The sequence below is a fragment of the Panthera leo genome, chromosome B1 (genome assembly GCF_018350215.1).
Source record: "Panthera leo isolate Ple1 chromosome B1, P.leo_Ple1_pat1.1, whole genome shotgun sequence".
In the NCBI taxonomy this organism is placed as follows: domain Eukaryota; kingdom Metazoa; phylum Chordata; class Mammalia; order Carnivora; family Felidae; genus Panthera; species Panthera leo.
In genome coordinates, this window is record NC_056682.1 from 173661354 (window position 1) to 173949711 (window position 288358).

General features: G+C 41.0%; 1 protein-coding gene and 1 non-coding gene across 2 annotated transcripts; one reads left to right on the plus strand and one right to left on the minus strand.

The window, feature by feature from the left end:
- Positions 1 to 32900: 32900 nt before the first annotated feature.
- Positions 32901 to 214099, minus strand: NWD2 (NACHT and WD repeat domain containing 2). Its single transcript, XM_042934043.1, has 7 exons — positions 213716 to 214099; positions 138451 to 138539; positions 122008 to 122124; positions 55621 to 55824; positions 47272 to 47416; positions 41517 to 42106; positions 32901 to 36833 (listed from the first exon to the last, which is right to left on the minus strand). Exons 1-7 carry the CDS (start codon positions 213864 to 213866, stop codon positions 32901 to 32903), a joined length of 5229 nt encoding a protein of 1742 aa, XP_042789977.1. The 5' UTR covers positions 213867 to 214099.
- LOC122218738 lies at positions 194054 to 194160 on the plus strand. The gene has a single exon (XR_006202071.1). It is a non-coding gene; the product is annotated as a U6 spliceosomal RNA (small nuclear RNA).
- Positions 214100 to 288358: the final 74259 nt, after the last annotated feature.

Sequence of the window (288358 nt, forward strand, 5' to 3'; positions counted from 1 at the left end):
TCAAACTGGTGTCCTTATTAGAAGAGACTGGGACACAGACAAGCCGACTGAGGGATGAGCCTGTGCAGAGGCAGCAACAGGCTGCCGCAGAGGCATCAGGAGGAGCAAAGCTGCCCACAACCTGATCTCTGACTTCCAGCCTCCAGAACCCCGAGAAAAGAAATCTGTCACTTAAGTCACTCAGTCTGTGATGTTTTATTCTGGCAGCCCTAGAAGTCTAATACAGGGGTTTCAAAAAAAAAAATGTGAAGAATATTTGGAATTGTTCAAAGTAAAAGCCCACGTAGGCTAACTCAATTGTCTGAACTACATTCCTAGGAAGTTTAGTAACTGAACAGGGGGATTCTGAGCTCAGATGAATGTGGGACATGCTGGCTTAGTTGCAGAACTCTGCAGAACTGTTGCAGAACTTCTCAGAGCCTTTCATGTGCTGATTTACACATTGGTAGGATTCATTCGATCTGTGTGTCATCCTCGACACCTGTCTTTCCCCCACATTTGATTTCCAATCCATCGCCAATTCCCGATGACTGTATCTTGAACAGAAATATTTCTTGAACTAGTTCACTTCTCTCTACTGAACTGCCACTGAAGCCTGGACCAAACTTCCCAGGTCTCTTGCTCAGTCCACTGTAAAGCCTTCCTGACTGGTCTGCCCACACTGGAGGGTACTCTCTCACGTGTTCTCCACAAATCCCACCAGAGTAGTCCATGCCAAGCACAGGATGGATCATGCCAGCTCCCTGATTTTAAAGATGTTTGGGTAGCTTCCCATTGTTCTTAAGATGAGAGAGGACTAAATTCCTACTCATATCTTCAAGCTTCTCTTGAACCATCTTCCTTTCTGGGTTCCATATTCACAGCTCTTCTTTTAGACCCACATTATTTTGCTCCTGCTGTACCTTCTTCCTGGCCAACTCCCCTTATCTTCCTCCAGAAGCTTTCACTTCCCTCCTTTATTGGATCAAATCCCTCTACTACTGAGTTACACTGCACTTGTCACTATTGAAAGTTTACATTTGTGTGATTACTTGGTTAATACCTGAATCTCCCTCTTCTAAACTACAAACTCTGAATTTGTGGAACATCCTTTGTGAAATATCCAGTTAGTTTATTGATCAAGGTTTGGGAAGTACATATCTGAAATTCTGTGGCAGGAACTTTTATGCAGAAAGTGAGCAGGGTTACAGACAGAAGTCTTGGGTCCTTAGAAACATGTAGTTATTTGCTGAAATTTAGCATCCTTTGAAATAAACCACTGGAGAAGCTGAATATAGAGACGATATGACATTGGGGCTAAGTTCTGGAGATACACATAAGTGTGTAACTTTTTAAAATTTTGTAACAAAAGATTTGTATTTAGAACACACACATATCAGGGCACCTGGGTGGCTCAGTCGGTTAAGTGTCCCACTTCAGCTCAGGTCGCGATCTCACGGTTCATGAGTTCGAGCCCCGTGTCGGGTTCTGTGCTGACAGCTCAGAGCCTGGAGCCTGCTTTGGATTCTGTGTCTCCCTCTCTCTCTGCCCCTCCCCCACTTGTGCTCTGTCTCTCTCTCTCTGCCCCTCCCCCACTTGTGCTCTGTCTCTCTCTGCCTCTCAAAAATAAATAAACGTTAAAAAAAAGTTTTTTTTTTAAAAAACAACATACGCATATCATCTAACGAACCAAACATTTGTACCTAGAGCTCTTGCATTCAATAAGATGACGAACTCAGTAAAAAATGGGCAAATATGAACTGACTCATCCCAATACATGTAGAACAGCCATGAACAGAAACCATCCCAGGGGCACGTGATGCCAACGAAGGACCGAACTCATGCCTCGGCCTAAATGGCCTTTGAAGCGACACAAACAGCCCAACAGGAGGAGCGTGTCATAACTACTCCTTGTGGAGAAAACAGGCCAGAAGATCTGTCGGCTTACTACCCCTTAACGACTGGATCTCTCACAACTGTGTGCAGGTGTAGCCCACAGGGAAGTTTCACGATATCGGAAAATTCACGTACATCCACTAGGTGCAGAGCTTTTTGTTCTTAAACTTTTGATTTTGAAATGTTTCAAATCTGTAGAAGGCCTGGAAGACTGCTACAAATGAACAGCCACCTCACCACCTTTCAGCAGCCTGCCTCGTGTTTTGGTTTCGCTCTAAACAAGCTGCTTTTTCTTGCTTTCCTGTGGACAGGGTGATCCTGACCGTGCCTCCAGGAAGATAGGAAGGACTGCATGATTGGATCACAAATGCCCACAGTGCAGGAACATCCCCCCCAGGCCCACTGGCAGATAATTCATCAAGAAATATTTAGGGCTTGACCTTAAATAAAGTGCTATGAGAGATAAAAAGACATTTATGGGATATAACTTTAAGAAAAAAATTTATAACCATTTGAGAAAATAAAGCACTTTCCTGTAAAAGAATAACCAGCAATAAAAATATTAGATAAGCCTTGAGTGAGGGGGACATAGAAAGTGCTGACAGAGTTAGGATAAGATTGTTTCTAGTTATGTTTCTTCGTGGAAATGGATTCCCTATGGAAAGCAGCACATCTTACGATCAGTTAATTTCCTCATACTAAAAGACCAACTCAGGATAGTAATTTCGTAAGGTAAATTACAAATAAGTATTACAAATACTTATTTGTTCTGTTCTACTGTGAACAAACAGAAGTGTAAGAGGGCTGATGCCTTATCTGAACAATATTTACAATTATTTTAGGTCTTTACTGGAAGGACGATTCAAAGCTAGGGGAAGTTATTTGTTCCACGAAGGGCTAACCTTAGTTTGGTGGACTTAAGGCAAATAATTAACCCATTCTTCCCTCCTGACAAAGAATGGGCTACTATATTCCCCTGATGTATTAGGTCAGCCCCATGCCAAGAGCCTGCTGTGGGGACGGCATAATTCCCAGTGTCTCCTAGGCCTGGAGATCTCAGCAGTATTTCCCTAAGAGCCCATTATTTCCAGAGGTCTGCATCTAGGGCTTAGAGAAATCAGAAGCAAGTAAATACGGAGTAAGATCACAACCTGGTACAAATGTTAATAATATACAAAGAAAAACACTGTATGAATGGTGGGGTGGGGGAGCTCTCTAATGGCTGTGCAAAGTTAGCGGGGTGTGTTTTTAAATTAATACAGACGGTCACTGCATTTGGGCACCGTGTAACGTAGACTGGAAATTCGCCTTCAGAAGGATAGGGTTTTCAGGTTCAAGTGATCATTTTCGAGAAGGTTCTGTCAAAACGTCGTTCATGTAAGTACATGGTGTGAGAACTGGGACCTCTAAAACCTAAGTTCTAGATTACATTTTCCAACCTGGAAAGGACTCAGGAAGGAATATTGCTCTCAGAGTCACAAAGTTACCTGTTTTCTTTAATTTATGCTTTCACCTCCTTCTTTTCTGAGTTTTTCCTCAGTGTGTATATATCCGTTTTACAATCTGGAGATAAACAAAACTATTTCTTAAACAAAGACCAAAGTTGAAGCTTCTCACTTTTAAACTGCTGCTGTGGGCTAGAAAGATTATCAAAAGCTACTGGCAAGTCAAAGCCCATGGATTGCTGGACACATCTCTGATGGGGGTACTTAACACATGTCCACTACCTGTACTCTAAAAACTTTCAAACGTCCAAGCTTACTGAAATGACTTAGAAGTCTGTTACTTTATTACCCTTTAACCGTTGTGTTGAGATATAATTCACATACCTTACCATTCTCCTACTTGTTGTGTACAATTCAATCATTTTTAGTATATTCACAGACCTGTACAGCCATTGCGGCAATTGATTTCAGGACATTCTGTACCCTTTGGTCATGAACTCCCAATCCACTATTTTCCTCAACCCGAGGCAATCACTAATCCACTTTTGTTTATTCTGGACCTTTCACATAAATGGAATTGTATAATATGTGGCCTTTTCTGTCTGGCTTCCTTCACTTCCCTTGATATTTTCAAGGTTCATCCATCTGTAGCATGTATCAGTTCTTCATTCCTTTAGTCTGCTAAATGGATGTCTCCCATTTTATTTGCCCATTCATCAGTCAATGGACATTTGGGTTGTTTCTACTTCTCAGCTATTACGAATAATGCTGCTATGAGCATTCATGTTCAAGTTTTTGCGTGGACTTAGGTTTTCATTTTTCTTGGGTGTATGCCTAGGAATGGAATTTCTGGGTAATACAGTTAATTCTATGTTCCTTAAAAGAGGAAGTGCCAGACTGTTTTCCAAACTGGATGCGTCATTTCACATTCCCACCAGCGGTATATGAAGGTTCTCATTTGTCTGTATCCTTGCAAACACCTGTTATTGCCCATCTTCTTGATTATGTAGCCATTCTCACCAGTGGCGATTATAAAGCGGTACACTTCATTATTTTTGACATGTGCTTTTAAGAATTGTTTTCTGATTACAGAAGTCATACAAGCTAACAGTCACAATTTCTTCATGTGCATGTGATGATTTGATTCCCAGCTTCTAGGCCAAAAATAATACCAGTTACGTGTTGGCACAATTATGATCCTCATTTTACAAAGAGATGGGAGGCTCAGGGATGTTAAGAAGTTCTAAAGCTGGGATTGTACCCAGGTGCTTTTCACCACAGCGTTAGCCTGTTTTCATGGCTGCTATGTGCATACATAAACACATGGAGATCAAATGGGATAATGAAGTGAACTTTACGAATTTACAGCATCTAGTACTGGAGAGTAAGATGTTGACGGGACATGGCTTTTGGATTACAGAAACAGGCAACATGTTTGTTATCTGTTGAGAGATTAAGGAACAGAGCAGGGATTTCTGTGACCACAGAGAAATTTAAAGAAGACCTGAGATTAAGGAGTATCGCATTAGTTAGGATAAACTATGGTCTCTTATCATCCCATCTGGAGAATGAGGACATTAATCATCCTACGGTTATGGTGATAAATAGCACCAAAACATGTGCTAAATGTGTTCACCTTTGGTCTGTGCACTTGAGAGAATGAGGCCGGTTTCTCTTGAATCCCTGTATTATCTGAATGCAGCAGGATAACCTTATTTTGGTTTTGTGATTATTTTCCACCTTACACAAAACAGCTCCTTTCTTTTACTCTTTGGAGTTGAGGAAAAATTATTTTGCTACAATTAAAGTTGTTTTGAGTTTTGGCCACAATCGCAAGCAATTCTAGAAATTAAAATTCCTCATGCTCTAGTTAAACATTACTAAAGTTCCCGCTCACTACAACCCCTTTTCTGGAAATTTATTCTGCAGCACTACACATATAATTATTATGTCTTTATCTAGACTCTTTCCAGTTTCCAAATTTGCGTATGTGACTCAAACAGAAGATTTAAAAAAAAAAATTTTTTTTTAACGTTTTATTTATTTTTGAGACATGGAGAGACAGAGCATGAACAGGGGAGGGTCAGAGAGAGGGAGACACAGAATCTGAAACAGGCTCCAGGCTCTGAGCTGTCAGCACAGAGCCCGACGCGGGGCTCGAACTCACAGACCGCAAGATCATGACCTAAGCCGAAGTCGGCCGCTTAACCGACTGAGCCACCCAGGCGCCCCTCAAACAGAAGATTTTAAGGGAACTGATCTTCTAAAAAACTAACGCATAAACACTGCTAAAGGTGGCATATTTTTATACATAATTTCCTGAAGAGAACTAGACAAAAGTTCCTCCAACTTCAAGAATCTTAGCACAAGAAACACACTGGTTTGGGGTGGGGCAGAGTTAATTCAGGAATAAGAACTATAGACTAGAACTTTTTTTATTTTAAAGATGTATATTTTGAGCAAAGGATACTCGTTGTCCCAATCTTTGGCTTGTACTTGGCAGTCTGTGTTTAGAGGGTTTATCCTCCCAGGGGGTGAGGGGGTGGGGCTATGGGTGGGGTGGATGCAGATAAGATAGCAATTCCAGTTTTATCACTCTTATGAATTTTGTGCTAGGGTTGAAGTGCTCAGCAGGAGGGAAAAAAAGGAGCATTGTTTCTATGGACTGTATAAAGGAGAGGGAAGGAGGAAATGTTAGAAGGATGATTTCTCAATTTTTATTTCTTAAAAGGTGCCCTTGAGGCTGCATTTCCTCTAAACCCAGCATTTGGTGTCCACTTTGAGTGAAATGCATCCTTTTTGGAAAGAAGGATTTTTCCTGAATCAGCAGAAGGTCAAGCAGGAGAGCTGGGAGAACGGATTCCACTGATGGATCTTCAATAAGTGACAGTATTGATTTTTGAAATCATTAAACTTTGGTATTTTGATCCGTCGACAAAAGTGAAGTGAATTCTCTTATAAGGAAATGAAAAACTACGAGATGATTGTCAACTAATTTCTCGGTTTCCAGGGGTCATTTGACCTTTACAGTTACATCAGTAAGGCTACTGCATAAAAATCAGGGACATCTCACCTAATGTGGAAGCAGCCGCTCTGAAGGGTGGTGGCTAACACTGAGGAAAGAGCTGGTGAACTTGATGGAGTCACCTTGAACAACTTGCTTAACCGCTCTGAGCCACCCCTTTAAGTTAGATGCTGTAAATCACTTTGAGTGCCGGGCACATAGGAGGCGCTCGATAAATGTTAGCTATTGGGCTCACCTGACAAAGAGATTTTTTTTTTCAATTTATGAAATTTATTGCCAAAGTGGTTTCCATACAACACCCAGTGCTCATCCCAAAAGGTGCCCTCCTCAATACCCATCACCCACCCTCCTCTCCCTCCCACCCCCCATCAACCCTCAGTTTGTTCTCAGTTTTTAAGAGTCTCTTATGCTTTGGCTCTCTCCCACTCTAACCTTTTTTTTTTTTTTCCTTCCCCTCCCCCATGGGTTTCTGTTAAGTTTCTCAGGATCCACATAAAAGTGAAACATATGGTATCTGTCTTTCTCTGTATGGCTTATTTCACTTAGCATCACACTCTCCAGTTCCATCCACGTTGCTACAAAGGGCCATATTTCATTCTTTCTCATTGCCACGTAGTACTCCATTGTGTATATAAACCACAGTTTCTTTATCCATTCATCAGTTGATGGACATTTAGGCTCTTTCCATAATTTGGCTATTGTTGAGAGTGCTGCTACAAACATTGGGGTACAAGGGCCCCTATGCATCAGTACTCCTGTATCCCTTGGATAAATTCCTAGCAGTGCTATTGCTGGGTCATAGGGTAGGTCTATTTTTAATTTTCTGAGGAAACTCCACACTGCTTTCCAGAGCGGCTGCACCAATTTGCATTCCCACCAACAGTGCAAGAGGGTTCCCGTTTCTCCACATCCTCTCCAGCATCTATAGTCTCCTGATGTGTTCATTTTGGCCACTCTGACTGGCGTGAGGTGATATCTGAGTGTGGTTTTGATTTGTATTTCCTTGATAAGGAGCGACACTGAGCATCTTTTCATGTGTCTGTTGGCCATCCGGATGTCTTCTTTAGAGAGGTGTCTATTCATATTTTCTGCCCATTTCTTCACTGGGTTATTTGTTTTTCGGGTGTGGAGTTTGGTGAGCTCTTTATAGATTTTGGATACTAGCCCTTCTGACAAAGAGATTTTTAACTATTATCAACACGATATGGGACTTTACCCCTCCACTCATCCTAAGACACATATCATGCCATCTATATTTTATTTGGCCTCCGCATTCACGGATTGGGGTTTGAGTGCCTACTGTTGTCAGGTAGTGGGCTTTGAGGAGCAAAAGATGCCTGACCCACAGTCCTTGCACTTGATGGGAAGGAAAACAAGGTGATGTCATCAGCTGAGAGTAACAGGAGGGAGGGAGAGAAAGAGAGCCAATTGGCGGGGGGTTGGCTGTGAGGCAGCGGTGAATGCGGTTTCTGATGGGTTAAGTTTAAAGGGCTCTGGGGATCTGCTAGTGGACCTTCCCTGCAGGCAGCTGTTACCAGGGGGTCTGTAGCTGTGTGGGGAGGGGGGGGGCTGCAGATAGGGCATTCGGTGCCATGTGCCTTCTGAGCCATGAGCGGCGCACACACTTTGATGCTGCCAGAGGTCGGTCAGGGAGCCAGAAGACGGCGATGAGGAAGGAGCCCAGGGGCACACCAATGCTTGGGGTGGAGGTGGCAACAGGGGCGCTGGGGAATTTCCTAGGGCCCCAGCTAACACGACGTGGGGCTATCTAGGTTTTTTAAATTAATATAACATAGCTAAAAAGGTAGCTTTCTCTTGAGTTATCTACAAATCTTCTATTTACTGTTCTCTAAATCCGGTCAATCCTTTTAAGAGCAGTTTTTTCAACTTGGTAATCAAAGGAAAGGACAGTTTAAATGTCTTACTTACAAATGTAACATATTTGATTTTTAAAAAGTGTCCCACTGACCAATAAACAAACCCTTTTGCGGTACTTAGGTCATTTTATAAAACGAGTAAACTCGTAAATAACATAAATCTTCAGTTGCCTTAAACATTTCAATCCAGTAGAAAACAAAGCAAATCTGAAAAGTTTCAACTTAAAGATCCCAAGTCTAAATCAATCAGCTAATGACATGACAGTTTAAAGTGGAATCACGAGATTTAACATGCTAATTAACGAAGTCATCTTACACGTTGTGAATACTGTATGTAGTCAGAACATTGAACACAAACTCTTCCACAAACTTATCTAAAAATATAAATGCTTGCGAGTTGTATTTAGTTCATCATATCTATGCTTGATTCTAAACCCTCCCAGGGTTAAAACAATATCTCATAAGAAGATAATTTGCTTTAACATGGAATCTGTACCTTACAAAGGGCTCTCAGTTTTCTCCGCTCTGTCCCCAAGATTCAAATTACAAGTTACCTAACTCTTTTTTTTTTTTTTTAATTTTTTTTTTCAACGTTTTTTATTTATTTTTGGGACAGAGAGAGACAGAGCATGAACGGGGGAGGGGCAGTGAGAGAGGGAGACAAAGAATCGGAAACAGGCTCCAGGCTCCGAGCCATCAGCCCAGAGCCCGACGCGGGGCTCGAACTCACGGACTGCGAGATCATGACCTGGCTGAAGTCGGACGCTCAACCGACTGCGCCACCCAGGCGCCCCACAAGTTACCTAACTCTTAAGCCCTCTGATTCTTCTGCCTCCCACACAATCTGCCATTGACCCAAACTGATGAATCCAGGCACCACTTGACAGTACTCTGAATTCTTTGTACACCCTTCCCTGCTGACAGGGTCAGAGTTCCTAGGTATGCATAGGACCTGTGATTGGATCCTGCATCATCAAATCCCAGGGTCACGCCTGATAGTAGATGGCAGGCAGGGACGAGTCATGGAGTAGATGAGAAGCCAGGAGTAAGAAGTATAATAGTATAAGGGAAGGCAAAGGAAGGAGAGAATTTCAAAAGGGAAGTCATCATCAATGTCAGTTTAAAATGCCACAGGGAAGTTTATAAGCTAAGGGGATGAAATACGACCGTTAGTCTTAATGGTCATAAATCTAAGATTTAAATTTTATCAGTGAAATTTTCATTACACAAAGTGGATAGAAAATAACTATAAATTAAGAGTGAACTAGGAAGTGAGAAACTGGGAACTGCATTTAAAGGCAGCAACGAGTCAAGAATTCTTTAAGACTTAAATTTCACTTAATATTTTAATAAAGGAAACTGAGGCCAGGGGGTGGGTGACCAAAAAGGAGAGGAATGAGGCTCAAAGGAAGAGAGGTCTGTTCTGTGTTTTATTTTAATTAAAAAAGAAAAAAGAAAAAAAAAAAAAGGTTTGATGGAGCACCTGGGTGGCTTAGTTGGTAAAGTGTCCGACTTAGGCTCAGGTCATGATCTCACAGCTCATGAGTTCAAGCCCTGCATTGGGCTCTCTGCTGTCAGCACAGAGCCTGCTTCACATCTCTCTCTCTTTGCCCCCCGCCCTCCCCCCACCCTCCCCGGGTCTTGCGTCTCTCAAAAATAAATAAACATTAAAAACAAAGTTTGTTCACTGAAGAGAGAGTTGATTCCTTTTTTGAGGAAGGAGGGGTACCGACAGCTTGAAGATTTGGGATAGAGGCAACATTACTACCTGGTGAGCAGTGTCTCAGAGGATCCTGGCTAAAAGTGAAGGAGTCCATGTGAAAGGCTGACCTTGAACAGGAAAAGGAACACCTTATCCTCTGAGAATGGAGGGAATGAGGAAAGAATTGATAGGGAGATAGATAGCTGTGCGGCCTGGGCGGGGCAGGAAGCTGGGCAGCTGGGCTGAACTGCCCGAATCTGGCCCCCGTGGCCCCAGCCTGGCAGGGACACAGGCAGCACACAGTTTCTGGGAACAGACTGAATCCGGGCTGGGATGGTGACAACTCCAGAAGTGGCCCAACGGGAGCCATCAGAGCTTCCGGGTAAGGGAACAGTTCATATTAATCACAGATCAGAGACAAAACCCCAGAGGTTTCTGTGTTAAAGAAAATGAGACCAGAGGTTAAGACGTGCTCAAGAGTAGTCACCAGCGTCTCTTAAACTAGAAACTGGGTTTCTTGGCTCCCAGAATCACGCTCTCCCTGTCTCAGCACGTCACTTTCTCTGAGAAACCTTCCCTGACCCCTCTCCCCTCCTGCCTAAATCAGATCCCCACAAAGCCTGCTATCCATCCTTTTCACCCTTCCTTTGCTGCACCACAGGCTGAAATTCTAGAGTTATTTATGTGATTATTTCATGTTCCTCTTTCCCAGCTGATATCACAAGCGTCATGAGGACAGGGACTCTATTGTTCACCTCTGTATCCTGGTCAGCACACAGCTTAACGGCTAGCATGTAGTTAGCGCTCAATATATATGATGAATGAATTTATATTCCAAGTGTATGGTGTGGGAGCATGGGATTCGAGAACTCCATTTGCCCATTAAAGCCATACATTTGTGAAAAATGCACACTGTGGGGGTCCCAGGAAGGCTGACTTACACTTTCTCTGTAGGTCTGGCGTCTGGGTAATGCTCAATACATATCTGATGAGTGATTAAGACTTTTTGCACTATTGGAATTTTAATTCCCTTAAGGAAACAAGCAAAACATAGCTGCCTCCAAGCCACTCAAAAATAATTTAAAGATATTACCTGAACATGAAAAAACTTGTTTAAGAATAAACAAATTCAAAATTTCCAAACAATGTCACTCAGAATAAACATTAGAGTTCATCAGTACTTTGTTACAACCTAACTTCTAATAAAAATACTGATCATATGATAAGGCAGCTTCTGGGATAATATAGAACTAGAAAACCCAGGTTTAATTTTTGAAGTTTCACACTTTTGAAGTGTCTCAGAGACATCTTCTTAGATCCCACCCTGATACTAAATGAATTTACCAAATTTTAGTGCAGAAATTCATGCATTTGCAAACATTTAAAAACAGAAAGTATCACCAATGAATTGTCTGCCACCCTTCTCACGGAAGGAAATTTGCGAACACACGCATGAAGGTTAGTACCATATGGTAGGCAAATATTTTTCCATGTCCCACCCAAAGCAAACAAATGAAAAGAGAAACTTAAAGGACAATTATAAAATATCTCCAAATTTAAAGACACAGCATCCTTTTCTAGATTAACAACAGGGGGCAAAAACTGATTTGGAAGAGATTAAAACTGTATATAAACATGGGTGAGTGTATAGAGTCTAAAAAAATCATAAAACATGGTAATTAAAAAATGGAAATGTTTAAGATATGGAAAAAGCTGAGTTAAAATAAATTAATAAAACACTGGAAACAAGCTCACCAAATTTTTCTAATGGGAGCAGAACAGCTTCCGAAAGACAGTGGCTCATTTAGGTGATGAACGCCAGATGCCAAGTGTAGTTCATTATAGACAAAAGTATTCTGATTAGCTTCAGGGGAGAAGGAGAAAAGAATCAGGCACCAAATGGGGGAAAGCCAAACACAGCCCTCAACAGACCGCTGCGTGTGGCTCCCCAGTTGCCTCTGGGTAACTCCTGGTCTAAGGACAAAGTAGTTCTCTATCCCGCTTCTGGTCAGTGAATCCAAGCACCCGATTCTATGGGTCACCACCACGCACTGTGGACAATCTGCACTCAAGTCAGGCCAGGGTCAGCTGCATTTCTGTAAGGTAAGAGACAGTCCCTGAAACCCACTCTGTGAAAAGGGTCTATGACAGCCTTAGGAAGGGAGAGTTCAGAAGCCAGCTGTGGGAAATCACTGACATTATCAACTAATTGAAGGAATCCTTGAATAGGGATTTCTCCTTTGGAAAGTTCAGGATACTGGAGTATTGTCACAGGGGAGAAATGTACTCAGTGACACCCCCCCCCCCCCAATCCAAAGTCCATTTTCCCAGCATAACCAATTAGGCAACGTAGCCGAATGTCCCTAATTTTTTCTCACTGTGTGTGTGTGTGAGAGAGAGACAGTGGGGGAGCAGAGATAGGGGGTTTGAGGGTGTCCTCCTCCCCAAATTTTAGTCTTGCTTCTTAGATCTGAACTCTAAAGTCTATCCATTGCTTCAGTGAGTGTTTTACAGAGTGTTGAGCACAGCCCTGGACACTGACTGAGTCTAAGCACATCACTCACTGGCAGACAAAGATTTATTTACTTGACAGTCCAATAAAAGCCAAGTTATTCACAGATAACAGCGAGTGCTAGAGAAGACGTCGCTTGCTGTAGTAGAAAGAATTCTAGACTAAGAGTTAGCATATCCCTGGATTCCAGTCTTGGCCCTACTGATTTAGGGTCATGTGATTTTGGCCAAGCCATTAACCTGTCCGGGCCTCAGAGGTGAAATGGAGATATTGAATCAAATGACTGATAAGGCCCTTTTTGGATCTACTGCTCTGGAATGAATATGGCCTGTGTGTTCAGAAGAGGGGTAATCATTCTGGGATAGAAGGATCAGGAGTTTTCAGAATAGAAGTAGAGTAGTTTGCTCTTTTTCTACAAAGTCTGATTTCCCTGCTGCAGAAACCCCAGAGTACAGAAATTGTCAAAATACAGATTGCAGATGTCCCTAGTAATCTTTGCCTCACAGATAAATACTGTTAACTGTTTGGAATTTTTTTCTTCCAGATGTTTTAATTACAAGTGCTGCTTACAACCATTACTATTGCTAGGTTAAGTGCTAATTATCATCATTACCATCTGTATTCATATGGAGCACCGAGTGTATGTTTCCTCACCACATTTTTATGAATTTAAAACTGTATCCTGGACATCTTTCCACCATGTCATCTTGCACATCTCATTATTTTTATCAGTGTTGGGTGTCGCATCAGGTCCATAAGCTGTACTTCATTTGACCAATGTCTATTGACAACCTATGAAATTTTTTTCTTTTTGATTATGAACAACACCGCGACAAAGTGCCCTCAAATCCAATCTTTGACATTTCCTGCCTCACTTCCCATTTCCACCCATCACCGGGTCCTAGTGTTGTCACCTAGTATCTCAGGAAGCTGTGCCCTTCTCACTGTCTAATTACTCCCATTTCATTCAAGGGTAGGTTCGGCAACATCTCATGCGACAATAGCTCCTTCACTGGTCTTCTCTCTCCCCAACTCTGCAGCCAGGGAAGCAAATCTGATTACTTCCAAGTTCAAAATCTTTATTATTTAAAAAGATTTTTTTACTTATTTATTTTGAGAGACAGAGAGAGAGAGAGTGAGAGTGAGAGGGGAAGGGGCAGAGAGAATCCCAAGCAGGCTCCATGCTGCCAATGCAGAGCTGGATGCAGGGCTCAAGCCCACAAACAGTGAGATCATGACCTGAGCTGATGTTGGACACTTAACCGACTGAGCCACCCAGGCATCCCCCCACCCCCAAGTTCAAAACCTCCAATAGCTTCTCACGATTCTTAAGGCCACTGACTTAGCGGTGCTCGTGCTGTCTATAATTTGCCTTAAGATACATTGGCATAGGCTCTGGGATACAGGAGTATGTTTTTAATCTGCACTCTAGGATGTACGCTAAATTAGCTGCCCCAGTCAGGAATATGCACCTCAGAGATCTTTAGTAAGAATGTTAGCGCAAGGCCGCAATCCAGAGGTGGTTGCCTGCAGGTAAGTTCGATTCTTTATCTTCAGTCAACAGAAAGGACTTTATTAATTAGCATATGGATGTTGGAAGCTATTTCCCATTAGGGAATCACTTTCATATGAGATGTACAGACTGGTTAGAAATAGCATAGAGCCATTCACTCTCGCACCAGCACGGTAGATGGTAGCCATCGAGTTCCCTGCACCCTCCCAGTGGATCCCAGTACTTGTTTCTGAAAAACGCCTGACCAGTGACCAGCACAAAGGAGGCTTGCTGCTAAAGTTAAACTCTTCGGTTAGCTCAACCCTGCCTCTAGAAGAGTGTCACGTTTGCTTCTACTGAACTCCCCACGAGAGATAGTTGGAGAAACTAAAGGAAGGGAAGGAGAGACTTCACTAAGCCTGCACCACGGGCTGCAGGACTGTCTTGATTCCTGCTCACTGATCAGTGTTGGAAGGTGGGGCTGAATTGAGCCTGAGATTTGCTTTGGGACCACGTGTGAGGCCGTGAAGAAGAAGACCTTTACCCTCACTCAACTCTAGATACTGGAGGTTTCAACATCCACCAAAAAAACCCCTAAATAAACAGGAAGGATCACGTCGGTGGAGGCCAGATTATGCATAGCACGTGGCCTAGGCACAATCTACCTCCTGCCTGCCTCTCCTGGTACTCCCCCGGCTCAGGACATTTCTGGGAACACTGCTCCGTCCGGACGTGTGACCACGCTGTTCCCTCTCCCATCCCTGCGGCTCCGGTGCCTCCAGAAATCTCACCTCCTGGTCTCATCCGGACATCCCTTCCTCAGGGAAGCCCTTTCTGCCTTTCAGTCCAGGTCGCAGCCCCCATGCCACCCCCGGTGGTGCAGGGGACCTTTCTCCCCGCAGTCCACACAGGAACGTAGAGTGATATGTCTGTATGCTTATCACACTGACACCTATGAGACTGTGTCCAGGTCTGTTCTGTTCACCATTGTATCCCCACCGGCTGGCATGGCCTCCACAGACAATTGCTCAACAGAAGGGCATTTAGGTTTTAGTCCACACAGCATTAGTGGTGGGGGGGAGGGGCAGGGAAGCTTTTTATGCCATTAGGTTTACCAACTAGAGTGGGCCCTCCACAGTGAAAAAGCTGACAATGAAGTTCTTGAAACAATCCGATCAAACTCACAAAGTAAAGGATGAAGAATATATAAAATACCAATGGTGAGGCAAAATGGCTTTCTCTTTTAAATACTTATATAAATGCCAAGCTGGTTATTATGAAAATCCTTCATGGAAATGAGGACTGTGAAAAAGTCATCTTCTTCATGTCTCATTTCTCCCTATTTTATAGATTTCTTTAGTCTCAGCACTTACAGAATGATCATTTCAGCATGTAACTAAATTCTGCTTTCTCAAAGAAGTCTAATTTTTTTAGTTAAAAAAAAAATTTAAGTTTATTTAGAGAGGGAGAAAGTGTATGCGAGCAGGCGAAGGGCAGAGATGGAGAGAGAGAGAATCCCAAGCAGGGTCTGCACTGTCAGTGCAGAGCCCCACATAGGCCTCGAACTCACAAACCATGAGATCCTGACCTGAGCTGAAACCAAGAGTCGGATGCTTAATTGAATGAGCCACCCAGGCGCTCTTCCACTTTTTTTTTTTTTAATCCAAGTTAGTTAACATATAGTGTAATAATGGTTTCAGGAGGAGAATTTAGTGATTCATCACTTATATACAACACCCCACCCAGGGCTCATCCCAACAACTGAGCTCCTTGACACCCATCACCCATTCAGCCCATCCCCCCCCCACCTGCCCCCCCCCACCTGCCCCCCCCCCCCCCGCAACCCTCAGTTTGTTCTCTACAGTTAAGAGTCTCTTATGGTTTGCCTCCCTATTTTTATCTTATTTTTCTTTCCTTTCCCGTGTACTAAGTTCTGCCTTCTTTTTTTTTTTTTTAAATTTTTTTTTCAACGTTTTTTATTTATTTTTGGGACAGAGAGAGACAGAGCATGAACGGGAGAGGGGCAGAGAGAGAGGGAGACGCAGAATCGGAAACAGGCTCCAGGCTCCGAGCCATCAGCCCAGAGCCTGACGCGGGGCTCGAACTCACGGACCGCGAGATCGTGACCTGGCTGAAGTCGGACGCTTAACCGACTGCGCCACCCAGGCGCCCCTAAGTTCTGCCTTCTTAAACAACTCCACTTTTGTCTCCTCAAATGAAGTCCATGTTATCCTTCCTACTTCCCACTAATACAAACATGGGATTGTAACTACATTCCCTGCCCCCCAAGGTTCTTTCTATGCTTGAGGTACAGAGAGCATTTAAAACAGACCCTGGACAGACATTTTAGTAGATGATTGTATAATAAGGAAAATTATATATCTGGTCAGAAATTCAGCGAAAACGCCACGTGTTTAAGCCTGATGCCTGCTGTTACTTCATGTGGCTCTCATGGAAGGTAAAGGTGGAGTGAGCTTTGGGGAGAAGTGGGTCGCCTGGTCACCTCCCCTAGCCCCATCCTTTCCTTCCATTCCACACCCCATGCTGCTGCTCTGGTCCAAACTTCTCATTCTGCATTTGAGAAAACTGAAGGCCACAAGCTGAGACTCAGATTTATCAAACATTCACTACGTGCAGACACATGCTGGGGGAAATGCTCAGTTTCCGGGTGTTACGGAGAAGGAAGCTAAAATCCAGGGAGATGAAGTGAAATTCCTGAGGTCCCACATCAGATGGCCGAGTGGGGATTTGAGGCTGATGACAGTCCAGCCCTCATTCTAGTCTCTCCTGGGAGAGTGGGTCAAATGACTCAGTGATGGGAGAAAATACAACCCCGCTCCCAGTTTCTTAAAGGGCTCGCATAAACTAAGTAGATGGTAAGCACTTGTAAACAGAAGTAAGTAAAGATGTTTAATGGGACCAAATCATGCACATGATGCTGTCATCTGTGTCTGAGAGGATGATTCTGAGGATTTCTGACTTACAGGCATGCGTGTACGTGTGCCTTAATGGGTCACACCTGCCATTAGGGGCCCTGCAAAGTGCTAGGGTGGCAAATTCCTGAGTTTTTGTTTGTTTGCTTGTTTGGCTTTCTGTTCGTCTAATTAACTCTTACAGGGCAACTGTCTGTCAAGGGTGCAATTTCAGTAATTTAACTTTCTCTAAAGATACTTTAGCTTTTTTTTTTTTTTTTTTTGATTACAAAGAAGGCACACTCCTCTTGCTCCATTAAATCTCTGAATTTAGGCAGGGTATTAAAAAAAACAACCCCCTAGGCTTCTCCACACCAGCGGGCTGTGACTTCTCTACATCTGCCTTTGTTTTCGGGCTCACCTCCCCAGAACCACTGCTTAGCCCAGTACTAGAGCACCAGGAAACACTTAGCTTTGAAAAGAGAAAGCGTCAATGGAGACTGAACTAACTGAAGGGCAGGAGGGATCAGGCCTCAGGCAGTGAGCTTCTGAAGCTGGACCTCTGCCTCGGTTACAGTGTGTCACTGAAGTTTTTACTATGTCCACTTCTAGAACATTTGGCTTCCTTCACCAAAACCAAGTCCCAGTGAGGATATAAAACCTGTCCTGTCAAGTTCAAAAGAGAATGCAGATAAATTGGACTTTGTAAACTAAATCTTGACTGTCTAGCCAATAAACTCTGTTTTATGATTCTTTTTAGAAACGACTGCAGCAGTAAATGCATCTTGTCACACGGTAGATGGCCAGCAAACCACAATTCAAACCCAGGTCAACTTGACTTTAAAACGGGAGCTCTCTCAATTTCCCCACAATGCCTAGCAGAGGCTGGGAAACACAACAGGCAAAGGAATTGCTTTGAAGTCTTTTAGTCAAAGAGTACAGGGCTTGGGGGTGGAGACAAGGGTTCCCACCCTCATTTTGCCAGGGACTTGCCGAGTATTTTTGAACAAGTTGCTTTCTCTCCCCAGCCTCGGTTTTCTTATCCATAAAGCCAGGTGTGTGGATCAGTGAGGCCTCTTTCCAGGTCATGATTCTGTAAACTACAGGTATTTTCAGAGCCTTAGTTTAGTTGATTAAGAAATGGGCTTAAAAATTTATTTGGAAAAAATAAAAATCTTTTATCATGAAAAGAATCCCAAGGAAAAGGTTGTAAAATTATGTCATTTGAAGTATAACGTGTGGTTTGTTGCCACTGGAACCAACATAGGGATTCAATGCGATAAGAAAACCAGGTAAGGGAGGAAATATTTTTATGAGGTGTTTTTAAGTTTCCATGAAATAATTACTTCAAAATCACCAATTTAAACTTTCAAGCATCTTTCTGAGTGTGGCACGGTGTATATGAAAAAAAAAAAAAAAGCGCATCAAAAAACCCCAAGCAAAAATCGATTGATTTAATAATTTCCTTCAAAGCCCAATTAATTACAAAACCTGCAGAGTGCTTCACTGGTAGGTCAGAAGACTGAGCTTTGGAGTTAGGAGACCTGAGTTTAAGTTTTGGCTGACATTACAACCTCTCACTGTCCTGAACTATGAAAGGGACATAATAATCCTGTCTCTACAGATGTCCTAGGGAAGATCTAATAAACTGAAGAACTACTTTATATGAAGAACTGTTTCATTAGGACTAACTCCCCTTTCAAAAAAATTCTTTCAGGAGATACAGGAAATTGACAAGGGCATTCAGATTTGGAACTCTGTTTGAACTGCTTCTTAGCAAAAGTTGAAACACTGCTACAATTCAAAGGAATGGGAGGGGCACCTCAGTAGCTCAGTCCATTGAGCGTCTGACTCTTGATTTCGGCTATGGTCATGATCCCAGGGTCGTGGGATTGAGCCTCGAGTCTGCTTAAGATTCGCTTGCTCTCTCCCTCTGCCCCTCTCCCCTGCTCTCGCTCTCTCTCTCTAAAAGAAAAAGAAAATTAAATATACAATAAAATTCTCTAAGGCAACGCAGCCTGAAAGCAAGCAAACAGAAAATCCAAACTATCGTTCATTACCACCAAAAAGTATCTTCTTTTTCAGCAGTAAAGAATGCAAAGGGAACATCCCAGCCTAAAGGTTGGGAAACAGTTCAGAACTTGGCCGTCCAGAACCATCTTCACTTCCTTTTTTTTTTCTTTCCTCAGAATCCAAGTTGGCATCAAGTCTTGAGGGATGTGCTTTGCTTCTCAGACTACTGTACTTAGGAATCATCTGGGGATCTTGTTAAAATGCAGATTCTGATTCAACAGATCTTTAAGTAGAATCTAGCCTGCCTTTCTAACCATCTCCCAGGTGACCGCTCTGCTGCTGGTCCATGGACACCACCTTGAGTAGCAAAGCTATTGGCTTACTGGGAAAAAAAAAATGGTGGATGGTTGTTTTTGGAGACATGCAGACACGGGTTCGAATGCCACCTTTATCAGGTCTTAGCTGTGTGATCTTGGGTGAATAACTTTATCTGTATAGTGGGATTAGTATCTATTCTATAAGTGATTGGAGGATCCTTTGAGATATTAATAAACAGACACAGTTCTTTTCAAATTAGTCTTTCCCTTGGCTCTCCTAAGCTCATTATCTTGTCCCCCATCACTCTTCTCTGATGATCCAGTTGGCTTATTTCTCTTTACTCTGAATCTTATTAAGTAGCTTGTGTGCACATGCACACACACCATACATTCTTTGAGGGCATGATCATATCTGATTTTATTTTAGTACAGAAATCAATAAAAAGCATTCTTAAAGTTAAATTTTGTTCATACAAAATTCTGAGTTGTACAGTAATACTATTGTTTCCTGGTGCATCATGTAGGGGCAGGGAGGCAAAGCTGTATTTTTTTTTTTGGTGGTTACAAAAACGTGCTTTGGGTCAGATCTGAGTGCCAGCTGCACTTCCTGCCTAACTCAGACTGACATGCCTGGGGTCCAGTGTCTTCACCTGTAAAATAGGATTTCTGCCTTAAACTCAAGGGTTGTTGGGAGAATTAACTTGGTTAAGTTACGCAAAATCCTTACCTAATGTGATTGATTACAAAAATGACCCCATTTCCCCACTCCTCCCAGAATCCTTCCCGTTTTCTAAGGCGACCCTGAAGCTCCTCCCATTGAAAGGCAGAGTCTACTTCTCCACCCTTTGAATCTGGGCTGGCCTCTTCACTGGCTTTTAAAGGGGACTGGAGGAGGCGGCTCCTGGGTGGCTCAGTCAGGAGCTTCTGACTTTGGCTCAGGTCAAGATTCTCAGGGTTCGGTTTGTGGGTTCAAGTCCCATGTCAGGCTCTGTGCTGACCTGTGCAGAGCCTGCTCCAGAATCTCTCTTACTGACTCTCCCTCCCTCCCCGACTGTCTCTTAAATAAATAAACTTAAAAAAAAATAAAGGGGACTGGAGGAGAAGTAACTAGGCCTCCTTTTACAATCATGCTGAGCCAACATGTGATCAAGCCCGACGACTCAGTAGAGCTGTGCAGCCCAGCTACTCCCCGGTTGCTTTAGCTAGTGGTCAGCCAATATTCAAGGGCAGGGTTGCCTTGGTGACCACACAGTAGCCATAAGGGAGCCTGGACAAGACCAGTGGATTCACCAGGTCCAAACTCCTGGTCCACAAAGTCATAAACTAAACAGTAGTCATTTTAAGCCATTACATTTTGGGGTGGCTTGTTCTGCAGCAATGGATAATTAATAGTCTACAGAAGTAATTTCTCCATATGTAATGGTTGGGGAAGAAGGTACTTAACAGAAGATGAATTTCCCATAGCACCAAAATTTGTACTTTTTGGCCAATAGTAGTAGTAGGACGGTGACCAGGCTGGGAATTGGGATGCTCAGATTCTAGTCCCAGCAGCTTTTCCACTGGACAGCCATATGACCCGAGGCACATCATTTAACCTCTTTGAGCCTCAGTTTCCTCAACTGTAAATTAAGGTGCTTAGAACCAATAATTTTTAAGGTTCTTTTCTGGTTCTAAAAAGGTCTGAGGGTGCATTTTTCCAGAATGCCATACTCATTTCCTTGCTATGAGATAGTTCTGAACTCAATTTTTCTTGTCTTGTAGACTCAGAATGTAATCACAGACAACCTTGATGGTATCAGCTTTGCTGTTTACAGCAGTTGGTTGTGACATTTCACACTTATCGTAATAGCCTTGTGCTGAATCTGTGAGGTGGGCCTCCTTGCCGTGGACCAGGAAGCCACATGGCCAAGCTCGTTAGGAGTCTAAAGAGAAATAATGCCATGTACGTTCTGGTGACAATCTAAGTATGTGGCTCTTAACAATTCTTCATGGGTGCAGGAAGACTTCTTTAATTTATTTTTCGGTTGCACTAGTCTGGAGGACTGATGCTGTTGGCTATCTGACCACCGAAGAAGGGGGATAATGCTTCAAAGCCATGAAGTACAGATCCAATCTTTATCACACATAAATGACCCAAGGTATGTACTCAATTATCAAATGGAAGGAAGATTTAACACCCAAATCAGAAGAAATGTCAAAACTCTTGGGTGTAGAGGCTGACTATGGGCCTAAGAAACATGTGAATCACAAATACACCCAAATACATGTTGTATGACAAAGCTATGCATGTGGCAGATGCTAAGGACACCTCCTCCCAAGTACGGGGTCCCACCTGTGTACTGGTCGCACATGCTCAGACACCGTACTTCTGCAAATGCAACAGAGCCTCCTCTGCAGACACAGCGGCCAAAAAAAAAAAAAAAAAAAAGGCTGTTCTACTGTCCACTTCTACAACTGCCATGCAATCAAGTTAGGGTATTTGCTTGTTTGTTTACTTATTTTTGAGAGAGTGATCGTGTGTGGGCTCTGCGCTGAGAACCGAGGGTCTGATGCAGGACTCGAACTCACAACTGTGAGATCATGACCTGAACAGAAGTCAGATGCTTAACCCACTGAGCCAACCCAGCTGCCTCTCAAGTCAGGGTATTTTTATTCCCAGAAGGAGTTAAGCTAAATCAGAGTGCATACACTACAAGGGCAATAGTCTATTCTAACTTAGCCTTCAAATCGACATATACAAGTGTACATGAAGAAGCACTGGGTTGTGGAAAGTGTGAAATCTATTTGGCTCATTCTTTATCAAAACCTTTCTCCGTGATGGAAACAAATGATGTGCAGCTGGAGAGAAGCAGTAGTCAGTAGGGAAAACACCGCAATGAAACACGGCTCACTGCTACCTGCCTGGAAAAAATGCAGTTTGAAATGACATGGAAATGAACTTTAGAGACGAGTCATCCAGTATTTTCTCTGACTTAATAGCCTAAATACCTTTGTCCTGCTACATATCTTTAGAATCAATTCACCTCGCACTCTTCTCGTGTGGATTTTTATAGCAGCTACCTTGCTGGTATCTTTCCCATTTCATTCTTCTTCTTATAGCCAGAGAGAACTTTCTAAAACACAGATCTGCTTAAAATCCTTCAGTGGCTTCTCTGAAGGCTGTAAGATCCCCTAAGGCTAGGACTGTGTCCCGGGCACTTTGCTCAGTGTAGTGCCTGATATCTCTAGGTTTACAAGCATCCTGTCTCCAAGGTCGAGGAAAGGTTTCATTTAATTTTAGAGAGCCACTTGTACACAGAATAGAATTTGCTGCTCACGGTAAAATTTGAGACATACCCCTTTTCTTTTTTATTTAAAAAGTTTTAATGTTTATTAATTGTTGAGAGAGAGAGAGAGAGAGAGAGAGAGAGAGAGAGAGACAGAGCACGAGTGGGGGAGGGGCCAAGAGCAAGGGAGACACAGAATCCAAAGCAGGCTCTAGGCTCTGAGCTGTCAGCACAGAGACTGACTTGGGGCTTGAACTCACAAGCTGCAAGATCATGACCTGAGCTGAAGTTGGACCCTCAACTGACTGAGCCGTCCAGGTGCTCCTTCCTTTTGTCTTTTAATATTCACTGTAGCTCAGGGTCATCCTTTCTAAGATGCTTGATGACACTGATTGCATATTTTGAGTTTTTTTGTTTTGTTTTGTTTTTGAGAGAGAGAGAAAGAGGGAGTACAAGCCTGGGAAGGGGAAGGAGGGGGGGGGGAGAGAGAGGGAGAGAGAGGGAGAGAGAGAGAGAGAAGGAACCAACCCCAAGCTGGCTCCACACCAAGTGGGGAGCCTAATGGGGGGCTAGATCCCAGGATTCTGGGATCACGACCTGACTAGAACTCAAATCAAGAGCCAGACACTCAACTGAATAAGCCACCAGGTGTCCCTTCAGTTCTATTAAGTATCTACTTCAGGACACACATTCATCTGATGGCTATGTTGTGTTTGAGGATAGGGTCATCTTGATGATATATAGTCCTTCTGAAGATTCCAATTTCTGTGGGATCAGAATATTCTCAGGTGAAAAAGGTGAGCAGATAACAGATTTCACTGTCACGTTATTCTCTTAAAACACCACTCAGGTGGTAAACACGCTAAGAAAGGCTACACCTCGGTGACCCATCTGACCTGCAGACAGGTGAAGGCTGAGATCTACCCTCCCCTAGGAGAGGCTACCGCGTCTTCTGACTTGTCTAGATAGAAAGTCTACCTGCAAACCAGATAATGACAAAAAAGGGGGGCGGGGCTGGCAGCAGCTAGGTACTATTTAATGAAGATCCCAAAAGAGCCCAAGATTCAGGATTTTTGGAAACATTGTTAAACTAGGGGAATTTGCAAGTCCTGGTGAAGAAACCCAGGTACTGGGATTGAATACTGAATTGGTATTCAATCACTGTCTTGCAAACGGGAGTCCATTCCAAGAAGCACAGCGAGTGGGCTTTTGCACCAAAGGCAGGGCAGTTCCAGGAGCAAGGACAGCAGTACCTGCTCCGCCCTTGGGCCGGACTCAATTCTGGCCAGAACTCAGCTAGGTTGTGTTTCCAGGCTCAGAGAGATGGTAGGTGGGAAGTCAGGGGGATCATTCCAGCTTCAGGCTATGGAATATATTTAGTTGACATGCAAGTTTTTGTTTTTGTTATTTTTAAGTGTTTATTTATTTTGAAAGGACGGGGGAGGAGAGAGAGAGGAAGAGAGGGAGAATCCCAAGCAGGCTCCACACTCAGCACAGAGCTGGATGCAGAGCTCAATCTCACAACCGTGAGAGCATGACCTAAGCTGAAATCAAGAGTCGGACGCTTAACCCACTGAGCCACCCAGGCGCCCCTGTTCTAAATCCAGATATGCAAAAGCTCTTAGAACACAGCTAAGATTGGTCATATTTATCTTTAGATGTCATTGGATATCGAAATCTTCAGAACCGTTAAGGACCAGCCGCGGGGCCAGATGCCACGAGACATGCACTCATCACATACTTGCTGAACAGAAAGAACAGTACCAGGATGGACACAGAGTGAGCAGAGAAGAGACATAAACCCAACCCCGCCTTCCCGTATTCATGTCTGCTCCATTCCTGTTCTGTGATCAAGGCAGCTTCTTGTAACTGATTCTTTACACGTTAGGAAAATACAAATAACCCCGGAATTATACTGACCCTTTAGAGCTTCAAAACACTGTTTCAATGACCTGCCTTGTGACTGCTGGGGTATTCTAGAGACACTGCTGTTTAGCCCCAGAACCTTTAACATGTCTCCTAAAAATAGTATTAACTGGAGGATTAGATGTGGGAATAAGTGGAATTTTGTGTGTGTGTGTGTGTGTGAGAGAGAGAGAGAGAGAGAATAAATAGAATTTATTGTGTTTAAAAGCAGCGATCGCTTTCCATTTCCATTTCTACTTTCCATTTCTAGTTCAACTCTCAAAGGTTTCTCATCTTTTCTACAGCAATTACCATAACAGCTTGGGTACAACCACTCAGGACTTTCCTAAGCCAGGGTGAGAAGCAACGTAATTCTCTCACAGTGACAGGCAGATAATTAAAACACCTTCTTTAATGATCTGAACCACCTCATGGAACACTGACTTCTTCCAAATCTACTGGGCAAAAGTCTATACCACAGTGGAAAATAAAATGTACTAAGTTACTGAGGAGAAAATAAAATGTACTAAGGAGAGTTTTTGTTTTGTTTTTAAGGTTAATTACAGTCCTGGAGGGACTGTAAAAAAAAAAAAAAAAAAAGTCCCACTGATTTTGAAATTTGTCTTCTATCACTGAAAAAACTTATTCAGTGGTGGTTTGTGAAAATCTCACCTCATCAGGGCTGCCAAGGTCAAGTGAGACCCAAGCCATCGCCCTGGGAGATGCCTGCCTAATTATTAAATATTCAGCAAACAGTTTGTGACCATTTAACAGTTTGCACCTGGCACGCTCTTACAGCGTGCGGCTTCCTAGAGCTGCACCCTCCCCGCTCCACCCCTTCTCACCGCCGCCCAGGGCGCCAGCACCCCAACCGGAGCAAATCCTGGGACCCAAGGACGTTTCAAAGAAACAGCGGCGGCCAACACTCCATTTCCGTTTTATTCGAAAACGCTCCGATGCTTAAAAATGGGGGAAGGGGACACTTAGAAATAAGGGGAAAATCGCTTGCAGTTTTTCCAACTCAAGTTCTCAGGCGCCGTAGAAAGTTCATTAGTTAGGGATTTAAAAACAAAAGTGTTTCATACACCAACGAGATGCCAAGCTTTCCAAACTGTCCTGGTCTTTAGTTTGGGGACTTTTTCAAGTCCCGCCGGCTCCCGCCCCCTCCCCTTCTCCCTCCTCCTCCCCGACCCCCGGGCTGGATTTCGCCTCCCTCCCCGTGCCTTTGTTGAATTCTGTGACTTTTCCGAAGTAATCAAACTGAGAATTGCCTCACCCCATTTTTTTTTTTTTCCACCCTGGCAGAAGGAAGTAAAGAAATAAAAACGACCTGCGAGAGAAGTCGGGGAAATAATGCCCCCAAGCCGAGGTCGGCAGGAGGCAAGCCCGCGGCGGGGCCCGACACGCGGGGCGGGGGACCGTCCCTACCTGGGGCCGGGCGGCGGCGGCGGCGGCGGCGGCGGCGGGGTCGGGGTCGGGGCGCCCATGGCTTCGCCGGCCTCGGGCGGCGGCGCCGGGAAACGCCAGAGGCTCAGCGCCGCCCGGAGCCCGCCGCGCTCGCAGCGGCCGCCCCGGCGCCGTCATTGGGCCGGCGCGTCACGTGGCGCGGCCGGCGGGCGAGCCTCCCCGGCACGCGTAACCCTTTACCTGCGCGCCCCGGACCGCGCGGGGCCCCGGCGGCTCGACCCCCCGACCCCCGGAGCCGGGCTGGCCCTCCCTCCCCGCGCGCGGAAGCAGCAAACCCGGGCGCTCGCGACGATCCGGGCGCGTGCCCACCGCCTGCCGGTGCCGGGAAACGTCTCGGTGCCTACTTTTCTGTCGCGCTGGACAGAGAAAGGAGCCCCCTGTGAATCCGTACGTGCACGTAAGCGCACCCCCTGGCAAACAGACCTGTACCCCTCACCCCCGTGTTTTTGTGTGTTTGTTTCCTTCTCAGTTCTGGTTCATCCGCTGAGACCCGCTGTGTGCACTATCGCCTGCCTGCACCATCAGAGATGATGGGCTGACACACAGCGCGGACGCTGTCACGACGTAACTCCTAGGGAAGCTGCACACACTCGCCTGCACCCTGGACACCAAAGTGGGAGTTCGGCGAGGCCACGCTTTCCCCCTTCCCTGTCTTTTCCCGGGCTCTTGGCACCGCGGCCGCAGCCCTGCGTGCACACCTGCTGAGCTCCACGCGGTACTTTGTTGCAGTGCGTGCACCTAAGGTGGGTGGAGAGCTGGGGGCTCTTCCTTAAAATAGTAACTACTTAGGTTTTGGAGATTCTTTTCACCTGTGCTCCCAAGTGGAGTTGGGTTTGACAGGAAAATGCGTTAAGCAACTGCGCCACCTAGCTCACCCTCTTCTCTCCTCTTCCAACCGTCCAGGGAGAGCCAGGATACAATAGGATGCTGGAGAAGCAGCGGGACGGAATACTATTTAAAGACGGACATGCTGTCCTTAGTTGTTAATGTGTCCACTGCAGTGATTCCTGCCCCATTTACACGTATGTCAGGATTTGTGGGAGAAAGCTCATTTTTAAAAATCTTGCCAGTTGTCTAGTACCTACATGCTTTAAAATGATAGATGTAGAGAGAAGTTCTATGCTCTTTTGCATTATTTTCTGATAAAACGCGTTGTCATAATAGAGGACCCTCATGCCCAACGTCTAGTGGACGCTTTACTGTCCACAGAATATTGGTACATGTCTCAGTTAATTTGTTCTGACCAAAAAGCCATTGGTATTTATCTTCGGTTTCAGAGTGTGATTGGTTCCCAGACTAGCAGAATCAGCTTCATCTGGAGGAATCTAGTAAAAATGCAAATTTTGGGGCTCTACCCCAGACATACTGATTCTGAAATAGGTGGGGATAGGGAGGGTGAAGAAGTAACCTTTTTTTTTTTTTTTTTTAAACAAATCTTCTTTTAACAAATGATGGACGTTCTAGTTTGAGAACCACTGCACTAAGGGACTCAGGTACCTTCATCTATCAGGCTGGGATTCTATACAGTCAGAAGTGGTGGTGTTATTGATTGTCTTAATTCAGTGTTACATAATTTGTCCTATTGATACACTGAGACAAAGCCCTCCCATGTGTCTATACACGAGTCGTCTGTACTCCATGCAGATCATGTAGAATGCCTCATGGAGGAGGCCTGAGGGGATCCGTGTGAAAAACACAGGCAAAAAACCTCTGGTTTCTTGATGTCTGTGGAAGTGAAATACCATGATTCAGTTAGTATTTTAGGTGTGTTCATGTTTCCACTGGCATAGAAATCCTTCCGAACCGATGAGTAGCGAAAGATAGAAAAACCAGGGGTGCCTGGCTGGCTCGGTCCGCTAAGTGTCCGACTGTGGCTCAGGTCATGATCTCATGGTTCATAGGCTGCGTCAGGCTCTGTACTGACAGCTCAGAGCTCAGCACAGAGCCTGGAGCCTGCTTCGGATTCTGTCTCTGTCTCTCTCTGCCCCTCCCCTGTTCACGCTCTGTCTCCCTCTCTCTCTCAAAAATAAAAAACATTCAAAAAATTTTAAAGAAAAAGAAGGAAAAACTGATTTGAGTGGATTTGTCAATATAGTTCTAAATTTGTCAGCATTGTTCTAAAAAAAAGCCAGAATTTAAAAAAGTTTATGGTATTGGCTTACGTTATAACCCAGAACAGCACCATATTTATGCATTTTAGACTTTTGGGAAAGAGGTCACGGTTGGATTCTTTCCCTTTAGCTCTGGTGTCTCCACTGGGTGGAGAGCACTTTTCCAGTTGCCTGCATGGATGTCTTTACTTTTGAACTCTCTAGGTCCACCTTTATTTTAGTATTTCCTTCATTTTTGTCTCCTAACCTATTCATTTTACATCTGTAATTCTACTGTCCACCCAGTTTCAGTTGGAGCTGGAATTATGTGTGTTCTCCGTTGTCTGTCACGTAGCTCTGTCAGTTAAGCCCTGAAATCATGCCTCCCCTTAGCGTCCTCACTGCTGCTGTCCTAAGATCGAGATCTTCTACTTTCTGCCAGATTATTGCAGTAGTTTCTTTACTGGTCCCCAGCTTCTGGTCTCTTCCATCTCTGATACACCTGACATCGTACTGCCTGAGTCATTCTAAAATACCATTTCATCCAGGCCTATCCCTGTCTCAGAGCCTTTTCCACAATTCCCTATGAGCTACAGAATAAAGTTCAATTTCGTGGATGTATGTTTTTATTTAAATAAGCTCTGTGCCCAACATGGGGCTTGAACTCCCAACCCCAAGATTAAGAGTTGCATGCCCTACCCAATGAGCCAGCCAGGCACCTCCAGAGTAAAGTTTAAAAAGCCAACGTAGCATCTGAAGTCACCCACAGTATATGTTGACTCTTCCTGTCTTCCTTTTTTTGCTCACACAGATTCCCTCCCCTGAAATGTCTTTTTGACATTCTGACAGCTAAGTCCTGTTTATCCTTCAAGCCTCCGCTGTCACCTCCTCTCAGCCATCCTTTTTCAAGTTCCCAGTTCAAGTTCATTGCTCCTCTGCAGTGTGTTCTCAACACCTGCCATTCAGTTTATCACAGTCTGTCTTACATCTAATTTAGTTGTGTCTCCTTTAGATTGTAGGATTCTGGAGGGCAGGGGTTGTGCAGGACTCATTTTCAAATCATCCTGGGGCATAAGCATAATGTCTTGGACAAAGCGAACACACAATATTTGTTGTGTCCTTGACCCTGGGAAAGAAGATGCTTCAGTTTGTTGAACAGCAAACTGCATGTATATGAAATGCTTTTATGAAAACGATAGCCAACTCCTGTACATTTTCTCAAAACTGAAAGAACAGGTGTAATCTTCAACTTAAAGGATTTAGATCAGAATCCAAGAAGGAATTCCCACCATGGGTAGTGGAATTGGGAGAGTTTTTGAAGGGGGCAATTTTTTTTAATGTTTACTTATTTATTTTGAGAGAGAGAGACCACAAGCAGGGGAGAGGCAGAGAGAGAGGGAGAGAGAGAATCCCAAGTGGGCTCCATGCTCCGCACAGAGGCTGACGTGGGGCTCGATCTCACAAACCACAAGACCACCACCTGAGCAGAAATCAAGAGTGGGATGCTTAACTGACTGAGCCACCCAGGTGCCCCTCGAGGCGGCTAAATTCTAAACAGAAATGTCTAAGCTACATGAAGATGAAACCCAATAGGTAATTTCTTAATTTTTTCCCTAATGCCTTGATTTTAAGTTTCTCTAAGAATGATTGTTTCATGAAACTAGACACAGAGTTTCATCTGATTATTCCCTACTTATCATCACTTAAGCTCATCATTGCTAACTTGTTTAAAAAAATTTTTGTGTGTGTCTGTGTGTGTGCGAGAGGGGATTCTCAGTTCCAAGAGGCAAGAAACGGAAAAAGGTACATTTGGGAAGGCTCCCCCTTGGTCCCGCCCTCTCACCTGGAGGCAGTTTATGAGTGGGACAACTCCTTAGTTATCCTTCTTCCCACCTCTGCTCCAGGCCCCAGGAGGAAGCACACTGTCCTTGCACTTGCCCATAGAATCTTTTTGTTTTTCTGTTAAGACTGTGAAATCTTAGAAGGCACAGGCTACTTTACTAACCTTTGCAAAATGCCATGACCGAATAACTATTTGCTGAATGAGTACATCAACAATTGTGGTATACCTGAAAGTCCTGGGAGTTTTCAGAAACTTCCAGTGACCTTCAGAGCCTAGCCTGGTCTCTAATCTGCAAGTCAGAAAATATGTTATAGGTCATAATCCGTCAGTGCCTACTGGATACTCAATGCTATACTTTGTGTGCTTTGGAAAAGTAAACACTGATGTTATATTGACATCCTATTCAGCTATTCCCCCTGGATCTCTGTTTCTAGGTTTTTACATCTGTGAATTTAGAATAGTAACTCTACCTACATCATAAGGCCATTGTGGAGATGGCTTAGTACATACCGAGCTCCAAAAATAGCATCTGGTATACAGTAACCATGAAAAATTACTACTGGGGGCACCTGGATGGCTCAGTCGGTTAAGCGTCTGACTTTGGCTCAGGTCATGATCTCGCAGGTCTTGAGTTCGAGCCCCAAGTCGGGCTCAGAGTCGAGCCCCAAGTCTGTGCTGACAGCTCAGAGCCTGGAGCCTGCTTCAGATTCTGTGTCTCCCTCTCTCTCTGCCCCTCCCCCACCTGCGCTCTCTCTCTTGCTCTCTCTCTCTCAAAAATAAATAAACATAAAAAAATGTTTAAAAAAATTATTGACAATCTCTACCCTTGCCAAAGTTGGGGAAGAAAAACTCCACACAAATCTAAGTAGTTTATCTTTTTATTCATACAAACAATACATACACAAGACTGTACATTGTTTGAAGACCGCAATAATTTTCTATTGTAACAACTCTGTAATAAAATTTAACTAAATGTAACATTTATGAAAATATAAATCTCTGATTGGGTAATTCTTCCCAACAATACAAAGTTTACATAAAAACATTCAATATGAGCTATCAGTTGCAAACAAGGTAGGAAAAATCATTCAAGTCACTTGTTAAACTCTATTGGCTGTTACATAGAATATTCACACACTACATTTAATCCATCTAGGCATTTAATTCTTAGAAATGTGTGGCATGGCGGTCCAACTGATCATGACAGGAATAGGAATGTGTTGCCTCAGAAGGCAATTGACTCATATAATCAACTTCAGGTGATTTCTACGTGGACTGGGCCTTCTCTGGGCTACCCCCTTTCTGGCTGGTAGCTAGACCAGGAGGAATATACTGAAAAAAAGTCTTTCACCACGGAGTAGGGTGTTTATATCTGAATCCCATCTCTGTATGCTTATGTGTCAAACTGCTTTCCAAAGTGAAATGCAATGAGCTTGGATTCCCTGTGGATCAGATCACTGCTTCTCCCACTAGCAAAAACAGTCAAGACGTCCCTACCTTTTTTTCTCACACTGGTCCTCACCATTCCTTATATAACGACTAGAGCAGAAGCTATCACTACCTTTGTTTTGCCATTTACAAAAACGGTATAGCAGAGAGGCTAAAGATCTGTCTAGGCATACTCGGCGAGTTCCTGGTAGAGCTGGGCTGACAGCGCATCGTTTCCTTGGCCATTATCCTGCTGACACGCGTCACTGCTGTCACTTCCGAGCCAAACCAGACCCCCGCTACTGACAGACACCCTTCGCACAGTCGTCCGAGGACATGCCACGTGGAGGATATGGAAGGAAGAAAATCACTTTCCCTCTTTGGAGACGTGATTATTTTCTTTTAAATAAGTGAAGTCGTGTTTAAAAAGTGTTTGATACCATTTCACAGCTTCTGCTTTGAATGGGTGCGATTATAAAAGAGCCCCAAAGAGCCCTTGAGCAGAAAAAGGCTGACAGAGGGAGAAGCATACATAGAGTGTGGGGAAGTAAGAAAGTGATTACAAACAGGGACAATCAGGAACTTCTGGACACCCTTAAGATTTATGGAATATTTTAGCACAAAGACAGGCATATTCAGTTGTCCCCGAGTATTTGGTCATCTATCTGCGTTTTACACAGGAAAGAGGAGGAGTAAGAATAAGGCAAATGTCATCAGTGTTTCATAAGACGGCGTGTCGAGAAAGCTTTCTTTCTGGTAGGATTTACTGCAGGGATTTAGGAACTAGTGTATGCTTCCATAGAACTAACCGAGCAGCACAGGCTTGTGTTAGTCCAAGGATGGAAATGAACAGATGTCTTGACCCAATCTGTGATGCCCTCTCTGTAATTCCTCTTTACACCTGGCACAAATAGTCATTCCAAAAAGACACGAGAAGATGGCGCGTCCGTATTCAGTGTGTTCTCCTGCAGCCCAGGAAGTCGTTTAAAAATCGTTAATGTTCCATGACAGGGAAGCCCTTGCGTGCAACTGTCCCAGCTGTGTCTTAACGAAGACCGACTCTGCGTGTTCGGTAGCCCTAGGATAGTGGTTAACTTAGCTCTCGTGCTCAGTACAATTTGTGGCCCCACGTTTCACGGCCTTTCCCTTGGGACACTGGGAGTACACTGGGGGCGTTTTGTTACGTTATTTTGCACCTCTGACCTCCCATCCGTAGACTGGGTTTACACAGTTGTCAGGCTGGTAAAATGTAAGGAGAGATTAAGGCTCTGTTTACTTACGGCCACACAATCGTTACGTTCACAGCTCCCAGTGATTTCTGTAGAACTAACCCCAGTCTGAGCAGTCTGTTTATAGTTCTAGCCTCTGTCATCTGAACCCGTGGTGTGGGTTCTGCGGCTGCTTCCCACAGAGCTGATTTAAAAAATATTCCCCTGACTTTCAGTTGATGTAGCCGATTAAACACCATTTTGAGACATTCTCGGTCAAGACTTCATTCCCGGATTAATTTTGACACCCCCCCCCCCCCCCCCCCAAAAAAAAAGAAGAGCAAACTCCAAACCAGTTCCACATTTCTGTGCCTTTGTCAAGCACGTTAACACTGGAACTTCAGTATCTGTCCTGTCTTTCAAGAAATGAGTAGTTTATCATTTGGGATACAGAAGATACTTTCCCCCCCCCCCCCTTTTGTATGTGTATCGTTCATGTCTGCTGAGCAGGAAAAGCGTTCTGTCAGTTGTCGGGGGCATAGCTGTGGCCCCTGGATTCCAGGGCGGAGCACCCGCGGTCACAGCAGGGATTGTGTTTCTTGGAGGGTGTCGCCTCCCTGGGCTCACTGGAGTCGCTCACCGTGATGGGACTGTCTCTGGCAAAGACCTCAGTAGACTCTCTCCATAAGCAATCCACAGACACTTTGAAACAGTAACTGCCACACTTCGGCCGGGAGGCCTGTGTCGCGTTGTTGAAAATCTGCCTGCTATTTGACGTGGCGATCTTGATTTTCAGTGCAGCATCCACACGGTCGACCACCGTGTATATCCCTATACTGCCATCGTCAAAACCCACTATGATGTTCAGGTGCCTCTGTGAGAGGGCAAGAAAAGTTGGCGTTTTGTAAAGGGAACAAGCACCGATAATTTTGCCGTCAGCCAGTCTCATTACAATCAAACTGGATATCACGCCGTTCTCGTCCTCTTCCTCCCCGTTTCGGAAACAAATGTATACCAGGTAGCGACCATCTCGAGACAGCCTTTGCCGCCAGATGACCCCAGAGGCGTGAACCACCCGTAACTTACCGCTGTGCAAATCCAGTACGTTGATATTATCGTCTCCCCTGGATATAATGCCTAGCTTTCCGTTGGGAGAAATTTCGAAATCCTCCAGATTTTTCAAGAAGTTGTTGGGAAGCTGCACACGGCGACAGATCACCTCATCGGTCAGACTCCAGATATTCACGGTCTCGGCCGATGTGATAAACACAATGATGTCAGGACAGTCAGGGATCAATTTAAAACTTACAATGGTCGTGCCATCTTCACAACAAAATTTCTTGGTGATGCTTCCGGTCCAGAGACTGACCGCCAGCACTTTGCTTTTGGTCATTCCCACCACGAAGGTATTTGCTGAGGTGATAAAGGCATTCTGCAAAGTGGTCAAAATGTTGCAGACCCTGTGGCCTGTGGCCAGTCTCCAAACCCTGGAGGCATTTTCCTCACACAGGGAGACCACAAACTGGTCATTGTGTGTAATTAGCAGCTGAGATATTCTCTGCCCGTTAATTCGGAAGAGGTTTTCGCCACTGCTGGTGTGCCAGACATACTGGCTGCTTTTGTCATCTGAGGTCACCATTACATCTCCAGAGGATGTCAACACGCAGTGTTCGACTATTCCTTCATGCTTAAACACTGCTTCAAGGAACCCACTGCTGAAATTCCACTTATGGACACAATCAGAGCCATCGAGGGAATAAATGATTTCCCCTCTAGCAGGTAACACCAGGCTTTGGATGGGCTTCCCAGTCTTATCTATGTTGGACATAGCCGTGATTATATCTATATCCCAGATGGAAAGAACACCACTGGTTGATAAAGATAGCAGCATGTTGTGGTGACTAGATTTCACCAACTTGACGATGGTCCCTGAGATTTCCTGTAAGCTTGCCATACATTGTCCCGTGTCCCGCCTCCAAAAAAACACAGCTGAGGTATTTTCCATGGTCGCGATGATGCAGTCTCCATTCTTGGACAGCACGGCAGATATAAAGCGTTCATTGTGCTTAGCTCTGAACTTTTCAGCCACCTTCCACATGCCAGTATCTAAGAGCTCGATGCTGAGGGCTTTACAGATCAGAATTGCGTTTTGGTCCTCTGAAAGTTCAATGCTGACCACCTCGCTGTCTTCTCTTCTGCAGTCAAAGTCGTCAGTCAGCTGGGGACTGGAAATGTCCTCAGTATTCCAAACAGAAAGGCTTCCCTCACTATCTACCATTACCATTTCTTGAGCTGTGTCCAAGATAAGAAGAAACTTCACAAACCCACCCGAAAATTCAGATGTCACTGTACATAACTTTTCTCCACTCCCTAAATGAAATATGGTAGTGGTGTTCAGGTACTGTCCACAGAAAGCATACATGCCATCCAGAGAGCACTGGACACAGGTCACTTCGTACCAGCAGTGGAACTGGTAAAGGGGCCATCCGTAGAGCAGATCGATGACAGTGACATCTTTGCTGGCTTCAAGCCACGCAAGGGCGTGGTTGACCGACAGGGTAAATCCATTGATGTAGGTGGAGCCGCTTCCGTGCTTGGTCCCTTTGATTTCCACTTCAGACAGAAGACAAGAATTCACATTGTCATAAACCAACAAGGTGTTATTTGTCGTAGCCACCACAAGATACTTCTCGTCACTGGTGAGTTTCATGCCCAGGATGACAGACTGGGCTGTGGTGATTTGCCTGAGCAGCTGACGAGTTTCCACATCCCACGTGCTGATGGAACCATTTTCTAAAGCTGCAAGGACAGTACTCGGGTTACAGGTGGGCAGAATCTCGGTGACATGCAGGTGACTAGATGACAAAGGAAGACGCTCCGGGCTATATGTCACGTCCATGGATGAATGTAACGGCACAATGGAGCAATATTTGGGCCCGTCTTTGTCACATTCTAAAAGGAGGTGTCTAAGTTTGGGCAGGGAACTCACGACAGGCAGCAGTCTTTGCTGAAGCTCTGCTGAAAGGGAGCCCGGAAATGCAGTGACCTTGTTTTTGATGCCACGGAGAGTGCTCGCCAGGAACTTCAGCTCCTTCTCTTGAGAGTAGGTGTAAGCCAGCTCGATGTCTGAAAGCACTTTGTCGAACTGGCCGATTTTGATCATGGTGTAAAGCCAGCTGAAGTTCATGATGATTCCGTAAAGCAGGTCTTCGGTTTTTCCACACCTTGTCAGGTGGTGCAAGAGCTCAGACATTTTCCGATGATTGACGAAAAAGATGTCCGGCTCCAGGGGATTACACTGGAAAACCCAGGGCTGGTCTGGAGCCTGTCTGTCAAAGGAGGCCTGTTCCATGAAGTGCTTTTCTTCCTCCAGCAGGCTTCTGCTCTCCAAGTCAAGGCAGCCATTCAAGTAGGGGTCTTCGAGGCAGAAAGCTTTCCTCCTGCCCCCTGACCAGACTCCCAGGAAGTAGTCTGCCAGGATGGTGTGCATTTCACGCAGGTCACTGTCGTCCTGCAGATACAACTTCTGGGCTATGAGCTGCAGGTGTCTGTTGGCCCAGACCAGGAGTGTGACGTTCTTCACGTGTCTTTCTATCAAGTATCCGCTGAGACCTTCCTTGAGCCTCGCGATGTACAGATAAGGTACTCTCAGGGGATTGCTGGGCCTAGCGTTCTCATTGAGCTCATTCATGACACTGTTGTCTAGGGCCAACACATCCTCCAGTTCCATTTCACTCAAACCCATTTTGGCCATGGTGATGTAACCAAGAGCCCTAGAGACCAGTTTCTGACCACACTTCTTTTCCAAGGACCAGAATAGCTGCTCAATACTTTCATGAACGGTGACACAGAGGGAGGATTCATCGACGTCTTTATGAGATCTCCAATGCCTCACCTCCCTGAAGGTCAGGTTCACAAACATGGGCAGCGTGCACTTGGAGAATGCGTTGTTCACATAAATCTGCTGGCCTGATGTGACCTTCCTTTTGACCCGCAGCAGCTGGTGTTTGAGGACCTGGCTGCACATCTTCCTGTCCCGGGGAATCAGCTCGATGTAGTTGGCTTCTTCGTGGATAAGGCACCTCAGTTTCTGTAAGATTCCATGTCTATTGGGCAGTGTGGACAGGACTATTCGAACAAAGCGGGGAAGGTGAGCTGGGAGCCACCAAAGCTTCCTGGCCTCATCACCCTCTGAGAGCTGCTCTAGGGCATCGAATATTATTACTAGAGGTCTCTGCAATGAAGACTCATTCAAAAGGTTGATAAATAAGTCACGAAGGTCATGGATTTTCTTAGGATAGCTTTGAACCAGACACCGGTAGTTAACTGCCAATTGTTCACAAACGCTTAGAAGGAGAGTCTTAAGGTCAGTACTCATGTCTGTGGTTCCTAGAAATCTCACGACGACTACTGGGTCAGATTCTGGTCCTGTGTCTTCATGTAGCCAGCCATAAGCCTAAAACGTAAAGGTAGTGTTTAGAATGGTAATATATATTCACATATATGTACACGTAAAACACGTACAACAGCATTTCCTCTCTCCAGAGGTCAGACTGCTGGTAACCCTGACCATGCAGAGAGTGGCTTAGAACCAGGAGACCTTCTGAGAAGATCAAAGAGCTGTCACAAAGCTCATGCACTAAAATCTATAGGTGAGACCCTCAGGATCACTGTACTGAAGGTAATAAAATAGTGATAAAAGTATTATTCAATCACAAGGCAGCACTTAGCTTGTATTCTAAAAGTTACAAAGTATTTCACAAACAAAATCTGCATATCCAGTATGGTCAGTTTTTCATCACTGAATCCTATTTCCTGGAATGGTTGTTGGCACACAGTAGGTGCTTAGTATTTGTTCAATGAATAGATTAAGTAGTGATTTGCACATTATATTGCATCAGATATTTTCATTAATTGAGATCACGTATGGCTGATCAAATTCCTAGTTAATTAGAATGCAGTAAAAATAATACTAAGATACTGAATATAATCTTGTATGATTCAGAGATACAGGGTCATCTTTATGATTATTTATCACTGTCATAAAAATCTATATAGGGGCGCCTGGGTGGCTCGGTCAGTTGGGCGGCCGGCTTCAGCTCAGGTCATGATCTCGCGGTGTGTGGGTTTGAGCCCCGTGTCAGGCTCTGTGTTGGCAGCTCAGAGCCTGGAGCCTGCTTCCGATTCTGTGTCTGCCTCCCTCTCTGCCCCTCCCTTGCTTGCTCTCTGTCTCTTTCTCAAATAATAAACATTAAAACAAATCTATATAATGCTGGCTAAAATTTTGTTAAATTTTGCATTTTTATAACAGACAGCTTACCATATATATAAACAGTCAGTTATCAGCCCTAGCATTCTGTCACTGTAGGATAGATGGATTATAGTATCATTTTACAGCAGAGTAAACTGAGGCCCAGACTGTAGAAATGACTTGCTCAGAGTTAAATGGTTACCAAGAGACAAAGCTGGAGTTATTTATTTTTTTTCTCTTGAAATTGTAGAGTTAAGGAGATAACATATATAAAGGGGCTGCTAAGTTTAGTATTTCTCTGTCTGGCAAGGCAAAGACAAGAAGGGATATGATCAAAGTGTAAAACAGATTCCAAAGTCTATTTTTAGGGAAATAATGTCTTTTAGTAACCCTTGGAATTTACCAAGGATACTCCTTAGGAAACATATTTTATAAATGAGTAAGTAAGTGTATGAAACTTGGTTCCTCCAGATATATAGTTCAAGGCACCTGGGTGGTTCAGTCAGTTAAGCGTCCGACTTCAGCTCCGGGTCATGATGTCATGAGTTTGAGCCCCACACCCAGCTCTGTGGGCTGTGCAGTGATAGTGCGGAGCCTGCTTGGGATTCTCTCCCTCTCCCTCTCTCTCTGCCCCTCCCCTACTTGCGCTCTCTTTCTCTGTCTCAAAATAAATAAATAAATTTAGGGGGGAAAAAAAAGATCTAGTTCAGGTTAAGGTATGAGTAAGTTTGGAAAAAAGTAAGGATGTCAGTTTCAGCATGAGCTATTCAGGAAAAGAAGCAGCTTATTGTTTAGCCCCAACCTTTGAGGTTGATATGGAAGAAGATAATCCTGCCGTCCTACTACAACTGTCCTTCAGTGGCAAATCAGAGAACGCAGTATTTTGTCCCTCCGTGGATTGCTTATGATGATTATGTGCATTGTCCTCTCTCCTGCTAGTCATGCGTTGTTGAGAGTATGATATCTGTAGAGAGTGCCTCTCTGATCATGAGCTTGTGTCCATGGAAATGTTAGGCATGTAGGAGATAATCTCGAGATAAACACAAGATGTCTGTCTGCATCCTGACAAGGGACATGAAGTCACAAAGAGAGCACAGGTTGTCATCGGCGGGACAGACATTCCCCAGGAGAGAGGCGAGTGGAGCAGAGGCAGTGGACGTAGAAACAGGTAAGGCTTCTTGTGGCACCAGGGTCCTGGACTGTGAGTAGACACACTGGTGGCTGAACAAAACGTCCAGAAGAATGAGAGCTCAGAAAACCATTTCTCGGGGCACCTGGGTGGTGCAGTTGGTTTAGTGTCCAACTTTGGCTCAGGTCATGGTCTTGTGGTTCGTGGGTTCAAGTCTTGCATCGTGCTCTGTGCTGACAGCTCAGAGCCTGGAGCCTGCTTTGGATTCTGTGTCTCCTCTCTTTCTGCCCCTGCCCTACTTGCTCTCTCTCTCTCTCTCTCAAAAATAAATAAACATTAAAAACAAAACAAGACATTTCTCAAGTTGACCAACTCAACTGTCACCACACTCTGCCCCTGGGGGGACTGTTTATCTCTACAGGCTCATCAGCACATCCTTCACAGTTCTTTACCTCCTGGGCTACAGCACGAACAGTTGCATCCCATGCACATTTAATATAGTCGAGTCCAACAACATTTGTCCCTTCAACCACCTCACCCTTCCCTCTTCCAGAGTAAAAGAGCCCTCAAGTGAACGTGAAATGGTGTGCATGGTTGTTTTCTCCTTGGATTTCAGCTCTTATGTGCTCCTCATAGCGTTGCTGTCTTGCTTACTTGGAACAACTCTAAAGTTTGAAGGTTCACATACAAATTAGTATTCAAACATACACGCACACAAAACTTACTTTGACACAGCATGGGTCTTAAATGCAAGCCTGCCACTGCTTTTGGTATTCAATTAGAAAAGAACTATGTTATTTAACGCTAGAGGAAAAACCAGCAGCTGGGCTTGGCATATTAAGAAATGGCAAATTAACTTCCTTAAGGGCTTTTAAAAAAATGTTCATTTATTTTGAGAGAGAGAGATTGAGAGGGCGCGTGCGGATGAGCTGGGAGAGGGAGAAAGAGAACCCTTAGCAGGTGCCATGCTGTGAGCGGGAGCCTGACTCAGGGCTCGATCTCATCTGAGATCATGTCCTGAGCCCAAGTCAAGAGTTGGACACTTAAACCACTGAGCCACCCAGGCGCTCCTCCTGAGGACTTTTTAAGAGTAAGCTTATGCACCTGATTTTTGCCAGCGTGCTTACTCAGGAACCTAATCTCGATATAAGTTGGAACACAACTGTCCCCGCTCTTGTCCTCAAGATGACCTGCCTGAGATTGTGTAGCATGTGACAGATGACAAGGGTGTTTTGTGAAGGTGAAGGAAGCTGTGTTCTCGGGAGAGTAACCACAGGAACGACAGTATAGGGATGCTGAAGTAATGCCAGGATAACGTAGACCATCAGGCTTGGAGAGCAAGTGCACAGGAGCTCAAAATGGAACTAGTTTCATCCAGTTTAGACTGACATGCCAAGACAATAGACACCGCATTCCAGAGTGAGGTTCCAGACCATCATGCAAGATTTGTAAGGGACTTGTGAAAACCAGTTTTGCTGCCTTTAGTGGACTACTCACCTTCAGCCTAAAGAGGCGTTTCAAGAGGCCAAGAAAAACACTGGAGGTTAGGGTGCTGGGGGGCATATCTATGACCACTCAGTCCCAAAGGGGAGGGCTGAGAGATGTCCCCACTTCTCGCCCAGGGAAAGGGGCAGTGATGGACCACTTATGGGGTGTCCCCCAGAGCTGGGGAGACAGATGTCATCAGATGCCTGAGAAATATGGAGGTTGACCGACAAGACTGGCTAGCTGCTGGGATGGAGGAGTGATGGAGAGCTGCTGTATTGCAACTGGAGTTTCACAGGGCGAAAAGTACCTGCGTGTCCCACATGGGTCAGATATGGGCCACTGGCAAGACTGAGCTGACAGAAGTTTTGGTTGGTTATGTTTGCCCCAGGTCCTGTCCAAGGGAGCTTACTGGGCCATGGACCTTGGCAGAAAGGTATTAGAAGTGTGGCTGCATGTCCAGGAGCCATGGAAGTGACCAGCTGGAAAAAAAAATGCATCATCCTGTGTTTAGGGAACTGTAGGTAAGATGCTCAGCGAGTACAGGTCAAGGGATGTGGGAGGGAAAGGACATCCAGGAAACTAGAAAAAGGCCTCAGAAGAAATAGGAGGCAGCTTTGTAAGCACCTGCCAAGACTAGAGAGGGTGGAACCCAATATTCAGAACACTACTGTTCACGTAAGAACTTTCTGGCCACCTTACCTTTCCTATATCCCCGAAGCCACAACCCTATAGGAGTCACAGCCCTACAAGGGTCTAGTGCTTGAGGTTAGGGATGGAGGGGAAGAAGTACTATGTGGTGAAAGAAGGAGAAGACAATCACATCCCCACTTCCCACAGCAGGTGCCATGCTTACAGTGAGCCCCAGCTGCGGGAGAGAAATATAAACTCAAGTTTTAATTATCACCTTAGACTGGACATATTTAATTTCTGAACTGAGAATGACTCAGTGTCCAGAGTGACTGGAGGGCTTGTCTGTGGTGATAGAGCTGAGAGGAGCTGTGAGATCTGCCCTGGTTTCCATCCAAATGGGAATGAGCCCCACAACATGAGTTTGACCAAAGAGAGAAAAAAATAAAGCTGTTGCCTAATTGCACCCGATGTGCCTTATTCTTTCACTCTGACTGTTACACCAGCATAAGAGAGACACTGAAGTATCCATTCCACAAAGACGAATAAAAATTCACAGAAAATGGAAATGACTGTGATCAACTCATCTTCTCTGCAAAGTAAAAGATTGTTACAAACAAGCAGGTGAAAGAATAGGCTTTTACCTTCTTTGCCACCTCAGCCAGCAGGAGGGTCTTCCCGGTACATGGTCCGCCGTATATGACGAGAGGGTTGATGGGCCCAGTTTTGCTCGGAAGAACATATTTATGCACTATGTTGAGAGACTCACATTTGTACTCGTAGAAGGAGGCGTATGTCTTACATAATGACGAATGCTGGAGGATTTCATCGTAGAGCGTGTCAGTTTCGGTGTCAAAATTCTGTTGAACGGTTGCCTGAATTATATCGATCATGTCCTCATAAAATTGCTTACCGAGTCCTTCTATGTAATGATTTTCTATTTCTTGGGAATATCCCAGTTTCATGTCGCAATGAGTAACCGACGTGTACACTCTCAGATTAGATGACGCAACAATAGTAGGAATAAATTCATCCCTGAGTTTTATCAGCTTCTCTTGGGCTTCTGCGTCCCGCATAATCCTTGGTTCTGCTCCAGTTATATCCATGTACTTTCCCATCTCTGGGATTTTCACAAAACGTTCAATGTTCGCAATTTTCCGAATGTAGCAGACACACTTCTTTAGGAATGCTGGAGTTTGCTTTCCTAGAGCAAAGTCAAACTCGTCCTCTATCGCTGAAAGAAAACATGGCACGGGGTTTATTGTCTAGAGCAAAGGAGCGGTGGGCCTGCACCCCCAGTACTTATCTCTTTAGTCGCTGGGGGAGACTGTTTAGCTTGCAGTGTGGAGCAGAGTTGTCTGTAGATTACCCTCTTGACTCCTTAATTTCCTATCTGCCTTTTCCTAAACAGCTGGGAACCTAGGGGCGCCTGGATGGCTCTGTGGGTTAAGCGTCCGACTTCAGCTCAGGCCATGGTCTCACAGTCTGTGAGTTCAAGCCCTGCATCGGGCTCTGCGCTGGCAGTGTGGAGCCTGCTTCAGCTCCTTTCTCTCCCTCTCTTTGCCCCTCCCCCTTGCACGCACACACATGTGCATGTGCTCGCTCTCTCTCTCTCTCTCTCTCTCAAAAATAAGTAAATAAAATGGGGTGCCTGGGTGGCTCGGTCGGTTAAGCGTCTGACTTCGGCTCAGGTCACGATCTCACGGTCCGTGAGTTCAAGCCCCGCGTCAGGGTCTGTGCTGACAGCTCAGAGCCTGGAGCCTGTTTCAGATTCTGTGTCTCCCTCTCTCTCTGCCCCTCCCCTGTTCATGCTCTGTCTCTCTCTGTCTCAAAAATAAACGTTAAAAAAAAAAAATTAAAAAAAAAATAAGTAAATAAATAAACCTGGGGGAAAAAAAAAACAAACCAGCCAGGAAACCGGGACACTGTGGGCTTTGCTTAAAATTATTTAATTGCCTTCCCAGAGAAGTTGAACATAAGCATGAAAAAGAAAGGGTACCAAGTTTATGGTTGATTCTTTTAAGTTCCTGTTCAGCTTCTCTGACCTCAGGGGTTCTAATAGCAAAGACTAGGGACCTGCTGGAGCCAGGCAGGAATGAGGAAGAGGCCAAATGACACATCCAGTTTACTTTTTGCTTGTCAGTGTCTCCTTTCCAATGTGGCTTCACCATTGTGTTTGGGGTGCATTGTACCCCAGACAGGTATGTGTAAATACTAGTATAAGAGCATGTTCAGCATATAATCATGTTCTGATTATTGATCAATATGAATTACCCATATCACTGTAAATTCCATTATATCCATTGGAGCAGGTACAGAAAAGGGACTTAGTGTGTACATTTATTTATTTGAAAATAAACCGGGTTATGGCTTACAATATGCTTACAAGTAAATACACATTATAAATCACTGAGGCCTCATAGCAACATTTGAAACTGGAGCATTAGTAACAAAAACATCACTTGTGCATGATTTTAGGGAGGAAAAATAAAAAGAAATGAAATAATTAAACCAATGGCAAGGAACTTTGAGGCAAGTAATCTTTTAAAACTGGCTCCCTCCCCACCCTCCTCTGCTTTCCTTCATCCAGTTGGTCTTAACTGAGTGTCTACTATGTGCCAGGTATGCTGCTAACTGCTCAGGATACAGTGTTGAGAGAAAATAGACAATGATGAGAGAAAAAGCCATTATGGCGTTTACAGTCTAGTAGAGGTTGGTGGACTTGAATCATTGAATCCCACAAGGAAATGTTTTATGACTTTTTTAGTCTTGTGAAGGAGAATAATATGGTACAATAAGAGCAAACCATTAGGAGGGCTACCCTACTTAGAGAATCAGGGAAGTCTTCCTTAAGGAGGTGACTACTAGGCTATGATCTGATGGAAGAATTGGGGTTTGGGGTGGGCCATGAATATGCAGGGTGCGGGTGGCCAGAAGCTGAAAATATTCTGGGACGCCTTGGTGGCTCAGTCGATTAAGCATCTGACTTTGGCTCAGGTCATGATCTCTCACAGTTCATGAGTTTGAGCCCTGCATCAGGCTCTGCACTGACAGTGTGGAGACTGCTTGGGATTCTCCCTCTGTCCCTCTCCCACTCATGCTTTCTCTCTCTTTCAAAATAAATAGATAAACCTAAAAAAAAAAAAAAAAAATGAAAACATTTCAATGTGCTTGCTGGCCACAACTCCAACATCAAACAAAACCCAGAACATACATGTATTCTATACAGTAACTATGAAGGAAGTCGGGAACTGTATTTTTAAGTGGTGCCTTTTTGTGGAACTCACATGATAATTTTTTCAGTAATGATAGCAATCAATCAGAAGCGATGACTCAAGTAAAAAAGATATGTTTATAGCCAGCAGTGTGGAGTGAGCTGTGCTATGGTCCTCAGTACATAATACAAAGGGTTTTGATCAAGCAAGTTGGTTAATGAGGCCTGTTAAAGGACCTTATACAATCTACATCTACTCTTCTTTTTATGGGAGTAAGAACTTACTGTAATGTAGATGAGGAAGGCTGTAAGAAACCTACAGAAGGAGCCTTTGGCTCCTCTTTTCCGGCCATCTGTGTAACATGCCGGGGGGCACCCTGGATCAACCAGGTGCTACCTTCTGTGCGTCATGAGGAGGAAGGAGATGTCAACCTATAGCACGTATACCTAACAGATGATAACCAGAGATACGCACTGTTACCTCTGAGGCCCAGAAAACAAATCAACTGTAACCTGACATTGTTATCATTCCTATGGAAAGAATGTTTCAATCTGGAGTGTTGATTATAAAGGGATTGTAAGAAGAGATAGAGACAAACCAAGTTGGTAGAACCCATCTAAGCTTGGCTCAGGGGGGAAAAAAGAGGCTGTACATAAGAATGCCTGGTTGATGGTATAGACTTACTAAATACACCTGAATAAGTGAGTCACGTGAGACAAAGAAAACTCCATAGATATATTTCTAGAAACCAAGTGTATTCTTGTGATTTGGGGGGACTTTTATTAATAATTATTGATATTTATTTGCCTATAAATATTATAAATTTCCCCAGAAAATTCTTCCCGGAACACCATATTTGTTTTCTGTCTTTGCATTTTTCTAAATATCCTAAAGTTTAACAGGCCACAGCACCTGATGAAGATAACATTAGGAGAGTTCCAGCCCTGGCAACTGTCATTCACGAGATATAAATCCCCAAAACTACTGTCCCTGAGACCACTCAGTTTTAATGTTCATAGTTGGACACTGTGTTGGGGTCTAGTTTATCTCTCTTCCTCTGCTGTTATTTTATGAAGGAGAAAGTGGGAGTGTGAAAAATTACATTCAGATATAAAGAGTTCACCTTCCCAGATGCTACCAAGTATTCATATTCCAACATTTCTGAAAATATTAATCTACTATATCCCCTTCAAAACACCGACACTTCCCCGGCCATTCTTATTTGTGTAGACATGGTCTTAAAATGAGCTTGAAATATAAAACAAATAAAATTGTTAGAAGCATGCATATCTTTAAGAGATGTCTTCCAAGCAGAGAACAGTCCACAAGGAGTGTTTGTACTACATAGTATGAATATGAAGTTATTCATCTTCCTATGGTTGGCCACATGGACAGAGTTCTTTAGAGAAAATTAGGGGACAGTTTTTGCTGGTGAAATACTTGAACTGTATGATCCTAAATAAGAGGAAGCCTTCCCCAAATTGGCATCTCTTACATCACGAATAGGAAGGCTTTTGCTCTGGGCATTTTCTTCCATTACAGCACATTTTTAGGACCAGGTTTTGTTCTTGATAAACATGAAGAACTGGAGCCTCAAAATTGGATCAAAAAGATCCCAGAGGAACAAGGATATTTGTCAATCTGTGCATTCTAAAGATAGTACTTATTCTGGCCAATTTAAATATTTTCAGAGAGACCTAAAATCAGACCTAATTTTTGATAGCTTCCAGAGAATGCATTTCTCAAAAATACTTATAATTTCCCTAAGCTTGAAATACACGTATACAGAGAGAATGGTTTCAAGTGCCTTTTAGGTTTTCATAGATTCTTTGTCACGTCATTCACAAAACCAACCTGCAAACGCATCTGCCGTTGCTTTTTCCTCAATAATTCTTCATTATCAGTTTTAAAAATAAATGTTCTATATCTGATTATTTTTACCCAGTTGTGTTTGTCCCCTGGAAACTACAGCTGACATATTCCTTCGATCTGTGGCTTCCTGTGCATCCTTTAAAAATAAAGTCTCCTGGGGCGCCTGGGTGGCTCAGTCGGTTAAGCGTCCAACTTCGGCTCAGGTCATGATCACACGGTTCGCATGTTCAAGCCCCGTGTCGGGCTCTGTGCTGACAGCTCGGAGCCTGGGGCCTGCTTTGGATTCTGTGCCTCCCTCTTTCTCTGCCCCTCCCCTGTTCATGCTCTGTCTCTGTCCCTTAATAATAAATAAATGTTAAAAAAAAATTTTTTTTTAAAAAATAAAGCCTCCTTTCTGTGGCTGAGAAAGGCTGACAAGTGGGTCTCTGCTCATTTTTATTTTAAGGTTTTCATTTTAGATTTTTATTTTATTTTAAAGTTAAATGAGATCCTGCCACCGCCTTCTTTATTTCTCAACCTCTAATGGCTTACCCGCTTACCCAGAAGAAAGCATAAGGTTCTTATTATGCTTCACCTCTGCCTCCCCAGGCCCGGCTACCTTTACCTTCTTCCTGCTCCCGGAACTTACTAAGCACATTCCTCTCTCAGGGATCTTGAATCTGGTAATCCCTCTGCCCGGAATTCTCTTAGAGTACAGCTGGCTCTGAATCCCATCATTCAGCTCAAAGTCCTTTCCTTACTGCCCACTCTGTCGACATCTGAACCCCCACATCGTTCAACAAAACTAAAAGGCGACTTCCTTAACCAGACCCCATTACTGTGTCTTGTTTATTCATCCTATGTATCCTTTCCAAAATGATCCTGTTCATTTATTTGATAACTTGCCTGTCATTTATTTTCCCACACTAAAAAAAATAAGTTCCAGGAGAGACGGATCTGCCTTCTTATTCATTGTTGTATCCTCAGTGCCTGGCACATAGCAGGCTCTCAATGTTTGCTGAGTGAGTGCATGAATCAATGAACAGAATGAATGAATGAACTGAGAACACTGGCAGAGTTTGCTCTATTCTCTGCAGCCTCCTCTGACTTCTTTTAAAATCACATTTTCTGGAGAAGTCATCAAATTAAGTAAAGGCCCATCTGTGGTTTAAAAGAAAAGAACACTTGCCTCTCCAGAAAAAGGAAACATTTAGAAAAGTTAGATTTCATCAGGCAGTAAATGAAATGAAATTCGTAGACCCATAAAAGGGAAGCCATGAACATATCTCTTACTGATCTCTTCTTTAGTTTACCAAAGATGTGTGACAGTTACCTGAGAACAGGTACCTCTTAGCTTGGCTATATTTCATTTTCCCCTTTTCATGTAACAGTTTTACAGCAGTCTTGAATATCTTCTTGATCTCATCTGATATCTCTTGCCAGGTCTTCTCATTGTTGGCTTTGGCAGAAGGCTGCATCTATGGAATTGTAAAAGGGAGATATTAGTCTTAAAATCATCAAAAGATAAGTCACTATTTAAGTGCAAGAAAAGCACTATTATTTGAAGGCCCACTATGTGCCGATATTATGATAGGTGCCTAACGGGCCATATCTCACTGAATCCCCCTATAACCCTGAAAGTTAGAAATGATGTCCATGTTATGTGTGAATTTACCCGAATTACACAGAATTTGTTTGTTGTGCTTTCTTATTACAACAGGTATTTCCTTTTTTCTTTTTTACATATTTATTTTAATTACATTGAGTTAACACAGTGTTATATTAGTTTTACACGTATGGTAGAGTGATTCAACACTTCCATACATCACCTGGTGCTCATCACAAGTGCACTCCTTCATCCCCATCATCTATTTAACCCATCCCCCCACCCACCTCCCTTCTGGTAATCATCAGTTCTCTATAGTTAAGAGTCTGTTTCTTGGCTTCTCTCTCTCTCTCTCTTTCACTCTTCCTCTCTCTCCCACCCTCCCTCCCTCCCTGTCTTTCCCCCTCCTTCCCACCCTCTCTTTTTCCCTTTGCTCATTTTTCTTCCTAAATTCCACATGAGTAAAATATTATGGTATTTTGTATTTCTCTGACTTCACTTAGCATTATACTCTCTACCTCTAGCCATGTTGTTGCTAGAGGCAAGATTTCATTTTTATGGCTGAGTAATATTCCATTGTGTATATTGCATTTTTATGGCTGAGTAGTATTCCACTGTCCAATTTCTTTATCCATTCATCAATCAATAGACACTTGGGCTACTTCCATAGTTTGGCTATTATAAATAATGCTTCAGTAAACATAGGGATGCATGTATCCCTCTAAATTCATGTTTTTGTATTCTTTGGGTAAATACCCAGTAATGCGATTGCTGGATAGTAGAGTGGTTCTATTTTTAACTTTATGAGGAACCTCCATACTGTATTCCACAGTGGCTGTACCAGCTTGCATTTCCACCAACAGCATAAGAAGTTTCCCTTCTCTTTTAACCGACAACACCTGCTGTTTCTTGTGTTGGTGATTTTAACCATTAACACTAACGGGTGTGAATATCTCATATTGGTTTTGATTTGCATTTCCCTGATGATCCATGATGTTGAGCATCTTTTCATGTGTCTATTGGCCATCTGGATGTCTTCTTCAGAAAAATGTCTGTGCAGGTCTTCTGCCCATTACTTAACTAGATTACTTGTTTTCTGGGGGTTGAGTTTTATAAGTTCTTTATATACTTTGGATACCAGCCCTTTATTGGATAAGTCATTTGCAAATATCTTCTCCTATTCAGTAGGTCACCTATTAGTTTTGTTGATTGTTTCCTTCCCTGTGTAGAAGCTTTTTGTTTTGATAGAGTCCCAATAGTTTGTTTTTCCTTTTGTTTACCTCACCTCAGGGGACCTATCTAGAAAATGTGGTATAGCCAGTGTCAGAGAAATTACTCTCTGTGCTATGTTCTAGGATTTTTATGGTTTCAGTTCTCAAGTTAGGTCTTTAATCCATTTTGAATTTATTTTTGTGTATGGTGCAAAAAAAAAGTGGTCCAGTTTCTTTCTTTTGCATGTTGCTGTCCAGTTTTCCCAATATAATTTGTTGAAGAGACCGTCCTTTTCCCACTGGATATTCTTTCCTGCTTTGTTGAAAATTAAATATAGTTGTAGGTTTATATCTGGGGTTTCTGTTATGTTCAATTGATCCATGGGTGTGTTTTTGTGCCATTACCATACTGTTTTGATCACTACAGCTTTGTAATATAATCTGAAGTCCAGAATTGTGATGCCTCTAGCTTTGCTTTTCTTTTTCAAGGTTGATTTGGTTATTGGGGGTCTTTTGTGGTTCCATACAAATTTTAGAATTGTTTGTTCTAGTTTTGTGAAAAATGCTGTTGGCATTTTGATAGGGATTGCATTAAATGTGTAGATTGCTTTGGGTAGTGTAGACATTTTAACAATATTTGTTCTTCTAATCCATGAGTATGGAATGTCTTTCCTTTTCTTTGTGTCATATTCAGTTTCTTTCATTGGTTATTTATAGTTTTCAGAGTACAGGTCTTTCACCTCTTTGGTTAGGTTTATTTTTAGGTATCTTACTATTTTTGATGCAGTTGTAAATGGGATTGTTTTCTTAATTTCTCTTTCTGCTGTCTCATAATTGGTATATAGAAATGCAACCGATTTTCCTACATTGATTTTGTATCCTGTAACTTTACTGAATTTGTGTATCAGTTCTAGCAGGGTTTTGGTGGAGTCGTTCAAGTTTTCCAAATATAGTATCATGTCATCTGCAAATAGTGAAAGTCTTACTTCTTCCTTACTGATTTGGATGCCTTTTATTTCTTTTTGTTCTCTGATTCGTATGGCTAGGACTTCCAGTACTATGTTGAATAAAAGTAGTGGGAGTGGATATCCTTGTCTTGTTCCTGATCTTAGGGGAAAGGATCTCAGTTTGTCCCTCACTGAGGATATTAGCTGTGGGTTTTTCATATATAGACTTTATTATGTTGAGGTATTTTCCCTCTAAGCCTACTTTGTTATCATGAATGGATGTTGCACTTTGTCAAATGCTTTTTCTGTGTTTATTGAAATGATCATATAGTTCTTATCCTTTCTCTTGTTAATGTGATGTATCACACTGATTGGTTTATGAATATTGAACCACCCTTGCAACCCAGGAATAAATCCCACTTGAATGTGGTGAATGATTTTTTAAATGTATTATTGAATTCAGTTTGCTAATATCTTATTGAGGATTTTTGCATCTTTGTTCATCAGGGATATTGGCTTACAGTTTTAAGTGGTGTCTTTATCTGCTTTTGGTATCAGGATAATGCTGGCCTGATAGGATGAATTTGGAAGTTTTCCTTCCATTTCTATTTTTTGGGATAGTTTGAGAAGAATAGGTATTAACCTCTTCTTTATATGTTTGGTAGAAATCCCTTGTGAAGACTTCTGGCCCTGGACTTTTGTTTGTTGGGAGATTTTTGATTATTGATTTAATTTATTTTCTGGTTATCAGTCTCTTCAAATTTTCTAGTTCTTGTTTCAGTTTTCGTAGTTTATATGCTTCTAGGAATTTATCCATTTCTTTTAGGTTGTTCGATTTGTTGGCATATATTTTTTCATAATATTCTCTTATAATTGTATTTCTGTAGTGTCAGTTATTTCTCTCTCATTTGTGATTTTATTTATTTGAGTCCTTTCTCTTTTTCCTTGATAAGTTTGGATACAGGTTTATCAATTTTATTGATTTTTTTCAAAGAATTAGCTTCGTGTGTATGTGTGTGTGTGTGTATTTATTTGTTTTGGTTTTTATATCATTTATTTCTGCTCTAATCTTCATTATTTCCTTCCTTATGCTGGTTTTAGGTTTCATTTGTTGTTCTTTTTCTAGCTCCTTCAGGTGTAAGGTTAGGTTGTTTATTTGAGATTTTTTTTTTGCTTCTTGAGTATGCCTGTATTGCTATAAACTTCTCTCTTAGAACTGCCTTTACTGCATACCAAAGGTTTTGGATCATTATGTTTTCATTTTCATTTGTCTCCATATATTTTTTTATTTCCTCTTTGATTTCTTGACTGAACCATTCATTATTTACTAGCATGTTATTTAACCTCCATGTGTTTGTGGTCTTTCCAAATTTTTTCTTGTGGTTGACTTCTAGTTTTATAGCATTGTGGTCAGAAAAGTTGCATGGTATGACTTTGATCTTCTTGTATTTTTTGAGGTTTGTTTTGTGGGCTAATATATGATCTATTCTGGAGAATGTTCCATGTGCACTTGAAAACGTGTATTCTGCTGTTTTAGAATGGGATGTTCTTAATATATCTGTTAAATCCATTCAAAGCCATTGTTTCCTTTTTGATTTTCTGTTTAGATGATCTATTGATGTAAATGGGTTATTAAAGTCCCCTATTATTATTGTATTATTTATTAGTTCCTTTATGTTTGTTATTAACTGTTTTGTGTATTTGGGTGCTTCTATGTTGGGTGCATAAGTATTTACAATTGTTATATCTTCTCGTTGGATTGTCCTCTTTATTATTACATGGTGACCTTTGACTCTTGTTACAGTCTTTTTTTTTTAAAGTCTGTTTTGTCCAATGTAAGTATTGCTAGTCTGGCTTTCTTTTGACATTTGTTTGCATGATAAGCATTTCTCCATTCTCTCACTTGGAATCTGCAGGTGATTTAGGTCTAAAGTGAATCTCTTGTAGGCAGCATACAGATATGTCTTGTCTTTTTATCCATTCTGTCACTCTATGTCTTTTGATTGGAGCATTTAGTCCATTTACATTCAAAGCAATTACTGATAGTATATATTTATTGCAATTTTATTACTTGTTTTATGGTTGTTTCTGAAGATTTTCTATGATCCTTTCTTGTCTTCTATTATGTTTGCCAATTTGTATTCCTTTCTGTTTATTCCTTGCGTATTTATTAGTAATTTTTGATTTGTGGTTACCATTAGGTTTGTATATAACCTCTTCTGCATATAGCAGTCTATATTAAGTTGATCATCATTTAAGTCTGAACACATTCTTTTCTCCTCTCTTCCCCATGTTTTAGGTATATGTTGTATTTTATACCCATTTTTTTGTGAATTCCTTGATTGATTTTTTTTTACAGAAATATTCACTTTTACTGCTCTGTCACTTTTAGTCTTTCCTTCCCACTTAAAGAGACCCCTTTACTATTTCTTACAGACCTGGGTTAGTGGTTATGAAGTCCTTAATTTTTATTTGTCTGGGAAACTGTCTCTTCTCTCATTCTGAATGATAACCTTTCTGGATAGAGTATTCTTGGCTGCAGGTTTTTCCCATTCAGCACTTTGAATATATCATGCCACTCCCTTCTGGCTTGCAAAGTTCCTATTGAAAAACCTCCTGCTAGACTTATGGGTTTTCCCTTGTAAGTAACTGACTTCTTTGGTCTTGCTGCTAAAAAAAAAAAAAAAAAATTATCACTAGATGTTATCAATTTAATTACAATATATCTTGGCGTGGGTCTGCTTTTGTTGATTTTGATGGGAGTTCTCTGTGCCTACTGGATCTGGATGTATTTTCTTCTCCAGAATAGGGGAGTTTTCAGCTATTATTTCTGCAAATAAAGTTTTTATCCCCTTTCTCTCTTCTTCTTCTGGGACTAGTTCCCTAAGTCTCTTCTTGTTTTGCATAATTCTTTTTTTCTTTCTTTTGTTCAGCTTGATTACTTTCCATTGCTCTGTCATCTAGGTCACTAATTCATTCCTCTGTTTCTTCCAGCCTGCTGTTCATTCCATCAAGTGTGTTTCTTATTTTGTTTATTGAGCCCTTTATCTCCGCTGTTATTCTTTATCTCTGTGTTATGGGTTTCACTTATGTCCTCCACTCTTCTCTTAAGTCCAGTGAGTATCCTTATGATCATCGCTTTAAATTCTCTATTAGTCGGATTACTTATGTCTATTTCACTTAGATCTCTGGCTGTGGCCTTGTTCTCTTCTTTCACTTGGGATAAATTTCTCTGTCTCCTCATTTTGTCTGTCTCTTTGTGTCTGTTTCTCTGTATTAAGCAAGTCACCTGTGTCTTCTATTCTTGAAAGTAGTGACCGCAAGAAGAGGTCCTGGAGTGCCCTGCAGTGCAGTGTCTCCTGTTTACCAGAACCTGGACCTTCAGAAGAGTATCCTGTGTGTGTTGCTTATGCCCTGTTGTGGTGTCTGAGTCACTTTTTCTTTTAGTGCAGTCATCTGTACTGACTCTCTGCCTGTTGTGGGCTGTTCTTTCGCTCTGTGGTGTTAGTGGAAACCAGATAGGCCATCTTTGAGGGGGTGTGCCCGCCAGGGAACTTGGGATGGGGCGTCAGTGTTAGCAAAATTTGTGCTGGGCCCCTGGGCTTATGTCAGATCCTTGAAGTGCTAAGGCAGTCGGGGACTGTGCCACACGGTGGCCGGGGATGGGAGGCTGGGTGGGCTGTGTGGTGACGGCGAGGCACGTCTGGGTCTGGTGCTAGAGGGCGGCTGAGGGCACATGGCTGGGCATGGCATAATGGCAGCTGTGGGCCAGGCAGCGGCAGGGTGTGCAGAACTTGGTTTTAACAAAATTTTCCCTGAGCTCAAGGTGAGGCTAGTGGGCCAGTCCTCAGAACTCATGGGTATGGTGCACTGCTAGCAGGTTAGGCAGCAAGTGTCTCTTGGGTTTTGATACAAATTTCATAAAAAAATGATCCCTTCAATATCCTCTAAAGAGAACCGACAGTTAAAAGAGAGGTGCTCATATGTTTCCATTCGTCTTTAGTTGTTTCTTCTTTGTTTGTTTTTATGATTCTCTAGGCAATCGAATGGGAGGACTGCCTACCAAACAAGTAACATTTATAGAGTCTTGGTGATAATCTTATTCACACCTTCATTAATTTAACAAAAATTTATGCAGAAATACCTGCATGGGTGGGGTTTAGAGAATAACTTAAGTTCCCCTGGAGGATCTTAAAATCAAATGATAAAGGAGCATCTAAAGCCAATTAAATAGTAACATATGAGCAAGTGCTCCCAAACCACTATGTAAACCTGGTTTCCTGAGGTATTATGTCTTTTGATATCTACATCAAAATGTAGTTGTAGTTGCTGTGCCAGCAACTACATTTCCTCCTGGCATATATATTTAACTGAGGAATGGCTTGGATATGTCCTAATACTCCCATCCATAGAAGCAAGAATCTTGCAGATAATTACTTTGAATAATGCATGGAAGGGGACGAAGAAAAATGAAGGATCCTGACATGATTTCATATTGCATGGAGAAAATGCTTTATGTTAAATACCAGGATGACAAATACATACGGTTCTTGAATGAAGAATTGTCGCTAAGCCAGGGCTGTTGTCCTCTCAGAGATGCCTGAGCACCAAATATATCAAGGATGTTCTCTTCGGAAGAGGGATGGATATCTATGCCTTCTTTAAATTGAAAACAATGTGTTTTTTTAATTAAGTAGGCCCCACACCTAATGCGGGGCTTGAACTCATGACCCTGAGATCAAGAGTTGCATGCTTTACTGACTGAGCCAGGTGGGCACCACCATGCCTTCTTTTCAATCTGTCTAGGAATCCTTAATAAGGAATAGGCCCATCCATTTTCTCTTCCTCCTTTATTCTGTTTCAGGGGACACATAGTAGATACATTTAGGAGCCAAACTGGAGAGGAGACAATGATAACTGTTTGCATCATGAATCAACCTCACTTGAAGATTCCACACGATATACAAGAATATAAGTTATGTATGAAATGTTTAAGGACAGTTACTGAATTAATCAATGAGAGACTGTAATAGCTAGGCAGACTTTAAAAAGACACCCCCCCAAAGAAACTTCCACAAATCGAAAATACAACTGTTAAACTTGAAAATTTTATGCATGAACAGAGTGGACACAGCTGAAGAAAAAAATTACTGAGTTGGAAAAGACCTAAAATAATCTGGAAAGCAGCATGGACAGCTAAGGGAATTGATAATGTAAAAGAGAATCAAGAGACGTGGAACCTAGACTGAAGTGGTCCAGTGTAAATCCAATTATAGAGTAAAACCGAAAGAACAGAGGAAATAGAGGAAAAACATTATTTGATAAGATGATAGCTGAGAATTTTCCAGAACAGATAGAATACATAAATTCACACATAGAGGATGTATGACATATATCATTCAGAATAACATGGGTACATTATGGCAAAATGGGAAAAATAAAAATATTTTCAGATGAACAGAGTTTATCACTAAGAGACCTCCATTAATGGAACTTCTGAAGGTATACTTGAGAAAGAACCCCCAGGAGGAAAGTCTGAGAGGCCAAAAAAGAAAGGTAAGTAAAAACTGGAAAGTTTCAGGGTGCCTGAGTGGCTCAGGCCATTAAGCATCCAACTGTTGCTTTCGGCTCGGTTATGATCTCACAGTTTGTGGGTTCGATCCCTGTGTCAGGCTCTGCACTGACAGTATGGAGCCTGCTTGGGATTCTCTCTTTCTCTCTCTCTCTCTCAAATAAAATAAACTTAAAAAAATTGGAAAGTTTCTTAGCTTTGGATTGTGTTGTTCAAAAGAAATGTAGGGTCAAGGGCAGAATAATTTTCTGTCTACTGTGCCTTTTCTGTGGAGGGAAGCATCTCTGGATGATGAACAGTGGAGAGTAATGGACACATATATACTTTGGAGAGAAAGATAACTCACTGCATTTTTATTGCTTTGCAGCATTTCTGACTTAGGTCTGAGGTAATAAGCCGCTGGCACCGAGTTCTCATCGCGACAGTACCACTCTTCCAGGAGCTTCGTCTCCAGCTTCGCCTCTATGGCAGCATCCAAGATCATTTCAAACTCCGAGGCTTCGACTTCTCCGGGGATTCGGATGTTCCCATATTTTTCTCCTAATAGTCCCTGTGTATCCACAAAAAAGTTCAGGTTAGTGTATCACCAAGAAAATTCCTTCTGTCGTATTCACATCATGTAGCTACTTGATAAATAATAAATAGACACCAGGTACATTGTTCCATCAGTTGTTTTCTTTTAATCACAGCATATACTTTTTTCCCCATGGATTATTTAATAAGTAAAATCAGATCGTTTATATTGTAATCATAATAAATTCATATACTGAGAATTGAGATTGCATATCATATTAGGCAAATTCAACATACAGAATTTTGTCGCAAATTTATTTTCCCAAAGTTTACATGATACAGCAAAAGTTGTTCTATTCTGACGTTTTTTGTTTGTTCATGACAAAGAAAAATGACATGCTGCACTCTATGAAATATCAAACATGCAAACTCCCAAACAAAAAAATTGCCTTGTGAAGAGTAAACAGTATATGATTCCAAGCCCCAGATTAACACGGCTACAAATGCAAGTAGGAAATCATTGAATGCAATGCTACTGTGGACCCCAGTATAACTAAAAACAATTCAAAATGTAAACAGGACACAATTTTCTCCTTATGAAATTCCCAAAGAAAAACATGCTCAGTGTTATGTGAAGGTGTGAGGGACGCCTGGGTGGCTCAGTTGGTTAAGTGTCCAACTTTGGCTCAGGTCATGATCTCACAGTTTGGTTCATGAGTTTGAGGCTTGCTTTGAGTTCTGTGCTGATAGCTCAGAGCTTGGAGCCTGCTTCAGGTTCTATGTCTCTCTCTCTGCCCTTCCCTGCTTTCACTCTGTCTCCCTCTCTCAAAAATAAATAATAAACATTAAAAAAAAAAGGTGTGAGAAGATACCCACATAGCCTTGACAGGGGTATAAATTGATACAATTATTTCACTGAAATATTTGATTCAGGCAGACTGTATTAAAAGCCTTAAAAATCTATATAACTTTCATCTTGGCAATTTTTCTTCTGCAAAATTATCTTTAGAAGATAATTAAGGTTGTACATATAAAGACTTACCAGAATATTTATGCTGATAGTGTTTTAACAGGAAAGAATTGGCATAACAACCTAAGTGTCCTGCCCATGGGAACATTTAAATAAACTCTGGGACCTCTATTCAAAGGATGCAGCAAGTCATATTCTAGAACTGTATTGATGTAAAAAGATTATTTTTTCTTTTTCAAGTTTTTGTTTAAATTCCAGTTAGTTAACATACAGGGTAATGTTAGTTTCATGTGTAGAATTTAGTGATTCATCACTTACATAACACCCAGTGCTTATCACAAGAGCCCTCCTTAATGCCCATCACCCATTTAATGCATCCCCCCGTCCCCTCTCCCCTCCAATAACCCCCGGTTTGTTCTCTACAGTTAAGAGTCTGTTTTCTGATTTGCCTCTCTTTTTTCTTTTTTCCCCTATGTTCATCTGTTTTGTTTCTTCAGTTCCACTTTTGAGTGAAATCATATGGTATTTGTCTTTCTCTGACTGGCTTATTTCACTTAGCATAATACTTTCTAGCTCCATTCACATCATTGCAAATGGCAAGATTTCATTCTTTTTTATGACTGAGCAATATTCCATTGTATATATGTACTACGTATTCTTTATCCATTCATCAGTCGATGGACACTTGGGCTCTTCCATAATTTGGGTATTTTTGATGGTGCTGCTATAAACGTTGGGGTGCATGTATCCCTTCGAATCAGTACTTTTGTATCCTTTGGGTAAATACCTAGTAGTGCAATTGCTGAATTGTAGAAGATGTTTATAATATATTATTAAGTGAAAAGGGAAGTTACAAAACAGTATGTATAAGATGATTCTAATGTTATATATATATATATATATATATATATTACATATATATACAAGAGAAGATTGTGTATATATGTATGTACAAACATATATACATGTAAGAAAGGTTTTATAAGAATGCACAGAAGTAGTATCAATTATTATCTTTGGGTGGCTTTAAAATTTACTTAGATTGTTTTATGAACTTCTTGGGTTTTTTTTTAAAGTTTATTTATATTTTGTAGTGATCTCTACACCCAACGTGGGGCTCGAACTCACAACCTTGAGATCAAGAGTTGCATGCTCCACCAACTGAGCCATCCAGGCACCCCTGAACTTACTGCTTTTTTATTAAGAATTTGTGTACACATTATCACTTTGTAATGAGAAAAACAACAAGGATTAAAAATTCTTGAGGCGCCTGGGTGGCTCAGTCGGTTGAACGTCCGACTCCGGCTCAGGTCATAATCTAGCAGTTCGTGAGTTCGAGTCCTGTGTCATGCTCTATGCCGACAGCTCAGAGCCTGGAGCCTGCTTCAAATTCTGTCACTCTCTCTCTCTCTCTGCCTCTCCCCTTCTCATGCTCTCTCTCTCTCTCTGTCTCTCAAAAATGAATAATAAACATTAAAAAATTTTAAAAAGTTCTTAAACCTAGTGATGCGGTCTATCCTGCTTTGTGGAACCATACTTCCAAGCTCCTCTAAATGTCTGCTTAAGCTTGCGGTTCTTGCAGTGTGGTCCTCAGACAAGTAGCCTTGGCAACACCTGGGGACTGACTAGGCCTGCAAATTCTCACGTCCCATCCCAGACCTGCTCGTCAGAAACTCTGGGGGTAGGGCCGAGCTGTCTGTGTTTTCGCAGGCCCTCCAGGTGCATGAACCACTGGCTTAAGCTAGTAAAAATGTTAGCTTCTCTAGCATCTGGTGTTCCAATTACTTTTCAGTCTTATCTAGTAGCAACAAGGAAGGGACATAATGAAACTCCACGACAAATCTATGCTATCCAAGACAAGTTTGTCTGCTTTATAGAATCCATGGAAAGATTTCTCCTTAATCCGTGGGCACCTTCATCCTTTCCTCCTGTTGACTAGTACCTTAACCCTAAACTTCAAGCCTCATTTACCCATTGGAATGTGAATTGTGGTTTGGCTTCTGACCTTGGTCCACTTCTGAACTACCTCTACTGCTTATCACTGCAGTATCCAGAGTGTCATCTCATACAGGCAGGTGAGAGAATTCAAGTCCTGGTACATCAAAGTCCCAACTAAATTCCTAACCTAAACTCTGTTACAAGATGGTAAGCCCCATAAGGACTGAGGCCCGAGGTGTTGCTTCCTAGCACATAGAAAACATATGTATTTTTAAAACCCTATTTATTGAATAAATGAATGAACCAAGGTAGAGAAAGAAATCTTTAGACTTTGCTCTCTTCTCAGCTGAAGCTTCTTCTTGTGTTCAGAGGTAATATTTCAGCTCTCAACAGGGGGACTGATAATTTGGGAAGGTACCAGTCTTGTCTGCAACCTTTGTTTCAGCCTGTGATCTTTTAATAATTCCTGTCTACCCACATTCCTGGTTGGGCCATGCCCTGTCTCCTTGGGACATAATCTGTCTCATCTAATTGGCTTACTCAAGCTGATTGTGGCTAACTGAACTCACCTTTTCAAGCTCAGGTTTTCTCAGTACTAGCCTCAAAGACCAGAGAGGAGGAAGATACAACCCGCTCGTCCTCTTTGGCTGCATAAAGGTCCTTTGGAAGGGCCTTGAATGGAGGGACACCACCACTTTATTATTTTAGCATGGTAAACAAGGGTCTTTGGAGGGTTCTGTTGACATAAGGGTGTTCTAACTTTGACTCACTGTATCAGCTTGAAGGCCACGTGGGAACACTTTCATTATAATCTGCATTTGTTTTGGGCTATTCTTGACAACAGGCTGTAGGCAACAAAAATAATGTTATTTTGAGTTGCTTCTCACTTTCTATTTTGTGAAGGAATAATTGACATACAATGTTGCAGTAGTTTCGGCTGTACAGCATAGTGACTCAATATTTGTACACATTACAAATGGTCACCACAATAAGTCTGGTTACCATCTGCCACCATACAAAGTTGTTAGAATATTATTGACTGTGTTCCCTGTGTTGTACATTATATCCCCGTATCTTATTTATTTTATACCTGGTAGCTTATACGTCTCAATCCCCTTCACCCATTTCATCTACCCCCTCATCTCCCTCCCCTCTGGCCACCATCATTTTATTCTCACTTTCAGGATTCCTCTTCTAAAATCTCTTATGTTAAACTTGGATAAATGAGCACGTATGACTTCTCATTCTGCCACAGATACAGAAGGAGATGACATTTTTAAGGCTAACCAGCCTGAGGATTATCCTATTCCTGTTGGCTAGTCTGGATAAGGGTAGTCACCATTTTTAGTCAGGGCTCTCTATCATGAGGAGTGAGGTTTTAGTGCTGGGATGAGCTACCTAGAAAACCCATATGGGCAAAATAGGGAATACGCAGACTTCTAAGTAGTAGCCACTGGAGGAATCCAAAAAGGCATTCAGTGGAGTCTGGCCATGGGTGGAGGATATGGAGGACAGCCAGAAAATTAAATATGGGGTTAATTGACCCTTCTCCAGCTAGCGGTCAATGAAGTCCAATACCATGGACCCAGCTATCAAGGTCCAGGGCAGGACTGGCTGGATCTGGGATATGGAGTCAGGAAGAGGACAAAATAATGGCTTAGCAAAGCAAGATGGTGTCCTAGCACAGGACCATCATCACTGCACTAGCAGTGAACTAACTCCTGGCTCTTTATCTTTCTGCCCTAACCAGGGCTGGTTCCAGAGCCTAGGGCCGGGTCAAATCTATGGATCGGTTTCTAAAATGTGTGCCATGGATTACCCACACCTGGATCACTCAGGGTGCTTGTTAAAATGTATGTTTCAAGATCACTTCTCAGACCTGAAGAACACTGTGGTTGGCAGCCCAGGAATATGCATTCTCAAATGAGATCGCAAATGAATCTAGAATTTGAGAACCACTTCTACGGGCAATGCATATGAGTAATGGTTAGCAAGCACTGAAGGGGCAGGATGGGGAACACAGCAGGTCAACATAAAAATCGAAGGCTATTCAAAAATAATTATTTGAGTGGAACAGCTGGCACCAAATACTACAATTATTGGATCGATATAGTAAGGCAAAATGTTTTTTAGAGGAGAGATACTAAAGAAGAAAAAATATCCTCATCCAATTCAAATAGCAAATGTATATCGAGCACCTACTATTTATAAAGTGGTAATACAGAACTTCAGAAAAGTAATGATGTGCTACAGGCTTAGAGTTTCTTATTGGATTGTTCTCCCCAAGTCTTTTCCTTCTATTGATTCTTCCTTTAGGTGGAATGCTCATAAATCATGAAGCAGTTACTTTTCAGGAGTCCAGGACAGGATTCTGTCTTAGTCTTATCTTGCTATTTCAGAAATAGCAAAAAGAGAAATAGCAAAAGAGAATTTTGCCACCACATTTTTCAGGAAGACTTTATGGGGTTCTATGTGGCTATAGTTTCAAGGTAACTCACAAAGCATGCCTATATCTGCCAGGGATGGACACAATCAATTTAGAGTCGGTTAACCTGGTTGCAAAGTCCAGTACATATGGTTGATGGCTCAGAGTGGGGGTAGAGATACAGGACCATACTTAGGAGGCTAGCAGTCAGATTTGAGGTGGCAAGATGGAGTCCATCTTGGTTTTCTAATTCGATGATTCCTTAGTTCTGTAGTCACAGGCAGTATCCATGAATGACTTCAGAAACTATGAGCAAGAGTCCACCGGCAATAGAATATTCACTAACTCGTCCATATCCTTCTGGCCCCAGTGCTCAAAAGCTCATTTTTTGCTTAGTTAAATCAAATTTGCCCATGTGTGGGAGAAATTTGGTGGCAAGTTGAGGGACTACATTTTTTGCATTGAGGTCCATTTTTTTTAACTACACTATATAGATCAATCTACCTGTGTGACCCTGTATGGAAGAAACGCATCATGTCTGAAATAATTTTTAACTTTTTATTGAATTGCTTAACACACTGTCAATATACATATGAACATAAATCTATGGAATTTCTCCTGTCTGCAGAATCACCATAATCACCTCTCCCACCCCCTAATCAAATGTGAATACATTTAAATTGCCCATTCTTCAACACTGAAGATAGGTAGGTGGAAACAATCCAGTTGAGTTGTCAAATAGAATCTGGGAGTTAAGTTCATTTGTCTGAACAGCCTAAGATAATCTTCTACTATTTTCAAGGTAGTTTCTGCATGTAAAATCCTAGCATAAGAAATGCTTCAAGACAGATGCTTTAGAACTAGAGAGAGGTGATGGCTGCACAACACTGTAAATGTACTAAATCGTTCCACTGAATCGTTCACATTAAAGTGGTTAATTTTATGTTCTGTGAATTTCACCTCAAGTGAAAAAAGGAGTGTTTTCTGAATTTTTCAGTTCTTTGCAACCAGGAACTTGAATGTAAAAGGACTCTACTTTTTGTAGCTCCCTTTCTTTATACGCTGATATAGATACATCTAATCCCATTGCTTTTAAAGGCTTAGAACATTTTCTTTCCTTTTCGTTGATGTTTCTTTTCTACTGGGCAAACACTGATCCCCACCCCCACCTCTCTCTGCTCTTCAGGTGCACTTGGTTCTCCCTGGGCTTGCAACTGAGAATCCTTGGGCTCTGAGTCTGATGGTATGCAGCTTATGTTGTAATGGAAAGAACAGAGGGATTGAAATATTGGTAAAGGTGTGGTAAAGGCACCCCACTCTGTTGTGGGGTGCCAGGAAAGGCATGTGAAGGCAGTCTTTTTGGGGTTATGGGTGAGATGCCTTGTAGGCAGGTGGACGACTGCTCTGGGCTGCTATTTATGAGCCAAAACTCATGGGGGCAACTGGAAGGGAAAGGAGAGATCTTCCCCACACTGGCGCTATCACAGGCTGAAGCAATACTCATAAATGCCCTGTGACTAACCCAGTCACTAATGTAAGGCAGGTGCGACTCTTCCTTCCTTCTGTAAGATTCCCTTTTATTTCTTAAAATAAAACCCACATTCATATACACAATTTCCCCTCAGGATTCTGTGAGGTAGGTAGAATCGCAGAAGAAAACCCCATCTCACAGACCTCCACTGGCTTGCCCACGACCACCTCTCTAAGAAGACGTTCACGTACCGGCAGTCGAACATGGGGCTTTTCAGTCTTTCTACTTCATCAGGTTACTGTGCTATGCTCCCTCCTAACAGTGCCTTCCAGTGGCTGATTTGCCCGTGATGGCTCTTCCAGCCAGTGCCCTTGGCAGGGCCACCATCCACGGGCACGCAGTCTGTGTGCAGCACACCCCCAGGGGGCACTGTTCACAAGGACGGCAGCATGTTCAGTGTTATGGCCCTGGCTGTTGGCATTCTTTTTATCGGATGTATTGTTGGGTGGAGGGACAAGCACGGTCGCGATGGACCTATGACAAGGAGCTCATAGCCAACCTTCAGAGAGCTCTGCTGTTGAGTGGGGCCCCAAAACCAAAGGGTCAGTACCTGCTTTCCATACTTAATAGTATTTTCTCAATGTTTCTTTGAAGTCAACAGGCAACTTTACAACTGACTTTTACATTTTGAATATAAACGTAATATAAAGTACTTTATTTAGAAGTGAATTGCAACTCAAATTACTCAAACATGACATTTCATATGCCATAAGAGGCAAGAGTAAATGCAGAGAAGAGAATGTGACGATTAATTTTATGTGTCAACTTGACTGGACCGTGAGGTGCCCAGGTGTTTGACCAAATGTTATTTCTGGGTGTGTCCTTAAGGGTATTTCTGGATGAGATTAGCATTTGAATCAGCAGACTGAATAAAACAAAAAGGTGGAGGAGGAGAGAATTTACTCTCCCTGCCTATCTGAGCAGGGACATTGGTCTTCCGCCCTCTGCCTGGGACTTCCATCAGTGGTAGTGCTGGGTCTCCAGCTTGCCGACGGCAGATTGTGAGACTTCTAACTTATCTGTTAGAATTAAATTATGTCCACACTAAAGACGATCTGGATAAGATCTGCAAGAAAGGTTTATCTTTTGGCGCCAAAAGACAGAAAGGTAATATCTTCAGAAAACTGGGCTTCTCTTGGTCATTAAAGGTGCACTCTTGCATACGGGGTTGCCAAAAGTGGGTGTTAGCAGATATGTTTAGCACATAAAGCACTTAATTATCCAGATACCCATGTTGGAATTAACAGTATATTCTCATTAGACATTTACTGGCATCTGTCTATGGGCAAAAGGATCTATCCACCTCCCACCATTTGTACATAGTGAGCCCGTGTTTCACATACCACAAAAATGAATTTCTGAAATACGACCGACAAAAAGATACACTCTTGCACGCAAATAACCTGCATGTCAATAAAGAATATTTTGAAATTAGGAAAGGCAGATGTTAAGAATGACCTTCTTTCTCTGAGTCTCAGCTTTCACATCTGTAAACGGAGGTAATTCTTGAGGCTTTGTGTATTTGTCTAGCAGCACATCCACTCTGGTTTATTGTGAGAATCAAACGGCTGCTACAGATGAAATGCTTTACATTTCACAGAATGCTTGGCACACTTGGCAATATATATATAAGGCACCACTACTTTACTCGTAGTTTATAGAGAAACATACGTACGCAATACACTCAAACATACATGTAACGGGAATAAATCCTGAGAAGTACTACTGGATAGGTAGATAAAGGAATAAAATACCTCTTGATTGCAAAAAGGAAAACAGAAGATAGCAAGGAGGAAAAGAGTGGGTAGCTAGTTGCTTACAGGTGTAAGATGGTAAGAAAATATATAGCCCTGGGGCACCTGGGTGGTTCAGTCGGTTAAGCATCTGACTTCGGCTCAGGTCATGATCTCACTGTTTGCAAGTTCAAACTCTGCATGGGCTCACTGCTGTCAGTGCAGAGCCCGCTTCAGATCCTGTGTTTCCCTCTCTCTCTGCCCTCCCCGATCTCAAAAATAAACATTAAGAGAATTGAAAAAAAGAAAATACGTAGTCCGGTAAGGACAAACTCCTCTGTTCTTGAACAGGGGAGGAAAAGAGGTTTCAGTAAACTATGTGGGGTTCACCATATTAGCTAGTCAGAGTACACAGATGCACGGAGTTAACCTTTGTGGAGAATTCAAGCAGTGCTTTAGGGACAGCTGACAACCCTCATGTCAAATAAGTTCTAAAAAAATGGAGCAGTTTGTGTCATCAGTGTGTTCCTAACCATGTTTGGAGGAATTGAGTTACTTAGGTTCAATCATTCTACCAAAAAAGTCCAGCATTGCTTTGGACTGAACTGTGTCCCCTGAAATTCATATGTTGAAGCCCTAACTCCCCCATGTGATTCAGGTAGGGCCTTAAGGAGGTGATTAAGGTTGAATAAGGTCATCAGGGTGGAGTTTTGTTCCAACGGAACTGGTGCCCTTATAAGACAGAAAGAGACACAGCATTCTCTTTGCCTTACAGGGACACAGCCAGAAGGAAGCTGTCTTTGAGCCAGGAAGTGGTTTCAACAGGATCTGACCATCTTGGCACCCTGAACTTGGACTTGTAAACTCCAGAACTGTGAGAAAAGACCTGTCTTTTTTTCCTTTTTTAAAAAATTTTATTTAAATGCAACTTAGTTAACATATAGTGTAATAATGGTTTTAGGAGTAGAGTTGAGTGAGTCATCACTTACATATAACACCCAGCGCTCATCACAAAAGTGCCCTCCTTAATACCCATTACCCATCTAGCCCATCCCCCCACCCAACACCCCTCCAGTTTGTTCTCTGTATTTAAGCGTCTTATGGTTTGCCTCCCTCTCTGTTTTTGTCTTATTTTTTCTGAAGCCTCCCATTCTATGGTATTTTGTTAGGCTAGCCCGAGCTGATTAATACAAACCTAATGAACAAAACGAAGCAGATTTTGTCAGTGTAAGATCTGGTATTTCTGGCAATTCATCACTAAATGTCCTGAGGGGGTAAATTCATAGATTAAATGACTTACCAATTACATAAAGTATGCAACAGAATAACTAAGTTAATTCTTCCATCTAGTTTGAGAGTCTCAGCTCATAATCAAATTATAATTTTACCTTTTTTCTTTTATGGTTTAACTATGGGTATTTACATACTGAAACCCACTGCTGAACTCATTAATAATAACATATCAATAATAATTCTCCCTTTTCCTTATTATGATGGGCTTCTGTGTGTAGGAAGTTCCATTACCTAGAAAATACTGGACATAACTCTTGCTCTTTAGAAACACCCAAGCAAGGGAAGCAAGCGTAAGTGTGAGAGGATTGGGTAATAGAACCACAGGAAACACAGCCATCCTGGAGCTGGTGGTTAATTCGCATCAGTTTCAAAGTACAGATCGTAACCCTAACTGTGGCCCGTTGCCTCACAAAACTGAGAACTAAGAAATGTGTAAGGATTACTGAAATTCTAAAATGCTAAAGGAGTAATTCATTGAAAAAGTGGATACAAAAGAGCCAGGGTGTTTGGGGGGGGGGGTGGTGTAAAAAGGAGTGGGGAGAGCGTTCTGGACACAGAAGTGAGATGCTGTTATTTCAGTGGTGCTGTCCATGAAGCAGTCACAAATAAGGATCTGTAAGTCCCAGGACTAATCTGGCTGGAAAAGTAGTCCTGGAAGTCATCATGTATTCATTCAGCAAATATTGATCATGGTCCTTGCTCCTTTGAGCTTTTAAAGAGAGCACTCTGCTATCTGTATGAATTAGGTACTTTAAGGGAGAATTACAGAGTGGAAAGAGAACAGGGCTGAGGACCACCACGTTTGAGTGTGGGCACAGGGCAGGAGGAGGAAGAGTGGAACAGTGTCACAGAAGTCCAGAGGGAAGGGAATGATGCTGCTGAAAACATTCATACAGAGTTCTCATAAAGCCATGGGAAAATGCATAAAGGACATGAACTGGTAATTCATAGAGGCAGAAAAGCAAGGGCCAGTGAGCATGAGAGAGAACAGTGCTCAACTCTAGCTTTATTAATGATCACAGAACTGTAAACGCAAACACATGTGATTAAGGCTTTTTGCTAATCAAACTAATACCTAATAGTGCAGAGGCAGAAGGAAACAGGCACTCTGACACAGAGAACCAGTACAAATGGGTATAACCCTGCTGAGAATGTAATCTGGCAGTAGGTAGAAGATTCTACTTTGAGAAATCCATTCTACTCTGCATAAAGATTTGTTTACTAAGATGTTCAGCAATTTTTAGCTTATATTTTGGTTTTATTCTAGAAGATATATTAAATATACCAGTGTTTGTGTAAACAAGAAAACAGAAACAAATTTCCCATCAAAATCAATTCACCTAAGGTGTGGGACAGAATTCTGCTTGAGTTTCTATTTTTCTAACTCTGAGAATTTAAAAACTAGAGAAACACAAAACATAAAATAAACAACTATGCCTCCACAGCCTAGCTTGGCCACTCAACATTTGGTCATATTTTCAAGTGACTTTTTAAAAATAGGCTTTTCCTACTGATGAATAGTTAGACTCTTCCATTTTTTTTAAATACAAATAATACCATACTAAATATCCTACCATTAAGTTAGTAGATACTGAGGGCATTATGTTCATGGAAATGACATCCGTTTATATTTAATCCGTTAGTATTTATATCGAAAGTCCCACACTCAGACCAGATTGCTACCTTCATACTTAAAAATGTGGATTCAAGGGGTGCCTGGGTGGCTCAGTTGGTCAAGTGTCTGATTCTTGATCTTGGCTCAGGTCATGATCTCACGGTCTGTGGGATGAAGCTCCGTGTTGGGCTTTGTGCTGACAGAGCAGAACCTGCTTGGGATCCTTGGTCTCCCTCTCTCTCTGCCCCTCCCCTGCTTGCACTTGCCTCTGCCTTCTCTAAATATAGTTACATAGATAGATGAATGAATGGAGTCCAGTCATGTTTTAGTGCCTGTGGAGCCTGGTTCTTGCAGCCATTGTCCAGCTGGCTGGGTCTGTATCCCGGCTTGGATACATCGCACAACGCCTCGTCCACAGGGGGCTCTCCCTTCTCTTCCTGCTGCCCTGCAAGGGTCAGCCCCGGTCAGTGTGTCTAAGATTCTTTTAGAACTGCCCATCCGTGTGCAGATCCTGTGAGGCTTTTCAGCACTGCTTTGAAAGCCTTCCCAAAAGAGCTGAATTGCCGATGCATGCCTCTGGTCCACAGTTCCAAGCAAAGTTTCTTCTTTTGAACTGGGGTTAGAGAAGAGAGGCCTAGAAGGAAGCCTGGCATCTGCACCATGGGCCCGAGGGCTGGACAGAAGGAAAGCTGGCTTGAGTGTTAACTGTCTAAATGGCAGCATTATTAACGGGTCCCCATTAATAAATAAGGCCTGGGCTCATGAAGGTCTATGGCGACTTACAAGTGTCCCCCTCAGTATTTGCCTAATTCATAACTGATGTTTTACATTTCGAGGTTCTCCTAATATCTTGCATAATAATCTCTCCTCTTAGATGGTAGTAAATTGAGCCAGTATTCTCTTTTTGTTGACCCAGTATTTTCAAATGCATTTAAGTGGTTTTCAGTAAAAGGAATGCACATTTGAATATTATCCTTTTTCTTTCCTGATGGAAAATATTGAGTTAAATATGGAATTATTTATGGCCATCCATATTTCCTAGGCTCTAGCAACTGGTGATAAACTAGAGTCAAAATTATTGCCACAAAATAGGATTGACCTGGCTTTCTATCTACCCTCCATGGAGCTCAGAATCCTGAGTTCCTCCACAAGAGTTCTGGGAGACTCAGGCAGGGGTATTTCAGATTTGCCCTGGGGTTTAGTGGTCATGCTACTCTGCCGTTTTGCCTTTGCAAAGCCTTCCAGTGTCTTCAGAAGCAGTGGGAAAGAGCAACAGCTGGGTTGTGGGGGCCTAATCAACACTGCTACGGCAGCCAGTACCCACCATGGACCATAATGCTAGAGCTGATGCCTGAAGACCTTCATGCCAAGGGTACTTGTGACTGATGTCAAAGCAGGTGTTAAAGAGCAGGTGTCCCTCTCTCCTCCCATCCCCCACAGATGCCAGTGTTGCTGTCTGTGGTCACTGCAGATGCCTGAGCTCCTGCCATCCTGAGTTCTTAGCTGTCCACAGCTCCATTTGCTCTGACCATCCTCTTTTCTCCTTTCCCAATCTGAGGACGTGGGCTGTACTTAGACCCACCCCTCCCTTCCATGATGGCCTTTTTCCCTGGGACCAAACTCCTACGTCTGGTTTTACCCTTCCTGGATGAGAAATATCTGGAGGCTTTTCGATGTAACCATTTTTGAAGGGACCCTCCACCATTCCTCTCATGGCTGCTAACTTGTTTGAATTCTCGAGTCAGGGCAGTTTCTTAGACTCATTCTAGGGTTCGTCTTCCAGTAATTTCAGTGATTGTGCCTATTGTACAGTAACTGATTGATCCAGCACCACTAGCTCTTCCACATGAGAGGGAGAAATACGAACCAATCACATGCCATTAACTCATCTGATCCTTGTAACACCATTGTGAATTCTTGCTTCCATGTTGAAGCCGAGAAACTGGAAAATCAGAAAGGTCAAGTAACTTCCCTAAGATCCCACAGCTGGTTAAAGATGGAGTTCAACTCTGAGCCCACGTCTTCCTAATGCAAGTCCATAATCTTTCTACCGTATCATGCTTTCTTTAGGGAGACTTCCAAATGGCTAGTTTATCCCTTAGGCATCTTAAAAACTCTTTAAAATAAATTTCAATAGGAAAAAAGTCTCAGCTGTATTTTATACTTTTATTTCACCTTGATGTAGATCTTAAACAGAAGACAATGGGTGCAATTTAACTTTTATTGATGAGGTGGTACTGAGAGTGGTTAAGAACACAGTCTCCTGCTGTGTGACCTCAGGGAAGTTACTTAGCCTCTCTGTGCTCCAGTTTCTTTATCTGTAAACTGTAGATGACAACAGTGCTAATCTCCATGGGTTGCCATGTGGATTAAGAGTATTAATTTAAGGGAATTAGAAGGGTAACTGATCATAAGCATAAATGCTCAGTCAAGGCTACATTTTAATTGATGAACCAGTCAATAACCTATCACTGTGTACTACGTTGATCAAATTCTTTTATACATTTTTATTCTGTAAATGTCAGGCTGCGAGCTCTCCTTTTTCCAGCTGTCACAATACCCATTTCCAGCAGACTTCCTTTACTAGATCTAATGGGGAATGAGAAACTGTACCAGCCAACCTTTTATAGAACTGTATATTAAAGTGAGTCTGACTGACATTTGAAGAAGACAGATTATTGGTGACTTTGGTATAGTTTCATTACAGCTACTTCTGGAGCATAAAGCTAATTTATCTTTATTTTGGAGTGTCAGATTTTTATTTTTTGAAGTGTTGAGGCCACTGAAAGACTGATCTCCAGATGAGAAAAATGTAATTCTCTATAATGTGAAGAAGTACAGTGCAGGCACCGGTCATTTACAAATAAACCTTATGAAGACTTTGAAACATCCCCCAAAGTAGAGAGACCAACATAATGAGCCCACAAACCTATTTCAAGGTTCAATAATTACCAATACTTTAATAATCTTGTTTTATCCATCTTTGGCAATCCCATCATTTTATCAAACAAAAACAAAACAAAAAACCCTCAGCATGTATTTTTAACTTGCAGAAAGTTTTAAATGTCATCATGGTGCTGTTATTATCCTCCAAAGAATGAAGTATAATTTATTAATGCCTCCTCCAGCCCATATTTAGATTTCCCCAGTTGTTTCAAAACCTTTTTGTAGTCGCAGGTTTTGAAAATCGAGATCTGAATACAGCCCATATATTGCATTGGGTTTGCATGCCTTTTAAATTTATTCTATAATAGCTGCCTTCTCTCAGGCAGGTCATTGGTTGAGTAGCAGGTTATTTGTCCCATAGACCAGTTTTCAAAGTGCGGGCCCTGGACAAGTGGCTTCAGCAACCCCTGGGAACGCAGTAGCAATGCTAATTCTGTTCCCAGGCCCCATCCATCCCGAGGCAGAAACTCCGAGAATGCAGCTTAGCCGTTTGCTTTAACAAGCCCTCCAGGATCTTGATGTGGGCTAGTCAACAACAGTGGTTGGTAGGAGATTTGGCTGATTGCCACCTCTTGTTGCCATTTATCTCTAATTAGCCTTCATATTTCCAGTCAGCTGGCAATTAGATTTAGAACCTTGATTATAGTCAGGTTCAATCTTTTTTTTTTTTCCACTGATCATGCTGTGCTTTTCTGCTGCATCAACCATGAGGCTCGCAAGACCTCTGACCCAGCGCGAGCAGAGTAGCACTGAGACTTCCAGAGCCTGTGTGGCGCCTGCCTGATGCCTGCTTTCCTGAATAATTGTATCAACCATTGAGAAGTGTCGTCTAGACTTACTATTTCCTTTGGGATGGTGAGATGATGTCTAGTGTCTGTCCTGCGTTTATGAATCACTTTCAGCCCTTTGTTGTTGTTGCTTACTTGGGACTATGGCCACCTCCATGGCGTAGATACAGTTTAAAAGCAGCAGGAATCAACGTAACTCGTTGTTCGCAGATTTAAAAAAAATCATGACTTTTTGGATGACTCTTAGGACAATCCATCGCAGACCCCTGATTTGCATTTGCTCAGAAACCACTCATTAGTGAAGAAATGATAACAACGTAACAGTTTTGAATATGGTCTCTGGTTTTGAGTCAATTACAGTCTGCCTGTGTACCTGTGCACAGCCACATGTGCTGCTCAAGCAAAATGTGGTACTTAGACCAGTGTTTGGATGCCTCAGTACTCTGTATGCCGTGATGCCAGTATCACCTGTTCCTACCTGCCTGATAAGAATTTTAAGATCTCCTGAGGTAATGCCAGAGTACTTTGGGTGAAATCATAAATATGTGACTCTTAGATCTGACTCATTTAACCTATGAGACAGAGCAACATTTCTCAAACCTTTTTTGACAGAGACCTACAGAAAGAAACAGTTTTATATTACGACCCTGTTCTCTCCCTCTCTCTCACACCCATACTTTGGAAGTGGAACCATCTGTGTCCACCCCAGGCCTATGGAATCAGAAACGGAGAACATCTCCGGTAATCTGTTTCATCAAATAATTACATTACATGCAATGCATCCCAACGCTTTCTATTTCATTCCAGTTCTATTTTATCCCACTCTATGAAAGATTGCTGGTGGTAACCCGCTATATTAGAAACTAGATTAGAATGATTTCCTGGCCCACTCTTAGATAATAACCCACATTTAAAAAGAAAATGTGTAATCCTTTAAAGAAAAACCTCTTCTCCTCCATAGTTCTAAACTCCTCTCCCCCAAGACTGCTTCATTCTTCTTTGGTTGTCTATTGAATAGAAGTGCCCCTGATCTCAGGCACACACAGTAAGGTGGTGCTGCTAATAAAAGAGAAAAGCAAAAAATGAATTCACAGGTGGGTGCCATTTATTTGAATGGCACCTTGTGTCCTTAAGTCACAAGGAAGGTCTTATGCCGAGGATAAAACTTTATTCATTTATTCATAAATGAACAGGAAGGCACAATGAGTGAAGGACAAGATTCTTTCCCTGGTTATAGGCCAGATGGGAAAGAAAACAAGACAGGAGACAGGAAGGGACAGCATGGTTGGGTCGGTCAGGACTCACAGACCTCAGAGAAGATTGAACTAATGAGAGGTTGACTGTGGATGAGGAAGGAAGCAGAACTTGAACCAGCCCCTGCTAGACAAAAAAAGGCCAAACTGGGGTGAGGGTGGGGAAATACCTTCTAGATGCTTGCGGCTATAAATGAGACAACTAGAAGCCTGGCAACAATAACAGCAAAGCTTTTATTTCTATCAATAAGAACAGCGATTACTATGAAGTTACGAGTTCGGTACTATTATTCTCAAGGTTGAGAAAGTCTGATGAACGTGGTCACAGAGCAAGTGTGGGACAGAATAAGGATCTGAGCTCAGGTCTACAGAACTCCCAAGTTCACAGTCCTGTCCTTGTGTTCTGTAGTATGACTGGGACAGAACTCCCATTAAGAGCCAGCACGTGGTGGGATGTAATGACATTTAAGGGATGGGTAGTTCAAGTGTGGATTGGCTGCGGAATGTGGGCCTAATTCTACAGGTCTCTGATTACTATGACTTGATCAGCTATGAGAGGTCAAATATCACTGAAAAGGAATTACTAAAGTTGGTGAATGAAATATTATTTGGTCTACTAACAGAAACGGTCTTACTGATTTCCAATCTGGTGTACATTCCTGAATGGGACTAAAGGGGCAGAGTACCACAAATTGCCCATGACCTGAAGCCAATCTCTTTGACACCACAGGTCATAACTATACCTGGGTCTGCTCCCAGGAGGGCTGCATAGACATAAACCCCATCTTGAAGTGTATGTATTAGAAAAACAAGTGGAGAGTTGCTGTTGTAGGGTGTCAAAGATCTATACATTTTAGCTTTGCCTTAGAGAGGATGTGAGCTTTGCATTGGGTCTGAAGGTGCCTCAACCTAAGGAAGGTCTTCTCCACTGGGCAAAATGGATCTGACTCCCAGGAGTTTCCTCGTGGACCAGACCCACTGAAACTCTTACAGTTGGGTAGATTGCCAGGTGCCCCAGATTCTGCAGGAGTAGACTGATGGGAGTCATTCTAGTCTCTGCTCAGATGTCACTCCCTCAGCTAAAGCTGCTCTATCCATTTGTGCTACATTAGCCTTTCAAGTACCCACTACACCTTGCCATATCATTTCTCATTGTGCCTTACGTTTTGAAAATGACTTTATTTTCTTGTTCATTATAGTTTCTCTGTTATAAGCTCCGAGAACGCAGCATCCTTATCTGTCTTGCTCATTACCATATTCTCATGCCTAGAATAGGGTCTGGCGTATAACAGAAGTTCAGGAAATCTCGGCGGGTGATTAGAAGGCAGCTCCTGAGAGTAGTGTGCTGTGGTTTTGCAGTCTTCCTAGTGCTTTTTTTCCAGTAGACTTTGTTGTTGGTGATTCCACGGAAAGATCAGGAAGAAGTCAACAGCCTAATCCTTTCTCCCAGGGGGCTAACTGACTTGGGTTGAGACCTTTTACCATCAAGAAATCCTCCTTGGGGCACCTGGGTGGCTCAGCTGGTTGAGCGTCCAACTTCAGCTCAGGTCATGATCTCATGGTTCGTGGGTTCGAGCCCCGTGTCGGGCTCTGTGCTGACAGCTTGGAGCCTAGATCCTGCTTCAGATTCTGTGTCTCCATCTCTCTCTGCCCCTCCCCTGCTCACACTCTGGCTCTCTCTCAAAAATAAACATTAAAAAAAAAAAATCCTCATGGCGTTTAAAGTGGATTTGCTTATGCTGTGAAAATGGTTCATCAAAGTTAATAACCAGTAGGTTTTGTATAACAGCAGCTGACAAAAGGTAATGGTAATGGCTAATAATCTTAGACTTGGTAGGAACCTTAGGGAGAGTGTAGTTCCAACTCTTCACTTTACAGATAAGGAAACTGAATCTTTCCAAAAGTTGAAATGACATGCCAGAACCTAGGCAGCCGGATTAGCAGACAGAGCTGGGAGCAGAGCTTAGAATCTCCAATCCCGGCCTTACCTTCCTTCCACTTTACACAGAACTTCCATAACGCTTTCTTCAAATGAGAATTTAACTGATTACAATAGATGCATATTCTAGATAGGGGTGGAATACATTGCATTACTTTGAAGTAATATTGCAAAGGAAGAAAATGTCTGATTCAAAATGAGCTAACATTCTTCTCTATAATACTTCCGTATTACGTCCCTGGGATTAACAGCACACAATTGAATTCAGTGCTTAAACATCTAATTATGGTAAAACCCCACGTTTCTCAATGGGGAAGTTAAAAAAAAAAAATGCAAAGGACCTTGTTCCTGGTCTCGGGCATAGACAACCCCAGTGGAAGGCTGTGTTGTAATAGAAGTATAAAATGTGTACGGAGGTGGGTGTCCTAGGTTTTCACTAGAAGCACACCAAGGAGAAGAATTTCAACAAGCACAGAGAAGACACTGCAGATGGGGAAAAGGCAAGGGGTCTGAAGGTGGGCAGCTCGGAGAACTGCAGGTTGCCTTATGAGGCTGGAAAAAGAGGTGTGGAAGACAGTTGTTCTGGAATGGAAAACCAAGCACTCGGAGGTGGATTGTGGAGGGCCTGGAGATTCCTTAAGAATTTTTTTTTTTTTTTTTTTTTTGGATACCATGGAGTTTTTGAAGAGGGGACTAACATAATCACATCCACCTTGTAACAATCAAGTAATTATGGTATAAAATGCTGAGAAAAAGAAGCCACCACTGGAGGGACTAGTCAAGGGTCCAGGTGAGAGAAGATGAAGGTCTAAAGCAGGGCGGTGTCCAAAGTACTGGAATGGGGAGAAAGGGAGTACGTGAGCCATGCTGAGGTTCCAGCAGACAGCAAGAGCAAACTGGCAGAGGGGATCTGGGGGCAGCTGAGGCAGATTCAGGTGAATCTTTGGAGAACAGCTCTTCTTGCTGACTCAGTCTGCCAACTGGGCCCAATGGAGGAGAGAGATTCTGAGGTGGAGGGAGTTGGGCCTTCAGGGGGTTCACGGTGATCTCCCGTGTTTCTCAGCGAAGAGGGAAATGAGCTAAGTTGAAGAGGTAGGTTTTGTAACTGGTAAGTGAAAGAGCTACTAGACAAAATAAACATTATGGGCTCTTCCAGGAGACATGATCCCTAATTTAGGAAGTGGTTTACTGCTATTTACTTATATATGTGCATTTTACATGAGCGTTCTTCTCACTTGTTCTGCTTGGCAATTGTCAGCGCCTCGTACAAAAGGACTACACGATATCCATTAATGACAGCACAGGTCACTGAATCCTTAATGTTCCACTTTGCTAAATAAATCCTGTTGAAGTTCCCTTTTAAGCATAACTGTTGCAACTGTAACAACAAAAAATTTATACAGCTATCATTCCTTTAAGGAAAGGCTATCTGGCTTCTCCAAACTTCATTTCAAGAAATGCAAATTGAGATTAAAATGTATACATTTTGCATTTTGTTTATAATGCATCAGTAGTAACAATAAAAGCAAAGCATTCTAGGGGCACTTGGGTGGCTCAGTCAGTTGAGCCTCTTACTCTTGATTTCTGCTCAGGTCATGATCCTATGGTTCATGCGATCGAGCCCCCTGTCAGATTCTGTGCTGACAGTGCAGAGCCTGCTTGGGCTTCTCTTTTTCCTCTCTCTCTCTGCCCCTCCCCCACTCGTGCACGTTCTCACAATAAACACTAAAACAAAACAAAGCACTCCATCGTGGCTTCAATGGAATGGCCATCTGCCAGCCACTCCTCAAGAGAAAGTGTATAAGGCAATTAGTCACAAAGTTGAAATGAAGTGTCTGAGAATCGTTCATCAGCTTTCTAAACCTTGGCAAGAATCAAGACAACTTCTATGTGAAAAATGGCACTCCATTCTAGGTGAATTGATTGACGATGGCTAGGAATTCTGCCTCATGTGAGGAGGGAATGCATGCCATCACTCCCAACTTTCTGATTAAGGATGGGAAATTGCTCCCTACTTCAGTTTGGCTAACAGCCACAGACAGATGGAAAAAAAATCCATGCCGAATAGCAAGCCCGATACCCTAAAACACAATTCAGGAAGGCAATTTCTGTTTATTTTCCCAATGGAAGATTTGATGGGGGGGAACTGAGCTGTTCCCTCTGCACATCTTCATTTCTTAAGTTATATAGGACAGACGGAACTCATTTGGAGACTATACGAGGAATATTAGATCAGTTGGAAAGGCAAACAAATAAGGGATTTTAAAAGTAGCAATTTACCCATGGGTATCTGTTTAGATTCAGTCAATTTCCAAGGTTGTTGAAGCTCTCAAGTCTCAAGATCGTTGGGGGGTGAAGAGTCTACAGTCTGCATTAGCTCTTGTTACCTGCTACTTACTGATTTAGAAAATAGGGGACAAAAAGGAAAGGCTTAAAACCTCGAGTGAGGAAAACGGGGTGCTGTGGTGTTCAACTTGAGCCTGCTTCAGAATCACTTGGAGAGGTTGTTCAAACACCGATCACTGCCCCACCCCCCACAAGTTTCTGATTCTGTAGGTCTGGGGTGGGTCCAGAGAATCTGTTTTGAAGCAACTCTCAGGTGAGAGTTGGTTGCAGCTGGTATGAGATCATACCCGAAGAAGCAGCAGTAAAGTTAGTCCTGACCGTAAGCCTGAAGACTGGACTTGACTGAAAGGCTAAAGAAATTTAACTTTATTTTGGAAAAAGAGGATGAAGAGGAAAACCAGGTCACCAACTGGAAGGACCAGATCGGAAATTGAGTTCATGTCAACAACAGACAGAATAGGAGGAAGTGGTCTAAGGGGCAAGGAGATCTATTATAAGGTTGGGTATATGGGAAATATTGGGCCACCAGAGTTACATGATGGATTCTTCAAATGAGTGACCTAAAAGGGAAACCATCATTTTAATCCAAAACTACCAACTTTAAGACTTGTAGCTCATGAAAGAAGTGCATTCAAAAAGGCAAAAAAATAAAAATTATTTTAGCCAAGACATTTGGAATTAAAAAAAAAAAATAGAATTTGGCACAAGAAGTTTGTGTTGGCTGAATCCAAGTCTTTTCCTAGTGTCTTCCTAGAGCCAGATGACAGCCAGCCAGAGAGGCTTAAATAGTGAATCCATTCGCCTGAGCCCCTTATTAGCTGAAAATGTGATTGGCCCGACCTGTGAGAGAAAGTCTGCCTGAAGTTTTCTTGAGGGGTTGAGTAGGGAAATTACAGAGACTTAAACTTTTCATTGACCTTCATATGTGGACATCTTCTGCTTTGTCTTAAAATTTCAACTGACAACACAACTATTGCTGGGTAAAAAAGCCCCACAAAAACAAAAAAGACCTAGGATAAGTTTCTTTCACAATTCAGTGTCCTCAGATGTATACCTTTTCCCATGAACTTCCATGCTTGCTTTATCACATGAGGAAAGATGCGAAATTTACTGTTCCTCTTTTGGTCACAGCAGCCAGGAACCTCTGAGCTAAGTTTTCTGTTCAAGTCTGGTAGCTCCCCCGAAATGCTTTTCTGATATTGTTGCCTTTCCCTAGCTTCTTCTTTCTTAGCAAGTAATTTCTTTTTCTTTCTTTTCTTTCCTTTTTCTTTCTTCTTTCTTTCTTTCTTTCTTTCTTTCTTTCTTTCTTTCACATTAGGAAAGAAAAACTGTTCTCTGAATGTAAATTCTTATCAAAACCTTCTTGGTGTCGATATGGTTACACATAATGAACTTAAAAATATATGATCCAATTTAGTCATAAATACTTATAAAATATATAAAAGTCTTTGTTTAAAAAGACCAGGCTGACCCTGAAGTAGGATATTCTTTTGGGGGCCACAGCGTTGTAATAAAAAACATAGGCTTTGAAGACCTATCTCTGGGATTTGAAATCTGTCCCTGCCCCATTGGCTGTGTGACCCTAGATATGTTGTTTAACCTTCAGGAGCCTCAGGTCTCTCATCTGTAAAATAGCCTCAGTTACAGTACCAACCACCATAGGTTCCTGCAAGGATGATTTAGTGCTTTGAATAAAGTGCTTTGAACAGTGCCCGGAGCATAGTTAAATATTTAGTAAACGTTAGCTATTTCAATTAGAAACAGTGGTGATGAGATTGTGTAACTCCCTCAATTGTGGAGTTAAATGGTATCATTTCAATCACGGGTTCATGTTTCTGGGCAACAGGAGCTGTGGTTTTAATTTGGACTTAATTTGAAAGATCCGCTTCCACTCAGTGAGCGCTTATTATGAGAAATGTCTATGGCCGCGGTGTGGCGAGTGCCAAACCCACAGGCAGTGGACAGAGAGCCACAGAAAGATGCAGCTCAGCAGAGAGGGGGAGACCGTTCCCAGGGAAACAGGTTGCTAGGGGTAAGCATTTGGCAAAGGGCACCGGAGAAATGCAGTTTCTTTGAACCACGTCTAATGAAAATGCTCTGTACTTACAGTGAACCTTAAGCAAGCGAACCAGAGAATGTTAGGGAATTAGAAATACGGGTTCTGAAATCACCCTCACTTTGGCACAGGCTACTTTATGGCAAGAACAATGTGGGCACACGAGAAGACAGTGAGGGTCTGGGTGGCACCAGAGAAAATCTGGAACTGAGCATGATAGATTTAATTCCCTGTTTCTGAGAGAACAATTTGGAACCAAATGTCCCAATTAGATGGTTAGTATATGTGGCTGTACCAAGTTATATGCCAGACAATTAAGTACTATTCTCACTTTATCATATGGGTTGTCCCCCTTCTAAGATATCTAGATATATCCTTGTGATATCTTCATAAAGTTCCGAGTTGAAAAACGCTTCCAGGTACTGGTAAACAGATGCTGACAGAATAGAATACACGGACTACTGGAGAGGAGAGTAAGGTTATGGTGTCCAGAGTGAGCAAAACAAGTTGTAAGTCTTTGCAGAGCTGTTATAAAATGTTGACTAGGGCTGTATTGATTAGGGTTCTCTAGAGAAACAGACAAACAGGGTATGTGAGTGTGTGTATCTCCATTTTTAGGAATTGGCTTATATGATGTGTGGGCTGGCACACAGTCTGAGATCTGTAGGGCAAGCTGGAGACTCAGACAAAAGTCAACATTACAGTCTGTAGGCAGAATTCCTCCTCCGCGGAGGACCTCAGTCTTTCTCTATTAAGGCCTTCAACCCACCCAACGATATGAAGGGCAATCTGCTTTACTCAATGTGCTGATTTCAATGTAACTAAAAATACCCTCACAGTGACCTCTAGACTGGTGTTTGGCCAAATATCTGGGTTCTAGAGTCAATTTGACACACAAAATGAACCATCACAAGGTCTCTGCCTGAAACTTAGAATTTTCACTGAAACCAAAGCAAGAGCAGTAGGCCATTGCCAACAATGTAGAAAGGAGTTGCTGGACATACCTCTGGGCTGACTGAAAAGTGGTGTTCTTGTTCCTATGACCCTTGTTTCAATCACCCACCTCCAGTCTACATAACCGAGAACAGGAGACTAGAAAGATTCTTTGGAGGAAACTGGAGTAGAGTCTTCTCTGCTTTTTTTCTATTTTCAGACTGAATGCTGCTTGCCCTATCCACATCCCCACAAAGTGAGGAAAGTTCTATCTATAGACTGGGGAGACCACATTCTCCTCTCTCAGACCTGCTGAGCTAGAGCAGCCATAAAATCCTCTCCAGTGAACATTGGGGAATGCAACACACTTAAATATTTCTTGACAGAACCCAAGATGTGGCCCCAGAAGCTTTTGAAGATTCACAAGTATCAAGATGGGCTCCTTCCATCTAAGAGAAGTGAACACAGCCTGATGGGAGCTGCCCATGACAGCAGAGCACACACAGGGCAGCCTGGGCCCCCAGAGACTGGCAGGTGACGGGTAGGGATGTGTGAGTTTCCCATAAACGAAGTGGAATCATAGCAAATAGCTGGGCTCTAGCCATTTTGATAAAACTTCATCCAAGAGGGCTATATGCCAAGGTGACGAAACCACGAGTAAGAGAAAATGAGGTGGACGGCAATGGTGGGAACTGGGCTGAAGTCCTAAGAGGGCAATCAGATAATGCCACTCATGTCAGTGTGGAGGTCCCACTGAAGGCTTCCTCACAATGAGCTCCAGGGAAGAGCCAGCTGGTAGACACTAGACATGAGGGAGTGCAAGACGGCAGGCAGGGTTGAAGAAGTTTTAGTTTTTGCTCCTTTTTCTCCCTTCCCCCTTCCTTCAACCTGAAGGACCCAGAAGCCATATTCTGAGCGCCACAAGGCTGGTGTGGAATGAAGGCTGAGGAGGATTGGTGTAAGAACCGACCCAGCCCCTTCTCTTTTCCCGACCTGAGAAGCTGACCCGAAGAGAAGAAAACACTAATCTAGTAGAGAAGTAGACACTTTTAGTTAGATTGACCTGGACTTTTTAGTACTCGAAAGTGAGTCTTGATAGTGTCCGGCTGAGAAAGCTTCCAGGGCAGGGAAGGAATCCTGCAAAGTGCGTTTGGAGGCAGTGATGCAAGAAAATTCTCTCATGTGTCCTTAATTGCATTCAGCCCTCTGAAGACACTGGTTGTACACACTTAAAAAGACTCGGCCCCACCTGGGCTTAGTAGGTGCGGCCACTGTCCTGGTTTAGCACACGCTTTGGAATGCTTTCTAACCCTCCACGTGTCTGGGCACTACATCTCTGCCAACTGAGGACTAGGAGGAGGGTGAGGTCCGGGTCAAGAATGAAAGGCTCCCACGAGAGGAACATGGGCCAATTTGTACGCTGTTTCAGCTACATGAGCCAATCAGGGACAAAGTTCCCATGTGTCTCCACTGCAAACACTAACTTATAAGCTTCCTGTTCCTGTAGGGTTGGGCTAGCTTTCAGGTCGGCGAGAGAGAAGAAGGAATTAGATGTGACTGCAGGACACATAGATTACTAGTGCCACGGCTTATCTGTAGTCCCTCTTCTCCCCCCCACCCCCCACCCTAATGTTTATTTTGAGAGAGACAGAGTATGACCAGGGGTGGGGTGGAGAGAGAGAATCTCAAGCAGGCTGCATACTATCTGCACAGAGCCTAACATGGGCTCAAAGCCACGAACTATGAGATCATGACCTGAGCTGAAGTCCAGAGTTGTTTGGTTAACTGACTGAGCCAACCAGGTGCCCCACCACTCTTTTAATTAAACGGGAGGGGTCTGCCCCTAATTGAGGAGTACTGTCAGCAAGTACTTAAATGCCTATTTATGGGGATCACTCTGTCACGGGCTGTGCTAGACCCTATTCAAAACAATAGGTTGATTTTTTTTTTTTTTTTTTTTTTTTTTTTTTTTTTTTTTTTAGCTTATGTGAATCAATAACTTATTTATGTCCAACTTCTGTTCTGAGGCATCTGGTGTTAACAGATTTTACTATCTCCCCTGCAAAACCTTGGTCTCCTGCTCCTGCCCCTTTTGAGGCTTCTTGTTTAATCATGTGACAATAATAGACAAATGAAGAAGGAAAACCCTGGCAAAGATCTCAGAATAAAAACAAAGGCTAACCAGGGAACAGTGAGGTGAGATGATCATTTACTGCAGGACTTAGGGTGGGTTATGTTAGGGGATGAAAAGTACTAGGCAGATTAGAGAAGTAAAGACTTCCATATTCACCTGAAATGTTTCTCTTCCTCTATTTTTCTTAGAAGATGTCTAAAATAACGAATACTCTTATTTGGAGGCTTTTCTTTGTAATTAGAGGATAATTCGTTTTGCAATTCTTTAATGAAGCAAGGAATTATTTTTCAAAGGTTAACCTTATATTCCCAGCCTGGGGACCAAAGGAATCAGACCAACTCAAGTAGCCCAAGGCGTGGCTTTAAGCCTTAAGGAGGAGAAAGTTGTGATAGAGGAGAGAGGGATGTTGGTTAAGAGGAAAACCACAGAGGTAGGACTTGATAAACCTCATGTTACATCAGGAGCTGGGAGGAGTGTAGACAGAAGGGAACACCAGTAACTCCAAGTTCAAACAACAGAGGGCTAGCTGCTGTGCAGGGTTCAGCTTTCCAACGTATTAAAAAAAAGAGACTAAAATAGTGGTTTCTACAAAGACACTGTGGTCCATTAATGTGTCTAGGGTAGTAATAGCATCCCTTTGCATTTTTTTTTTTAAATTTTTTTTAACGTTTATTTATTTTTGAGACAGAGACAGAGCACGAACGGGGGAGGGTCAGAGAGAGAGGGAGACACAGAATCTGAAACAGGCTCCAGGCTCTGAGCAGTCAGCACAGAGCCCGACGCGGGGCTCGAACTCACGTACCGCGAGATTGTGACCTGAGCTGAAGTCAGACGCTTAACCGACTGAGCCACCCAGGCGCCCCGCATCCCTTTGCATTTTTAAAATATGCTGGGGCTATCTTCTCTGGACATTTCCAAGTTGTACTGGGTTTTTATGAATTTTCTGTACTCTTAAAGTGTATTTTGAGAGAGAGCGAGAGAACGAGAGCATGTGTGGGGGGGTGGTGGGGGTGTGTACCTACAAGCAGCGGAAGAGGCAGAGAGAGAAGGAGAGAGAGAATCCCAAGCAGGCTCCATGCTGTCAGCATGGAACCTGATGGGGGACTTGATCCCATGAACCATGTGATCATGACCTGAGCTGGACACTTAACTGACTGGGCCACCCAGGTGCCCCAATTTTCTCTACTCTTTATGATGCTTAGGCATTTCTTATAACACAGAGCCCAGGAAATAATAGAGTCTTGATTAAAAATATAAAAATTACTAAAGTTCCTGGAGAACCTCTTCCAAAAATTTGCTTTGAAAAGGGTCAATTGCTTCTCTTGTAAATTCAGTAATGTTGATGGTTCTAACAGAAATGATAGGATTAAAAGGCCCAACAAAACGACAATTACTCGTGGCATGAAAGTTTTTCCTGAATTCCATCTTTGATTATAATCAAGGTCAGTCCCCACCCCCACATCCCCACCCTCCAGAAGGCTTCCTGCTAGCCTAAAGCCAGTCTCTGGCTTCTAAGTAAAAGGCCTAACATTCACAATTTGGCCTTACTGCCCGCTGCTTCCCACTTTCTGTGGCTCAGCAGTGTGGAGCCAGTGGTTCCGAGAGAGGGGAACCGAAAGACTGCCTGCTCCAGGTCTGCCACTCACTTGACCGTGACCAGAAATGATTTTATGACCGACCGAGATTGGGGCCAGCAGAATTCTGAAGCATCCACAACATTCATAGACATCTCAGTGAACGAGAGAATTCCGTGGTGCTTGGAAATTCTGTAAGGGGGAGACTCTAGAAGGGTCAGACGACTCCGACTGGTGGAGACCATGTTAAGGTGAATAAATTGCCAACCGCTGAGTCTCTCTTCATTCACAGAGAGGGTTATGGAGGACCCTGCAGAGTGCAGAGCTCTGTAGGAGCAGTGGCGAGAGCTCAAGCTGTCCAAAACTGAGACATCATCGTTCAGCGAGGCACCCTGCTGGCTACTCTCTGCCCACTTCTAATCAGGAATGCTGATAGAACTGTGCCCTCAGATATATCTAGATATCTCTCACATCTATATCAATAGTTCTTAATGGGGGTTGGTAGGGATTCTGCCCCCAGGAGACACTTTTGGTTGTTACAACCTGGGGGTGGTGGTGGTGGAGGGTTGTTACTGGTATCTAATCAGGAATGGTCAAGAATGCTGCTAAACATCCTACAATATACCCGATCGACCCTTGACCTAAAATGTCAATAGAGCTGAGGTTCAGAAACCCTGATCTCTATGGTCTGGTCTAAGCTGTTCATGATTGTTTTATTATCAATCCTCTAGTCTTTATTTTTTTTATGGGAGATGATTAGGCTCGAGCCTGTGTAATGCATTCTCAGGCATGTTAAAAATGACAGACCCAAAATGGAGTTGCTTATGCTAAGCCCCGCCTCACCAAACTGACATTTACAGTTTCAGCTGTCCCAGAAATGGAATCTTAAACTGGTCAGGACTTGTCTGATCAGCATTACTTAGGGAATCTGCCTGACAGACTCCTGCCATCCCCTGAAGGAAAGCAGCCAACCTGATTTTTTGCTCACTAGACTTTCTTGCTCCTGTTTCCTTTTGCTTTAAAAGCCTTTGTTGTGTATAGCTACTTGGAGCTCCAGTCTGCTAGACTGGATGTTGCCCAATTGAATTTTATTTTTGCTCAAATAAACTCTTGACGTTTTAAAAACTTTTAACGGGCATATGGATTTAAGAGCTTGTTCTTGCCTTTATGTATTCATACTTTATCAAATGAGTATTTTTGATGAAGATAGGCACAGAACATACAGATTCTTTTAAGTTTATTGATTTTGAGAGAGAGAGAAAGAGAGCTGGGGAGGGGCAGAGGGAGAGAGAGAATCCCAGGCAGGCTCCGCAGCTGTCAGTGCAGAGCCTGATGCAGGGCTTAATGTCCTCAACTGTGACATCCTGACCTGAGCCGAAATCAAGAGTCAGACCCTTAACTGACTGAGCCACTCAGCTGCCTCAGAACATACAGATTCTTAATTATTGTTCAAATTTGGTGAGGTGAGGTCATGTACTGTAGCTGAGGGAAGACACTGGAGCAGGAGGAAGAACTTGGGGTTGGGGGAGGTGGGGCCACATTGTTGAGGTCTTCATATTTCCACTTCCTCCTGTGGATGATAAGGATGAGCTTTAGCTCCACGTTCTGTTAGGGCTCTAGCATTCTACCACTAAAAACTCCTGGTGATGATGCGGCATCTGGGTGGCTCAGTCGGTTGAGCCTCCGACTCTTGATTTCTGCTCAGGTCATGATCCGAGTCTCGCTAAGATTCTCTCTCTCTCCCCCTCTGCTCATGAGTGTGTGCTTTCAAAAAAACAAAAAAACAAACACCTCCTGGTGACTGAAACCTGTATACCCATTTCCCTTCTTTGTATGTCTTCATACATATTTCTCTTTCCATCTCCCCCACCTACCAAAACACCTTCCGAAATACTCTCCTTTTCTATTAGAAAATATTTTTCTTACTCCAACTTAAGACAATTATTTGCTATTTGAAGACTTAAGTCTAAACCCCTCACTTCCTCCCCACTCAAAATTCTTCTTCTTGAAGCCTCCTCTGCCCCCCACACCACCCCCATTGCTCCGATATGTGCATATTATGTCCTATCTGCTGGCTGTGAGCACCTTTAACATATAACAAGCATGCTCGGGTTATGGTCTAACACTGTTTTCCACATCCTTTTAATTCTAAAAAATCTGTCTTCTCTTTCCACACATCACAGAACTCTGGAATACGAGCGCTACCACATTTAATCATTGTAATTTATAGGGTGTGAAGTTTTCTTGATGATTTTCCCAAGTGCTTTCCTACTTATTAGTAAGAGACAAGGCATCACCAACACCAACAGTTTCTGAGAGAAAAGCAACAGAAAGGTGAAGCTATCTTACTGAATTCAGGGCTGTAGGTGGCAAATGACCTCAAGCTGGATGTTGTGAAACCAAAGCATCAGTAATGTAGATGGTATTAACACACAACTCTAATTTGAATTAACTCTGTAAATGAAAATTTACAGATGAATCCCACAAATGTATTGAAATATACAAATCAGTTTAAAACTTGGAAAACAAATTACACCCATTCTCCATTTTATTTCCTTCTCTTTTTCTAAAAGCCCTCCCCAAAATGAAACCTTTCCTGAACTTCTGCCAGATTCCAAGGTATCAAGGTCCTTCCTAAAGTTTCTCTACCAGTTACAAGTGTGACTTTTGGCAAGTCATTGAAACTCTCCACACTGCAGTTCTCTCACGGGCAGAACACATTTTTGATGGTTCTAAAGACTACAGGTGCCAACCCTGGCTGCACAGGGAATCACCTGAATCGCTTAAAAAAAAAATCCCGACGCCCAGGTGAGACCCCCCCAGACCAAATAAATCCATCTCTGGAGGGTAGAACAAAGCAACAGTATTTCTATTTTATGTATTTTTAAAGTTTATCGTTGAGAGAGTGTGCATGTGTAAGAGGGGGAGGGGCAAAGAGAGAGGGAGACAGAGAATCTCAAGCGGGCTCTGTGCTGACAGAGGCTTGAACGTGGGGCTTGAACCCACGAACCATGAGATCATGACCTGAGCCGAAACCAAGTGTTGGACGATCAACCGACTTGAGCCACCCAGGTGCCCCGAAGCAACGGTATTTTTAAAACTCCCCAGGTAATTCCGAATGTTCTGTCCAAGTAGGGCCAATGTTCATCCCTGACTTATGACAAACCAAATCTCTTAGATTGGTGACGTTCTGGACGTTGTTTTTTTTTTTAAATTTTTTTTTTAACGTTTATTTATTATTGAAATAGAAACACAGAGTGTGATCGCTTCTCGGCCTTTTGGCTAAGATCAAGTGTAGAAACACAGAGTGTGAGCAGGGGAGGGGTAGAGGGAGGGGGAGACACAGAATCTGAAGCAGGCTCCAGGCTCTGAGCTGTCAGCACAGGCCTGATGTGGGGCTCAAACCCACAAACTGCAAGACCATGACCTGAGCCGAAGTCAGTCACCTAACCAACTGAGCCACCCAGGCACCCTGTCTGAACGTTTTAAAAATGGCCCATTGTCAGAAAAAGCATTTCATGTTGTGCCTAAGTACCCACATGAATATGTTTTAAGATTAACAAAATTTTGTGGAATGTGTCAAATTCTATAAAGCCATTTTCATGCACTCTGACGTTTCTTATTGTATAAATTAAGCAATTAAAAAAAATTTCATGACCTGCAAATTGAAAAACACTGCCCTACCCACAGGCTAGGTCCTACAATTTAGCCACTAGATGGAACCCTCACATTTAAAGAAAGGAAAGCACAAATCCACACTCTGAACTCTGCAAAGTGAAAACAAACATCCCTATGATTGAATATTTCACATCCAGACAAAAATATATTTTGTACTAAAAGGAGCATTGCTGTTGGAAAATGAGTTATGTTAACAGGTAACACTGATGAATGATGAGACCCTGTGTGGAGTGCTTTCTGGCTGTTTTTACCCACAACCACCTGACGAGGTCAAGATTCTGTCCCTTTCCCAGTCAAGGGCACTGAGAACCAGAAAGCTTAACTAACATGATCAGCACTCGAAAAATGGCAGCCCTTGTGTATGAGGAATGAGCAGAGGGGAGAGGAGGGTTTGAAATCTAGTCACAAAGTTACAGAGAGAAGCAGAATGTAAGTCCAAACGTGTTGGGCTTCTGTGATAAAAGGTAAGAGAGTTAAGGCTGATAACATCAATACATAGATTAAATTTGTACAAAATGGGAGCACACTGGATTCTTTCCTGGGCATCTAGGCTTCAAAGCACACACATTTCCAGAAAAGGGGAAAAAACAGCAAGCACCACAGGGGGCAGCAGAGTGGCCTGAGGCACAGGCTCAGGTTCAGGCAGCACTTAATGGTTTTATTCAAAGTGCATGGAAATCCCACTGCAGGGTTCTGGCAGGGGAAGAACTTGGTGGGATCATTCCTCTCTCTGGGCACACGCCTTTTCCTCGGGCTTTTCCTGATCACCAAAGCATTCCTGTCCACCCCCTCATGAGGCTTTCTTGTTCTCACTAGCCTTTGGCTTTAGCAGACATCAGGTTAAATATCTTCTTGCTGCCTCTCCTCAGGTAGAGGTGGGCTCCGTGATGGAAGATGGAAAGTGGAGAACTCAGACGTTGGGGAAATGGGGAGTCGTTGCTTCCTGCGTCTAGAGTTTCTAACTGGGGTGACGGTTGCACAGCACAGTAAATCAGTTACTGCCACAGAATCGTGCAACGGTTAAAATGGCAAATTTAATGTTGTTTATATCTTACCACAATAAAAAAAAAATCAAAATCACTAGTAACCCCAAATTGAAACCTGCAGGGTGACTTAAAAAAATCTCGCTATCACTTATGGAGTGCTTGCGTTCTGTGTATCAGGCACTTTACATGTGTTAGCTAAGTGGATCCTTGCAGCAACCCCATAAGGTAGATACTATAATTGTTCCCATTTACAGATGAGGAAACTAAGGCACAGACCGGTTTAGCAATTTGCCCAGGGTCACTCAGCGGGTCTAGAGGCAGGATTTACACTTGGATAGGTTGCTTTTAACAATTACACTGCTGCTGTATCTAATACCTAGAATAGAGTCTGGCCTGTAATCATTTAATAAATATTCACTTCAAGAGCAAATACTTCCAAACGCTTCCTTTGGTTGCTCGGTGGAGAAGAGGCGTGGAGGGGTGAAGAACTTGGCGGTGGGGGTGGTGACGGTAGGAAGTCTGTAGGTGAAAGATGTGAAGGCCCCGGAGGTACAGACAAGTGGACAGTTTACATATATTTTAAGACAGAGACAACAGGATATGCTAATGTAAACATGAAGCTGAGATCAAGATTGCACTGTCCAATATGGCAGCCATCAGCCCCATGTACCTACTGAGCATTTGAAATGTGGCTGGTAAGACATGAGGTGTCATTATGTTTACTGGAATTAAACAACTTAATTAAAAAAAAAAAGATGCAGAGGGGTGTCTGGGTGGCTCAGTCAGTTAAGCTTCCAACTCTTGACTTCAGCTCAGGTCATGATCTTATGGTTCGTGGGTTTGACCCTGCATCGGACCCTGTGCTGGAAGTGCAGAGCCTGCTTGGGATTCTCTCTCTCTGCCTCTCCCCAGCTCCTGCTCTCTTTCTCTCTCAAAGTAAATAAACTTAAAAAAGAGAGATGCAGATAACTGATCTAATTTCAGCGTCTCTGGTGAGTGTTAATGATAATTAATCCTTCTGATGTTCAATGAAGCCATCTATTAAAAATATTTATATTAAAAAAATCAAATGAAGTGTACTGATGGGCACAGAATACATTTGGGATTCCAGAGGGTTTACTTTCCTGTGAGATGTTAACGATTTTTATATTGAGGTAGCAGTGGCAATATTTTTGATATATTGACTAGATACATTATATTATTAATAAATTTAATTGTTTTAAAATGGGATTACTAGAAAATATAAAATGACTTATGTGGCTCACATTGTATTTCTCCTGAAGGTGCCGGTTTAGGATAATGCCCTAGTTTCTTGCTTGAATAATGTAATTAATGGTGATCCATTTACTCAACTGGAAAAGATGGAGAAGGGGCTTAAGAGTGGAAATACATTATGTTCAGGACATAGAAAGTTTGCAATGTTTGCGAGATATCCAGGTGGAGATGGGGTGCCTGGGGCTTGAAGCAGAGGTCAAAGCTGGCTGGCACTGCACATTTGGATGTCACCAGCCTGTAGATAACACTGAGAGCCAAGTAAGAGTAGGACAGAGCCAACACGGAGAGCCGAGTGAGAGTAGGGGACCCCTTCTGGAAAGCCTGTATGTAGGAGAGCGCCCAGTAAGGACCCAGGACCAAACCCTGAGACACTTCAACATTTAGGGGTTGGGCAGAAATACCTCACTAGATATTGCAGAAATGATACCACATTTCTATGTTCAATTTTCTAGCCTAAGAAAATACCTACAAATTTGGGGCACCTGGGTGGCTCCGTAGGTTGAGCGTCTGACTTCGACTCGGGTCATGATCTCACGGTTTGTGGGTTTGAGCCCCGTGTCGAGGTTTGTGCTGACAGCTCAGAGCCTGGAGCCTGCCTCACATTCTGTCTCTCCCTCTCTCTCTACCGCCCTGCCTCCCTTGCACTCTCTCTCTCAATAAACACTAATAAAATAAAATAAAAAAATACCTACATGAAACCATAGGTTTCAATGTAATGTCATGTACTTTTGTCTAGAATTCATGTTTTTTTTTGTGTGTGAACAGCAGTTTATTTCAATGCACACACTAGGAGTGCTTTTCATTTTTTAGACTACATTAGTACAGTGTAGCAGCAGAAATCCTTGGAAAGCTTTCTTTATACAGAAATAACAAAACTCAGTATGATGAACAAGTGCCATAGAGAAATCTCACAAAATCCCTAAATATCCAACATCAAAGGAAGAAACTCCCTGAACTCTTGAATGACAACTGCTTTCTGGTGAGCACCTTGGTAGGGTGGTTGGTGTGCTTGTTGAGAGAGGAACACGTTTTTGGAGATTTTAAAAAACCAGTTAATCTCCAAAGCAGTTCTTTAGAGAACTTCGTTTTAGATAACAACTAATGATCGTGCAGTTAAGAGCCCCAGCTTTGTGCTCGGGCCCATCTGAGTTCGTGAACACCCTCAGCTGAATTCCTGGCCTGCAGTGAACACTTTAGGTAAACGTTATCATTATCGTTCTTGTTCCTAAGACCGGAAATGCTTCTGCATTGCCCCCTGTTAATTCCTATCCTGTTAAGAAGATTGTATGTGTACATAGGTCCTATAAAATAAATAGATCACATATATCAAAGCAGTTTATGGGTTTCCCACCCTTGTTCTGAGATACAGCGTGTGCTTTCTTGGTGGGTGTGTGCCTCCACTTGGTGTTAAGGTAGGACTTTGTGCTGCTGTTGTTTCCACGCGGAGGGACCCTCATTTCTCGCCCTCCTCCATTCATGCCTCCCAGGGTGGGGGAAGGACTCTCTGGAGGCTTCAGGGGATACAGCCGGGCATCTCTTTTTGGAATCCACCTGTTGGCAGAGATCACGTTCGGCTCTGCTCCTCTGAGCAGCTAGTGGCATGAGGACAGGGGCCCCTGAGGGAGGCCTGAGGCTGTCCGGTGGTGCGTGGAAGGTAATGATTGTGAAATCTGACAAGCCCGCCTACCTGGAAATCCCAAACGGCTAGATTCACAGGAAAGGTGAGGTTTTAAAATGATACGTGATTCCTGTGTCTGTCTCAGTCGGTTCAGAACTTAAGCATGGGTAATGGGACTGTCACTTATCTCCCTAAATCCCCAGGGTCTGGTACCTTCAGCTGGGAACTTTGAGAAATCGACCAAGAGTAGAGAGGGCTTTTGTGGAGCCAAGGCACATGGCTTCAGGCCTCTAGGGTGGGCAGGGAGGGATCATGCATGTTAATGTTGGGACTTGGTATCTATATTGTGACATGCAGCTGTTTTTCAGCATTTTTTAAAAATCTTATTTATTTATTTACTTATTTTATTTAGAGAGAGGGAGCACAAGCGGGGTGGGGGGGCAGAGAGGAGAGACAGAATCCCAAGCAGGCTCTGCATCATCAGCACAGAGCCTGATGCAGGGCTCAAACTCACAAACTGAGATCATGACCTGAGTCGAGATCATGAGCCACCCAGGCACCCCTCACTGTTGGTTTTTAACTGGTACGGCTGAGCCAGAAGCCTTCAGGCTTTGGCAAATGTGGGTCTTGTGGGATTCCTGCAGTGGCTTAGGATGGCTTTATCTGCAGGTGAGTGGCTATTTTTGTAGGGGTAAGAAAATAATTTTATGTTGGCAGGAGCGTAGTTGCCCACCTTGAAAAGCAGTCACGATGGAGTCGAGATGGGGAAAGTGTGCAAACAGGTACAGGCCTTTTAGATATTCATGAGCTAAATGGCTTTTTGCTGCGATTTCTCAGCTGTGCCTCCTGGCCGGGACTTGTAAGAGTAGAGCTAGCTGAGCTCCGAGTGCACTAAGAAGACTGGTAAGTTCTAGCTTTAAATTATTAGTGTCAGGCCCAGGGAGGCGGCATTATTCTGGCGGTCTCAGAATCCATGAACTACATTCAGGACCCAAAGAGGGAATTAATATGGCTAATGTCTGGTGATTATGTGCTTGCCAAAGGCTCTCAAAGGTCACCTGTGAAAGGCAGTATATTCAGAATAAACAGAACATGCCATCTTCTTGGGTTGAAGTAGAGAACTCAATATTACTGCAGACACAGAGTCCTATCACCAGGAATCAGGGAATGCAGGAAGAACTCAAGTGCTTTGGAAAATGTGCTCCAGGTTGACAATCCCTTCAGGATCAATGGAAGATTGAAAAAATAAGACAAGCTGATTAAAGGATGAAGGACAAAAAGATTTTCTTGAAGGAAAGTCTGACATCTAAAACTAAATAGGTATGAAAATCTTTGAAGGCCTAAAAAGACAGCTCTCAAACATGAGATGGGCCTAAGTCTGTCTGCTTCTAAAACAGGAGATACCTTTAAGCTGATCAGAACGAGTGACTCAAGCCCAGTGAAGAGAACAGAAGGCGAGATCCCAGAAAACAACCTGAAATCAGGGCACCTGGCTGGCTCAGTCGGTTAAGCGTCCAACTCTTGATTTCAGCTGAAGTTATGATCTCATGGTTAGTGAGTTCAAGCCCCGTGTTGGGCTCTGGGCTGACAGTGTGGAGTCTGTTTGGGATTCTCTCTCTCCCTCAAAATAAACTGAAACAAACAACTTGAAATTACTCCCCTAGAGGGCACTGGAATCCAGAACACTTTTGCAAACACCTTAAGAGCCCTGCAAAGTCCAAAGTCAAGTCATTGAGGACCCACATTCTGGTTACGGGGTTGGTGTGGAAAGTGGGTACATATGTGGACAGATTGGATATGTAGTCTGGGGAATGCAGAAAAGAATGCCTGGGTGAATTTTCAGGTGATAGAGCCACTGTGGGAGGCATGTGGGTGTTTCATGTGCTCTAGGGACTTGCTTGAGAAGCTTGTGAGATCAGAACTCAGAGACAGAGACGAGACCCGCTATGTTTGAACAGCCAGTGCAGCAACAGAACAAGTCCACGTCAGACTCCATGCTGATCTGATGGGAGAAAATCACCTACGTGGAACTGTCCAACTCAGCGAGGGCCAGATAAGCATGATTTGAGAAGCAGAAGCCTCTGGTTATCGAGAACTCATAATTTCATATTTCTCACATGATGAATCTAAAGAAAGATCTTAGAAAATCAGTTGTTTTGGCTATAAATTAAAGGTGGGGGGAGGCTGTCAAATTCAGTAAACAAGGCTAGTCCTAAGCATGTTAGGACAGGGAGGGAAGCCAAGGATTAGGTTGAACTGTTAGAAACTTCCCTGAGCTTTTTTTTTTTTTTTTGAAGTTTTTATTTTAGAGCAAGTGAGAGAGAACGCACGCCTGCATGCACAAGTGGCGGCGGAGAAGAGAGAGAGAGAGAGAGAGAGAGAGAGAGAGAGAGAGAGAGAGAGAGATACGGAATCTGAAGCGGCTCTAGGCTCTGAGCTGTCAGCACAGAGCCTGATGCAGGGCTCAAACCCACGAGCTGTGAGATCATGACCTGAGCCGAAGTTGGAAGCTTAACTGACTGAGCCACCCAGACACCACCCTGAGCCTTTCTACAATACTAGATGATGCTACTGCAGAGAAAGATTACACAGAGAAATGCTCCTGATGCTTCAAATAGTCAAAATCTGAGGGGAGTACTTTAAGGAGAATATGATGGAAGAAATGGTTCTCAATAGGTTCCTAAGACTTCCATAACATCTCCAGCTCAGGAATCTTCTTAGGGTAGTTCTCCAGTTGAAACAGATGTGTGGATGCAGCGAAAATCCTCTTCAGGCAGCATGCTTCATAGGTGGAAGTGATGCCATGGTAAGAGATCATAATAGACATTTGTCAATAGAGTTTCACAGAGGCTTTGGTTATGTCACTGACTCCATACCCTTAGTGCATCACTGGCATGTCAGAAACATGGAGCTCAAAGGGGAGCAGGGGAGGGAGAGGTGGGGAAGAGCACCATTTTCCCCATTTATAGTGCCACTGGGGAAGAATGACACCTCTCACATAGAGCTTGACGTCCGGGGCTTGCCACCATTGGAGATGTCAATTGGCAAGGGAGGAGCCCGTCAATGTTCCGTCCCGTGAGGGGAGACGGTATGTGCAAGGAGAAATGTTTTTCTGACTATAGTAGACAGAGTGCCAAAATTAGTCTCTGGATGGGAATTTTCTCCCAAATGAATGCAGGTCATAGTCACTGGAGTGCATGCACGGACCAGCTGGCATCCTGGCAAGGTGGAAAACAGGACTTTCCTATTGTGTCTCTTTCGCTGGCAACCACTAAATCCCTGCTATGGTTTCTGGCAACGTCAGGGTTCCCAGGCTAACTTCTTCAGAGCCTGGGGTTGGCTTGTTTTCTAAATGTCATGGGCGTGGGGAAAGTACTAAAACGGCTGGTTATGTTCTATCATCTCCTTGGAAACACAGAATAATAGTTCATTTCTGAGATGCTGAAGTAATAACACCCATCCAGAGGAGGACAGCCCAAGCTTGTCCCAGGCATCAAGACTGTCTATGAATGAGACTGAGCAGAATAGGACGTTAAAGGAGATCAATTCTAAACTTTACAAAATTTTATCCTACAAAAGCAAGAGCATTTCCAATTATTTTGATATTTGACTTAACTATTTTGCACTTTAATTTTTTGGACGCTCATCTTTTACCTTTAATTTCTCCTTTTAGAATTCATAATGGCATGAGATTTATGTTAATAAATACAAGTGTCTGTTAGCATTTCATCACTGGAGTGGCTATTTGCCACCTTTTAATGCCATCACAGCCCAAGGGCTATGTTGGATGAAGGGCTATGTTCCCTTCCCAGAATTTGGGAAGGGAAATAGAATATAGACCGAATTCTGGATTTAGGTACAGAGTAGCCTTGGCATTAATTTAATAATTACACGTTTCGGACCTGTTTTGGGACTTTTGAGGAAAAAGAACACTGTCTGGCTATGGTCCAGGGAGAAAACCCAAAGCAGCAGCAGCTGATCTAGGTGAGTGGCCTCACGATGCCCGGGAGCAGTCCTGCCCAGACAGACGTTAATCTCCTCACCTGAGAGGTGTAGTCACAGGCCTGGATGACCCACAGCCTTAAAGGTTGAACCCGGAGAAGCTGAGAGAACACAAATCCGGGAATGTTAAGTGTGATTCCCATGCCCCCATTCCACGTGTTTCTATTTGGAGGAGCTCCATGAGTGTTGACGCCCCTGGCCTGTCTCCACCCTCACCCACTCCATCCAGGAGAGACGTCACTTACACTTATCTGATTGGTCACGTGGGAGAAAGGATGGAATTCGAATGACCTGGCCTTCTCTCTCTGGGATCTGCCTGCAGCAAATTCTCACCCAGCTCCACTCCTCCCCAGGGCGGGCTCCATGGGGTGGATGTGGGGCTTGAGGTGTTAGGATGGCCAGGAGGGAGGTCATTCTGTCTCATGAAAGATTTAATCACTGGCATCAAATCGAAGTCATGTTCCTTAACAGCTTTATCCCGTAAAAGGTGATCTGCCTGATTCCTGCAACCACCTCTTAACTAGTACTGGTTAAGCAGGAAAATACGGGCATTTTTCCTAACCTGCTACAGCCCTAACGCTTGGGCTCCATCTAGACTAGGAGAAGTCGATCTCAACTGGTTTGTCAGAATCAAAGATTGGCGATGAGGCCTCGGACTCCCCTCTGCCTGGGCTCACATTCTGGCTCCAGTGCTTACTGGCTATGAACATTTGAGGAAAAAAAAAATTAACATTTGCAAAATGGAAATAATGTAGCACCCACTTCATATACGTTTTGGTGAAAACAAAGTGAGATATTTAGATTATTTATAAAATCTGCTTTTTTTGGTCTCCTATCCCTGATTCCTTAGCATGCAGTTCCAACTAATAATCACAGCTAGCATTTATTTAACACACGATATGGGTAACACCCTGTGCTAAGTAAACACAGTGTTTCGTCTGATTGTCACAAAAACTGTAGTAGGCGCTAATATTATTCCAATTTTATACACGAGGTAACTTGGAACCTAGAAAGATTGAGAAATTTGTCCAAGGTCGCACATTATGTGAATAGTAGAGGAGATATTTGAACCCTGACATTCTGAGTTCAGAGTCTATACTGTTCAATAACATACTGTCTCTCTAAAATAATACCTGCCGTTTACTGGTTGCCTGAAATGTGTGTGGCATATACCGGGATCTTTATCTCATAATGTCCACAATCCTGTGTAGGTTAAGAACACAGACTTTATAGTAAAAAAATGTAGTTTTGAACTCCTATTCTGCCATTTTATGCCTTAGTAAACTGGGGGAAGATAGCTAATCTCTTTGAACCTCAAGTTTTCATCTGTAAATGGAGGATAACAATACCTACGCCTCATAGATTTGCTGGAAGGATTAAATGAAAGAGTGCTTAGTACTTGGCCTGCTAGGATCACTGAATGGAAGGCAGAAATTCTTCTTCTCACTTTACCGATGAACAGACCGAAGCGTACAAGTGCTAAGTTCAAGTCCTGACTTCTCCAACGGAATCAGCTTGTTTTTTCCTAGATGTTATTCCTGTTGCAAGTAATTTCTGGCCTCTCCAGAACGAATTTCTCCTTATACCTTTCAGTCCGTCCAGGGGAGAACAAAACCAGTCCTTACCTGTTTGAAAGATAACACAGAACAAGACCATGGGTTCCCAGCTCTCTTCTATAGAGCCCTTCTAGGGGTTTCTGGGGTTGGCATGGAAACAGGTAGAAGTAGGAGAGAAGTCTAAGCACCTGGTCATTCTGCTTCAACAGGACAGTTCTGCCTTTATTGGTCTTCTATAAAGAGATAGTTTAACTTTTCATTGAATGAAATTGTTCCTTAGGAAAACAAAAACAAAACGAGAGAAGAGTAGGAGGCTTGTGGTCAGGATGCCTGGGATTGAGACGGCTTCACATTTGCTCGTGTGTGGCCTTGGTCAGTCCTGCTTCACGATTCTAGGTCTCAGTTTATTCAAGTGAAGAAGCAGAATAAAAAAAACCTTAATATCTCCTGGAGCTATTAAGAAGAGTCAGTGAAAAAACATCATACTTGCTTTGTCAAACACAAGTACATGGCACAGGAATAAGCGGACCCTGGAGCTGGACTGTCAGGTTTTGAATTCCGGCTCCCTTTCTTACTGTGTGACCTTGGGCATCTATTCAACTTCTCTGTGCCTTGGTTTGTTCTGTGAAGTGAAGGTAACAAGAGTACCTTCCTCATCATGCTGTTGGAAGGACTAAATGATTGAAAGTACAGAAACCTACTCCACAAGTATTTTGTTATTATTTATTCTTTTTTGGGGGGGGCATTTTTTTGAGTGCAGCTGACACAGGGTGTTCTATTAGTTTCAGGTGTACAACGTAGTGATCGCTGTCCTTATCCTTCGAGGTTGACTAACTGTAGTAGCTCCATCCATCACAATTCCTGTGAACACCCTGCAAAACACATCCTAAAATGCCGCCCTTTTCCGAACCTCAAATATAACAACATTGGGTGGATTCATGAACGGTCATGGTTTTCCACCGAAGGATCAGATAACTGCAGTAAAAGAAGCTTTGGGCCCGGGCACACAGAGGAATGCATATTAGCAAGCGTTTGCTAAGCTTTGGCTTTCCTTTATACAATTAATCTGAAAGTTGAGTTATAAAATGGGAATTGAAATTGTAGCCAGTTTTATAGCCCCGGTACAAAGGAAATAAAACTATTCCACTAGCGTTAGAGTTTCTAATTGAAAACCTATAAAAGCAAATGTTCATTCCCTCAGCAGCTTTAAAACAACACAACACACAAGTCCTTGTGAATTTCAGCAAAATGCCCAATTCTTTAAACTTCTTATTTTTTAAAGAAATCTGCTGTTGAGCCCAGCATTACAGAGAAAGCAGTTTAAAAAAAATGATTTACAGAATTACATTTAGAGAGGACACATGGGGGGGGGGTGTATTGAAAGAAACACTTTTATAACAGTCACCAAATTATAAGTCCCTCTGACTCAAAGGTCACTCAAAAAAATAAAAAAATCAGGAAAATAAGGCAAAACGTAAGGGTCAGCAGGAGGAAGGCAATTGCATACCAGGCCAAGGAATTGTCCCAAGATCCTGGCACAACCAGGCTAGAGTCTGGCTAGCATCAGCCATGGTTCCAAGGGAAAATGGAGTCCCCTCCTAACTTTCCTGAAATTGTGGGCTGTCATCCAAGATGAATGACAGCTAGAGGATGAACTAAATGACACCCTGTCACACTGCTCACTTCTTAACCAAGAGCCTCATCATTATTTTTTGGCTTGTGTTTCACTTTTCTCTTTGAGAAAGCTTGGATAATAAAATTGAACTTAAACCTGTCTATAAAGATGATTGTTGTGTATGTCCTTTGTTTCAATTCAGACATCAGTATAGAAGCACATAATGATAGAACATTTGAAGTTCTCCAAACCAAAGCTGTTGTTAGTATTTTGTAAGAGGATTATTAACAGGGGGGCGCCTGAGTGGCTCAGTCAGTTGAGTGTCCAACTTTGGCTCAGGTCATGATCTCATGGTTCATGAGTTTGAGCCCCGCGTCGGGCTCTGTGCTGACAGCTCAGAGCCTGGAGCCTGCTTCGGATTCTGTGTCTCCCTCTCTCTCTGACCCTCCCCCGTTCATGCTGTGTCTCTCTCTGTCTCAAAAATAAATAAACATTAAAAAAAAAAAAAAAGATAATTATTAACAGGGATGTTAAGCAAACGGGCCCTTAAGTTGAAGAGGGAGGGTTGGGGATGCATAAGGGGCACAGAGAGCCAACATTTGTTTTCTTAATTATCATAACCAAAAGTAGGCTTATGAATTTATATTTTTTATTATGAAAAAGATGGCCGCCTAAGCTAAAATAGGCTTTAAGTTATTTTATTCTGAAAAGTTTCCCCCTGAACTTTTCTAATGACTTTGGTCAGTGAAAATAATTTTAAAAATCATGTTGACTTTTGCAGGTCTTTATGAAAACTTAGCAGTGAGATTCGTCGTGTGTGTGTGCTTTACTATGCCAAACATTGTGAGCTATTTTTGAAAACATTTCACTTTGAATGGAAAGAGGAAGAAGGGGGTGAGGTGAGCACTTCTCCGTTTGCTGCAGTCCACACTGTGACCACCACATCTCTTTTCATCAAATTACACTATGGTGGTCACTATGCCCTAGAGTATGGCCCATATGGCACTGGCCTGTCATTGAGTTTGCCCTAAGGAAAGTAGTTAGCAAGTAGTTAAAACTATAAAAGCTGCCTTTAAGAACTTAAACTTGATTGCTTCTATTTTTAAAAATTCTGCAACAGGATAACAATAAAATGTTTTAGAGGCTAGCTAGATGGAATCATGACATTTATTCACAAATTGTCCTTTGGAGACACAGTAATTTCATATTCAGCCCAATATAGTAGATACGTATTTCAATATATACCCCACTTCGTGTCAGTACTGGAGACACAGGACAAAGATAATTCCTGAAATTCCATAATCTATTGATAAGTATATATAAAACTGTAATTCAAGTCTAAATAGAGCTCCACGTAAGTGACATGAAAGCACAGAACAATGTTTTAAAATAGTTACCATTTGTAGGCTGCTCTACACTAAACACTAAACACTTTGTACACTAAGAACTTTGTATTATTTAATATTGATAATAAACGAAATGAAGTATTATCCCCACTTTAAAGAGGAGGAAATGAGGTTCAGTGAGATTAAAGTTTGTGGGATCAGGATTAAGTTAGATTTCCAGGAATACCTGTATGAATTTTTCATGCCAGCCTTTGTGTGAAAACAATTTATCTAGTCTAGTGATGTTCTGTTTCTTAGAAGTTGAAAGCATCTTGATCTAGAGGCTGACAAAAATGACCATTCTTAACCATGAGCTATGCTGCTTTTTTCAGGGGCAGAAATAAACAGGTAAATTAGAAAACAATATTCCAGTGGCCAATTAACGTATGAAAACACGCTTACTAGTTGGCAAAGATGTGGAATAAAGTAAGATTCCCCTTTTTCACTTATTGAATTTGCAAAAGTTTTAAACACGGTGGTACTATTCAGAGATGGACATTCTCAGCTTCTCTGGGTAGAAACACAAATTGCACATTCTTTTTGGAAAACAAGCAAAAACTCAGGACAGTTCATAAATATTAATACTTTTCACCTAGTAATTCTGCATCTTGGGGTTTATCCTCAAAGAAGCAATTTGGTAGCCTGAATTGATATGAAAATGTTAAATGCATTAATATTTATAATAATAGAAATGACCTATATATTTAAAAATAGGCAATTTAAAAATACGTAACAGTTCATTCATATGCTAGAATGTTATACAATTATTAAAATCCTAATTTTAAAACCTAGCATTGAAAAAGGCTTATGCTAAAATATTGGAAAAAATTTCTCTAAAGAGACAGTATAAGGCAATGAATTGAGGGAGTGAATTCTAGAGTAACATTCCCAGAGGTCATACCTTCACTGTGTTACTGCTTAATCGGCAACCTTGACAAACTATACAACTGTTGTAAGCATCAGTCTCATCATCAGGAGAATGGGGACTACAAAAATAATACCTCTGGCAGAAGACTGGTAGAATTAAATGGAAACATGCCAGCACTTAGAATAGGGCCTGGTACATATTAAAAATATTAGTTAAAATATTAATGGTGAGTATCTCTGGATGGTGAGATTATGGGTGACTTATATTTTCTTTCTTTCTAATCATCTGCAAATTCCTGTCAATAAGCATTGAGTTTATAATAGGCATTCCTGGGGGCGCCTGGGTGGCTCTGTTGGTTAAGTGTCCGACTTCAGCTCAGGTCATGATCTCATGGTTCGTGGGTTGAAGGCCCATGCTGGGCTCTGTGCTGATAGCTCAGAGCCTGGAGCCTCCTTCGGATTCTGTGTCTCCCTCTCTGCCCCTCCCCAGCTCATGCTCTTTCTCTCAAAAATAAATAAACATTGGGGGTGGGGGAGAGGGGAAAGTTGGTGATGAGCATTGAGGAGGGCACCTGTTAAGATGAGCACTGGGTGTTGTATAGAAACCAATTTGACAATAAATTATATTTTAATATAAAATAAATAAATATTAAATTTTTTTATATAATAGGTATTCCTATAGTCATCACAAAGCTGGTTATTAATAGATGATACTCTTAAAATATGAAAAAAGAATCTTCCTATCGATAGATTTATAGAATTCATTACTTGTTAGAAATGGGTCTTGAATTTTATTAAATGCTTTATTTGGCATAAATTAACATTTTTGCATTGATTTACTTATTGATGCGCTTTCTCATAATCTTAAATTTCCTGGATAACTATGGTAGATATACTTTCCTAAACTTACTTTTGAATTTAGTAATTTATAAAGAATTCTTGGATCTACATTAAAATTAATGAGGGACATTAATTTTTGTGGTCTTTCAGGTTTGGGGTCAGGGCTGGGCAAGTTAGAAAGTGAACAGGATGGCTTTGCATCCTGCCTTCACAGTGGAACAATTAGCAGGGGAACATGTTCCTCGAAAGCCTGTAAGAACATACAGGTAAAACAACTTTCTTTTCTGAGTTTTTGGAAGCAAAAGGAAGCTTATTTTTGGAACTTCTGCTTTGATCAGCTTTCAGTTTCTTTTACAACTACCAGTTTGTTCAAGTCTTGAATCTATTTTAGTAATTTACACTTTCCAGGAAAGTGTTCGTATCATTCAGCTTTGAAACTTTCTCAGCATTGAGTTTTACACAGTATTTCAATTTTAAAAGTTTTCTTGTGATATGTTTAAAACCTTGTATATATAATTCTTAGACTTATGGCACTTAGCACTTTATTAGTATTCTGTTATTTCTATACATGTGGCTAAATTACCTTTTTTATTTCTAATTTTGCTTGTACGTATTTGCTCTATTTTATTAGATTTGCCAAAGGTCTGTTTTTACTGCTACTCAAAATCATTTGTGCCTATTTTTTTCTTCAATTTTGTCTCTGATATGGCTTTCTGACCCTTGTGTTTTTCCCTGAAAATGCCTGTACTACTTATTTTGGGGGGGGGGGGGGGGAGGAGTCCATTCTCTGCTTTTTTTCTTTTTACTTCTTATTGTTTTTTTCTTCTTTCAAGAAATTATATTGATGTTTTGCATCACCGACTTGATTTTTACTGTGTTAATTCCATTCTTTGTTTTCCTCGCAAATCACCCATTCCTACCATTTAGCTGGTTGGTTGTTGTTTTTACATTACTCTGTTCATATCATACAACTTTCAGCCTCAAGAGAGTCCTTTGCATGAGATGCCAACATGTTTTTTAAAGTCTTTGGTTTCCTGGGGCAAATTATTTACAGATATATTACCCTTCTTCTTAGTCTATTTCCCTTTATCCATAAAATCATTTTCAAAAGCTTTTTCGGAAACTTGATGAATATACAGAATGTCTGGCTTGTTCTCTTGTCCTGATCTCTGTCCATCTGGGTGTTGGTCAACTCTTCCTCTCCATCTGTTGTGGGAGGACAAATTGATGCCCTTTCTCCTAATTCAGAAACCAGTGTCTAATAGGCATTTAGTAGATTGAGCTGGATCTTCTATCTACCACTGTTGCTTATTCTCTCAGTGTCTTAAGTGATGGGGTATATAGGTATTTAGAATTCTCAGAATGCAGTGCTGCTAAGGTGTTTCCAAGCAGCAACTGGTCTATTGGGAATATCTATGCCAAATTACAGTAAGCTACCAAATCTCTATCATGTTCCTTGTTGATAATGATTTGCAGCTCCTGAATTTTTGCTGATCGAACTTTGACAACCTTTCTGGAAAGTATATATACATAACCATGAATGGCTGCTCAGTGCATTTCATGTAACTGACCCGGATTTTGAGGCAAAGGGTAGATAGTGAGGTCAGAATGAATGAAGTATCTCAGACCAAGTGGCAGGAGAAATGTTTAGACTATGAACCTCAGAGTCTGTCTGTCTGGCTTCAAATCCCAACTCTGTGTGCCCATTTCCTTATCTGTAAAATGGGGATAACAGTACCTACGTCATTACTGCTGTTGTGAGGTTACACAAATTACTATATGTAACTACATAAATAATGCCAAGTAAATGCTTGCTGCTATCATTCTTTATTACCCACATTTTGTGCCTCTTAATTTAGCTCTCCATGTCTTATAACTAGTTGAATTTCCTCCTTGATTTGTCTTGGTTTTAGCATTGTAGATTTTTATCTTTGCCTTGGATCCTCAAAGTTCGCTGTAAAGCTGGGACAGTCAGGAGGTATTTATGATGTAAGTCTGCATTCTTTCACTCCCTTTCTTGCCAAGGATTAGAGGGATGATGGCTTCTGTGGGAGATAAGGAAATGTGAACTAATCACATTTAGAAATGAGCAGTTTTCTGTGCTGCACAGCACAATGGCACATGGATGGATGTGTCTTAAAACAGAATGAAAACTATGGACTGGAACTTTGAGAAGGGTGAAGTCAGGAATTCTTTTCTTTAACCTGGATCTATATGAACTGGAGTATACTGAAAAGGTGTTACTAGTAGACAACTGTGCTCCAAGGGGAGATTAAGACCCATTGATAAAGACGGACTTGGTTCCTTAGACTAAAAACACACGTTAATTCAGGGGAAACACAAGCTGAGCAAAGACTGAGGAGCAAGACTGTGGGGTGGTTAGATCAGACCAACTGAGTTTGTGCCCTGCGTTGTTCCTTCACCAGCAGGTGTGCTAGTGGATCAGGAACCCTCTACTCCCCCTGGGGTTACCTCATCTGTACAATGGTTGTAACAGGAGCAATTTCCTCATAAATTATTGGGAAGAGTAAATGAACTAACCCACAAATTTACTCATAGTACAGCCCGGAAAAAGTGTCCCACTAATGTTTTACATGTTTATGTGATTCATAAATCTGTAAATATAATCTGGACATTTCTAAAAAATGAAGAATATGAGTCAAACAAGTGTGTGCTTAGTTTTAAATAATAGTGTTGAGGTAGAGATAATTAAGTAGTAGGTAAAAGAAGATACAAATAGTTATTAAACGTACAATTATTATTCATATAAAACTTATAATTTCACTGAACAATGATTTGAAAGGACTTCCTTGCACCAGCTTTTCAGTATGCTACAGGAGTATAATACCAATTTTCTTATTAAAAACACAGTATTTGGGGATTTTTTGATTCCCTAAAATTTAGTGCATTTTTTTCTTCACACTTTATGAATGTTATTACCATGAACACAGTTCTGCTTCATTCTAGAAGGACACTGTTAAAATACAGAAAGTTTTCCATTGTAAGAATTCATTTCTGTGCATTAGAAAGACTTCTAAGAAAGGAACAATTATTCTGCACTACAGGGTGAAAGAAGATAGAATAGGAATACGTATTTCAACGTTTTCTCCAGGGGAACAACAAAGTGAAACATCTATTCAGTTGACTGGTTTGTAATGTCAAAGAAAGAGAATTAGGCGACATACCTGGTGCCCTCAAGTAAACAAGAGCCAGTGTGTGTCAGCCACAATTATTGCTTGTACACGATAAAGTGAGGAAAGGGAAGCCTCTTGCCTCACTTCCTGAGAAACGTCAACATATTTAACTAGAATAAAAGCAGAAATCATGATCACATCATTGATAAAAATTAACAAGGAAAGCCTTCCGTCCTAAACTTTATTAAAAAGCCGTTTTGGCCGTGTATTAAGAGGAAATTCAAAAACACAGTGATTATGATTAATAAGAAAGTAAAGGAACATAGGTGGTTCCATGTGGGTAGCAAGACCCCCAGCTCACACTGTAGAGGTCCTACAGACAAACTAAAAACCAAGCCCTCTCATTGGTAGGTGTGTTCACATCTGTAGGTAACTGTAGGTAACACAGTTACAAATCTAGTAAAAACTAAGGCTGGGCTGAACATTTTATAATTAAGCTCTAGTCTCATTATGATTCTGGTCTTGAAGAAATGAGGTAGAGAGATGGATGTAATGACTGCGATAGATTCTTTTTTATACTTCTCTGCTCCATTTTGGAAAAAGTTGAGTCCAGCATCTCATGAGACTGGTGTAGGCAATTAAATACAACTGCTTCCCAGTTGGTTAATCGGGGTCACCTCTATATTTATAACTGGTTCAAGTTGGAGATCAATTAATATCCATTTTCAATTCAATTCAAAGACTCATCCAAATGCTTACTCAGCTGCCTCTTACAAAGCCAGGTAAAAATCCCCAAGTCCACACCCATGTTTGGACAAGAAAATAATTTTATAGTTAAAAAAAAGTACCATGGTTCATCCACAGCATGAAAAGATACCTTTAAAATTATGTATAATAATGAGAGGTATATGAGTATTTGATTCTAGTTCAGAAACACTAATCTTAATGACAGGGTTGGAAAACTTGGAGCATTCATTTATGCCTTTTTTTTTAAATAGTAGACAATTCAGTGGAAATGCTGAACTAAGTAAAAATAAGCAGAGATTCTCTCCAAGTTAAAAAGTTAAAGCCATCACCTCTTCCATAATCAGAGACGTTATATGTAAATAAATGAAAATGTTAAAATATTTAAATTGCCTCAAACCATTCAGTTCAGTTCTGCAGGATGGCTGGGAAGATGGTTTGTCAACTTGTCCTAGCGAAGCAGGGAGGGGAGGAGAGCAACAATGATCCTATGACTAGATCTGTATTTTTTCTAGCATCTCAGGTGCTAAAGAATGAAGACAAAACAGGAAAAAGGGAAGGACGTCCTGATATTTCAGGCGCTGCTACAGACAGCTGAGAATAAAGGGGCCATAAAACAGAGAAGGCCCACAAGGCTGTCCCATGTTTGTACAGATTTCCAAGCTAGGAGAGCACCTACTTTGACCTCCAACCACAGAGTTTTCTTCGCATTTGACCCATAAGAGATGTTTAAAAAATTGCTCCTTTCTTGCTGATTTAAAGAAGTAAAAACCAGTATGAGAAGTGTTCATAGAACTCTGATGGTCCACACTGATTTTGTGATTCCATTTGCTCCTTATTCACTCTTGGTTACTGGTTTTACTGCCCCCTGCCCCCAACATGGCCCAAGATAGGGAAGAATCAGGAAGAAAACAGATTGGAATACGTATTATACATTCTTGCCGGTCTTAGGTGTTATTTTCAGCAGATAATTAGCTTTTGTAAAGCTGGATTATAGGTTATTCTATAACGTGTGTCATTTCAGTGTCTGTGACAGTGGAATGGATGGAAGAGACAATACCCTGGGTATTAGCATAAGCACCTTTGGCTCTTCATCCTTCTTCAACCCCTCCCCCCATTCTATTTCTTAAATGTCTCTAGTCTATACCCACCCCTCTATTTCACCTCTCACCACACCAGATAATCCTCCACCTGGATCACGTCAGCTGCATGACATTAGCTGGGCTCCAGTGTCTCTAGCTTTTTCCCAACACTACCTTCAGAGCTACATATCTGCAGAGAATGTCCCCCCTCACTGCTAACAAGTGTAAGCTGCAACTTATTTATAAGGTCTGGCCTCAGACGACATTTCTTGCCTCGTGTTCCCCACGGCTCTGTCATGCTGCCTGTATTCTAACTGCATTCAGGAACTATTGCTCTCTGGACAATCAAGGCACCCTCCCATTCCCTGCGCTAGATCTAGAGATGGAAAGTCCTTCTAGCTTCTTTGCAAACATCCCTTCCTCTGTAGACCTCTTCCGACCCAGAGAGTCAGAACAAGCCCCCTTCTCCCTTTGGCTCTCATAACACTTGTCTAACACCATATTGACGTGTTTGTCAAACTGGATCATATGTAACTGCAGACACATCTCTTTCTGTTTAGGCGAATGCTTAGGACAGAGATAGTATATTCCTTATTTTTCTATCTCTGAGCACAGAATATTAAGCTATTAATATGTTATTCAGAGAACAAAGCACAGAGTCTTATACATGATAGACACTCCAGGAATTGCTTTTATTGAGCAACACTGTGCATTTCTAGAACCACATGGGGACTTTAGGCTGGTTTGGTATAGCCGACCTGGACCTTGTACTGTGAGTAGATAGACACTGGGTAAGTGTAAGGGGAAAAGAAATCTAAGAAATCATTGTGTTGTTTTGACAGTGTGCATGTATGGCATTTCCAAGCACAGACTTTGGCAGCTTCCAGGTCCTCTGTCCAGGGAAATTCGGTTAACAAGTCAAAGTTTATTACAGAATTTCATGGTTAGCTTAAGCAATTTTAATAAAGCCTTGGGCAAAACAGCTACATTCCCCACTGGACATTCTATTGCACACTGGAAAGTATATTGCACACTAGATCAGCGATTACTGTACCTGACCCGCTCAACGGTGTGTGAAACAATTCCACACAATAGAAACAGAGTACTATGGTACAATTTCCGTGCTTTTATAGCGTGAGAAGAGACCGAGAGGAAGGGATGTCATTTCTAGAGCTCACTATATCCTCCAAGTAAGCCACCTAGGGGCTTGGAGGGAGAGTGTGGCCTTTGGAGTTGCAGACCTGGCTGGAATCCTGGACCCATCTCTTATGAGCTGGAAGACTTCAGGCAAATTAAAGAAACTGCCTGTGTCTCAGCATCCTCACGGACAGAACTGGAAAAATAACGGTTGCAATGGGTTAGTGTAAGAACTAGTAGATGAAACGTGCTCAGAATAGAACCTGGCATATTTTAGGCATGCAGGAAATATTGGATTCCTTCATTTCTTTGGGTCTCAATTTTTACCTGTGTGTAAAAACGTTTTTTTTTTTAACCACTTAGTTACTTGATGATCTCAAGGCTCTTTCCAGTTCTAAAGTCACATCACCCTTTTATCTTTAGAGGTGTGAACAGTACTGAGAACCTTTGAAAGTGGTTTCAAAGCTGATGAATTCTTTAAAAAAATTTTTTTTAAGCTTATTTATTTTGAGGGAGAGAGCAAATGGGGTAAGGGCAGAGAGAGAGAGGGGAGAGAGCAAATCCCAAGCAGGTTCTGCAAGGTCGGCGCAGAGCCTGATGTGGGGCTTGAACTCACAAACCGTGAAATCATGACCTGAGCCTAAATCAAGAGTTGGACACTTAACCAACTGAGCCCCCCAGGCACCCGAAAGCTGACACATTCTGATGAATGTGCTGCTGTCTTTGGATTTCCTTAGGTTTAATTTTCTCTTCTTCGAGCTTCTTTGAGATGGACAATTAAATCATTAATTGCCAAACTCTCTTCAAATAAACACATTTCTGTGCATTTCCTCCTTTGTTCCTGCAAGCACTGCTTTAGCTGAACCCCACACGTTTAGTTATGTTGTGTTTTCATTTTAATTGGTTAAGAATATTATAAAATTTCCCTTGTGATATTTCATCTTTTTTCCCTGGTTCACTTAGAACTATGTTGCTTAACTTCTGTGTATTTAGAGATTTTGCAGTTCTCTTTCAGTGATTTTATTTCTTAGTTTTTAATTCCACTGAGGTGAGTGCACACATTTAGTGGAATTTCAGTCCTTTGAAATTTGTTGATTTGTGTTATTACCCATCATATGGATGAATCACACTTTCCACTTCAGCAAACATTCTCTGTGTCACTGAAAAAAGGTACATTCTGTCATTATTGGTTATAACAGCTAGGATATAAATGTTAATTAGGTCACTGCTGGTCACGTTATTCAAATGTATATACTTACTGATTTTTGTTTTCTACTTATTAACTCCGATACTAGAAGAAGTTTATGGGCTCAGGTCATGATCTCATGGCCCGTGAGTTCGAGCCCTGTATCGGGCTCTGTGCTGATAGCTCAGAGCCTGGAGCCTGCTTTGGATTCTGTGTCTCCCTCTCTCTCTGACCCTCCCCTGTTCATGCTGTGTCTCTCTCTGTCTCAAAAATAAGTAAACATTAAATTTTTTTTTTTAAAAAGAAGTTTATAAAAATTTCCAGCTATTTCTCTTTTAGTTCTGTCAAGTCCTGCATACCTCACTTTATTGCAGATAACTGTTTTTTACAAATTGAAGATTCATGGCAGCAAACCTACTGGTGCCCTTTAGCCAATGGCATTTGCTCATTTTTTGTGTCTCTCGGTCACATTTTTGTAATTCTTGAAATATTTCAAACTTTTTCATTATTATATTTGTTACGGTGATCTGTGATGTTTGATGTTACTATTGTAATTGTTTTGGGGTGCCACAAACCCTACCCAAAGAAGACTGAACCTAATTGATATATGCTGTGTGTTCCAGACTGTTCCACTAACAGGCCTTTCCCTGTCTCTCCCTATTCCCTGAGACAGAAAAAATATTGAAATTAGGCTGATTAATAACTTTACAATGGCTTCTAGGTGTTCAAGTTAAAGAGTCACATGTCTCTCACTTTAAATCAAAAGCTAGAAATGATTCAGCTTGGTGAGGAAGGCTCTCTCAGCTTAGTGAGGAAGGTGTGTCAAAAGTCGAGACAGGCTAAAAGCTAGGGCCCTTGCACCAGTTAGCCAAATCGTGAATGCGAAGGAAAAGTTCTTGAAGGAAATTAAAGGTGCTACTTAAATGAACACACGAATGATAAGACAGCCTTACTGCTGACGGAGAACATTTGAGGGGTCTGGATAGAAGATCAAACCAGCTACAACATTCCCTTAACCCAAAGCCTAGCCCAGAGAAAGCCCCTAACTCTCTTCAATACTGTGAGGGCTGAGAGAGGAGAGGAAGCTGCAGAAGAAAAGTCTGAAGCTAACAGAGTCTGGCTCAAGAGGTTTAGGGAAGGAAGCTGTCTCTAGAACATGAGAGCTCAAGGGGAAGAAGCAAGTGCTAATGTAGAAGCTGCATCACGTTATCCGGAAGATTTAGGTAAGATAACTAACAAAGGTGGCCACACAAAACGGATCTTCGATGCAGACAAAACAGTCTTCTATTGGAAAAAGAGGCCATCTGGGACTTTCATAGCTAAAGAGGACAAGTCAATGCCTGGCTTCAAAGGGCAGGCTGGCTCTCTTGTTAGGAGCCAAGGCAGCTGGTGACTTCACGTTGAAGCCATTGCTCATTTACCATTTCAAAAATCCTTGGGCCCTTAAGAATGATGCTAAATCTACTCTGCTTTTGCTCTGTAAAGGGAACAACGAAGGCTGGATGACAGCACATCTGTTTACATGAATGTTTACTGAATGTTTTACTGAATGTTTTAGGCTAACTGTTGGGACCTACTGCTCAAAAAGATTCCTTTGAAGATATGACTGCATGTTGACCATGTACCTGGTCACCCAACAGCTCTGATGGAGATGGACAACGAGATTAATGTCCTCTTTATGCCTGATAACACAACGATTCTGCAGCCCCTGGATCAAGGGGTCTTTTCAACTTGCAGTCTTATTAAAGAAATACATTTTGTAAAGCCATAGTGCCATAGATAGTCATTCTTCTGATGAATCTGGGCAAAGTAAACTGAAAGCTTTTTGGAAAGGATTCATGGTCTGAGGTGCCATTAAGAACATTTATGATTCATGGGGAAATTAAGCATAAGTATATAAATAACACTAACAGGAGTTTGGAAGAAATTGATTCCACCCCTCATGGAAAACTTTGAGGGGTTCAAGACTTCGGTGGAGGAAGTCACTGCAGGTGTGGTGGAAATAACTAGAGAACCAGAATTAGAAGTGCAGCCTGAAGACGTGACTGGATTGCTGCAATCTCATGATCAAACTTGAACAGATGATGAGTTCCTTCTTATGGATGAGCAAATGGAGTGAAATGGAATCTACTCCTGAAGATGCTGTGAAGGTTACTGAAATGACAACAAAGGGTTTAGCATATGACATAAACTAAGTTGATGAAACACTGGCAGGGTTTGAGAGGAGGGACTCCAATTTTGAAAAAAGTTCTACTGGGGTTAGAATGCTACCAAACAGCACCTGATGCTACACAGAAGGGTCACTTGATAGGGCAAACTTCATTGTCTTCTATTAAGAAATTGCCACAGCCACCCTAACCTTCAGCAACCACCTTCCTGACGGGTCAGCAGCCATCCACATCGAGGCAGGACCCTCCAACAGCAGAAAGATTATGACTTAGTGAAAGTTCAGATGATGGTTAGAATTTTTTAGCCAAATAAAGTATTTTTAAATTAACAATTTACATTTATACAATTATATGCTGTTTTATTTTTAAGACCTAATGCTATTATGAATAGACTACAATACAGTGTAAACATAACTTTTACATGCAGTGGAAACCAGAAAATTCATTTGATTCACCTTATTTTGATATTCACTTTATTGTGGTGGCCTGGAACCGAACCTGCAATATCTCGAGGTGTGCCTGTATTTTGAAGCCGTATTATTAGGTGCTTAAAGGAATATTACATCTTCGCACTGAATTGAACTTTTTATCTTATGAAATGTCCCTATGTCCCTATGTCTTCTAAGCTTAAAGCCTTAGCTTAAAGCCTGACAAAACTTTGTTTTTGTTAGTGGACAGCACATAGTTGTATCTGTATCTTAGTTGGAGTGTTTAGTCTATTTTAAATTTAATGAAATAGTTGGGGTTAAGGCTTCCACCTTTCTATTTATTGCATCCATGCTTTATTCTTTTCTAGCCCTGTTTTAGAGGAGTTATTCTATTTAATCTCTTACATGAAATTTTTATATCATTCATTATAATGAATGAATATTATACCTATGTTTAGGAGAACCTATATAGGTATAATATTCATCCTTCACTAAATACAGATAAGCTCTAAGTTTTACTTTATCACTTCCCAAGTAATGCAAGACTACCGTTAAAAGAGGTTAACCACATTTGTCCCTTTTGCCCTTTGAGCTATAATGGGCTTATATCTGCCTTTCATGTTACCATCCCTACACAGCATTATTAGTTGCTTAATACAGTCAATACTCTTTGACATTATCCTTTTCAGTGCTCTTAATTCCTTTTTATGGATTTGAACTTCTTGTGGTCATTTTCTCTAAGGCAGAAAACCATCTTTTAGTTTTCCTTTGAATGTGGATGACAAGGTCTTTCTGTTTTTGTCTGAAAACCTCTTAATTTATTGTGTTTGCAGGATACTTTCACTAGGTATAGCCATCTAGCTTGGCTGTTTTTTTTTTTTTTTTTCCTTTAGCTCTTTAAAGATGTTATTTCATTGTCTTTTGACTTCAAGAATTTCTCTATTAAAAAGTCAACTGATAGGCTCTCTGTTGTTTTTCTGAAGGTAATAATTTTTTCCTCTCTGATGGATTTTAAGGTGTTTTTTTTTCCTCTTTATTTTTGCTTTTCAGCAGTTTACTAAAATGTGATCAGGTGCAATTTCCTTGGAGTTTACTGAGCTTCTTGAATCTGTGTGGGTTGATGTCTTCAAATAGTTTTGGAAAATTCTCACTTGTTACTTCACATCTTTTTTCTCGGTGTCTTTTTCTGAGACACCAGTTATACTTCTGTGAGACGATTTGTACCTCACATGTCTCGTCTATTTTATTCTGTTTCTTTTACTCTATTGAAGAAAATCTATGCTTCAATTTACATATATTTTAACTGACTTCTCTTTGAGTTCACTAATCCTGCCTTCTACTGTGTTGAGTCTACTATTAGGCCCATCAAGTAAGTTTCAACTTTTAGACACTGTATATATTTTAATTCTAAAATATTCATTTGATTCTTTCATATTTTTTATAGATTCCATGTCTTTGTTGAAATTATCCATCTTCTCATTCATTTTACCTTTTCATCTATTTTCATTAACATTTAAAAATAGTTATCCAACAGCTTTTGCCTGTCAACTCTATCTAGTCATCTGGGGGTCTGACTTCTATTATCTACTTTTTCTTGCTTATTAATCATATTTTCTTGATTCTTTGCATGGCTTGTAATTTACATTGTATTCTGCACATTACATTTATTATTTTCTTACTGAAGCATAATTAACATACAATATTATAGGATTTTTAGGTGTACAACATACGGATTCAACAATTCTATACTTGGTGCTCCCACAATAAGTGTAGTCACTATTTGTCACCAAATGCTCTTAAAATTTTGAGAGCTGTACTTTTCATCTCTGTGCTGTACTTTTCATCTCTGTGACTTATTTATTTTATAACTGGAATTTTATACCTCTTAATCCCCTTTATCTATTTCACCCACTCCTGCACCTACCTCCCCTCTGGAAACTACCAGTTCTCTGTATTTTAAGAGTCTGTTTTGTTTGTCTGTTTTTGTTTTTTGGGTTTTTTTGTTTTGTTTTGCTGATTTGCTTGTTCACATTTATTTAAAATTTTTTTAACATTTATTTATTTTTGAGAGAGACAGAGACAGAATGTGAGTGGGTTACAGGCAGAGAGAGGGAGACACAGAATCTGAAGCAGGCTCCAGCCTCCGAGCTGTCAGCACAGAGCCCAACACGGGGCTCGAACTCATGAGCTGTGAGATCATGACCTGAGCCGAAGTCAGATGCTCAACCAATTGAGCTACCCAGACGCCCCGTTCAAATTTATTTTAGATTCCACATGTAAGTGAAATCATATAGAGAAGATATTTTCAAAATACACCTATGACAAATAGTATCCAAAATCTATAAAGAACTTATAAAATGGAACACACAAAAACAAGTATCCAGTTAAAAAATGGGCCGAAGACATGAACAGACATTTTTCCAAGGAAGATATCCAGATGGCTAACCGACACGTGAAAAGAGGCTCAGCATCTCTCATCACCAGGGAAATACAAATCAAAACCATGATGAGATATCACCTCACACCTGTCAGAATGGCTTAAGAAAGGAGAACCCTCTCACACTGTTGGTGGAAATTCAAACTGGTGTAGCCACTTTGGAAAACAGTATGGAGTTTCCTCAAAAAGTTAAAAATAGAACTACCCTAGGATCCAGAAATTGTACTTATTAGGTATTTACCCAAGGGATACAAAAATACCTATTCAAAGGAAACATGCACCCTGATGTTTATGACAGCATTATCAACAATAGCCAAATTATGGAAAGGTCCCAAATGTCCACTGACTGATGAATGGATAAAGAAGATGTGGGATGGACACACACACACACACACACACACACACACACACACACAAAATGAAATATCAGCCATCAAAAACAATGAAATCTTGCCATTTGCAATGATGTGGATGATATTATAAATAGATAAATAGATAGAGAGTATTATGCTAAGTGAAATAAGTCCAAGAATGACAACATGATTTCACTCATAAGTGGAATTTAGGAAACGTGACAGATGAACAAGGGGGGATAAAAGAGGCAAACCATAAAACAGACTCAACTGAAAAGAACACACTGAGGGTTGCTGGGTTGGAGGGGATGTTGGTGAGGGGATGGGTTAAGTGGGTGGTGGGTATTAAGGAGGGCACATGTTGTGATGAGCACTGGGTGCTGTATGTAAGTGATGAATCATTAAATTCTACACCTGAAACTAATATTACACTGTATGTTAACTGGAATTTAAGTAAAAATCTGGAACTACAAAAAAAGGAAAATCATATAGTATTTGTTTTCCCTGACTTATTTCACTTAGCATAATGCCCTCTAGGTACATCTATGTTGTTGCAAATGGCAAGATCTCATTTTTTATGGTTCATATCCCATTGTGATATCTATATATCTCTATATATATTTCACAGAGTCTTTATCCATTCATTAATGGACACTTGTGGTGACTGTATATCTTGGCTGCTATAAATAATGCTGCAATAAAATACAGGGATACATGTAACTTTCTGAATTAGTGTTTTTGTTTTCTTTGGCTAACTACCCAGTGGGATTACTGGATTATATGGTTCTTCTACTGCTACATATCTTCTGCCCATTTTTAATGTTTATTTATTTTTGATAGGGTAAAAGCAGGACAGGGGCAGAGAGAGGGGGACACAGGATATGAAGTGGGTTCTGTGCTTACAGCAGTAAGCCTGATGTGGGGCTCAAACTCATGAACCACAAGGTCATGACCTGAGCTGAAGTCGGCTGCTCAACCAACTAGGCCACCCAGGTGCCCCTCTTCTGCCCATTTTTAAATCCTATTGCTTTTTGCTATTTTTTTAAAAATCTTCATATATTTTGGATATTAATGCTTTATCAGATATATGCATATACCTTCTCCCAGTGGGTTGCCTACTTTGTTGATGGTTTCCTTTGCTGTGCAAAACCTTATTTCGGTGTAGTCCCAATAGTTTATTTTTGCTTTTGTTTCCCTTGCCTGGGGCACATATCTAGGAAAATGTTGCTAAGCTGATATCCAAGAAATTACTGCCTATGTTTTTGTTGTTGTTGTTGTTTTGTTTTTTAATAGGAGTTTTAGGGTTCCAGGTCTCACATTTAGTTCTTTAATCCATTTTGATTTTTTGCATATGGTGTAAAGAAAGTGGTCCAGTTTTCTGGACACCGTTTTTTGAAAAGACTATCTTTTCCCCATCGTATATTCTTGGCTCCTATGTCATAGATTAATTGACCATATAAGAGTGGGTTTATTTTTGGGCTCCCTACTCTGTTCCATTTATTTATGTGTCTATTTTTGTCTGGGTATTGTATTTAGAAGAGCTGTTATTTATGGGTTCCTTTTCCTGTTAGGAGGAGAGGCTGATCACGTCAGTCGCAGTATTTGAAATGGGTACAACTAGGTTGTAGGTTTAGTTGGATTCAGTTGACTTTGAATTCAAATGTGTCAGTGGCAAGACTTGAATATTCATATTAGGTTTCAGTGGACTTTGTTTTTCTAAACAGTAAGAGATTGTGGAAGAAGACCACTCTGCTTTTCCATCCCAGCTTTCCATTATTCCATGTTGCCCACTGAGCAGCACATGTCCCATGGAGAAAACTGTGGATACTTTTGGCCCTCCTCCAAATGTAATGCCAGCTCAACAAGAAAGGACTTTTCTCTCCGGACATGGAACTTGTCTAATCATCGATGTCTTCAAGGCTCTACTATCTCTGTAAAAGCAGGATATTTATAATTTTTTAAGTGGTTGAAATCCCACTTGGAAACATAAGTCCTTTGGACTATAGTTTCCAATGAACACTTTTTCTTACCAGTTAAGTTATACAGAGGTTGACTGCTCTCCTGTTCTCTCTTCTGTCCATAATTCTTCTTAATGTGAAACTGTGCTTAAACTATATATATTAGCAAAAATGAACTAAAGGAATCTCTTGGATTCTACAAACAAGATAACTAGCTTCCTTTTCAATAATAATTTTCAGTGTTTGCTCATTCTATCATTACTTGGGTGATAACCAGGTAATTTATTGGAACCCAACTGGAACCTATTTTAGAGCTACGGTAACTAGTTGGTTTCAACTGGACAAGCTTAATTTTATAAAAATGTCTTTAAAAATTTGTTTTTTCTAGAGGGAGTATGCAATTCAGGGTGAGGAGCAGAGGAGTGGGGGAGAGAGAACAGATCTCAAGCAGGCTCCTTGCTCAGCGCAGAGCCCCACACGGGGCTCAATCCCATGACCCTGGGATCATGACCTGAGCCGAAACCAAAATCAGACGTTCAACCAACTGAGCCACCCAGGTGCCCCTATAAAATAAGACTTTGTGTTGAAAATCTAAGGCTTCAGATTAAGTTTTAATTTTTTTAGGGAAGGACATAAAAAAAAATCTAGATTGATTAAATGGTTTTCCAGCTCAGATCAATGACTATTTTTCTATTTTTCATATGTTTTGGCTAGTAAACCTATACCTATAAATGTGAGAACTAAATCATACACAACCCCTGCATATTTTTTTAAAGTACAAGCTGAGACTAAGCACTTGTATTCTTTTTTCATGTTTCTATTTAATTTAGTATACCTAAAACGGTAAATCAATCATATACTGGAATGTGGATAAAATGAAATATTTTGCAAAGCTAAAATGTTGTGCGAACACATCTTTCAAATTCAGTGATTTCAGAACTCTCACTGTATAGTTTTCCTTCACTGAAAATTATTAAAAAACCAAAACGATCCCAAATCTGAAGCATCATGGCAGCTGGAGGAGAGTGGGGGCAGGTGACAAGGAACGGATCTGTGTGCTGTAGGCTCCATTCAGTAGTGTCCCTCTGTGATGTGCAAATATGGAAAGGTTTCATTTTTACCGGTAACAACTATGGACCTTGCTGTCTCATCTTTATTCTTCTGCCTAGTGGAAAAACTTTAAATTGCTCAATAATGATCGATTTCTTGGTCCAACCCTTTCTTTCTGTTTTCGTATTTCTGTTTTGAAATTTAGCCCAGTTGAAAATGTCTATTTCCGAGCTTCCTTCTTCCCACTTTGTGCATAGTCTCAAGTGCAGCTGCCAGGAGCCGTCTGTGGTCGGCAAGAGTGCTCTCTGCAAGTACCACTGGTGCCAGTGACGGTAGTGTGTGTGTGTGTGTGTGTGTGTGTGTGTGTGTGTAGGGGTGGGTGGGGTGGGGTGGAAGATGGGTGTGGCATCCACTTACGCTCAGGTCAGAATGATGGCAGTAGTTCCGTTCTTTTGGAATGCTTCTCTATCCAATGCTGACAGATTATGTCTGTTTACGTCTGGTACCCCAGTGAGGATGCTATATGGACTATGGCTCCCTGAGACTTCTGGAAATTGACAAAGCACGCCGCATTCTCTTTGTCCCGACTCTTAAGATACGGGGAATGGCCCTCTGAATGTGAAGTCATGGAATCACCTCTTACCTCAGTCCGTGGTAACTGGAGCTGCCTGTATTGGCTGCACAGGCCTGGCTCGAATCCCCTAGGGTAGCCTGCCAATGCCTCTCCCTCAGTAAATCTCCACATCACCCACTCTGGACTGAGGGAACGTAGCAAGACGCTGTCTGCATCTCCCACGGCTCTGACACCCTTGGCGGAAGCTCTTCTAATCCTATAAGGAAGCTTCTCAAACTCCCAGTTCCTCAAGCCAACAGTTGCTTTAATCAACTTTGGCCAAGACATAGGCCTTCACCTAAGGTCCAGGGTCAATGCTGAAATGTCACAAGCAATTCTTTTGGGGTACTCCAAATTTGGAAGGATGACAATAACAAAATGCTTCCTCTCCATAAACACGCATCACGAAGAGGCCACGGATACGGGAACTCTGCTCAAGGGCATCCCCGCTCCCCCTTCATAAGAGGTTTTTCTGGACTAAGTGGGTGGGACAGGTTGTGGGGAAGATTCTGCTAAGCTTCCCACACTTGGTGGGGGCTGAGGCAACTCTCTGAAGATGAGGACTCTGGACTCCGGTGTAAGCTGTCTTCCTGTAAACAGTGCGGTCCTGGTCAACACCCCTCCTTGGGAGCAGGTCAAGGTCTAAGTAAATTCCAGCAAATTCCTATCCAGCAAATGAATATATACTCTACGTTTTACAACGTTTGTTAAGAATGAACTCAAAACCCCTATAACATTTGACTCTATTATCTGACGGTGTGAATCGAGTCTTAGTGCTTTTCTACATTTAGACTATCATCACCATTTTCAAAGGGAAAAATGTCCAGTATCGCATAAATGTCCATTACGGGTAAAAGCGTTTTATTCTCACTTGAAAATAAATCCCACTTTAATAATAACTAATGGTTGTGCATCCCTTTATCAAGAACTATCACATTTGGTTCCTACAACAAACCTTTGATATTTGTTCTATGTTTGCTGTAGCTCACGGTTATTTCCCCATTTTATGGATGTGGTAATCAAAGCAGGGTGAGGTTAGTTAATGGCTCTGTCAGAACCAGGGCTCTAACTCAGGTTGCGAAATACAAAGTGTGGCTTTTTCCCCACTGCGTGTGCTTTCCTACAAGAAAATGATGTATTCTCAGTATGACAGGTCTCCTGAGTGGATCCTCTGAGAAACTGGACACGTGTGTAGGCACCTGATGCCATCCCATCCTGTGATCAAACATGTGCACAGACAGGTGTGGAGGATTAGCCTTCTTGACTGTACGACCTCAGGCCATATCCCAAAGGACCGCTTTTGGGAAAGGATGCTGGAAAGAGCCAAGCACATAGAACGTTTAGGTCCAAGTTCCCTTTGGGTCTCAGTTCCCTGGGTACTTAAAATGAGCTTTGTTTGGTTGCGGAATTTATCTGCATCTAACATAAGGCTAGTATTTGTGAAGCCTTTGAAAAGACACAAACTTTGTCATTCAGCAATAGCGAATTTTCCTGCCAAAGACTTCAGCACTAGGGGGAATAATATGCCATGGGCTGCAAGCCACAGGGGTCATGATGACTTCTAGAAGTAACGCAAGGAAGCATTGGGCAAGGAAACTGGAGCTCAAAGGCGACACATGCACGCCTGCTGTTACCATAGTTACAACAAGAAAGGCCATAAGAGACGTACTGTATTTCTTATAAGCAGGGAGAGAAGTCTTGCCTGGTTTAGGATCACTGGGGTGAGTAATCCTGGCTGTATCCACAGGGTTTCATCCTGGTTCCCCTGAGTTTCAACATGGAACAGGAGAAGGGGTAAATCATTTGTTTACATTCAATGAAGCTGTTCTTATGTTCTCTCATTTAACCTTTATTCTCAGAACCTGCTGAAGCTGGCAGTCTTTATTCACTCCCCTACCAGCAAATTGTGAGACTTAATGGCCGTGGCTAATTTTAGTAGTTTGGGTATGATGCTCTACAGGGAGACAAAAAAGGGGGGGGGGGCGTGTGGAGAATGTCCCTCTCATTCCTGACTTTTCTGAGGCTGAATCAGGACAGCATAACAACTGTGATTCCCCAGGGCGGACCTCCCCAGTTGGGCTTTCCAAGCATCACGGAACCTGGTCTAACTTGTCTTCCACTGAGTCTCCTGTACAGCACCCCTACTTCTCCTTTGATGACAACTTTCTTAACGATGCACTCATTGCAGTCTGGGCCGGATGATTTCATCTTTAGACAGTTTTGAGAGGTAACAGCGATACAACACTTACTGCGGATTCCGGATATGAGACACTACAAAGTGCTCTGGAATGTCATTTCATCCTCAGAGGGACCCCAGGAGACAGAGAACTATTATCATCATCATCTCCATTTCACAGATAAAGAAACTGAGGCTGAGGGTAGTAAAGAAACTCCTCCACTGTCAGGCAGCTATGAAATGTCAGAGCCCAGGGATATGCGACCCCCCCCAAACCAGTGAGTGCTGTATCTTCCAACTTCTTCACCTGGAGCTGAAGCCTGTCGTCTTGTTCCTTCCAGCTGCCGGTCCTAATTTTGTCCTCTGAAGACCCATGGAAAAGGTCTTAATTCCTCTTTCCCTACTAAATCTTCAGATATCTTACATGGCTTTCAGGACTGTCTTGTTCTGTTCAGACCACAGGACACTGTTGTTAGATGTCCACTCTTCAACCCCTTAAGTCATGTATTTTCGTTTGGCTTCCTGCATTAGTGCTCTAAGGGGGCTCCCCGCTCTGCCCTCTATGCTACACCTGGCAGCCGTGGTGGGCCTTAAGAGAGGTTAGGTCCCTTCAGTCTTCTCAAAATACTCTGTGGCTTCTCAGGTCATTGGAAGCAAAATCTCTGCAGCCAACTTCAAGATGAGCAAGCCCAAGATCATCCTGTCCTCCCCCCTCTTGCTCATACTGTTCCCTGAACATTCCAAGCATGGTCCCAACTCCTTTCCCTGGAACACTCTGCTCTGGAAATATACCTGGTTCTTTCCCGTCCTTCCTCCTATCTCCCCTCACAGGCGCTACCCACACCTTAGCAGTAAGGCCTATCTCCAACCACTCTACCGAAAATAACAAATCTCTCCCCTCATGGGTCTTCCCTCTTCTCCTTCCTTTTTGTATTCTTTTCCATAGCACTTATTATTTTCCTTATTTTCTTCTTTTTGCCTACCCTCTCCCTTTGGGCCCACTTAAGAACATTAAGCTCTCGAAAGGGCAAGGAGTTTTTTGGGTTTTTTGTCTGATTTATTTATTTTGGCAATTTATTCTTTATTTGTATGTGCCCAATAATTATTAAAACTTTTGAAAGTGGTTAGTTTTATCAGTCTTCTGTGAACACCCAGTGTTCATCCCAATAAGTGTCTTCCTTAATGCCCCTTCCTATTTAGCCCATCCCTATACCCACAACCCCTCCAGCAACCCTTAGTTTGTGCTCTATAGTTAAGAGTCTCCTCTATTTTGTCCCCCTCTCTGTTTTTATATTGTTTTTGCTTAAGGGCAGGGAGTTTTACCTTCTTAGTTCAAAACTAAGGTTAAATCATAAGTGGCAGACAAAATAACCATTTCACATGGGTCAACCCACCATATCCCCAGCACTAAGGCAAGGCCTGGCACAGAAGCATTAAGTAGTTGGCAAATAAGTAAATAATTTATATACTGATACTAAAAATGCTGCAGAACCTTTATGCACTTTATTATCCTCAGGAAGAACTTCACTATCGCGTGGCTGGATATCTGATATCATCTCTGTCTTCCTAACCCTTTGTGGAACTGAATATAAATAGAAATGCAAATAAATATTAAAAACTCTTGCTGACACACTAACTCTAGGCTTTTAACTGTATGATATTTTCTTCGAAGCATTCACTAGTTTCAGATTCATCTATCAGCCTCAACATCTCTGTGTTGAGAGGGGTAACTTCCATATCAATTGCTAAAATCTGTCTGGATTCAGGATAAGCTAATTCTTAAGCTAAATTAAGGCAGTGATTTGACACAATCACCTGCCAGAGAGTGACCCACATATCATACTACCACTGTGTGCACATAGAAGAATACGTATTCTTTGGAAAATATGTCTCACTTGAAAAACCTGTGCATTTGTAGCCTTTAATGAGCATCTAGCTGAAAATCACTCTGAAGAATTTTTTCCTCCCATAGGGCATCACTTTCTATTGGTGGATTTGACGTCCTACATTGGTTTACTTTAACAAATGTTTGTCAGTGTGTTAAAAAAACAAAAAACAAAAAACAACCTGCCAACAATTCCGGTGTCAAGAAAGGGAGACACTGATGTAATACATTATACCCTGTAAGGAAAATCGGGCTACTTACTGTACACGGACACAGTAATCCTTACTGCTAATCACAAGGTGTGGGGGAAACTGCTGTCAGACCCAAGTCACCCCTTCGATTACCACTGCGAATTATTCACCGTGAATTTGCAGTGCTGCTTATGGAGAAGCTGAAGGTTTTGTTCTCACACATTTAGGGCAAGGAGACAGTTTATAGTTTTTCAATACGTAGAGAAAAGCCAGGATTTGTTCCTCATTCAAAATAACTAAGATCCCTTAAGAATCACAAACCAACAACAATTCTCACAGTCATCTACAATTTAATATAAAGCATTAGTGTTTTTATACCCACAACAAAACATGGACCTGCGGAAGTTTTCAAACACTCCTCCAGCTGCTTCATGCGTGTCTTCTGGAGCTCGGGGCTGTCCCACTCGTCCTCATCGATGCCCCAGTAGAGATCTATGACCTGGGAACCAATGGACGAGGCAACATTAGTTTACCTGCAGGAAAACTTAATTTACCTTATTCTTACTTTCAGTGTTAAGCTAACGTGACTTTTAACTTTTCTCTTTGCAGCACGTTTTCCCTTAAGAGGGAAAATTATATTTAAGATCCATTCAAACAGATATACTGTTTTACCCCATGATAGGTGTGCACACTGTAATGTCTTTTGTTCTTTATTATACTGTTGACATAGGCCCAGAGAAGAATGAAATGTTAACTGTCAGCAGAGGTTTTGTGGAACCAACTTTTCCTTATATTGAAATGGTAACAGGAGTTCAAAAACATGTCTGGAAGCAACTGGGATATGGCAACCACATTATTTGAGACAATTAAACAATAGTGTATAATGGTGCTGTGCATCTTAATATGAGAAGGGAAAACCATAATGGGCATTAATATATACTGACCTAGAGGGAAACATCTACATTTCTTAACAGGTGTTTTTAGGTTTTATGTATTTATTTTTATCATGCTTTATCCCACGGGAATACATATTTTGTTTATGTCTGTTTCATCTGAGAGCAGTTTGGCTTTCATCAATATATGTCTGAGAAACATGTATTGGAAACAATGAAAGGCGGTATGCCTTAATGAGAAGTGAGGATAATAGGATCCTCTATTTCCTTACTTCAAAGAGTATGAGGGAAGATGCTGAGAGTCTGTGAAAACTTCCGCAAGCACACTCTTTGAAAAATCTATGAAGAGCATTATGGGTTTCCTTCCCTTTACTCAACTGATGTTCTGCATACATAAGGTAAATGTTTCCAATTGTGGCTTTGAAGATTTCCTTTTTCTTGTTTCCCACAAGCAGAAAAAGAACCTCCCCTCCTTACTGGCTGTTCGTATGGCATTCACGGAGATGCAGGCACAGAGCGTGTGTCCTCCATGGTGCCCCAAGTGGACCTCAAGGGCTCGCGTACCTCCCGTCTCCTGGCCATGGCCCTGCATGGGTGTGTCTGCACCAGTTCTTTGTCTATGTGCATATGAGTTTTTAGATGGCTGACAAAGATATAACAACTTCTTAAAAAATATCCTTATGTTTTATGATAAACGATGAATATCATATATTTTGGGGGTTCTTCCCTTTAATCTACCTTACAAAGTTTAATCACAGTATTAAGGAAGGAGTCATCTGAGATGGTAACTTCGGTGTCCCGTATGAGAGCCTATAACTTTGGCTATTTAAAATTAAATATAAATTAAAATTAATTCAGTCTGAATACTCAATAGCCACATGTGGCTACTGACTCTCATGTTGGAAAGCACAGATACAGACTACTTCACCATAACAGAAACTTTAATTTGGCATAACTGTAAGTTACTGAGATTATTAGAAAAAGACATTTTTGGCCATCTACCAATAACTTGTCAAACGCACAGATCTGCAATGTGAATGCTGACACTTAGTTGTACCACGCACAGATTAACAGTCATTCAGAGAGCCTGCTTTCCATCCTTTTGGCTGACACTGTTTGGACATATGTGAGGAAAGGTCTGATTTAGAACAAATGAATAGAAAAAGAAATGGTAAATATAAAGGTTGATATAACAAATGCTATCAATATATACCTGCTCTCCTCTCCTCTTTAAATGACATAAAATTATATAAAATATAATTGGATATGTAACCTATATAAAAACAGTCCAAAAAGGGAATAGAGTTATAAAGAAGTATGCTAGCTCAATGAAATTAAGTTGGTATAAATCATACATAGTTTCTGAGAAGATGGGTCTTAAAATAACTATGAGTAACAAATATAGTGAAAAAAATTATTAAAGAAAATATTAAACCAATAGAGAAAATCAGTGAAACCAAAAGTTTGTTCTCTGAACACAGTGGAACAAAACTTTAGCTGCATTAAAAAAAATACTCAAAATTACCAAAATCACAAGTGAAAGAGAGGCATTAGTACTGACCTTATAGAAATAGAAAAAGGATTATTAGAGGATACGATGAACAACCATATGCCAATGAATTAGATTACTTAAATGGACAAATACCTAGAGAGACAAATCACACAGACTCAAGACAAAACAAAATATGAACAGAAATGTGAAAAGAGATTAAGTAGGAATTTGAAAGAAAAGCATAGGTTCAGATGGATGCACTGTTGTGAACTCTATCAATTCTTCACAGTCTTCCAAAAATTAGAAGAGAGAACACTTCCCAACTTATTCTATGAGACCAGTGTGACCCTTGTACTAAAGGCAGACAAACATATAAGAAAATGACAGAGCAGTATCTCATGAATATAAAATAAAAGGAGAAGATTCTAGAATACTCAAATATATTCAAGAACACTTGAAAACCTAATCCGGCAGCATGTAAAAAGTATTACACAACACAACTAGGTGGTATTTATCCCAGGAATGCAAAGTTGGCTGAGCACCAGTAAATTAACTAAGGTGATGCACTTTATACCAATAGAATAAAGGGAAAAAATCAAATGATCAATCTTAACAGATACAGAAAAAACATTTGACAAAACCTAACACCCCATTATGATAAAACACACAAAAAACTAGGAATAGAAATTAACTACCTTAACCCGAATAAAGGGCATATAATAATAGCATACTTAATAATTAGGAACAAGGGAAGGATATCCATTCTCACCACTTCTATTCAACACTTTCCTGGATGTTCCAGTCAGGGCAATTAGGCAAGAAAAAGAAATAAAACGCATCCAGATAGGAAAGGAAGAAGTAGATCTATCTTTATTCATAGATAACACGATCTTATATATTAAAATCCTAAGAAAACCACTAAAAGTGTTGGAACCATTGAGTTGAGCAAGGTTGTAGGATACAAGATCAACGTACAAAAACCAAATGTACTTCTGTACACCAGCAATGAGCAAACAGAACAGCAACAGAAAGAATAAAAAACTTGGGATAGATTTAACAAAAGAAATGTAAAATTTACACTCTCAAAATTATAAAACACTACTGAAAGAAATGAAAGATGATCTGAACAAACTGGAAGACACCCCAAGTAAATGAACTGGGAGACTTAAGATGGCAATACTCCCCAAATTAATATTTAGACTCACAGCAATCACTATAAAACCCAAGCTGGCTTACCTACAGAAGTTGACATGTTGATCCTAAAACCCAGAATATTCAAGAGCTATTAGCAATTTAGCTATGCAAGAGCTATTTAGCTATTCCAGAATAGCTAAAACAACTTGTAAAGGAAGAACAAAGTTAGAGGATTCTCACTTCCAGATTCAAACTTACTACAAAGGTGCAATAATTAAGACAGTGTGATACTGGCATAAGGATATTCAATGGAATAAAATAAATCCTCACACTTCTGGTCAACAGATTTCAACATGGGTGCCAAAATAATCCAATGAGGAATGTATGATATTTTCAACAAAAGGTACTGGGACAACTGGAGATCCACATACAAAAGAATGAAGTTTGACACCCTACCTCACATCATATACAACAATTAACTTGAAAAAGATCACAGACATTAGTTTTAGAATTAAAACTAGTTTTATAGAAAACACAGGAGTATATTTTTGTGAACTGGGATTTGACAATGCTTTCTTAGAGATGATAGCAAAGTACAAGTAACCAAAGAAAAAAGGTGAGAAGTTGGACTTCCTCAAAATCAAAGTTTTGTGCTTCAAAAGATGCTGTCAAGAAAGTAAAAAGAGGGGCACTTGGGTCTCTCAGTGAAGTGTCCAACTCTTGATATGGGCTCAGGTCGTGATCTTGCAGTTGTGGGATCGAGCCCTGTGTGGGGCTCCACTCAGCATGCAGCCTGCTTGGGATTCTCTCTCCCTCTCTCTCTCTCTCTGTCCTCCCCTGCTCGTGTGCACTTTCTCTCTCTCTCTCTCTCTCTCTCAAAATTAAACATTAAAAAAAGAGAAAGAGGACCCTTTATGATAATGGAATTGCAGTTAGAATACATAAGGAACTCCTACAGCTCCATCAATGACAAGCTGATCGAAAATGGACGAAAGATCTGAGTAGACGTTTCTTCACAGAATTTATAGATTGTCAATAAGCACATGAAAAGATACTCAACATCATCAGTCATCAGGGAAACACAAATCAAAACCACAATGAGATAACGCCTCACACCCACTAGGGTGGCTGCCATTAAAAAGACTGATAATAACAAGTGTTAATGAAAATGTGGAGCAGTGTCCTACGTTGCTAGTGGGAATACAAAATGGTGCCACCACTTTGGAAAAGAGCCTGGCAGTTCCTCAAACAGTTACACAGAGTTACCACACGATCGAGCAGTTCTCCCGGAGAAATGAAAACATACGTCCACACAAAAACTAATATTCGTAGCAACATTATTCATAATAGCTAAAGCGTGGAAACAGTCCAAATGTCCATCAAGCGATCAATGGGGAAATATAATGTGGTATATCTGTAAATGGAATATTATTTGGCAATAAAAAGTAGTGAAGTACTGATGCTACAACATGGATGAGACCTGAAAACATTATTCTAAGTAAAAAGTCACAAAGGAATCCGCTGTATGATTCCATGTATATGAAATGTCTAGCACATGCAAATCTACAGAGACAAACAACAGTTTAATGGTTGGCTAGAGCAGGGAGGGAGGGGAACAGGCCAATTTGAGAGTGACAGCTAAAGGGCACAGGACTTCTGTTTGAGGTGATGACAAGGTTCTAAAATCATAATGCTTACACAACTTTGACTATACTAAAAAGTACTGAATCACACACTTTAAGGGGGACGATTCTGTGGTTGTCATCTCAACGACACTCTGTGCATCCATTTAGTACTGTGATTTTCTACAGGTCTTCCGTCCCCTACTCACAGCAGAACTGAGTGCAACAACAGATGTTTAAATCAAGCGCCTACGATTTTAAGAGTCAACAATGAAATCTAAATAAACATATGTGGAACAAATGACCAGGGTATGAGTCAAAACAAGGATTTCACTTGTATTTTCAAATAGAAGCCTAAGGGACGCATGATTTATCTGCCACCAATGGAAGTCTTTTGTAATAAGTTTTGCACCTGTTACTTTCTTCAAGTTTGGCCACCATGGCCCTCATCCAGGGCTGTCTAATGCCACGTCTCCTTACTTTGGTCACTTTGTTTAAATGTTCTCCTGCTTCCAGCTTTTCTCCCTTACGTTATTCTTTCTCAAACGTCTTTATGGGCAGAAAATGATGAAAAAAGATAAAATCAAGCAACCATGAAGGCAGAGAGGAAATAAAGGAAACATCCAACTTATGCAACACAAAACACCATTTTAGGCAGGCAAATCTGCTGTCTATTCGCATGATCAATAGCTGGCAAAAAGTGGTTGGAATCCAAAGTGCCCAACAAGACAAGATTTATTATATACTTACAAAAATTAGTTTAGCTTTTAGCCTAATGCCCAAGCACTGCAGACACTGAATCTAATTTACTATTTATTGGAATACTAACTTGTTGACAGCACATTTTATGTGCCTTTACTTATTTCATCATGAAATATAAACACTCAGGAAAGTAATTTGATTTTATCTTTTTGTACTTAAAGCCATCTAACTTGCTTTAAAATATTCCTAGGAAAGCTAATTTATCATGATTATAATGTGCTGAATTGGTCTGAAAACAAAAAGCCAGCAAATAAAGGCCCTAACAAATTTGGCCACTCGAATCAGACATAACCATTTAAATACCAAGACTGCCCAGCAAACACAAAGCAGCCTGTAAGAAACCAAACATAACCTTATGATTTACCAGAAAAAAGGTCAAATTGGCATTTACCATGGCTTCACACTATCATTTCTTCAGAAACAACCTTTGAGTTGAAATATTTTCCAAAATAGGTTCCTTCTCAATTTTCCCATGCTATCATATGATGCTACCTGAATGCAAGACAAAAGTGTAACTACAGAGACAGTACGGCCGATTTTGGTTTCGAATAGACACAGTACTGAAACGAAGGCTGTTTCTCAAAGTTATTATAATGGGAGGCTACCTGTTCATGCCAACGATTCTGCCACTGCCCAGGGCATTTCCTCTGCAGGAATTATCTTACTTTGTATTGAAAAAACCTCTTGTCACTCTATTGTTAGATTTGTTTTTATTAAAAATGGTATATTCCCAGCCTTACTGGCCTTTACATTGTAAGACATGGCTTTGAAAAGGCCTTAAGCTCTTTCAAAAAAATCAGACCTATTCTTAAAGGGATTAAAATCTGCCACCACTAAAAATATTCAAAAGAACACACAGCAGGTCAGAAAGTTTTGAACAAGGGCAACGTTATGGTCATATGGACATAACTTCCAAGGTCAATACAGCACTCGTTTGATTTTGATTTAGTTGTGTCTTGTTACTAGAATGTTCACCTTGCAGGAGAATGTAAACAGGGAGGAGTCTTAAACCTCAGACTAGGTTCGCCAGAAACTGGGGAGGTACGGTTTACAGGTATGGTAATTCTCGCCCTGGTTAGAATGACTTCCCTAAGATGCATAGGATATAAGAAAAACAACCCTCTTCAGCTCCGCATCATCCACGGCCACCCTTTTACTAGAACTATAGCAAATCTTGACTTTAGGTTACCTCGCAATTATTCTCTTGGTCGTGACATATAGGACAAAGATATATGGGGACATGACTAAGATGGGACTTTTCTGGGAGAGTCAAGTGCTAAATCAAGTCCAGGGAGGACTGGCTGAGACAAGTGGTCATACACAATCACCAGAAGGCTCCAAGAGTATGACGTAGGGTGATGCCTCAGCCAAAGCCTCATGAGGATGACGAACTGCTCATACCTGAGGCCTCTATGTCTTGGAGATTTAGCCTCTGGACAGCCCTAACAATTATGATGTGATAGTGAAGAAAACTAAACCATGGAGTAAGGCAGCACCTTGGACTTTTCAGGCCTAATAAACGTGGAGGCAGAGGGAAGGGAGCAGTTGTTGTTGGAGGCAGAAAAAAGAACCACAAGCTAGAAGCCAGTGTCCATGGAGTAGAAGCTGGAGAAGCCCACTCCATGAAGGAACAGCAGCTAGGCAGCAACCAGGGACCGGCTTCCTTTGGTGGCAGGTCCACAGAGCAGGTGCCCGAGTGAAAGACCCAAAGTTGGCTCTGTTCTCGTCGCTGGGATTTCAGCAAGCACCGCATCGGAGTGAACCTGTGCCTGTCTTGCTACTCCGACTCCCTGCATTACCTTCATCCTTGCTCCTTCTAATCTATTCACGACATGGCGGGCAGAGGGAGCTTTTTAGAATGCAGATCTGATCACCAGAACTAAGATTTCCTCCTACTCTACCAGATACTACACAGAGTAACTTATTTACTCCTTAAACTTATGAGACAGACAAGAATATTGTCTCTCTTCTGTAAATGAAAAAGCTGAGGCAGAGAGAAGTAACCTGTGCAAAGCCCCGGAGGTCGCAAGTATGGAGGTGGGATTTGAACCTGGGCTGTTTACTTTATGTACTTCCCATGCTTCCTATCAGCCTGAAGATCGGATCTAGAATCCCTGACTTGCTCTATGAGATCCTCCATGATCTAGTCCCTACCCAACTCCCTACCCTCATTTCATATCATGTTCCCCCCTCACTGTTCATGTTCTAGCTACGTATATGCCCTTCACACGTGTTTGTACAAGTGTATAAATATATATTGAAATGTACACATTTACATAGATGTTTATATTTACATACCTGTACCTAGCCATACACATTTTTGTGAACATGTGAACATAAGAGGCTTTTTGGTGCAATGATTGAAGAGCATGGACACTGGGGCCAAACTGCCTTGGGTCAAATCTGACTCTGCGGTTTACTAGCTATGAGATCTCTAGCAGTTATTTACTTCTGTATTTCTAAGCGTCCCCAGGCAATAAAATGGAGAAGATGGAATTTACCGGCTAGGCTCACAGCAATGATTAAACACGTTAAAGTACACACAGCACTCAGGGTAAGTGCCTGGTAGGCAGTGAGTACAGCATAATGTTCAAGTTCTTTTCCAAACTTGCCTATGCAAATATGTTTTTTCTGCCTGAACTTTTCTTCTTTTCAACGTGGGCATCTGCATCTACCCATCCTTCAGGATTCAGCTTAGACATCAGTTCCTCAGCAGCCATCCTGAGGCCTCAAAGTTTGAGGAAGCCTCCCACTGCGCACGCCCAGAGCACCCTGTGTTCCCTTTGCAGCCAGCATCACTCTGGTCACCACCGTTCACGACTCCACGGAGGCAGGGACTAGGTTCGTTTTCAATACTGTGGTATCTGCTGCACCCACAACTCTGCCTCGTGCAGAGCAAGAGCTCAGTCAATGTCTGTGAATAAATACATGAGGCCCATGGGACCAATGACCTAAATCTGCCCTGAGGACTTGAGGGTGAGACATTAGTGAGGAAGTCTGGACTTGAAGGTTAAATGTACAGGAGGCTGTTCTTCGGAGAAGAGGGACTTCTAGATAGAAGCTCCCCAAAGACAGAAATGTGACAGCCTGTCCATAAAGAGATGATGAGGTCACAGCATAATTAACTGTGGGAGCCAAAAGAAAATACAGATCAAGTAGAAGAAACAAGAAAACTGAGCTGAAGTTACTTTTTCGATGGTTTACAACTAATTATTGACAAATCAGATCTCTTAAATAAGAGTGCTCTTTCTACGGCGCAGTCTTGTTAAAAGGTCTCCTCTCTCTACTATAAGAAATAAAAAATGAGGATAGGAAGAAATAGGTGCCTTGTGTTAAGAATCTGAGAAAGGCTTCACGGTGATTGTACCCAACTGGGACACGTAAATGTCACCTGCAAATGAGGATCTCTCATTCTGCTTACTGGAGGACTAATCTTGGGTGATTTTCAGCGTTGGGGTAATCAGCCAGCCACAATTTAGCAGAATTAAATGTTCAGCAAAGTATATAGCTCCTCCAGTAAATTCTGGAGCTCCCCACAGTGCCACTGCTCTATATTTAGGAGAAATATTAGGCAGAAGATTGTCTGTGCACACCAGGTAAAGGAGGAACAAGAATACTGTCTTGGGAGGTCAGGCAGGAGAATTCCAGAAGAGCCGCTCCGTGCTGCAGAAATGGTGAGCCAACACTTACAATCACACTAGAACAATGAAGGTCAATTATGACATACTGCTTTCCTTCTCTTTCTCATCTCTATTAATCTTCCTTCCCTCTTGTAACCAATGGGCTCATGGATGGGAGAAAGATGATGTCACACACTTATAATACTTCTACGGAATATCAAGTTGGTAAGACCTGTCCAGGCACTGATGGGCAGAACTGAAATGTGAAGTGAGCTAGACAAATTGAAGTGCTTGCCTGCGTGAAACAACCTGTGATTCCATAAGAGGATATACATTTCACTTAAGAAGCACGCATTTGATTAACAGGAAATGGAAAAGTCCATCGGTTGACAATGTGGAGAAAAAACCAAGGGCATCACAACACAGCCTGTCAATTATAAAGCCAATGATGTATTCTGGCAACTCAGGAGGCAAAGACATTTTGAGATTTGTGAGCAGGCAGACGGCTGCAAGGAAAAAAATCAGCATAGAGCAGGAGGCTGGGCTCGACAGAGCAGGAGGGCTGTGGCGGAGGAAGAGTGGGTGGGGGCAACCGCGGATCGACCTTCAGTGTGAGACCAAGCGATTGTTCAACTTGGTAATCGTTAGCAAGGTGAAGGTAGTGTAAGACACATGGAATTTCACTCAACCTACAACTCAGATACATACAGACAGCGCAGCTTCCTAATTCTAAGACCAGTTTGTGCCTCCTGTCCAAGTCTCCACCCGCTGGCTAGCACGAGACCGTGAACTTTCAGCTTTATCCAATTTAAACCTTAGTGTAAACTGATGTTTTCCAGGACTCTGTTAGGTGCTTATTCTCTCTTGGATCAAAATGCCGAGTTTCTCAAAAGACATGGCTTCCCTGTTCCCCTGCTTCTTTTCCCTAAGATGATATCCAGGTGACCTCATATCCTGAAGGGAAAACATGAGAGTGCTTGGGCGTGGCCCCCAGGTGATGCCCACTGGCTGCTGGCATCGTGTCACCCAGGGACTGGTCTTTCCCTCTCAGCTGGGTCAGAGCCTCGTGTTGCTCTCCAGCCAAGCCAGGCCAGCTTCCCCTGCTGTGGATGAGCTGCCCCAAGCCATGGGCCCATGCTCCGTCCAGTTTCTTCACCACGGCCTTTTGTGCGGCCACCTCTTCCGGTCGTGGAGACTAGCACTGGCTCTTAACTCAGAATATACGACACACGATAACTGAGAGCAGCCTGGGAAAGTTAAGCCTAGTCGTCACTTGCTGCCACGGCCATGATGTGGCCAAGCCCAGGTCTGTTTGCAGGGTTGGGGTAGGGTCGGGGAAGGGTGGTTACTATCTGGCCATCCCTTTCCAGAGTCCCAAGTAGAGAGCACAGGCAAGGTGCCCTTAGTACTACCTATTTTCCCACTCATTTTCACTTATCTAACCCATGGCCCCTTCTCTGAAGCAGAACTCAGAGGAAGGAAAGGAAAGGTATACGTGCTGACTCTGCCTTTCTCTCTCCTTCTATCACTTTCCAGGAGGCTATAGGGGGAGGGTTCTGGTTCTGCCTTATGGACAAACTCGGCCCTTTTCTCTACACTTTAGACCTCCAGGCTCAGAGTCCTACAGTACTGGTCGATGTGCTAAAGGATTAAACGAATTTAGCAAAATCTTCTCTCAAGCCAACAGCCTGACCTTTAAGGTTCTGGTCTTTCTTGTATGCGGCACAGTATTTCCTAACCATTCTTCCCGTTTGTATTCCTTCTGTACCAGACATTGAGCACCTCTCAGACAGATAGATGCCTCTGGTCAGAAGTCTCCTGCTGTACTTAGGCAAAAGAAAATGCACATAAATCATTTCATTACACCGGGTTCTTAATCAGGAGAGGAGACTTAAAAAGGCGAGAGGCAGTAACAAATGAACATTGGCGGAGTGCCTTCCACGTGCCAGGGGCTTCGTGTCATCTCGTGCCTTCGCAAAACAATCTGGGAAGATAAACACTACCCCCCATTCATTTTACAGAACGGTCAACTAATGTCAAAGAAATCAAGCAATTTGTTCAGACTCACAGAACTGGTAATTTGCAGACCCAGCATTTGAATCCTAGTCTTTCTAACAGAAAAATTCATGCTGTTTCTACTACACTCCATAAATGACATAATTCACTGTATTTTACTGAATCCAAAACATCAGGAGTTGTAGGCTGCTCCAATACTGTATGTTCCACTAAAAACAGAAATGCACTGCCAATTACATCAGGATGTGCTATTTGTAAGATGAATTCTGATTTCTGAGAAGTAAAAACGTGAAAAAAAATCTTACAATGAATTAAATCTGATAAATACTGTTTAAGGAAGATGATCTGAGCAGCTGTGGACAGTCTGGACCAGAAGACAAAATGTCCAGTGCTGGGAGAGAATTGGAAAATGCCATAGTCATTCAGCATCTAAGAAACAGAAGGCTGAATAAAGACAGAGCCTTGTGAAATGGGAAGACAAAGGTGAATTTCTAAGAAATGCTGTGGCAGGTGAATCAACAAGAATAGGGGCAGTTTGTAGATTATAAAAGGTGAAGAATGTGCTGGAAGCTAAGATCTTGAAGTTTTGAAGACTAGAAAACAATAGCAATTGAGAAACTGGACAAAAGGAGAGGGATGGCTTCCATTTCACATATATTAACATTCCAAAAATAGAGACTTATCTTCATGTAACTCTGGAGGGAAGAGAGCCAGATATGAGGACATGGGGATCACTCAGAGGCACCAGCTTAGGGGGAAGACAGCACTCTTACTGGGGGTCTAAGGATTAAAAACACCCGGGGTGTACTGGATGTTAAAGGTGAAGAAAAGGAACAGGTTTATGAACATTGGGGAATAAGATGAAGTGAGATAAATACTAGATGCCACTGAAGAAGCTGGCTATCAGTTTTTTTTCTTTTTTTAATTTTATTTTTGACAAGCATGCACACAAGTGGGGGAGGGGCAGAGAGAGAGGGGAACAGAGAATCTGAAGCAGGCTCTGTGCTGACAACAGAGACCCCGAGGCAGGGCTTGAACTCGTAAACAGTGAGATCCTGGCCTGAGCCTAAGTCGGATGCTTAACTGACCGAGCCACCCAGGAGAGAAGATATTCTTCAGGAAGGATACCGAGTTGAGTGGCTGGACTCACACGAAAATCACTTTCAAAATGGAGGTGTCCTAAGTGCCCATGAGTCAAGCACCCCCTTTAGAGGTTCCTGCCTTAACCTGGCTTACTCCTAGTTCAGAGTAACAGTGGGCGCTGGGCGGGGCAGATTTATATATTCTTAGTGCATACTCCAAGAATGAATGAATGAATATCTTAGTTTAAATGAATAGATTAAGGAAACAGAGAAAAAAGCCTGACCAACAGGCATATATATAAGAGAGAGAGAGAGAGTTTTAAGGCCTTGTGTAAAACGTAACTGTATATTCTACCAATTTAATAAATATTTAACTCAACAGCCTACTATGTGCCAGACACATGACTCATCACTGGGATAAGATGAGTAAGACAATTCCAATCCTGAGAACTTGCAGACCTTAGAGACAGGTGATGAAAACTTGACCTCACCAGATGTCTCGTTCTCTCCGTCGCTCATTCTAGTCCATGCCGTGATCATTTCTTAACTTGCACTGTTCTCCTGCTTCTACCTTTTCCTGCACCCCTATTCCAGTCTCCTCACAGAGCTTGAGTGACTCTCTTACATGTCTTTTTTTTTTTTTAACATTAATTCATTTTTAAGAAATAGAGAGAGACAGAGAATGAGAAGGGGAGGGGCAGAGAGAGAGAGAGAGGGAGGGACAGAATTTGAAGCAGGCTCCAGGCTCTGAGCTGTCAGCACAGAGCCAAACGTGGGTCTCGAACGCATGAACTGTGAGATCATGAACTGAGCCGAAGTCGGACGCTTAACCACCTGAGCCACCCAGGCGCCCCTTGAATGACTCTCTTAAATGTAAATCCTGTAACGTCCTCCTTTCCCTTCTTAACCGTACAAAGTCCTTAATCTTGGCCCACAAGGTCCCATATGATCTGAACCTGATGTCCTCTCCCACAAGGGTCCTCAGACCCTTTTCCTTGTTGCCTATGCCTGGAATTCTCCTACCAGGGCATCTGTAAGACTTGCTCCTTCATTTTCTACAGACCTCTGTCCAAAGGTCTTATTAAGGAGTCCTTCTCTGACTACCTGGCATTCCCTAACCCCCTTATCCTGTCTTACTTTTCTTAAAAGCATTTACTCAAGAAAATGCATCCATAACCACTGGGATATATTGTTTATTGTCTGCCACCCCCAACAATACTGGAAGCTCCACAAGAAGAGGGTCTGATTGGTTTGTTTTTGTGTTCCCAGCACTTGGCTGGCATGTGTTCATTGGTTAACAAACACTTCTTGAACAAACTGGATGCACTGTTGAGTTATGCCTAGGATTATAGGGGAGCCAAGAGGAGGGTACATGGCATATCCCAGGAGGGGCCAGAGGATCAGAGAAAACTTCCTTAAGCAAGTAATGCTGGACTTAGACTTCATTCATTCATATGCTCAGAAAGGCATTCACTTGTTCAACACATTCCTACAGAGTTTTACTATGTGTCAGGCACTATTCTAGAACTCGGAGGGGAGCTGTCAAGAAGGCAGAGAAGTCCTTATTCTTGTGAAACTTACAATCTAGTGGGAGAGAGATAATAAGCAAGCCAATATGTGAAAAAAGGCAAATATCCAGTGTTGAGACATGCTATGCAAATAACTAAAATAGGGTGACATAAAAGAAGTCTCCTAGGTGCTCACTTTAGACTGGGTCGCTAGGGAAGAATCTCTAGGAAGTGGCATTTTTGTGGAGACCTGGAGAATAATAAGGAAACTCCCACGTGAAGATGAGGGGGGTGAACATGCTTACAGAGAAAGCGCAGCCAGGGCAAAACCCTGAAACGGGAACAGGCCTGAAGTATTCAAGGAACCACACGGAGGACACATAGCTACTGGGCGGTGGTGAGGAGAGGGGCATGACTTAAGATCTATAGGCATAGTCTTTAGAATGAGTAGGACTTAGGGGCACCTGGGGGCTCCGTCGGTTAAGTGTCCGACTCTGTCTCCGGTCTGATCTCACCGTTTGAGACCCGCATCGGGCTCTGTGCTGACCGCTCAGAGCTTGGCGCTCACTTCAGATTTTGTGTCTCCCTCTCTCTCTCTCTCTCTGCCCCTCCCCCACTCGCACTCTGTGTCTCCCTCTCTCAAAAATAAATATACATTAAACATTTTTTAATGTATATAACTGAATAAGTAGGACTTATTCAGGGAGGGAAGCAGGCTGCAGAGCACTGCAGGTGGAAAGGACAGCATAAACAAAGGCAAGGAAGCATAAAACAGATTGGTGCATATTTAAGTAAACCTAGGAAATTCACTTCTTTTGGGTTCAATGCACAGCCAATGATGAAATCCAGAGTAATATATAGAGAAGTTGTTTTTGTTTGTTTGTTTGTTTTCTTCACGAATCTTCCAGCATCATATTTTGTTGCACTTGAGGGAAGAAAACCATCTCACTAGAAAACATATCCTTAGGGAGATCTATAAACAACTTACTAGAAGAGACTATACTAAGAAGTATATTTTTAGAAGATTCAGGTATTATATATTTGAATTCCTGCTAAGCTCAGAAGGTGGGAAGCAAATGCGAACTAGCAAACTTTCGTTCCAAACACAGCCTCAGACACAGAAGTGGTCACCACCCCCGTGTTTCAGACACCGGACTAAAGGAGTCACAGTGGAAAGCCGGGCTTCAGTTCCAGCTCTTTTCTGCCCAGTGTGGTTTCCACTGCTTCCTGGCATCTCAAAGACTCGTTCAATGCACCTGACTCGTTCAATGATCCTTGCTGTCAATTTATTCTATGGACCCTGCCTTCTACAGTTTTCCTTTGGCTTTATTTCTCTTTTCCTGGGACTACTTATAATTTAGAAAAATATATTTTTCTTCGTTTTCCTCTCAGCTAATCTTAATACCATGTTGTATGCAGGCTGGTCTGTAGCTCAACAACTCCCTCCCTCTACTAAAAAAAAAAAAAAAAATAATGCAAATCCAAACAAACTCAAATATGGGATTAACGTGCTTGGCCACATCTTTTTCTCTATAGTAACTGAGTCCCCAAGGAGTGTCTAAGTCTTTGGGAATCTTGACAGATCAGAATTTTTGTAACAGTTGAGATCCTGTTATCAGTAGAACCAGATTCCCCAGGGAAGGCAGTGCTGAATTCACAACAAGGGATTTAATTTAGGCTCACAATTTATCTAGCAATTCGTGACTTGTGAGTAACTGTTCAATATGTGTGTCATAATGGCCTGTTGCTGACTTACAGTATGCACAGAGAATGGAGTCATTTTGAGACCAACTAATTTATCCATCAGATGAGAAAGCATCATTAAGTGTACCAAGATAAAATATTCAGGAGGAAATAAATGAAGGGTGAAGTTTTCTTCCACTAACAAAGATGCATTTTGCACTCTTATACCACAAACCTCTGGTACATTTTATTCCTCACTTAACAGTGGAAACATGTAGTTAAGATAGCACTGGAGAAATAAGATGTCCATTGTAAATGAGGTTGAAAAATTATCTGTTGCAGGAGGCATTTACTTTTTAAATTTCTGGATATTCAAGATACGCCCAATGTTTTCTAATACTTTTTATTAGGTGGCAAAATCCGTGGTATCTATAAATGCCAGGGTGTTCATGAACTTTAGCAATGACATGAAGAGTTACTGTCTCTTGAAAGGTTGATGTAATTTTTTTTTTTTAAATGGCAAATCCCTGAAATAGGAAAAAGGACATTCTACAATGTGAACAACAACTAAAAGGCAAGATAGAAGGCAAGGACTGGCCAGTTGCTCAAAACAAAACAAAACCGAACAAAGAAAACAACCACCTGTGAGAAAGCTGGTCCCAATTTTTAGATGTAAAACCTTTCCAGAGACCACAGCCTAAGACAGGTGCTCAGCAACCTTCACCTTTTTGAAAATAGAGGAGATTGCCAAGAGGCAAATAAACATGGTTACAGGGAAAAGGTGAGCCAATACCAGGCAGGGTCCAACAAACAGCATAAAAGTGCAAAGCATAAAAAATAACTAAATATTTTATTTCCATTTTCCACTGTTCTTTTTACCCATGCTTAAAGAAGTAAAATTTTTGGGGGGGGGGCGCTTAAAACTTGGTTTGTAACACCGAAGCTGTGACAATAAATAAACACAAACATTATTTAGCTAACATTATTAAAAATGAAATTAATGTCAGAGTTACCTGAAATTCTAATCCATAGTTTTCTCTGCAGAATTCTCTCAATTTAGGATACACATTTTCTCTTAGTGCCTGTCTTTCTGCTCCTGTGTCTGTGGTAGAAAAACAAACACATAGAGAGGGAGTTATGTCCACACATATGTATTTCTGGAAAAACAAGGTAAACTTACAATTAATATTAACATTAATATAACTAGATTGGGTGCCAACTGTGAAATGATGGGATATCTGACAAGCTGGGGAGCCCTGTTCCTAATAGGGGACGGGGAGTAGTGGCCCCTCTTCCAGACACGCACAGGAAGCCTGAGGAATGGATGGGAGTCTCACTGGTCAGTTCCGTGTATGTGACAGGGCTGGGAATTCATATTTGAGCCTTTATGCCCACGCGGACCCTCACATGAATCTCTTAAATAGCCAGATGTGCTGTCTTTGGAAGAGACAGAAGAAAAAATCATAGGGCTATTGGCTATGACGTGTTTTAGCCCCATTAAGTGTAAAAGTTACAAAATCACACACACACACACACACACACACACACACACACACACATTAATTTAGTTACCAATTTCCAAAAACATTCAATCTCTATCATCATGCCTATAGTACTTAGAACTAATTAGACTTTTACAAAATTCAGTACGGCATCCATGCAATCAACGCAACAGTGAGGAGGGACAAATTGTGGGAGCCAACATCCAAATTTGGTAGATTCCACTGGCCAATGGTTTAGCAGAGTAACGCCTGCCACCCTGGGCACAGGGACTGCCTGTTTATCAGAGAGGGGAATTGTGTCACATGTTCCACACCACGTAAAAACTTCAAAATCATGTTACAATTTACGTCATTAAAAAAAAAAAACATACAAGAAGAAACAGAGAACTTGAAACCGGAAGAACCACAGAATATGTATGTATTTAATGTCAAGTGTTTTGCACAGAAAGGGCTTTCCAAAGCCACCTGTGCTGGGTGATTATCTGCATCGATGATGACGCTGTAAAATGCTTACAGCAAAGACAGGCTGTTCCCTGCCCAACTAACTTCAGTGAAAGAGGAGAACAGAGATTTTAAAAATTAGGTTAATGTCTTATCTCATAAAAATTACCATTTGCCAAATGTACCTCAATCCCAGCCATAACTACAAAACATTTGCATACTGCATTTATAACTAAGAGCCAGTTTAAAAGACTTGCCTTATTATTCTCAAGTTCGTCTGTCCATGCAAATTCAACCATATGATGTGCTGACCTACTCTACTTTCCTACTATTCTCAAGACTATTTTGAGATGTAAATAACCAATCTCAAGAGTCTGAAATGCAGCTGGAGGCTGACAAAGTGACAGAAACCCGTATTTACAGGGAAACCAGAAACTCAATACAAGCCTTCTAAATCACCATATGGTCCAAATGGTCAGAGTCTTTTCTAACCGTAGATCCAGCATGGACCCTCAGTTTAAAGGGAAAGCTGGAGGACCGAGTGGTACATTTGAGCAGTGCCCTCGGGCTGTTAAGGCACTAGTGGAGGCAGTATGCTAAGCTTTTACAGGGTTTATATCATCTCAGGATCAGAGCCCCATCCCCTTCACCCCATTTTAAGGGCTGAAAACACTAACTTTGCAGTAAAGCTGATTAATATTCAACCAATCTCTCTAAAAGGCTGTACATGTTTAAAACACAAGTAACAAAAGTCACCTTAAAAATAAACAAATATTGGGGTGCCTGGGTGGCTCAGTCAGTTGAGTGTCCAACTCTTGGTTTCAGCTCAGATTATGATCTCATGGTTTATGGGATCAAGTCCTGTGCTCTGCACTGACAGTGTGGAGCCTGCTTGGGATTCTCTCCTCCTCTCTTTCTGCCCTTCCCCTACTAGTGCGCACATGTGCACGTGGTCTCTCTCAAAATAAACAAACATTTAAAAATTAACATTAAAATTAACTACTACCAGATGTGGAAGCTGGAAATAACATGCATAATATGATTATATTATTACATAATTAAGTAAACAAGGGCTATTAAGGCATACTAACGTAGTATCAAAATAACATGAGAAACTATGAAATGATGGAAGGAGCAGAAATTATTTCTTTAATATGTTATTGTAACTCATTACTAGGTACAGCCAGCTGAACGTGCCATATTATGAGGATAAGACAGAAATATAGTCTCTAATCTCTAATATTTACCAAATGCTTACTGTAGTCGTGTATTAAGTATTTCTATGTGTATTTTCTTAGTCCCTCTGACAACAACTCTCTGAAATGGGTAAAATTATTATTCCATTTTTTTTACAAGAGGAAACTGAAATACAGAGAAGTTAAGAGACTTGCCTGAGTCATATGACCACTAAGTTAGAGAAGCTGGATTTGAATCTAGAGAGCCGTATGCTATATAGTTCACTCTAACCAGAGGAAATATGCAACGGTGCAAAGAAACAATCTTTGAAAATGACACATAGACTAACTTCATAGAATGGTTAAGGAATGCTGAACTCACCTCTCATCTGGACTCTGCCTCTCTGTTCTCATTCTTGCCCCCTTCAAACCATTCTCCACAGAGAAGCCAGACTCCTCTTTTACAAATGCCAATCAGATCACAGAAAGCCCTCCAGGGGCTCTGCAAGGCACTGGGAATGACATCCATGCCTCTTACCTTGAATGTTCTCCCTCCCCCAAAGGGATCTCTTACCACTACTGGATTACACGCCTACTCACGGCCTTCACGCTAGCTGTGACTTCCTCCTGTAATGGTTAGTCCTGTGATCATCTCAAGGCATCTCCTGTCATTCAAGTGTCAGTTTTACAGCCACCTCCTCAGAGAGGCCTCTTTGAGCCCTCCATCTACGAACCACTCTCTGTCACATCACCTCTCAAGTCTTTTGCACATTACTCATCACTTTACTGTTGCTATTCAGTTACTGTTTGTCTCTCCTACTGCAATGTGAGCTCAAAGAGTCAGAACCCTTCTGCTGTCTCGTTTACTGCGACATCGCCAGTGATCACAGTTGTGCTCGATTAAAAAATGAGTGAATGAAAAAAAAAAAACCCACACATGCACCAGTGACCAAAATGAGCTGACAGGCAATGCTTCCTTGTAATTACCTCCGGAAACAGAAGGGCTTCCTACATCACAATTTGTCACTGGATGGACCCAGAATCAAGACTAGGGGAAATTCTGGGAAATAAACGATGTGGCTTATAAAGTTGGTTTCATGAGGTAAGTGAATGGGCTGAAATACTGGTTTCTTTTTTGGTTTTTGTGTTTCTGGCAGAATGCTAATACATTTTACCAAGTCATGTTGACCTTTCCTAAAAATAGGAAGAAAACATATGCACATATCTCACAGACATTTTGTGTTACTTATGTTACAAAAAAGTCTCAGATTTTCCTATATTTGTATTAATAGGTGATGAATGGCTCTGGAAATGGAAAAGTAATTAAGACAGAATGGATTAGTTATAATGGGTGGCAGATAAGCTGGCTTAATTATATTAAAAAACCTAATTCATACTAACAGCAAATCCGGATGGTTGGCAATTAAAAAAACATTAGAATGTCATAAACAGGAAAAATTAAGTTACAAAATGTCACACATAAAAAGAGACCTCTTTAAAAAGTGTAGGTCAAACACAAGGTATGTCATCATTTACTCTTTCTACATAGTCATTGCATCCATTTGTATCTGCCCAGCTCCTTAGCTCTTTGAAAAGATACATTAACACTTGGGCAGCACTACTAGGTTTTTAAGAAGTTGTTTTCTACAATTCTTCAATGATCTCAGAGTTAATGATCGTTTCTAATGCCGTGTCTGAGTTACCCACAGGAAAAGCCTTAGTTGAGGGAGTATTATTAATCAATACCATGTATCCCACTTCATGAGGGATTTAGATTAATGCCAAATTTCTATCAAAAATAAAAGTGCCAAGGGCCGCGCCCTGGGTGGCTCAGTCGGTCGAGCGTCCGACTTCAGCTCAGGTCATGATCTCACAGCTCGTGAGTTCGACCCTGCACCGGGCTTTGCAGTGACAGCAAGGAGCCTGCCTCGGATTCTCTGTCTCCCTGTCTCTCTGCCCCTCCCCAACTCGTTCTCTGTCTCTCAAAAATAAACATTAAAAAGAAAGAAATAAAAATTCCAACACGACCATGTTGCACTGGGACTTCTTACTGTCCCTGCCTCACCCAAACTTAAGGCCAGGGGCATTTGATTAAGTCGCTTCCATCCAGGCAGCTCAGAAAATTCATTTAGGATCCAGCCCACACCCTCTGCTACAACTGTTGTTCCAGCCCGGCCTCCCAGATTTCTGTACATCTGCTCTTGCCTGGGTTCTCTTTCTTCCCCTGGCCTGTCAGCCAGTGATTCCTCTGGACACCCTACCTGGCTTCTGTGTTTTTGTTTGGGTTGATTTCTTGTCTGATGGCTTCCAGAGGTTGGCTCCTCTCTATACCCTCTAAGCCCTCTGTGCCCAACCAGCCACGCTTACCCTTATATGTATCACCAAATCCTGTCAATTTGATCACAAACATCTTTTGAATCTGGCCACTCTCTAGTTTTGTACTCACCATCTCTCAACCCGAAGGGTCCCCAAGTCTCCTATTTGACTGACCTGTTATCTGTCCCTCCTCATTGCAGTCTTATACTCCAGAGAACAGACGGAGAGAAATCCAAGACAAAAGAAAAGCAATAACTAGTTTGATCAATGCAGGTCTTGGCTGGAATCTGGTGGCCCAGAAGATAAAGGCTGTAAAGTTCAGTAGACATAAATGTGTTTTCTAGCTAAGTTCCATGTTCTACTGCTCTCTACCATGGACCCTCCTGGGTCCATTTTCAGCTATTACTTGAACCCAACCCTTGTCCTTAATACATACTGCTTTCCATGCTCAGAATTCTTTATCCTTCCATCCCCTTTGCCTGGCAGACTTTGACCTTTCTTAGGCCCAATCAAAGGTAGTATACTTAGTGATTTCTTACTACTCAGAGGCCGGCATGCTCTGTCTAGCTCATCCCACAGCACTGTGCTCACTCCTATGTATCATCGTATACTATGTTTTAATTTTTAATTTGTCTCCCCTAATAGACTTGTGAGTTCATGACATGCTGGGACTTTCTCATTCACCTCTGCAATGTGGAAATTAAAGCAGACCCCAGTACACAGTCAATAAGTGAATGGGCAAATAGATGCTATCTACAATGAAAACATTGATTAATCCCAACTAAAGAATGTGTCTCCACAAAGCTAACACAAATCAAAATGCAATATCGTTTTCAAGTAATTCACCAAAGACCAAAGGCATAAAGCAAACTGGGAAATGACTTTCACGAAAAACCACTCAACTCTGGGTGAGAACAGTGAGAATCTATGGGACTGTCCCATTCCTCTTTAACTGCCACACCCCTTCCCATGTCAGAGAAGGTCAAGCTGTGAGTATCAACAACTTCACTGCCAGAGAGCGCTTGCTTGATCTGGAGCGGAGCATGGGAACGCTCCATGGCCATCCGTGTTGTTGGCAGCAGCCGTGGTCTCAGAGGTAGAGAGACCTCTGTGGCTCAGCCAACCTATAGTTTCACCCAAATGTAAAAAGGAGACCAAGGAAATAAACAGTCATGGAAGGCCTTGTTAAGTTCTCTGCAAATTCCTAGCTGATGGGAAGGCTACCCACAAACACAAGAGAGACTGAAAGCTACCCCCGTGTTTGTGGCTGACTTTGAGCCTGTGTACATAGGCAGTGTAAACATAAGCCTGGGTGGAAAGTAAAAGTTGGGATAGACTTAAACACTGGCTAAGCTTTGCATGTGTTCCCCAGCCCACACAAACTGGCAGAGAACAGAAGCCCTACTGGCTTGAGGCATTTGAGAAGAAACTCTTGAAGTCATTGACAGACATTAAGCTACAGGGAAAAGTGGGTGATCCCTGGGAAGTCAGGCATATCTTCATCATCACCACCATCACCATCAAATAACTGGGCAGAGACAGCAGCAGCCTGCACTGTGGGGAACCGATGCCACGGATTTAGTCCAGGCAAGTAACTAAACAGACAAACAAAAAATGCCAACAAATTAAAAAACACCACTCAGAAGTAAAAATCAGAATCCAGATCTGTTACAGTGTATTACCTAAAACGTCTACTTTTTAACAAAAAATCTTGAGATATATAAAGAAACAGAAAAATGTGACACCTATTCAGGATAAAAAAGTAGTCAACAGAAATGAGCTGTGGGTGGTTCCTATGTGAGATTTAGAGAACAAAGACTGCAAAACAGCTATTAAAGATGTATTCAGAGAACTTCAGGTCACCATGTTTAAGGAAGAAAGAAAAATAAACAAGTTCCCAGAAACCTGTGGGCAGCATCTGCTGGAGTGGTACATAGTTGTAAAGGGAGTCCCAGAAGGACAGGAGTAAGAGAAAGGAGGAAGATAATTTTGAAGAAATAATTGTGCAAATGTCCCAAATTTAATGGAAAACAGAAAACAGTAATCTACACATCCGTGAAGTTCAAAGAACCCAAATATGTAATGACTAAGAGATCCACAGTTAGACACCTAGTCAAACAGTTGAAACCAAAGATAAAGAGCAAATCTTGAAAACAGCAAGCAAAAAATGACTCATCACACTAAGGGAAACAATACAATAAGGGCTGACTTCTCATGAGAAGGCATGGAAACCAGAAGGCAATGGAATGACATACTCAAATAATGGGGGAAAAAGGTCAACCAAGAGTTCCATATCTAATAAAACTATGTATAAAGAAAAAAAGACCCGGAGGACATGATGTTAATGAAATAAGACACAGAAAATGATTCCACTTACAGGTAGAATCTAAAATAGTCAAACTCACAGCAGCAGAGAATAGAATGATCGGTGCCAGGGGCTGAAGGGAGACATGGGAAGGGGTTGGTCAAAGGGTGTAAAGTTGCATTTAGGCAAGATGAAAAAGTGGATCTAATATATAGAGAGAAACGTGAATATAGTTAACAATACTGTATTTTAGGCTTTAAATTTGCCAAGATCCTAAGCATGATCACCAAAAAAAAAAAAAAAAAAAAAAAGGAAAAAAAGGCTATGTGAAGTGATGAATATATTAATTGGCTTGATTGTGATTAATTCACAGTGTGTGTCAAAACATCAAGTTGTACATCTTAAATATTTACAACTTATTTTTGTCAATTGTACCTCCATAAACTTGAGAAAAGAAAGTGAAATAAGAACATTAACAAATTTAAACAGATTGAGAAACGCTGCGGCTAGCAGATCTGCATTAAGAATTTACAAAAGAGGGGCAGCCAAGTGGCTCAGTCGGTTAAGTGTCCAACTTCGGCTCAGGTCACGATCATGCAGTTTGTCAGCTCAAGCCCCGTATCAGGCTCTGTGCTGACAGCTCAGAGCCTGGAGCCTGCTTCAGATTCTATGTTTCTCTCTCTGTCCCTCCCCTGCTTGCACTTTCTCTCTCTCTCAAATAAGTAAACATTAAAAATTTAAAAATATTAATTTAATATTAAAAATATTAAAAATAAAGAAAGTCCTCCAAACTGAAAAGAAATGGCATCAGACGTTAACAAATCCATACAAAGAATGAAAAGCACTGTGAAAAGGTAAATAAGCATGTAAAAAAAAGATTACATAATTATGTATTTTTTTTCTGTATTCCTTTATATACTTTTTACAAATTTTTAATCATTTTATCTTCTTTTTAAAAAAATTTTTTTAACGTTTATTTATTTTTGAGGCAGGGAGAGACAAAGCATGAATGTGGGAGGGTCAGAGAGAGAGGGAGACACAGAATCCGAAGCAAGCTCCAGGCTCTGAGCTGTCAGCACAGAGCCCGACGCGGGGCTCGAACTCACGGACCGCGAGATCATGACCTGAGCCGAAGTCGGACGCTTAACCGACTGAGCCACCCAGGCGCCCGTCGTTTTATCTTCTTTAATCACGATAAGTGTACTCTTTAATCCCTATCCCCCATTTCCCCCATCCTCCCATCCATCTCCCCCTGGTAAACATTGGTTTGTTCTTCACAGTTAAGAGTCTGTTTCTTGGTTTGTCTCTCTTTCCTTTGTTTTGTTTCTTAAATTCTACACATGAGTGAGATCATATGGTACATGTCTTTCTCTGACTGACTTATTTTGCTTAGCATTATATTCTTTAGCTCCATCCATATTGTTGCAAATGGCAAGATTTCATTCTTTTTTGTGGATGAACAATATTCCATTGTGAATATATATCACAGTTCCTTTATCCATTCATCAATCAATGAACATTTGGGCTGCTTCCATAGTTCACCCATTGTAAAAAATGCAGCAATACCAATAGGAGTGCATGTATCCCTCTGAATTAGTGTTTTTGTATATTTTGGGTAAATACTCGGTGATGTGATTACCGGATTGTAAAGTAGTTCTGTTAATTTTTAAAGGAACTTCCATACCGTTTTCCAGAACGGCTGCATCAGTTTGCATTCCCACCAATGGTGCAAGAGGATTCCTTTTTCTCCACGTCATTGCCAACACTTGTTGTTTCCTGTGTTTTTGATTTTAGCCATTCTGAAGGATGTGAGGTAGTATCTTACTGTGGTTTTGATTTGTATTTCCCTGATGATGAGTGATGTTGAACATCTTTTCATGTGTCTGTTGGCCATGTGGATGTCTTCTTTGGATAAATATCTGTTCATGTCTTATGACCATTTAAATGGAATTATTATTTTTTTTTTTTGGGTATTGAGTTGTAACAGCTCTTTATATATTTTGGAAACAAACTCTTTATCTGATATGTCATTTGCAAATATCTTCTATTTAGTTGGTTACCTCTTTTACATGCTTCTTGAAAAAAAAGACTGTAACACTGCACTGTTCGGTTTTAACAAACATACATATATATATAACACATGCCAATAGTAACACAAAACAGGGAGGAGAAAATGGAGCTATAGTGGCGCAAAGTATGTTTTACCAGAATTAAGTTAGTATTCACCTAAAGTGTAATAAGTTAAGATAGATTTTATAATCCCTAGAGCATTAAAAAAGTAAATAAAAACAATATAACAAAGGAATTAAAATGACACACTAAAAGGGGCGCCTGTAGCTCAGTTGGTTAAGCATCAAACTCTTGATTTCGGCTCAGGATATGACTCCTGGCTGGTGAGACCGAGCCCTGCGTTGGGCTCTACACTGACAGCATGGAGCCTGCTTGCGATTCTCTCTCTTCCTCTCTTTCTGTCCCTCCCCTATGTGCTCTCACTCAAAATAAGTAAATTTAAAAAAAATAAAAAGATACACTCAAATATTTTACAAAGAAGAGTGTAGAGTGGGAACAGATGAAGAAGAATGACACGAGTTATGTAGAAAACAAATAGCAAAAGGAGAAATAAACCCAAACGCATCAATGATTACTTTAAGTAAGAATAAACACTCAGATGGAAAAAGACTGTCAGTCTCCTGGATATGGATATTATCTATGGATAATGAAACCATATTCAATTATATGCTATCTACAAGTGACACACTAGGTTTAAAAACACCAATAGGTTGAGGGACACCTGGGCGGCTCTGTTGGTTAAATGCCCAACTCTTGATTTCAGCTCAGATCATGACCTCACAATTCATGGGATCAAGCCCTGTGTCAGGCTCCAGCTTAGCCTGGAGCCTGCTTAAGAATCTCTCTCTCTTTCTCCCTCTGCCCCTCTCCCCTGATCACTTCCTCTCTCTCTTTCAAAATAAATAAGAATTTTTTTAAAAGAAAAAAAACACAAGAAATTGAAAGTAGAAGGATAGAAAAAAATAACATGAAAACAGTAACCAAAACCAGACTGAATATATAAAATCAGACAAGACAGATTTTAAGAAACAATACTAGAGAAAAAAAAGAGCCATGATATAACAATTATAAACAGAGATGAAAAATATATAAAGCAAAAATTGACAGAAGTAGAAAGAGAAATAGACATTTTAACAACAGCTAATGATTTCTATGGTCCATTCTTAATAACGGATAAAACTACAAAACAGAAAATCAACAAGGATACAGAAGATTTCAACAACACTATCAAACAACTTGACCTAATTGACATTTGTAGAACTATCCCCCCCAAAAGACAGCAAAACACATTTTTTCTAGTGCTCTGATAGGTCATATGCTAAACCACAAACAAGTCTTGTAAATTTAACAGTACTAAAATTGTAACAAATATGATCTACTATAATAGAATAAAAAATCAATAACAAAGATTTTTGGGAAACTCTCAGGTTTTTTTTTTAAGTTTATTTATTTATTCTGAGAGAGAGGTGGGGTTTAGGGGTAGAGAGAGAGGAAAGAGAGAATCTCAAGCAGGCTCTGTGCTGTCAGTACTAAGCCTGATGTGGGGTTTGATGTGGGGCTTGATCTTAGAGATCATGACCTGAGCCAAAACTGAGTCAGATGCTTAATGGAGTGAGCCACACAGGCACCCCTGGAAACCTCCAGATATTTGGAAATTGAACTTCTAATTTCTTCTAACTTCTAAAATACTCATGTACCAAAGATCAATGCAACAAGAGAAACAAATGTTTTGAAGTGAATAAAAACACATGTTAAAAGCCATGAAATGTAGTGGTGAGAAAGAAATCTCTATCTTTAAATACCTATAACAAAAATGAAAGGTCTCAAATCAATAACTCAAGAGTCCACCTTCCCAGCAAAAGAAGAGCAAACTCAACCCAAATCAAAGAATAGGGGAAAAAATTAAGCATGAAAATCAATGAAATAGAAATCAGGAAAACAAAACACCCCCCCCCCCCCCACCAGAGAATCAGTAAAGTCAAAAGCTGGTTCTTTAAAAGATCAGTAATATTTATGAACTTTTGGCTAGGTTGACTAAGACAAAAAAAGACAAATGATCAAAATAGGAATGAAGGAGAAACCATATGGCATACTGACACTACGGAACTTTTAAAAATCGTCTCATGAAGAAAATCACCATTCTGGAGTGTTTAAATGGTAAATTATATCAATAAAGAAGAAATAATCCTTTACAAACACTTTCAGAAAACAGAGGAAGGAAAATAGTTTTCAATTCCTTTTTTAAGTCTGCTGTATTATCCTAAACCCAAAGCCAAAGATATCGAAAGGAAAAAAACACAAAACAAAAATTACAGACTAATATAACCCTCATGAACATAAATGCAAAAATCCTTTTCAAAATACTAGCAACCTTAGTTCAGCAACCTATATATCATGTCCAACGGGGGTTTGTTACAAGAAGGAGAGGTTAGTTTTAATATTTGAAAATCATTAATGGAACATGCCATTACATTACATGAGGACATGACCATATGATCACTCCACAGATGCAGAAAAAAAAAAAAAAATCATTTGACAAAATCGAATACCCATTCAGGACAAAAACTTGGCTACAGGAACAGAGAGGAATCTTACTCATTCTGGTAAAGGGCATCTGCACAAAACTCTACAGCTAGCACCACGCTTCATGGTGTAAAAACTGAATGGCTTCTACCTGTGATCAGGAACACTTCCTTGTCACATCTATTCAGCATTTTACTGGTTCCAGTCAGTGCAGTGAAAAACAATAAAAAATAAAAAATAATAATAAAAAAGAAAGGCAGTAACATTGGAAATAAACAAATATAACCATTTTTATTCTCAAACGACAAGATCTTCTATATGGAAAGTCAGAAATCCAGAGGAAAAATTACAGTAACTGATAAACGAGTTCAGCAAAGTTGCTGGATATTCCATACGAAATCAATCATATTTTTTTATACTCACCCCAATCCAGAAATGAAATATAAAAACTGCACTTACAGTAGCATTAAAATAATAAAACACTGAAAAATAAATATAACAAAAGAAATGCAAGACATATCGCATTTATAAACTATAAAACCTTGCTGAGAGAAAGATCTAAATAGACATTTCATCTTCAAGAGTTGGAAGACTCAAAATTGTCAGAATGACAATCCTTACCAAATACTGGCCTGAGATTCTCTAAAATCATCTACAGATCCTACACAATCCCTATAAAAATTCCAGCACATTTTGCAACTATTTTTCGAGGACCATCATTAACATGAAATAAAAGGTACACCTTAGTCGATCTTGCCCATTACCTGCTCTGGAAGGTACACCAACCGGTATCAAACAGAGAGGACAGTGGACAGACTGAGTGTGGTTCTGGAGCCAAACTTCCTAGGTCTGAATTCCAGCTCCTTCATGCACCAGCTGTATGATCTCTGCCAAATTACTAAATCTTTCTGGGTTTCCGTTTATTTTTCACTTGTCACATGCAATCAACATTACTAATATCAGCCTTATGAGGTGTTGGGAGTACTTAAACACACCTGTTGTATGATAAATGCTCAATAAATGTTTGCAATTACTTTATCACACAATTCGAGGGTCAAATATTTATTAAAGCGTTTTTTTTTTAAAACTTATGACAATTTTCAGTACTGAAAGAGTAACGGTAAAGTAGCCACAACAATCATGATATCTTGTCCCACATCATATTACTCAAAATGACTGAATTTTCAGGGTGCCTGGGTGGCTTAGTCAGTTAAGTATCTAACTCTTTTCTTTTTTTAATTTTTTTTTTTTTAAATTTTTTTTTTCAACGTTTTTTATTTATTTCTGGGACAGAGAGAGACAGAGCATGAACGGGGGAGGGGCAGAGAGAGAGGGAGACACAGAATCGGAAACAGGCTCCAGGCTCCGAGCCATCAGCCCAGAGCCTGACGCGGGGCTCGAACTCACGGACCGCGAGATCGTGACCTGGCTGAAGTCGGACGCTTAACCGACTGCGCCACCCAGGCGCCCCCTTTTTTTAATTTTTTTAATGTTTATTTATTTTTGGGAGAGACAGAGCATGAGCTGGGGAGGCGCAGACAGACACACACACACACACACACACACACACACACACAAAATCTGAAGCAGGCCGGATGCGGGAGTCGAACCCACAGACTGCAAGATCATGACCTGAGCTGAAATCGGCTGTCCAACTTACTGAGCCACCCAGTCGCCCAAGCATCTATTAATTTTGGCTCAGATCATGATTCCTGCGGGGCTCATTTGGTTGAGCATCCGTCTCTTGATTTTGGCTCAAGTCATGATCTTGCAGTCGCGAGATCCAGCCCTTTGTTGGGCTCTGCATGGAGCCTGCTTGAGATTTTCTCTCTCCCCCTTCCTCCACCTTGCTCATGTGTGCTCCCTCCCTCTCTTTCAAAAAAAAAAAAAAAAAAAAAAAAAAGATTAAATTATCTATTTTTTAAAGCCTTAGAGAAAACCATTAAAATATATATTTTCTTATTTTATTTTTTCAATATATGAAATTTATTGTCAAATTGGTTTCCATACAACACCCAGTGCTCATCCCAAAAGATGCCCTCTTCAATGCCCATCACCTACCCTTCCCTCCCTCCCACCCCCCATCAACCCTCAATCTGTTCTCAGTTTTTAAGAGTCTCTTATGCTTTGGCTCTCTCCCACTCTAACCTCTTTTTTTTTTTCTTCTTCCCCTCCCCCATGGGTTTCTGTTAAGTTTCTCAGGATCCACATAAGAGTGAAAACATATGGTATCTGTCTTTCTCTGCATGGCTTATTTCACTTAGCATCACACTCTCCAGTTCCATCCACGTTGCTACAAAGGGCCATATTTCATTCTTTCTCATTGCCACGTAGTACTCCATTGTGTATATAAACCACAATTTCTTTATCCATTCATCAGTTGATGGACATTTAGGCTCTTTCCATAATTTGGCTATTGTTGAGAGTGCTGCTATAAACATTGGGGTACAAGTGCCCCTATGCATCAGCACTCCTGTATCCCTTGGGTAAATTCCTAGCAGTGCTATTGCTGGGTCATAGGGTAGGTCTATTTTTAATTTTCTGAGGAACCTCCACACTCTTTTCCAGAGTGGCTGCACCAATTTGCATTCCCACCAACAGTGCAAGAGGGTTCCCGTTTCTCCACATCCTCTCCAGCATCTATAGTCTCCTGATTTGTTCGTTTTGGCCATTCTGACTGGTGTGAGGTGATATCTGAGTGTGGTTTTGATTTGTATTTCCCTGATAAGGAGAAAATATATATTTTTTAAATCTAAGATTTTTTTAAAATACAAATTTAGTTTTAAAAATATATAAACTTATTCTTCTAATTATCAGTTTATGAAAATACTCTTAAAAACTTCCAGTAGGAATTCAGTATTATTTCTATACCTAAATACATTTTAGGAAAAAAGAAATCATAAAAGGTAATAATGCTGGACTTGTTTCTGATAATGTTTAATAAAAGAAACCTGTACAAATATCACACTAAACACAACTAAATGCAGCATAAAATATTTAAAAATATTTTTATATGTGTCACACAGATGGAAAAAACTAAGCAATGCACAGAGGTCCAAGACATAGTGAATCTCAGAAATTAGGAGCTCCCTGAGGTCAGCTTTTAGTTATTTGCTGTTAAATCACAGTCATCTCTACTGTTGGGTATTCGGTCAAAGCACAGAGCCCCAAAGTGATGGGTATAACAGGATAACTATGCAAAAGGCTATGACCCCACAGACCTGTATCTTCAATGTGAGGATGACTCAAAAATAAATCAGCAAGAAAACCTGTGACCATCATATCTGCGTAAGGTGAAAGAAAAAGCAATCTCCCTGATGCATGTAATCACAAGCTGGGCTTCCTACAGGTAGGTAGTGCAAATTCATCTTATTTACAGTCTAATAAATCTTAAGTCTATAATTTATTTTTAAATAGTCCCACTCTGATATTGACCCCTGGTGCCTGAGAAGCATACTTTTTAACAATGTCTTAATGAAATCCAGAAAATTAAATGTTCTAAGGAATATTAAGCCTTACCCATTTCCTATCAACACATATGCAAACAAAAATCAATAAAAACACGAAGAAATAACGCACCATGAATTGAAACAAACAACCCAGGTGAATCAGATCCACACAGCACTACAAAAGTATCTGGAACACAAAATAAGTACTTAATGTATTTAAAGAAAGAAAAGTAGGTGTTGAATAAAATAAGAGTATGAAACCAAGAAAAACAGTAATACTGAAGAAAGAATCTCTAAAAATGAAAAATATTTGGGGTGCCTGGGTGGCTCAGTTGGTTAAGCATCCTATTGTTGATTTCGGCTCAGGTCATGATCTCATAGTTTGAGAGTCTGAGCCTCGCATTGGGCTCTATGCTGACAGTGCAGGGTCTGCTTGGAATTCCCTCTCTCTGCCCCTCCCCTGCTTCTCTCTCTTTCTTTCAAAAAATTAACTAAAAAAAATTAAAAATAAATAAAAATAAAAATTAAAAAATATTTAAATTTAAAATTTAATAGAATAGTTAAACAACTGAAGAAAGGTAAGTGAGCAAAAAAGTATGAATAAATCATCCAGAATGCAGTACAGAGATATAAAGAAAAGAAAAATATGGGAGATTAGCAGATAAGGGTGAAATACTGAAATCTAACAGGCATCTCTCAAGTCCCAGAAGGACAGACAAGAGAGATCAAGCAGTCCTTGCAGAGATCACGGTTAGGTATTTGCCAGATTTGTTGAAAAGATACCAGTCCTCAGGAAGGCGAACAAATCCTAGGCATGATAAGTATAAAGAATTCCATATCATAGTGAAAATGCAGAACACCAACAACAAGAGAAGATCTGAAAAACAGCCAGAGGAAGACAGATAGGTTACGTACAACATAATGACAATTATATTTGTAGCTGACATGACACCAGCAACAGTACTGAAGCCAAAAGACTGTGGAATATTTTCTTCACTCTGCAGAGAGAAAAATCAACTGTCCGCCTGGAATGAAGTAACCAACAATACTATCTTTCAAGAAAAAGGGCAAAAGGGGAATGCTTTTAGAATAACAGAAAGGGAGTTTCTGCCATCTTCCTTTAGAAGGAAATTAAAAAGAATATATTTCAGGTAGAAAAAAAAAAACAAACCAAAACTGTCCCAAATGTTCAGTTTGAGATGCAAAAAATGTTGGTGTGCAAAGAAAGTGGTACATGTATAACTAAGCCTAAAAAATTCGTTGCATAAAATAATGTTTAATTTACGGAGTTAAAAAGAATTATGATCTTAAGTTAGCATGTAAATCAGAGATGGTGAAAATTAAAACCTTCTTCATTCCCTCCCCATGTTTTCTGAGTGTCTCTATACTTTGTTTAGTCTGTTTGTTAAAATTTCTAGGAGAGCCATTAAACTGAATATTAAAGTTAAAACCATGCATGTTGTTGAAGAAGCTTAAATACCTCTTTGTGGTTTATTATAACAAAGTAAGATTTTTTTTCTTTTCAAAAATAGTTCATATTTATTACAAAATGATTCCCTAGTAACTCCATAGTAAACAGAGTTACTGCAAAATTGGTGGCTTGGAGTTGTCAGTTTCTTTGTAATTAAAAAAAAAATCCTCAAATTGGCATAATTCATCTCTAATTATTCTCTTCCTTTCATGCCAAAGTCTATTTAAAGAACATTCAGTAAGAACTATATGTGGCATCTCAGATCTACTCAAATAATACATAATTTGAATTTCATACTCCACTAGACTTCACTCAAATGTAGTTCTCGACAAGGGCTTGCCACATTGAAATTTACTGCTATGTTGTTTCTTTCAAAATAAAAGAGGGAAGGCACAGCCTTGCTCTCAGCACTCACATATTGGATGCAGACAGCCCACTAGAATGGGATTCCTAATAATGTACAGGAAGTTCTAGATTCGACATACAAGCAAAATGTTGAAGGGCAGAAGAATTTTTTTCGGATTATCAGAGACCGTTTAACAGAGCAGACAACCATTATATTAGGCCTTGAAATATGGACAAGATTTTCCCAGGCAGAAAGGAGAAATATCTTCTAGAAGAGGCGACAGCAGGAGCAAATGAGGAAGGCTTAAAAAGCACGTGTGTCTGAGGAACATCAGGCAGCACAGTTTCCTGTAGTACAAGGTACAGGCATTACATTAGTCTATTACGAATCTTTTGAGGTTCTTCTGTGTGCTGGAAATTTGGGAATGTGACAGCTATTCTTTCTCATAATCAAATGGGAAAGAAAGTAATACATGCAGAGGAACATAAAGAAAAAAAAGTAATTTATTACATATTCCAGTCAACTATGAGAAAAATGTCTTTCATACCACGTCCAAAACGCAGCTGTTCCATTTCTGAAAGGGGTCCACCTACACCTGGCAGATCTGTCTGCTGAGAGTAATTTATCAATCAGCAGTCCTCCATCTGCCCAGACTCCATCCTGTACCTAGCACTCTACCGGGTGTCAAGGAATCAACAGAAACACCATGTAGTCCCCAGTGCAAAGGAACTTGTATTTTAGACAGAGTTACAACTAAGGTACCCGTAGAAAACCAAAAAATGACTCCACGTTAAACCAAATAGAATGTATTCTAGACCCAAGACTGACACTGAAGCCCAAGTTAGTGAAGCCTTTAGGGTAGCTATGACTTGAAAATAAGTAGAATTCAGAATAAGTAGGGTAGAAAAGAGAGCTTTACTAATGGATAAAAAGACTTAGAGCTTATTATAGGAAGAGGGGAGTGAGTGAACAAAACTTCTGAATGGAATAGGAAGAAGTAGTTATGGCATTGGGACCAAGTTACTGATGGGCCCGGATTCGATGAAGGGGCAGGGCGAGGATGCGGTAAATGTGATCTCATGGAAAGGTACAAAAGGAAACAATCGTGTAGCAGATGTGACAAAGAAGAAATCAGAGTTGGGGGGACTACTGGAAACAGGTACAGTAATCCATGCATGAGGTGAAGAGAGTTTATACCTTGATTTCAGGAGGAAAAGAAGGAGTGCAAGATAGATTAGATAAATAAAAAGGAGATGGCATAATATGGCTGTTCTTTAAGAAAAATCCTGGGTTTGAGTACTGGTTTGGTTAAACATAAGGTGCATGTCTAAGGGCTAGTTCATAAGCCCTTACAAACCTAAGGGAATGTCCATACTGTCTACTGCATCAGGATTCAATCAGTGTTTAACTTCTCAGTAAAAGTTGGCTCCACCACCACCATCTTCATCATATTAGAGTGATTAAAAATTTTTCTTGTAATTGATAAGTATCTTGTGGGGGCAATACTTTGAGACTATATAACTGTCCTATTCGCTCCTCAACCTTTCACCCACCAGAGCATCCAATGAAGATCCCTGCCTGAATAAATTGTTATAGTTGGTAAATAATGATTTTCTATTTCCATCATCTTTCACATTTACCCTTATATTGTAAGGAAGAACTCTCCCCCTTCCCATCCATCCATCCTTTCATTCACCCATCTGTGAGGAATAAGTTTAAGAATTCCCTGAGCTTGCATCAGTGGGTGAACAAGGCTTAGGACGAAAGCATCCAGAATAGGTTACCAGGGCAAAAGCGCCCCCAGCATAGAACAAAAGCATAAGAGTGGGAAGCTGCTTTCACAAGATGGAAGCATCCAGAATAGGTAAACAGGTAAACAGGATGATAGACCACCGCCTGGAAATTGTCTGGAGTGGAGCTAATTAGCAAAAGAAAGGTGCCTTGTTGACCCTGAGGTAGCATGCTCTTATTCCCTAGGCAAGTTAAGATAAACAGACAGGTGCCTGGTGCCTGCCATAAAGAGACATCTGCTTGGGGCTGGGATTTTGTTTTGTATTGACCTGCATATGCTAGAAACTCCCTCTCTCTCACACACGAGTTAATGATCACTGTTTCATTGTCTTTTTCTGCATGTCCATCACGTTTGTAAGCCTCTGATCCTCTGATCCTAATAAATATGGAGCAAGAACCCTTACTCGGGGCTCTTGTCTCCTCCCGGACATTAGCCTCTCTCGTATTCAATTCTGCATTTGCTCTCTTGCTGGACAAGAGAGAACTCCAGACTCAAAGTCTGTGACACCCACTCCATCTACCCATCTATCTACCCACTTCAGAAGGGATACTTACATTAATCAAAAAGAGAAAAAAATAGTAATAAGAAAAAAAAAACTACCCCTGAAACTGTTATCAAATAGGAGCTGACCTAGTTCTCACAGCTAAATGATGGTGTTCGATTGGTGAATGTAAATAATTTCACCTAACACCAGTATTAGACACGGTTACTCTGTGACTGTGATGGAATAAAAGAGAAATAAAACCAGTCTATAAACATAGATGGACACAGGAGAAGAAAAACAATACTGTGCAAATTATAAAAAATGACCAATATCCATCCTCTGCCACTGACATGAGTGACTGTTGCTTATCAAATACAGGTTTAGCTTTGCTCTATTTCTCTTGCCTTCTAGATACAGATTATTAACCAAGAATGAAACTACCTGTTTCTTTTCTGAGTTTTTTTAATTTTTAAAAATTTTTATTTAAATTTCAGTTAGTTAACATACAGTGCAATATTGGTTTCAGGAGTAGAATTCATGATTCATCACTTACATACAACACCCAGTGCTCATCACAAGTGCCCAAGTGCCCTCCTTAATACCCGGCATCCATCTAGCCCATCCTCCTACTCACTTCCCTCCATCAACCTTCAGTTTGTTCTCTATAGGAAAGAGTCACTTGCGGTTTGTTTCCTTCTCTTCTCTTCTTCCTTCCCATATGTTCATCGGTTTTGTTTCTTAAATTCCACATAGGAGTGAAATCATGTGTATTTGTTGTTTGCTTTAACACAATACATTCTAGCTCCATTGACATTGTTGCAAATGGCAAGATTTCATTCTTTTTGATGGGTTAGTAATATTCCACTATTTATATGTGTGTATACACACACACACACACACACCCCACATCTTATTTATCTATTCATCAGTCCGTGGACATCTGGGTTCTCTCCATACTTTGGCTACAAACCACCTTTTTCCGAAAGCATCCATTCTAGAGTAAGACCTCACTTCCCTGAAACCACCCCCAAATAATCAATTGTAAGTCTAAACCTGGTAATAAGCACTCCTTGAGACCCTTTTACTGAGATGTCCCAAAGTTCCTCATGGTATGGGCTCTCCCTCTTACTGGGAGGTTGGTTTGAAGCCAACAGACCCAGGTGTGTTCAAACACAGCTGTATTCCTGGGGGTGTTTGGCTGGAGGGCATCAGCAATAATTCTGTAGTAGAGACACCTAGAAGACACCACCTTAACCAAGCAATCAATTAGCATTACCAGACATGGAACCAATCAACGTCATATTCCTCCCGATATGGCATGCTGAGGAGAACACTCACTTTTGTAACATTTCTGCCAAAAAAGCACAATATAAATTTAATCACGAAGAAACATCAAATCACACTGAAGACAGTCTACAAAACAACTGATGATATACTCACATAAAGGGCTAAGGAACTGGACTAAATCAATGATGGCTGGAGAGACATAACGGTTGAATGCAACACATGATCTGGTATTACTGGAACAACTGGTAAATCCTACTAAGATCTGTAGATTAGATACTAGTGAATTCATGTTCATTTTCTGATTTTGATAAATATAGTGGCTACAGAAAACAATGTGCTTATTTTTAGAAAATACACACTGAAGCATTTTGGTGTGGAGGATATACATCTATGTTGTAATTTTATGTGTATATATACACACATATACACACACACACACAGAGACAGATGTGTAAAGTGAATGTTGTAAAATATTAGTATCTGGGGCACATAGGTGAAGGGTATACAGAAATTCTTTTTACTCTTCTTAAAGCCTGAAATTTTAGCTGATTCTCATTATTTGCAGTAGTTTTATGAACCCCAAATTAGCGAATACCAAAGCACTGCCCCTAAGAGAAACACGGGGTCAGGTTCCTGGGAGCTGCTGGTCACAGTATTTTCATCAACCAATCAATACAAAACCTTGTTTTATGGGTGTTCTCTTTAAAGACACCTTATTTAATATCTATTGTTGATTCATTCATGCTGGCCAACAGCACTAGAACTCTTGTCTGAAAGAAGCTTATCTGGCTCATAAGTGTTCTCCCTAAGGCACTTCACAGCCCTCCTGTGCTTAGTAACACTATATAGCCATCAGCACTGTAATTTGGGGCCCTTTTACATAGCGATGCCAGTGAGAAAAAACACAAAAATGTGGAACTGTGGCACTAAACGAACTGTGGAAGGAATCCTTGCTTACAGGAGCGCTGAAACAGGAAAGCACGGCATCGCCTTGGTCAACGTCAGCGGGGAATGGGGCACACTGGGGGACGCAGATCCTTCACTGCTCCACACGGGTCTACAATGGTCACCAAAGCCCTGCAAGTATTGGTTCTGGGGTTACAAATAAATTTTAGTAAGTGAATGAATTTGCAAATGTGGAATCTTTCAATAATGGAGACTACCTACATATCAAAATAAAAAATTCAGAATATATACTTTCAACCTGGAAAACTAGAAACATGGTGGTATAATAAAATGAATTTATGACCACTGGGCTGGGGAATTGTTCTGGGAGGGAAGATACTATTTAATTCAGGATAGGATAGGTCTGGAAGGTTGACCCCCAATGCCTTAGGGACATTTGGAAATCCAGCAATTGAGGAAGGCCGAGAAAGGGTAGGAGATGAAGTTTATGGGAATTATTGGTCAGAGTAGAGATAATTGATGCCATGAGCAAGGGAAAAGCCAGATTATGTGCCTAACCAGTAACACAGATGAGGATTATATAATAAGGCAGGCAGAATCAAGGCTAATGTATCAGGAATGGGGCACACAGTGATGCCTGCTTTGTTGTACGTAAGTTATTAAAATACGCACACCGAATAAGGAATGGCAGGCAGGTTTCAGTGAGAGTGTTCCAATCCAAAGAGAGAGAAAAATTTGTCTAGTTAGAGCTTTCCAGGCCAAATGGGCTGCTTTACTCATTTTAAGTTTATCTTGAGAGAAAGAGAAAGTGTGTGTGCCCGAGCAAGGAAGGGGAAGGGGTAGGGGGTAGGAGGGAGGGGGGCGGGGAGGGAGGGAGGGAGGGAGGGAGAGGGAGAGGGAGAGGGAGAGGGAGAGGGAGGGAGGGAGGGAGGGAGGGAGGGAGAGAGAGAGAGAGAGAGAGAGAGAATCCCAAACAGGCTCTTCCCTGTCAGCACAGAGCACAACATGGGGCTCAATCCCACAAACTGTGAGAGCATGACCTGAGCCGAAATCAGGAGTCAGATGCTTAACTGAATGAGCCACCCAGGCTGCTTTAGAAGATGGACTTGTTCCTACTGGCAGTATTCACAGGGTTCAGGATCACTGACTGCAGTCGAAGCATCTATGTAGTACTTGGGATCATCATTAAGACCTGTGTAATTCTAGCTTTCAATGACTAATTTTTTTTTTGCTGACCCTCTGGTTTTTATACAAAGGATTCCCATACTTGATCAATCGTGAAGCAGGTCTGACATCCTTAAAAACAGCCAAGCCTATCAAGTTAAGCAAAACAATTTTTTATCACAGACAAAACCATAATCCATCTCACTGGAATATCTGGAACACAGAGAAAAAGGCAGCAGCCACATCTTAACCAAGCTGTCCACCTTGTCCCTCAGTTTGCTATCTTATGAATGGGCAAATGGCGAGGCGGACATCTGGGGCCTGGGCCACATCCTTCCAACCATGAAATGAGTCCTACAAGGTCATTAAAAAAGATTCGGACTTCAGAAAACCTGGAGGAAGCCTGTTAGTGAACATTCTTCTCCATTCTAAACTATCAAAAGCAGTTAAAGGATTGTAAGTTTATTTTGTCTTAAGTTTACTTATTTTGAGAGAAAGAGTGTGTGCAGATGTGGGGGGAGAAGCAAACAGAGACGGGGAGAGAGAATCCCAAGAAGGTTCTGCTCAGTGCAGAGCTCAATCCCATGACCCTGAGATCACAACCTGAGCTGATATCAAGAGTCAGATGCTCAGCCAACTGAGCCACCCAGGTTCTCCTTGGTAAGTTTAAATTACCTTGATCGTTACTTATTTACGGATGTGTTTATCTGGTCTCATCACTAAACGGGTGTGCTTTCTTGGTCCTATCACACCACACGAAGCACATTAATTAACGTTTACGTGGAAGGAAACAGCAAAACAACGTCTTTGTAAAGTTACCCCCTCACTCCAGTGCATTTATAAATAATATATTATTATTAGTGTGAACTTCAAACTACTCCTCACAGCTAGAGGTTGCAAAGGTTTCCTCGTAATCCATTAAAGGATGTTTTCACTTTACTTTTCTCCAGAGTATCAATATTGAATGTTACAAAAATATTTTTGCCATTTGCTTTCAAATAAAATATTCAACACTCAATGCTTTCATGGAGCATTTTCCCTTAAAAATCCATTATACTAAAAGTAAATATCTTCATGGAGCCCACTAGGCTGATGTAATTAACATTAAATTCACAAAAAGGTAATGGAGATTTTATCAGGAATGGCACACAATTCAATGCAGCAGCTCAATGACTGTGGAGTTTTTCCTACAGAATCTCACCATGTGAACAAAACATCGCATTTAAGGTATTTTTTAAAAGCCTCACGACAATCCTTATATTGGACTATTATTTTTGTTATGGGAACTTAATTTTATTATAAGGTATTAAGTAACGCAAGAAAATCAAAGTGATCCGAAGGTAAGAACTTGGCCATGTTATTTTCAAACTGCTGAACTAACTCCCCAGGGAAGACCTGCTAACAAAGTGGGGATCACTGCCCTATGCCCTGGGCGGATTCTGGGCCTCGGAAGGAGAAGGCTAAACTCAAGGGCTCTGGTTGAAGGATTCCTGCTGTCCCTTACTTTGCTCTCAGGGTTCCGGACTCAACACACAGCAGCTTATTTTAAGAAGTCTGATTAAACCAAAATCTTGTCCTATCATTCCTTAGTTCCAGAACTCTTTAGCAATCCTTCTAAGCATTGCTTTTTTCTCAAACCGTACAACCAGTTGTAGATGATGCTCAGAAGCTAATCCAATGTATTGGTAATTGATCTGGGGTACGAACAGTGAAAATGATAATGGCTCAACTCACACCTTCTCGTGATGAACATCGTTAAGAATCTACTGGATTTGCCCCATCTCCTTCTCCAGCCTCTACTTTCTGTCCCTTTCCTCCTTGCTCTTACCCTCGACTTCCACTTTTCCAACATGCCAATGCTGTTTCCACATGTCTGTGATCAAACTTCTGCACAGCCCTTTCCCCTAGTTTATTCGTGCTTGTCCTTTAAAGATCAGCTTAGAGTCAGTTTCTTCCAGAAAGCCTTTTCTGACTATCTGCATCCTCCCAGAGGGCCTAGGAGGCTATCTCTGCCTACTGTAAGCTCCCGCAACACGCTGCACTTCTGATTTTGACACTCGGCACACTTGGAATCACTAAGGATTGCCTTTGACTCCAGCCTAAAGCTCTGGAGAGCAGAACCAAGTTTATCTTGTCTAGGGTGGTATCCCCATTGCCTGACACACAGGAGAGATTTAGTAAGTATCTTCTGAACACAGTAAGTGAATAATAGTTTCCCTGTACTGTGAGTTCTTCGTGTTTTATTCATCTTGGTATCTGCTCTGTCTAGTCCGTACCCGGCACAAAGCAAGCCCTTAGTACATACTGGTTGAATTTATTTCTGAAATGGTGTCTTGAGACGGGCACCTGGGTGGCTCAGTCGGTTGAGCATCTGACTTCGGCTCAGGTCATGATCTCATAGTTTGTGGGTTCGAGCCCTGTGTCGGGCTCTGGGCTCTGTGCTGACAGCTCAGAGCCTGGAGCCTGCTTCGGATTCTGTGTGTGTGTCTCTCTCTGCCCCTCCCCCACTATCAGTCTCTCTCAAAAATAAACATTTAATAAATAAATAGACAAATAAATAAATAAAAAGGTGAAATGGTGTTTTGGACTTCCTAAGAACTTTCCTCTTCCCTTCGCTTACCCGTGAACTAGGAGGAAGGAATTGGAACACAGTTGGATTATTAGGGAGAAGGGCAAGTGAGACATCAGGAGAGTGGAAATAAGAGACTCAAAAATTAGACCAATGTGAAAATGGAAAATGGATTGTTCATTCAACCTTCAGCCAGGGTACCTGTGTATGCTGGCCAAATCTAACCAAAGTTTTTGTTTTTGTTTTTTTTTTTAACGAGGGAAAAAGCATTTGTTACTAACTGGTTGCTTGAAGTTAATCTACAGCGGAATAAATCAGAACAGTGGTGGCCTCTGGGGGTGAGTATGGGGACTAACTAGGAAGGCGTACGAGAGCACTTCCAGGGGTTGGCGATGGATTTCTCCCATACTGATGGCAGCCATTTGTCAAAACTCATTAAGTGGTGCACTTAGGATGTGTACATTCCACTGTGTGTTAATTTTACCTCAAAAAAACAAACATAAGGTCAATATTGAACTCTATTTTTTTAAGATTTTTATTTTATTTTTGAGAGACAGAGAGCATAAGGCAGAGAAAGAGCAGAGAGAGAAAGAGGGAGACACAGGATCTGAAGGAGGCTCCACGCTCTGAGCTGTCAGCATCTAGAGCCCAACCCGGGGCTGAAACTCACAAACCATGAGATCATGACCTGAGCTGAAGTTGGTGCTCAACGTACTGAGCCACCCAGGTGCCTCATACCGAACTCTATTTAATGGCACACCAGACGTGATACACTAAGGGTGGAGTACCCGCATGATGGCAATTTACTTTGAAATGCGTGTAACAGGAAAGATGGACAGAGAAACATATGAGAAAGCGAATATGTAAAACTGTAATTGTAGGAACCGGATGGTAGGTATATTGTATTTTTAGTATATAATTCAGCATCCCTGTACGTTTGAAAATTTTCATTAAAAAATGCTTGGGAAAATGGTTCTTTGGCCTCATTTAGATGCAGGTACATTAGCACCCAAAAGTACTGAGTTGTCTTCAGGGAGTCCTTCAGCTATGTGGTCAGAAATTAAGGTCATGGATGAAAGGTTAAGATGGATAATGAAGAAATTCTAAAAGTCTCAGGAAAATAGGAAAAGTTCTTATTATCTGTGACCGATGGACTCATTCATTCATTCAATAAATATTTATGGGACTCCTAGTATGCACCAGAAACTGTTTTAGACACACTGAAGAGACAAAAACTTGGATCTTCTTGGGAGTTGCGATTTTCATCATGATTTCAAGGGGATCCCCTCCAAAGATGGGGAGAAAACTGGGGGAGGGGCAGGGGCTTAGCTGCAGATAAGGGGGCATTTCTGTTCCTGTTTCAGTCCTGACTACCCTCTGCAGGGAATACTACCACACAAGGACATTAAATGGATAGAGGCATTGTGATCTGGAATGTACTGGCAATCCACTGAGGGTAATAACACTTCCACGTGAGACCACCTTTTCGTTCACAGTGGTAAATTAGCATGCCTTCCAAAGTAGAAAGAGTCAGGGTCTTTCATTTTCTTAACTCCTGTTATAGTTGGCCCTGGAAGAACGTATCATGTACAATATAGAGAAAGCTATGTGTTGCAACCTTCTAAATCTAGACATAACTGCATATTATACAGACTCACGTTCTGCTCCCTCAAGGGAAGGAGGCAGAGAGTAGTGGTCAGTATTTTAGCCACATTGATGATTTATTTCTTTAAAAAACATCTGAAGCTTATGTGGCAAGACATTTATTAAATCTGGGTGGTACATTTTCTTTATGTTTAAAATGTCTCAGAATTAAAAATGTCATAATTAAAGAAAAAAAGTTGATAAATTAAAATGGGAGTACCAATGATATCAACTAACAACACTATATGGGGTTTTCTGGAATGCACTTTAGGGGTATTCTGGAAGGCACTTTGGGGGTAAGGGAGGTGAAAAAAAAGAAAGGAATATGCAACTGTCAAAATAACATTGTAAATAAAGGTTTTTTTTTTTTCTTTAAGGATTCATTTACAAAAAAGTATTCCTTCATACAGAACAATACATTGGGGGGGAAATGGGTGAAGTGACCCTATTTAGTTAGGAAACTATAATCACTAGTATTGTACTTTCTGAAATTACTAAGTGAATTAAATCAAAATATTAATTTGTCAGTAAAATGCTTATTTTTGAAAAATAGGGCTTCTGCACAGATATGGGGTATAAGCACATTACAACTGAGACTGCAGGGGACTCATGAAAAAATACAGAAGTCATGTGGAAATTTCTAATTTATATCATCCCAAGCTAGATTATTCTCTGGAGTAGTAAAACTGGAACACTGCAACCATGTTGGAGGTATTTGTCCAAATATCCATCAACATTTGAGCACCAGCTTGAATTCTAGGTTAAGAGATTTATCATGAAAAATCACGGGAAACTTTAGCGATGAAAAAAGAAAATCAGGTGAGGCTAAAATCCTGATGTAAACCACATATGGAATTAACAAACACAATATAAAAGATCATTATTAATAATTCAGCACAAATTTATAACCTTTTTTTCCCCTAAAGCTGTTTTATTTAAATAACAAACGATTCATCCAGTATCATCAGGCCCATTCCTGTATGTTCCTACAGCAATTGGGTTCCATTAATCCCATAAAAACCAACCACTAATTTACTTCTATTGTTAAGCCTTGTGTAACAAATGGCCAGCTCACAGAGATTTCTACTTTTCTACACATTCCATGGCTATGCCTCCAGACTCTGCCAGAGGCAGCAGAAGAGACTACAATGCCTGAACTCTATTCCAGAATATAACCACTAAACCTCCATGGAAATAACAGGTTGCTGATTAAATTTCTGCACATGTGATCTTGAAAAACTGTTACATAAATCAGGGTGACAATTAGAAATGCTATAAATAACATGTTTAATTTGATAGCTCAGCTATTGTAATAAATTGAACAACTGTTTCTCCCTCTTGGTATATTCACTTTCACCTTGGGGTTAAGTGATACTGGTTTAAATGATCCTGGAACACGAGGCATTTGCAGAAGGCTAGCGTGTGAAATTAATTTTCCTCGCAGTGGCTTTATTCCTGTTGACATAAAGGATCCACGTAACACAGTACACACTAGAAAATATCCTATCTTCTTTGTACTGATTTTTTTTTTTCTTTCAGTGTCATTTAAGTTAAGCTGTGTGAGAATACGAGCAGTCACGATTCAACCAATATTTATTAAGACCTCCTCGGTGACTGCTCCAGGTTCTAGGACATAAACCTCACAGTAATCATATGAAAGATGTCTCATGATCTGTATTTCACAATGAAGAGACTCAAAGTTGCTCATCAACTTGACCAAGCACACACTAGTTGTGTTGGTCAATTCAGTGTTGGTCAATTAGTGGGTTTTTTTCCAGGGTCTCAACTCCGGAGTCCACGTTCTTTCTATTGCCCACAAATGGATTCGAATTCTTTATCCTTTCTACCCCACGTAATTGTCTTGGCACATGCATACTACAGTGTGAACTGGCCTTCTATCTGATTAATCCCTACGTTAGAATCTTACGTAGGTAATTTCACATTCTAGGGCGCGAGGACCCATTCACAATAAGGAAGAGTTAAGGCCCTTCTCCATTTCAGACAGTGGGGGAAGCCTGACCCAATAAGCACAGTCTAATTTGGATGATATTTCAACACTAGACTATCTTGGGGATTTCATCATCATAGCTGTTATTGTTAACAAAAGTGCTACGTGAAGAAAACCCTCTAAAGCGGATGCTAGATAAGACAACACTACATAAAAATGATTAACTTGTCCAATCGTATTAGAAAGTTAATTTTTTTCACAGATGGCAATAAAAGTTTTATTTGAAAAATAACCATTATGCATTAAATGATACTCTGCGATGCTATATCCTATTTGTTCAGTCACTATATGCAGAAAATTGTTCTCTATAGATTTCTGTTGGCAATACCTTTAAATGACTTGCTTCCACACATATGGCCTAAGGCCAATGGGTGACATGATCCTAACACCAAGCAGCTCCAAAATCCTTACATGCATCTGATGAGCTTCCAAAAAATTGGAGTGAAATTCTTTTCCAGATCAGTTTGATACTAAAAACTAATTTTAAAAAATTGCTATCACTTGAATAACATAGACAGTGACACCACTGAACAGAATTATACCCTGTATTCTGAGCATTAAAGAGAATTTTCTGCACAGAAAATTTTGGATGAGAAAAATCAGCTTACTGCAAACTTCTGCATATAACTTCCAACAGAATAAAGATAAACACATACACATATATTAGAAATCAGAATGCCAAGTGATAATGTATTGTTAACAAAAAATATTTTAGAAAACACTGTCCAGTCCAAATGAAACCAAGATCTATACATTTTCTCAAAGAAAACCGTTAGGAAATAGCATCCTTCATGTGTTAATGAAGACGAATGTGTGAAAACAATGCCTATTTTTCATTTAATTTTTGGGTACTTATAAAAATTATAAATCAGAATGGGCCTATACTCTTGTATGTTACCATAAAGATATTATTATATTGCGCATTGCTCATTACCAGAAAGTCCGGGAGATCAGCCAATGAAACCGTATTTCAAAATACAGGAGACACTTTTAGGATAATTATTTACAAATTGTTTTAGCAAGCCCAGTGGTGTTTTTTTTTTTTTTCTAACATTCCAGAGATTTAGAAAAATAACCAAAGGTTTTTGAATTACAGGGAACACATATCTGAGATCATTAAAAAGACACACAAAATAAAAAGTCTACCTTCTTAAAAGTTACATAGTGTGCTATAAAGTTGGCCAGAAAGGGAGACACAGTTCAAGTTCTGCCAATAATTACTGTAGCTTGATCAGACTTCTGTTCCCCACTGGTAAAGGGAGAGCATTGGCACGGTGGGGGGGGGGGGGGGGGAAGGTTTGAGGGTAGTACATGCAAGAAGGAATGTTAAACTAATATGGCATCCAAGGTCGTATACCATTCCAAGATTTTTTTAAATCAGTCCTATCCATCTGTAGATACTGAAGTAAACGTCTACCCGTAGAACTGGCTGAAAGAGAGGTACTTCATTAGTGACACAACTACTAAGAATATCATTCCTGAAGGCAAACAGGCTACCAGCATTTCCTCCGCATCCCTCTCTGATATCCCAGCCAGCCGGTCTCCAGTCACTGAAGGGACATGAGGCAAGTACACAGCTGCAAAGACATATACCTGCAGCCTCGTTTCTGGAGCCAAGTCAACACAAGGGCTATCACAGCATCCTGGGGACCCGATACGCATCGGGGCCGGGCACAGAGGTACGTGTACCACATCTACATTCTGTGTTTCCAACTGAATGTCTTCCTTTATTCCCTAATTTTACAGGATTCATGCTAAGAGCAAGTTTCCTGAAAATGGGCTGTAGAGATAGGGCCATCGGATGCACAGGGTTACTCAGGCCAAAGGAGAATCTGGAGGTCTGGGGCCCTCTAAGGGAGTCCAATGGGAACTGGAGGAGTGAAGAAGTGGAGAGCTCCTCAAGATGGGCTGTGGGCTCTTGGCTCCTGGAATACAGGCGCTCTACTGATTCACGGTAACTCAATGCTAATGACCTTCCAGGGGAGAATGCCAAAATGTTTCTTGAAGGAATTTAAATAAAACACTTGCATTGTTCCTTCACTTTTATACTGTATATACAGTAAACTAACCAAGAGCCAACCACTTAGTTTAAGTGAAAACACTGAAACCCAAGAGCTTTGGGGGCATTCTCCAGAATCTTGATCTCCTGAGCACATACCAATAAAGCACACAGAAGGGTGCTAAATATACTTTCCAGAGATGACAGTTCTCTTCATCACTTTATACCTCTCAGGCGCTCTTGAGATATATCAAGAGAAATCTCGGTCAAATTATCTGGCTTGCCCTACTACATGTAAATTTCCACATGATTCACATTAATGAAATTTAAGTTCCAATTTTTATAAGTATTATCCAAATTGTAAGACCTGTGCGTTACCGAGTCTCATTCTGTTAAGTGTAAAGTCACTCTGCTAAACGTGCAAGGTTTCTTAGAAAGATGGGATATCCTAGGCTCAGGAAGCTTAGGATTTCAATAAACCGCACTAATGATACAACTCTACATTTGTAATTGATTAAAACACTGACTGCCACAATTACCAGAAGACAGAACTCAAATCTTCCAGTATCATTAAGAGCTCTTAGCTGACATATACAAGCACACTGAATTAGTAAAAAAATTAAGCAAACACATTCAAGAGAACATAAGTGCCATATTTCAGAAATTATTTTGTCAAAAAAGTGGATTGGTCCTCACAGAGAATTTTTTCCTAAATCCATTATGTACTGAGCCAAATATTCCTCCAGAATGGTGTAAAACAGATTTCTGCCTATTACAATATTACCAATAAGAATTCCGAAAACACATTTTAGGTAAGGGAAGCCTCTTCACTGATTGCAGAAGGCTGGATCTGAGGCAAGATCAGCAGATGATTCTACAATGTCCCAGTCCAACAAGGAGCCTGGAGCTTCAGAGTCCTACTATGAATACATACGGAGTATGTGAGTCCTACTTTCACCACACCTTAACTGTGTGACTTTGGGCAAGTTACTGAACCTCTCTGAGCTTTCAGAGTTAACAGGGTTAACAGTAGTGTCTTTCTAATACTCCGTGAATAACTTAGTAATCATGTAATGTCCTGGGATTTAATTAAACAGTACCCACTGTAATGACATTACTGACATGTGTCACTTAATTTCTCACAACCCTAAAAGAGAAACTGTAATACAACATTGAAAGTTATGACAATGGGAATGTTGAGAGATTAAGTAATTTCTCCAAGGATGCTCATGGTGTAAGTTTACCCACAATATTTAGTAAATGCTAAATAAGGAGACCCAGGGAAAGAAAAGCTTGTGCCTCAAAACCAAAAAGAGAGATAAGTTACAGGAACATGCCTAGCACGATAGCTGGAGCCAAATACAAGTCCAGTAAGTGGTGAGTATGAATGATGGAATGGCACTTGAATATTTTTACAACTCAGATTGTACAAGGATTTAGACTGACTGGAAGGTCAGTGGGTCTGACTTACTGAATTACCGATGCTTAACAGGGAGAGGGCTTACTATTTTTACAGCCCCAAACTGCATTCGCTGCGCAGCAAACAGTATCCAAGTAGACTAAAGTCTTAATGTGCCTTCCTAAGCACCTAAATTACTTCAAGTCCAGGAAATAAAGCAAGCTCAGTGGAGAAAAAACATTGTTATTCTATAATTTTCTTCCTACCTTAGAAATAAAATATGGCTACACTGTATGCAGTTTATAAGCAGTAATTTTTTTTTTCAGTCTAGGCAATAGATTGCATACCCTATACTTGGGGTCTTGGGAATGTTTGCGGTTTTTGTTTTGCTTTTCATTTTTAACAGTCTTCCACTGAAAGAACTGTGATTTCTACAAGAGACGTGCTAATGATTTTAAATTGAGAGACGATTAACTTATGTTATTGACCACTAAAGGTCTATACACAGCTGCTCTAAAATCTTGCCCGAGAAAAGCAATATTATACTCACTGTAATGCAGAGAAACCCTGAAGGCAGTGTAGATATGAAGACAGATCTTTCTATTTCTCCCTAGGGAATTATAAGCATTGTGGAGACTTTAGGAAGCTACATTTAGTCAACTACTTTGATTTAGCTACTGGAATGCTACTGTGTGTGTGTAAAGCACGTAATTTCTGTTATTATTTTTACATCCATAAATCCCTTTAAAATAAAAATATCTTCAGGGGTGCCTGGGTGGCTCAGTCAGTTAGGCGTCTGACTTGATTTCCACTCAGATCATGATCTTGCGGGTTCCTTGAGTTCGAGCCCTGCATTGGGCTCTGTGCCGACAGCACAGAGCTTGCTTGGGATTCTCTGCCTCTCCCTCTCTGACCCTCCCATGCTTTCTCTCTCTCAAAATAAACAAATAAACTTTAAAAAATAATAAAAATATCTTCATATAAACTCTGAGAAGGGAGATGACTTTCAGAAATAGTAAATAAAAAAAAATTGTGCTGTCCAGTTCACAGTAGTCCCCAGCCCACTAGAAATATGTACAACCCCCCGCACCCCCACCCACATGATGGAGTCCCAAACCTTTAGACACTTCACTTTCTGGTTCTTCTTCCCCTCTCTGTTTCATTGGCTTGTTTTCATGGGCTTTGCAATGAGCATGCGCCGTGGAATAAAGGGAGGAGGGACTGAAAGTCTCTGTGTCACCTCAGGGAATGTACATTTGTTCCAATTAGACTACTTTTTGCCTTACGTGGGCATAGGTGACGTCCGGAAAAGGCTGGAACCTCTGTAGGACCCAGCCAATGAGGAACCAGGGGAAGGCCCTGCGTGCAAGGAGATAAATTGCCTGCTGTAACTGTCCTGAGTATGTCGGTCCTTCAGACACCCAGTCTTCCAAGAAAGTTGATTAAAGCCTTGCTTCACTGTGCTCTGAGCCTCCGCGTCCCTTTGACTGGGTCAGTGGGTTTCTTTCTCACATGAACTGTGATGATTACATAGGAGATAACAGAACAGACCAAAACTGTGTAAGAAGTTGGCGGTTTTGGGGCACCCGGGTGGCTCAGTCGGTTAAGTGTCTGACTTTGGCTCAGGTCATGATCCCATGTCTCATGGGTTTGAGCCCCGCATTGGGCTCTGTGCTGACAGGTCAGAGCCTGGAGCCTGCTTGGGATTCTGTGTCTCCCTCTCTCTGCCCCTCTCCAACTCACACTGTGTCTCTCTCACAAATAAATATTAAAAAAGTTTAAAAAAAGTTGACGGTTTTTATATTAACCTTAGTATTTTATTACTAGTGTTTCTATTGTTAAGCAGTGATGAATCTCCTTGTATCATCAAATAAGATGGATAAAAGGTACCCAATGCAAAGTATTCACAGAGATTTAGGGGAAGATGAGTGAATCATTACTTCATGCTTTTGACCTTTTTATTACATAGGTGGTTTGACAAGATTAAACAAACATTGATTATTTGGCACTGAAAGTTCTTGTTGAGTTACAAAGCGTAAAAGTGGTTACCACAATGCTGGGGGCATACTACAGCTGACCTTTGATCAACTTGGAGGTTAGGGATGCTGTGCCCCCACCTTCCCTGCACTGTAAAAAATCTGCATTTAACTTTTGACTTCCCCCAAACTTTGCTCTTAGCCTAGTGTTGACTGGGGGGAACCTTACTGAAAAGAAACAAGATGATTAACACAGAATTTTATACACATATCATATACTGTATTCTTAAAGTAAGGTAGTGAAAAGAAAATGTTAGGAAAATCAGAAGGAAAACAAAGTATATTTACAGTACTGGCCCTGTATTTATTGAAAAAAAAAATCCACATACAAGTAGACCTGCACTGTTCAAGCCCATGTTATTCAAGAAGTCAGCTTGGGTTCCTCCTTACATCCTGGGAGCTATCATCATCATTAAGGACACTCCTACCACTCTTCTTCTTTTCCTCTGTGACCTTTCAGCCTTGAGTGGGCGGGAGGGCCTTGTCAAGGTCAGAATGTGGGGAGGGGCTGGGGCAGCACCACCCAGCTCCAATCGCACCTTCCTTGTTTACTGTGTGACCTTCTGTGTTACTTCGGGGATGATAACAGAATGAATCCCATAGGTGCAGGCAAAGAAATCATGATCTAATACAATAGTACTTTAATAAATAAAGAGCTTAAGAGGAGAAATGGGTCTCTGTCCTCCCCCCCTGCCCCCAAACCCCTGCATGGCTGCTCTAGTCTCCCTTGAGGGTCATCCAGACATGGCTTACAGATGCCTTTCTTTCTTCTCCTCCCATCAGGACTTTGAGGGAGTCTTTATTTTGCCAACTTTATATTATCAACTTTTAACAAAATGTCTGGAACAGAGCAGCTTTAAAAGAAAAAAAAGGTAAAATCTACCAACCCCCTCAACTGGTCCCAGAAATACTTGGTGTGGTGCAGAAGAGAGGAGGCCAAGACTGCCCCATGGGACATCCACTGTCCCAGGTAAACAGGAAGGAAATCCTTCGTAAAAACGTTTAATCAGAGTCCTGCAATAGGCATTTCTGCTTTTCTCTTTTGCGTTCATATTTAACTGCGCTGAGGTTGTTTTTACCCACATCCTTTCACTGGACTGGAAGCTCCACAGGAGCAGCGTTCTGAAATAGCATGTGGGCCAGCCTTCCTCCACCGTCCTCCAATGTCCCCCTTCATTTTTTCCCAAGCCAGGAGGTCGATCTGTAGAGAGTGTCAATTGATCCCTTGGTTCCCCTCCAGCTTCCTGTGATTTGTGGACCCTGGGAGCCACAGCAAGAGGCCAGGGGGAGAAAGGAGAGAGAGAAGTCATGTCTTTATTTCGCAGGGTCCTGCCCTGTAAAGTCCCCTCAGGAGGGGGCCTTCTCTTTGCATGATCCTGTAAACATGCTTCTCCAGGATCCTTTGGACAGGGGGTGGGTACAGCTCTATTATTATTGGCCCCAGGGGGCTGCACCACCCCTTGTAATTTCTCTCCACTCCTCCCAAAGCTTTGTTAAAAGTGCCTTTTGTAAGCCCCCCAAGAAAGGATCTAGTGTGTGCCATCTGTTTTCTGCTGGAGCCCTGACTGATACAGTACTCTAGGTATACACACAGAGAGCCATAAAACAACCATCTTCTTTCCTCCCACTAGGCAGCTAGACAGCAATGTTTCCTCTCTTAATTCCTATTTAGGACCCAGGTACTTCCCCCTTGCTGCTTACCACCTATTCCTACAAATACTTCCGTGAATTCTAAAATGATCAAGACTTCTCCATTCTTTTTCTTCCTTTAGGAAATTCTTTTGAGAGAAACAATCTTTGCTATAACTTCGGAATAATTTTCCGTATCTTAGTTTTAGTTTTAGTTTTGTTGTGTACTTTTTAGAGGCATCATTTCACTTGATGATTATACTCTGCTGTCCATGTTTAAATTTAGCTACGGGTGATAATATAATCTGAATGGAAAGCGGTAAGTTTTTCAAGATAAATTCTGCTCTTAATAGCTGAATTTTTTCAGTGAATAGTAAGAGTTTTAAATAAACTCACAAACATTCCATTAACAAGAAATGTAATATAAAATAAACTATTTTTGAGATAATTCAGATACAACAGAGATGCTTCTACTTTTCACTTCATTTTTTTTTTCAATCTAGTCCAGATATTACAGCAAGTTTAAAACGTATTTGAGAATAATCAACAGATATTTAGTTACAATAAAATTCTGTCTCTACATACCATTTTGGGAAATTCTACTGCTGAATTGTGAAATGAACAGCTAATTACTATGTTAACTTTTTCCTTCTGCAGGTACAGTCTTAGTATTACAGAATTCTTTTTTTGTTGTTGGTAAATCAACCCTCCCATTTGGTGAGGATCATTTTCCAGCAAAGGTTTTGTCCTATTTCTATTTATTTTGGCTTCCAAAGGGATGGATATTCAAAAGGAAAGCAGAGAAACATAGAGCTGGAAATCTGTAAAACAAATCATAATGAAGTTCCTTGCACAAATAGATCTAAAACCCAGAAAAGTCTAGCAGTGAATTCTACATCTTCTCTATTTAAACATATAGTCTGATATTAACCATGTGTATTTCTCCTTATTATTTTCATCTTGCTTTGCATTCTGTCTTCCTTTTTTGACTGTTATTCTTGATATCATATAAAAGAGCCAAATGCAATGGAAATAAGTGCCTATACTAAATTAGTCTGGTTTGTCCTAATGTTTGGACAGAATTGACAACAACAGAAGATTCAGGAAGCTGAAATCTTAATAATAATAAGCTGCACTTAACTTACCAAGAACGTGCCCTCCTATTTTGGGTGAGAGGGCTATAAAGCCAATTGTACATAATGGGATGGGTGAGGATGCCAGTTAAATCAGAAAATGGGCTATTCATCTTGTAGGTGTATGTGTTTTGGAAAATAGCCCATTTCTCTTGTGCCATGGCTGGGTCAATTTCACTATACATATGAATGGTCAAGGAAGTGAGTGCTAGTTTCCACAAAGATTCAGAGGATGTCAGAATGATCGAAACCCTCCCAAAGGCAGCAATGCATATGACGATTCACTTAAGTGCACTTTTCCCAACCCATATGGCCATGTTTCATCAATTTTAAGTCGCACATTTGATAAAAAAGGTCACTTAAAATTACTGGTGTCTCACAATTGCTGTTGACCAGCAAGGTGGCCATGGAGGTTGTGCCAGGGCAGGGCAGGCCGTGGGGGTGACATTTTATCTGCTGCAGGTAAAGGGGATCGCTTGTTTTGGAATACTGAGTGATGGATGGGTATGGCTCATTCCCAGTGGCGTGTTTGATGGAAATGATCATCTCAACAACAGACAAGTGGGAAGGGCCAACGGTTAGGGAAAGTCATGGCTGAAGAAAGCATAATTATGGCTACAGCTACATGTGCATCCAGGGAATACCAGACAGGACCCAAGCTATTCACATACTCCTAACCAAACCTAAGGTTAAGCAAATGTACATAAAAAACCTCAAAGGGCCTAGAAAAAGTAAAGGTCAGAGCAGAATTTAAAATAGCCTGAGCTTTGAATGCATTACTTACACCACACACAGATGCACGGATCATGGACAGAGGACTTACTGGCAAGGTGGTTGAGCATAACTTCGCACCACCAAGCTACAGAGATACATGGGAAAACCCCCAGAAAAGCAGACCTAAAAATTAAAACAAGAGAATATCTATGGTCTATGTATACATACAAACTGAGCAGTGGTATCAGTGGAAGCGTATGACAGAGGAGACAAATTTCACAAAATTAGATCCAGTAAATTACTACACAATGAAATAAAACCCAGTGACAATAACAATCTTCAGATTATTATTGTTATTATTATCAGTGGAAATATCTAAATACAGAGTTGCTAATATTATCTAAATCTCCAGTCTTCAACAAAAATATTGTGAGACATGCAAAGAAACTGGAAAGAGTGACTCGTACTCAGGAAAAAAAAGTAGTCATTAGCAAAGTTCGAACATCCCCTAATACTAGAGCAGACAAAAGCTTCAAAGAAGCTCTTAGAAAGAAGTCCCAAGTAGTAAAGGAAACCATAGTTAATGAATTACAGAAATGCATGATGGAGGGGGGGGTCCAAAACGGTGACACAGGAACACCATGGACTTACATCCTCCACTGGGTGACTAAATCTACATGCACAAATAAAGCAATAGCTCCTGAAGAACAGAGAGATGACTGAACAGCTTCTGCACAACAAGGAAGAGAGTGACCACACAGAAAATAACAGAAGAGATGACACAAGGGAATGATGGGTAAACTCACACCTAGCACTGTGACCTGCAGTAAGGAGGGATAAGACTAAGGGACCATCAGTAGATTCACCATCCTGGGCCACAGAAAAGTGAACTAACCTTAGAGAGTCTGCCAAACAGCAGAGGAGCTGCTAGAACACTTTCCAGGGGTCAGTGGTGCTGGTGAACACCACTGTTTACATTGCCCCTGCACCTTGATAATAGATGGAAGCAGAGTCTGGGTGCCCCAACCTGCCTACTGCCCCAGTGAACGCTGGGTCCATAGCCCACACCAGCCCGAGCTGCTCCTCAAGGTCGCCCCCAACCTGTGCCACCCAAGTTCCACCTCTCTCACCAAGGTGGCCATAGTATGGCACTGACTGGGACATTCCAGGACAGAGCCCACTATAGCATAAGTAATCTCATCAAGGCAGCACAGGTACAAAGCAATTCCAGGACCCTCTAGCCTGCACCTGCTTCAGCTCCAGTTGTCCCAGTAGGTACCCCCTCACCCCTATGTAGAGCTTCCTGAGATCCCTTGGCCTGTGCCTGCCTCAGCTTCATCCATCTTGCCACAGTTGCTCCCGTGTGGAGTGCCCGGAACCCCCCAGTCTGCACTGCCTCAGTTTTTGCCATCCTGCCAGGCATGCCCTGCATAGAACACCCTGGAACCCTCTAAGTCTGTGCCTGCTTTAGTCTCAGCCATCTTGCCAGGGTGGTTCTGGGGCAGACTGCCCTGAAAGCCCAGCCTGTGCCCACTATAACTCAAGCCAGCCAACTAAAGCTGTCAGGTATACACAGTCTATACAAGGGACATTACTACACAAGGCCACTCCCCTTTAAGACCAGGAGAGATAACTGTTTTGCCCAATTCATAGAAACAGGAAGACCAACAAAATGAGGAGACAGAGGATTGTGTCCCAAATGAAAGAACCAGGCAAAATAACTAAATGAAACACAGAAAAACAGTCTTCCTGATAAAGAGCTCAAAGTAATGGCTAGAAAGGTGCTCATAAGACTTAAAAGTGATGAACTCACTGAGAACTTCCACAAAAAGATATAAAATATAAAAGAGAACCAATCAGAGTTGGAAAAATACAATAACTGAAATAAAAAATACACAACAGTGAATCAAGAGCTGATTGGAGGATGCAGAATGGATCAGTGATTTAGAAGACAGGGTAATGGAAAGCACTCAAGCTGAGCAGAAAAAAGAAAAAAGAATTAAAAAAAAAATTAGGATAGGTTAAGGAACCTGTGAGACAACATCAAGCATGTGAACATTCATACAACAGAAATCCCAGAAAGAGAAAAAACAAGGAACAGAAAAATTATTTGAAGAATAACGAAAAACTTCCCTAACCCGAGGAATAAAACTACCATCCAGGTCCAGGAAGCAAAGGGAGTCCAAAACAAGATGAATTCAAGGATGTCCACACCAAGACACATAATAATTAAAATGTCCCAAGATTAAAGATAAAGAGAGAATCTTAAAGGCAGAGGAGAAGCAACTAGTTATGTACAAGGGAAACTCCATAAGGCTATCAGCTAATTTTTCAACAAAAACTTTTGCAGGCCATAAGGTAGTGGGAATATAATCAAACTTCTGAAAGAAAAAAAAAAAACAAAACCCTACAACCAAGAACACTCCACCTGGGAAGGTTACCATTTAAAAACTTAAGGAGAGATAAAGAGTTTTCAGACAATGGTGGAAACAATCCCACTTACAATTACATCAAAAAGAATACCTAGGAATAAATTCAACCAAGGAGGTAAAAGAGACCTGTAATGTGAAAACTATAAGATGGTGACAAAAGAAACTGAAGAACACACAAATAAGAAGATACACTATACTCATGGATTAGATGAATATTGTTGAAATACCCATCCTACCCAAAGCAAGCTATATATTCAATGCCATCCCTACCAAAATACCAACAATATTTTTCAGAGAACTAGAACAATCCTAACATTTATGTGGAACCAAAGAAGACCCAGAATAACCAAAGTGATCTTGAAAAAGAACAAAACTGAGGGTATCCCAATTCCAGATTTCAAGATACACTACAAAGCTGTAGTGATAGAAACAGAATGGCAGCGGTGCTAAAAAAAGACACGCATCAACAGAACAGAGAGACTAGAAATAAACCCATGTGTATGCGGTCAATTAATCTACAACAAAGGAGGTATAAACTGAAGACAGGTATCGGTTGAAGACAGTCTCTTCAACCAATGGTGTTGGGAAAACTGGACAACTACCTGGAAAACAATGAGACTGGACCACTTTCTAACACAATACACAAAAATAAACTCAAAATGGATTAGATACCTAAATGTGAGAGCTGAATCCATAAAACTCCCAGAAGAAAACAAAGGCAGTAATCTGACATCAGCTGTAGAAAAATTTTCCTAGATGTATCTACTTTGGTAAGGGAAACAAAAGCAAAATTAAACTATTTGGATTACATGAAAATACAAAGCTTTTGCAAAACAAAGGAAACCACCATCAAAAAGACAATCTACCTAATGGAAAAGATATTTATAAATGATATATCCAATAAGGAGTTAATACCCAATGTATATAAAGTCCTTATACAACTCAACTCCAAAAAAACAAAACCAAAAAAAAAAATGCAATTAAAAATGGGTAGAAGACATGAACAGACACTTTTCCAAAGAATACATGCAGATGGCCAACAGACACATGAAAAGAGGCTCAACATTACTCATCATCAGAGAAATTCAAATCAAAACCACAATGAGGTATTACCTCACAACTGTCAGAATAGCTAAAATCAAAACCATAAGAAACAACAAGTGTTGGTGAGGATGTGGAAAAAAAGGAACCCTCATGTATTGCCGATGGGACTGAAAACTGGTGCAGCCAATGTGGAAAACAGTATGAAGTTTCCTCGAAAATTAGAATTACCATATGTTCCAGTAATTCCACTACTGGGTATTTACCAAAAGCAAATGAAAATACTAATTCAAAAAGATATTATGTACTCTTATGTTTATTGCAGCATTATTTATAATAGCCAAGATATGGAAGTCATCAAGTGTTCATCCATACATTCATAGATAAATGGATAAAGAAACTGTAACATATATATCCAATGGAATAACACAACCATAAAAAGAATATTGCTCTTTGAAACAACATGGATGAATCTAGAAGGTGTAATGATATAAGTGAAATAACCAGAGAATGACAAATACTGTACAATTTCACTCATGTGTGGAATTTCAGAAACAAAAATAAATAAGAGACCAGCAAAAAAACCACACTCAAGGGGCGCCTGGGTGGCTCAGTCGGTTGGGCATCCGACTTTGGCTCAGGTCATGATCTTGTGGTCTGTGAGTTTGAGTCCTGCGTCGGGCTTTCTGCTGACAGCTCAGAGCCTGGAGCCTGTTTCAGATTCTGTGTCTCCCTCTCTCTCTGACCTTCCCCCATTCATGCTCTGTCTCTCTCTGTCTCAAAAATGAATAAACGTTAAAAAATTTTTTTTCTTTAAAATAAAATTAAAGAAAAAACCACACTCAAATATAGAGAACTGGTGATTGCCAGAGGAGAGGTGAAGGATTGGTGAAATAAGGGATGAGCACTGAGTACTGTATAAAATTGTTGAATCACTTATTGTACACTTGGAATTAATATAACACTGCATGTTAATTATGCTGAAATTTAAAAAACAGATTAAAAAATTTTAAAGTGAAAAAAAATGAAATAAGTCTAGAAGGTGACTAGAATCCACTGAATAAAATGGAAAACACTAGAAATGGTAAACATGTGTGTTAATAGAAAATACTCTATAGGTGTATTTTTTCATTTTGTATCTACCTACGTTAAAAGATATGTTATATAAAGCAAGAATCAAAAAACTTTTACTGAGCTTATTACTTATAGAACTATAACTACATATGGCAATATTAATGCAAAAGGGGAGGGAACAGAATTATTTTCAAGTACATTTTCTACATTTTAGTGGAACAAAGTTAATAGTAATCTAAAGAGATTGTGAAAAAATAGATTTATCTTATGATCCCTAGAACAAATGCAAAGTAAACAATTTTTCAAATATAGTTTAAAAATCAATGGAGGAATTAAAATGGCATACTACAATATTTACTTAAGACAAAAGAAGGCAGTCAAGGAGGAACAGAGGCATAAAAAGACAGAAGGCACATAGAAAACAAGTAGCAAAATGGAAATCTGAATTATGTTAATTCAACTACATTTATTATTATTATATATCAACGGTCCAAAAACTCTAATTAAAAGGCAGTTGTCAGACTTGATTAAAAAAACAAGACTCAACCAACTGCATGCCGTCTACAAGAGACATACTCTAGATTCAAGGATACAACTACGTTGAACGTGGAAGCATGAAAACAGGTATGAATGCCATGACTGGCCTGGAATGGCTATAGTAACATCAGGCAAAATCAGCTCTAGAACTTTTACTAGATACAAAGAGATACTTTGAATAAAAGGGTCAATACATCTAGAGGACTTAACAATGATAAATATGTACCTAAAGTGTGTACCTAAAACAGGGCAAAAATTAACAGAATTAAAGGGAAAACCAGTAGATTTCAGTAATTGATAAGACAACTGGGAAGAATATCAAGTCAGCCGACAGAACACTTTGCCCAATGTATACAAAATATACATTCTTTTTGAGCTTACATGGAACATTCTCTGAAACAGACCATACACTATGCCATAAATGCTTGGATTAGAAAAGTGGTTTAAAATCAATAACTTCAGTTTCACTGTAAGCAGATATATAAAGGGTAAATTAAATCCCAAGTAAATAGAGTATAGAAAATAAGAACAGAAAGGAATAAAATAGAAAGCAAACAGAGAAAATTAACACAGCCAAAAGATGGATGTCTAAAAAGATTAGTAAGATAAATAAATAATACTAAAATGATTATATTAGCAAAACTGATTAAGGATAAAAAGAAGGGAAACTCAAATTATTAGTATAAAAATAAAGGTCATACCACTAGGCACCCTATGCTAATAAATTCAACAACTTCAGTAAAACAAATTCCTTGCAAACCTCAGTCTACCAGGACTGACAAAAGACAGAAAACCTAAATTGTCCTGTATCTTTTCAATAGTTGAATTATAAAATATTCTCACAAAGAAAACACTGGCTCACATGACTTCAGTAACATATTCCGTCACACCCACTTAATGAAGAAATAGTATCAATCTTATATAACTATTATAAATAAATAGAGGTGACGGGAATAATTCTCAATTCTTTTTGAGGCCAACAGTACTGATATTCAAATCAGACAAATACAATGCAGGAAAAGAAAGCTACAGATCACTATCCTTCATGAGCACAGACTAAAGGTCCTGAAAATATCAGTAAATCAAACTCAGCCATAAATATTAAAAGGTAATATATGATGACCAAGTTAGGTTTATCCCAGAAAGGAAAAGACTAATTTAACATTTGAAAATAAACATGCAATTAACCACAACAACAGAATTAAGGACCGAGAACCCATAAGATTTTAAATGATGCAGAAAAGTCTTTAATAAAATGCAAACCCATTCATAATAAAAACCCTCAGAAAATTAGGAATTGATTAGAAAATTTTAAATCTGAAAAAGAACAACTGCCAAAAACCTACATCTAACATCACACTTTATAGTGAAATATTGAACATTTTCTCATAAAATTGGGAACAAGGAAAAAATATCTTCTCTTACCATTTCTGTTCAAGAAGTTACTCTGAAGTATAATAGGCTAGTGCAATAAAGAAATAGAAATAAAATGTGTAAAGACCTGAAAGGCAGAATTGTAACTTTTTATTTCCAAATGACATGATTACGTATCTAGAGAATGCTAAGGAATTTACAAAAGAATTATTTGAACTCATAAACGAACTTGGCATAATCATAGGGCATATAAGGTTAACGTAAAAATCAACTGTATTTTTGTATACTAGCAGCAATTAGAAAATTATATAAAATAGTTCCACTTAAAATGACATATTAAATTTTTTAAGTACTTAGGAAAGAAATTTTAAAAATGTATAAGACCTAGGGGCACCTGGGTGGCTCAGTTGGTTAAGCCTCTGGCTCTTGATTTTAGCTCAGGTCATGATCTCATTTTGTGAAATTGAGCCCCAAGTCAGGCTCTGTGCTGACAGCATGGAGCCTTCCTGGGATTCTCTCTCTCCCCTTCTCTTTGTGCCTCCCCACTCACACTCTTTCTTAAACATTAAAAAAAAAAAAAAAAAAAAAAGAAAGAAATAAAAATGTGTAAGACCTGTTCACTGAAATCCATAACGCACTGTTCAAATATCCATGTTCATAGATTGGTAGACTTAATATTGTTAGGATATCAATTATCTTTAAATTCATCTGTAGATTCAATGGAAACCCAATCAAAATCTCAGTGGGCTGTCTTATAAAAATGGACTGATTTTAATATATACATGGAAGTTAGAAAGATCTGAAATGGCCAAAAGAATCCCAAAAGAGAAAACCATGATGGAAAACTTACATTACCTTATTTCAAGACAATATGAACACATAGTGTGATACTGGAATAAGGACAAAGTGACCAACAAACCAGAACATAGTCTAGAAACATATCCACACACATGGGGTCAACTGATTTTCAACAAAGCTGTTAAAGCATTTCAGTGGGGGTAAAGAACATGTTTTAGACAAATGGCACAGGATCACTGGATAATGTATAGAAAATGAATGCTAACCCTGGTCCCACACCTTATATAAAAATTGATTCAACCTGCATCAGAGACTGAAACCTAAAAGCAAAAATTACAGTTTTCAGAAAAAAAAACTGTAAGAGAATAATTGCTATCCTGGAATAGGAAAAGGTTTATTTGGACAAAAAAAAGCACTAAATATAAAATTGGTAATTTTTCACCAAAATTAAAAACATCTGCTCATCAAAAGATATTTAGAAAATGAAAGGTACATGTTATAGACTGTGAATAAATATTTGCTATATATATATTTGATATATATATATTTGATATATATCTGACAAAGGACTTGTATCCAGAATATATAAACAATTTTACCAATTAATAAAAAGACAAAAACCCAAGCTGTTAAAGACTTGGAATACACCTCACAAAAAAATATGTACGAATGGCCAATATGCGTAGGAAAATGTGCTGAATATTAGTATTCCTCAGAGGGATACAAATTAAAGCCTCAATGTGATACCACATCACACTCACTAGAAGACTGACAATATTGACTGATGTAAAGTACCTAAATCACAACCAGTTTTTACAAATTGACAGCCTTTGAGTCAGCAATGCCACTCTTGGGTATTTAATCAACAAATGAAAATATATACAATGAAAGACTCTCAAAAAATGCTAACATCTCAATTCATAAGAGAAAAAAAAAACACTGGAAACCTCAATGTCATCAAAAGAATAACAATAATATGTTTATAAGACAGAATAGTACTTAGCTGAGTGAACTATACCACACAATGATGAATCTCCAAAACCTTATGCTGAGTGACAGAACCCAGATGAAAGAGTACCTATTGTATGATTCCACTTGAATGAAGCTCAAAAATAAACAAAACTAATCACTGGCAAAGGGATTAAGAGGAGTAGTGCTCATGAAGGGTGGAAACTGACGGGTGAGGAGTCCATGAAGAGCTTCTGGGGGCAAGGGATATGTACAGCTCCATTAGGGTGTGGATACACAAGGCAATACATTGTTAAAACTCATTAAACTGTACCCTTAAGATCTACATATCTTAATGCATATAAATTTCACAAAGGATTACTGGATCATTCATAGATAAGACTGTAGATTAAACTTCCACTTTTTAGTTTAATATTGTAGACCTCAGTCTTGTGTAGCTCAGATTCTCCTTAATTAAAAAGTACAATCAACCATTAAGAGCAGCACAAGAGGAGACAGCATCTGGATGTCCAGGATCAAACCAAATTGTGACTGGCATCACCAATTTCAGTATACTCCTCTTTTTAAAAACTTATTTGTGATTGTAAAACACTTACATGTTATTTATTCTAGCCCCAGATACAGGCTATTATATTTAATTCCTATAAAATCATCCATGCTCACAACTATGTAATACTAATAAATCTGGAATGCACTCTAACTGATCCTTACTTGGCTAAAAACAGACTTTCTTTCTTTCTTTCTTTCTTTCTTTCTTTCTTTCTTTCTTTCTTTCTTTCTTTCTTAACGATTAATGGAAATAAATCCTGAGGATTTATGCTTTAACAACATTTAAATAATTATGGATGCAATTGGTTATGCTGGGTTTTTGGGAGAATCCTGGCGCAGATACTAATTTGCCGCTTTTTAAAAAAATTTTTTTTAACTTTATTTACTGAGAGAGAAAGAGAGAGAGAGAAAGAAAAAGAGAACACGTGCATGCACAAGTGGGGGAGGGGCAGGTAGAGAGGGAGAGAGCATCCCAAGCAGGCTGTGCACTGCCAGCACAAAGCCTGATGCGGGCTTCAACTCACAAGCCGTGAGATCATGACCTGAGCAGAAGTCAAAAGCTCAACCCACTGAGCCATCCAGGCGCCCCCTAACTTGCCTCTTATGCTTAATATATTGCATAGTACACCTGTCTTGTGGCTCCTCTATTTGCCTCCAGTCTCTCTCACCTCATCAACTCACCATTCATATTGCTACCAGAATAATTTTCTTAAAAATGGATTTCCTCATACCAACAGTCTGCCTTCTCCTTTAAATATTACCAAGTAGCCTTTTACAAGCTCTTACCAATTACAGGACACATCACTAATGCTGATGAGTGACCTTACTGCATAAAAATATCATATATCAACCTAGTTTTGTAATTGTCTTATCAACATTCAAGCTACGTTTTGTAATACTGCATATTCATTGGATGACTTTCTGGCAAGGTACTAAGAATCAACACATGCATAGAAAAATCCCAGTTCTTTATAAGTTAACAATGAATTTGGGAAACAAGGCATAGACACTAGATAAAGTGAAGCAACAATGTGAAAGGTCTATGATTTAAAAATCAGCATTTAAGCAATAATTTTCCCAGGAGTTCATTCAGAATGGTTTCCTGCAAGTAGACCTTAAAACTGAACCACAGGGGCACCTGGGTGGCTCAGTCGGTTGAGTGTCCGACTTCAGCTCAGGTCACGATCTCGTGGTCCGCGAGTTCGAGCCCCGCGTCGGGCTCTGGGCTGATGGCTCAGAGCCTGGAGCCTGCTTCCGATTCTGTGTCTCCCTCTCTCTCTGCCCCTCCCCCATTCATGCTCTGTCTCTCTCTCTGTCTCAAAAATAAATAAAAAGGTGTGTTCCTATTTAAAAAAAAAAAAAAACAACTGAAACACAAATGCTTCATTTGGGGGAATATGTGAGGGTAGAGTACAGGAAGAAATCAGCTAGCTGGTATGATGATGCCAAAATATGAAAGCCTAGCAACTCAGATTCTTAAGTTCAGACTTTATTCCAGAGGTGGTGAGGGGTAATTTAGAGGTTTCCAAGTTGAGAAGGCGCAAGCATATGGAAATAGTTTCTTGAATACAAAGCTATCGTCTTTGTACAGAGGACTCCTACAGGAAGTAGCACAGGTCATAGGAACAGGTAAGGGTATAAGCAGATAAAGAAGAGTAGACAACCTAGGACACTGGGGTCAAATGGCTTTCACAGTTCTTATTACATGCAATTATTACTTTCTATTTCTTTGTTTCTCTCCCTCATTAGACACAAAATCCTTGGAGGCAGAATCAATTTATTATTACTTGTTATAATGCTTTCCATTATTGTTACAATATTAATTCCTGGCATATAGTAGGGACTCAACTCTTGTTTTAAAGAACACATTGGGGTGCCTGGGTGGCTCAGTTGGTTAAGGGTCTGTTCTTGACTTCAGCTAAGGTTATGACCTCATGGTTTGTGAGTTTGAGCCCTATGTGGGGCTCTGCACTGACAGGGTGGAACCTGCTTGGGATTCTCTCTCTTTCTCTCCCTCCCTCTCTCTCTGTCCCTCCCCCCTTTGCTTGCTTTCTCTCTCTCAGAATAAACTTTAAACAAATTTATAATGAACACATTAAGAGCGAGAGGTATGATTGCAGGACCCTGGTTCCAGGATCTTTATCACTCCAAACTTAAAGTCTTTAACTTTTGTAGGTCTATAGATTGTGGCTAGATGCATCCCTAGGTGAGGTGCTCAATTCAAAGGAAGAGTCTTGTCATCTACATTTTCTAGAGAAAAGGCATATAAAAAAAAAAAATGGACAGAACCCCTTGATGTCTACACTAGAGGGTAAGACCTTCCTTTTGTTCTGATTAATACATTCATAAGAATTCTTAAAAGCCACAGGCTCTGATGGAGTTGATACTGTCAAGGGCTGCAATGCTTTTCTCCTTTTCCTCAGCATTTTTCCTGCAGCTCCTTACCTCCCTCAGTGAAACGGCAATAGGTTCCTTAACACGAGTGACAGCTCCTACTATGCATACATAATCATAGTAAACCCTCAGTAAGTAATTAATTGGATGACTGCTTGTATGAATCATAGCAAGTTATGGAAAAACTCCTATTCTGCAATGACAATTTCTAATTAATGTGAACATGAAATATTTATGATTTATAGCAACACAGTCACAAGAAGTGGTCTCAGAATCAGGAGACAGTCTCCACCTAAAATTTAGTTTTCTGTTTCTGTTTCCTTTATGGTCACATGCATTCTGTAACAATTCATACTCTTTGCTATAGGTCTTTTTCTACCCTGAATTCTACTCATCTTCCAAGTTCCAGCTCAAGTGATGACATTTTTCAAGTCATCAAGCTCTTTTGTATACTTAATTTCTCTGAATTTTTAGCACTTATTTTAATTAACCTGGAGCTGCCTCAAGATATCTCTTCTTTTACCATGTTATTTTCAACTGCATTTAACACACTGACTATACATTTACTATCAGTATTGCACAGTACTAGGTGCCAGGTGGGAGGGGTGGGGTGACGATGAGAAAGACATATGCACTTCCTCTAAGGATTCAGTGTGTTGGTATAACGATCCAGAGTAATGCATGATCAATGTCATGAAAAAGAAGATAGAGGTGGTGTAAGTAACAGCAATATAAATTAAGATATATAAAGTGGGGTTTGAGAAGTAACACCAGGTTGGAGGCTACAGCAAGTATTTTTTTTCCAACACCTTTTTCCTTCTTTCACCTCTTGTGAGAATCTTTTCCCCATTTCCATTCTCCAGCTTCAATAGGTGACCATCTGGACACAGTGATTGGTCTAAAGGCTGAACATGTGACCAAAGCCAAGCCAATCGAAGTCCTTCCCACCCAAGTGTTTTCAAACTCTAGCTGAAGGAGACTGCTTTTTTTTTTTTTCTTTCCTAGTTAAAAGTTGTAAAACTGTGAGACCAAAGTAGCCTGTGGCCACATCTACTTCCACCAAAGTCAGAAGTGCTGGTCTGAGATAATTTGGTAGGCGTGTGGAGAGAAGCAAAAAGCAGCAGCACACAGTCCTAATCATGTTCAAGCTCCTGACTGTTACAAACTGAATACCTGTGTCCCCCGAAATCCATGTTAAAATCCTAATCCCTAAATGTGCTGGAGGTAGGGTCTCTGTGAGGTAATCATGAAGTCAAGAAGGTGGAACCCATATTGGGATTAGGGCTCTTCTAAGAAGGGAAAGGGAGACCACAGCCCTCTTTCCCAGCCATGTGAGGACAGAATGAGAAGGCATCCTTCTGCAAGCCAAGATGAGGGCTCTCACTAAAAACTGAATGTGGGGCGCCTGGGTGGCTCAGTCGGTTAAGTGTCTGACTTCAGCTCAGGTCACGATCTCACACTCCGTGAGTTCGAGCCCCGCGTCGGGCTCTGCGCTGATGGCTCAGAGCCTGGAGCCTGCTTCCGATTCTGTGTCTCCCTCTCTCTCTGCCCCTCCCCCGTTCATGCTCTGTCTCTGTCTCAAAAATAAATAAACATTAAAAAAATTTTTTAAAAAAATAAAAACTGAATGTACTGGCACATTGATCTTGGATTTCCCAGCCTCCAGAACTTTGAGAAATGAATGTTTGTTGGTTTAAACCACCCACGCCTATGGTATTCTGTTGCAGCTGCCCAAACTAAGACACCGATCCTACCTATTTCTGAGGTCAGATCCACCCCTGACTTGCCCCTACACCATTAAATTGCTGGCATTAATACAACTCCAGTTCTGGCTTAAATTAGTTTGAGATAGGCTTCTGTCCCCTGCAGACAAAGTGTGCTGGCTAACCTGGGAAAGTCACAAGTACTGAAGGGAGAACAGTGCATTCAAGACCACTCTTGAAGGATGGGTAGGACTCCAAAAGGTGAACAAGAGACAGGAGGATTCACAAACAAAGGCAGAGAGGAGAGAAAGGGCAGGGCTGTGGCCAGAAACAACGCACTTAGGGAGTTTGGTGGGAAATGAAGCTGAAGGCAAAGACTGTTATTATAGCATCTTCAAATCTTGGCCGCAAGGGTGGTTTTTTGGTGGCTTAAAGTTGTGGTAGGCTAAGTAAGTAAGGCCCCTCCCCCAGAACATTCAGATTTTAATCCCTAGAACCTGTAACCATTACCTGACATGACAAAGGGGACTTTGCAGGTGTGAATAAACGCAAGAACTTGAAATGGGGAGATTATTTTGGGTTATCTGAGAGGACCCAATAATCACAAGTGTCCTTATAAGAGGCGGACAGAAAGGTCTGGTGAGAGGAGGAAGTGTGACCATAAAAACAGAGTCAGAGGCAGAGGTGTGACAATGGGAGCAGAGGTCAGAAACAGAGACCTGAAGGTGCTACACTACTAGCTTTGAAGCTGGAAGGGGCCACGAGGCAACAAATACAGGCAGACTCCAGAAGCTGGAAAAGACAAGGAAACAGACTCTCCCCTACAACTTCTAAAAAGAATGCAGACCTTGTCAACACCTTGACTTTAGCCCAGAAAGTCTGAGTTCAGATTTCTGATCTCCAGAACTTTAAGATAATATATTTGTATCGTTATAAGCCACTAAATTTGTAGTAACCTGTTAAGAAAGCAACAGAAAATGAATTCCAATCTTTTATGTTTGTTAGATACTTTCTAACTTCAGATGTCAGTGTCAGTAACTACACTGTAAGCTCCTGGATATAAATCCCATGTCACATACTTCTGTGTGTCTTTACACAGAGACTGTTCAGAGCTGGGTCAATTAAATCTCAGGAGTTTGTATAATTCACAGCAGCTGACCCTGTTTGAACTATAGCATTTGATAATCTGGATCTTGAGGACTTACTCTCTTTTTTAAAATATTTATTTTGAGAGAGAGAGGATGCATGTGTGTGCCGGAGGGGGAGGGGGAGGGGGGGAGAGGGAGAGGGGGGAGAGGGAGAGGGGGGAGAGGGAGAGGGGGGAGAGGGAGAGGGAGAAGGAATCTCAAGCAGGCTGTGTTGTTAGCACAGAACTTGATGTATGGTTCAATCTCACAAACCAGGAGCACATGACCTGAGCTGAAATCAAGAGACACCTAGCTGACTGAGCCACCCAGGCACCCCGTTACTCTCCTTTTGAAAAAGAATTATTCAATACTTGACTATCACAAAGTATTCCTTTTTTTTTTTTTTCCTTCCACAGCTCCACTTTTTTTGGAAGGTAGAAAAGCTTACAATCAAGTCACGGAAGAGGCTGGACTGGGCTTGAGAGGTAATAACTTGCTTGGATCGGATTTTAATATTCTTGAAATGTGTATTATTTTGAGTATTTAATGGCAGGGAGACCTATTTTGAGATTCATTCTACCCTACAGATTCTGCAGTAAACACTCCTGCATATTTTGATAGTATAATTCTTATGGCAGAAATATTGTGCCCAAAACAAATGTATTTTTTTTTAACTCTTGATGATTGAAAGATGGTATTAGAGGACTATAGTATTTTAAAATATACTATACACATCTAGGGGTGCCTGAGTAGCTCAGTTGGTTAAGTGTCCAACTCCTGATTTTGGTTTAGGTCACAATCTCACGGTTCATGGGATCAAGCCCTGCATCAGGCTCTGTGCTGACAGCATGGAGTCTGCTTGGGATCCTCTCACCCTCCCCCACTTCCCCTATCTCCGCACGATCCCCCACTCACACTTTCTCTCTGAAGATAAACAAACATTAAAAAAAAGATATACTATACACATCTAAATGTGATTCGTCTTTAGAACTTAAACGGGAATTAAACATTTTTATGTGTGCATAGAATATAGATGCATCAATGATACAGGGCTAGATCCTGCATATTTTGCTTATTTTATTTCTTATTTAATGAAGTCTCATTTTTCATCTTTTGAACATTTGAAAATGTCTGGTTATATGTTAAGGGTATTTGTTTTCATTTTGTTCTGTTAGGGCAGGGAATTTTAAATGCTACCACCTCACCAGCTTTCAAATATAGACTGAAATACCTGCTTGACATATAGACACGTCCAGATATAAATATATGCAGCCTCCTTGGGCAAAAATCTCCAGAACGCTGAGTTTACTGACTGTACAGCAAAATGACCTATTTAGAGAAAAGGTCAGCTGATTATAAAAAATCAAAATGATGAACAACGCAACTCCAGGATGGGGGAGGATAGAGAAACCTCATTTTACCTAAGGGAGAGAAACGATACAGACCACACATCCACCAAAAGCAAAGCAAACTCTTCTGAAGTTCTGGGAAGATACGAGGTTTATGCCAGCGATTTCACCTTCAGTGAGCCACTCAAATTCTCCATGTCTTCCTATATCATAGGAAGGGGCTGATAAAAAATCATCACCTATCCCATCTGAATTCAGCCAGGCACTAAATTAAAATTGACAGTTATCTGTTAGCTTTGGGAGTGGATAGACAGATTGAAGGAGTCCACGTCTAAAACCTCCCTGGGTCTGTTGGTGTTATTTCCATCAGAAATGAATAGAATGGCCGTTAACTGCCCTGCTGCCATAGTCTGGAATCTCCATCATAATAACGATCGGATACACCCCTAGCACTCTCTTTAATTGCTATCTTGTTTCAGGAATGCTCAGAAAGTGGTTGTTCGTCATCTCACTGTGTACAGGAACTCAGTAAACATTCAGGAATAAAAGCAATTTTTAATTAATTCCGATGATCATCCAAAGCCCTACTGGTAAAATCATTTCTTCTTTTTTTATTTTAAATAATTTAGGGCCCATTCCAGCCTATCATTCAAGGGTCTCAAATATTTTATCTTCACACACCTTGGCACACCTCTGATTTTTTTCCTCTGCTGTATTCTTCCTGAATATTCTCCCCTCCTCCTTCCCTCTCTGCTTTTTCCTCTTTTCCCCTTCTTTCCCACCCCTGATGCCATGCCACCCCCACCACGTACATGTACGTACACACACGTACACACACACACACACACACACACACACTCATTCTACTTCCGTTCTGAATTATCAAACCAACAACTAGCATTAGTGTGTCCACTACACCAGGCACAGTGCTAAGTGATTTCCATACATTATCTCATTAAACCTCACAGGAACTTTAAGTCAAATGCTATTTTCAGCCCGGTTCAGTGATGAGGAAACCAATGCTCGGGAAGGTTGAGGAGGAAGACGCACTGCCACAAAGTGGCGGAGCCCAGATACCAGACCTAGTGCTTTCGGATTCCAGAATCTGAAGCCACACAATTCTCTGTCATGGTTAACATCTTGAAATTTTCACAACCCGCGCTGCCTCAGCCTCCAAACCAGACTGGAGAAGGGAAAGAGGCAGACAGCTCCAGCCATGCAGGATTTCTCTAATGAATGAATCCACGAATGAGACTCTTGGTCACCTTGGGGATCTGCTATGAAACATGTGGCTTATGTGTTCTCCTTTGTGGACTGTTCCGTTTTCTGGCCTCAGGTATAGGTCTAGTAGATACAAAACGCCCTGGGATCCTAGTAGCTGTGAAAGCTGCACCATGTAGCCCCTGGTTGTCCCTGATGGGGGTCACATCACAGCTGCTGCTGCTGGGCTGCCCGAGGCCCTAGGCGACACTCACTCAGGCCTCTAATGTTGACGGCCATCACTCTCATGGCTGCTACTGCCCTCACCGAGGCCGACGTGGTAGTGTTGATGGTCCTTGCCCCATCAACTTTATCATGGGCTCCTGAATGACTTCCCTGGTTTCTACTCTCAAAGAATTTTCAACAGGGTTCCTCAGGGCTTTAGTTCAAACACATGGCAGGGATCCACCTGAAGATATACCGAGAAGCAAAGCAGCCTGGGACGCTTTCCAGCACCCAGAGACTAAGACGGACCCCACCCTCTGCCACCTCACAGAGGACTTCCGATCTGCCCAGGTCACATGTGAGGAGGTGGCTTCTTCTTTTAAGAGTCTTATTCCCATGGTTTAGGGCACTCTGTCACCTGCTAACTCAAAAGATCCAGTAACTGTGTCTCTTATCCCCTTCTCTTTTAATTCCTAGAAGCCAGAGTAGGCAGGGGATGAAAGTTAGGTTCCACATCTTTTTACTCTAATAGGATGCTGAAGGAACTGCCGAATGAAAAACAAACAAGTACAGATCAGATTTGTAACAAATGTGCCTTGAAATTTTCTTACACTCACTTTTAAAAATAACCCGAGTCAATAATAAATGTACTCCCCCCCCAAATAGACAGTAATCCTTATCTTTTATGGATAAAGTTGGTTTCTGGAGCTAAGCCTAGAAATTATGCTAAAAGAACATGGTGGCCCCATGTGATCTGGCCTCCCTAAGTTCCCTCCAAAGACTGATGTTCAACAGAGATGCACTAAGCACAGCTTACTGGTTGCTTATAGATGGCATCTGTCCTGGTTGGTTGGTACCTGCCAATATGGGGGTACACACTTTTGTGAAAACTGCACTGCCTCCATCTATTCCCCACCACACTGATCTTGCTGCTCCTTGGGTCTCCAAAGGCATGCCTTGCCACAGGACCTTTGCACTTACTGCTTCCTCCTTCTACTTACTGCTTCCTCCTTCCACTTCTTGGCAGAAGTGCTTGGCTCCCTTCCACCATTCATGTTTCCGTTCAAATATCATCTCTTCAGACAGACTTTCTCTGACCACTCATTACTGGGAGACAGTCCCTGCCCAAATGCTTCCTCTTTATCTCACTCTACTTTTCCTCATAATACATACCATCACCTCCATAAACTTTACAAACAAATGTATTTGCCTTTTTATGTCATGGTCCCTCCATCTAAATGTGACAACCACAAGGGGTAGGGGTAATGTGTAGTTATTTAGCATTGCTAAATTCTATCCTCAAGGCTTAGAAGGGTGGCTTGTATGCAGAAAGCCATCAACAAACACTTGTTAAATGACTATTGTGACTCTGATTAAAAATGGGGTCTGAGAGTAAAAGGAAGAAGGCATGCCGATTCTTGTGGCTCTAAACTTCCTTCTGGTGATAATTCTATGAAAGCACTTTTTAAAACGTTTATAATAGTGCTGGCTTTGGCACCACATATACTAAAATTGGAATGATACAGAGAAGATTAGCATGGCCCCTGCACAAGGATGACATGCAAATTCGTGAAGCGTTCCATATTTTTGAGAAACTTAACAGAAGACCCTGGGGGAGGGGAAGAAAAAAAAAGGTTAGAGAAGGAGGGAGCCAAAAAAAATAAGAGGCTCTTAAAAACTGAGAATAAACTGAGGGTTGATGGAGGTGGGGTGGAGGGGAAAGCGGGCGATGGGCATTGAGGAGGGCACCTGTTAGGATGAGCACTGGGTGTTGTATGGAAACCAATTTGACAATAAATCTCATATTAAAAAAAATAAAACGTTTATAATAGCTATGGCCTCGTAAGATGTCAACCTTGATAGGCAGCTGGAAATAAACATTCTGGCTTAATACAAACAGAATATAAATGCTTCCTAATTGTGTCATCATGGGACACATCTTCCTTCTCCTACTGAGTGGGCAACAAAGGTACCATGGTGGATGAGTTGTTTTTGTTTTTTTTTTTTTTTTGAATGACTGCCAGCTAGTTGAGCCAGGCTTGATGTCACTTCTTTACCCGCTGAGGTGTCAGCAACTCCCAGGTAAACAGATAATGGAGCTAATAATGGTAACAATCCTAGTTAACATTCAATGAAAGCTTATGAGGTTCCAGGCATGTGATAAGCATTTCACAAGCTTTACCTCATTTGAGCCTCATAAAAATCCCAGCATATTTTCAATTTTAGAGATAGGCAAATCTAGGATTAGAGGAACGGACTGCTTTAAGGTCACGGAGTCGGAAAACGGCAGTCAGAAAATGGCACACCGCAAGTGCTCCAACCCAAGTGTTTCCGACTCCCGATTCCGACCCCTTACCCTCTATTACTAGCCCCGGTAAGCGTTGTGTGCTGTACGTGTACACACAATGCATTCCACCACAAAATTCAGGGTAGAGAGCCAATCCCTTCCACCCAGGAGTTCACACACAACCATCTGACCCCAAAGCCCAATGATTTTATCATCCTAAAGTCTCATCTGTTAGCCTAAGGAAGGGGCCCTTTCTGCGTATTTCATCCTGCTCATGCTCCCCATCTTCCTACTGAAACTTTGGTCAGAGTTCCTAAATCCCGCCCATGTCGTCCACTGACTTGTGCCCTTTGTTTTACTTTCCACATTCAAATCAACAGGGCACATTCATGCAGTAGGTTCAGAAGGAGAACAGGCACTATTATCCCTCTTGTTCAGGAGATGGAATGGACATGGTCACCGAGTCAGGAAAAAGGGCTGTTAGACCCCACACTCCCTCTCCTTGCACAGAAATAAAACAAGACGGAATTGCCGGGGAGTTTCAAAGAAGTGGGATAATGTAATACTGGAGCTGGAAGATGTCCCAGAAGGTCCTGTTTCTCAGCCACTTCATTCTGCAGATGAGGCAAGTGTCCCAGAGAGGATGCCCAAGGTCACAGAGCTATACCGTCCAAACCAGACATTTCAGTCCCTGTTCTGCCCCCCACCCCTTACCACCTCGCAATGTCTCCAGGACAAGAACATTCTCCCATATGCACACACAAGGCCATCAGAAGGCGAGGAGAAGGTCTCTGGTGAAAACACAGCTCTCCAACTTCTAAAGGGCTGTTACGCAAGCCTGATGGCACATGATTTAAATGGAACATAAAATGAAATTTGCCATAAAAAGGATGTTTCAGAAAGCGGCAAGGTGCCTAACTGGTCCTCAAAGACACAATGTCGCTAGCCCATACCACTGGCACTATTGCCTTCTCACTGTTCTTGTGAGAAATGCACGGGCACGTAAAGCTGCACGGCCACAGTCCGGGTTCACGACGGACCTCTCTTTACCTCACCCCCAGTCCCTGATCTCCCGGTGGGAAGGCACCCGTCTCCCCCTACTTCCTCCTCAGTGGCTACAGCAGGAGATGGGGAGCTATATGCGTGGAATGTGGCTTACTGGGAACTTGGGCCTCAGGGCTTGGGGACGCTAGGGCTGGGCCTCCATGGCCAGCCCAGTGGGCACCTAGCTGGCCTGTGGGTGAGGCCCTATCAGCCCTGGGGTGAAGGAGTAGGGGAGCCATACAGGCATGAGGAGTTTGGGTATAGTGACGGAGGGTTACTTCACGGAGGAGGGACTGGAGACAACAGGGACAGAACCACCACAGGAGGTATGGGATTTGGGAACCAAAGGTGGTCCTGGCAACAGCCGGACCTGCAGAAACACCCAGCATGGCCGGGGCATGAGGAAGACTGCCCCCACCTCACTGCCCTCTCCACTTCCATTTCTCTTCAGGGGTCTTTAAATTCAACAAGCATTTCTTGAGTACATACTATGTGAGCACTACTGTTAACACAGTTACTTAAGAGTCAGTTTCTAACTCATGTATTTGAAAGAGTTTTTTTTTTTTGTTTTTTTTTTTAAAAAGGATGATTCTTTGTTTCTGCATCGGGCTCACTGTTTATATACTACAACAGAATTTAATGCTCAGAACTCCAGAAAAGAGACAATGGAGGGGTTTTGTTTCTGTAGAAAGGAAGACCGGGCGGCAATGCAAGCTGGTGCAGCCACTCTGGAAAACAGTATGAAGGTTCCTCATAAAACTAAAAACAGAACTACCCTACGACCCAGCAATTGCACTACTAGGTATTTATCCAAGGGATACAGGTGTGCTGTTTTGAAGGGATACATGCACCCCCATGTTTATAGCAGCACTATTGACAATAGCCAAAATATGGAAAGAGCCCAAATGTCCCTTGATGGATGAATGGATAAAGAAGATGTGGTATGTATGTATATATATGTATATACGTATATATATATATATGTATATACATATATATACACACACATATACATATATATACATATATATATATACACACACACATATACATATATATACATATATATATATATACACACACATATACATATATATGTATATGTATACACACACACACACACACACAATGGAGTATTACTCGGCAATCAAAAAGAATGAAATCTTGCCATTTGCAACTATGTGGATGGAACTGGAGGGTATTATGCTAAGTGAAATTAGTCAGAGAAAGACAATCATAGGACTTCACTCACATGAGGACTTTAAGAGACAAAACAGATGAACATAAGGGAAGGGAAAAGAAAATAATATAAAAACAGGGAGGGGGACAAAACAGAAGAGACTCATAAATATGGAGAACAAACTGAGGGTTGCTGGAGGGGTTGTGGGAGGGGGGATGGGCCAAATGGGTAAGGGGCACAAAGGAATCTACTCCTGAAATCATTGTTGCACTATATGCTAACTAATTTGGATGTGAATTTAAAAAAATAAAAAATAAAACAAGTTAAAAAAAAGGAAGGAAGATGGGGACTCATGGTTCTAGAAACCGCCTCAGGTCACAGCGCTGGTAGATAGTGGGCAGTACTGAATCGAGAACTCTGGGGTTATGATTCCTGGATGCCCGGACTCACATGAAACTCACAACCTACCAGTTTGCACGGCCATCCCCCTGGCAGACGCAGGTGCTGGCAGAGAGAAATCTGCATACCCATGTGAGGTCAGCTTATACACCCACCTGCTTACATACCCGCTGGGGCTGCCCCCCAGAGCAGAGGTCTGCTTTGATACTGCTCATGGGATTTGCAAAAGTGAAACCTGTTTTTTCCTCCCTGACAAGGTTGACACAGACTAATTTCTGAAAGGATAAAAAGAAGGAAAAACAAAACATTACACAGCAAGTACTGAATCCAAAAAAAAAAAAAAGAGTTTCAAATAGATTTTTACAATCTCAGTAAAAGAATGAAAGCACTTGGCTAAGCCCTAAATTTTGTTTTCTTCAGATAATCCTATGGGGCACATAAAGGGTGGCAGGCTCCTAGCCTTCCTCCACCAAGCAGTCTGGCTCCCCTGTCCCGAGAGGGACCAGATTAAATAGCTAGCCCTTTTCTAGTATAACCCATCTCCAAACTTGAGAAACAAAACTATTTTGGTTTCAAGACTTCTAGATTCTGGAGCCTTCTCCTTCATTTCATTCTAGTCTGAAATCTGCAGAGCAGAATCAACAAAGAAATGAATGATAAGCACTCTCCAGATTGAAGTTAGCATCCGCCTGTCCCTGGACCTTGCACTGACTCAGTCAAGAGACCCATCTCCTCCCTCCCCTTCCCATCTCCTCTCTCCCCTCCTCCACCCCAAACACCAACACACAGGAATATCTAGATCATTTGCTTAGTATAACGGGGGCTTACAATGACCATTACACGCATACAATAAGAATTATCAGCTGATGTGGGGCCCCTGGGTGGCTCAGTGATTTAAGTGTCTGACTCTGGCTTGGGTCACGATCTCATGGTTCATGGGTCTGAGCCCCATGTATGGCTCTGTGCTGACAGCTCAGAGCCTGGAGCCTGCTTTGGATTCTGTCTCCCTCTCTCTCTCTGCCCCTCCCACCACTCTCATTCTCTCTCTCTCAAAAATAAAAAAATAAACATTAAAAAAAATTTTTTTTAAGAATTATCAACTGACGTAACCATGGGGTCATTCTACCATAATGGCCACACAGAATGAAATAGTTTTCAAACATATGTTAGGTCTGTATTGAAATCCTCCCTAAAGAGGGATGTTCCTTTTTGTGAAGAGTGGTCCTTCTCACATGAATGTGGGCACCAAATACGCTTTGAACATTGTAGCAAACTGCACATCAAGGTCTAAAAGATTAACAGAGGTTAGAAAAAAGACAAGACTTTATGTAGATTAAAGCAACATTAAAAGGATTCTTTATGTGTGAAAGAAATTATGGTTTTTAGTTTAAGATTATAGCACACCCTACATTAAAAGGTGGAAGTGCTATCTTTTTATTCTTTCTGAATGTCATTTTATTGAAATCTGCTTGTTATCCATGGCTTTAAAAAGAGAGTTGGGGCTAATTTTTAAAAGCAGGTTTTAAGTAGATCTGCTCTATTATTTAGAGATGGAACTTAGTAATTTAATACCTTGTAATTTGGGCTGAATTCATATTTATGTGTTAAAACCATCATTTAAAAATGGTGTTTTTATGTAGTTGCCTCTAGCTAAAAGCATACGTGATTACATGGGTGGCATACTGGGAAAAGGGACCATTTCATGCTGCAATTTACAAAAAAGTAAGTTACTCAAGCAACTGTCATTCCTTTGAAACCTTTATCCCTCGTTCTTTTCTCTAATCTCCTAGGGCTTTTAGCAAATTCGGATCTAGAACTTTTGAGTCCTTGATATCTTTCAGGCATTGTGTTAGGTGCTTGCGTATTTCACTTCTTTCCCACAATGATCTTGCCAGGTAGTTATTGTGACCAACCTTCAGAAGGGAGAATGAAGTCTGAGGAAACTAAATACACAAATTTACAACAAATCTTGGGATTCAAAACCAACTGTAACCTCCAAGTTCTTTCATCTTACCCAGTACGTACTATAATGCATTTATTTTATTTTACTAATTTCTCTATTGCTGCAAAACATATCAAAATCACTGGCTTAAGACAACATTCATCTTCCCCTTACATCTGCAATTTCAGCAGGGTTCAGCAAGGAAGGCTGCCGTTTGCCTCACATGGCTTCAGCTGAACTGGGAAAGCTCAGTGCCTGTGGGCGGAGATGCACTTTCAAGGGGGCGCATTTTCCTTGACCGCAAGGTGGCTGATTTCCAGAAGCCTGGGCCCAGAAACTGGTGCGGTGCCATTTGTTCCATATTCTATTGGCCAAAACCAGTTGGGAGAGCCCAGATTCAAGGAGAAAAGTCATAGATTCTACCTCTCAGTGGGATGCATGCCAAAAAAAAAAAAAAATTGGGGGCCGTGTAACAAAACCCCCACACCTTCTAAGACTTCAGGTTCAATGGTGATTTTGTTAAATTGTGAGACTCCTCTTTTATGAATGCTTTCATCCTGCATGACTTTGCAGATGAATGCCCCCAAAGGCAACTCCTCCAAGGTGGGAAGGTCTGGGTCTTTTCCCTTTTTTTTTTTTTTTTTTTTTACATATTCTCTCTATGTAGATTATTCAGGCTTCTGAATAGGGACCCTAGGCTTAAAAGGGAACTTTAATTTTCACATCTTCTTTTTAGTGTTCTTAGATTTTCTTTTTTCCTTTAATATGTAATATCTTTGATTAACTCTGTTGCTTTTTAATCACTGACCTCAGTAGTTTCTGAATTCTATTTTAATTCCAGAATTTTCTAGAACACTGTCAACCGAGCACGGTCTTCTGCTTGAAGCTACACCCTTTGCTTAGCAACTAACGAGCATGCAGGTCCTACCACATGCAAGTAGGTTTTCAGTCTCTTTTACAGCTAACACATTTTTCCTCCTTTAAAAAGTGGTGATTCTACCAGTTCTGTCACTTGGGCAAGAACATTTCTCACCGGTTATTTCTTGGGCATTTTTTTTTCCTATTTCACTCTGGCTTGTTCTCCTTGCTTTGGCCAAATGAACCAAAACTAAACCCTTCTGTTTGTTGCTTACCCCTTCCCCACTCAGGGTTCACAGTTGCAAATTCACTGCACAAAGAAGGATACACCCCATTTCTTACCCACAGGAGACATTACTAATCAATCCCTGAGCATGGGATGTGGCCCCAACGCATTTGTGGCTGCAAAACATTTCAGTCAACCACTAATGATTATAGCAATGAGAATAGCTTGCCTTCCAGGGTATATACTATTCTGTGTCTCTGTAATGCTTCGTCATCTTCAACTAGGCCAATCAAGTCTTTCTAATCTCTCAGTGCTCTGAATTCCTTGTTTGTATTGAATAAGGCTTCCTGCTGCCCAGCCCCAGCATGTACTCTGTGAAATATCCAGAACCACACTTCCTGCCACCTGCAGTGCTGTCTATTCTCAGCCAGGAAATGTTTCCTATTACTTTCCTAGTTCCTGTTTTCCCAACTCTCCTGAGACTCAGGGTCAGATCACTCAGACAGCAGCTGCGGCCCTGGCCTTGGATTTCAGTCCTGACAGCAGCCGGCACCTTTCTCAGGACCTGGGTCCCACCTAAAGATGAGGGGCTGGGATCCTGCCTTGATTTTGCCAGATGCTTCTTACTATCCCCTCTGTCTTCCCCAGAGTCCCTATCTTGTGCCCGAACCCCTCCAATTATTATCCGAGTAAACTCTGAAGTTATTCTGACACTCAAGGAAATGAAACAAATTTCAACATATATGTGCTCACTATGCCTCTTTGGTAACAAATGCTTTCTCTTCAAAAACAGTGCCTTTCTCTTGGATCTAGACTTACTCTCATCACCTACAACTGACCCAGTTCCCCACTGGCCACTCCTCTACAGCAGAGAGGTCCATTTCTTAGATTTGACACATCCTGGTCTTTCCCTTTTGACTAAATTTGATGAGCTCATGCCTGACTGCGATATCAGACACCACGGGTTGATCCCAATTTTTCCAAGTGCCCTTTGTGTGAAATACCTCACAAGCATGGTGTTTTGTTTGTTTATTTGGGGGGGGGGGAGAGAGAGAGAGAGAGTGTGTGTGTAAGGGGGAGGGACAGAGAGACAGAGACAGAGACAGAGACAGAGAGAGAGAGAGAGAGAGAGAGAGAGAATGCCAAGCAGGCTCCATGCCATCAGCACAGAGCCCGACAAGTAGCTTGAACCCATGAACCATGAGATCATGACCTGAGCTGAAACCAAGAGTCGAGTCGGACACTTAACCTACTGAGCCATCAGGGCGCCCTAAGCACAGTATACTTTTGGTAGTTATGCCTGTATTGCCTCCTAGCTGCAGGAGTCTCAAGAATGAAGACAGTATGTATCTCTTACTTCCTCTGTAACTCTCCACACCAACCAGTTAGGAGTTTGGCTGTACACAATGGGTATCTAATAAATACTGCAGGTGACACTTAGAATAAACTCTGAAGGAAATCTATTCAGTGGCAAGAATCTGACACTATCCATAATGGATCAGATTAAACTTTATGAAAGATAGCTTTTTAATTTTGTGGTTTCATTTCTGAGTTAGATTCTGTAATCACTCTTGGAATAAGACACCTGACATCTGGGCTTTGCTCTTTGTTTTGATTGTACTCATGTCAAAGCCTAGCAAATATTTTGGATTGAAAATGAGATTTCAAGGAAGCATTTCATTAGAAGTGGGTATTATTCTCTTAGAAACTACAGCTTTGGATGCCATTCAATCTCTTTATTAACTTTCTATCACGTATCCTTTTCCTAATTATACATTAGCCTACTTACTTTAATTTGCAGAAGGAATCCTGTTTGATTTCAGTAAAAAATATGAAAGATAAAGCTTTGAAACAGCAACAGGAAGGAATCGGTCTTTAAGTTAGTAGCACCAGACTTTCTTTTAGATTGTCCATAACTCAGCATATACATATACTTTTGAACCACCTCCTAGGGGTTTTACATTGATTTAAATCACATGACCAGTAAGGGCAAAACATGTAAGAATTTTTTTGAGTTGCAAAGAACTCTAAGCCTTTATCAAACCCAATTACCCTGTAGATGAATTCCTGTCACACTACAGGAACTGTATCATTTGCCATTTTAAAAGGTGTTTGTGAGTTTGTTTGTTTGGTTTTTTTTTTTTTTTTGGTTGTCTATTGCTGCCTATCAATCTACCCCAAAATGTAGTGGTTTCTAGAGAGATGAAGTGACTTACCCCAAGGCCACCTGGACCACTTGAAGCACTTACCTTATGAAAGTATCTGATACAGACAGCTGATATAGTTACTGCTATTACATACAAAGCATGTCATACCTTATAGCTTAGCATCATGTGTTAGATACCGGCCGGGATAGAATTTGGGCTATTTCAAACTAGACATCCGATATAAGTGATCCTGTGTACAAATGTTAAAACTGAAAGAGGTAAGTATCTGGGTTAGGGGAGAAGCCCTTCTTCCCCTAACTGGAGGCTTCTTCTGGAGCATGGGACTCCTGGGTTCCTTTTACCTCCTTCCTTACTTCCCGGAACAGGGGTGGGAAGGTTTAAGGGGTGACTCATTTGACTGAAAATGTGGGAAAAAATAAACCAGGCAAGCTCAGTCCACCCGCTCACTCCTTCCCCCAGGAATTGACCTGTCCACACAGAGGTCATGCTCTCTTCTCCAGGCTCAGTGTTTTGTGGGGCAGACCCTCCGGTGCCAGTGTGTGGGTAGAAGAATGTCTAATTCTGGAGTTTAGTATCAAGAAGCACAAAAGCATTCTCCGTTATTACCTTTTCAGTAACAATGGTGGTATTTTAATCTATTTGCAGGCTCCGTTTTTCTCAGTTTAGAATTTGGAAGGTTCTACAAGGGCACTGTGCACGGAGTCCCCATCAGTGCTCAACAACTCACTGATCAGCACAACTGTTAACACCTGTCGGGCACGTGCTACGTGCCAGGCCACCAGTTTACTCACTTTGCAAGCATTTACTCACTTAACCTAATTAGGACAACAACAGGCCAAAGAAACTTCACAATACAACTGGGGTTTTGGTAGCTTTTGAAGTTGGCCACCATTAACTCCTACCCCTCCCCCCACCACGTGCATCTACCTCTGCTCATCTGAGAGAGAGGGTCTATTTCCTCTCCCTCTGAATTTAGGCTAGCCTAGGACTTGCATGGACAGAACACAGTGAAAATGACATCCTGGGACTTCCAGGGCCTTAAGAGGCCTGGTGGCTGCCATTTCCCTTCTCTCGGGTAGCCAATCCCCTACAATGAATCCTGGGCTAGACCTCCGAGTGAGGAGAAAGGCTGGAGAGCAAGCCCTCGTGGAGGAGCACTGAGGAGCCAGGCACAGAAGTGAGGCCTTCCTGGACCTTCCACAGCCCAGTTCCACCCAGGCTTAGCTGAGTGCAGTCAAGTGAGTGACTCCAGCCAACGCTCGGCAGAAGGTACCTACCTGTCTTCTTCAGGCCAAGCCCTACCTGGATTCCCCGGCAGGCACAGAACTGTGGGAAACCATAAATCATTGTTTAAGTCACTAAATTTCAGCGTGGGCATCATGATACATGGCAGCAGACAACTGAAAAAAATAAAACGCATATATACACACACCCTTTAAAACAGTAAGTGGTGTCATTGCTATGGCGTGACAAGAATCTTAAAAGAGCTGTAGATGATTGACTAAACCATAAAGTCACAATGTCTTTGTAGCCGGCCCTATATACTCTAAGTAGCACTCTTTTAAGTGGCTTTCTAAATGGGCCACCTTTAAGGGACAAACCATAGTTATGACCTCAAGACATCAGCTCCACTCTCTTGTTGAAAGGGATAAAAGTTCTTCATTGAATAATAATCTCTTTCTATTCCCTCCAGAGAGCTCATCATCGCTTTGCCTCGTATTTGATTACCATGTAGGATAGTGTTTACACCCTGGCTCCGTTGGCTCCTCTGGGGAGCCCTCCCAACCCTCATTCTGAGCTCTAGGCTGGCTTACTCCTCCTCAGCGTCTCTCTACTGCTCTGCTCATATCTTTAGCACGGTGCTCATCGCATATATTATTTACATAAACTGCATGAGAACAGAGACCTGCCTGTTTTGTTACTGCTGTATTCTAGGCACCAGAACAGCCCTCCATGTGGAGTAAGTATTCCATGAATGTCTCCTGGTTGAATAAGTCAATGCGCCTGCTTCCCCCCGGACTAGACCCTGCGTGTTGGTGGTGAGTGTCCATCACCGCTTCCTTTATTTATTTATTTTTTTTTTTAATTTTTTTTTTCAACGTTTTTATTTATTTTTGAGACAGAGAGAGACAGAGCATGAACGGGGGAGGGGCAGAGAAAGAGGGAGACACAGAATTGGAAACAGGCTCCAGGCTCCGAGCCATCAGCCCAGAGCCTGACGTGGGGCTCGAACTCACAGACCGCGAGATCGTGACCTGGCTGAAGTCGGACGCTTAACCGACTGCGCCACCCAGGCGCCCCACCGCTTCCTTTAATTCTCTCTCTTGTGCTGGAAGCGCCTAGACTTACTCACCGCGAGGGTCCAAGTGCAATTCTGACTCTGCCAGGGAGCGGGGCGGGGGGGGGGTCGGGGGGGGGGGGGGGCGCGCCTGCATGAGATATGGAGGACAAGGGAACAGGATAAGTTCTTCTGCCTTGAGTTGTGGCGGCTGATACGAGGTTTCAGCAGATGGGCGTGTTTGTACAAACTGGCCAGCTACACGGCTCGCAGCTAGGACAACTGGCAGTGGCTTCTACGGTTTCCTGCCCTCTAGGTGATGGCTTTTGGAAACTGCCTAGCAGTATCCCTTTCACTCCTCAGACTCTTAACAATGACTTTTGGGACTGCTGAGTTCCCTGAAGTATCTGGAGTGCTTCTTGTTTTCCTGTGGAATTCTAACTGATATGCTTCCATAGACTCCATTTCTATAAGGAGGGGAGGGTTTATCCTTCCATACCCAGGCCTGCACAGGATCTGGATCACAGTGGAAACTAATAGTGATAAAGAGAATAAGGGTGACCATGGCAAACATTTATTTCATGTTTACTATGGGCCCAGCCCTGTTGTAAGTTATTTATTCAGTAACCCTGCAAGGCAGGCACTATTACTGTCCTCTTTCTACAGATTAGGAAACTGAGAACAAAGTAGTTAAGCAACGTGCTTAAGAATCACAGCATTAAAAGGTGGACCGTGGAGGCAAGTCTGGGCAGTCCGGCTCTCTGGTCTTGTACCTGCATCTAACATCTTCCCCTGTCTGAATGATACTTGCTCCAGGACATGAAGATACAACCACTAGAAGTTGAGAATGCGGTATAAATGCTCTATGTGCATTTACCATAAAGTAGCAGTTCAGTATGTTCTCCTTTAAGACTATTAACTTTGTGGTTCAAATAGCTGTGTGTATACGTGCGCGCACACACACACACAGGTTTTTTTTGCTGTGATAACTTTTTCTTTTTCTTCTTTTTTTTTTTTTTTTTTTAGCATGTATTCATTTTTGAAAGGCAGAGAGAGACAGAGCACAAATGGGGGAGGGGCAGAGAGAGAGGGAGATGCAGAATCTGAAGCAGGCTCCAGGCTTTGAGCTGTCAGCACAGAGCCTGATGCGGGGCTTGAACTCATGGACCACAAGATCATGACCTGAGCCGAAGTTGGCCGCTTAACCAACTGAGCCACCCAGGCGCCCCTTAACTTTATTTTTTTCTGATTACTCGCAAAAACAATGAAAAAACAGGAAGCCTTAGATGGGGCGCCTGGGTGGCCCAGTTGGTTAAGCGTCTGACTGGCTCAGGTCATGGTCTCATGGTTCATGAGTTCAAGTCCCATGTTGGGATCTGTGCTGACAGCTCAGAGCCTGGAGCCTGCTTCAGATTCTGTGTCTCCCTTTCTCTCTGCCCCTCCCCCACTCTCTCTCTCTCTCTCTCTCTCTCTAAAATAAAAAATAAACATTAAAAAGAAAAAAAGAAAAACCAGGGAGCCTCAGAAATAATTGACATTTCAGGGAAGGTAAGAAGAACCACAGTGAAGAATATTCGTAGCTTTCATTTGAATTTCTTGATGCACATCTTTCTGCCTCTTGCCTGGGAGCACAAGATAAAGTAAAAGTCAAATAAACACTGGTTGCAACAACTGTAGGGAAAATATTTCTCTCTTTACTGTGGCTTCTGCCAGAACGGAGAACAAACGTTTCTACTAAGACCTCAAAAACATGGAAGAGAGAGCACGGGAACATGCAAAGACATACAAAGTCCACGTGGAAATGGACAAAGCAGCTGATCACGAATACTATGGACAAACGTGCACGACTCTCAAAGTCGACCAGTGGATAAATCGGAGCGGGTGTGAAAAGGGACAAAAATAGGTGTTGGAGAAGCTTTTTCTCCAATCCTGATGTCTCCCAACACACATAGGGAGATCCACTAGCAGAGTAGCCCTGGACAGGACCATTACTTACTATTCAGGGCAGAAGTGTCTTAATCAGATGGATGCATTTGGAAGGAAAATCTGAGCACAAACAGTCTGTCCCCTTTGTTCTCTCTTGTAAGTGAACTCGTCATTCTTCTCTGTTCTTCCATGTCTTAAATTTTCAAAGGGCCAACTCTGTCCACCAGCGGGGGGAAGGGGCAGGTTTATGCCCTGGTCCATTGCTGACACTGCCTGGGAGGATAAGTTTATGCAGTTCTGAGGTTCAGCACTGGAAAACCCTACTTGGCTCGAGTCCAAAGCCATATTTCCCCCAAAAGGTCCACAGTCCTTACCTGCACTTCCAGAATCCACAAAGTAATGAAAACAAAAAATTTTTCCCCGATTCATCTGGCAGCAAAACCTTAAGTGACCTGAGTCACCAGTGGCAAAACGTGACCCTAACAGACATGAAACTACTTAAATCCTCATTTTTCCCCTTAGAGCATTGTGTTGCATGTCGTAGCCAACAGCCCCATGTGCCTATTTAAATTTAAACTAAGTTACAATAGCTTCTCAGTCCTACCAGCCACATTTCAAAAGCTCAATAACAGCTATATTTAACTAGTACTACCACACAGGACAAGGCAGATGAAAACCTTCCAGCACTGCAGAAAGTACAGCTTAGAGTGAAGGCATGTTTCCTTATACACACATTCATACTTGCTTACGGGATATGACCCAGACCCTACATAATAAATAGCATATATACCATTTTCTTCCTAAACCTAAAAAATATGAAATTCCAAAATCGTATCTGGCCCAAAAGATGATAAAGGAGCATGGGCCCACATCAGTTTTTACCAGTAATAAAAGCAATATCTTGACCTTCTATTTGCTTTAGACATTACCAGTTACGGACTAAATGGTTGTGTCCCCCCAAATTCATATGTTGAAGCCCCAAGCCCAAAAGTGATGGTATTGTGGGGTGAGACCTTTGGGAGGTAATTAGGTATAGATGAGGTCATGAAGGTGCCCTATGATGGGATTACTGTCCTATTTATAAGAGGAGGAAGAGACACAATAGTTCTCTCTCCACCACATGAGGACATGACCTTCTTGCCGGTGACCATGGAGGCAGAGGCTGGAGGGATAAAGCTGCAAGCCAATGGACCACACAGCATGGACCACCAGGAGCCACCTGAAGCTAGGAAGAGTCAAGGAAGGACCCTTGCCTAGAGCCTTCAGTGGGAGTGCAGTCCTGCTGACACCTTGATTTGGGACTTCCGGCCTCCAGAATCATGAGACTGTAAGTTCCTGTACTTTAAAACCCAGTTTGGGGCCAATGTCATGGCAACTCTAGGAAACGAAGACAGAGTTTGCTACCAAGAGGCAGGTGCTGCTGTAACAAACACCTAAAACATGGGGAAACAGCTTTGGAACTAGGTAATGGGTAGAGACTAGAAGAGTTTGGGAGGTACATGCTAGAAAAAGCCACGACTGCCACAAAGAGACGGTTACTGGCAATTCTGGGAAGAGCTCAGAAAGGAAAGAGGAGAGCTGTGGAGAAAGATTCTTAGAGAATCCAGAAATTGTGAACAGAATATGGCCATTCTGCTGAACTGGCCATCCGGGCGACACCTAAGACTGAAACCAGGAACATGTTATTGCCCAAGAGAGCAGAGGCAAGTGCTGTAAAGTGGTCAACGATGTCGCTGAACTGTGTTCTAGTGTTTTGTGGAAGGTAGCACTGGTAAGCCAGGAAACTGGATGAAGGGGTGGCTTGGTTCCTCCTGCATGCGGAGGAAAAAAAAAACAAAACAAAAAAACAAAAAAAAAAGGAGGAACCGAGAAAGGAATTGTTAAAACAAAAAGGAACCAGAACTTTAGGATCTGGAAAAGTCTCAGCTTATCCGTATCACACCAAAGGACAAACCGAAAGTTTTTGCTCTGAAAACCAAGAGTGTGGTCGAGCAACCCTTTGATACGGGTATAAATCACGGACCACCCCAGCAGAGGCAAGGTTCAGCTGGAACTGAGGAAGACAGGGGTTGCAAGGAAGATAGGTGGACCGAGATGCTGCAGGACTGAGCCGTAAGGCGATTCAGCTGTGGTTCTTCAACACAAAGGGAGAATGACCTCAAAGGAGATTTGGAGATCATCAGGGCTGCATCTTGGTTCAAAGGTAGGGGAAGGCATCACCTGGACTTCAACAGGGCAGATGGCGTCGTCCAAAGCCTTGAGGGCAGCGCCTCCTGGAGTCTTGGTGGGTAACTCCCTTCCACAGAGTTACAGATGTAGCACTGCCACCCCCAGGGGGTATGGAAAGCAGAGCATCAAACCAAAGACCATTATTCTAGCGCTTCAAGACCTAATGGTATTTGCCTTGCTAGTTTTTGAACTTACTTGGGACCCTTCATCCCTTTTTTCATTCCAATTTCTTCCTTTTAGAATGACAGAGTCAATCCTATGCCTCTCCCACCATTCCATTTTGCAAGCACACGACTTTTCTCGTTTCACACGCTCACAGCAGGAAAGGATTCCTGCCTCTGGATAAATCATATCTGGAATTTCACCCATATCTGATTTAGGTTGTATTTAGACGACACTTGGGGCTGTAGACTTTAGAACTGATGCTGGAGCAGGTCGAGACTTTTGGAGTTGTTGGTATGGAATGAATATCATTTGTATGCAACAAGGACATGAATTTGGGGAGGTGCAGGGACAGAATGTTATGGCCTTAATATTTCTGCCCCTCCCCCATTCGTATGTTGAAGCCCTAACAGCTAATGTGATGGTATTTTATTTTGAGAGACAGACACTGCACAGGGGATGGGCAGACAGAGAGGAGAGATAGAGAATCCCAAGCAGGTTCTGAGCTGTCAGCACAGAGCCTGACTTAGGGACTCAATCTCTAGAATGGTGAGATCATGACCTGAGTGGATATCAAGAGTTAAGCATGCTTAACTGACTAAGCCACTCGGGCACCCCTAATGTCAGGGTATTTAGAGGTAGACCCTTTGGGAGGTAATCAGATTTAGATGAAGTTATTAGGGTGGGGCCTCCATTATGGGATCAGCATCCTTATTAAAGAAAAAGAAGAAAGACCAGGGCTTGTGCTCTCTGTCATGTAAGGACACAGTGAGAAGATGGTCATTGGAAAATCACAAGGAGGTCCTGCACCAGGAATCACACTTGCCAGCACCCTGATCTTGGACTTTCCAGCCCCCAGAACTGTGAGAAATAAAAGGTCTGTTGTTGAAGCCACTCAGTCTATGGTATTTTGTTGCAGCAGCCTGAGCTAAGTAAGACATTACTGTGCTCTAAACTGATTAAGAGTTAAGGCAGGGGTGCCTGGGTGGCTCAGTTGGTTAAGTATTCGACTCTTGGTTTCAGCATAGGTCACAATCTCTCAACTCATGGAATCAAGCCTGACATCAGGCTCTGCACTGACAGCATGGAACCTGCCTGGGATTCTCTCCTCTCTCTCTTTGCCTCTCCCCTCCCTTCCTCTCCCTCTCTCCCTCTTTCTCTCTCTCAAAAAAAAAAACAAAACAAAGCAAACAAACAAAAAAAAAAACAAAAAAAACCAAACGAACAAAAAAAACCAACAGGAATTGAGGCAAAGAGGATTATTTATTAGGCTCCCATGAATTTCAATACAGGGAGAGAATTATGCTGGCTCTTCTCCTCCACATATTCATGGACAATTCAGGCTCATCACAGTGGAAGATTTTATACACGTTTTAGAATCACTGTTCCAAGAAGGTGTATGTGCCATTCTGGCAGAGAAACATGGCTAAATAACTAGAAGACTCCCAAGGATTAATACAGAAGCCACAGATGGAATTTCTACCTTGGGTGGAAGGTGGGACTAGATGAAGTCCAAGGCTTATTCATGTAAGAGAATCTGGGACAATGCTATTGTCTCCCCCACACTGGTTCTTCTCCAGTGTCCTTAATGTGGCGTGGACTGGTCGTATGCAGATATACTTTTGGACCGAAACAGGTCCATTAGAGTCCAGAACATTCTGAAATTTCCTTGAATGCCCTTGAGGCTACCCCTCTGGTGTAAGTGAAGTAGGTCAGAGCAGCCATGTTCCCTCTCTGTTAGTCAGCTTCTGGCTGGCTGTCAGGATTCAAGAGTAAGGATAACACTTATCCACTATATATCCAGCTGATTGTCTTGTCCATGTGGGTGGAAGAGATTTCACAGAAATCTGGCATAAACCTAGGCTGGGCCACAGAGTACCAAGAGAGATGTTTTGAGTCCCCTGAAAGCTCCACGTTATTTTGCTATACAGGTTCAGGCAAGTAGCTTAACCTGGCACAACCTTAGTTTCCTTATCTGTGAAACAGGGAGAACAGCCCCTGGTCCATCATCCTGACAGGATTTGGGGATGGAAATCAAAATTAAAATACTGAATGAGCTAACACATGGGAAAGTAATTTTTATGTATTACCTTTATTATTGATAAGTAAAGTCCATACAAGCCTTTTAAAGCAATACGTATTAACACAATAACCTAAGGGAGACCCTAGCTGAATTCTTAAACATACTGCTAGGAGTTCAACACAAAGCAGCTTTTATCTAGAGCATGAATTGATTTCCACTTGTAGAGAAAAGCATGAGATAATGTTCTTTGTCTTAATTGGACAGTGGAGAAACTCTTGAGTATTGGCCAAGAATCTAATATTGGATGGAACCAAAACACAACCATTTGCTTCCTGAATTGCATCCACAAAAATTTCGTGGTGGAGTGCTGCCTCTGATAGAGCATTTACCAAGATTGCAAGGTTTCACGCACAGGCCCCCCAAAAATACCCGTCTCTGTCTCTTCTATTTAATATACCCTCGACTCTCCAATTTGATCAAATCTGGGTGCTAACACTGTTACAACTTCTCACATAGAAGTCACATTTCTGGTCCTTCAAGATCAATGTACAAGCTTAGCTCAAACAGTAAGCAGGAGACACGAAAACCTCCCTTCTGTTTGCTTTCCTAAGAGTAACATATGGCAAAGCTTTTAAGAAACTAGAAAATTTGAAGAATCATATGGACAAGCTTATGAAAAAAATGACATTAATCTTAAATATTAATTCATTATTAACCTGACTTAACACACATTCATGATCATTGATTTTTATTTTAGAAATTACAAACTTAAAGGAAAAACAAACTACTGATATTAACATTTTCACAGTATTTTTGAAGGAACATGTTTAAAGAAAAACAGTAATTTTGCTGGTTCTACATCAGCAGACTTAAACACTTCTCATGAAATTTCTTTCAAGCTTAGGAGAAGTGAAAATTTTAAGACAACATTTTCTAACACAATTCTCCCAACCACTTAAAAAAATGTTTTAGCATTAAAAGAAAAAAAAAACAAAAACCTTGAATACTTAAATTGCAGATTACCAGTAGTCTTTAAACAGGCTGCATATCTCCATGTTTTCCTTTATTCAGACTTAAGTAAGAATCCTGGAAGACATATCTGAGATTTTAAAAGGTTTTAAAAGGGTGGACAGTAATTTCCTAAATGCCTCAATTATTAAATTTTGTGAAAATGAGCTGCAAACTTTATTAGCACAGTTGTGCCTCTGTCTCAAAAAGTATACATTCTATTATTATAGAACTGTGAGTTACCTATTTGAGTCTTTCCCCAATGCCCTGGCATAATGTAAAGTTTCCCTGAGATTTTTGTTTTGTTTTTTACAACTTCTTTAGAAAGTTATTTTTGTTGGTTCTCTCAAAATGCTTTTCAAAAGCAACCAGACTCTTGGGTTAAAAAGATTATATCTAGTGATTGTTAACGCTTACTTTTTGTCAGACTCAAAGCTTGTTAGAGTGCATGAAAAAGGCTCCTGCAAAACTTATCTTATGGCCACACATTTACTTTTTCTAGAAAAGAGCAATTCCTGCAGTTTTATCCAGCTTAAGTCAAATGCTTCCTACTTCTTCACTTACTAGTAAGGAAAGTTAATATTCAGGTCCTAAAACTCAAAGGCAGTGTTGAGCAAAAAAAGAAATGAACCATCCAGCGCTCAGCCGCTGTGATTTGCGAATGCGAGAAATCAACAAGTTTGCGTTTGGCGCCTATCAGGTGCCCAGCCTTGAGCAGAAACAGGCCTGAGTAGGTCAGGTTCCAAACCGGGAAATCAAGCCCGGGGTCCAGCTGTGGAGATGAACTCCTGAGCGCTCGCCACGAAACCAGCGCCGGGATGAACGCCCATCTATCCCGGGGCCCCACAGCGCGTTTCCTCTGCAATCGCCGCGGGCCTTCGATTCACAGAGGATTCTTCTGCCCTCCAAAGCGAAGGGCACCGTCGCACTCACAAGAGGCTAGTCTCAGGGAACCCCATATGCTCACCCCGCTCGGCGCGAACAAGTAGCAAGGGAGGAAGCCCTCCTTCAGGACCCTGCAGCTGAGCCGGGAGCGAGACGAACTACTATTTGCGTTCGCGACGACCCCGGAGAAGACACCGCTAAAAGAAAAGGTGGTAGTGGAAGCAGGTTGGCGCTTCCAGAAGCGTCTAATGCCTCGGACGTTTCTTAGCTCGATCTGAATTAGTAACCCGGGCGAGGGGCGCGAGAATGGGGGTCCCAGGGGAAGCCAGCGGGCAGAGGGGATGAGCGAAGGGAGAATAAAAGTGATTCAAATGAAATTCCCACGCGCTCAGACCATCCACGCTTTCAGCTGGAGGAAGGGAGACTGGGGCACGCACGGCGCGCCCGGCTGTGCTGCGGAAACTCTCCGGCTCCCGGCGCGCGCGGACGGACGGAAGGACTGACGGGCAAATCCGGGCGAAGGACTTACCTTCAGGGTTGGCGCTGATGAAGACCCGCACGCTTCGCCCGGCGGGCACGAGGTGAGAAGGCAGGGCGTTGAGGTTCCCGGAGAAAGCCGCCCGCCGGAGCGCAGAGTCCCGGGGACAGGGCAGCCTGGTGCCCGCGCCGGCCGGCCACATCGCCCTCTGGGAGGAATAGCCGCCGCCGCCTCCTGGTCCTCGGTTCCTGCCCGCGGCTCCGCGGAGCAGCTAGGTCGATCCCCGCAGGCGGCGCGGCTCAGAGCCGCCCCGAGCCCGAGGCGCCGCCGGCGAGCTCCGCGGCGCACACCACCGGCAGGCGCGGGGCGGCCATACGGACCCTCGGGCCGCTGACGCCGCCGCCTCCCGGCCCTCTGGGCGTCAGCCTTCGCCCGCCGCCGGGGGCTCAGCACAGCAGCCGGCGGGAGGTCAGCGTGGCGGTGGCGGCGGCGGCGGCTACGCGCGCGGCGCCTCTTTGCGCCGGGAAGCGCCCGCGCCGGCCGCCCAGCCCGCGGCCATCTCCCCGTCCGCGCCTGCCGCGGGAAGAGGGGTCGCCGAGGTGACGGGGACCGAGCGGAGGAGAGCTGCTCGAACTTTATCTGCTAAAGGCGTCCGACTTTATGGGAACGTCCTTCCGCGGGGCGGTGAACTCACCCGCGGCTTAATGGGCGGCAGGGGCGGGGGCGCGGGGGCCGCGGGCTGCCCGTGGGCCTCCCGGGCTTCTCTGAGGACGATCCCGAGCGCTCGTGGCTGTCTCCTTGGTGGAGAACATGAAAGAAACTAGCCCGAGATCCCTCTGACTCCTCCAACTCTCCTAAAGGTCAAACAAGCCCTCAGCATTTTGGGGAACGCACGCCTACCGGCGCCGGCGCCTCTTTGCCTACGTGCCGCCAATTCCGGCCTCAAAGTTAGACTCACGCACTGAGCCCGGCCCCCGAGGGTCCAAAGCATCAAAACTCGGCACCCTTTTGAGCGTCCTGGAGGGGCTGTCACCGTCGCCCGGCCTCAGGTGGCGCAGGTGACTGTCTTGCCGCTCCGCTAGCCTCACGCTCGGCAGAGCCGGGGGTTTTTATAGAGAAGACGCGCGGCTCACGTGCTCCTCGCCGCGTGGTCGCGGAACCTTTCCAAGAGTGGGTCTCCGCGGGAAGCCTTCCCGAGGTCTGGAAGGCTCCAGAGGGGTCCTTCCTGCCCCCGCCCTGGCGCATTCCCGGGCCACTCCGCGAGCTGGGCGGCTCCAGGAGCCCCGTGCCGCCCGGTGCGCGCCTGGGCCCGGCAGGCCTTTAGGGGCTCCGGGGAGCGCTGTTTGGCGCAAGAGCCCGCAAAGTGCAGGTGGCCACGGATTGGGGCGGGGTGCGAGAGATCAGAGTTGGCTTTTGGCCGCTTTTCCAAGTCCCTGCAGGCTTCGCCTGACGCTGATCCGACGGGGCCAGAGCGGTCGCGGAACTCTGCTACCCTGGGGTTGGGAGTCGTAGCTCTAGGGGTCTGGTCTACGGCGGGGTGACGTAAGATGCCGAGGGACCCCAACGTAAAATCACCGTCTCCGGTGCACGCTCACTGCCCTTGCCAAGTACTGCAAATTCCAGGACAGGAAGAAGACCTCGTAGAATTAAAAGTGTGATTGTACTTGGGGTGGGGGAAGGGAGGAGGTGTGTCTGGAGCCTTAATTGGAGTTTGGCGTCCAAACCTCTCATTGTGAGCTTTGGGGCAGGAACTCCTGGCTCTTAGAGAGGAAGAACGGCTTTTCCAAACCTTTGGGATTGGAAAGGGGGTGCTTGGGCACAGGGTGCGGGCAGCTCAGCTGCAAATTTTATCTTCTCACCTGGGGCTTCTCCTGGCCTCCTCCTGGCCTGCACTTCTCCTAGGTCCTGCTGGTGGCAGTGAAGTCCTATGCACTGCTGTTTATTTTCTGACCCCACCCCGTTCCCAAAACATGCTTTCTGGGGTAACCTTTCGGAGGAATTGGGTCTCTGGGTTTTTAAGGCTGCCTCTCCACTACTGGGAACCAGGGGGCAGTCAACCGTTCGTACTCTGTAATAATTTGATGCAACCAGTAAAGAAACGTTGAACATACCCAGGCATTTGTTCAACTGATTCCGTTTAGCAAATTATCTCCTTCCCTCTCCAGCTTTATTACTCCCAGGTGGGAACATTCTCCAGCAGGAAGGAGGTCTCTGAAAGATTTCCTGATATCCCAGGAGGTATGGACTGAGAGTTCTGGAACAGGTCATGAATATACAGTGTCCGTTACAGTACCAGCCTTTATGAATATACAGTATTTATTACTGGAGAAAAGAGCCAGGACCACTTTATGCCTAATCTCAATGCTGTTTATAAGAAACTGATAAGAAGTTGCCGGATTGTCAGGGACCTGCCTTCCTTTCTTTCGTTTCCCCCTACTTATTTGGTGGTTTCTCTCTTAAAAATCAGATTAGTGTTTGTGTCTTCTGACCTTTGCTTCACATCTCAAAGTGTTGCACTTTCTTAAGATGACTTTGGGATTTTTGGCAGCCTCTATAACCTAATTAACTGTTCTAGACAGGCCGAAGTTTAGCATCTGCCAGTGTCACTGCAGACCAAGGATGCAGAGGAGAGAGACTTTCACATTTTTTGTGCGGTGGTGTTTTAAAGGGCTCCCTGCACAGCCAGCTTCACATAGGTAGAGCCAGCGCTGTCTTTGGGTTATCAGGGAGCTGTCTACCTTAGGACACCCAATCAACCACCTCCCTCCTCCATACACATACACACATACATCTCTCTCCTATCTTCTTCGAAGTCTTCTGTCTCTTGCTAACGTATGATCTCCTAAAACCAGAGATTCATTCATTAATGTGGAAATGGCATAAGGGAAATGTCACCCTTGGCACTAACACTGTTAGGAATTAACTAGATTTATTTCCCACCCCAAGGCACTTGTGACTATACTAGTGGAGAGAGAAAGAAAAGAGAAAAGAACTGAAAACGGAAGGGAAGGAGCTGGTTTGAATGTGGAAGGCAGGCCCTGACTTCTAGCTGGGAGACTGTTTTGTTTTTATATCCATTTGAAACACTTTACAAACATTTTCTCCTCTTCATCAAATATTGAACATGTTATTATTCCTTCCATTTTACACATGAGAAAACCAATGTTCAAAAAAGAGAAGGGGCTTGTCCAAGGTCATATAACTATGGGATCTAGGTATTGTGGCCCCAGTCTTAGCACTCTTTGCAACAAACCTCTTCTATATTCTAATTTTGCCTGGGTCTGGCCCTGGCTGACATCTTTAGTAACCTGGAAAATAGATGTTCAGGTCTGTGTTCACAGGTGTGGAAGGCTGGTTATCACCTCTGCTTCCGTGTGGCAGAGAAGGTCTGTCTACAAGATCACACTGGACTAGACTCTCCCAATGTAATTGCAGAATGCCTTGTATTCCTGTTGTTTCTTCATAAGACCACAGGTAAACCCATATCATCCTTGCAGCTGGCTGGAAAGTTTAAAGCGTCTAGAAATTGGAAGATAAAAGTACAGGAAAAATGGGTTGGGATCCTAGCTTGTGACCAAGGACAGGTATTCCCCTCTTCATCCTCCCACACACCCCAGTTAACAGGACGGAGGGCCACAGAGAGGCATGGTCTTTAGGCAACAATGGTCGCAGCCCTTGATAAAAACAGGACTGTTCAAAGGTTCAATTACTGCTAGGTTCTTCCTACTCATAGAGCTAGGAGGAACGGTGTGCTCGTGGACTCCAACTCCCCTTGATATATGATAATGCCCCTCTCACAAGGTAGTTTTATAAAACAGGAGGAAGGAAACCTAAACTAATATATTGATATACTGAGCACTTGTAAGCTAGACACTGTGATAGATTCTTTAAATCGCACTGTTATCTGGGGCCAGGGCCCAACACCTCTAATATCCCCACTTGATATCCCATTTTGGACACTGCTGTCCCTTGAATACCTTTTATGATGTGCACACATCATCTTTGGCGATGTATGTGCAGGTTCCCCTGTCTAAGGTCCATGTTATGGAAATATACCTCACCTACTCCCCTTCCCTGCCCTGGCAGTGGTTTTTCACCCAACTGCATGGCTCTATCCCTTGGCCAGGTCATCCTGCTGAGATGACAGGGCTGGTGATCATAAAGCACACAACCAGAGCCCCTGCTGCTGACTCTGACCCAGCAGAAGGAAGGGCTACCCCTCAAGCTATATTTACCTACATGTACACTCACTTTTCTGCATGTCAAATATCCTGGGTTCTTCTGGACCAGTGTTCTGTATTTGTCCACATGGACAGAAGTGGAAATAGAGCCCCTGGTGTTATAAAAATGACCAAATTATCACACCCTATTCTAACTATCTCAGGAAATCTAGCCAATGAAGCCAATGATGTGTTTTTGTGTTTCCCAGACTTGAACAAGAATGTCAAATTTAATATTACATTAATGTTCATGGTGGCCCTTGGATGTGAATGATAAAGGTTTGAATCTGCTTTGGGGATGTGAGGACTAGATTATACAGGTCCACTCAGATGAGGACTCTGCTTTCCAAGGTTCCAGCTCAGGAGAAAAGCTGGGCCATCAGGAACCCACTTACTTGTTTACAAAGTGGAAATTTTTGGTGTATGTGAGAATTTGTCAGCATAACAATTTGCCAACAGAGAGGGTTGATTCAGAGGTGTCTGTGACATAATAGAATTCACAGCAGCTTGGTTTTAAATAAAGTTACACCTTTCTGAAATTGCTATCTGATGTTTTCATGACTCAGAAATTCTAACTTTATATCCACCCCCTTCCAAATCTGTTTAATGTATTTTTTGATCAGTCTGCCTCTTACAACCTTCTAAATACTCACATTGTTTTGTAAGCACTGGGCATACCACATAAAGTAGAAGAAAGTAAGGTGAGTTGTTTAAAAATTTGTAGTTTATTTCATATTTCTCAGTCAGATATTTCATTTTCATTATATGATTGCCAAATATTTTCCCCCCATGCCATTAATCTTAAACACAGTACCTTCTCCTCTCTTGTCCCTTTATCTGATACTGGTTTGGAGAATTGCTTTTTACAAAGCTCTTTCACACATGTTAACTCATTTTGATTCTAACCCTGAGAGGTAGTTTCTGCATTAACTATACTACCCTTCTCCCCTCCCCCCTTTTTTTTAATATGAAAAAGTAGATCAAGAGATTTAAGTGGCATGTCCAAGTTCATTCAGTTAGTGGTTGGCAGAGCCAGTATTAAAACTAAATCTCTGACCACCAAACCATGGATTTAATTACAAAGTATCACATGACTACCAATATATAACAAGATCCATCTGGCCAAATTGATGGACATCATTTGTACCTCTCTATGAAATTTATATGGGTTGTTAGGCAAGCCAAATCATACAGGGTATAAAACACTCCACCTGGATTGCAGTGTTACCTACATGGCTTATTTACATTGGTTTCCGTATTTTTTATTGAGCAAAAGCTAGGTTCCATATCCTTTAATTCTATTAACAGCTCAGTTTTACAGTAACAAGTAACAAGAGGTTCCGAAAGTTTAAATAATTTGTCCAAATTCAGGTAGCTAGTAAATAGCAAATCTAGAATGTGAACCAGATTTCTTTCCCTGTGTTACTAAATGAGATCTTTCTACTACAGAAGACTGAATCCACATGAATAAGATACAAAAAATATTCTCTTTATAGTATTCTATACTGACATGGCCCCAATATCTTAAATGTACTGCCCGGGTCAATCATCTTATTGTTTAAATGCTTGTACTTAACTAGAAGAGTATTAAACTTGAATGTATGCTAATTTTACTTTTGGTCCCCCAAAGTTTTAATGGGACCAAGTGTTCTTTTCCTGGATATTTTTCCTGTAAAAATTAAGCATAGATGATAATTCTATCACAGTGTCTCTAAACATAATTCTATGGATTCTATTTTCTAAAAAAATACTCTTGCAGTTCTGCTTTATATTTGTTATTTGATTGACATTACTTCTTCACAAAATAATGGTCCCCATCACAGTCCTTTAGCCTGAATTAGTGACAGAGTTACACCATGTTTCTGCTTGGGTCACATAATGTAAATGATCCTACTGACTAAATTTAGAAAACAATAGGCAGAAATTGACAGGTTATTTACATTTAGTCAGGGTAAAGAGTAGGCAGTTATTTATGATTGCTTTGAGGTTTTGAGAAACATTTACAAATCAAATGATTCACAAACAGGTTTAAATTCTGTACTCCTATCACTTGAAAAGTATGGGGCCAAAAGATCATTTGGCCATCATTTGGAGTCTTTGGAACAGATTTAAAATTTAGGGGACTTATTTTCTTCCTCTCAAAATAAATATGGTGTAGAAATATATCTATTATATTTATATATTTATTTATAACTATAATATATATTTTTATTGTAAAAATATAAGTATGTGTGGCATTTTTAAAAGACAGTGAATACAAATCTAATTCTGCATTAGACAAAATTTTTTTAGTGGTAAATAACTGAAACTAAGGAGGAATTTCTTTCAAGAATAGGAGTTTTAGGGGGCCTGGGTGGCTCAGTCAGTTGAGGGTCCAACTTGTGCTCAGGTCATGATCTCACGGCTTGTAGGTTCCAGCCCTGTGTTCGGCTCTGTGCTGGGAGCCTGGAGCCTGCTTGGGATTCTGTGTCTCCTTTCTCTGCCCCTCCTCCACTCAGGCTCTGTCTCTCCCTATCTCTCAAAAATAAATATTTAAAATTAAAAAAACATATATATAGGAGGATTTGTTTTGTTTTTTGTTTGTTTGTTTTTAAGAATATAGGATCTTAAAAAAAAAAAAAAGAATATAGGATCCTATACAGACTGCACGGGCAGAAGTGTAAATGAATCTCAGGAAAAACTGGAACCTAGAATTGGAAATGTGCTTAGGAAAAAAGATATTATTTTTCCACATTTCATCTCTGGTTCTTGCTTAGCATCATGAATATTCTCTCTCTCTCTCCCCACCCCCCCCCCCCCCGTCCCCCCCCCTTCCCTCCCCCCTCCCACATTTTTTTGGCATCTAATACTCATTCTGGGTATGGTCAAGCCTCATCTCAGGCCTTAGGTCATGGAAAGAGTAACCGAATCTTTTTTGAAATCTTTTTAGAAGTTAATGGACACAAAGTGATTGTACTCATTTTGAGTTGATATTTAAGTGTAGATCTTCCCACTCTTTTAAGAAGTTACCATACCTCAACACAAATACTAATGTCAAATTGTGGTAGATTGTCTAACAAGCAAATTTTAAGTGTACAATACAGTATTGTTAACAGTAGGCACTATGCTGTATAGGAGATCTCCAAACTTATTTCTCTTGCATAACTGAAATTTTGTGCCCTTTCGTCATCCTCTCCCCGTTTCCCCCTTCTCCTAGCCCCTGGAAACCCACCACCCTACTCTATCTATAAGTTTGACTATTTTAGATTCCATATTTAAGTGAAATCATGCTTTCATTTGTCTTTCTGTGTCTGGCTTATCTAATTCAGTATAATGTCTTCCAGGTCCATCCATGTTGTTGCAGATGGTAGGATTTTTTTTTTTTTTTAAGACAGAATATCATATTCCAGTATGTGTAAGGACCACACTTTCTTCAGTCATCCATTAATGCACATTTAAGTTGTTTCCCTATCTTGGCTATTGTGAACAGTGCTGTAATAAACATGGGAGTACAGCTATTTCTTTGAGATCCTGATGTCAATTCCTTTGGATATCTACCCAGAAGTAAGATTGTTGGATCATATGGTAGTTCTATTTTTAATTTTTTGAGAAACTTCCAAATTGTTTTCCATAAAAGCTATACCAATATACCTTCCCACCAACAGTGTACAAAGATTCTCTTTACATCCTTGCCAACACTTGTTATCTTTTGTTTTTTAGAGAACAACCTTCCTAATAGGTGTGAGGTGATATCTCATTGTAGTTTTGATTTGTGTTTCCCTGATGATTAGTGCTGTTGAGCATTTTTTCATATATCTGTTGGCCATTTGTGTGTCTTCTCTGGAGAACTATCTATTCAGTTCCTTTACCCATGTTTTAGTCAGATTATTTGTGGATTTTTTCTTTTTGTTTTGTTTTTGCTTTTAAGTTGTATGAGTTCCTTACGTATTTTGATTGTTAAAATTTTTTTTTAATATTTATTTATTTTTGAGAGAGAAACAGACAGAGCACTACCAGGGGAGGGGCAGAGAGAGAGGGAGACACAGAATCCAAAGCAGGCTCCAGGCTCTGAGCTGTCAGCACAGAGCCTGACACAGGGCTGAAACTTACGAACCACGAGATCATGACCTGAGCCAAAGTCAGATGCTTAACCGACTGAGCTACCCAGGTGCCCCTATTTTGATGTTAACCCCTTATCAGATACATGTTTTACAAGCATTTTCTTCCATTTTGTAGGTTTGTTGGTTTCCTTTGCTTTACAGAAGCTCTTTAGTTTGATGTAATCTCACTCAGTTATTGCCTGTGCTTTTGGAGTCATATCCAAAACATGATTGCCAAAACTAATAGAAAAAAGAATCCTGAAATTCACAAAAACGCCAAATGGCCAAAGTAGTCTTGAGCAAGAACAAAGATGGAAGTATCACACTTCTTGATTTCAAATTATGTTGCAAAGCTACAGTAATCAAATAGTATGGTCCTGGCATAAAAACAGAGCAATAGATGGGGCACCTGGGTGGCTCAGTCGGTTACGCGGCCGACTTCGGCTCAGGTCATGATCTCGCGGTCCGTGAGTTCGAGCCCCGAGTCGGGCTCTGTGCTGACAGCTCAGAGCCTGGAGCCTGTTTCAGATTCTGTGTCTCCCTCTCTCTCTGACCTTCCCCCGTTCATGCTCTGTCTCTCTCGGTCTCAAAAATAAATAAACGTTAAAAAAAAAAATTAAAAAAAACAAAAACAAAAAAACAGAGCAATAGAACAGAATAGAGAGCCCAGAAATAGACCCATGCATATACAGTCAACTAATCTTTAACAAGGGTACCAAGGAGACAAAAAGGGGGAAAGATAGTCTCTTCAATAAATGTTGTTAGAAAAACTAGATATCATGCAAAAAAAAAAAAAAGGAAAGTTGTAACTTACCTTGCGTTATACACAAAAACCAACTCAAAATGGATTAAAGACTTAAATGTAAGATGTGAAACCATAAAAATTGTAGAAGAAAATATGGGAGGAAAAATGATTTTTAATTTTTAATTTTATTTTGAGAGGGAGAGAGCAAGCATGTGAGTGTGGGCTGGGGGGGCAGGGAGAGGGAGAGAGAGTCTTTTTTTTTTTTTTTTTTTTAATGTTTGTTTATTTTTGAGAGAGACAGAGTGCAAGCAGGGCAGGGGCAGAGAGAGCCAGAGACACAGAATTCAAAGCAGTCTCCAGGCTTCAAGCTATCAATACAGAGCCTGATGAGGGACTCGAGCTCACAAGCAGTGAGATCATGACCTGAGCCAGAGTTAGACACTTAACCAACTGAGCCCTGGGAGAGAGAGTCTTAAGCAGGCTCCATGCTCAGTGTGGAGCTGGACACAGAGCTTGATCCCATGACCCTGGGATCATGACTTCAGCCAAAATCAAGAGTCTGATGTTAACAGCCTGAACCACCCAGGAACCCTGGAAAAAGTGATTTTTTCTAAAAATGATCTAAATGCTACTTGCTAGTTTCTCAGGTACTGAGAAGAGTAAAACTAAACAGGAAGTGGTAAGTCAAAACAGAATTTTGACACTTTCTCTGAGTGTGTTAATAAGAATGTGAACAGTTAAATTTACTGACCATAATCAAATATATAGCTAAACTATGGTTTGAAATCAAGTGATTGCCTTATATTATGATTTAGATAGAAATACAAGAAATTACCCACATGTCCTACACAGGGTTCTTGGCTGAAAAAAAAAAAAAAAAACCAGAACTAGTGCTGATAGGTTTAAGCATACAAGCAATTTACTGGAAAATTATTGCATTATTGCGGGAGGGCAGGAGAACCAGGCTTTTAAAATGGGAGCAGATTGAAGAGGTCAGCCCATTGGATCCACACTCAAAGTGCTACAGGAACAGACATCCAGGAGAGCATTTACACCATTGCCGCCACGAGTACCATTTACTGGATCCCACCATGGCTCCATTGCCATCACTATCGTTCTGTACAGTTCTTTACTCTGGCTTCTGGGACTGGGAACCTAGGAAGAGATACTGTCTGCCCTGTATTTAGACTTAGGCTGTGTAGAATTCTCTAAACACTAGAAAGAGGTTTAGAGGTTAGATTGTCAGACCATTACTCAGCTCAAACCAGCAAAATATACTTCCTGTGCTCGTAAGTGGCCCAGAACTTTGGATGCTATGGATAAGAGGTGAATTTAATGCTTTTTGCATTTCTTGTAAGAAAATTAGAATAATCATGCTCCACCTCTCTAAGACTCAGATGCCTGGCAAAGCTCACCTCTCTTGGACCACGACCAAAAATAAGAAAGTGAGCTAAAAAGAATTCTCTAAGCAGCTAGACAGCATGTTACAATGTTAACACACACTGACCCTCATTTACTGGACTCAGTGGGAAATCCCCAGAGGCTCTCTGTCAGGGTCTTTTCACACTTACTATGTACAAAATTCAAACAAGGTGGCTTTTCCTGGTTGGCAAAACCACAGCAGATTAGAGACAATGAACAGCTGCTATCTGGAAGAAATGACTGCTCACAGTGAAGAGTCAGATAACATATGACAGCAGAGGAGACAGGTATTCAAACACACACACACACACACACACACACACACACACACACACACACTACATCATGATCCAGAGGCCATTTAATTTCGGAATGGTAGAATTCTATATATCCCAATTGGGACAGAAAAAAAATCAATAAATCCTGAAGTTGAGACAGACTAACTTTAAAGTGTTGCAAGTACTTAGGGGCAATTTTCAGCAGCAGACAACCCACGATAATTAGCATTCATGATATCCAGTAGTAAACATCAAGGAGGTGAAGGTAAACAGCAAATGAAGTAGGCAGAGATTCAGTTAGAACTGTATTTCCAACAAGAACATTGTAGGTGTCTTTTACTTAAGTGCCTAAAGTAGTGGTATTATTCTTATTATCAGTAACAATAATATGACTTTTATGGGAATTATAGATATTACTTAATTCCAAGTTGGAATCTCTGAGAAGGAGGAGCTATTATTCCCATTTTCCAGATGAAGAGACGGAGGCAAAGTAATGTGAAGGTACTTGCCTAAATCACACAGGTGGGGTGCGGTGGGGCATAGACTTTAATGCAGGTAGTCAGGCTCCAGAATCTGAGTTTCAAACATTGATATACTCCATATGTAGATGCTAGGTAGCATACCAGGCAAAAGAAAACTAGCTTAAGACAAGGAAACTCAGGTTGCAACATCTGTCTTAAAGGAAAGAGAAGGGAAGGGAAGGGAAATAATGCTCAATGAATGTTTACTCTGTGTTGTGTTCATATGGCCTTCCATATGGTATACGATTATTATTCATTTTACAAATGAACAATCTGAGGCTTAGAAAGGTTAAGTAATACATCCATCTTTACAGAGCTTGTAAGTGATGAAGCTGGGATTCAGTTTCCATGATGGACTCTGCCGTTTCTGCTAAAGGGTGACATTGTCTCTAAACAGTGCAAATGCCAGTTGCAAGAATGATCTATTAAATTTGTGCATTCATAAATTCATCTATTTCATTTATTTTTTTATTTATTCATCATTTGTTAAGCACTTCTTTGCTCTGAGCTCAGCCTTGTTCTCAGGAAATTGAATCTAATATGAGACTCTAAAAATGATTGTGCCTGTGTGGGGCAAGACTCTAATGAAATGACCATCAATCAGTTTAGAGGTTTCTCAAATACAAATAAAACCATGAAGACAAGTACATCCCTGAAAAGACATTGGTTAACACTCTAGAAAAAAGGATTGAAGGGAAAAGGAGGGTCACAATGAAAGAGTGTCACAACAATGCAAGAATAGGAATCTAAAAGGGGTTTGATGAACTCTACTCAAAAAGGCAGTAGGCTATAATATTAGGATGTGAGTTTTGGAGACAAATTAATTAATGTGGGTTCCAGTACTGGCTCCGACACTAATTGTGGCTGTAGTAGTAAATCTTCTTCTCTAAGCCTTAGCATCCTCTGTGAAAAGGCAGTAAGATGCCTACTTTGCAATGGTGAATGGTAAGCATGTTAAAGGACCAGCACATTGCCTGGTACTCACTGGTGGTAATTATTGTTAGAAGAGAGGCCCGCTTTGACTCACAATTATTGCTTTAAAAGAAGATCGTGGGGTGTGTGGGTGGCTCGGTTGGGAGTCTGACTTCTGCTCAGGTCATGATCTTGCCGTTCCTGAGATCTAGCCCTATGATGAGCTCTGGGCTGACAGTGTGGACCCGCTTAGATTCTCTCTCTGTTTCCCCTCCCCTTGTGCTCTCTCTCTCTCAAAATAAATAAGTTAACTTAAAAAAAAATTTTTTTTAATTCAAAAGATCATGACAGCAAAACTCTGCCAGATTTCTAAAACTTTATAGTTTGTTATTTCTTGTTTATATCCATAGGTTGGAGTAAAAACAAAATCAAACCAACCAATTAACAAAACTTCATTTGAGGAATTTTGGCCCTTTTGTGTCTTGTTTTTGTGTGGATGGGGACAAGGGTTGCAGGGCTATCAGTAGCAGCTGAGGACATTGGGTTTTACTCCACAGGCAGTCTAGCTAGATGAGAAAACCTAGGTGAGGAATGAGCTAGAGCAATGTGAAAAACACAGGTGAAGCACATTGATTCCTAGGCCTCTGGTAAAGCAGAAAGATCACAAAATGGAAAGGCATTCTTGGAATTTGAAAGTGGAAAACCCATGCTGTTCCTGATATAGGGGTCCAGAATAGAAGATAGAGTCAGGGACAAGGTTCACCATTAGATTCATACTCAGTAGCTAGTAAATATCCTCTAGTTTGGAGCTGGGGGGTTCTGGAAACCTGAGGAGGCGGAGTCTAGCTACTGTTGGAGCTCTAAGTGTGAGCACTGGAGAGATCTTGGAACAGGCAGCGCTAACTAGCTATGACACTTGCTATTTCCTCGCTAGGCTTTTGCAGGAATCTCCAATTGATCTTTCTATCTTCATTCTCAGTTCTCCAGTACAGCTTTTCGCAAAGATTCTGTTCCCAACTTATATTTCCTGTCTTCTCTCCTCTCTTCCAGTACAGATTTACTCTAAGTAAAGGCAGAGAACTCAATATTGTATTTTTTCATATTGAACGGTTTCACTTCAGTCCTTCAAGGCTTAGCCTCTCCAAGTCATTCTTAGAAGTCTTTCCTAACAACCAATGTCAAAATCCCAGGGATTCTTTTCTTCAGCATCATACTGGAGGTTCTAGATAGGGCAATTAGACAAAAGGCAGAAAGAAACAAAAGGCATGAAATTGGAAAGGGAGAAGCAAAACTATCTTTATTTGCAAACAATATGACTTTCTATGTAGATAAGCCCTAGGAATCCACTACAAAAATACTAGAACTAATGAATGAATTAATCGAATTTGCAGGACACAAGACCGATATTAAAAAATCAACTGCATTTCTATATACTAGAAATGAACAATGCAAAAAAAATTAAGGAAACAATTTCATTTACAATAGCATTCAAATATTAAAACTTATTAAAAATACACTTGGCCAAAAAGTGTAAGACTTGTATACCAAAAACTACAAAACATTGTTGAAAAATTTAAAGATCTAAATAAATGAAAAGACACCCTATGTTCATGGATCAGAAGACTCAATATCATCACAATGGCAAAACTTCCCAAATTGATCTACAAATGTAATGCAATCCCCACTGAAATTCCAACTGGGATTTTTTTCTCTCTCCTGTTTTTAAGCAATTGACAAGTTGATCCTAAAACTCATGGAAATGCAATAATCTAGATTACCCAAAGAAATTTTGAAATAAGAATGATGAGGTTGAAGGACTTACACTACCAGATTTTAAAACCTATTACAAAGCTACAATAACTAGTACAGTGTGGTATTTGCATAGGATAGACACATGGAGAACAGAATTGGAAGAATAGGATTAAGAGACCAGAAATCAGCTCTTATGTTTATGGTCGGTTGCTTCTTAACGGAGGTACCAAGATAACTCAGCAGGAGAAATAGGAATCCTTTCAACAAGTGGTTCTGAGACAATTGGATATAAACACACAAAAGAATGAATTTGGACCATTACCTCACACCATGCATAAAAATGTACTTGAGGGGCATCTGGGTGGCTCAGTCAGTTAAATGTCCTACTCTTGATTTCAGCTCAGGTCATAATTTCATGGTCATGAGACTGAGCGCCATGTCAGGCTCCGTCTCCATGTTGGGTGTGGAGCCTGCTTAAGATTCTGTCCCTCCCTCTCTCTGGTCTGCCCCTACTCACTCTTTCTCTCTTTCAAAAAAAAGACTTAAAAAATGTACTTGAAATGGATCATAGCTCTAAAGGTAAGAGCTAATACTATCAGATTCTTAGCAAGAAGTCATAGGAGTAAATCTCTGGAACCTTGGCTTAGGCAATGCTTTCATAGACATAACACAAAAATCATGAGTGACAAAAGAAAAAATTAAACCTTACAAAAATTAAAAAAAGCTTTGTCTTGCAAACCTATTATCAGGAAAGCAAAAAGACAACCCACAGAATGGGTAAAATATCCATGAACTATATATCTAACAAGGGATTTGTATATGGATTATACAGTGAACTCTTTAAACTCAATAATAAGACATATACACCTATTATAAAGTGATCAAAGTATTTAGTAGGCATTTTCTCCAAAAAAGATTTACAAATGATGAGTAGGTGCATGGAAGGATGTACAACATCATCACTTAATAGGGAGATGCAAATCAAAACCACGCAAGGTACCACTGCACACCCACTTGAATTGACTCTAATAAAAATGTCAGACAATAAGAATTGTTGGTAAGGAGGTGAAGAGATAAAAAGTTTTACACATTGCTGACGTGAATGCAAAATGGTGTATTCTCTTTGGCAGATACTTTGGCGGTACCTTAAACTGGTGAACACGTTATCGTATGATCCAGCAATTTCACTCCTAGAGAAATGTTTGTAGCAGCATTATTCATAAACACCGAAAAGTGGGAAAAACCCCAATGTCTACCGCACAACGAATGGACACACAAAATGTGGTAACCACATAGAACGTATTCAGCACTAAAAGGGAACATGTCACTGGGATACCACAACCCAGATGAACCTCCAAAACTTTATGGGTGGTGAAAGTAAACAGTCATAAACAACTGCATTTTGTACAAGTCAATTTACTTAAAATGTCCAGAATACGTACATTTATAGGGACAGGGGCAGATTAGTGATTGCCTAGGGCTGTGAAGATGAGAGTGAAATGGCAAGTGATTGCTGACGGGTTTAGGATTTCTTGTTGATGAAATCGAAATGGTGTTGTTTTGATGAAAGCATTCTAAAATTAGGTTATGGTGATGGTTGTGTAGTTTTATAAATGTACTAAAAAACATCAAGCCACACACTTTAAATGGGAGAATTTTGCAGTGTATAAATTCTATCTTAATGAAGCTGTTACAAAATCATAGTAATTGAATACAATGAAAATGTATTCCCTCACTCATGCTACACACTCAGTGAGGGCTGGGAGAGGGGCTCTGATCAGAGTGGACACTCTTAAGACCCTGGCTGATGGAGGCTTCGCATTATCATATACTTCTATGATCACTAGGTAGGACCAAAGGAATATGGTGAATCGCCCATTGGCCCTTAAATTTTCACCGGGAAGTTATACACATCAGTTCAACTCATGTGTCATTGGCCCAAAGAAGTCTTATGGTCACATTCCGCTTGAGAGGTGAGTCATTTCAATTCAACCATATATCTAGGAGAAAAGAAGAGCTAGGATATTTATGGAGCGTCCTAATGAACAACATGTAAGGCCTAACTTCTTTTTCTAGGTTTGAATTCCAGAGAACAGTGACTCTGTATTTCCTCACTGCAATGGAAGACTAAGTCTCCTTCAATTCTTTTTTTAATTTTTGAATAACATGGAGGTATTTGCCTGAGTAAGATTAAAAAGAAAACACACATACATGCACATCCAGAATAGTGCTTTCTTTACTGCAAATGTTTCATCATTGTGTGCCAGATGAATCAATGAACATGAAATGATTAAGCACAGTGCAGAGTCGTGAATGATTAAGAGCCCGATGTGTGAATTAAGGATGAGTGTAGCAGGAGTTCAGAAGAGAGGAGCTCAAGGTGAGTTGAGGTGGCAGCAGCATGGCCATCCGTGTTCCCAACCCCGTGTCTCTTGTATCAGTACAGATGGATCACTGGGGGCTGCCGCAGTGACCCAGATGGACGGTGTTATCTGTGTCACTGTTTTCTTCTCAGATACGGCTTGGACAGAGCCCTACGAGCTTAATGAGGGCAGCAAAGAATAGGATCTGGAATCACTTCACCTTTCTGAATCTCCATTTGCAAATCAAGGCTGTAAACTGCAGCCATAGAACACTTGAAAGCCATGTGATAAAAGATGCTGTGAGTATTGTGTGCAAAATCTATCAGAAAGCAAATGGTACTTCATAGATCTGGAATGTTGACTATGTCAGAGCCTGACTGGTCAGTGTGGAGGTCAACTCTGTATGCTGCTGAATTCAGAGTTTTCACAGCAGTGCTTGAACGAAGACCCCCTTCTTTCCAGAAATTCATTAGGCGCTACAGTTATACATAACTTGAGTCATTTTTACATTATGAAGAGGCTGTTAAATGAAAAGGAATCCTGAGTGTGGTTTCAAGGCATTGCTAATTCTGTCATTATATATGGACTCTTAACCCAAAGTTGAGCACTGTATTAGCTGGCAGAAGTCAAAATCTCTACTTCCTTCACATTCCTATTAAACATGTATCTTCATTAATTTCGGTTCTTTGGGAAAGAGACTTTTCCCTTAAGAAGCCTTTTTAATGTGTCCATTATCAGTATTGGTTGTTATAGGGACCAAATAACCTAATAGCGGCCACACTCTACTTTCTGGCTGGCAGACAACTCTGAACAGAGAGAACACTTACTCTATTCTTACGAAGAGTCCTTATTTTTTTTTTTTTAATTTCAGTTAAAAATATTTCTTTCCTTCTGCCAAGAGAAGGGAACAATAAAAATTTCAGTTAAAAAGCCAGGAAAGAAAAAAAAAAAAGGCACTGAGCACTAGCACATGTAAATCTTTGTGTAAACTATTTTAAAATGAGAGAAAATAAATACGAATATGGGAGCAGATCTCAGTTTTTGAAAACTACTCTTATGATTATAGGAAGAATAAGGGATTGTGAATCATTTAACAACAGAAAAAGTGAATAAATCATTTCCTTACCATCACCAATTATGTTAGCTTTTTATTTATTGGAATTACACAGCACTTAGCACAGAGGAGGTGCTTAATAAAGGCTTCTGCAATGAATTGCCCACACCCTGGCAAATGATCTTGGAATATATTCAAAGTAGCAGACAGTCGGTTGCATCTAGCAAAGCACAAATACCTGCAGTAACACCAAGAAAGCCATATGTGGAGCAGAATATTTTTAGTCCCTCCCTAAGGGAACCACACCTACTGCTAATTCTGAAAAAAGAGAAAAAAAAAAAAAAAAAACCTTCACAGCCTAACACTGCAAAGACAATAAAGAATAATACTTCTGAAATATCCATAAAGGACTTCTGATGTGTACTGATGAATGCTTAAACATTGATCTCCTCCCTATTTGCTGGGTCCATCAGAGGGGAGATGGCGAAGTCAGTCATGTGACCGCGCGCATGTTGGATAAACCCAGTTTATTTCAGAAAGAACTTATGGAGCACCTATTACCTTTTTTGTACCGTGAAGGGGATATATGTCACCACAGGATATAGAGTATTGAAGTAGGATCTTGAGGAAAGAGGAAGGAAGAAAATGACATTAAAATTTTTGTCTTAAAAAAAGAAGGAGCAGCAACTGATATTTGTTGTATCTATTGTTATTTTCCAATTCCCTTACTCCCATCTGGCTCAATGACATGAAAATTATAGTAAGTAAAGAAAGCTCTCCATCTGTTAAAAATGTAGCATAAAGCACTTGATCTTGTGGGCAACCACACAGAACACCAAGAAATTTCTCACAACTGAAATGATAAGAGCCGCATCCCATTTCCGGTTAAGGATAGCTCATGCAGATTTCTCAAAGATCTCTACTATATGGATAGGCATGTTTGCAAATGTTTCTAAGGGCTGAGTGCTTTTCTTTGTTCTCAAGTGAGATGAAATACACTAGGCAACTGGTATGATACTCATAAATCAGGAAGACAATTTGCCATGCATTATAAGTAAACTGTATAGTAGATATCCATTATATGTGGTGTTTATTTTTTGTTCCTTGCTCTCCCACTCCATGACTTCCTGTCACATGGTTACAGGACTCTGCCATGTTCATGTGACATTGACTTAGCACCTCTCCTATTGATACTCCAAGGGTAGACCTGTCAAAACTTGGGTGACTTTCCCTGGGAATTTCAGTGGCTGGATCTGTAACAAGTAAATCCAAGAGGCATGTTTCTTTTCCACGTGCACTAGAGAAGCAGAGGAAGCTGGTCTAGTCAGAAATTTAGAGTAGGGTAAGGGGAACTATAATAAGCACCAGAAGGAGAGAAAGACCTGGAAAGAGAGAAGAGTGAGAGGGAGTGAGAGGCAACAGACACGGAGACAACAGGCAGAAAATGGGTCCAGATACGGCTTCGTGGGAAACACTTCCTCTACAATAAAGTCCCCCTTTCTGAGTTCCTCAAATGGTTTCTACTTGCAACCTTGTCCCTGTTATTTAGTAAAACCTTGGATTGCAAGAAGTTTGTTCTGCAAGACACAAATATTTCTAATGAATTTTAACTTGACAAATGAGCAATGTCTTGCAATAAGAGTAGTGCATGACCCCAAATGTCACATGATCACAGCTGAACCAATGGTTCTTTTCGGTTCTTTTCTCTCTCTCTCTCTCTCTCTCTCTCTCTCTCTTTCTCTCGCTGCTGGACTGTGGGTGATTGTCTTCTATGCTCAGATGCTCAGTCTCAGGCTGTGGTGTTTTGCAGAAATCAATGATTTTTCATAACGTTGGAAGGTGCCCACAACTGGCACTTAAAAGCATCTATGGACAGTTCTTTGCTTTTCCATATGTGAGTAAGCTTAGGAATGCTTTGCTTCATTGTAGGTCAGGCTGCCTGCAGATATAAACCCCTTCCTCTGCTGCCTTATTGCCAGTTACATTAAATACAGTATATGACAAGAGTTTATTAATACTGTACCGTGGCCAATATCTGTGTGAGCATATACAATGGCCCCCATGCAGAAAAAGGCTGAAAACAAAGGCGCTAAGAAGAAGGAGATGATTAGGGTGGAAGTTAAGAAGGAAATCATTGAGAAGTATGAACAGGGTATGCGAGTGGCCAAAACTTCAAGATTTTATAAGACGTCTACGTCTGCATCTTGTCCGCAGAGGGGGAGAAAAAAGGCAGAGGAATCCCTCACTTCAAATGAGATGAGGGAGATGTCTAAAATGTGGGAAGCAGTGCAAAATTTTGTAGAAAAGCACCATCCAAAGAAGGCTGTAGCAGTGTGAGTGATGGATCTGTTTAACGACAATGCAATGTCACATTTCCATGAACTCTTCAAAAGGAGGCAAAAGCAAGTGTCATTGGATAGGTTTCTTGTTAAAGCTGCATGAAGAGAAAAAGATTCCATTGAGCCCATAGACAGCAGTGATTCCATTAGTGATAGTGAAGGTTGTGCTACACGATAACCCTCCCCTCTTTTGTCTCTCTCAAACCAGCCAGGAAGGTTTTCAAAGGTAAGTGCAGGTTGGTTTGTTTATTTTTCTTTATATTTTGTATTTTCTTTATTATTTTGTATTATATTACAGTATTGTAATCATTTTTATATGCATATTTTGCGGGTGTAGAACAAATTATCTGAGTTTCCATTATTTCTTATGGGGAAATTCACTTTGATATACAAGTGTTTTGGATTACAAGCATGTTTCCTAAACGAATTATGTTCAAGCAAACCAAGATTTTACTGTATCTCCAAGCAATAATGTAGTTGTTTCTGGGCATTTATTTGCCCTCTAGCCTCTCACTTGATCCAGAAGAAACTTTCTCCCTCTACTACCTCACAGCAAAGTAGAAACAAGGATTCAAACAATCTTCTATTGAAGTGACCGTTAAGAAGCTGCCTGATGGTCCATTTCTCCACTCCCACTTGAAGAGATTAGATGTCACTGCCCATGGGGAAGGGAGAGAGGGGACAGAAACCCGTCTAACAATCAGTGGAAGAGGAAGGATGGTTTAGAGGAACAAAGTGAAAACCTTCAGTCAGGAGAATCAAGAGCAGAATGGAAGAACCAAGAGGATGAACACTTTCCTGCCTGCTCACTCATCACCTACCATCCAATAGTCCTGGGCCCTGGTAAGTCCTCTGATGAAAGAGGGGGAGATTTGGACCTTTGTCAGAGTTTGGATTGCATTTTGGATTGCATTATGTTATCACGGCTGTGAAAAATTTCACAACTGTGAAAGGTTGTACCTCATACAAATTGCAGTTCACCACATCATGGCTATTTCTCCATTAGCGTGAATGATTATCTCAATATTTCAGATACTTAAAAGGAAAGTAGTTATGACTGAAAAGTATTAATCAACTCATCAAAACATTCAGGTCAGGGTCTATGATGGAGAGATTCTCAGTGGATGCCTGTTTTCCATTTGAGGACATGTTTGTTTGCAGCTATACCTGAAATCAGTTTAGCTCAATGTTAAGAGGAATCATAATTAACATAGGACTTTATTTGAAGGGAAAAAGTGCCATCCTTCCTTCGAACCTGTAGCTGAGAAAGCACAGATAACTGACACATCACTGGGACAATTCAAACCCAAATGTACTCCTCTTCCATTTGGAATACTCTGGGTCTTGGGACTTTGTATTAACAAGAGGCATTAATAAGCATATGGATGTTTGAGCTAATCCTGTCGTCTTTGTGTCTCTAAGAAACAGATCTTTGATGAAACGCATGGTTTGTATGTGTCGTCCGCTTCTCTCTGCTGTGCTCATCCAGGAAGAAATGATGACTGAGGCTAGGCCCTGGCCAGAGAGCAAGTCCACTGACGTTGGATATCAACCCTGTATCCATAGCCACCTTTGTCACATATTTGCCCACTTAACTTCCGGCCCGCCTGACATCTCCAATCCTTCTTCCTCACCCTCCCACTCAATTTCTTCCAAATTCCACAGCCTTGCACACTCTGATCACGTGCTCAACTCCCAGGCTACTGATACCCTGCCTACACTAGCCACGGAGGGTGCCATCTGTTTCGAGGGAAGTGGGAGGTCCCATCTGCTCAAACACATGACGGGGAACTCAGTTAGGGTGCGAGGAAGTGGGGCAAAGGGAAGCCTGGAATGAAGCAGAGTGTGGAAAGAATTAAGCCAGAGGCTCAGGAATTTGACACTTGTTAATTGTCTAGGAATGGTTTTAGGCACTAGAGATCTAGATAAACATGAACCTCATCTTTTAGTAGAGCAAATAGAAAATAGTTTAATAAACAGATCAAAGATAATCTAGGCATGGGTAAGAATTGATTTTTATTTTTATTTTATTTTTAAGTTTAAATTCATTTTTTAAAGAAATATGATTTTTAATTTTTTTAATGTTTATTTTGGAGAGATGGAGAGAGAGTGTGAGCAGGGGAGGGGCAGAGAGAGAGGGAGACACAGAATCCAAAGTAGGCTCCAGGCTCCAAACGGACAGCACAGAGCCCAACGTGGGACTCAAACCCAGGAACTGTGAGATCAGGACCTGAGCCACAGGCTCAGCCACTGAGCTACCCAGGTGCCCCAAGAAATATGTTTTTAAAAGAGGGTATGGTAGAAAGGGTTTGGGAGGGGTGTCCAGTTTAGATAGGGTGGTCAGGGAAGGTCTCTGAGAAAATGGTATTTGAACTATGACCTGAATGATCAAAAGGATCCATCTATGCACTGATTTGGGAGAAGAATATTACAGGTAGAGAAAACCACGAGTGCAGGTGCCCTGAGTCAAAACAAGCTTGCTTGTGTTAGAAGAAAGTGGGATAGAGGAACAATTAATGAGAGGAAGGATGGTTCTAGATGCCTTGAAGTGAATATAAGCAGCAATCAGTTCTTTTAGGGTCTTGCAGGCTGTGGAAACCATTTGAGGATCTAAAGGCTGGAAATAACATCATCACATATATGTTGTAAAAAGCTCAACTGGGTATAAAAATGAGCTATTGGACAGCAAGAGTGGAACCAGAGGGACTCCAAATGGATGGATGGCTTGGATTAGAAATGTTGAGTAATTTACTCAAAGACACTCAGCTGGTAAATCAGGGCCAAGTGAGACGGAGTTAGCCAGAATAGAGGAGTTGAGTGGAAACACACCATTTCCTGCTTATGCTCACGTTCTCCCTGACCTGGAATGTTGGCTGATATTCCAGCTTGGCCAAGAAATCAAGACAATGGACGTTTGTCATTCTCCATGGCAGTCTGACACCTTTGAACATATCTACATTAAGGAGTTCCCTACTGTGTCAGCACGTCCCTGTGGAAGGTATTAGAAACTAATTTTTCCAGACTTTCTGCAGTTATGCACAAGCATGTGATCTAGGTTCTCCCATCCAGAGATCTGTGTGTAGGTCATAGATTCGGAAGGGAGTGATGGAGGGAAGCAGGCCCTGGGAAGAATCTGTGGTGAAGACAGCCCTAGAGAGATGCGCAGTTTCTAGGGCCAGTGGAACAGAAGCCTCTGAAAGTGTATGCAGGCCCTCGTGTTGCTGATGCCAGATATAGTGCTGCATGTCTGTTGGGGCCATTGCTGTGGAGAGTTAACATTATATTTGGCCACAAAGCCTCAAGCCTGGTTCTCCCTCCTCCCAGAGATGCCAAATCTACCCAGTATCCTCAATTCATTTCTTTTCTGCTTAAATCAATTGGTTCTTTCTTTTGACTACTTAGGAACCATGACCGGTACCTCCATTTTCTGATAGAATGCAATTTCGTGGTGGAAAAGTCAAAGGAGAGAGACTCCTCATCAAGGTTAAGGGCTATAGTTTCAAAAGACTCTCTCTTGACCCAGCTTGCCTACAGGTTCCGCAACATTTCCCCCTTCCCATTACAAAATAAAACCTGAGAGCTGTTTAACATGCCTAATATACTGACTATATATAAGACAAGGCAAAGTGAAATTTGTCAGTGGGCTACAAACTGGGCAGATAAGCCCTACCTGTTAGTAAAAGCAATTTCCCATGAAATGGACAGGGCAAATGAAAACCAGTAGCCCTAGTTTTGGACTTTTTCACAGAAATCATGTTGCAAATGGTAGTATTCACTTAATACTTGGCTCCTCGTCGATATTAGCAGAGAATGTGTAGTTTCTGAATCATCAGAAATATTTGTAGGCAATTTTCCCACTACAATTGGAAATCACACACACACACACACACACACACACACACACACACACACACACATGTGAGAAAAATCCTACCAATGACCCCTTGTGAAGAATTCTAGTGAATAATAAGCTTAAAATATACCCCGAGCTCCCAACTTCCAGGGTCTGGGATGGTTGTTCCTTACAAATTACAAGGAAATAATAGAGAAAAAATTGAGAAAGACTTTAGCAAGATTTACGAGTGTGCTTTTTAATATTAACCTTAATTATTCATGACTTCTAAATAGATTTTTCTCAGAAAATCGAAAAGGTACGATAAATCTGAATTTCAGATGCTGGTTGTATCGTTTCAGTTGGTTGCTCCCTCCTCCAGGGGTCTAACTTCACTGTGATGATTAGCCAAGGCCTTGGGACTGGATTTCCCTTAGGCCACAAAAGAAGAAAGGAACTGCCTCCACCTCCCCGATCAGATTACCGCTGACCAAAGTCTTCCTCTTGGAGCCATTTTTAAGAAGTAGTATCCAACGGAGTCAGGTTGCCTTCCGTGTAAAGTGTTTCAGGAACTCACATCCATTTATCAACGAGAAACACTTATTTTACACACTTGGCTTTATAACTAGATTGTGAACAGAACTGAAGTCTTACGATTTTGTCTTCATTTTCCTTACTCCTCCACCTCACTTCTCAACAGTGCAGTGGATGCCAGCCTTACTGATAACTGCCATGGAGCAAACCTGTGATAAAATCTCCTTGGGAGGATTCAGGGCCAGGAGTGAGGAGGTGCTTTATACGCTTGCGAACGGCTTCGTGTGGCATCTTCTGTGGACATGTATCCAAAGTGTACTTTCCCTTCACGTATGACACACTCCCTGATGGATTAGTTCATTAATTAGTTCATTATTAATTGACCATAGTGGTTGCTATAGACCGAATGTTTGTATACTCTACAATTCAGATGTTGAAACCTAACCTTTAATGTGACAGTTTTAAGAATGGGGCCTTTGGGATGTGATTAAGTCATGAGGGTGGTGCCTTCATGAATAAATTTGTGTCCTTGTGAAAGAGGCTCTAGAGAGTTCCCTCGCCCCTTCTGCCTTGTGGTGACACAGGAAGAACATGGCCATCTATGAACCAGGAAGTGGGATCTCGCCAGACACTGAATCTGCTCGTGTCCTAATCTTCAATTTCTCAGCCTCCGAAACTGTGATAAATCAATTTTTGTTGCTGAGAAGACCCAGTCTATGGTATTTGTGTTGTAGCTACTTGAATGGACTAAGACAGAGGTATAATTGAGTGCTTTGAAAGTTGGCCTCATGGATTATCCAAGGCTTTCTAAAGGCAGTGACTTTGAGCTAAACCTTGAATGATGAAAAAAGTTGCAAAGGAAGGGGAAGACTCTTCTTTGATGAGCAAAGGTAAAGAAGCAGAAAGATTAGTGGACAGTTGTGGACTTGTATAGATGTATGGAGTTTGTAGGTCAGTCTGTGGGAAAGGTGTAGAGAACTGATCCCCGAAGCTTAGTGTTTGCTGTGTTCTCCCTCCTACTTGGCTGAGAATAAATATTCCATAACTACTTGAATGAATCATGCTTTGTGTAGGGGTTTGAAATTTACTGTGAGGGTAAGGAGGGAGTCACTGAAAGTTATGAAAAACATTTTGGAAGCTCTATTTAACATGAACAATATTCAAAGTGTTTCCTTTTCCTCTTCACAAACTTCATTTTCACTACCTCCCTTAACCTACCTTTTCAAATACTGCTCTTACTGCCGAGTTTGTAATCTACTTTTCAGTGATGTTTGACATTGCACTGTTATTCCCGTACAAGGGTGTGCTATCATTGACTTCTGTTGACGTCCTGCTATTCCAGAATATTCTCTATCAAAAATTGTAAACTCATTGAAGTTGGATTCAGGAGAAACTCTTGAGGATACCTCTGCACAATAAAGGCACTCTAATGTTTTTGACAAATGTCTGGGCTCACTTTTGGTGGCAATCCTGGGCCAGACATTCTTAGCTCAGAAAGATAGGACAGCAGGAAGTAGGACAGAATTTCTGTTTCCTCTCCGGTCAATCAGATAAGACACACAAAGATAAGAATACCCCATGTGGCTGGGAGCGCTGATGAGATGGTATAACCCCGAGTGCTATAAATTTTAGTTGAAGTTTTGATGGTTTGGATGGCAGATAAACTTTATAAATACAATTTACACTTGGGCCCATTTTGCCCTCTAATCTTCACTTTGATTCTGCTGGCAGGTCTTGCTTCCATACAAACAGCAGCTCTGGATCAAACTATTCAGCTGAGATGGGAATTGAGTTACATGCTACGGTGATTTATTTTATTAACATTTGGCTTAGGTATCAAATGCTCTCTCAAGTTACGTTGGCTAGAATTTCCTGTCTCAAATTATGTTGTAGAAATTTGGAAATACAAATCTGATGGTGCGATCTATAGCAATAGTCACTGATTTTACCTTGTCAGGTGAAACAAGATGGGAACCTAATTAAAATGTGAGGGGGCTAAAAATAATATTTACATGGGAATTAATTTACTAAGAACAGTCACATATAGTCTCCTTAATATCCTGCCATTACTCTGGCTGATGATATTTCCATGTTTGTCAACCTGTAGCTCATCTCATCAATGGGAAATGATGCTTTTAGGCACCATGATAGAACAAATAGGTTTTGGTTTCTCTGCTTTGTGAAAGATAATATTGAGTAGGAGAAAAGAAAAGTCACGGATGAAGAAAAGTCGTGGATGAAGGGAAGACAAAAGGAAAAAAACAACTTGTGAAACAGATGGTGCCTTTTAAACAGCGGGTAATCAACTCGTCTCTCCCGCTTGACTTTGCTATATGACAGTGGGTGGGGCCAATTTCCTCTACAATATATCAACTAAACTGATTAGCCGACATTTTTCCTCCACAGGCCAATATGTTGAAAACCATTAAGTGTTATTTGCTTTCATTAGGTTATTTTGTAGAGATGAGAGATGGTGATGGATGAAACTCAAAGTTAATTGCAGTGGTTCTAGAACCATCCTTCGAAGCATCCAGCCCAAGAATGTCTCTCAAGGACTTCCTGGGACACTGTTGGCGTGACGTCTGGGAGAGTGTTCCAAGTGGCGTGTTTGGAGTCATGCCTCTCCAATGCCCTCACAGCCCAAATTTTATACCTGTATGAAGGCAAACATAGTCATTTTTACAGATACACCAAAAAAAAAAAAAAAAAAAAAAAAAGAAAGAAAGAAAAAAGAAAAAGAAAGGTACTTTTTTTTCTGAGTAAAAGAAGAAAAATGTAGTTAAATACCAGGGACTTGATGACAAGAATACTGCTCGCATTTGGATGTTAGGTATTAGGCAACCTGGATACTAATCCCTACTCTGCCTAGCTCCAACTAACTAGTCCTTCTGTCACTAATTTGCTCAACTTGACTTTTTTAACTCTGCTTTCTCAACTGAAAAATGGGGCAACTCTTTTTAAATTAAAGTCAAAGTATGATAGAGCGGCCTTTGAAAGGGTGGTCAGGGAGCACTGAGTCTCTCCCCAGCTTGCCTCACGAGACCTCACATTAAGCCAGAATGGGAACATGGATGAACTGATACAAAGGGTTAAGGAAAATTCACACTGGGAACAAGGGTCAGAGAGGACCTCCAGCCTCTTGAATAAGAATTGTCATGGGGCACCTGGGTGGCTCAGTCGGTTAAGCGTCTGACTTTGTCTCAGGTTATGATCTCATGGTTTGTGGGTTCAAGCCCCACATCGGGCTCTGTGCTGACAGCTCAGAGCCTGGAGCCTGCTTCTAATTCTGTGTTTCCTTCTCTCTCTGCCCGTCCCCTGCTCATGCTCTGTCTCTCTCAAAAGTGAATACATGTTAAAAAAATTATATAAAAAAAAAGAATTTTCTGAGCTTCCATCTCCTGACTTATAAAGTGAAGAGACGGGGGTGGGGGGGAGGGGGGTGCCTGGGTGGCTCAGTTGGTAAGCGTCTGACTTCAGCTCGGGTCATGATCTCATGGTTCGTGAGTTCGAGCCCCACTTGGGGCTCTGTGCTTACAACTCGCAGCCTGGAGTCTGCTTCGGATTCTGTGTCTCCTTCTCTCTCTCTGCTCCTGCCCCACTCACACTCTGTCTCTCTCAAAAATAAATAAACTTTAAAAAAAATAAAAAAAAATAAAGTGAAGAGACGGGACACAATGGCTCTTAACAGCAATTCTAGTTCTAACAAATGTTAGACTTTATGACATCATCATGACATTGGATTTGTGTGCAATGGCAATCTTCTAGAAACCCTTGAAAGCTGTGACCCAGCATGAGAGGTTTTGCAAACACATGTCAGGTGATGAAAATATTTCTTTATGCATAAACACACACACACGAATGGGGCTTTTTCATGTATATGAATGATAAAAAACTCAAACGTCAGTCTTCACACACTGACATTTATTGCTGAGAAACTTCAGTGTTCCATGACTTGGAAATGATTAGCATAACTGAGAGTTTATGTTTACATAGTTATTTTTTAAGGCAGTTACTTGAATTTAATATCTATTTACATCTTCAGTATTGGGTGCCTATGATTATAGATATACAGCACCATCATTATATGCTTCTTCTCAAAACAATTGAAGAAGGAATTGCTCCTGACAAGATAACATGTTCATTACAGTTTCCCCCTATTTATCAGAGAGAGAAGGCATTCTATTTTTGGTTGTGAGCATCCCTCCCTTCCCCCCTGCCAGAGTACAATGACAAGAAAATGATTAATGAATGCACTCCACGTTACTGTCAGCAGGAATCCAGTCCAGGCATGGGGGAAGCCTGAATAATTGAAGGCAAGAGGTAACGGTGGTAACATTAGTTATAACAGGTCAGAGAAGCTTTATTCCTGGGCTTTCTGCCCAACTTAAAGGATCGTTTACACATTTCAGAGTGTGGTTTGCTTTGCTAATTGGTAAGCAACCCTTACCGCTCAGAATCGCAGCACAAGGCTCCTGGTAAAGTTAGAAAGGGAGGCTGGGCAGCATTACACGTCCTCCTGATTACTGCAACCTTTCGTGATAACACTTCCAACAGACGTTTTACCTAATGGGTGATAAATGACTACATTCCAGATGGGCACCTTATCTCATTTATCACCAGCTCTGGAGTGGAGTGCCACTAGAATCAGAATCAAAACTATTGAAAAGGTCTATACTTTGCATTTACTTGGGATTTCTTCTCATCTCCTTTTGTTTTGTGTTTTCTTTATAACAGAAAAGACTGTATTGTATGGCTAAGGGAATTGGGGCCGTGTGAAGGGATATGTGAGAAAAAAGCACTTCACTGACTAACGCGCCTGAACAGAACCTATTTATGCAATTGTATGAAGCCAAAACTGAATTCAACCGCAGCCTCAAAGCACTGGGGGCAGATTAATCCATGCATTGGCAGTGCGAGAGGAAGAGGCATCTCTGTAATGACCCACATGGGTGAGCGGTGGACATCAGGCAGCCTGCAATGCAGGACTTGCTTGACAAGGGTCCACATGCATGCCTGTCTCCACGTTTTGGGTCTTGTTAGCTACTTGGGCGCGTGGCTAATGACCCTGTCCTCAACGGTAACTTGAAATCTGAAAGAGATGCCTTATAGCCATTCATACACATATACCCACACATGAACCCTAAGAATAGAAGGAGCTGTCGAGGGGATATAGAAGTTGTTGATGCTGGGTTAAAACAAGATGAAACCCATGATGACATTTAAAGCAAAACAAAAGCAACCCTGGACCAAATAGTAAGTTACTGGCTGAACACAAAGGGAATGTGATACCATAAAGGTCAGCAAAACTATAGATTCTTCTTTGGAAACAGATCTTCAAATTGTGGCCCTCAGCCCGACATTACCTTTTAAGGAGCAATGATCAAGGGAATTTTGTTATTTTTGTAACCTAAAAAATTTACATTCAGTGCTTAATAACCTATGGGAAACTATCCTGTATATATTAATTAAAAATAGAAACTATATAAAACTTGAAAAAATAGAAACTATACAAGAGGGTCAAGAATTCTTCATAAGAAGTAAGGTATTTCATAAACATCAAATTCTAATATAAACTTGAATTGCATTGAATATTAAAAAAAGAAATAAATTCAGTGAAAGAACAGATTTTAAAAAGTTGTTCTGAAGCTGAGAATTAGAAAGAGTCTGGAGATTTCCTTTCAAAACCCAGAACTCAATTTATGTGTTTGAGAAGTGAATAAACCTTAGGTTTACTTCTAATTCTTTATGTTACAATATTTAAAAAGTCAAGCCAACACAAAAGGAGCAACTTAGAAAATGCTGCACATCCAGCATGGCTTGGAAAGAGTTTGCTTTTATTTTTATTCCCGTGTCAAGTGATGGTGAAGTCCTGATTCAGCTTAAAAACAGACATTTATAAATATAAGGTATAAATGAGAGGCAATTAATTTAACTTATAACCTTCCCATTTTTGTTATTAATATGCTTCAAGATCAAACATTTTTAGATGTTCTTAGCTCACTTCTTTGTTGCAGACCTAGCTAAAAACCATATCTAATACATCTAAAACGATGTGACTTCTAACTATAGCCCCATCAACCAGTATATTCCCAAATAGAGGAAACTCTCTACTGAGCCACAAATCAGAAATGTCCTTCTGGAGCAGGATTTTGGAAACATGTTTTACCTTTCTCTTCTGAGGACTACTTAATTTCAGCCTGCCCACAAAATACTGAAGCATGCAAAGCCCCTTTTATTCAAGGCAAATAATCTTTAAGGTGGAAACTGGTAATTAATGGTCAAGGAGTATAATTTGCTCTGCAAAACTGGATTCATTCCACTCTAACTGGATTTCGAGCTCAGTTTTTTTTTTCCCCCTCAAATCCAGAATGGTGATTCTTTCTGTGACATGTGTCAGACAGGAATCTCCATTTTGTTGTGTCATTCTTTCTATGACCAAAATCTCCATATTGATCAAAATTGCTCTATTGCCACCAGAACTTTCCTTGGAAATCCAGTATATCCTGAATTCTGCTCAACACTTCCTCAGCAGGTTTCTTTTCCTTAGGCCTTCATATATACCTCTGTGGTTAATGCAGTTGCAAACAGAGAAGATTCTGGAGGTACTATGTCTGTATCCAAATCTGTGTCCATCACTTATAGATAGGAAACCATGGGAACATTTCTCCGTAGCGGAGATTCCTCATTTTTAGTGGAAATGTGAACTAGTACAACCACTCTGAAAAAGCAATTTGGTGTTAGCTTGTAAAGTTGAATATTTGCATTCTACACAACCCAGTGATAGCTTACTGATGTATACTAAGGGGCATGCCAAAGGATGTTGATATATGTCACTTGTGTCCCACAAAAATGCCGTGAGAGTTAAGGTGGGTACATAGTACCTTTTTTACCACCTCCTCCCCCATCCTTCAGTGTCTATGGCAGACATCACTAATCCATGTCAGATATCTTTCCTGCTGAGTCCAGTCTTAACCTCACAGTTCTTTTTTTTTTTTTTTTTTTTTTAATGTTTATTTATTTTTGAGAGAGAGCTTGTGCATGTGCATTAGCAGGGGAGGAGCAGGGAGGCGGGGCAGACAGGGGACCCGAGGCAGGCTCTGCACTGACAGCAGCAAGCCTGATCTGAGGCTGGAACTCACTAACTATGAGATCATGAGCTGAGCCTAAGTTCTAGGCTCAACCGATGGAACCACCCAGGTGCCCCGTCACCCTTCTTTGCAATCCAGCTCCACAGGTGACACTGCCACTCAGTTGGAATCTTAAGATAACTCTTCTGCCTTCCTGGCTTTAGGAAAATTAGAGGCATTAGGACTGAGTCTACAGCACTTGCAGCTTATGTTTGGTTTGGAAAGGAGGTGATGGCAAAACAGATTTCTAACTGCTTATTTCCTCTTTCTTTGTATAACATCTCATCCTGAGAAGAGGCTTATTTCATTAACACTTGCTTGTTGTATTTTTCTTTCTTTTTCTTTCTTTCTTTCTTTCTTTCTTTCTTTCTTTCTTTCTTTCTTTCTTTCTTTTTTATTATTTTATTATTTTATTTTATTTTACTTTTAAATTTACATCCAAATTAGTTAGCATTAGTTGCACCAAATTAGTGCAACAATGATTTCAGGAGTCCCTTACATTTTTTTTTTTTTTAATTTTTTTAATTTTTTTTATTTTTGGGACAGAGAGAGACAGAGCACGAACGGGGGAGGGGCAGAGAGAGAGGGAGACACAGAATCGGAAACAGAATCCAGGCTCCGAGCCATCCGCCCAGAGCCTGACGCGGGGCTCGAACTCACGGACCGCGAGATCGTGACCTGGCTGAAGTCGGACGCTCAACCGACTGCGCCACCCAGGCGCCCCAGGAGTCCCTTACATTTTTAAGAACTGAATTACATAACAGTTTTACGGTGAAAAATTACGTTCTCATCTCTTAAATGCTTTGTTTTTACAGACTCTTTTTTTTTTTTTTAAAGATGTTTATTTATTTATTTATTTTAAGAGAAAGAGAGAGAGATGGAGAGGGAGAGAACGAGCTGGGGAAGGGCAGAGGAGATAGGGAGAGAGAGAATTCCAAGCAGAGCCTGATGCAGGACTTGATCCCATGAACCATGAGATCATGACCTGAGCTGAAACCAAGAGTTGGAGGCTTAACCAACTGAGTCACCCAGGTGCCGCAAATGTTTTTGACTTCTTGTCTAAATGTCAGACTTATTTTGCTTTTATAATCCATATTGATCCATTACATAATGCAGCTAATTTTCAGCTGTCATTCAAGTGTTTAGGACATTTTGTCTTTGGATTATTGACACTGACTTTCTGCAAATTGCTTAGGCCTCTTTTGTGTGTAGCAATCAATGGAAAACAAAAATCTAAAAGGATACAGGGATAGGTTATATTAACATTCCTTAGAGCTACACATGGGTTCCCAAAATATGCACAGAAATTGCCAAATCTGTACTTTCATTCTTCCCAAATGTTGATATATTATCCTTAGCCACAGTAGATATTGTAGTTCTTTCTGGAAAATAGGTTTAGAAGGAGAAACACTGAGTCACTGTGCAATAATTTTAAATTATGAGGGCAAGGGAACAAGAAAAAAAAAATAAGGCTTTACATATAATATAATAATTTTCAATGTTTCCTGTGGCTCACGGTCTAGGCTTTTTATTTTCTGGAATTGAGACCCTGGTTTGTAAGGGATTACTATAGAAACAGTGTAGGTGGCTGAGTGTCAATTTAGTTAAAAGATACCTTCCTGAAGAAGGAAAGAAAATCCTCACACCTTTAGATTAACTTTGCCACTGAGGCAAAGTTCCTCAACAAACTTCTCTTTCCATTAAGAGAACAAGTTTAATGCTTGGGAGACAACATGGATTAAATTGATGCTCTTGGAGGCAAAGGTCATATAGAATTTCATCCCCAGAATAATTTATGAGCAGTGTTTGTCTCCAGTAAAGTCCAGATCCAAGCCTTACACTGGAAGAACTAAGGTGACAGGCAAGGAGGCCAATTAGGAACATCTTCTCTTTGAGATGCCTGTCTTGCTTTTAGGAACCTGTACTCCCCAAAGATACCTCTTTTTTAAGTTGTATAGAGTACTTGACAATGAGGTTCACAAGCTCTAAGAAGTTCTTCACTAGGTCTAAAAGCTGGGGGAAGAAGGCAAGCACACTTCAGACCTGAGTGATGTCGCATAAGATTCCAAGAAATGCAGAGGTCAAGGGCACTGAAAATTAAGCTTCCTTCACCCATTTTGAGATAGAACAATGTTGGGAATGTTTGTCAAGATGAGGAGTTTTTCTCATGTAATAGATCTGATAACACTTAATTTTAGTAATACTCCAAGGGTATATGTAAAATGATTTTTGATGGTGACAAACTAGAAGGGGAAGTACCAGTAACTGAATTTTATAAATACTGAAATTAAGGTGCATACATTTTAATTACTATTCTGAAGTGAACACAATAGACTCATGGCCTACCTAACCAGGATCCCTAATGCCATACTTCTGTCAATTTTCAACCATTTCTGTCTCCCTCCCTCCGTCCCTTCCTCCCTGCTCCCCCCATAAAAGGCAGTTTTGCATAATAGCTAAGAGCATTGGCCTAGAGATTCAAATGCCTGGCTCTTCTACTCTCTGGCACTGTGACTAAAGACAGTATCTTTGCCATCCTGTTGCTACAGGTCCTCATCTACAAGATGGGTTAATGATAGTACTTACTTCAGATGGGTGTTGGAAGACTGAATAGGGAATTACAGGTGAAATGCCTGCACGGAGTCAGGCTTTCCATACATGTTAGATGGCAGAATCCACCCCCATAGCTTCCTCTGTGAAGAATTGCCTTCTCTCCTTCTGCGTGTTTTTTGTTGTTGTTTTGTTTTGTTTTAAATCCATAGTCACCATCAACTCTTTCACCTGTATTTGACCCCTGATCTCAGTCTTGGTTAACACCCCACTTTCCGGATTTCCTTCGTGTAACTTCACTATAATTCCTGGTCGGTAATTGTTTACTGGTCTGTGGATGAACAGATCATGTTGGACGGGGAGGTGAGAGTGTGGTATGTGCTTGGTAACGAGATCCCCTGGATCTGTGAAGAGGCAGCGTCGGAAGGGACAAGAATGGAGGCGAGAATGCTGGTAAGGAGGCAGTTGCAGCCTTCCAGAGGAAGGCCAGTACTAAGAGAATGGCCGTGCGGCTGGAGTGGAGGCAGGGGGAGAGGAGCTACATCAGGAGGCAGAACCTACAGAATCTGATTGCCAAGGATGTGAGGGAGGAAAGAGTCAAGGATAATGGCTGGGGTTCTGACTCAGAGAATTGGGTCTGGAGATACAGATCTGGAGGTCAAAGCCATACTGGGAGTAGCTGAAATAATGGGCATGGGTAGGATGGCCAGGGAGCTGTACCGTACAGAGGAAAAAGAGGAGATGGCCAGCGCCGATGTCTGAGAAGTACCAGCATTTAAGGGTTGGGTGGAGCAAGAGGAGTGTAAAGAAACTTGAGATCAAGGCCTAATGCAGAGAATGTGAGCCAAGTCAGTGATAGGACCTGAGGGAGGCCTGTGCCACTGAACTCTAAGCTGTACTGGACCAATGAGTGGTATTTTAAAATTTATCAAAACTTGAAGAAACAAGAAATAAATATTTGTTAAACCTCTGCAGATGCACTAAATTTCTAAGCGTAGAAGTGGCAAAAAGAAAAAAAAAAAAGAAAGAGAAAAGAGAAAAAAGAAAATAAAAACATTCACATTGAAATAAAGAGGTTTACGTGAACACAGAGCTACCACTTTTGAATGTTAGCAATCAAAACCAAAAGGCAGGGGCCCCTGGGTGGCTCAGTCAGTTAAGTGACCGACTTCGGCTCAGGTCATGATCTCATGGTTTGTGAGTTCGAGCCCCGCATCTGGCCTGGAGCCTGCTTCAGATTCTGTCTCTCTCTCTCTCTGCCCCTGCCCTACTCACGCTTAGTCCCTCTCTCTCAAAAATAAATAAACATTAAAAAAAATACAAAAGACAAAACAAAAAGGCAAACATCAAATTGAGAAAAATGTTTGCAAATACTGATGTTCAGGGAAATAGCGTCTTTAGAAAAAGTCTTTATATAAATTAAGGAAATACCATTAAGAATGTAATAGCTCAGTGTGTAAAGGCCTTCATGGGAGAATTCATAAAACGTTCTCAGCACAAAAAATAATAATTATTGGACCTGGTGGAGGTGTTAGCTAATGGTAAGGTGATAATCATATTGCAATATATAAATGTATCAAATCAATGCACTGTACATCTTAAACAATATTATAGGTCAATTATATCTCAATTAAAAAAGGAACAAATACAACTAGCAAGCATGTTGGAAAGCATTTATTTTCACTACTAGCAAAGAAACATATTTTAGAATAAAAAGGTGAAATTTTCCTCTCATTAATCAGCAAAAAAAATAAATTTAAATAATAATAAAACGGTTGTAACAAGTATCTGGTGAGGCCAGTGCTAATTGTTGTTGACATGTGTATATTGGTTAAGACTTCAGGGAAACATATTTATTAGAATGAATCTGGAACTACAGATTGTTCTTACAGAAAGTTTTGCTAGTGTCTCCTAAAAAAATCCAAATGATAAAATACGTGTACAAAGTATTTTCGTTAAATCACAGGATCATAAGTAGTCATGAAAAGATTAGAAATCACCAGTAAGGCTGTTGTTAAATAATATACAATGTGGCCTATTATGGAGCTGTTGTAAATAAGGGTTTATAAAGATCAAGTAATAACCCTTTAAAATGACTATGAGATATGTTTGTGAATTAAAAACAGGGTCTATATCTATATGTCCACTGAATGTAGCTATGTAGAAAATGAATATTAAAATCTGGAGAGAGCAGTGATGTGTTAGCATGCTTGGGCTAAGTGTGATATTTCTTCTATTGGCTACCATTCTTGCTTTCTCATTAGGTTGCTTTTGGAACTGAATCACTGAATAGTTATTAGGTCTTCATTTATTTTTCTCTTTTCAGGCAAAATGAAACCGTACTGTTCAGTCTTCATTGGATATGCTGTTTTAGTTTTAAAACCATCCTGATGAAAATTATCCATAAGTCAAGAAAAATAATTCCGATGCTAATACTTGTTATCACATAACAGATTTACTGCCACTCGTTAAAAAAGTGACCCACTGATGATAATGACTGATGGTGATGTTGATGATCATTATGATTATAGCGATGATGTTACAGTGAAGTTAGGTGAAAGTTTAAAATTTTCAAAGTTATTCTTTTGTGTGTTACCTCAGTTGATCCTTTTTTTTTTTAATTGAAAGGCTATTGTCTTTTATTTTGTTTCATTTTTTTAAGTTTATTTTTATCTATTTTGAGAGAGAGATAAAGAGGGCAGAGAGAGAAGGAGACAGAATCCCCAGCAGGCTCCACGCTGTCAGCACAGAGCCTGACACAGGGCTCGAGCCCATGAACCATGAGAACATGATCCAAGCCTAAGGCAAGGGTCGGACACTTAACTGACTGAACCACCCAGATGCCCCCTCCTTTGATCCTTAATAGAATTCTATGAGGTTGGCAGGACTGCTATTACAAAGTGAGGTGTTATTATTTATTGACTGTGTGGCTATAGGCTCTGGGGAGATCACTGTCCACATCTTCCTATTCTTTAAATGGAAGTATGACCCTAAAGAGGCCATTGATGAAACACTCATCAATGGATATAAAATGTGTTGTTATAGTCTCATGAATGCATATACAGCATTCATTGGGAGGTTTATGGACCAGAAGTCCTGGCCCACCATCTTGGATGTTCTCAGGGTTCCCCTTTGGAGTTCCAGGAAGGGGATCATGATAATCCATTATTGCAGAAGAAACTTTTACAGTTTACTGAAATGTCAACCAAAAGCATTGGAAGAGCCATTCTTTTTTTTTCTTTTTTTTTTAAATTAATTTTATTTTTTAAAATTTACATCCAAAGTAGTTAGCGTATATGGAAGAGTCATTCTTAATGTTAAGTTTGCCTACCTCTCTGCATTTTCCTTAGACCTTCAGCACTGGCTGTCACTTGACTATACCAATGTAATATGATATCCAGTGTCACACACAATGTGTTTTATTTTTAATATTTTGGCTTTATGGAACCATATTTGATAGCCCTCTTCAAAGTGGTCTCTATGGCTCCTGGATGCTCTGCCTGCTGAACTTACGTGAAAACTAACGGTCTAGGCCGGTGTATTCGGCATGATACTCATGAATATATTCACGTACAGTATATTTAGAAAGATTAAATTTTACAAGTGTGAAGATTAGTCCCAATTTCCTTCAAATACAAATCCTAAACAAAGACATGGGAAGACTTTTTTGCTTGAAACATATGTGTCAGGAGCTTTTTGAACGTAAATGGATGCATCTTGGAAAGTGTAAAGCCCTGTGTGGGTGTAAGGCATTATTACACTTTTGTGCTGATGTGTTCTATGATCTTGTTCTTTAACTTCTATATCTATGTGCTTCATCTTCTTAACTAAACCATAAATCCACAAAGGTAGGGATTATGGCTGCTACCCGTAGGGGAACCCTCATAGTGCTGAGCAGTTTTATGCACAGCTGTAAGCACCTGGAAAGCTCAGACTTGGTTTTTCTACTTTTTTTTCACTGTGTGACCAAGGGAAAGTTACTCAAGTTACCATACCTCTCTGAGTCTCAGTTTCCTTATCTACAAAGTAGATTTGTAATAATATAGAACTCAGGATTTCTGCAAGATTAAGTGTGATAAGAGACGTATCAGATGAGAGTCACTTCGTAGATGTTAGAAGTCTTCTCCTTCTTACTTTTTGGAAACTTGTTGGGAAAACTGAAACACCTAACAACTTCTATTTATTTGGATTTACATGTTCCTGGATATACAGCACCAGAGATTCACTGTATTCAAATGACAATAACTTTTCAGCAGATGGTGCACTACTCAATTGCTGCTGTTACTTTGAGACCGTATTTAATGAATCACAGTAGATATTACCCTTTTGTTTCACAGAAATTACAGAGCTTTTTAAAAAAATATTATAATTATTATTATTATTTTTTAATCTTTCAGGTCTAAAGCCAGGAAAATATGTCTCCTGTGATTAATTAATATGTGGTCATTAGTAAACCTGAACCCCAACTTGAGGTCTTGTTTGTAGGTGTAACAGGTGAGAGCTCCTGAGCTCATTATAAATTCTGTGAGTCATCTGGTTAATTCCTTCATTGATGATGCCAAATTACCCTGCATGATGAAGCATCTGTTCAGAATAACAATAAGATTCTGACAGAGTCTGGACAATTGACCAGCTCTCCATGTCTAGACAGAGGCTGTTAGGGAGCATTAACAGACAGCGAGCCAAAAACTTCCCTGAAATCTAATTCATCAAATGTTATTTTTACATAATATAAGGCACTACCCAGTTTTCCTGTATTGGATGATATCTTTCTATGGGGGTCTCTGACCCCATCTTTTTCTCCTCTAAACCACTTCAAGTTTGACTTGCTGACTTCAGATTTTTTTCTTTTTTTGCCTAATTCTCGAGGTGACATAGTGTTGACTAAAAAGCTGACTCCTTCCCAAGTTTACTTTCACCTAAGTTTAAAGTTCCTAACACTTAAGGCACATCTTTATGTCAGCATTGATGACCGTTGCCATTCTCTGAGATTATCATTCGGATGCTGGTGTGGGTGGGGGAAGGGTCTTGTTCACGGTACTTTGAGACTGAAGACGCATAGTTGACAATTTGAGTTTGACTTCACAAAAGACTTAAACTTTTCAATTATTTTCTGTGCCCTAGCCAGTTTTCCTCAAATAGTGTTAGAATATAAAGTCCACTAGAACACAGGTTTCCCAGGGGCAAAAATTGCCTATGTGTTTTTTGTTTTTTTTTTTTTTCACCTGTGCCAAACAGGGCTTACCCCATGTTAAGCATGTGATGAATAATTGTTGAAGGGACAGGATCTAAAAATAAGAGAGAAAGATGTGAGCCTTCTTTAACGGGCTGTTTATTCCATTCCCATTTATTCTTGTCTCACTGCACTTTTCTTTACCTGGAAATAGAATTGTAAAATGTGTATAAAGAAGAGGAGAGAGCATAGGACCACTCCTTTGAGCTCATGGCTTGAAACTTGGAGTCCCCCCTGCAGATGGTGTGGTGAGTTAAAATAGCTCATAGAGGTTCCCAGGAAGGGCTGCTTTCCATGGAATAGTAAGAGGAAGTCTGCACAGCTCCTTTATTTTGAGGTAGCCTTCAGGAGGTTCCTATCCTCTAAGCTGAATGCAGCTTAATGTAGGAGATGATTACGAATCCTCAGCTGTGGTGGGCCTTTTCTAATAATTTCTTTCACAAACATCGATCCCACATTTGTAAACATGTGCCACATGCCTTTTTTTTTTTTTTTAATTTTTTTTTTCAACATCTTTTATTTATTTTTGGGACAGAGAGAGACAGAGCATGAACGGGGGAGGGGCAGAGAGAGAGGGAGACACAGAATCGGAAACAGGCTCCAGGCTCCGAGCCATCAGCCCAGAGCCTGACGCGGGGCTCGAACTCACGGACCGCGAGATCGTGACCTGGCTGAAGTCGGACGCTTAACCGACTGCGCCACCCAGGCGCCCCTGTGCCACATGCCTTTTGAGGTGAAACTGGATTAACTTCAAAGTATTGCGTGGAGAGAAGATGAAGCTTCTGGCAAGTTGAAGAATTTCTTCCAAAAGACTCTCTGCTGAATGGGGTACCTTAGTCAGAAACGTCTCTGAGACACAGTTTCCTTATGTACGTAAAGAAAGCAATACAAATCCTGCTCAATAAATGTTGGTTGAATGAATGAAATATTTATTGTATGAATAAGAAAGAATATTCATATATTAGTGAGTCATCATATATGTTTTTGTTCTGGGAAGTGGATTGCAGGGTGTAGTGAGGGCTCATTAGTCTGAGGCAGAAGATGTGGGCTCAGTCTTGGTGACGTTACTCATCCTGGGACCGTGGTGGGCACTTCTGGATTCCACCCAAGCATCTGTTACTCAGAGCCCTAATTTCTCTTTGTGAAATTCAAAGTTCTCTTGCTCTCAGACATGTGATTTGGGTTGATTAATCTCTGCCAGCATCAAGGATACTTGCATAGGGTGTTGGGAAAGCTAAGTGAGTTAGCATATGCAAAGCACTTAGAACAATGCCTTCCTGGTCCTTAATAAATTTTGTTGTTACACAGGCCAATATTTTCTTTGTTTGTAAGTAATTGCTACAAGATCTTGCAGTAATACAAATCATTGGGATAAATGACATTCTGCTATTTTATATTAAACTTCACAGCCTCTCTTCTTTTTTATGAACTCATTCAACCAAGTAGCCAAACAGTTTTTATGATGCGGCTGGTACATGTACTATATTATTACGTTATATTATTACAGTGGCATATAAAAGCAAAGCCAACATGGTTTATGTTTTCATGGAGCTCACAAGACACTTGTCTTATTCAGAATTTTCACTCACCCAAGGAGTCTGAAGCCAAGACTTTCTATCATACTTGGTACAAATGAATAAAATGTGTATAGTTGCAGTGGGAAAAAGGCCCATTTTTACCCATTCATGATTTAATTGGATGTAAGTAGGCAATTTGATAAGTCTTACATTATGTAAGGTTTTCCCCCTATATTCCAGGGTCTCATATACAAAAAGGTAAGAGGAAATAGAAGGGAGGTCTGATATATGGATTCAGTTGCTTGGGATACTTTTAAATTGAGGCACATAAAGACCACCAAATATATTTTCAGTAATATTGGATGCTCTCGCAAAAGCCCTTCTTGGCCCCTGTGGGAAAATCTGTAATTTTTTATTCTGTTTTATGGAATCACATATAAAAATAGTACATTTGTCTTTCCTAACCATAGCAGCATGTTTTAGACGGCAGGCGTTTGAACTCAATATGTCTTACAAGTGAAGGTTGAATCTATTCTTATGCCCTAATTATCTCCCCTTATGCCCCATTTCTCTGGGGGAAATTTATTGGGGAAAAATCTAGTGATAGTAGGCTTATATAATGCCCCCATGATATTGATGCAATACATATCTTTAAATGTATTAAATAAGGGTTGATGAAACATATAAAGCTTGGAAAATCTTCAGATCTTAAATACTATGGATATTTCTTTCATTTGATTATAAGGATTTCTCTCCCAACCCTTTTATCCTGGCAAGCTCCTACTCAATCCTGCCATACCCAGTTCAAATATCATGTTCTCCAATCTCCCATCCTCTCTGCATTCCACACTCGGAGTGTTTCCTCCTCAGAGCAATAACTATAGTTTGTAAGTATCACTGTCATTGCTCTTGTCCCATTGCACTTAGATACTTGTTGATCAGTACAGATTTCTTCCTATGGTGTGAGTTTCTGGAAGGTGGAGTTGGTGCCTCACTTATCACAATTATAGATCTTGGACATAGCAAGTTGCCTATTCCAGAGTAGTGGCTCAGTAAACATCTGTGGAATGAATGAACAAGCATCTCCCATTCTGTGACCTGATCAGGCTTTGGGTTTACATGGAAATTAGATGATGTATCTCTGGAGACTCGGGATGTTAAAGACTCAGATTATAAAGACTGCAATTATTGGTTTGGTGGAACGCCCAATCCTGCTAATCCTTTTGGGGAAATCTGTAATTCTGTGATACTGTCCCTGAGTCTAGGTCAATGGATAGTAAGCCATACAAAAGTGGAGGAAATACATATACTTTGCTATAAAGTAACATTTATTATTATATAGTATCCTCCTTAATACTACCTTTGGTGAACTATTAGATTTTTAAAAACGATTTGCCTGTCTGCATGCCCACGTTCATTGCAGCATTACTCACAATAGCTAAGATAAGGAAAAAACCTAAGTGTCCATCATTATATTAATAGAATAGTATTCAGCCATGAGAAAGAAATAAACCTGTCATTGGAGACAACATGGATGAACGTTGAAGTCATTGTGCTAAGTGACATAAGTCAGACAGAGAAAAGCAAACACTGTATGTTATTTACTTTTATGTGGAATCTAAAGAAGCTGAACTCATAGAAACAGAGTAGAATGGTGGTTACCAGGGGTTGGAGGGTGAAGGAACTGGGGAGATGTTAAGGGTATAAACTTGCAACTGGTAGATAAATAGGTTCTGGAGATCTAATGAACAACATAGTGATTATAGTCAATAATACTGTATTATAAACTTCAAAGGGGCGCCTGGGTGGCTCAGTCGGTTGAGCGTCCAACTTCAGCTGAGGTCACGATCTCGCTGTCTGTGAGTTTGAGCCCCGTATCAGGCTCTGTGCTGACAGCTCAGAGCCTGGAGCCTGTTTCAGATTCTGTGTCTCCCTCTGTCTCTGCCCCTCCCCCACTCATGCTCTGCCTCTCTCTCTCTCTGTCAAAAATAAATAAACATTAAAAAAAATAATAAACTTCAAAGTTGCTAAGAGATGAGATCTTGTTCTTACCACAAAAAAAAAAAAAAAAAAAGAAATGGGAATTATGTGATATGGTAGAGGTATTGGCTAACACTATGATAGTAATCATTGCAGTATACAAATGTATCCAATCAACACATTGTACACTTTAATGTTACATGTCAATTCTTCCTCAATTTTAAAAAAGGGGGAAAAGAGAGAATGGATGTGATAGTCATTCTATGATGCATAAAAGACAAAACAAACAATTTGCAAAAACCTGATATTCTTAAAAATCACATAGTAACAGAAACTGTGAATTAGCTACCCCCAAACCTCCTTTCCCTTATCTTCCTCTACTTTGGAGAGTACAAAGCTGAAACATCTTCCGAGATCTCCCTGCAGCTAGCACTGATCATAGCATGCATATCTAGCCAATGAGACAAAGGCAGAAATCTCCAAGGGTGCCTTCCTTCCCCAAAGTAAAAGACAAGGGCTCACCTCTTCTTCCTGCTTGCAACCCGGACATGATGCCGATAGGAGCAGGAGCCATATGATACCATGAGGACTAATGCCACAACCAGACATAATAGGGTAGGAAGATGGAAATAGATTTGGCGTGGAATATACTATTGAACCACCCAACAAGCCCTGCATTACTTCCTTGGGCATTCTAATGCTGTGAGCTAATTACCCTTGTTTGTTCTAGTCATTGCAATGGAGTTTTCTGCTTCTGTCAACCAAAGACAAACACAACTGATACATGTTGCAATCGGTTAGGCTGGTTTATGCTACAATATATGAACAACCTGGAAATTTCAGTGGCTTCCTACAAAAAGAGTTTATTTCCTGCTTATGGTATGCTTGCTGTGGTTTAGGTGATATCCATGAGTTAGTCAGCATTGCAGGTATTATGGCAATTCTATGTCAACACATGCTACCATGAACACCGCAGCAGGGGAAAGATTGATTCAGTCAAGTACAGTTAATTAATCTGGCCAAAAGTGACACACTTCATATCTGCACATATTTCCCTGGCCAAACCAAATCACCTGGCCAGGACTAACCTCAAGAGTGTAGAGAACAAGATATCCTTGCATACCTGGAAGGAAGAACCTATAACTATGGGTGAGCAGCCCTGATGTCTTCCACACACATCAAATGTCTACCATTTCATTATCAGTTGCAAACTGAGGAAGTGATGTTGAAAACAATAACAGGGCAAAGATGTAAAGATGGCTTGATAAAATAAGTGTTGAGAGCAAGATCCCTCAGGTCTAGTATAGAAAATAATACAACCCTCTTATCTTTCCTCCATGGTGTTGTTTCCCGGTGGGCCTTTGCTAGTAACTGGCATGGAAGGAGGTGTGATGCTCACAGTGCAAACACAATGTGTAGAACTCAGAAATATTCTCATTCACTCACTGGCGATTTTCTGAGAGCTTTCTTATTTTTCTGCTCCAAATGTTGAATCTGTTGTGATTGTAAGGATGAAATAGGAGGAAATGCTGCTGACCTGTAATTGCTCAGGACACCTTCCAGCTGCCCTCTCAGCAGGTGCTTCTGGGTAGCTTGTTTTCTCATCATGGTAACTCCAGTAAAGTGATTTTTAAAAGTGTCTGGGAGTTTGGTAACAGAACTGAGTTGAATCATGATTCAGAGCACCAGGCTCTCATGTGGACTCAATGCAGAAGTCGTCCGCACGCTGTAGACAGGATAAATGGCTCAAACTGTGCAAGCATCAGCCAATAAAATGTGCCTTTTTAAAATAGTGCCCTGTTGTGTTATCATGGACATTTGGGGAGTGGAGAGGGAATGAGGAAGTGTGTGGGGGGAAGGTCTCTCTCACAGGGTTGGGTCTACTCCTGGGTACAGTGTTTCGCACTGTGATGATCTTTGAAGTCAGATACTTGGGGCTTCTATGCCAGCCTTGACTCTTTCTGGTTTGAGTGCCTTAGTCACATCCTCTCTTTAAACCTTAGTTGCTTATCTGTATAATGGAGATGATACCACCTATCTCACAAAATATCTGGGAAGATAGACAATTGTAAGGAAATTGAGATTTATTTGATTTACTGTTTCATTGCTTTCTCCTGTCCCCTGTGCGTTTCTTTTTTCTCAGTAGAGAGAAAATAATTATGGGTTAGTTGGTTTAAATTGTTTTGAGTTGATTTATTTATTTTGAGAGAGAGTGAGAGTGCTTGCAGAGGAAGGGTAGAGAGAAAAGGAGAGAGAATTACAAGCAGTACAGAGCCCGATGTGGGGCTGGATCGCATTAACTGTGAGATCATGACCTGAGCCCAAATCTAGAGTTGGAAGCTCAACTGACTGAGCCATCCAGGCACCCATGATTTAGATTTTTTTTTAAGATCAGAATAGGTCTTTTAAAGTTCTCACCTAAAAGTTCTCTTTTTAATTCTCTTTTTAAAGTATTATATTTCATTAAAATACTTCAAACGTAATAGGAAAAATCCAGTTCCTTTCTTCTCAGAAGTCCTTAGAAAATTATGTGATAAAAATTAGCATTCAAATTACCTTTCTTTTTTTCTTCCTTCCTTCCTTCCTTCCTTCCTTCTTCCTTTCTTCTTTCTTTTTTTCTTTCTTTTTCCTTTCTTTCTTTCTTTCTTTCTTTCTTTCTTTCTTTCTTTCTTTCAGAGAGTGACCATGAGCAGGGGAGTGGCAGAAAGGAAGAGAGGGAAAGAGAGAATCTCAAGCAGGTGCCATGCCTAGTGTGGAGCCCGACAGACGACCTGATCTCATGACCATGAGATCATGACCTGAGCTGAAATCAAGAGTCATATGCTTAACCAACTGAACCACCCAGGCATGCCTCATATTAGTTTTGTTTTTTGTTTTTTGGTTTTTGGGTTTTTTTTGTTGTTGTTTTTGAGTGGAGGTGTCCCAATGCAAGGTTAGAATACAGGGGGAAATGTTTTGATTAAACTCTGGCCTTGCTTTGTCTATTGGAGGCTAGATTCACTGGTGTCAGGGAAGAGGGATGAGTTCAGGCCAGATGCAGACACCAGGGAGACACAGGTGAGACACTGTTGGCTGGTCAGGATGGATACTAGATAGGATAACATCTTAAAATCCTCAGATGGTGGTTGTAATGGGTTCTGACCACTCCTAACTGCAATAACATACATATAACCAGGCAGATTAGGTTCAGTATATGGCCTTGAGGAACACAAGTGTGCAGAGAGAAAGAAGGTGATATAGATGGCAATAGTGACAATTATAGCTAATAAATAGTGACCTACAGCATGGTAATGTGTTAATGATAATAAAAAATGGCTGGTGTTTACTTAGAACTTATAGGCTGGGTGTCAGGCTTAGTACTTTATAATTTCTATCTCATCTAATCTTCAAAATAACCCCATATAATGATTTATATCATTACCCCTACTTTATAGACAAGAAAACTACAGCTTACCAATTTCAAGTATCTTTGCCAAGGAAGTAAATGGTCAAATCACAATTTGAACTCGGTGCTGCTTGATTGTGAATTCTGTTTCTTCTCCCCTGCTTTGCTATACTGTCTCCATATCAATGAGGTTGCAGAGATCAGACATGAGAAGGCAAAATAATGAAGTAAAATAGTTATGAGAGGGAGTAGTTATTGGAGAGTTTTAGTAGATTATGTGAGGAAGATGAAATTGCCTTGTAGCTGACAGTTTAAGTCATCAACATGGAGACATCTCGAGCTCTTCCTTGGTCCTGTCTTTTTTGCTCCCTGTTTGTCTACTTTGGTTGAGCACAGATGCCTCCCCTACATTCAATATAACCAACAGAGACTTCTCCTTTAGTTGCTCATAAATGTGATTTTAAAAGTGATGAAAGCCGAGATCAGGAGTTGACAGTATTTGAGAAATATAATATCAGAATTGGTTTCTTCCTTTCTTCTTGCAATAGAGGGTGTTGAGGGAATATATGGGTAATGTCTTAAAACTAGTACCCACTCTATTCAATCCCAGGGAAATCTCATAGTTGATGGACAAAATTCCAGCAACCAAACGTAATTTCAAAGCAACCCAGGTGTTTCATATGTATTCTTATATTTCCTAAGCACCATGATTCTTAGACTATCCACTCAATTCTAAGTATTTCCAATTTTCTGTTCTATCCACTGCATTCAAATACTGCAGCTGTCCCCATATGTCTTGCTTCAAAATTCCCTCTGAGAGGTCCCTTCTAGTCTATGTCTACAAGCTCATGTCCCTTCCCTCTTAACTCTTTTCCTGCATCATAAAGCTCCTCTTCTCATGGTGGAAGACCCAAATAGTAAGAGGGTCAAAATCAAATCCTCAGCAGTAGGCTGTCTGAGGAGGAAGCCTGGAGACAGACACTCTTACATTAGTTAACTTTTGTCCCATAGTGCAAGCATTTGCTGACCACCAACTCTTAAGGTAGGGGGAGAGGGTGGGTAGGGCAGCTGTTTTCACATATGGCATAGAAAGCATTGTGGTGGTACTAGGTAGACCAGTTTGCCGTCTTTGACATGCAGGCCCTCGGTTTCAGATTATCCAGAGGGTCATGAAAAGCTATTAGTTTAAATTTAATTTGGCACTGGAGAACACTGTTAATGTGGGCAGGCTCACCGAGGCAGCTCTCAATTATGCTGAAATATTCAATGAGGGACATGTTTGGCCTCTAGAAGTAATTCATACTCAGTAGTCCAGAAAGAAGAACCCCCAGTAGGATAAATGAGAGTATCTTTCTACCATACAAAAACAAAATGTATTACTGCTTCAAGCCAAACACCTACAGTTGATAATTGTATCTCATTATGGTTCCTTAACCCTCACTTCACTACAGTCTTGCTCAGTGAAGAAGGCAAATGTTTATTAATTCGAGGGCAGATGAAAAGCTTCATAGATTTTACTATTATGCCCAAAAGAGCACTGTTTGAAAAATATAATTGGTGTCTAGCAAATTGTATGCAGACTTTGAGTGCGGGTACTTTCCTACTCAGGTTTAGTGCATTATTTAGTGCATTATTTTCTGAACTGTGGTCAAGTTGCAAAAACTTTGAGTCAGCTAAAAAATTCAAGATAAGAACTGCTAGATAATTCTAGAGTCAGGTATGCAATTTAAAAAAAAGAATATGATAACTGTATTTTTGGAAGAAGGTTTATTTTTAGGAAGCAAGATTTATACTATTGAAGTAGAAAATATGGAAAATAAGGTTGACTTAATTTACTTTACCATCTTGTAAATAAGGGATGTACACAAGCTGGCCCAGAATTTAGTGGTCCCATAAAATAACAAAATTTACACGTGGGCTGAGGGATTGTGATCATATATATGCTTGGTTTTATGGAGGAAGCTGAAGCAATAATAACAGGAGATAATAAATGGAGCAATAATAAAAGGAGACCATAAATGACTAAAATGCCAGAGTAACCAGGAACCTGGCTGTGACCAATAATCCGACAGTTTTCCCATAAAACCTTTTATCTTCATGCTTCATATGTAAGTAAAATGGAGAAATTTGTGTTTCATGTTCGAGGTACCAAGTGTTAATTTATGTTCTGTCTCAATTTCTCCCCATTTCCCTTTAGTAATAGAGCCTCTCAGATTTTGACTGGGCACATTGCTGACCAGGTAATGACTACCCCCCAGTAGGATACTGGGAGTTATACTGGGAGATACCAGGGAGCCTCTGGTGTGATTTGATGGGACCATTTGGCTAAGTTTTGGTCAAGGAAGTGTGAACAGATGTGATATGTGCAACTTCTACTAAATGCCCTATGAGTGAAGAAGCAGGCTTGGACATGGCCTCTCCTGCTTGCTACTTATATGCATGATGTTGGGAGTGGAGCAGACACTTTGGAAACAGGGATGGAGACTGGAGGTTGAGAACCATGGATCCACCCTCCCACACTTTGTCTACCATTCCTGGGCTATTGCAAGAGAAAGAAATAAACTTTTATTTTGCTGAACTCTCTTTAAGAGCTTAGGTTGTGCCACAATTAACATAGAATTCTATTATTTTGCGCCCATTCTTTGGGAGAGAGTTGTCAATGAGCAATCAAATGTTCTCAACAGGCAATTGGAAGAAGTAGTGTACAGTCCCTTCTAAATGGTGATGTGAATGAAACGTGTTGGAAGGAAGGAAAAGATGCCATTACTTCTATTTAAAGCATTGGGGAAAGCCTCACGGAAAAAAAATGGCATTACACTGAAGTTTGAATGATCATTTGGGGTTTACCAGCTGGGAGAATCTGAAGCAAAACTTGGACAAATGTGGCTAAGTATGTAAAGGTTCTGGTGAGATGCCTAAAGTAATTTTATGAAGCCATATTTGCAAGACTACCGTATGCTTTAAGGAATTTGGTCTTTGTTAGATTAAACAAAAAGTGTCAACTTAAATTATGGAGTTGAAAGGATCAAATCTTTGTTGAGAAAAAATTCTCTGGCAGCTCTGAAAGAGAAAAGCTGAAGTGGGGAGAAAGTGGAGGCAAGGCATCATAGTTTCCAAATTCCTGGGGCACCTGGGTGGCTCAGTATGTTGAACATCCCGACTTTGGCTCAGGTCATGATCTCACAATTTGTGGGGGGTCAAGCCCTGCATACTCATTAGGCTCCGTGCTGACAGCTCAGAGCTTGGAGCCTCCTTCAGATTCTGTGTCTCTCCCTCTTTCTGCCCCTCTTCTGCTCACACTCTGTCTCTCTCTGTCTCCTAAAAATGAATAAACATTAACAAATTTTTTTTTAAATTTCCAAATTCCTGTTACCCATCTAAATTTTATTAAGTGTTCTATCTATCTATCTATCTATCATCTATCTATCTATCTATCTATCTATCCATCATCTATCTCTATCATCTATCAGTCTTATCTATCTATCTGGTTTATACTAAGTATATTTCAAAATTTGGCCTTAGTGTATTATATTTTTTAAAATGTAATAAAAATACATCTTTTATTTTTAAAAAGTTTGTATATGCACCTCTTTATCCTGTGTATCTTCACAATACACAGGCCATACTCATGACAAAAATTCAGCTGGCATACACTGATGTGGCTTTTAAGTTGTTAAAATATTGAAATGCCACCTTACCAGTTGTTAAACAGTGACTGCGCTGAGCTCCTGAGTATTCCCCCCCCCCCCACCTGCCTAGAGCTCTGGCCACCTGCTGCACCTCTAGGGACTCAGGACCTTCTCCTGATTTAGCAGCTAGCACATTTCCAGAGCCTGTCCTGCATTACAGCTGACTTCTGTTCTGATTGGTCAAGTCGTCATAATTCATTTTTAAATATTTTGAATAGCAACCCTGGAAACATATGTACAGATCACAGATTATTTTGCCTATAGAAACAGCATGAGGAAAGGATATGAGAGAACAAATGTGAGATACATTTTGAAGGTAAATGTAGAGGATTTGGTGACTGATTAAGTGTGTAAGTGAAGAAAAGGAAGTGTAACAGTTCTGGAGTTGTGCAAGCAGATGGTTGGTGATGCCATTAACTGGAAAATGGATACTGGATACACAAACTTGAGGAGAGGAGATAATAAGTTTGGTTTTAGACATGTGGAGATTGAGATGCCATTCCAACTGATGAACATTCCATCTCCGTGTGGATGGATGCATTGATATGTTAGCAAATGTTTAACATCTGACTTTCAAACAATGAAGAAAAAAATTTCTTTCTTTGGGGGGTAGCATTTGTTTATTTCCATGGTGTAAATACTCTCACCATGTATATTCTTAATTTTGTATATTTTGCATATATCAATGGAGCTATACTACTTATAGGCTTTTCTCATTGAACATTATTTTGTGATTCCCTCATTTCCATTTGCATAGCTGTAGTTCATTTGCTGCACTGTTTGACTAACCCAAAATACACCTCTCTCTTCTCCTATTGTTTATCTCTCTTCATGCTCTTTTTTGCTTGTTTCTTGGTCCTAATGTCATTTTGGCTCTATATTTTATCTTCTATACTTCTCTACCTCCTTGTTTGATATGTATGACCTCTGATTTGAAATACGGTTCATAGCTGTGCCTTTGGTACCTCTTCAAGACTTGTTGTATTTGTCTCATGCATTGCTTGGGTAAGATGTTCTACCCCATCTCTCATCTTGCCCGTTTCTCCAAGAGCCTACCTTCCGGATTCTTTTTATCTCATGTATTTAAGGTAATACTCACTTTATTCCCACCTTGACAGTTAAAGACTTATTTTGCCAAGAGAAGACTTGAGGATATGATGCAATTGTTTCTTCCTCTGGTTTAGGGGAATTACTATGCTTTTCATTTATAATATGTAATATATATATATATTATAATATATATATATAATATATATATTATAATATATACATATATTATAATATATATATTATATATATATATAAGAGGAAGAACATACTGGTTTAAAGCTAAGTTTTCTTGGGGCACCTAGGTGGCTCAGTTGGTTAAACATAAGACTTCAGCTCAGGTCGTGACCCCAGGGTTCGTGAGTTTGAGCCCCACATTGGGCTCTCTGCTGTCAGTGCAATCCCCCTCTCTCCATACCCCTCCCCTGCTTGCTCCCTCACTTGAACTCTCTCTCAATAATACATAAACATTAAAAAAAAATTTAACTAAATTATCTTGACATTAGAGAGTTCACATACATAAAAACAGGTTACAAAGGGATTGACGATACTTATACAAAAAGATTCATCGTGTGATAAAATAGCAAACGTCTTCAGTACGTTTAATACATAACTTGATTTATTAAGAAACTACTGGCTAGAAGTGAATCTATTAAGTAAAGCACGATACATCTGAAATTATATTTGAACACAGAATCACTCTTTCCATAGCTTGCTTTTTATTTAATGACACAAAACTGATTTTCCCCTTGAGGAACCAATGCAATAAATTTTATGACTTGCAGATTGCTAGCACTTTTTATTGAGAAGCAAAGATATACAGAGCTAAGAGAATTCAGAAAGAGTACAATGAAAACATAACTTTAAATAATTTCTAAAAATAGCAAGTGTTAAATCTTAGGAAGGGATTATGTTGTTGTGGACATTGAGAGTTTCACACCTGAATGGAGAGACATAACATTCTAACTGTGCCCATCTTGGTTCCAGGCTTCCCCCCTTCATGTCTCACATTCAGATGACACAAGGAACATATCCTAAACCATCAGCAGCACAGCTGGCCCGTCTACGCTTCATTGCCTATTGAGAAGTGCTTGTGAATCAATGAGAGAAAACATTAAAAAAAAAAAAAAAGATTTAAAAAAGAATATGTAGTCAATCTGAATAAATGATACTTAAAAATACATGGAATATCTAGTCAATAGGGTAAAGTCTCTCTAATCAGCAAAACTTCTTGTCATAATCATTCCGTGAATTCTCATACTTTAGATTAAGGTTGCAAAATTGAATGCAAACTGAAACAAAAGTTATATAATATTAAAAAAAAAAACAATTTCAATGTCAAGTGTTTTCTTTTAAAATTGTTTAATGTTTATTTATTTTGAGGGAGAGAGAGAAAGAGTGCGAGTGGGGGAATGGCAGAGAAAGAGGGAGACAGAATCGAAAACAGGCTCTAGGCTCCAAGCTGTCAACATAGAGCCCAATGCGGGGTTTGAACTCAGGAAACGTGAGATCAGGACCTGAGCCAAAGTTGGATGCTTAACCTACTGAGCCACCCAGGTGCCCCCGTCAAGTTGTTTTAAAGTATACTGGAAATTTAGATGGGGTGGGGAGGGAAGTTTTAGTAGGCTAAAATCCCTAGTTTTTAGAGTGGATAGTAAAAAGTGCTATTTCATTCTTGATGGTGTTAACCTTGGAATAACGGCCAAAGAAAGTTTGGGAATACCTTAGTGGGAAAAGTCTGTAAGCAAAAAATAAGCACTATTTGTAACTTTCAAATGATTGAAGTAGAAAAACATTCTATAGAAACAAAAGAGTAGCAATAAAGCATAGAAAATAAGAGCATAAAATGAGATATCTGAAGACCAAATATTTAAATTATGATAAGGGTTATGTATTAAAATCCTATTAAATGGCTAAGATTCTCAGTCTCACTAGATAAAAGAGTTAATTGTAAAGAAGATTTTTATTTATGGTTTTCCCCCCCTAATTTGTTAGCCTGATTTCAAGATAGGGAAAGACTTTCCATTCATAAAAGCATTGGAAAAATTGATTTTAAAAAATCAACATTTTGATTTTTTACATAAAATTATCCTACACTTTACATTTCATAGTAGCCAAAATGAAAGACAAATTATGAAGTGAGATACCTGTTACATATATGAATGTTACAATTCCTAATTTTTGGAATTTTTACAAATCGATCATTAAAATACAAAGGTCCTAAAATATGGGCAAAAAAAATATGATAGAAATGCTAATGTTGAATAACTACAAGAAATTTTTCATTAACAAAAAATTGTTAAGTGTTCTTATTCATTTTTTGAGAGAGAGAAACAGCATGTGCAGGGAGGGGGCATAGAGAGAGGGAGAATCCGAAGCAGGCTCCAGGCTCCGAGCTGTCAGACAGAGCCCTACTTGGAGCTCAAACCCACAAACCGCCAGATCGTGACCTGAGTGGAAGTCGACCACTTAACCGACTGAGCCACGCAGGTGCCCCAAGAAAATTTTCAATTCCCTCTTCATCGTGGCAATGAATATGTAAAAGGTTACAAATTTTCATTTATCAGATCAACAACAACAAAATGGTATTACTTAATGCTGGTGAGGGTTTGTGGACGCTGTATTATGTTAGTTGAAGCATTAACTGGTACATGGTATTTGAAAAGCAATTTGGCCATATGTATTAAGAAAACGTTTTCTGTTGTTTTACCTAGTAATTTTACTTCTAGGAATCTATCACAAAGAACTAAGTAGAGATGCGGGCAAAGATCAATATATAGGTTACAGTTAGGACATTCATTTTAGCACAAATTATTTTAGAGAAAGTTGGAAATCATCTTAATTTTTAAAATTAAGAGAATATTAATGTAGATTATGGAATGACACATAATAATCATTAAAATTACATTTTCAAATAATATTTCCTTGTCATAAAACAACAGGATACCAACCTTTCTGCAGTTTCCTTTAGTATCTTGGGATATTTTTTTCTTGTTTACTATATATACATTTCAAATTTTCTTCAATGATCGTATATTATTTTCACAATGACCAAAATGTTGATGTAAATAATTAATGTCCAGTAGCTTCTGTGAGGGCTATTGTTTGTATTTATCCAAGTGATAACCCTGGAAAGTTTGTGGGAACGTGGAAGTCACCATCATAACACAACCTTCTCATTTAACCTGGTCTAGTGAGGTTGTTAACTAGGTCACTGTATGACTGACTTTTCTACTTTTGCAATCCCTGATGTCACAAGATCTGACGGAGGCAGTAGCATAATCAGAGTTGGTAAAAAGCCAAACTTGTCCATTTTTTTCCCCTTTATGACTTTCCTCTTGTCTTGTAGATAGCAAAGTTTTGAGATGCTGTGTTATCCTGGGCATTTAAGGTTGATTTTGATTGCCATAATCACTAGAATAATGAGGTAGTCTGGGTTATGAGTCTTCAAGGTATTTTTGAGGTTATAAATAAATATCGAAGCTTGAATTATTTTGGTCATATGAGTCAGAAGAGTTGTCAGAGAATCATTAGAACCTCTGGGGTGGGGAGATGAACCCCGGCCATCATCTTGTTTCACTGGGACCACTCATCTTGTGACATCATTGGAATATCTGGCCAGATCGTTCTGTAAGGGCAGCTTTATCAAAAATATATCAAATAGTAGGTTGATTGCAATCGCTGGAGATCAAAATAAGACTTTAAGATTTTTTTCTTCAGTATCATTTTTCTGTTGATTAGGAGATAGTAAATGCTCAGTGTGACAAAATATTTTCCAAATTCTAATCATTTTCTTATGAGAAAATCAGCCTTCAATGAGTAGGCAATTTAGATGAAATCAAACTATTCTCTTCCCCCTCTCTCCATTCTTCCTTCCTTTCATTCATTCCTTCTTAACTTCTTTTCTTTTTGGATTTGGGTTTGGGGAGGACTGTCCACTGCTTGGTAAAATTATACTCCTTCTCCAGGGCAAGAGCCACACTGCTTCTTTGCCTCTCGACCATCTGGGAAGAATAAAAGCTGTTCTTTCCGTGTTCCTACAAGACTTTGGAAATGATGCTAGGGTATTCCTTGCACAGTGTCAGAGCCTAGTTGCATATTTTCTACTAGATCATTCAGAGAGACCATGTTGCCCTCAGTTTTATATGGCAACCCAGAGCTCAACCCAGTGTCTGGCACATAGCTGGTCTTTCATGAATGGTGAACTTCTGTTTTTCTGGTGATGTAATGCCTTTCAAAAAATTTAGATCCTCCCTGTTTTCTCACTTGTGGGAGAACTTGAGAAATGGAAGAAAAAATATCCAAGAGCTTTGCAGTTTGCATTCTATTCCCTCTAAATATTTAAATATAAACTAGAAATAACAAATGCCCCTTGCAAAACCCAGAAATGATTAAGCTGAACAAAATAAGGATAAAGATTTAAAAGTATGTGGGAGTTTCTTTGTTAGATCTAGTCCCCACTTTTATCAATAAGGTTTCAAAAATATGTGAGCATTTTGGTGAACCTTAAATTACATCTGAGCTTCTGATACAGAATTTCTCTTCTCACAGAATTTTTTTTTTCTTACTTGGGCATCGCATTTCCCTTAGGGGGAGTAAAGGGCATCAATGCAGTTATGTCTTCCCTCCATCAATAGAATAAATAAAAACAAAAATATTCTGGCAGGTAAAGGCCATGCGTCATTGGGAAATTATTTAATTGGCCATGATTTTAAAAATGTTTGTATTTGTATATTTCCATATATTTCTTCATCATAAAGATAATGAAATAGAAGCCTTTTTGAAAAATTTAGATATATATTGTTTATCAGTTAAAAAGAATTTTGTAGTAGGGCTGGCTGATAAGAGAAAGAGATTCAGGTTAGTGGCTAAGCCTACAAAATTCATCTTAGCCCGGCAGCCTGCTGACAGCCTGGCAATTGGTTAGCACAGACCTTTAAAGAATGTGCTCTAGGTAAGAGAGAACATAAGAAGCTTCAGTAACTTTAACAGTATGAAGCATGGTGGCCATTCTCTCTCAATAAGTTGCTGAATGGAGATTTCTGTCTTGATGGAGAAGCTGGGAAGCATTGTATAAAAGTCAGCTCACCTTGAAGGGTGAAGCTATTTCATACACTTACTATTTGTGTTGTAAAACAGATCCCCTATCTGATTAGGTATGATTTAGTGCTGCAAAAGAATCAGATTCTACTACTGTAGGACTCAAAAATCAGAAATAGGATGTAGAGGGAGACCATGCCAATAGTATGTGGGCATCAGATACAGGTCAGATCCTTTCCAGAGGAACAATGAGAGAAGACCCGTTGTAGAAGCTGTAAGGAGCATAGAATGTGTTGAAGTCAGTCATCATTTGCATGGGAGAGGGTGACGCAGAGAAGGAAAGAACCCCGAGGGAGAGTAAACCTACAGCTGAACTCTTCTACACACACAGAAAAGGAATGATAAACCAAACAGATTTTTTTTTTTTAAATTTTAGAGTGTCTGGGGAGGGAGAGGGCATAGGGAGACAGAGAGAGAGAGACAGAGAGAGAGAGACAGAGAGAGAGAGAGAGAGAGAGAGAGAGAGAGAGAGAGAGAGAATCTTAAGCAGTTCCATGCTCAGCATGGAGCCCGAGTGGGGTTGATCCCACTACCCTGGAATCACCATCTGAGTGGAAACAGAGAGTAAGATGTTCAACTGACTGAGCTCCCCAGGTGCTCCCAATCAAACAATTTTAAAAAGTAATGAAAGGGCTTTTCCCTAGAAAATCACTATATTCAAGGCAAATGATTTTTCATTTCCTCTAAATTTCCAGATAATTACCTTATTTCCCACTTTGTAATATACATACGTGCATGTAATTTTTCCTCCTTTGTATAACGTTTATCATAACTACAGCAAGATGATGATTCAGTGGTTTTATGCTCACCCTCTTCCCAGAAAACTGCACTGAATTGGTAAGAAATTATTTATTCCAAGAATCCTGGGTTGCTGTAATTTTATGGGCTTTGAGAGTATATTTCACACCTTACAAGATCTGGAAACTTGATGGCCAATTTATCCAGAGTTGATTTGACCCAAGAGATATTTACCAATTTTATTCACTATCAAATGACCATTTATTCAAATCATTGACAAATATCCAAAAAGTGTGCTGGTTTAGGTGGTGGATTGTAGCAATGAACACAACAGACGAAATCCCTGTCTTCGTGGATCTCATCTTTATTTTCTCATTAATACACTAAGTATCTTTGGAAAACAATAAGACAATAGAGGTGACTCAAGATCTCGAGTTAGAATAGTTGTCAACTGATCTCAGTTTCCCATAAAATGGAATGGTTTGTTTTGTTTTGTTTTTTGAATAGTGAATCAGTGGAGGATATTGGTAAATAGCAAAAGCTCAGGGTTCAGGCTGCCAATGTTCAAGCCTCGATTTACTTCTTCCTAGCCGTAACCTTTCTGTGCCTGAGTTCCTAACTATAAATGGGATGGTAATGAATTTGTGTCTATCGTAGTGTTTCGTGAGGGCTTAAAACAGGGTTCAATAAGTGTTAGCAGATATTATGACAACTGAACTGCCCACATATGGAGGTGTCAGGATCAAATGAGATTGAATGTGAATCTCCGGGAAACAACAGAGCACTAGACACATGTTTTTTTATGAATTCACTCATTTACAGATACTCCATGAGTGCTAACCACTGAGCATAAGCTGGGGAGAAAATGCATGCAAGATAGTGCTCGCACCCAAGGAACTCACAATCTAATGCAAGATAAAAGAAACATTGTTGATTTTTTTTTCTTATAGTATATGATTCTAGAAATATTTCTTGATGTTACTATTCAGAGAACAGGATGAGAAATTTCTGGATTATATAAGTTAAATGGATATTTAGAAGCTTATAGCTTAGTAAATGAAAATGAGCGGTATGGCAATGATAGAAAGGACATGATGGAAATCACAAGAGAATTACAGACAAAGTGCTAGTGGCATTCAGGGAGATATTCTTTGCACCTAAAGAGGGCAGGAAGGTTGTTATAAGAAAAGAGAGATTTGAGTTAGGTTGTAACGGTTATATTATTTTTAAAATTTATTTTTTAATTTAATTTTCCTTGGGATCATATTTGACAGAGAGACTTACCAAGTTGTTTGGGTACTGTGGACGCATGGCCAGGGCTGTTCCCTGTTGAGCTTCCCTGTAGAGTGATTGGTGGGGAATAACTAATTCACTGGGGACCCACCCATCAAACCTCATCAAAAACCTTTTCTGTTGTGCCCATTAGTTTCTCCAGGGAGAAATTCTCCAGTCCTTTGCCTGGGGTATCAAAGCTTAACTTCCGGTGTTCTAGGAGCTGAGTGGACGGAGGTGCCTTGGATCATTCAGGAGAAGACCTTTACAATCCCCTTGTTTTCAGTCTCCTGCTTTCTCCCTGCCATCGCTGTGCTTACTTACAGGCTCCTGAGTCTCTCTGGTTCATGTGTCTGGAGAGTATTGGTGGTAGGCAGAATTCTAGAGGTGTCCTCCCAGGATTCCCAGCTTGGCTATCCCATTATATAGTAATCTATGCACTGTTTGGTACCTAGTTTAGGTACTTCTGTGAGGGGACTTTATAAATTAAATTAAATATACTTATTAGCTGGGACACCTGGGTGGCTCAGTCTGTTGAGCATTTGACTTCTGCTCAGGTCATGATGATATCATGGTTCATGAGTTCGAGCCCTGCATCGGACTTGCTGCTGTCAGCACAGAGCCCACTTCAGTTCCTCTTTCCCCCACTCTCTCTGTCCCTCCCCTGCTCTCACTCTCTCCCTCTCTCCCTCTCTCTAAAATAAATTAAAAAAAGAATACTTAATAGCTGACTTTAAGGTAAGGAAATTATTCTGGATTTTCCAGGTTCATCAACAGAAGAGGAATACACAAGAGGAAGGCAGAAAATGAGACACAAGAGATATGGTAGAAGGGAGGTCAGAGGGATCTGAGATGTGAGAAGTACTCACTGTCCCACTGCTGGTAAGACAGAGAGGGAAACGTGAGGAAGAATGCATGGAGCTTCTGATTTAAGGGTGGCTCCCAGGTAACAGCCAGCAAGGAGATGGGGACTTCGCTCCTACAACCTCAAGAAACTGAGTTGTACCAATATCCTGAATGAGCCAGGTAGTGGATTTTGCTCTGAATTTTCTGATGAGTCTAGCCAGTCAAAACTTTGATTTTGGCCTGTGAAATTCAGAGCAGAGCAACCAGTTGAGCCAACCTGGACTTGAAACCAACAGAACTGTGAGGTCATACACAGCTGTTGTTTTAGACTACTAAGTTTATGGTAACTTCTTACAGCAGCCATAGAAATCAACATAGTAAAAAACTGGAGACGTTTGAGACATATCATTTTGGTGAAACAATAGTCTTAAAAATGATGTTAGGAGTGGTGTCTATTGTCAGAACATCTGAGCATTTGGACTGGGTCTAACATTATGAAATCCAGAAATAGCAGGGGCAATGATGAGATTCTGGCAGATCTACAAATACATAGTAGAGGAATGGGGAAAGAACTGAGGCCCATAAAAGGGAAGTGAGAAGAGAAGACCCAAGTGATGTATTAGGACCCATTTCACTGGAACTGAGGTTAGGATAGGGCTCCAGTCCTATATGGTGAGACCACTGAGAAGAGTAGAAGTGCTTTGACTTGACCTGTAGGTCACATATATGTTCAGGGCTTGCTTGGTATTGTATATTTGAGTCCTAGGTCTGACTGGCAGTAAAGAAATCTAAACACTCAGCAATTATGCCTGGGTAGTGGCCCTCGGTATTAATTTTAATACCCAATATATTATAAAAGGAGAGGTAGCTAGAGACTATTACCGTATTTCTGAACTCTTTTGAGACTGATGATAGAATTGGTGAGGACATCTGGGGATTTGGGAGTGAAAATCTAGGCCAAACCAAATGGGCAATCAACGTGGGAAAAGAGGTAATTACCATTTTGGATACAACAAAATAGGGAGGAAGAAGAGAGAAGATTACTATTTGGTTAGTGCCAATGACAGATAAAGAAAGATGAGTAGGATTGGTTTTGGGTGGGGAGATAAATGATTCTATTTATCTCATGAAATTTGCTTATATGTATTTGAGGTGTTGACAAGACATCAACCAGAACTAGGGTATTGACAAGTTGCCAATGTTGGAGACACAAATTTGAGTGTTTTCATTGTATGATAAATTGTTTGCAATGAGATTGCCAAAGCTGGAGATAATGAAAGAGTAAAAGACAAATATGTAATGTGTTTTATTATTTTTTAAGAAGCTTTGCCTCCACTTTGGTCAGAATGCTGATCATTAATTAGTAATGAGATGTGACTGCCAAGTGATCAGAATGTTCTTGTTGGTTCGTCAGTGTATTCTGTCTCTAATAATCAACAGAAACCATAGATATTAATTTTGAAAACAATGTTGGAAATATAAAATGAGAGACAAAAATAAGATGGTCTTAAGTGTTGTTTTTACCAGAGTATAGGAGCCCAGTGAATTAGTTTCCTATTAAATGGAAAATCTTTAAAGTATTGACATAAGTTCTTTGTCAGCCACATAAAACAACTTTTTCCTCCCAGTCATGTTTTAGGGAGACCTAACAATATCTCCTCTCAACTCTACTTTTTGTAGATTCCAGGGGTGTTGCTCCTTTTTGTTTGTGATGACTTTGCAACCTCATCTATCATTTCAACAGACTTTCTTGGCACATTATAATTCATTTTATACTGATCACCTTTTCAGTTAGCATACAGGTAAGTCCTTCATTTTTTCAGAACTAATCACATAATATAGTAGTTAGGGTTGGGAAGTTTTCTTGTAGGCATCTCATTTCATTCCTGTTGGGGAGCAGCATTGGTCTTGGTCAACTTCATCACAGAAGGATGTTGGCTTGGCTAAGATAGGCTAGGTTATGCAGTATAAAAGACAATATAGAAAATCTCTCTGGCTTGCATCAACAATGTTCATTATGGATAATGTTCATTACGACTCTGTTCCATATCACCTTCACTCTGGGATCCAAGAAGATGGATCAGCTTCTATCTGGAACAGTGCCAGTTGTTGTGGCAGGGGGAAAAGAATACATAGGGAAGCACCTACTGGCTCTTGAAGTTTCCAGTGGAAGAGTCGTAGCTCAAATGGTCTCATCTAAGGTTACTAGAGTAAGAATCCTCACATAGGGCAGGGCAGCCAATATTGTTGAGTCAATCACAAATGTCTCTTTGCAATATCCTCACTCATTTACTTCTCTTGAATCAGTTTGTCATTGTCCCAAGAACTTAGGGCCCGAGTACTATGCTCTGATTACATTTTAGCTAATAAAAAGGTATAATGGTACATTATAGTGGACCAGTGTGATGTTTTGCACAGGGTTGAGATGATGGAGTTCTCTTCAGATTATATTTTGACAGTGAAGAGCGAATGTAATTGAGGCAAAAGAATGAATGTGAACTGCTATGGACTGATGCTAATGAGAACTCTTGATTCTCCTTCCTGATAGTATTTGAAAATAGTGCATTATATTTAGAAAACGCATTTACCAGATTAATTAAGGCCAATGGCCTGTTCTAGTGAAGATATCACATCGGCACACCAGCTGCAATCAGGGCTACCACATGGTTAAGTTTATGGCAGTGTCTGATCATTTGCTTGATCTCCTGGGTTTATGCAGGGGCTTCACTGTGTGTCTTTTAAATTTTTGAGTGGTACTAATCTTTGATAATCCACCTGGTATTTGGTATTGCTTCAGATTTACTATCTTGGCCTATAAAAGGGGACTATTGTAGGGTTTGGCCATTGCTACCGTGATGAATCTTACTCTGCTGGTCAGAGATCTACGGGAAGTTGTATAGCAACTACAATTATCCATCTCAGGTACGCACTCAGGGACTAGGGATATGACAACAGTATGCATCCTTGGGACTATTGCACCTACTGTGATGTGGGCATGGGCTGAGATTCCATGTATAGCCTCCCTCTGTATGTTTCCATTTTAACAGATGGGTCACAATGTACTTTTTGTTCTCTTGTTGTCACCACTCAGGCCCTTTATCCAGCAGTCCTTGAAGGAACTGGCTGTTTTCCTTTCCCTACCTTGCTTCATCTAGTACGTAACTGTATGTTGTTTGGGGAAAGATTTTTGGGAATCCTAATCATATATACCTTCTGTGGTATTGCAAGATTCTTCTCTTTTTTTTTTTTTAATGTTTTTTTATTTTTATTTTTATTTTTTTATTTTTGAGACAGACAGAGACAGAGCATGAGCAGGGGAGGGGCAGAGAGAGAGGGAGACACAGAATCTGAAGCAGGCTCCAGGCTCTGAGCTGTCAGCACAGAGCCCAACGCGGGGCTCGAACTCACGGACTGTGAGATCATGACCTGAGCCTACTGAGCCACCCAGGCGCCCCACAAGATCCTTCTTTAATGTTCCAAATTCAGTGGATGGGCTCTGGAACTGAAAAATCGGCCTCAGGTCTGAGAGGTGAAAGGGGGATCATGGCTTTTCCATGTAGCAGCTGCTCATCAGCTCTCGACCATTTTCATTTGTATAAGCCAAGCTACATCCTCCTTGCCTCCTCAGCTTATCTTTCTTTTAGTGACCCAATGGTCTATTAACCCCTTGTTGCCATCCTAACTTCTGCCTGTTGTAGTAGTTATATCCATTTTGCTTCTGATGATTGTGTGCAATACTTGGCCTCTGATGTTTCAGAATACCATCATCTGTATCACCCCATCAACAGGAGGGAGCCTGGCTCCATAGCAACATATCCTCCCATCGACCTTGGCTACAGAGAATAGACATTCGACAGATTCTCAGCAGTGCCAGTGCTCCCTTATTAATTCCCTATTGATTTAGTGAAGTAACTTGTTTTTTTTTCTCACTCTCTTGGGATCAGGCAGACTGTAGTTCTCTGGTCTTACATAATAACACACTGTTTGTCCACCGCTGTGAACCTACTGACCCCTTTTTCAATCCTCTGTCAAGGCAATTCTGGCACCTTCATAATGTGTACTGTAGGTCATCATCAGAAGCATACGAAGACCATCTTCAGGTGGATGTAACCATCCCACAATTCATATGTTAGAACAGTGGTTTTCAAAATTTAGTTTACATCAGAATTCCCTAAAGGGCTTGTTAGAACACAAACGGCTGGACACTATCCCAGAGTTTTATATATATATAAACATATGATGAACGTGTTTTTCTATTTGTGTGTGTGTGTGTGTGTGTGTGTGTGTGTGTGTGTGAGAGAGAGAGAGAGAGAGAGAGAGAGAGAAAATCTTAAGGAGGCTCCATACTCAGCACGAGGCCCAAGGTGGGGCTTGATCCCATGACCCTGGGATCACGACCTGAGCTGAAATCAGGAGTCAGATGCTTAACCCACTGAGCCACCCAAGCACCCCTAAACATGTTTAAATATACACTTTTTGCAGTATGTTGATGGATAAAACTTGCTTTGCTGTTATGATTCTTCCTATGCTCCAACAATTCCTCAGGTTTTATTCTCAGACAAGGTAGACAAGTGACAGTGGTAAACACTGTCTCTTTTAATGATGCCCAAGGTCTGCCCTGATTGACCTCTAGTTGGCTTCTGCATTTAAGGGATACGATGCCCTCAATAGGCATTGTAGCAATTTATGTTTTCAAAGCATAAACCAGAAAATATCATATCCCAAATTAAAATTTTGTTGCATGTTGAATTTTAAATACAATGCTGCGGTCACTGAATGAATTCTAAGATAATAAAATGAGCCAGAATAGAGTCTTTGAAGAAGATTGACAGTGAGAAATTCGCTGTCCAATTAATATTCAAATTTGGCTCCTCGCCCCAGCCCTCCACTCCCTCCTCATAAGTCAGTTTGTCTAAGGAGAGGCTACCAAGATCAATTGTTGTGAATTTCGAATGTTCAGCAAGCTGTCAGATGCTGCTTAGATGTTTCCAAGGAAACAGCTTTGCTTATCAGCAGTTGTCTCCACAGAAGGACCAGCTTTAAATACACGATTTCCTGAATATAGAAGCAATCAGCTAGGGTACTTGTACCACTGAAAAGCCCACAAACCTTATTTAAACTATACTGGAGGCAAAAATAAAGATATCTCATGGTCTTCTTACACTGAAAAATAGGTCCAGTAAGATAGTCTATAATTTAGATTCCTGCATTTTCAATACAAACGAAGGTCTTGCACATGAAACTCTTAAAATAGCGAATAATCTAGTTTAGGCATAATATTTAAATTTCATTTATTTCGCCTACACCATAGCATTACTTTCAGCAAAACTATTTTAAAATGTTATCTTTGAAAGCTTATGACATGATATTTTAATCTGTAGCATTGACCCCACCTGTAAATTAATTGTAGCTCTACGTCATATTCGGGAGAACAGGGTAAATTTGGATCATGATCTTGCACTTTGGTCAAATTTGAGAACCTGTGCTCCTGTACAATGTTGAAAATTGTCCATATGGAAGTGTATACTGCTGACAGTGAAGGACACTCTCATCATGGTCCCACAAGTCTGCCATGAGCACATTTATCTGGCCACTAATCTGGCCAACAATGGCCAGCAGCCGCCCCGGAGGGTTACATGGGTGATCTGGTTCTCTTTACATCTGCTGTGGGTGTGTGGACAGATCTCTCTCCCAAAGAGCTGAGAATAAACTTGCAGTAAATGCACTTCAGCCTGTTATTGATTGGCTAACCTTTAAAATAACCTTTTGTCTTCGAGGTTTTAAAATTTCTTTACCTTTTCTTTTTTAGACAAGGCACGAATAAGCAAGGTAAAAGGGCAGGGAGGTAAATAGCACCAGTTCAGGGAAATGGTTTTAGACTAATTGAAACTAATGTTGGTTTAATATCCTTAGTGTGTTTGAATCATGTAAAGGAAAAATATGTATATAACTTCCAGGAGTTTGTAAAAGAGTTGGAATGTTATACCTGTTAGGATACAAAACACAGAATAATAAATGAGAGAATGCCACACTGTGGGGAAGGAGGGTTGTAAGACTTACAATCAGAGAAAGCTTCATGAAAAGGGAGAGATCCCAGTTTGGGCTTTGAAAAAATACAGGATATTTTCCATATCTATGTATAACAATGGGAAGTATCAAAAATACAAGACTTGTAACACTTACCTTAATACTTCTTTAAAAATGGATTTTTTTCCCTAGGAATTGATTAAAAACATAATTGATGTGTGTACATGTGGGTTCGTGATATCTTTATTTATATTCATTTAAATGAGGTTATAATAATTAAATTATGATGTTATCACTCGATTATAATATTAGGCAGTGGTCAGAAAAGATAGCACAGATCCTCACCTTGATGTATTGAATGAAAATAGCCGGACATTAAAGAGCGCGAAACCTTTGCTAATGTTTCTGTAATCTGAAGACTTCACGCTGATATGATGAATACCTTTTCTTTATAGTAATAGAAACTACTACGACCGGGGGCTGCTACTACTACAAAATTTTTTGGCTTTCTGTGTGATGAGCATCGTGTCAAATTTCACACGTACCACTTTTTTAAGTCTCAAAAACTCTCTGAGATGACTATTATTTTATAGATGAGTGACTTGAGAAGTGAAGCAACTTGCCCAAGGTCACGGTTAATGGCTTGTGGAGGTGGGACCCAAACTCAGGATAGCCTGGGCATAAATAGGATAAATCTATCTTACGAGCTAACGATGTCCTATCTTTTCCAAAGAATTTTTACTTTCATTCTCTCATTTAATTGTCACAGCAAACCTGTAAGATAAACTAAGCCAATATGATCATTTATCCATTTATGGGCAATTATTGTCTATTTTTACACTTACAGGTCTTCTCTTCTTTGTAAAGGGATTTTTTGTAGATTTTGTAGCACTCTGTGCTTTCTTTTTTGTTCACCCCTTATTCCTCTCTGTGAAGACTGCTGATCTTCCCTCTGCTGTTAGCAACTCAGATGCCTTTGGAAGGATGTATTCAACTCTGCTTCTCTGTGTTGGAAGTTTTACAAGGGCAGACGCCTTTACAGAGAGCTGCCTAGGATGGGGTGGCTGACTGTGTCATTCTGGGGTACAATATCAGGATGCCATTGTTTCTCTATACTTAAGTCACATTGACTATAATTTCTCATAAATCAAAGTACTATCTTAATTTACCCTCTGCGTTAGTTTTCCAAATTTAACTCCTCCTTTGGATCAGAATGGAGGAAGAGTAAATAGGGGTGCATGGGTTGGGTCTCCTTTAATGCCACCAGTCACAAAGATTCAAAGTGAACTTGGTAATGTGGCATCGGGGCAGAAGCAGGGCCAAGAAACTTGACGGTTGTAATCCTAACATTGCCTTCAAAGGTTAAATCTGTAATTAGATAAATACAGGAGGGTGAAACACTGGCGTGTTCAAAAACTAAGTCTTTGTGTGAAAAAGACTTAGAGGTTTAATTTTATCACAAATTCAGTGATTGGAAACTACTACACAAAATAGTAGCTATACAGCAGCTCTCTGAAACTTATTTCTCTTGCATGACTGGAACTCTATACACATTGAACAGCAACACCCCATTTCTCTCTCCTCCAGTTGCTAACAACGACCATGCTATTCTTTTTCTATGAGTCTGACTATTTTAGATACCTTATATAAGTAAATCATGCAGTACTTTTCCCCTGGTGACGGGCTTATTTCACTTAGCATAATGTCCTCCAGGTTTATCTGTGTTCTACCCATGACAGGGGTTACTTCTTTTTTATGACTTAACAGTATTCTGCCATATGTATCTACCCATATCTAGACATATGGGTATTTAGGCTGTTGCCATATCTTGGCTATTGTGAGTAATAAGGCAATGAACGGGGGAGTGCAGATACTTCTTTGAGATCTTGATTTCAATCCTTTTGCCTGTCTACTCAGGGGTGGGATTGCTGGGTCATATGGTAGGTGCATTTTTAATTTTTTGAGGAGCTTCCATACTGCTTTTAATAGTAGCCGCACCATATTTTATATCCCTACCAACATGGTACAAGGGTGGTCCTTTCTTTATAACCTTGCCAACACTTAACTAGTGATTACTATTTTTTTTTTTTTGTCTGATAATAGCCACCCCTACAGGTGTGAGGTCATACCTCATCGTGGATATGATTTGCATTTCCCTGATGACTAGTCATGTTCAGCGTCTTTTCATGCGCTTGTTGGCCATTTTATGTCTTCTTTGCAGAAATATCTATTAAAGTCCTTTGTCCACTTTTTAATCGGGTTATCATTCTTATTTTTGCTATTACGTTATAGGAGTCCTTTAAGTATTTAAAATATTAACACTTGGGGTGCCTGGGTGGCTCAGTCGGTTAAATGTCTGACTTGGGCCCAGGCCATGATCTCATGGCTTGTGAATTTGAGCTGGTAGCTCTGTGCTGACAACTCGGAGCCTGGAGCCTGCTTCAGAATCTGTGTCTCCCTCTCTCTCTGCCCCTCCCCTTCTCATGTTCATGCTCGTGCTCATGCTCTGTCTCTGTCTCTCTCTCTCTCTCTCTCTCTCTAAGAAGAAACAACATTAAAATATTAAATCTTTGTGAAATATATGGTTTTAAAATATTTTTTCATTCCACAGATTGCCTTTTTACTCTATCGATTATTTCCTTTGCTGTGTAGAGGCTTTTTAGTTTTCTATAGGCCCGCTTTTCTACATTTGCTTTTTTTCCCATAGGCTTTAGGTATCCAAGAAATCATTGCTAAGACCAGTGGCATGAAGATTTTCCCCTACATTTTCTTTCAGGAGTTTTACCGTTTTCTGTTCTTATGTTTGAGTCTTGAGTCCATTTTTTAAAAGTTTATTTATTTATTTTGAGAGGGTGGGGGGATGCACAGAAAGAGGGGAGAATCCCAAGCAGCCTCTGTGCCGTCAGCACAGAGCCCAGTGCGGGGCTCAATCCTGTGAACCATGAGATCATGACCTGAGCTGAAACCAAGAGTCAGATGCTCAACTGACTGAGGCACCCAGGTGCCCCTTGAATCCAGTCTTAGTTTACGGTGTATGGTGTCAGGTTAAGAGTCTGGTTTCCTTCTTTTGGTTTATGGATATCTAGCTTTCTCAACATGATATGATGAAGAGACTATCTTTTCCCTATTGTGTGTGCTCGGTACTCTTGTTGAAGATCAGTATACTGTATATGCTGTATATGTATGGGCTTATTTCTAAACTCTCTTTGATTCCATTGGTCTATGTTTCTACTTTTATGCCAGTATATCATACTGTTTTAATCACGGTAGGTTTGTAATATATTTTGAAATCAGGAAGCGTGATGCCTCCATCTTTGCTCTTCGTGCTTAAGAGTGCTTTGGCTATTTTGGGTCATTTGTGCCTCCATATGAATTTTAGGATTGTTTTTTCTATTCCTGTGAAAAATGCATTTGGGATTTGATAAGGATTATATTACTTTGGGTAGTATGGACTTTTTAACAATATTAAGTCTTCCAATTCATGAACAGGGTGTGTCTTCCCTTTTATTATGTTTTCTCTAACTTCTTTCATCAATATTTTATAGTTTTCAGCGTGCAAGACTTTTGCATTTTCAGTTAAATCTATTCCTAAGTACTCGATTCTTTTCGGTGCTACTGTGAGTGGTATTGTTTTCTTAATTTCCTTCTCAGGTAGTTTGTTGTTTATATACAGAAAAACAAGTGATTTTTGGACATTGAGTTTTGTATCCTGCAACTTTGCTGCCAATCGTGTCAGCACTCTGAGTGAGGTGGGACAGAAGTTGGCCCCCTAGGTGGTGCACCAAAAGGTTGGGACTTTGCAAGCCTGCTCCACTCCTCTCTCTCCCTCCTGGGAGAGAAGCCCGAGCTTCGGTACCTTCTCCCAGTTGATCAGAACCTTGCCAGTCGCAGCAATTCCTTTTAGCTCTGAGATGTGCCGGCTTGGGGCAGATGCCGGAAGATGTGAGATGTGCCGGCTTGGGGCAGATGCCGGAAGGGGCGGATGCGACTAAAGTGAAATGGCCCTTCTTACTCGTTTCAGTGCTGCTGTTCTTGGCTTTGATCTTGTCTAAGCTACTGAAACTTCACTGGATTTTGGGCTTCTTGTAAAGGTATGAGGGCCCATATATGATTGTCAAGTCAACGTTTTTGTCAGGGAAGGAGGTGTTGGATTTTCTATTCCACCACCTTGCGGACCTAAAGAGCTGACATTGCCTGTGTTTGAGTCCATAGTTTGTCACTTGACTCATTGTGTGACTTGAATAATTCACCTCATCTGTCTGAGCCTCACATTTCTTATCTGGAAAATGTGGATGATAGTCACACTTACCAATAGGCTTTTGTGAAGATTTAATGAATTAGTATCTGATAAGCCATTAAGAAAGTGATAGGCATGGAGTAAAATCTTGATAAATGCTAGCTATTATTATTAGTTTTATTATTATCATTTTAATATTCTGGGATGATGACATCTCCAAATTCAATTACCACTTATATACTGACTCATGTTAATGTCTTCAACTTTGAGATTACTACTTTTGCCCTCCAGGTTTGCTTACTTAATGTCACCTCCAGACTTAATGTGACCTCCAAGCTTAACATAGTAGAAATTATACTAAGGACTGTACCCTGAAATTTTCTCCTTTTTCAGTGTGGCTTGTATTCATGAATAGCATAATCATCCTCCTACTTGTACAAGGTAGAAACATAGGTGTCACCCTTAATGTCTTTCTTCTTTAACTGCCATATAAATCCTTCGTCAAGTCCTATTGCTTTTACCTTCCTAAAAATGCTCATATTTTTCTATTTTCTAATCGCAGCATCACTACGCTAGTATAAGGCCCCATCACACCTTGTCTAAACTATTGTACTAATTTCGTAAACGCTCCCTTTGCATCTACTCTTTCCACTTAGCCCCTTTGTTCTGCATACAGAAGTCAGAGTGATAAAAAGTCATATCTAATCAAATCACTTGCCTATTAAAAAAATCTTTGGGGGCTACCTGTTATTCTTACAATTAGACTTAAATCATTACTAAGATGCCAAAGATCTCAGTATGATCTGGTCACTCCTATATCTCTAGGTTCAATCTGTATTGCTCTGTCTTGCACCCTGGCTTACAGCCATACTGGTCCTCCTTCAATTCCTCTAATACAACACAAGCGTTTTTGCTTTAAGCCCTCTGCACAGTGCACCTGCTGTTCCCTTCATCTGGAATCTTTCCCCTCCATCACCCAGGAACACCCATAAATCTTCCAGGCTTCGGCTTAAATGTGATTTCTATGGGAGGTTTCCCTTGATCTCACAGTCTAGGTCTGAACCATATTCATGTTCTCAGCATAATTTATATCTACTTCTAAAACCACTTATTGTAGTTCTAATAAAACAGTTAGTTATATACTTATTGGTTTAACTTCATTGGTATGAATTCTTTTGTAAAGAGAAGGTAAATTCTAGGAGGCAGGGATTATGTTTGTCTTACCAATATTACGTCTTCCGCATCTACCTGGTGTTGAGCAAAGAGATTGCTCCTAAGAAACATTTGCTGAATGAATGAATAAAATATTTGATGATATGATGTCTGAGCTGAGTTTTGAAGAATGGGTATCAGTTAGCTATACGAGTGGGGATGGAGAGGGTAGCAGGGAACGCTGGAGGGAAGGGGGCACCAGAAGGAGGAATGCAAGAGGTAGGAAGATGAGATAGTCAAGAGATGAGCTGGACATTCAGACAGAAGCAATGAAAAACATTGCTCACTATTCTAAGACCTATGGACTTTACTCTGAAGACACTTGTAAAGTACAAAAGGTATTTAAATAGTTAAGTACCTGGATCAGATTTGGACTTTGGCATATATACTTAGCAGAAGTATAGAAATGTCCTAGGGAGAAGAACTTTTTGGAAAAGGAAGACCAGTTAGGAATCTGTTAGACTAATTGAGTTGAGAAATGATGGCACCCTGAACTAAGGCAGCAGTGTGGAGAAGAGAGGATGGAATCTGAAGATGTCAGAGAGGTGACACTGAGAGGAATTCATCACCGACTGGATTTGGAGCGTGGGAGGGGGTGCTATGAATTCATTATTGATTTATGGTTTGGACAACTGGCTGAATAGTGTTGGAATTTATAATTTTTTTTTACATTTATTTATTTATTTTTGAGAGACAGAGAGAGACAGCCCAAGTGGGGGAGGGGTAGAGAGCGAGGGAGACACAGAATCCGAAGCAGGCTCCAGGCTCTGAGCTGGCAGCACAGAGCCCGATGCGGGGATCAAACTCAGGGACCGTGAGATCATGACCTGAGCCGAAGTTGGATGCTTAACCGACGGAGCTACCCAGGTGCCCCAAAGTGTTGGAATTTATAAAGACAGAAGATAATGTATGAAAGACAAATTTAGTGGCGGTGGTAAATTAGTGATTTGCTTTTGTACTGTTGTGTTTGAGGCATTTGTGAAATATCAGGGGAGCTACCTAGTGGTGTATACAGGAGGCAGATGATGTCTTAGGAGTGGATGTGCTTACTCAGGGAACATTGTAGAACTTCATTTCAAGAATCTTTTGAGCCCTTGGGGCACATGCGTGGCTCAGTCAGTTAAGTGTCCAACTCGATTTTGGCTCAGGTCACAATCTTACAGTTTGTGGGACCCAGCCCCACGTGGGGCTCTGCTCTGACATCACGGAGCCTGCTTAGGAGTCTCTCTTTCCCTCTCTCTGTGTCCCTCCCCCACTTGTGTGTGTGCTCTCTCTTTCAAAATAAATAAAATTAAAAACAAACAAAAGTAAAAGAATCCTTTGAGCTCTCAATAAGTACTCTTAAGTCCTAGAAGTATGCACACACATGTAGATACAAAATTTTGGATGTAATTTTTTGGGATTCATAGATATCCAGAAGGACATTTGTCTTTTTTCTTTTTTGAGTAAAAATAAAGAAACAGAAAAGATAAACTCAAGTAAATATAAAGGAGTGAGCAAGTAAGATAAGTCCAAGAAGAAAACCACAATGGATTGACTGGAGACATAGGTGAGGATAAATAAAGAATTGTGTCAGAGAAAACAAGAGAGAGGGAAGTTTTCAAAGAAATGTGCAATCAGGAGTGTTCAAATATTTTAGAAATGTTCACTGATAAAGACTGAGAATAATGATTCTAGTGATGTAGTAAGGGCGAAAGCCCAGTTGCCTCTGAAGTTCATGGAAAGTAGGAAAGTAAAACAGTGTGTACAATATTCTTTTCTAGAAACTTAATATTATGGAAGAAGAGAGTTAAGGCAACAGTCTGACAAAGCATAGGTTCAAGGCAAGGATTTTTTTGGTTATTTTTTATTTTAATGTTTTAATTGCTGCATCATAAATATGTATCCATATTGAGGGTAAAGAGGCATTAAAAAGTTATTTGGAGAGTATTTGGTGATTTCTTTTCTAACTCAGTAGAGAAGAATTAAAAGGTTCTGAGAGTAAAGTTCAAACATCTGACTGATAATTTGTGAAAGTCAACAACTTAGTGACACCCTATAGTGCAGAATCGGGCCAGTGGTATCCTGCAAAAGAAGCAGGCTCATTGTTATGGGAAGTGTACAAGCAAAGGCTGGCGGCAGTTTGTTAGGACTAGTGTAGAGGGATTTCCCAATTATATGGAAAATTGAACTATGTGAACCTCCTAGCTCTGGGATTCTATGGTCCTTTTTTTCAGGAATTCCTAGGAAGAATCAGAAAATTTTTCTTTCTTGTTTGAGAAAACTGGTGCCCTAAATACAGAAAAGCAAGTTGCACTGCAAGCAGTATTTGAATAGTTTTGGGTTGATATGCCAGGGGAACTATCTGTCAGATCTAGTTACAAAAAACATGTGATACTTTAGATTTAATCAAAGGCGATATGTCAGCGCTTCTGCCTGGGGAGTTTGCTAATGATGATGTGTTATTTTTTTTCTCTTTGAAGCCATCTGACAAATTTTGGGAGCAGAGAGTGATATTTGCTACTTTCACCTTAATATTTAAAAATAAATGGTTCCTTTTATATTTGCCCTTCTCACGTATAAAACAGAAAATATTCATGATATTAATGGCAGCAAGACTCAGAATGATTCTCTATGTGCAAGAATTCAATATATGTTCACAACAAAAATTTTAAAGAATATGTTAGAAAAGTTTAAGACTATAATTTTATCATGAACCATTTTAGAATGTGAGATTGCTAATGTGACACTCTGTCTAAGCATTGTTACAACACCGTTTCTTTTAATATAAAGTACCCCAAATGCCCCTATGGACACAATTTAATGAATCTGACAAAGTAGAATTAGTAAATATTCCAAAATTGGAGTTTAATAATTGAGTAACCCTAAATAGCAGACTCCATTATATCAGAAAAGAAAGAATTATTATTGTCCCACTTTTATTTTATGTATTTGTGTGAGTGGGTACATATGGGCCTTGGGAAACTGTGGTTAATGCCTGATTGTATAAAAGGAAGGACAGCAACAGAAAGAGACCCTTTTTAGCCTCCATTTTGTAATGGAGCCAGATTACCTTGTCTTACTGAATTTGAGCGCTAAAATAATGACAAGTGTCAGTTAGACCTGCCCAGCCCAAGCGTCCTAAGCGGTATATCCCACTCTAGACTTTGTAAGAATAGCCAACAGACTAGTTAATAAAAACCAAGGCCACTTGATGATGCAACTTTTTTCATGTAACTACTGAGTGCTTTTGCTAATAACTACCATTCTCTGCCTGCTAACTAAATAGATGGAGTCAATATTCGGGAGTAATTAGATTAGCATTGTAGATCCTAGCCTTTCAATAAATTGGTTCTGTATCTCCCTCCTGAATTATTGTTATTCATTCATTCATTAATGGAAACAAATATTTTAACGAATATTTATTGGACACTCTTAACGTTTGAATTTTGTCCTCCAGTTTTGTATGGTGAATTTCTAAGCCCCAGTGCCTCTGAATGTGGGAAGTAATTAAAGTTAAATGAGTTCATTGGTGTAAGCCTTAATACAAAACAACTATTGTCCTTATAAGAAGAGATGAGGACACAGACATAATCTGAGAAAAGACACTGTGAAGACAAAGGGAGAAGGCAGCCACGTACAAGCCAAGGAAAGAGACATCAGAATGGAACCAAACCGGCTGATACCCTCATCATGGCCTTCTAGCTTCCAGATCTGTGAGGACATAAATTTCCATATTTTAAGCTGCCTAATCTATGGTATACCTTGTTATGGCAGCCTAACAAACTAATAAAGTGCTTCTCAAACTTTAGTATGCACAGTGTTTATTAAAATAGAGATTCTGGAGCCCCACAATCAGAGTTTACAATCTGAGTTTGAGGGGGGCCCAAGAATTTACATTTCCAACCATCTTCCAGGTGAGGTGATACTCCATACTTTGGGGAGCTGGAGTATACTTTGGGAAGTAGCATTGCTTTGCGAATGACTTTCAGAAGGGCAGTAAATAATCTTCATCCTTGATTTCGTCACTAACTGTTAAATTTTCAGGAATTTTGTAATCTTCTTGTTAAAAACCGCCATCCTTGAAATTGACAATGGAGGGAGTGTTTACATCACAGAAACTGGCAAATACTACAAAAGAAGGCTTTTATCACTGGAGAGCCAGTGAGTGAGTTTATTAGATTGCTTTTCAAAAGTTATGGGAAGTAGAGAAAAACTGAGGGCATGGGCCTGTAAGGAATCCCCTAATGTGAGAGAGATAAATAGAGAGAGGACACAAAGTAGGCAAAAACTTATATCAATGACTTCAAAGAACTGAAGGTCAGCAATTTCATTACTGGATTAAATAATTCTAGCAGATCACTTTCAACCAGGCAGGTTGAACAAAAAGATAATTTGAACTCCAGTCACTGGTCTGGTCACTGGCTGTTTGGGTATATAATTTAAACTTTAAAGCTGACATCTTCTTTTTTATATAAGATGTGGTGGGCACAATAATTTGATCTGCCTCTTCTGTTTTTGAGATTTCTGAGTGCAGTAGCCTAATGAAGTACCCAATTCCCACGCACTCTAAGATGTTTTTTTTTTTTTTTTTTTTTTTTTTTTAGGTTCAAAATCTCTGGAGCTCATGATTGTGTAAGTACCTGGGCTGATGGGAGTATGGGCCCGTCCTAATTTCCTCTCAAGGTGGTTATGAAGGGTAAA

Bases quoted from the DNA above. Each gene is read 5' to 3' on its own strand.
- NWD2 (XM_042934043.1), bottom strand. From the start codon at position 213,866: ATGTGGCCGGCCGGCGCGGGCACCAGGCTGCCCTGTCCCCGGGACTCT. The intron at 138,540-213,715 runs GTAAGTCCTTCG...TTTCTACCACAG, and splicing joins CATCAGCGCCAACCCTGAAG to ACACAGGAGCAGAAAGACAG. The intron at 42,107-47,271 runs GTAACTGTCACA...GTTTTCTTTCAG, and splicing joins TAAGAGGTACCTGTTCTCAG to CGATAGAGGACGAGTTTGAC.